Source organism: Natator depressus, chromosome 7 (assembly GCF_965152275.1).
Source record: "Natator depressus isolate rNatDep1 chromosome 7, rNatDep2.hap1, whole genome shotgun sequence".
Lineage (NCBI taxonomy): Eukaryota > Metazoa > Chordata > Testudines > Cheloniidae > Natator > Natator depressus.
This window is the reverse complement of record NC_134240.1, coordinates 68,633,181-68,921,538: the sequence shown is the minus strand read 5'-3', so window position 1 is coordinate 68,921,538 and position 288,358 is coordinate 68,633,181.

Genomic DNA, 288,358 nt, shown 5'->3' with positions numbered 1-288,358 from the left:
ATGGCTACCTTTAAATCTGCTACTGTGTGTCCAGGGAGGTTGAAGTGTTCTACAGGTTTTTGTATATTGCCATTCCTAATATCTGATTTGTGTCTATTTATCCTTTTACGTAGGGACTGTCCAGTTTGGCCTATGTACATAGCAGAGGAGCATTGCTGGCACATGATGGCGTAGATTACTTGGGTGGACGTGCAGGTGAATGAACTGGTGATGGTGTGGCTGATCTGGTTAGGTCCTGTGATGGTGTCGCTGGTGTAGATATGTGAGCAGAATTGGCATCGAGATTTGTTGCATGGATTGGTTCCTGAGTTAGAGTTACTATGGTGCAGTGTGTAGTTGCTGGTGAGAATATGCTTCAGGTTGGCGAGTTGTCTGTGGGCGAGGATTGGCCTGCCTCCCAAGGCCTGTGAAAGTGAGGGATCGTTGTCCAGGATGGGTTGTAGATCACTGATGATGCGTTGGAAAGGTTTTAGCTGAGGACTGTACATGATGGCCTGTGGAGTTCCGTTGGATTCTTTCTTGGGCTTGTCTTGCAGCAGGAAGCTTCTGGGTACACATCTGGCTCTGTTGATCTGTTTCCTTTTTTCCTCATGTGGGTATCGTAGTTTTGAGAATGCTTGGTGAAGATCTTGTAGGTGTTGGCCTCTGTCTGAGGGGTTGGAGCAAATGTGGTTGTACCTCAATGCTTGGCTGTAGACAATGGATCGTGTGGTGTGTCTGGGATGGAAACTGGGGGCATGAATGTAGGCATAGTGGTCGGTGGGTTTTCGGTATAGGGTGGGGTTAACGTGACCGTCACTTATTTGCACTGTGGTGTCTAGGAAGTGGACCTCCCATGTAGATTGGTTCAGGCTGAGGTTCAGGTTGAGGATGTGGAAGCTATTGAAATCGTGGTGGAATTCTTCCAGGGTTTCCTTCCCATGGGTCCAGATGATGAAGATGTCATCAATGTAGCGTAGGTAGAGAAGGGGCGTCAGTGGATGAGAGCTGAGGAAGTGTTGTTCCAGATCAGCCATAATACCTATACTGAAAACCCACCAACCGCTCTGACTACCTTCATGCCTCCAGCTTCCATCCCGGACACACCACATGATCCACTGTCTACAGCCAAGCACTGAGGTACAACCGCATTTGCTCCTTTAAATAGCAGATTTAAAGGTAGCCATCCTGCAGCAAAAAAAACTTCAGGAGCAGACTTCAAAGATAAACTGCTGAGCTTCAGTTCATTTGCAAATTTGACACCATCAGCTCAGGATTAAACAAAGACTGTGAATGCTTTTGTAGTTGGCTAGCCAGTTTCTCCTCCCTTGGTGTTCACACCTCAGCTGCTAGCAGAGGGCCTCATCCTCCCTGATTGAACTAACCTCGTTAACCCTAGCCTGATTCTTGCTTGCATATTTATACCTGCCTCTGGAAATTTCCACTACATGCATGCGACGAAGTGGGTATTCACCCACGAAAGCTTATGCTCCAATACGTCCAGAGGTGAAAGTAAGTCTAGGGACTTACCGGTACGGGGCTGGGCTGGGGCCAGCTCTGGCCCCCGGAAGGGTGGGGCCTAAGGTGGAGGGGCGGGGCTGGGGGAGGTCAGAGCCAGCCCCAGCCCACCCTGTACCGGCAAGTGCCTCCTTCCCCCTCCCTGGGGTAACAGCGACAGCCGGGGGCTCTGGCAGCGGTTTAAACGGCCCGGGGCGGTAGCGGCAGCCAGAGCCCTGGGCCCTTTAAATCGTCCCCGGAGCCCCGCTGCCGCTTCCCCAGGGCTCCAGCAGCAGGGCTCCGGGGATGGGACTCCAGCCGCCACTACCACGCCGGGCCCTTTAAATCATCCCCGGAGCCTGCTGGAGCTCTGGGGAAGCGGCAGCAGGGCTCCGTGGACGATTTAAAGGGCCCAGGGCTCAGCCGCTGCTACCGCTCCGGGCCCTTTAAATCGCTGCCCCAGCCCCGCCGCCGCTACCCCAGGGCTCTGGCAGTGGGGCTCTGGCAGCAATTAAAAGGGCCGGGGGCTCCAGCTGCTCCTGGGAGCCGCAGCCTTTAAATTGTGCCTGGGGAAGCCAATCCACCCCGGTACGGCACACCAGCTCTTGCCGGTATTTAATCCCCATGTATTAACTCCTACAGATTTTATCAGGAGATGCATTCAGATTAAGGGCATGATATAGCAATGAAACTGAAAATCGTGGGTGACATACACATAGGGGCTGAAGTGTGTGTGGAGTTGGGTAGGGTCAGGAGGGAAACTTTGGAAATGGTGATATTTTCCAGTCAGGCTTATTGTGGTAATAGGCTATGGAGCCTTGTACAGCTAGATCATGTTTGATTCCATCTCAGGTCAGGAATTATCAAAGACATTATCACATGATGTCTGTTTGATTGTCTAGTCTACATAAAATGAGTCAGCTGCTTCAGCACAGTCCTTGTTAGAGAGCTGTCCATGTCATAAATATACTGCACCACAATTACTAAATGGCACCACTGCTACCAGCCTCAGGAGCATAGAAAGAAATTAGACTCAGGGAGGTACACTGTCTCCTGGACACCAGGGGCTGCATTGCAAGGGGGAATAATTTGCTACAGCCCTTTAAATAGTAGGGCATACTCTGTTCCAATAGGCAGCATGTAATGAGGCCAGAGCTACTCCCCACCCTTTCCTAAAATCATGTCCAAAATTTCCTTCCAAAGGGAGTAAGTTGGTTAACAGTTTATGTGCCTCCTCCAGGGCTCGGGCTGCTATTCTGGGTAGCCATTATGTGGACTGTGCAAGGCAGGAGTAGCTTATTTACTCCATCTTCTCTTCCCCTAATGTACAACTGCACAAGAAGGAGCACAATTTAGCCCATAATAAACAGTGGACCAAACCCGGAGGTCCTTTTTCAGTTACTACTCTGTCCCTACTCAGGTGAAATTACCATTGATTTCAATGAGCGTCTGCCTAAGTAAGGACTGAGTATCAGCTAAGTAACAGCCGAGTAAGGATATAGGCTTTTGGTCCAATGAGAGAGGAATTCAACTGATTTATGCACATTGTATCAATAGTTTTGCATGGAAAACACTTATCTGGGGAATATCATGCAAAATTCCCATGGGAACTGTCTTGATAATTTTCCCTACCTACCCCAGAACCCCAAAATGCATGCCCCTGATATTCTGTAAGTAATAATGACTGAGTGTTGTCTCACCCATTTCAGCAGCATGGACATAACACCAAAATGAGCTGATAAAAAAAAGACTGAAGTAAATAGATTTTTCCACTGAAGTTGGGGGAGTGGAGGAGGACTACTACAGTGGTTCTTTTGTGTGAATGTTCTTTTAAATACTGTGTCCATTTCATGTAGTGGTAAGGACTGGGGTTGTCTCAACTCACCTATCTTCAATATTGCATTTATTGTGTCAGAAATACTTAGCGCTCAAGTGAAACACTGTGAAAAGCATGGTGTAGTCATTGCTACAGCAACCGAAATTTGTTCTGCTCTTTCCTCTTTCATTAGCTCACACTCTCACACACACGAATTCCCCTGGAACTGTACAGTGCACATGCTGTACACAGCTTTACATAGGTGGCTCACAGCATTGTTATCGACTCGTTACCTGGACAGCTACCTATTTATTTGAGGGGTGGGTATAGGAGGCAGAGAAAAAAGTTGTTTGATATGAAGAAAGTGCTGTCCTTGGCACTAATATTTGTAATCCAGAGCCACAATAGGTTCAGTGCCTGAGCCAGAGTCCTTCCTCTCCAAAGCTCAGCGAGAGTATCAGATTCTAATCTCTGTTCCATGGCTGTGCATCAGATTGTTTGGGCTAAAATTGAGACAGCCATAGATGAAATATCCATCCATCAATCTATTTCACCTATGCTTGTCTAAATTCTAGCCCAAACAATTTGTGTGTGCATGCATGTAGAGTTTACATCTCCTGATCTTTAATCTATTATATTATGTGAACAGACAGGGACCAGCAATCCCTTGAAACTGTTTTCAGCAGTGTGATCAGTTTTTAGAAGGGCAGAAGGCTAGAAGTGCTAATGTTGAGTCCTGGTTCGTTACAGCTCTCTATTTACTAGAGTACGGTAGTAAATATATTTGAATTTATAATAGAATGGCCTTTAGCAATACCACCTGCTGCTATGAGTCTGGTAGATCTCACATGCTAAGCAGGATCAGGCAGGCATTTGGGACCAGATTTTTAAAGTTCTTAAGGTGCCTAAAGATGAAAATAGATTCCTAATGGGATTTTCGAAATGCCTAGGTACCTTTACATTACTTTAAAAATATAGACCTTGGGGTATGTCTACATTGTAATGTAAGCCCAGGGTTAGTGGGAATTAGTTAGCTGACCCATGTTAGGTAACCCTAGGCTTGAGCAGCTACATTGTATTTTAACCCTACTTTAAGACTTCTCTAACACAGACTCAAATGTAGGGCTCTGGCATCCACGCTACAGTGTGCAGCCCCAAGTCATATCCCAGAGTCCATAGAATCCCCACCCCGAAATATGGCACATTACGGGAAGATTGAACTATCTGACAACACAGCCTGCCCATCAGTCATTTTGGTCTGTGCACTCCTAACTACTGGAGTCAGCAACATGGAGGAGGCACCTTTTGATACACATCTCTTGCTTGCGCTTTCCCTCCTGTGTCAGGAAAATGGCAGAGCATCCACGAGGCACTAGCAGACATTTCAATGCTGTCAGATTTCATGATGGAGCTGAAGGAGGCGGTGGCAGAGGAGGAGGAATGCCCTGGCATAACAAACTCTCACCGGCAGATTCTGCTCAGTATAATTGGCATAGCCGCTGATGTCTTCTGTAGACTGTCATTTCTGGTGCAGGATCACCAGCACAGACTGGTGGGATCCCATTGCCATACAGATCTGGGATGACCAGCAGTGGGTCCAGAACTTTCACATGAAGACTGCAACATTTCTGGAGCTTTATAAGCAACTTGCCCCTACTCTCCAGCATAAACAGACACATCTGAGAGGTCATCCTTGCCACTCCAGAAGCGAGTCACTATAACTGTCTGGAAGCTGGCTACCCCAGACTGCTACAGGTCCACTGCCAACCAGTTTGGGCTTGGAAAGATCAACTGTGGGTAAAGTGGTGGTGGAGGTTTCTGAGGCAATCAGGCATGTCGTTTACTTCAAGGTGACAGGCATTAAAGATATTCTGGAGGTAACTGCTAGCTTTGAGAGAATGTGGTTTCCTAAGTGCACCAGGGCCATTGATGGGATTCACATGCCCATAGTTTGCCTTCATCAAGGACCACATAAACCACAAAGCCATTGTTATGCAGGCACTAGTGAACCACAGAGGCAGATTTACAAATGTCAACGTGGGCTGTACAGAAAAAGTTCACAATCCTAAATTTTTTTCACCATGCAGGAGGCTACATTCATGACATGCTGGGACACCATTCCCAGCAAATGACTGACTTAAACAGTATTACTCTCCCCACTGTTATTCTGGGGGACCCTGCGTACCCCTTTTCACCTTGGCTTATGCAACCATACCGTGATTTCAGAGACCCCAGCAAAAAATGGTTTAATTACAGTCTCAGCGTGTGTGGAATGGTAATTGAATGTGCTTTTGGCAGATTAATATCAAGTTGGAGATGTCTACAAACCCATTTGGATGCTAGTGTCATCAATGTTGTGCGTATTACAGTGGCTTGCTGTGCTCTTCACAACCTTTGTGAAGCCAGAGGTGAGCGATTTCCCCCTGAATGGACCTGTGACAGCAAGGGAATGCTGGATCAGTTCCCTAAGCCAGAAAGTGAAGCTACCACTGAGGGAGTTGGTTACACTTGAGCAGCAGAAGTCAGGGATGCTTTGTTTTCTCAAATTATGGACTTCTATGGCCCAATGGAAGAGGGGGCATAGTACCTGCACGAATCTGCTTTTATATTTGCAGGGGTGGGGGACGGGGGGCAGTGCTTGGGAAGAGGGTGGACTTAATTGCCATACAATGTAAGCCTGAATGACATGATATATAATGAATTTGGTTGGGGAGGGGTGTGTGGAGGCCCACAGTGGTTGTACAGATGGAATTTATTGAAATATGAATTGTTGTACCTAGCTCATGTTGCACCTATTTGCTTACTAATGGTTAATTGCTTCTGAACATGTTTTTAGCTTTATCATATCAAATCATGATTGTATGATGTGATGCAGTGACAGTCTCAAATTTTCCTGAAAACATAACATGCTTTATTTGAAAACATGTCTTAAAATAGTCAACCACTTAGTTTTGGGCAGGCAGCTACCATTACAAAATCACATACCCCCACTCCCACGCCCCAAAAGGGCAGAACATAGTTAATACACCAACACAATCCCCCTTCCAATACATGTTCCTTGGACCCATCTTCTCCTTTCCCTTCTTTACATGTTTCCCCCTCACTTGGCAGCAGTGGAGCGGGGGAGGAGGTTTCCTCTGCAGAAGGATGGAAGAAGGAAGGCTGCACGGGGTTAAGTTGCCACGCCTAACTGCTCAGGAGTCTTGAATGCATAGGCTAGCCTGACATGGAGTTGTCCAAGATACTGCTGGACAGTGCAGGGTGAGCCTCTCTGCTGAGCTCTGTGCAACTTGCTTAGCCATCATTCCTGTTCCAGGAACTGCTTCACAAGTGCCTGGTGCCTCACTGAACCCTTGTTCTTCAGCTGCACAGCAAGCCATAGCCTTTCCTCCTGCCACTCAGTATGCCATTGGTCCAGTCTTAAGTCCCTCTCCTTCTCTCCTGCAGGTCTACCATCTCAAGAGCATTGTTCATAACTTCATCAGAGAAATGCTTTTTGGAATGGTCTAGGAAGGTGCGTTGGGCCAGGGATCAAATTCCTGAAGAACAGCGGACAGTATAGGTTGAAGGTGTTGAAAGAGGGCAAGAAATAGAAAGGGGTTGTCTAAAAGTAGCTCAGCAGAGGAGCACAGAATTAATTATTATGGAATCTCAAGGACATAAAATGTAACATTTCTAAAGTGAACCAACACATTGTGAAGGGGATGCTTCAGTCCTCACACTGTCTCTGGACGCAGCCTTGTTAATCGCAGTTACAGAAGTGCAGAGGCAATTGTAAGTTTAAAATCATAACCTTTATTCTATTTCATAAACATGTCATAACTAATTTCCGTATGGATGGGGGACAGGTGTGTTCAATACCCTCACGGCAAAAGGCGCTCTCTCTCTCTCTCTCCCCCCCCCCCCCACTCTCTCTCTTTCATTTCAGGCCTTTTATATTTTGGAAGACATAACTATTCTTGTGATGCCCTATGGGCAAAGGGAGATATTATTCCAAGCTGCTGGAGGGAAACCAGCACTGTATGCAGCTGAAGTATTCAAAGGAATAGTGACTAAACAGCACATTTGCGAGTGGAGTAGACTCACAGATATATGGGGGGCCTGGAAAATACACCGTTCCCCACAATGTGACTAACTACCTGGAGTTCCTGCTTCAGGAAAAGTTGGCAGCTACCAGCAGCCAGGACTGAGTCAGAATCCATGAGGGAATTATCCTGATGCTGGAGTTAGCTCACGCATGGCTTACTCTGTTATTGCTGCACGCAAATGCACTGAAATCTGCAGCTTTACTCCCCGGTGCACCTGGTCAATTCTGGGAAAAACCTGACACCACATTTGTATTTTGGAGAAATGATTTTGTGACCCGTAGACGGCATGGATTACCTCTAACTGAAATGGACTAGACTTGGAAACAGAATACTGTTTCCCCAAACACACACACTTAGTTCACAGTTTACAGGCAGCTGCATAGATCCAGGAGGAGTGATTACAGAGTGGCAAATTTCTAATTACTGGCAAGAAAACAAGAATGGTCCTGTGACTTACCCGGGAAAATAACCTTTAAAGCTGTTTATGAATGTTTGAAATTCCAAGTTACCATTGTGAACTTCACAAGATAAGGAGGAGGGGGAATGCCTAGGAGCTGTGTTACAATCTGCCATTAGTGGTCCAACAGTGGTAGCTGTGGTTTACCATTTTTGCCTTGCTTCTTACAACAGAAATCCCTTCCATTACTGTAATAATAAAGTCGTACAGTTACCGGATTCTCAGATGGCTTCTGTCTTCATCGGGTTCTCTGAAGGCTTAGCAGCAGGCCATTCATTGGGGGAAGAGGGTCAATCAGCTCTTCTGAGTAAGGACAGAGAATTTGCTGTTGATCCTGATCCACAGCCTGCTCTGGGACTGGTTTCATTAAAAGAGTCACTTCACGCTCCTGACAGGGAGCCTGCTACTGCTCATCAGTCCCCATGCTGGATTCAGGGGCCATCAGGGCACCATCCCGGCCGACCAGATCATTATTTAGCATGGTTGGCTAGTGCCCAGAACACGGTCAAAATCATCATGAAATGGGCATGTCGTTGGCAAGTTGCCTGAGGTGTGATTCTTCTCTCTGGTCTTCTGATACTCTCTCTTCAGCCTCTTAATACGTTCCCTGCACTGTTCACCTGTCTGAAAAATCTGCAGAGCTGCCAGCTTTTTAGCTCCCTGCTAGTATATTTGGTCATTCCTGGTGCTTTTGCTGAAGTTCACAGTTTTACTGGCCTCACACCAGGGATTCACCAAAATCTGGCTGCGTTCCCATGACCAGAAAGCAGCTCTCCTTGCATAATGCTTGATTGGTTTGGTCTCCATTGCAAACCCAGGAGGCTCTCTAATAGTGGGCTTGCAGATCAGTGATCCAAAGAGAATGGGTTGACACTGACCTGAGCTGCAGCTGTTTCCAAAGGTGGGAGTGGCTTCCGTTTTCAAGAGAGTGGATTGCAGATTGTTGGGATAGAAAGGACTAACCAAGTTGTGCCATGGAATTGTGGGATACTCTGGTGACTCCCAGGACCTGAGTCAAGTAGGGATGCAGCTACACCTCAAGCAATAGGGCTGAGACCACTGTTCCCTCTAAGCTGTGCGCATGTGCACGCACACAGAGATCCTAAACCCTGCACACACAGCGAAACACCGCATGCACAAAAATTTGCACAGAAGCACAATTTACACAGAAGAAATTTTTTGCACACACGGCCTGTCAAAAATTAGAGGGAACATTGGTTGAGACCCTGGGTCCTGTCTTAACTCAAGCTCTGACCATCCAGCCCTGCAGGGTCCAGTGTAGATGCAAGGGGAGTTAGGTTGAGTCCGGGCTCAAGTATGGACTTATGTTGCAGTGTACACATATTCTTAGAAGATAGACTTCTAATGAGCACATACATCTAAGGAAGTGGCATTGGTCAGTCAGGAGGTGGAGTTCTTCCCTCTGAATGGCTTCAAGTATTGTGTTAGTGGACACAGAGCTGCTCAAAGGGATATCATAAAACTGAGAGCCTATGAATTTGTGATCACTTTTTCGCTGCCTGTCCTAAACTGTTGTATATATTTCTTACAGTCTTAAGTACCTGCCATTATGTGGCTGGAATGTTTTGCAAAGCAGTTTGGTAAATACATGAGAATATCAATTGCATTTGTAGAAATTAGAACTGGTTCTTGAATGAATTCTGAATGCAGAGATGGGCTAAAATCAAGTAACTTATTCACAATCAATCAAATCCAGTTTTTTATATGGTATTTCACAAATTCTCCTTTACAGATATTGTTCACCAAGCTTTTTTCTGCATGGAAAACCACTTTACATACTGGCTAATATGGAAGTTAGGCATTTGCTAATAGGACAGAAGTATTCCTCTGTGAAATATTTGAAGTGAAACTGCCAATTATTTTGTGTTTTCATCAGTCAGATTAAAAGGATTTTGTTTCTACTAGTGGTGTCAATTGTTTATTTAAGGGGATTTGGTTTTCTGATTGGGTTTGAGACTGAAATTTATCGTTGATGCAAATAAATATGACAATTGGCTAAGGAAGAATAGACTTCACTTACCAAGAGCACACACAAACTTTGTGAAAACTGAAATGCTCAGGTAGCTTACAGTAGTGATGTGAAATCAGGTAGCCGTCAAGGCTAATCAAATCCTTTGAAGATACTAAACTATTCCTCTTCTTTACTGTGTTTTAAGGGTATAAGTAAGATTTTCAAAAGTGCCTAGGTGCCTCTGGAGCCATAGTCCTGTTCACTTTCACTGGGAAATAAATCTTCTCACTTAAGTCTTTTCTACCTTTTTGAAAATGTAACCATTTATCTTCAGTACTGCTTGAAATATTTTAAAGATTACATTAATCATTACATCATCCTTTTACAGGAGTTTCATCAATGGTTTGCCAAAGCTCATTAATCTTCTGTTTTCCCCATTTTGTACCAAGACACCCTGAAAAATGCAGCACTTTCCTGAGGGAGTTACATACGTAAGCAATAACAGCAGAGCAATACCATCAGCTTGACAAGTGCTCTATTCACAGCAAAGCAAAACAGGTGCAGTGGTGCTCTGCATCAAGCCAGTTATCTTCAAAGTCCTATGAGATAAGCGGGTATTGTATTTCATAGGCAGGGATACCACTGCAGACTTGCCCCTGGCCGTGGTTTGTCTAATTGTCAAAGCTGGAATTGGAACTCAAGAGCTCCTGCACCCCCAGTCTTGTGTCCCCACAGACCCCGGGCTGGCTCTATAAAGGAAAAGAAGAAAATGTATTTCACTTTATGGGAAAAGCAAATCAAAAGCAATGATAAGTGATACTAAAGGAGAGAAGATACTGAAGCTACAGTACAAGTTATCTGCATTAGGACACGTCATCTACTTCTGACATGTGTTGATTTACATTCTGTGGTTGCAACAAGATTAATTTCAGACTTGGGTGGAATTTTGAGGCTCAGATCCAAAGCCAGTTGAAGTCAATGATTTCTGTGTTTGAAGGTTTTTGACCATTAGAGAAGTGAGACTTTAAACAGCCTGCCAATAGAAGTAGTGGGGGCAAACAACCTAGTGGGTTTTAAGATGGAGCTTGATAAGTTTATGAACAGGATTATATGATAGGGTTGCCAGCAATAGCAAGGGACTGGAGTTGATAACGACTGGAAGGGATCTCCTGTGTTATGTTCCTATGATTTAAGCAAGCTTCGGATCAAGTCCAGGTCAGTAATGGGTTTTACAAGGAGTACTGGGGGAGAGAGGGACAAAATCAAGTATTAATATCACTGGTTGCTGTGGTTGGTAAATACCCATAGTTGCACAGGAGTTTGAGTAATTCCTGTGTTTTCAATTAGTGACTGCTGACTATCAAATGAATTGTGTGTATAATCCAAATAGAAAATCTCATCTACTACCCATATTAAAATAGTTTACTCTTCCCACTAGTTAAGTATTTTTATGGCAGTGTCAGAAATATGAAGGACTCTCAGTTTATTGAAGACACTGCCTTCGCTTGGCACATTCAAAGGGATTTGATATTATATTAGAATTGGCTAGTATTGCTCAGGGCATTCTTCAAGGAAAATCTGGAGCGCTAACATTCAGAACACATCAATTATAAAATCTAGAAAAGACAAAAAACTGGAGTCTTTTTGTAAACCATGCTAAACCTTTTCTTTTGGCAAGTACATATGGGGGAGAATAAGAATGAACAAGTATTTGTAATTGTTAAACTTGTAGCAAAAGTTAAAAGTGCCAACAAGTACAAAATGGGACTCTCTCATGTTGAGGACAGAAGGAAGTAGCTTTCTCTGTTTAGTACTTGATTTTCCATATGACAGTGTAAGTTCTTCAGGACAGGAACCTTGTCTTCGTACATATTTGTACAACACCTTGCACAATAATCCTGACTCCAGTCCTGATTGGGGACTCAATGCCAATATAAGGAATATTTTTTTACAATTTTAAATAAAAACATCAATGTCCTACAATGTGTAGTAAATTAAAGTTAAGAGAAAGTGCATTGATACTAAAAGAGATAAATTACACTATGGAATTCAAAGTTCGGACACTAATTACACCACTTTCCAAACACAGAATTGCAATGCTATGGGTGAGCTCTCACATTTCCATCCACTACCAAAGATGAGCAAAAGGGACTCTCTTCTTTCTACTTCCTTGTGAGAGAGAAATTTTTGTCATTTAGTTTTGGGCCATTTTGACCAAGGCCATATCTACTCTGCAACAAGCTGGATCTAAATTGTGGAGTGAAGTCTCTCAATCTGGAAGCATTCTGGTGTAAATTCTCTGGCTTCAGATAAATTTTAAAATAATTCAATATAAAAATGGACATATCCAGTACATAAATCCATATTTTCCATTTCTACATGCAATACATTTTGTATAAACCATATCAATCTACATTAACATTTGAAGCTGGAGGCTTTGCCATCAGGGTAGAGTTCAGCTAGAGCTTTTAGCTCCTGGTGAGGTGTAGTTTGGGATTGTGGGACAAGGCTATTAAGTTGATATTGTGCAAAAATAATGTGTAGTAAAATAGTTAACTTAATGTTGACATTAACTTTGGTATCTATAGGGTTCAGAGTCAACATCCACTGAGATTAATGGAGTATCTCAGAGACATTGTTTCTGGCTCTTTGCAAACTGAAGATGACAACATCATTTGCACTTGTACCACGTTTACAATTATGTTATCACCACATCCATAAGAACTAGAAATCTAATTCTGAAAGTTTCTCACAATGTTCTGTATTTTTGCATATATGAAGTCTGGCTGTGTGAACAGCAATAAAATATATGATCCTTTTATGGCTAAGAAAACTAATCTACCACATCCATGCTGTTTCCATTGTCCAGGTATATCTTTCATATTCTATATGTTTTCAGTTTACAGGCTGTTCATACTCAACTTTCCTTTGCAAATCTCCAGCAAAGCTGGGGCATTCTTCGACATGTAATTAAAATGCATATTTGTACTAACCCAACTGTAACTTGTTTATTTGTTTTTTTAAAATAAGCAAGGCCCCAGTTACAGTGAAAATGGAAATATACAGCAGATAAGACAGCTCAATTAGACATGTGGCATGGGAATGTGGCATGCTTGTGTTGCTCTGTAAGCACATCACAGCAGTAGCAAAGGAGTGCAGCTGTTTGATAGGGGTAGTTGAAGGAGTTTGAAATAACAGACCAGTGATGAGTTTGATGAAAATCCCTTTTCCTTCTGGACCAGGTATTTCTTTTATTAGAACTGCAAGAAGCAAATAGTTTGGAGGCAGATTTCAATTAGCAGACTGAAACCACTCACAATTATCTATTCAAAACAGAAAATCTTCCCGATACCTTGAATTAATAGCCTACAAAGCATGGGAATTTTACTAGTGCTGAAACACTGGTTTAACAATTTAGCGAATGAACTTATCTCCCCTCCCTTATCAGCCACACCATCAGGAGCTCATTCACCTACACATCTACTAATGTGATATGTGCCAGCAATGCCCCTCTGACATGTACATTGGCCAGACCAGACAGTCTCTACACAAAAGAATAAATGGACACAAATCAGACATCAGGAATAGTAACATACAAAAGCCAGTAGGAGAACACTTCAATCTCCCTGGACATTCAATAACAGATTTAAAAGTAGCCATCCTTCAACAACAAAAACAGGCTTCCAAGAGAAACTGCAGAGCTACAATTCATTTGCAAACTTAACACCATTAATTTGGGCTTGAATAGGGACTGGGAGTTGCTGGCTCACTACAAAAGCCATTCTCCCTCCCTTGGTATTGACACCTCCTCATCAATTATTGGGAGTGGACCACATCCACCCTGACTGAATTGGCCTGGTCAGCACTGGTTCTCCACTTGTAAGGCAACTCCCTTCTCTTCATGTGCCAGTATATTTATGCTTTTATCTGTAATTGTCACTCCATGCATCTGAAGAAGTGAGTTTATTTTACCCACAAAAGCTTATGCTCAAATAAATCGGTTAGTCTTTAAGGTGCCACCAGACTCCTCGTGTTTTTTGTGGATACAGACTAACACAGCTACCTCTTTGATACTTATCTCCCCTCCATTATATATTGCACACTCTAGCTCATTAAAGAAGTCTTTATTCAGAAAGAATGAGACCTGGCCACAAAAACGGGGAAAATAGTGCATTCCTAGCAAAAATGTGGAATAGTGAAAAATTAACACCAATCCAAGCATGAAATATCTACACAATGGCATGTGTCACTTTTCCCCTTTCAGTTTTCATCACAATTTGTAAGCAAGGAATCAGCTATTGTGTGCAGAACTCAGTATAGTAATACAAACTTAAGCTGCTTTGTGATCCTCTCGTCTCAGCATAGGATATAATATTGCATAAATGACCACTTAATCCCTAGAGAAAGAATACAAAAAACATACTCAGTATTCTCTCTGTCAACCTTTATCTATACGTAATTAAAGATCCAGATCCTGTGTTGTGGTGCAGCCACCTTAGACCATACCACCATCACAATCTAGCCCCAAAACTATCACTGCCAGCAACATAAAGATTATCTCATGGTAGGGGGAATGCATGGTAGGATAGAGCTGTCATAGTGACTCCTGTAGCATCCTGCCCTGATACCAACATAATGAGTAGGTCTGGAGCAAAGGCAGATGTTTTCCCTCACCCCTCTGATTTCCAGCGACCTTTGGGATATTAGCAGCCGGTTAATTTGGGACAGCTTTCAGGCTGCTCTATGCTATACTGGCCTCGTTAAAAATTGACTCAGGATCGGGGAGTGCACAGGCCATCCTCACAGATCCATCTGAGCTTTGGAATGTGCTCTCACCCATAGCCAAACTTAGGGCCAGTGATTGATCCTATCAAGGCCTTACAACATTATTGCCAAGTTTTTGTTTGTCTGTTTTTTGTTTTTTCAAATGGGTGCCTCAAGCCATATGGAAAATTAAAATACATGGTGTGATTTTCAAAATGCTGGGCACTCAAAAGCTCTCATCTAAGTCAGAATTTAGGAGCCTATTTTTAGCCACGTGTTACAGCAAACATGTCATTTGAGTCTTGAGCAGCCTACACAAAGCAGCAGTGCAGTCTGAGTCATGAAACAGCTAGGACTTTGCCACCCCGATCCAGTCAACTTCCATTTCCTTTTAAGGGCTTGATTCTGCATCCCTTAAAGTGAGTAAGAACTACTAAGTGTAACTTTAGTGCTTATTCACATGTGTAACCCCACTAGTTAATAGGACTAAGAATTGGTGAAATTACTTACAAACTGTGAACCTGAAGAAGAGGAGTTGACTTCCTTTGGCTCGAATTGTGAGCCATAAACTGGTGTGTGGAAAAAAGTGTCATCTGTTAAGCTGTGTCTTCTCATAAAGCTCCCTGAAAGAAGACTGCCTGTACTCCTATGCAGTTGCTTCAACCAGGCACCTAACTGGAACAGCTGTTCTACACAATACATGTACCTTTTAGCTGGTCTCAATGTAACCCAGAATAACTTGGCTCCCAAGATCAGGCTCTTGAATATAAAAAGATGAAATGAACTTTTGTCTGACTCATGGTGGAGGGGACTCATGCAGAATTTCCAATTTTGATGGCTGAGGGTGGGGAAGTGAACCCACTGGACTGAACGAAGGCGCACGCGCACACACACACACACACACATACATGTCATTTGTACATATCGATATCTCTCTCTATATGTGCATGTGCGTGTCACACACACACACACTCAGGGTTGGCAGCAAAATATAGTGAAAGCACTTAATTCAGGTTTGTTTTGAAAAAAAAAATAGTGCAATTTAAAAAGTGACAATAGTGGAGCAGCACCCCAAGGGAATCAAAAAGTTCTAAAGATGAAGTTGTTTTCTAGGTTATGGTCTATAATCCTTGATTGAAGACTGAGCCAAATAGAGCACCAGGCATCAAAGTACAACAAATCTACTCTGCATTGTTACCTTGGGCTCCCCAGCTATTTGCCTGCTTGTTGTGTCCACCTGTTTTTGCTCTTCTCTTATTTACATTGTAAATTCTTTGTAGCAGGGACCATATTTTTATTGTATGTTTATACAGTCCTTAACACAATAAGACTTGAGCCTCAAAAACACTACCATAATAAGCTGCTTACAGGGCCAGATTATGATACCCTAACTCCCTAAATAGTACCTTACATCAGAAGTAGTCCCATGGAAATCGGTGTAGAATAAGATACTAAATGTGAGCATCTGACCCAGTAAATATAATCTATGCTAACAATTAAATCTAGGGCCAGACTGTCACACTGGTGAGCTGTTATTTATACAAGCACTGCCACTGAAATCAATGAGACTACTTATGCCAATAACAACAGTTTGCTATTGTGAGTGAGTAGCTCACAATATTGTCCATAAGATCTTATTACTAATAAGAATCAAAGACACTTTGGTTCTTATTTTAATTTACTTGTAGCATTTATTTTATAATCAGCAAGGGGAAAAAAATCCACTGATGGTTAAAAAACACCAGTTTTTTTTTTCTTTTACTAAACCACAGCATGTGGGGTATCACTGTTTGGAAAATATTTTAGGAAATATCAGCTATAGAATATACTTTTTGACCTAGCCAGATATATGTATTATAAATGTTTAGTGCAAACCACTGGTATAATAATTCTGTGTTTTCCCTTATCAGTTTCTTCAAGCCAGTGGCCTAAATTGTGATTACATCAAAAGAATAAATTTTAAGAAGCCTCTGAAGGCAAGAAATGCTTTGAACTGTCTTATACCGTACAAGTAAGAATAATTTGCTCCTATTGATCTCCTAAAAGCTGTTGTAATGATGATAGGCTGACAAGTTAAATACTACTGAAAAGTAAAAATGCTCATTTTCTTCCTTGAAGGATGATGATAATGTGATGAGTGTGGCCTAGACGCACTCGAATGGATCCTGGTCATCTCAAAGTTAAGAAGTTCCCCCCCGCTCAAGTTTGTGTGATAAAACATTTTAATTATGCACACAAAATAGGGAGGGAAATCTAACAATAATAAAAAGCTCCAGTTTTCTTTTTAAAGGAAACTTTTTTGAAGTTGTTTTTTTATGAATTCTAGTCTTGTTGAGAAGGAGTGGGAGAGTCTGCATTCTTTCCATATCTGTAATTTCCCCCCTACATTTTCACCATAGGGAGGCAATGAGAAAGACTCAGAATCTTGTGTTTTGATTACAGATCTGATTGTAGGTTCAGCTATTTTATCAAAACAACATGATACATGCAGATCTGAGCACACACGCTTCCCAGAATACCTATTTCAATTAACCCAACAGACTTTGCGCCAGATTCTCAACTAGTGTAAATTGGTGTAAATTCCTTGAAGTGAATGGAGCTACATCAATGTCCACTAGTTGAGAATCTGGCTCACTAGCTTTAATTCAACATTTGGCCTTTCAGATTGGGACAGAAGTTAAGTCAAGAATTAAAATGGAGGGTCAACGTTTTTCCATAAATATACCTCTAGCTGTATCTCATTATTTGTATGTCACTAAGGCCTAGGGCCAGTAACTGTGATCATAGGCCCATTACAGTAGGATCTATACAAACATATAAGAATGGCCCTATTGGGTCAGATCAAAGGTACATCTAGCAGAGTATCCTGTCTTCCGACAGTGGCCAGTGCCAGGTGCCCCAGAGGGAATGAACAGAACAGGTAATCAGCAAGTGATCCATTCCCTGTTACTCATTCCTGGCTTCTGGCAAACAGAGGCTAGGGACACCATTCCTACCCATCCTGGCTAATAGCTATTGATGAATTTACCTATTGATGAATTTATCTAGATGAATTTATGAATTGATGAATAGCTATCCTCCATGAATTTATCTAGTTCTTTTTTGAACCCTGTTATGGTCTTGGCCTTCATATATCCACTGGCAAGGTATTTCACAAGTTGACTGTGCATTGTGTGAATAAATACTTCCTTTTGTTTGTTTTAAACCTTCTGCCTGTTCATTTCATTTGGTAACCCCTAGTTCTTGTGTTATGAGAAGTAGTAAACACTTCCTTATCTACTTCCACTACGCCAGTCATGATTTTATAGACCTCAATTATATCTCCCCTTAGCTGTCTATTTTCCAAGCTGAAAAAAGTCCCAGTCTTATTAATCTCTCCTCATACAAAAGTCATTCCATACCACTAATAATTTTTGTTGCCCTTTTCTGAACCTTTTCCAATTCCCCTGTATTTTTTTTTGAGATGGGGCGACCACATCTGCACACAGTATTCAAGATGTGAGTGTACCATAGACTTATATAGAGGCAACATGATATTTTCTGTCCTATTATCTATCCCTTTCTTAATTATTCCCAGCATTCTGTTTGCTTTTTTGACTGCTGCTGCACATTGAGTGGATGTTTTCAGAGAACTATCCACAATGACTCCAAGATCTCTTTCTTGAGTGGTAACAGCTAATTTAGACCCCATCATTTTATATGTATAGTTGGGATTATACTTTCAATGTGCATTACTTTGCATTTATCAACATTAAATTTCATCTGCCATTTTGTTGCCCAGTCACCCAGTTTAGAGAGATCCTTTTGTAGCTCTTCGCAGTCTACCTGGGTCTAACCATCTTTAGTAATTTTGTATCATCTGCAAATTTTGCCACCTCAGTGTTTACTCCTTTTTCCAGATCATTTATGAATATGTTGAATAGGACTGGCCCCAGAACAGACCCCTGGGGGACACCACTATTTACTTCTCTCCATTCTGAAAACTGACTATTTATACCTACCCTTTGTTTTCTATCTTTTAACCAGTTTCCAATCCATGAGAGCACCTTCCCTCTTATCCCATGGCAGCTTACTTTGCGTAAGAGCCTTTGGTGAGGAACCTTGTCAAAGGCTTTCTGAAAATCTAAGTACACTATATCCACTGGATCCCCATGCTTGTTGACCCTCTCAAAGAATTCTAGTAGATTGGGGAGGTATGATTTCCCTTTACTAAAACCATGTTGACTCATCCTCAACAAATTATGTTCATCTATATGTCTGACAATATTGTTCTTTATTATAGTTTCAACCAGTTTGCCTGGTACTGAAGACAGGCTTACAGGCCTGTAATTGCCGGGATCACCTCTGGAGACCTTTTTTAAAATTGGTGTCACATTACCTATCCTCCAGTCATCTGGTACAGAAACTGATTTAAATGATAGGTTACAGATTACAGTTAGTAGATCTGCAATTTCACATGAGAGTTCCTTCAGAACTCTTGGGTAAATACCATCTGGTCCTGGTGACTTATTGCTAATTAATTTATCAATTTGTTCCAAAACCTCCTCTAATGATACCTCAATCTGGGACAGTTCCTCAAACGTGTCACCTAAAAAGAATGGCTCAGGTTTGGGAATGTCCCTCACATCCTCAGCGGTGAAGACCGATGCAAAGAATTCATTTAGTTTCTCCGCAATGGGCTTATCGTTCTTGAGTGCTCCTTTAGCACTTCGATCATCCAGTGGCCTCACTGGTTGTTTAGCAGGCTTCCTGCTTCTAATGTACTTTAAAAAAATTGCTATTACTTGAGTCTTTGGCTAACTGTTCCTCAAATTCTTTTTTGGCCTTCCAAATTGCATTTTTACCTTTTTACAGTGTTTTACAGCTCCTTTCTATTTTCCTCACTAGGATTTAACTTCCACTTTTTAAAGCATGCCTTTTTGCCTCTCACTGCTTCTTTTACTTAGTTGTTTAGCCACAGTGGCTCTTTTTTGGTTCTCTATATTTTTAAATTTGGGGTATACATTTAAATTGAGCTTCTATTATGGTGTCTTTAAAAAATTTCCATGCAACTTGGAGAGATTTCACTTTTGGCACCGTACCCTTTAATTTCTATTTAACTAATCTCCCCATTTTTATGTAGTTCCCCTTTTTGAAATTAAATGCTACAGTGTTGAGCCGCTGTGGTATTTTTCCTGCCACAGGGATATTAAATTTAATTATATTATGGTCAATATTACCAAGTGGTCCAGCTATATTCACCTCTTGGACCAGATCCTGTGTTTCACTTAGGACTAAATCAGGAAGTGCCTCTCCTCTGGTGGGTTCCAGGACCTGCTGCTCCAAGAAGCAGTCATATTAAGGTGCAGTCCCTGCCTCAAAGACCTTAGAATTTAAATGTAATTCCATTAATTTAATTGTGGCTATTCACGTAAGTATTCACCTGGGTGAGAGAGTATGTTGCACAAATCTGTCCCTGACTATGGAGTGGACTGGAAGGAACAGAATGAAGGGCAATCTACAGTTGGTAAATTATCACCAGAAAATGGCACTTCTGCACATGTAGCCCATAATATGGCAATTTGAATAAACTCACATGAGATAATTGGGATATGCCTGGCCAAATGCTGCTCTCTACTACACTGGCTGACATCAGGAGTGACACAGTTATTCCTTATTGTGCCTGAGAAGAGACCGTATTGTGGAATCTCCAACCAGTGCTGCACTGTCTGAGGAAGAAGGGTATCAAGTAGGTCACCTTCCAGATGTTTTCTTTGGGTTACTCTGAATCTGGATTATACATGTTTAGATGCCCTCTGCTCTTTCCTTAGTACACCAGAGCTGCTTGAACCAATTCTAAGCTATTTAGCAGTCCCCACCAGTATTGTACATTCTACAAAACCCCATTTCATTTCCACATTTGCTCAGTTCTCGGATGTACATGAACAGAGCTAGTCAAATAGCAGGAAAAATGTATATTCATAAATGTTTTCATGAATAAAAGCTCAATGTTCAGTTTTTATTGATTTGTGTGGTGTTATTGATCCTTTGAGTGAGTTTGGATGTCCTCTGGGTATTTGTAGAAGTGTTTTTGGATCCAAAACTTTCATGAATTTTAGCAGTAATGATTATTCATCTAAAAACTCATACTAGAAGTACATTTTTTCCATCCTGAGTAGTGAATAAGGATTTCCAAAGAGTGTCATTTACTTGAAAAAATGAGTGCAGTGTAACCTCTAGATAAAATATATATAATGAAATTCAGGGGATTCTGTGATGGAAGAGGACTAAACCAAATAGTATTTTATGCCAAAGATGAATACTAAATAAGAGAAATCTAGGATTGGTGGCTCAAAACAAAAAACTTACCACTTTAAGTGAAATCAAATAAATAAGAAACAAAATAATATTTATTAATGTCACTTTTGGCAGAAATATTTGACTGCAATACTTCAATGACAAGAATGACTCAGTTTTCATTTCCCAGACATGGTAAGGTTTACATTTGTAAGATTAGATCTATTTTTCCTATGCAATAGTAGTGACAGAGGGGACGCAGGAAAGGATAAAAAAAGACTATAACAATTTAGCTTTAACAACAGAGTTACTGAAGCAGGTCCCCATCATGTAAATTGGTGCAGCTCCATTGGTTTCAGCAGAGCCACACCAAAATGTACACCAGCTGAAGATCTGGCCCAGGATATTTAGTTATTTTAAATGGGTGGGATAGGGTTAAACTAAATACAAATACAGTAACTTGAGGTCTATTAATTGTTAAATTGGATCTACTGTCCCTTCACAACTTTATGACACCCTCACATTTGCAACGATAAATAAGAGATCCTACAAAGTACAGGCTATTCAAAGTGAAGGTAACAATCCGGCATTGATTCACTTCATCCCGTTCACATATTTTCAACCGGATTTCCAAATATTCTAAATCACTGGTACCATTCTGGAAATACAAAGCAGCTATGAACCCAGTTGAACTGGTCAGTCAAGTTGGGTTACTGAAAGCTTTGTATCACCAGGCCAACATAAAGCAGGCAGAGTGTACTGATGAACCTGGCCCTCTGTGTTTTTAGACATGTCAACATAAGAAATTCCCAGGTTTCACTTCTTGGGTATTCAAAGGTGATTTTTTAAAGCATTGTTTAGAAGGGGACACTTACCACATTCATTCTAATATTAGCTACGTGAGGCCAGCTCAGAGATTGAAGGCATCTCCTATGTATTTGCTCCAGAGGTACCTCTCGTTCCTACTATACAACACATGCTAATGACACAACTTTTACCAAGCTGGGTATACGGATAAGACACAAACTTCAAGAGAAACTTGTTAAACTGTATTATCATCTCTGCCTAAACTGAAGTGATCAGAACTGTGCTGGATAACTCATAAGGATCTGTCTAACTGGAAGAACAAAAGGAAGCTCTTAATCCACTTAGATCAGGCAAAAAGCCTGACTCCACTGAAGTCAATGGCAAAGCCTCCATTGACTTCTTTAGGGCCAATATTGCATCTTAAGTGTTTACAAAGTTACGAGGATAGAGTCCATACTGAGTTGAGCTGAGATGGTATTCAGATGAGATACACCGAGTTCTACTGCTATCACTGACTCGTAGATTACCAGGGAGCTGAAGAAGGGGAAATTATTTTTCCATAAAATACAATCATTTATTAAGTGAATCCAAAGATCAAGGTTGACAATTATATGCAAATATCAGATCAGTTTAATTAATATTAATGAACCAAGATTTAAGTTAACTGCTAAGTGAATAGGGCATGAGTTTCCTCTATTAATAAATTGTTGTTAGCCTGGTTTAATGAAAGAAAAAGCATTCATTAAGATATATCAGATGCTGGATGTGGAATATTAGGTACAGTGGCCACCTTGTCATCACTTGATCACAATGTCAGCTCTTGAGGTTTAGAAGATATTGGACAGTGTGCATCCAAAACTACTCTGAAATAGATAATTAAATTATTTTCATCCAATATTAATTTTGTCTGATCTTAAAATAAAATGGGAACAAATGGTACAGGAAGAATTTAAGGAAGATAAGTATGAAAGGTGTGATACAGGAGGGCCAGGGAGCAGTGGGAGAGTGCTAGAGGGGAAATATATAAGCTCAAGGCTAATTAAGGCGTGATTCCCTGTAGACTAGGGAAGGTGGCTGCAGGTTAATTGGAGCACCTGCAGACAATTAAGGCCCTGTTAGGAACCTAATAAACCCCCCTGCGTCAGGCAGACAGAGGAAGGAAGGAAGGAAGGAAGAAAGAAAGAGAGAGGGAGGACGGACCGACCGACCGACCGACCTTGGAGGTGTGTTGAGAGATTTGGAAGACCTGATAACTGGAGTAAGGGAGACCCTGCCCAGCAGGGGAGGGAGACTCCCTTCCCCCCCAGCATCTAAGGACAGAGGGAAACCCCACCTAAGGGGGATGAGGGTAAGAAACTCACAGGGGTTGAGAGGGGCTGGGACTCACAGAAAGGAGAAAACCCAGACCCCTCCCCCGCTTCCCTCCTCTACCACCTTCCCGGGCTAGTAGCGGGGCCCTTGGCACCCAAGAGCAGGGGCAAAGGGTGGCATCTTAGCTCACTGCCAAGAAAAGCGCAGGACCCACCAGACTAAAATCGGCCATCCTGCCACAAAGGATATAAAAAGTTTCTCAACAATCTGCCAGGAAGGAAGATTGAAATTGGTGCAGCTTAAAACTTATGCAGGTTGTATTGGACTCCAGCCAGGCTCTTCAATAAAAGATTGCTACCCAGTGACAATTGCTGGAGTGGTAAACTAGAAGGTGGAAAGGTTGCTCAGATCCTATGGCTGTTTTACAAATGTATGGATGTATTTTTGCCATTCAGGCACAACCCCACATGGGAGGTGGTGCAAAACCAAACTCCCTTGGAAAGCAAAGCTCAGCTGGCTCCCTGCCTCCTAAAGAGTCCTAAACATAGTGATTATTCCCAACATGAGAGTTACAGGTGATCTCTACTTCCTTTTCACCAGCTGAGCACCTCAAAGGGAGAAAAGTGGCCCATATCAACCAACACATGCACAGCTCCTCATTACCAAACAACATATACCTACTTAACTAATCTCTTTCAAATACCTAAGAATCAACATACCATATTTAAGATAGAAAAATATATATTTGGGACGATTGAATCATTTTGTGCCTTTTGACAGGAGCACAGCCTTTCTGCTAGTAAGGGAATGCTACATGTCCTCTGTTAACTATTTCCCTCTGAATCCTATTTTACATCTTCAGAACCCTGAGGGTAAAAACATTCCTCCTAATATCCCCTTTACACAGCTTATTTCTTTACTTTAGATCACTTCCATTTGATTTACTGATCAGCTGTAATGAACAAAAGAGTTTGTTCTCAATTTTCCTGTGTCATTTCTCAAGTGTCCTCCCCTCTGCCCAACCTAAACACTTTCAGTTTCTCAAGCCTTCCCTCCTAGGACTTTTTTCTCTCAATACACACGATTCTTGAATTTTCCTTCTGAACCTCTTTTAAGACTTGGATGTTCTTTTCAAAGATAGGAAGCATAGCAGCCACAGTTTTCCAGATAAGGCCTAACTAGTAATCCATATAATGAAATCATTTATCCCATGATTTAAGTGTAATCCTTTAATTTGTACACCTCAGTACTCTGTTTCTTTCCTCATTGATGACACTCTTCTCTCACCTTCACAGTGTAATCCAGTATTTCCCATAGAAACTGTCATAGAAACTGGTCGTCTTTTGTTTTCTCTAGCTCTATTCTATTTAGCTAGGTGCTTCTCTTTTGCTGTTGGTTCTACATTTTGACATACTGAAATTTAATTACCATTCATTCATCCACTTGACCAGATCCTTCTGCAATTTGTTACTTTCCTCAACTGCATTAACTTTGCCTACCATTATTCCAGACACCCCACTGTGGTGTATTGATTAACTGTGTTAAAATTGAAAGCTGTCAGTTCAAATTCTTAAGGGTTTTCTGATCATGCTTGCAGGCTTGGGGGCTCGGTAAAGAAGCATGAGTTCTGGGTACAGCAGCAGTTTGTGAAGAGCTAGCCTTGAGTTAGGTGGGGTGGATTGTGCCTCTCTGCCTTAGGGAGCAGCCTGCTTTCTCTCTTTTTTGGTTCTTGTATGTTACTAAAAAATAAAGTCGTGTTACAGTGCAACCTTCCTGAAAGAGTATTTTATGGGTTTTGTTTTTTTAATCCAACTTCTCTGTTTATATGCTGTGAACACCACAACCACCCCCCATTTAGGCCCCTGTCCAGAAAAGCTTAACTTTGCTAAAGTCAATGGGACTGTTGGGGACACTGGGCACTACACTAGGTAACTTGGGAGGGTGGAAGATCACGAGTGTTGAGGAAGCCCTCCTGCTCTAGGCCTGGGTAAACCAAGGCCCCTTTGCTTCTTGAACCCTCTGTGATCCTGCATAACTCTGAGGAAGCTAGCACACAAACAGACAGGTTTGCACACTGCTCGCCAGCCAAGGCCAGCTTCGGCCTGGGAAACAGACAGATAAGGCAGAAATGTTTAGCAAAAACCGGTAACAAATAGGACCAAATAAGGCAAGGCTCGGGCAATGCTACTGAGGAAAAACACAACTGGCTGCTTTAGCTGATTGACTATGGTATTGTACAGGGCAACAGGTAATTGGTTGCATAAACTTGTGTAGTGAAGTAGGCAAAGGTATAAAATGGAATCTGCTGCACTGCTGCAGGATTTGAGACAGCTCAGTCTCCCTGCACCCTATTTGGAGCTCCAAATAAATCTCTCTGCTTCTCCACCCCGTTGTGGTCATTGGCGCGATGCACACCGGGCAACGAACCCAGCTGTTGCTTGCCTTGGGCCATCTGTGCCGGCAACAGGACTACACATATGCTTAAATTTAAGCATGTGCACAGAATGCTTCGCTGGCTCAGGGACATAATTTACCTTTTGCCAAAAGTCCATAAACTTGTTCCACCTCATTTCTGTAGCCAGATGCGGCCCCCTTCCCCACCCCGCCCCCCTAATTTCTCTTTTGAATGCAGTCTGTACGGTTTCCTGTTATGCTGTTAAAAAACCACAAGCAGCAGCTAAAAGTATGTTAGATGCTTGCTTAAAGCTACAGTGTTCTATATTACCAATTGTATTCATGCTTATGAACATGTAATGAAGGAGATAGTGTGAGTGACAGCCATTGGCAAAGCAAAGAAGCAAATATCGCCTTTTATGGAACCCTGATATTATCTGGGTGAAGATATAGATCTCGAGATAGGTAGCCAGGTTATAAAATGTAACAGCATGCTAAATTCGGGACCGGATGGGAAGCAGTAGAGCCGTCCTGCAGATCTGAAGGGACTCTGGGGACTCTCGTCACCTAGCTGGCTGATCTCTGGGCACCTGTGAAACCTGGACAGTCTCAGCCACCCGAAATCAAAACCAACATTCGTGCCTGCAGTCTGCCAACATGAATGAGGTGTGTGTGTGTGTGTGAGTATAACTATGCAAATAAGGGAAGCAATAAATCAACCCTCAGTACCGCTCAAGTTCGACCTTTGTTTGTGATTATTTCTTGACTGGTTCCAAGAACGGGTAACAGTTTCCTTCATCTTCAGAATAGATGTACTCCTTGTGTCATTACTGATCTCTTAGAAAGACCTATAACTTTTGTAAAAAGACAACGTCAAGGAACACCATGGTGTGAGCTTGATATTTGACTTGGATATTTGAGGTTGATCACACAGCATTGCTTTTTTTTCCTGATTGCATGAGAAATTAAAAAGACTGGGACTGTTCACCTTGGAAAAGAGATGACTAAGGGGGGATATGATAGAGGTCTATAAAATCATGAATGGTGTGGAGGAAGTGTTATTTACTCCTTTACAAAATGTAAGAGACGGGTCAGCCAATGAAATTAATAGGCAGCAGGTTTAAAAACAAAAAATATGGAAGCATTTCTTCACACAATGTACAGTCAACCTGTGGAACTCATTGTCAGAGGATGTTGTGAAGGCCAAAAGTATATCTGCGTTCAAAAAAAGAATTAGATAAAGTTAATGGAGGATTGGTCCATCAATGGTGATTAGCCAAGATGGTCAGGGGTACAACCCCATGCTCTGGGTGTCCATAAGCCTCTTACTGTCAGGTGCTGTGACTGGATGATAAGGGATAGATTACTTGAAAAACTGCCATGTTCTCGTCATTCTCTTTGAAACATCTGGCTTTGGCCACTGTTGGAAGACAGGATACTGGGCTAGATGGACCATTGGTCTGACCCAGTATGACCACTCTAAGGTTCTTATGGATGAATGTAATTTCCATAATCTGGAGAAGGCTCTGAAGAAGTCACCAGACCTTTGGAACTTTCAGGTACGTCTTGACAACCTACTCAGGGTCCTGAAGAATGTTTTTCCCCTCAGGTCAGATTGGCTAGGACCTTGGTGATTTTCATCTTTCTCTGCAGCACACGGCATGGTTTACCTACTGGGATCTATTTCACTTAGACGATTCCCTGCTATTGCAAGGACCTTGGGCATGTGTGGCACATTGGTCTCTCCTGTGCCCATCTGCGGCTGGCCCTTGTCAACTGACTCAGGCTCACAGGGCTCAGGCAATGAGGCTATGTAGATGTTCAGAGTCAGGCCTTGGGGTATTTCACTGGAGCTTAGATAAACCCTGAGTCTCCTAGGGACTGAAATGGTTTGATCTAACTAAAGTCTTTGTGCTTATGGATGAAAATTAATGGCCTATGATATATACAAGAAGTCAGACTAGATGATCTAGTCATTCTGGCCTTAAATTCTATGAAAGGTAAAGGTAGTAATAAGAAATATGACAGATAAAACAGGATTAGAGAGTTTAGAATGTTTAAGCCTTTTCCCTTCTCTGCAGCTGTTCCAGTTTGAATTAATCTTTCTTAAACATGGAAATACCTTATCTGATGCATCCTAAGACTGCATTAGCCTTTTTTCACAGCCACATCACACTGATAGCTCGTAGTCATCCTGTGATCAACCAATACACCAGGGTCTTTCTCCACCTCTGTTTCTTCCAACGGATAAGTATCCAGTTTATTCAAGACATCCTGACTAGAAAATGTAGGCCACTGCAATGTTGATTAGCTAGGTACAGTGTTTACATTTAATTTTCTCTTATCAGAGTCACATGAAGTAATTGCTAGTGTGTGTAGGGTTCCAGTTGGTCAGATTGTTGGGTGGCTGGCTGAACTGTCTACATATTAGGATCCTAGTGAGTGGTTTTGGAAACCCTGTCACATTCCATAAATAATATACCTCTTCTGGTATGAATACTCACGCTGATGAGCTTACAACTCAAAATTGTTCAGATGCTAATGGAAAGAAACAGAAAGGGAAGATGAGCATGGAAGGAAGCAAAGATTCATTATTTCACAACTACAGTTCAGAATAAGATCCTAGAAAGCCTAAAAAACATTTACCTCCTAAACCCTTGCCATCACCTTTCGCAGATTCCAATCCTACGATGGTACACACTCTGAATAGCCCCTGAATAGTAGTCACTAAAGTCTGTGCATGATTCTTGGTGGAATTAGAGATAGACATTTAGACTGTCATTGGACTATTTAATCAGAGTTCACATTGGTGAGACATGAAACCACATACGTACAACGATATAAAGGACTTCATTTATTGAACTACTGATTTCCTGTGCCAGTGCTTCTTGGGGGGGGGCGGGAATAGATAAAGATGTCTGCATATTATAACACACCTGTCACAGAGATCCCCTTGGGACTGTCACCTGATGTGCTGAATTTACCTCTGAGCCCGTTTTCCCTGCCAGCTTGGGACTCCAGAACCCTGCCTTGTTGAGCCAGACATACTAGCCTGCTGCAACACAGATCCAGGTCTGGTCCATGCCCCCAAAGCTGCAGGCTTTAACCCAAAACTGCTCAGCAGGTCACCTATATCCAGCACCCTGACACCCAGTTCCCAATGGGATCCAAACCCAAAATAAATCAGTTTTTCTCTGTAAAAAAACTTATACAGGGTAAACTCAAATTGTCCGCCCTCTATAACAATGATAGAGAGATATGCAGCTGTTTGCTTCCCCAGGTATTAATCACTTATTCTGGGTTTAATAATAAACAAAAGTGATTTTATTACATATAAAAAGTAGGATTTAAGTGGTTTCAAGTAATATCAGACAGAACAAAGTAAGTCAGCAAACAAAATAAAGCAAAAACACGCAAGGCTAAGCCTAATACTTTAAGAAACTGATTACAGGTAAACTCTCACCCTCAGAGATGTTCCAATAAGCGTTTTTCACAGCCTAGACTCCTTCCTAATCTGGGCCCAATCCTTTCTCCGGTACAGTCCTTGTTCATTCCAGCAGTCATCTTAGGTGGAAACTAGGGGTGTTCTCATGACTGGCCACCCCCTTTGTCCTGTTCCACCCTCTTTTATAAGTTTGGCACAAGGTGGGAATCTTGTGTCTCTTTGGGTCCCCACCCCTCCTTCTAAACAGAAAAGCATCAGGTTTAAAATGGATTCCAGTATCAGGTGACATGTCCTGTGAGACCCCAAACTCCATTCTTCCTGGGCTGGCTCACAGGAAGGTTTGCAAGTAAACAGAACCACTTACAACCAATTGTCCTAATCAATGAGAGCCATCAAGATTTTAAAACCACCATCAATGGCCCACACTTTGCAGAATTACAATAGGACCTCAGAGTTATACTTTATATTTTTAGCTTCAGATACAAGAATGATACATACATACAAATAGGAGGAATATATTCAGTGGGTTATAACTTTTGTTATGATACCTTACAAGAGACCTTTTGCATAAAGCATATTCCAGTTACATCATATTCACACTCATAAGCATATTTCCATAAAACATTATGGAGTGCAACATCACAACACCATAAAACACAAATGAAATGTGGTGTTGGAATTATCAAAGGGATGCTGAATTGTCTACCTTGTGAGAAGAATTAGCTGCTAATGCCTCTAATCTATGATGCTACCTTCTAACTAGGAGTCTTGCCAATTCAGGTTCATTTCCCACCTTTTCCCATCAAAATCTTTTAACAGAGAGAGAACCAGGAGACAGAGAAACAAATTGTCTGAATGGATGAAAGGAGAAAGAGATTATATGGGAAGAGGATATTTCAACACAAAATCTTAGCAACTGTCTCCAACTTGATGATAATAAAAACTAACATGAAGCAATTTAATTTCTCATTTCAGATCTTAGCTCAGTTCTAGGAAATGTCCTTCAGCAAGAAAGTATTTTCTTCACATCACATAAAGATACCCCAAATCTTTCAGTAAAGTTCCTGTAGTCTTTTATTGTTTCATTCTTTTTTTATTTCCTGTTTATTTTATTCAGAGTTTTATCTTACATCCCTTTGCCAAGGATTCCCACTGGGATAATAACTTTGTGGCTGAGAAGCATTTTAGTTAGGACAATATGGTAGCGTCATGATAGCAATGACTACAGACTCAAAAGCATAAACTTTCCTTGGCAGATTTGGAGAGTTGAAAAGGGGATCTGCTTTCTGAAAGCATTTACTAAGGGCCAGATTTTCAAAGTGCTCAGTTCCCATTTACGCACCAAAAATAAATGATTGGAAATGTCACAATGAAATCTCTGGGAAGAAGTGAGCAGAAAAAGGGAGTAGAATTCATCAAGGCTCAACCACAGTACACAACAGCCAGAGAGAGAATTTGCTTCACTATGTGAAGAGATGTTTCAATTACTCCCCCACTTCCCTGTATAACCAAGGAACCCCAAGACGAATTGTGCTTTCGAGGCACCATGCATCCCAGTGATTCTGCTGGTACAGCGGTAAAACCTCCCTTTAGAATGGGGAGTAGTCTTTTATTAAGCAAGGAGAGCTTGTATTAACTATTCAATTACTTCATTCATTTATTAGACAGCTCTAACACCACAGAAACCACACCCTGCAGGTCCTTGTGTTGCTCTACGGACCGGTGGTGTGCTGCCCTCCCGTGTAGGGGTAGGGGTGTGAAATTTTTCACCTCTCCAGCAACACTCCACCTCTTTGTGCAAGAATAACCGTTCCACACAAGAGCTTTACTGCTACTTCAAAATAAGAAATAGCTATGTGCTTAACACACAACAGAAGATCTAGATTTTGCTGATGTCATAGCTCAAAGTGTCAGCTCAGCCAACATATGCATAAAAACCACAAGGCTGTCCAGAATCAGAAAAGTGTCAGAGTTAACATTTATCAAAAAGCAAATCAAATGAGAACCTCAGCTACTTCCAACTCAAGCATTACCTTAGAAGGCAAAGGATTACAATAAATGAGCCAATTTACATACCTTGGTAGTAATATACAATCCAGTGGAGATCTTGAGAAGGAAATGATATTTAACTGGCAAGGCAACATTTGCATTCACCAACTTAAACAAGGTGTGGTCATCAAAAATCTACAACTTAACAACCAACATGGAATCTTCACCTTAAATTTTATTTCCATCTTAGCATACAGATATGAAGACTGGAAATCAACCAAAGGTACAGACAAACCTCTAATGCCTTAGAAAGCAAGTGCCTTAGAACAATACTAGGTGTTAAACTGAATGAATTTATAACAAGGGAGAATTTTTTAATGGAGCTCAACCACTCCTTATCTCTAAAGTTATTTAATGAGAAGATGGAAATATTTGGGACATGTTAAGAATGAAGCCAATCAGAGCATGTGCTCTGGCAGGCGTGCCATTGGCAACTGGAGGAACATGCAAAATGGGCCAACTGAAAGAAACCCTTTATCAGACATAACTCAGCATCAGAAAACTTCACCACCACAAAAAAAAAAAAAAAAAGGAAAGCACAACCTGAGACATATAGGGATAGCACAGCCTTGTTTATTCTCTAAAGAATGTCTGATTGCAGAAAGGATTCAGATTTGCTTAGTGTACATTGAGTATATAATTTTAGGGTGGGGGTTCACACCTCGTCTACATTTCAGCCGAGGAGTTCAATAATGTTAGGTTTAACCCACTATAATGATATTCACCTTAGCTAATTCTTAGGCAAAGCAAGCCTAACGATACATCCCTATATATAAAAATATAATGTGTGGATCTATTTATACTTATCTACTTGAGGGATTGTTTTAAGTTTCAAAATCATATCTGACCTGGGTGGGCATATTAAAATGGTAAGAATCAGAATTACACAATGATTTTATAGAAATCTGTGTAAGATATTCATCTTACCAGTTTTAATAGCAGCTGACCATTATCATTCTAGATAAATACCCATATATTCAAATCTACCTTATTGACGGATAGACTGTCTAGCTCAGCTCTGCAGTGGGGAAATGAATATATGAAAAAATAAATAAATGAAGTAAAGTGAACAGATCTCTGGCATCAAAAGAATGACTCTGTGGGATACAAAGAAGTAAAACATGGGGATGAAATGAATTGGAACTGAATCTATTTGCATTACGGATTGAACACGATGTGCTCAGTAGGAAGGCAAGGAACACTTCACTGAACAATAGAAAAATAAGCTGAACATCTCGGCAATGTTTTTAATATTCAAAAAAGAGCTTTTGTTGTTGTTAACTCTTTAGCCATATTTTTTTCTTAACACTTCTGTCAAGGTTCCTCCCCCACTCTGAACTCTAGGGTACAGATGTGGGGACCTGCATGAAAACCTCCTAAGCTTACTTTTACCAGCTTAGGTTAAAGCTTCCCCAAGGTACAAATTAATTTTACCCTTTGCCCTTGGAATTTCCACTGCCACCACCAAACTTTAACTGGGTTTACTGGGAAACGTAGTTTGGACACGTCTTTCCCCCCAAAATCCTCCCAACCCTTGCACCCCACTTCCTGGGAAAGGTCTGGTAAAAATCCTCACCAATTTGCATAGGTGACCACAGACCCAAACCCTTGGATCTTAGAACAATGAAAAAGCATTCAGTTTTCTTACAAGAAGACTTTTAATAGAAGTAAAGGAATCACCTCTGTAAAATCAGGATGGCAGATACCTTACAGGGTAATTAGATTCAAAACATAGAGAATCCCTCTAGGCAAAACCTTAAGTTACAAAAAAGACACACAGACAGGGATAGTCATTCTATTCAGCACAGTTCTCTTCTCAGCCATTTAAAGAAATCATAATCTAACACATACCTAGCTAGATTACTTACTAAAAGTTCTAAGACTCCATTCCTGTTCTGTCCCTGGCAAAAGCAGCATACAGACCGACACAGACCCTTTGTTTCTCTCCCTCCTCCCAGCTTTTGAAAGTATCTTGTCTCCTCATTGGTCATTTTGGTCAGGTGCCCGCGAGGTTACCTTTAGCTTCTTAACCCTTTACAGGTGAGAGGATTTTTCCTCTGGCCAGGAGGGATTTTAAAGGGGTTTACCCTTCCCTTTATATCTATGAAAACTTCTGAAATAAGTCTTTTTAAAATCTCTTTCAAGTTACACGTTAGTTATTAAATATAGTCAAGTGGGGCCTGGGAAAATGGACATTTTCTTTTTCAAACAACTGGCCCAATATTACGCTTTCACTTTCTCTAATAAATCTCTTGGTTTCAAAATCCACTCACATCGAGAATAAATTCACATTTGTATAGGAACAAGCACTTAAAACTGAAAAGACTAGAAGCCTCCAGCTTGTTGAATCTTCTGTCATGTTATCAAACCTGAAGGGGAAGGGAAAAATAAATGCTTTGTTTAAAAGTGATCCCTAACATATAATCTATGTAGTGCACAAAACACAAACATATTATAGGTAAGGCTGTGAGTCTGTCACAGAAGTCAGATTCCGTGACGTCTGCAACGGCTGGTGTGGCTGGCCTGGGGGCCACTTGAGTAGCTCAGGCAGACTGCCTACTGGGGCAGTCTCAGGCTGCCATGTCCTTCCACCCCCCAACAGCAGCAGCACCCACAGTGCCCCCAGGCTACCTCCCCTTGCAGCATCCAAGATTTAGTCAGGGGTATATAGGACAAGTCATGGACAGGTCACAGGCCATGAATTTTTATTTACTGCCCGTGACCTGTCTACGACTTTTGCTAAAAATATCTGTGACTAAAATGTAGTCTTAATTATAGGCTGTTATTTGTGACTTCATATGAAAGGCCCTTGATTAGTAAGTAAAAATAAAAGTTTATTCTAACTTCCAGCCATGAAAATTTAACCTGCAGTAAATGTACCAGACTGTGATACCCTGGCTCCTGTTGAGTAAATCTCATTCCTCATTGATTTCAATTGAGCTGTTTTAGTAGTATGGTACCACTGAAAAAAAGTAAGGGTGACAAGAATCTGGCCCTAAGAGTCTTGCTCAATTCTTTGCTCCTTGTGCATCTCACCAACAATAAGAATTTTAAAATCCAAACATAGCCTCAGTAGTATCCATGCAAGTCCAATGTCTTCAGTGGGGTAGCACACACAACTTATTAGGTCTCACAGCCCAACCTCATGCCCACAAAGTCAGTCGGCATTTTACAATAGAAGTCAATGGCTACAGGATCACTTGAATCCCACTTAAGCCTTGAAAATATGTGCCCTGTGTGCCGTTTAAGTCCCACTTAAGCTCTGAGAGTCTTAAGTTTTGCACAGACTTTGTGCCGGCTTTCTGGACACAGATGAATTTCACCCAGGGAGCAAAATTGCTTAAGAAGTTGCTATTTTTATAGTCACCTATGAAAGTAGACCTACAGCCACACCCACCAAACCCTGAATGAAATACTAACATTAAATGAATGAATATATTGCCTCTTAAATCTATTGAGGTGGAAGCTTAATCAACATGCAAGCCATCATCACTATTGTCTCACTGCCATCACTTAGCACTTTCATAGGAGTTGTCATCCTTAGATTTCAAACAACTCTACAAAAGTCATTACAGATGTTCCCCATTTTACAGACAGGTAAACGAGCATGGAGAAGTTGAGTGACTTGCGCAAGTTAATGGCAGAATCAGGAATAAAACTCAGGTTTCCTGACTTTTAGAGGGGTATTGTATACACTTGACCATGTCCACCTTATCATCGTTACAGTTATTGTTTTAGAAAACGTAATCCTATGTCACTTACCAGCCTCAGGATATTGCCTATATTCTTAAATTATATCTTCTAGAGAGAGTGTTCGGAACCCAAATGTCAAAGGCTGAACCCCACAGTATTTAAGGAAAGTTTGCATCTGGCTCTAATCTTTGTGTTTTGGGCCAAAGCTCCTTGTCTGGTTGTGAATTGATTTTCCCGCTTATCCTTTGCTCACACGCTCCATCCTCCCACTTTCCCCTTTGAAAATTTTTATCAGAAAAAGTTACCAGTATAAGCATCAAAACCCAACATTATCTCAAGGTGCAGAGTTGCAGAGAATTGTTCTGGACCCCGATGAGAAAATCCCTATGTCGTTTTGAGTCATATTGGGCTACCACTGTATTTACAATTCTTTTAAAGGCCAATGTTATACGCCTGTGATATGGTATGCTAGGATATTTCCGAAGTACCTGCACTACATGTGCAAAATAGTTATGGTGCTGAGAAACATGGCCATTTTCTTAATGTTATATCAGCTCAAGGGTTCATTTTAGTCCACAGAGAACAAATATAGCTATTTAATAAATACTATAAAATATAATTATGCATGTTAAATCATACTCTACTATATATAAACAATAAGGGCCCAATCCCACTGTGAATTCTGCGGAGGCATAAAGCTTAGCTCAGTATAGGATTGAGACCTAATTGTAATATAACATACTGGCCAATCTCCCCTGATATTTCACATGTGAGGGCACAATATATTTTATATGCATTAAATCTAGGAGTGTCTGAGACAAGTGGAATTTAGCTTGGTTGAGACAGACAGAGCTGGAGAACTGGACTTAAACCAATGGACTTAAACCTTATAGAATTTTATATGGGTCAGAGCAGTATGGTTCTATAGAAATGAAATAGGATTTTATAAAAATCGTTCCGAAAATGTTCAGAGGTAAATGACTAATCCAGCATCCTTTAAATTTAATGGTTCTTTCCATTGGCTTTAGTGGACATTGGAAGAGAATCTTACTGATGAATGATATCCTTTGTGTAGGACTTTTGAAGCCTTTCTTTTCAGGATCACAACCTGGTCATGATCATGATCAGGAAGTGGGCGATCATACCTGATGGTCAGAACCATGGGGGTGACCAGGCCTGAGGTTAGAGTGGAACCAAACTGAGCTGGTGTCAAGAATCAGGGCCAAGGGACACCAAGAGGCACAGTTGGGAAGCAGAATCGGGGTCAGAATCTCAAGTGTCAAGGATGGAGAAGGACAGGAACTGGAGTGGGCACAAGCGCAGGCAGGGACAGGAGCAGGCATGGGCTGGATGGGAGCAGAAGCACGTGCAGGAAACGGGATCAAACACAGCTGTGGGGTGGAATGTGTTGAACAGCTACCAAGTTCTGGCTGCTCCTGAGTCAAATATTAGCTTAGCACTGCCCCTCCACCAATCAGGAAGTGCAGTTTATCAGGCACTCTCTGCCAGGATCACCTTTGTTCAGTCTGTTGGTAGAAGACAAACCTGCTGCAGTTGGCACCCTGACAGTCCTATAGAATTCTATATAAGGATATAATATTTTATTACTTCTATTTGATGGACCCAAAAATCTATGGAAAATTCATCATTTACTTTTAAATTCTGTATGACATATGCAAATAGTTGTAGCTCTATGAAAATCAGTGCAGCTATGACAATTTACATCAGCTGTGGATCTGATCCTGTGTCAGTTGCTTACCTTAGAGTGGGTTGTGCAGGGATTTATGGGGGAAGAGTGAATTCGCAGCACAGTTAAGCTGCTTTCCCCCGACCCCTTCTCACTGATTTCCTTTTATTTCTTCTACCCATGTTGCTGTGAAGTTTTCCCCCATCTCTCAGCAAACCTATGGAAATGTTACTGAATGCTAAAATCTATTAAGATAACCCCAAACAGTCCTATTGAAGGGTAGAGATGTGACATGATTTTAAATTGAAATGGGTCACCTGGCAAGCCACTTTCCCTTTGCAGCACATAGTACCCATTAAAGGACTGCTACAGTACCACCTTGCAGGAGAAATTGTCTTCTTTTCACATAAAGGTATCTGACATTTTGTAACAGGTATTCTCTTTTGATCACCACATATTTTATCATTTCTGAGTAACTATAAATGTCTGTGATAAGTGTAAGATGCAGGTTACTTAATGGAGTAACTGTGGTGCCAATGCCTACCTCCTCATGATGTCATCAAAGCTTGTTTCTCTCCTCTACACCTGAGTCTGGTCTCAGCATTAAAGAGCCTAACACAGCTCTGAAGTCAAGAAGAAGAAATGGAAGTCTGTATTAGAAGTAGTTGCACTTACAAATTCTACTAGGACAGATTAACTGTTAATCATCTTATTTTATAGGATGTAATTTATCTAAAATAATGTTTGCTGAACTGTTCTGCAAACATAGATTATTGTTTTGGTCATCCTGAACTCAGGAAGAAGATGGGCTAAAATTGTCTCCAAATGCCATTTGGTTGTGTTTGTGAAAAGTTGTGCAATTTTGGATTATCTTTAAAGAGGAAAAGATAACAGAGAGATAAAGAGATCTGCTAGCTAATTGTGTAGCCAGCAGCCACTGCAATGTTCCCAACAGACCTGAAATAGACAAGAGATAATAAATCCAGAGTAGTTTTCTCCACAGAAACAAAGGCAGTCAAAGTCTCAAAGTAATCAGTTAAAAATGCAAAGAAATAAAAATTCCAGCTCTAAAGTCAGTCACGTAAGGAATAGCAAAACCTATAAATGCAGATCTCACAATCAGATACTCATTTCTTGAAGACTGAAGAGAGAAATTCAGCAAGTCTCAAGGGAAAAAACAATAATAAAAGCCTGCAAGAGGAAAGTTGTGCCAAGAATAGATACAAATATACTTCTGTGCAGTTTCACAATTCGATACTTTTTGTCGATGTGGGCTTTTTGTTTTGTTTTTTGTTTTAAAGTAATGAATGCATTTTGACTTACTGTCCCATCAAAGTCCTCATGGGTAACTTTAATGTAAATTAATTTTATCAGGCACTCAAAATTGCAGTTCAAACATCTACTGATTTAATTTTCTCCACACATCTCTTCTTTTTTGCTTTCTTCCCACCACTCCTTGTTTCTTCTCTCACTTTTACCCTTCCCTCTTTTCCTTGTCATTCCCATCTCTATTTATATTGTTCAGATTCACCCTAACCCTAGGCTTTTCCTTGCTCTTTTTAGCACTAAGCATCCTGAATACCAGGAAACAAAGCACACTTTTTCTTCCCTCCTTACAAAGCGGAAGTAGATCACCGCTTCCAAGACCATGCTAACCTAGGACCAATTTTTAAATGTGCTGAGCATACACTGACTATCAGCTGTGCTGTGGATACTAAGCACTTGTGAAAAATCAGGCATTATGGGCCTGATCCACAATTCATTTAAGTTATCTGAAAGATTTTCTATTGATTTCAAGTGCCACTGATATCTAAAGCTGGGAACTCAAAAGTTGTGGTAACCTAAAATTTGAGGCCAGTTTTGAAAATCTGACAGGATTTAAATATACTGCACCATAGAAATACATGGGAGTTTTGCCATAGACTTGAATGGGGAAAGGATCAGAGGCATGGATGACCAAATCAAAGAGACTACATAAAACTGAATTATTCCAAATGCAGTTACCAGATGTGCTTAGTTTGGAGAGGTGTTAATATTCCAGTAACTTTTGGTACCTCTGACCCTAGGAGTACTTTTTGATTTGTACCATAGGTTTTCATGGGAGATTTGATTATGTATCCATCAGACACCTGCAAAATACAATTCTGTTCAAGAAATTCCCAATCAAAACTTTTTCTGAGGGCATATTTTTCACATTTTTAACTACCCAAAAACTTCCATCTTATTTGGCATCCAGTGGTACCCTTGTTGATAGCCTCAGAGAGGCTCAGTACAGAATGGGCCATGGAAATTAATTTACCCTCTGACACCCTACAGGTTGTCCCTCCACACCGGGAAGCTGAAGTTGAAGAACACTGTGGGGTTTCTTCCCTTGCTGTACCTAAACAAGAGCTGAGTAATTGCTCCTACTTAATACTTTGATTATATTCACTGTTTTCTGCTTGGAAATTGCCCAGGAACAGATTGAGAAATTCTTCAGTATATTTGTTATTTTAAATTATTTATACTTTCCCCTCCCCCAAAAATAGTTTGAGATCTGCTTATCATTTGCATGTTGTGAATATTCACATTTCACACTGTGTTCATTAGTTACATGAAAAAGCATGTGATTTTCGTCTGATTGGTTTACTTATGTACATAACCAATAGACTGCAAAATGCAAATGCATAGTCCAATATCTATGCTATGTTAGTTAGCTGTGCATCCAGTCCAGGAGCACAAAAAAGCCTAAGTGATAAGGACCCAATATAACGAACCAACACAGAGTGAATGTTGAGTTGTATATTGGATTGTAATATTCACAGTTGGTTCATTACACAGAACATCTGGTATCACTTTTGTTTCCTGACTGGATATTTTATATCTAACCCAGCACAGATTAGCAGTTTTACAACAGATTATACAATTAGATATTCCCTTTGTGAGATTCTGAGCATTTGTGCTTAAAATTAGAGTTTCACAAGTATTTATGTAAACAACACTTGGTGCTTCAATGTTCATGGAAAGTAAATATGAATGGGTCACAAAGGGCTCGACTGTCCCTTTCAACTGTGCATCCACATGGGAACCCTATGGGCAGGAAGAGTGGGTATGCAGGAGTAAACAAGCACATGGTACCTGCTACTCCCTACCCTCCGCCAATAAGCAGGGACTGACAGATAGTGAGCTAAGCCAAGAATACACATCTCCCACAATGTACCAAATTGAGCGAGTGTAGGATTGGGGAGGGTCTAATTAGAAGTGACAACCCTCCTGAACAAATGCAGAGCAAAGAGGGAAATGTGTCTCTATATGGTATGATTCTTTTCCGGTAGGGGGTGGTGTGCCTAGGTGCTGCAGCAAATCAAGGGTCCAGACCTGTCATGGTTTAATTTAATCCAAATTTCAATAAATAGCCAAGAATTTGTCCCACTAGTCACTCTTTAAAAAAATACAAAAATAAAATAAAAAAGAGATGCTTGAAACTAACTTCTTCACTTCACCATGGCTTTGCAGTAAAATGCTTCTTGCACACGGGCTTCTTATGCTATATGTCATGTCCCTTCTGACTCTGCTGATCACACCCCACTACATAACACTACACAGTGTGATATCACTTTTTAAAGAGAAGGGCATGATTTTCAGATCTGTGGAAACACGAGCAATTTGAGGTCAACTGTTGCCATTTACATTTTAATCAGAAGGCAGAAATACTCATGAAAATTGGCTGGTTTTCAGCAGTGACATCTCCAGAAAATACCCATAATTTTCTCTCTTCTTGCTTCATTGCTAACTGAGTTATAATTTGAGACTTCAGATTTAATAACCATTCCCTTTGGTTTGTATTGTACTCTGCCAGTAGCATAAGAGCCTGACAACTTACTTGCTCTTTTCATTAGATTTGCATATGGCATTGCAGTAGAGAATTTCACAGAAGCACCCAGCTCTCTTGAATAGTCATCAATATGAGGCTGTATTTGTGATATGCCACAAAAATAATTTATTGTTCTCCAGCTGTCTGAGTCAATGCTCATTTTCTTCCCATTAATTGCCAAGTGAACTTATAAGTTTTATGCATCCGAATTTCACCCACACTGCTCTTTTCCACCATTTGCAGTGCCATTTCTAAATGTGAAATCCTGCCTACATACGTAGCTAAATAGAGAGTTTAATCTCACTTTTTGTAGTCCGAAAAGAAGTCAGTTTAGAGCATGTCATATTTTAAAAACAAACATTCTGACACAACAAAATTAACATGCAAGAGAAAATATTAACATATTCATTACCAAGAAAGAATAGTTAACAGTTATGTGTTTTTTGTCCCCTTTTCTTTTTCTTCATTTGCATTACGCTGAGGATATTTTCAGTACAATGGAGTCAGTGACAATTTACAATGATAATATTTATATGTTTGACATTTTGGGAGCATCAGAATGTTTAATTTAAAGATAATGCTTTAGAACATTAAAAGCAATGTAGAATGTTAAACAAAAGATCCATTGCTGTCTTCCAGACAAAATGTAAACAAACAAGGTGATAATTATCCATTGTGCCACACAGGTGCAAAATCCTACTACATCTAAATCTGGGAAAGTTACCTATTTGAATCATATTTTGAAATCAGCAGTGTCATAATCAAGTAATAGGGCAACTAGTGTGGTATAAAAACAGAGAGGAAGATGAATTCTGTTCCCAGTTTTGCTTAAGTAAAGACTTCAATGGCATCTATGAAGTAGAGAGCAGAACGGTTCTCAGAGATGCAGTTACTGAGACGCTGTTATTGTGTGGATTTCATCTAATCATTGGGGGGCGGGGCTTGGGGGGTGGTGGGGTGGGGAGGAGAAGTATCTCACCAAGAATGGTTCAAAAATCCTTTCTGGTGCTACAGGTAGATTTTGAGGGATGTCTGAGAAAAGAGAGGGAATAGTTGGCTTTTGCCAAGGCCCTCCCCAACCCCGTTCCTGATTCTAGGTATTAGAGCTACACTGACTATGAGGAAAAAGTGCATGCTATTTATTCCAAATTTGAAATGAGAATGCTACAAGCAGAATGACTTATTCATTAACTCCCTCCCTCCCATCTTCAAGCCATATCCCAGTGTGTGCTACATAGTGGCTTAGCCAAGTAAGGCCTGGGAGAGGGCTGTTGGCAGTATGCATTATTGTGGGACTATCCTGTGTAGCAGCATTTCCACATCACTCCTTTACAGTGCAATTATCTGCCATCTGTTCCTCTCAAGAAGAAGGCAAGTAATGAAGAAAACATCTACATCCTACTGAAGCTACAGGAGAAATTTTACATAGACAGAATGTAATTACTCCTACAGGAGTTTAGCCAGAGCACAGGAGTTATAACTTCTTCACAGGAGTAGACCACCACAAGAGATCAAGATTTTGTTGTTGGCAGCTGGAACAGTATCCCCCAATAGTAAGCTGAATATTCACTAGGTGTAGTGGGATGGTCACCCCTCTCCGGCCCTGAAGGGGTTAAAGCAGCCCTGGGAGAGGGCTGCCTGCGGGAGCCAATAGTAAAAGCAGCCCTGGAGAGGGCTGTGGCTGGGAAAAGCAAGGCTGATTGGGGGAAGCAGCCACAGCTGGGGCCATGCCCCAATCAGGCCACAGCTGGCCTATAAGAGGGCTGAGGGCCAGGAACTAAAGGAGTTTCTCTCTAGCCTTGGAGTGGGAAGGGCTTACTGCCTGGGAGCAAGGTACCTGAAGCAGAGTAGTGCTGGGGAGGGCAAAAGGGAGCTGCAAGCCTTGTTGAAGGCCTGTGAAAGGTACTGGGGCTGCAGAGAGGCAACCCAGGGATAGGCAAAGGCAGCTGGTCCTAACCCCTTGCCAGTGATGAGTGGCCATTACAGACTGCAGTGTACAGACTGCACCCCTTGCCAGTGAGTGGGGGCTAGATGATGACTGGCAGTAGCCACTGTGGCAAGGTGGGTTTAGAGGGTTGGGGTTCCCCTGGGAGGGGAGACCCAAAGTGTGGGGGTACTGCTGGGGCAGAACCCCAGGGTAAAAGGCACTGGGGTCCAGGAGGGACATGGGGCCAGTGGCAGGCAAGACACAGAGGGTGCTCTGTAAGCTGGAAAATAGCTAATTCCCTGGATGACTAGCAGGAGGAGCTGTGCCGGTGAGTCATCGCCTCACTACACTAGGTTTTACTGAGTGGTCTCTAAAGAAATCTTATAATGTTCAGCCAACCCCTAGCACACAAGGTAGGCATGCTCATAATTCAGATGAACTTTCAGTACACTGAGGATTTGTTCTAGTTTATAAAGTTGCTACAGTAGAAAGTTGTCTGAAGTTACATTAAGGTCTGTGGCTAAGTCTTCACACAAGTACAGAGAGGTAGTGGAAGGATAACGAATGGAGCATTCTGCCTTGCAAAAGTAGCTATATGTTTGGCATGGAAAGACCAGTGGTGTCCAGTATTGACAGCAGTTCCTCATCACCTCAAAGAGGTGAGTCAACAAAGGGCCAGTATGGGACAGACTGAAGCTGTGATGTGCACTCATAGGGGCATTCTGGTTGATTTAACCAGAATGCAACTGGGCTCTGTTATTGGGACAGAGCATCTCTGCAGTGCTACAGATTATGACCATTAGTATTGAAAACAAAATAATAATTTCATGTCTGTACACACTGACTTTTGAGCCAAGCCTAAAGAATGTAGTAAGAGTTTGATGATAAAATACTAAAATGACTTCTTATAAATCAGTGCATTTATGTATTGCAGGGATTTTTTTCAGTCTTAGTGGTGTTATTTTTATGTAACAAAGTCAGAGGGCTATAATTGTTTGTTTGTTTTTACTCGGATGAGAAATTGTGATAGCAAATGATGCTTCACCTATTTAATGACTTAAGTGGGCCCAATCCTGCAACTTTACTTATGCTATTTCAGTGGGACTATTCATTTGAATTTGGAAAACTCATACGTAAGAGTTCCACTGGACCAGATCCTAAATTATGGTGTCAATTTAGGTTGCTCAATGTTAATATCTCTCAGCCAAAGAGAATTTTCTGTTTTACTCAGTTCTGATTTAGAACATGTTTACCAAAGTGTGCACATCCACTTTATTTTAATTAGCATACAAATCACACCCCTGGGGTATATACACCATGAAATTGTTCACACACTTCTTGCTGTTTTATCTTTTTCTTTCTTGTGTGTCCTATAGGCCAATGGCTAAACAGGTTTGTAGTGCAACTGTAAATCTCATTGAACTGTTAACTTTGAATATACACTTCATACAACTCAGCCAGAGTGACAGCTCTGTCTAAACAATATTTAAAATAGTTGATTTCAGAAAATGGGTTAACTCAGGAATGTAATTTGTGATCATCTAAAAATGGCATGTTCGGCTTTTAGACCTAACTTCTTTAAATCCTCCTTGAGCCGAAACAGAATTTTAAACAGAGGCAAAGTGATCCATGGGATAGCAAACTGGACTGGGAGTGGAGAACCCCTGTTCTGTTCCTGCTTGTCACTGAATTGCTGTGTTTCCTTGTGTGTGTTTAAATTCCCTGTGCCGCATTTTCCCAATCTGTGAAATGGGGATATATAATGTTAATCTTTGTTAAGCACTTTGAGATCTATGGATGAAGAACTCCATAATAATAGGTAGAATTTATTTAAAGATGTTGAAAAATGGATAACTGAGTGATGAGGAATATACTTGCAAAACAAAATGCTTTTCTATAGCATCAACATCTTAAATTTGAAAGAAAATTACGTTGTCTGAATCTAAAATAAGCATATAGCCCCATTCAAAGTCACAAGGGGCATCGTAACGACAGACATCTCAGTATGTTTAACCTGGAAATTAAACATTTGTCATTTGTGTTGACAGACATCTTGATCTTGGCATTGGGTTCATCTGATTTTTTTTTTTTTAAATAAACATTGTTTCAAACTGTTCAATTTTTATTTCCATTAAGTGGAAATCAATTATTTAGCCCATAGAGAAGATTATTTCCCCCACTCTGACACTTTGAATCCTTCACAGCTCACAAATGTCTATCTAATAAGCACTTAGTTGTAGAAAATTCATTTCGGATTATTTTCAAACTTAGGGCAAAATCCCACATACATTTGTGAGAAAGAGCTCTGTACCAGCGATGTGTATGACACAAAAGCCGGTCTGCAACTTTTTGCACCTAATTTCCCACCCTTTCTATTACTTATTCAGGTTTGCCTCTACCAGGGTAGAAAAGGAGTAGATCGGTATGTCAGTATTACCCACTATAAGTGTCAAAAAGTCATGATTTTAAATATATATAAATAAGGTGTTCTCTTTGCTTTCTGAGCCTCTAAGGTACACTCTAGTAGAATCATAGAAGATTAGGGTTGGAAGGACCTCAGGAGGTCATCTAGTCCAATCACGTGCTCAAAGCAGGACCAACACCAACTTAAATCATCCCAGCCAAGGCTTTGTCAAGCCAGGCCTTAAAAACCTCTAAGATGGAGATTCCACCACCTCCCTAAGTAACCCATTCCAGTGCTTCACCACTCTCCTAATGCAATAGTATTTCCCAATATCCAACCTAGACCTCCCCGACTGCAACTTGAGACCATTGCTTCTTGTTCTGTCATCTACCAACACTGAGAACAGCTGAGCTCCATCCTCTTTGGAACCCCCCCTTCAGGTAAATGAAGGCTGCTATCAAAAACCCCCTCACTCTTCTCTTCTGCAGACTAAATAACTCCAGTTCCCTCAGCCTCTTCGTGCAAGTCATGTGCCCCAGCCCCCTAATCATTTTCATTGCCCTCCACTGGACTCCAATTTGTTCACATCCCTTCTGTAGTGGGAGGACCAAAACTGGATGCAGTACTCCAGGTATGGCCTCACCAGTGCCAAATAGAAGGGAATAATCACTTCCCTCAATCGGCTGGCAATGCTCCTACTAATACAGGCCAGTATGCCATTGGCTGCCTTGGCAATGAGGGCACACTGCTGACTCATATTCAGCTTCTCATCCACTGTAATCCCCAGGTCCTTTTCTACAGAACTGCTGCTTAGCCAGTCGGTCCCCTGCCTGTTGCAGTGCAGGGGATTCTTCCTTGTCCTTGTTGAACCTAATCAGATTTCTTTTGGCCTAATCCTCCAATTTGTCTAGGTCACTCTGGACCCCATCCCTACCCTCCATTGTATCTACCTCTCTGCCCAGTTTAGTGTAATCTGCAAACTTGCTGAGGGTGCAATTAATCCCATCATCCACATCATTAATAGACGTTGAATAAAGAGTCCCTGGGGCACTCAGCTTGATACCAGCTGCCAACTAGACATCAAGCCATTGATCACTACCTCTTGAGCCTGACAATCTAGCTAGCTTTCTATCCACCTTATAGTCCATTCATCCATCCCATACTTTTTTAACTTTCTGGCAAGAATACTGTGGGAGACCGTATCAAAAGCTTTGCTAAAGTCAGGATACATCACATCCACTGCTTTCCCCATATCCACAGAGCCAGTTATCTCTTCATAGAAGGCAATCAAGTTGGTCAGGCATGACTTGCCCTTAGTGAATCCATGCTGACTGTTCCTGATCACCTTCCTCTCCTCCAAGTGCTTCAAAATGGATTCCTTGAGGACCTGCTCCATGAATTTGCCGGGGCTGACAGTGAGGCCAACTGGTTTGTAGTTCCCTGGATTCTCTCCCCCCCCCCTTTTTTTTAAAATATGGTTGCTATATTTGCTTTTTTCCAATCGTCCGGGACTGCCCCCGATCACCAAGAATTTTCAAAGTTAATGGCTTTTAAAGGAATCAGAGATTCTCATATATTCACTGGCTGGGCTAGGCCACCGGCTGGGCTAGGACTTTCATAAAACTACCAAATCATAGTGAGAAAATTATGAGAGATATCAGCATTGTCACAGTGTTATCTAATAGTGGTGTAACCCTTCTGCCTGTTAGAGTAGGCAGCAACAAGGGCTGGGTTCAGTATCTAAGGGTTCTGTTTCAATAACACAATGCAAAACCGGATCGAGCCCCCACCCGGTGACCTGGGACAATTACATACCCCACCCTGGGCGCCTCTAAGAGGCAATACTTCCCTTTTTGCAAGCACGGAGTCTGAGTGTAGCAAAAGCCTTTTAAAAAAGGAGGGAAACAATACAGCATTATGTTGGGGAAACACCACAAACAGGATTCACAACAGAAACCATGAGCAAAAGACCCACCCCCAAGTAAGTTTGGCAGTGTCCTTTTTCCCCCTCCGGGTTTTAAGTCCAGCATCCCAACAGTCACGCCACCCACAGTTTCTGACCTTGGTCAGTGAAGCCTCCAGAGTTCAGAAGTTCCTCTGCAGAGTTTACTTCCCAGCCTGGGTGGAAGTGGGGGAAGGTATGAGAGGCATCTTACATGCTCCGCTGCTCAGGTTGACAGCCAATTGCCACACCTCTCCATGGGGTTCTGCTGCAGTCTTCACTGCCAGTCGCATCTCTCCATGACCTGCCCTGCTATCCCTCTCCATTATCCACTCCTCTCTGCTAGCTGTCCTGCTAGCCATTCATCAACTTGTCTTCAGGCCCCGCCCCCACCCTCTCAGTGATCTCAGCTCTTTAGTGACTTCAGCTCTGTGATTTTTAGCTAATAGTAGGGGAGCCTCAGTGCTAGTGCACCACTATCCCAAAGTAGGTCTAATGCTTAGTCCTGGGTATCAGTTCAGCTGTAACAAGATTCTTAATGAGTCAAAATTAGCTCTGTTGTTGCACAGTGGAGAGGAGAGGAGAGGTAAAAGCAGTGTTTAAGGCCCTCAGAAGGGGCCCACACTACCAGGTACAAATACCTATTCCTAACCTCTCAATTCACTGGGGTTTGGAACCTGTGTCCCTTGCCTAGTGAGTGCTACTTAGTTGAGGGCGAGTCCCTCCATCATAAAATGTCAAGTACAGTTCTACTGTCCTTAATTCACATAACCAGGATAACACTTTATTACTCCTGCCCCAATAACAAAGACTGGGGATCCCACAGCAGCCAAAGTGATCATTTGGGCAAGCAGTCCATCATGCTAGGCACAATGGGTGTGCCCATGCAAAAAAGATCAGCCCCTGAAGTCCTTTTCCACAGCTCACCACCAGATGTCAGGGTAGAGCTCATTCTGACTCTGCTTACAGTGCACAGATGTGGCCTAGAGAATACAGTGCTTAAAATGCCAAAGGCTCCAGACAATTTACCTCCTATAGGGCAACAAACATTACTACTAGAGGTGGAACTGAAAGAGGGGTAGCAAGTGAGAAAATTTTAGCAAAAGAGCCTAGTAGTCACAGCCAAGCCTACTTGCCTCATTTCATTGGGACTCCCACAGCTTCTACAAACTAGTTCTGGATGTTGACAAGAGTGAAATATCTTGTCTACTGTTGGCGCCTGATGTTTAAAAAGAAATTGTTTCCCACCATTGAGAGAGCAGTGAAGTGGCTGACCGCTTCACCCTCTCCCTGTCTCAGTCACTTTGCTCTGTTCCTGCACTTCTTTCTCAGTGCAAAGTAGAACAGAGAGCCAGAGTAGCCAGGCTTTCTAAAGCCTTTTTTTCTTTCTACAACTATGTGGCTTCTCTCATTATTCTCTCATAATTGTTTGGGGTTTGACTTACCAAGCTACTGAAGTAGCCTAATATCCGGCCTAATGGGAGTTGCTGGGAGAAAGCTCTAATCTGTAGGCTGCAGCAGAATGTGGCAATTCACAGCTGAAGATAATGCAGCTCCTGGTTCAGGCAGCAGTATTAGGTTTAAATTGCTTGCATTAAAACAGAATATAATTGTAGGTGTAGAAATATAAATATCATTTGCTACATTAGATCTTGTGTACATGAATGTAACCATGGAAGGTGCTTTAAAAAGAGAAACGGGGTTTCAAAAGAGGGAGGTGAAGAAAACAAAGGCATCTCTATCCCACCTGAGGAGAGAAAGGGAGGACAACTGTTGGAGTTGCTAGGAAGGATGTTGAAACTGGATTCAAGTCATACCTGCTGCAAAGGAAGGACCAAACCATTCTCCCAACTACAAGTTTACTTTTATATATTAAATAAATGTATTAAGGCTTTTTACTCGTAATTTCACTGTTTAATTTTTATTTTAAGAGTACAATTATTTCTACATGAATCAGATCTTAGACAAAACAAACATACTATATATAGAAGTAATGATAGGCCAGATCCTCAGCTGCTGTAGATCAGCATAGCTCCACTGAAATACATGAAGCTTGGCTGATATATACTAGACGTGTCCATGATGTAGGAATGTTATTGTAGTCCGTAAGTGCTGACGTGTATGTTATTAGAAAAGGAGTACTTGTGGCACCTTAGAGACTAACAAATTTATTTGAGCATAAGCTTTCGTGAGCTACAGCTCACTTCATCGGATGCATGCGGTGGAAAATACAGTGGGGAGATTTATATACATAGAGAACATGGAACAATGGGTGTTACCATACACACTGTAACAAGAGTGATCACTTAAGGTGAGCTATTACCAGCAGGAGAGCGGGGTGGGGAAAAACACGTTTGTAGTGATAATCAAGGTGGGCCATTTCCAGCAGTTGATAAGAACGTCTGAGGAACAGTGGGGGGTAGAGTGGGGGAATAAACATGGATATCTATTCAGGGGACCCCATCATAGGGCCTAATCACATCCGCCACACTATCAATGTGATATATGCCATCATGTGCCAGCAATGCCCCTCTGCCATGTACATTGGTCAAACTGGACAGTCTCTACGTAAAAGAATAAATGGACACAAATCAGACATCAAGCATTATAACATTCAAAAACCAGTTGGAGAACACTTCAATCTCTGGTCACTCGATTACAGACCTAAAAGTTGCAATTCTTCAATAAAAAAACTTCAGAACCAGACTCCAAGGAGAGACTGCTGAATTGGAATTAATTTGCAAACTGGATGCAATTCACTTAGGCTTGAATAGAAACTGGGAGTGGGTGGGTCATTACACAAAGTAAAATCATTTCCCCTTGTTTATTCCCCCCCTCCAACCCTCACTGTTCCTCAGATGTTCTTGTCAACTGCTAGAAATGGTCCACCTTGATTATCACTACAAAAAGTCCCCCCCCCACACACTCTCCTGCTGGTAATAGCTCACCTTAAGTGATCACTCTTGTTACAGTGTGTATGGTAACACCCATGTATATAAATCTCCCCACTGTATTTTCCACTGAATGCATCCGATGAAGTGAGCTGTAGCTCACGAAAGCTTATGCTCAAATAAATTGGTTAGTCTCTAAGGTGCCACAAGTACTCCTTTTCTTTTTGCGAATACAGACTAACACGGCTGCTACTCTGAAACCTGTGTATGTTATATCTAAATCAGGTCTCCAATTCAGCTGGTAATGCCAATATAGCACACTTGCACTCCTTTCATGCTCTTTTATCATTCTCCAGAATCCAAGGAAAAGTAAGTCTTTTTTGATGCTTTGTCAGCAACCACAACAATGTGATCCAATGCTGTGACATCAGCCTGAATGATGTGACATGCCCCATTCATCTCAGTGTGGGCTAACACCATCACAGACATTTAAAAACTGTTAGCTCTTTCACTGCTCAATACATGGAACAGAGGTTCAGATCATCATCTGAACAATCTACTGTACAGTTCATCTTAACATGACACATTAGTGGGTTTTGGAACAGGCTGACGCTTTTCCAATCTGGAAGGAGACACATCCTAGGAGTTTAGCAGAGCCCTAGGAGACTCCCAAAGGCAGCTGTGCTCAAGAAGCCCAGTGGGATGTACAAGCCCCACTAAGGGGAGGGCAAACCAAGCCAGAGTTCATGTGTGTATCTGGAACTGAGCACCCAAGCTGTCCAGAGAATATCCAAGATCATATTTTGAACATCTAAATATCTGTGAGCAAAATTTCAGATGGGTGGAGCTAGGAGGAATACGAGCACCTCTCTTCTCCTCCCTCCCCCCCCCCCGCCCCTGTGACTAAGTCTAAATGCTGACCTACCATCTTGGTATGAACAGGATATCTCACACCCTGCAGAAAAATAATCTTTCATGTCAATAAGGGACACACAGAGTGGAACACATCTTTTGCTCATGTAAACTTGTAGTGAGTAGCCACTTTTCAGAAGATTCATTCCCACAATGGACCAGAAGTAGGGAAACTTATCTTAGGTCTTTCCCTTTAGACAGGGCCTTCTAAATGGTCGAAAAGGCTGCCATGAACTCTGGCAAGTGGTGTGATGTTACCTTTCTGATCCAAAGTAAACTACAGCGCAGACTGCAAAACTTCTATATTACGCTACCAAAGGTTCTGTCTAGACTGGTCCCCAAAAAGTGGCAATGCAGGGCTAAGATTAAAGTAGGGGGCCTGACTCTCTGCCACTTTCTATAGTCTTTTACATCTGTGCAAAGTGAGCTAGTAACACTTTTCACTCCCTTTGCACCTGTTTGAGGACTGTGCAAGGACCTAGGGAAAAATCAAGCGCATTATTTCTAACATGATTTTTATTTTGGTTCGCTAGAGATGCACTCCTGGCTGTAACATCTTTTAATCTAATCTCAGAGATCGGGAGGGTTCATTTCCAGGGATTTGTATTGTCTTAGAAATAAGGCCCAGCTGCCAAGTCTGGGTCTGATTTTAAAGTTCTCCAAACTTTAGGGGGTCAAGACCAAGGTGGAGGGGTTATGCAGCTATTCCTTCCCACTATTAGTGCTTTATTATTAGTGCAGAATATTACGTAGCCATTGAAAGCACAATACATGCTGCCTTCCAACAACATTGAGTATGATATTCATTTTCATCTGAGTTTTTCTGGCATGCTGTAAGGAGTCGTCATAAGGGAGTCATGTTCATTTTTCTGCTATGCAAATTAAATACTTTTTACAATTGTTCCATCTATTCCATTATGTCAAAGGGCAGAGGACAGATCTAGCTCCTTGTTTTCACATTCCCCGGTGCAATATCTTTCCTTGCACATTGAATAAATGAGCAACATCTGCTTTCCAGGCTATGGAGTTCTAGCCACCAGTCACCAAAAGGTGAGTCTCAAAAGATATGTAAATCAAAGCCTTCACTTTACATATCTCAATAAATTACAGAAAAGAAAGGTCTGACAAAAAATTAAGTACTCTATAAAATTCAGCATTAGTTTAGGTAACAAATCAAGGAGAGAATTTCCAGGTCTCACACTCCAGAGGACAGATACTAGAATTGCACAGAGCCTGGATGAAAATTCTAATGTTCTGAGCCCAATGAGATACAATGAAATAAAATATTCAGCTGTATTTCCAAGCACATCAGAGTTCATGACAAGCAGGATTTGTTCAGTACAACATGGAAAATACCTCTTTCTTCTAGCCATAGTATCAGCAACTGCTTGCTATATGAACATCATTTCTGCTACATGCATGGAAAAGTCTGCTTTCTCCAGGGATCACCTCCATGCACGCACCAAAGATGACATTTAAAAGATTATGAAATGGGAAACCTATTATATTTGCTATTATTCACGGGGTGGTGTTCTCAAGCACCAGATGAAGAGGGCCTGAGTGTACTACTCTCACCTTGCCATTAAATGGTACCTTTGGCACTGATTTCAGCAAAGCGCTAAAGAATATACATAATTTATGCAATCCCAGATTATCTCAAGTAGTATTTGGCTCTCAAGCAGGAACCACATGTGGGAAACAAAAAATGTTTGGCTACATATAGAGAGGATAGGGGCTTCTGAGTTACACTGGCTTTCTTTTCCTTCTTCTATATCACTGCATGCATCCTCTGCCTACATAGGGTCAAATTCTGCTTGCCTTACACTTTGTAACATATTACATAAAAAGCGTCCCATTGGAAAAGACGTCCTCAGCTGGATAATTGACTTCAGTGAGCTAAATCAAATTGCTCCAGCTAAGGATCTGCCCCAGGAGGCTATTAATGGAGTAAGATACTTGAGTAAGCCTTCAAAGCCAGGCTCATAGTAATTCTGCATTCTAGACCTGGGTTTGGCCTTCAGAGTATTCAGTCAGAATACTTCAACTATTCTATGTCAACCTGACTCCATTGTACTAAAATTGGGGAAATGGTTATTTTGAAATAGTTGTGTAGTACTCCAGAGTAGACTACTGTAAAACAAACACAAACCACAACTAGGGTGACCACACGACGCCATGTTTGAGGCTTCGTCTTATATACGCAACTATACTGCCCTCCCCCGAAAAAAGGGTTCTGATTTTTCCACACTTGCTATCTGGTCACACTAACCACAATACACACACACGATTCACCTGGGGCACATGCATGAAATTTTACTTTTGTTTTAGAACGGAGCTTTTGCTGTTCCCAGTCTGAACAACATAGGTTTTCTTTTATTTATTTACCTTTTTTTCTCTTGTTCTCACAAATGACATGAAAAATTAGTTCTGTGGCAGATCAGTACCTTGGCAGCACTTTGATTTGTCACAATAAATAAGGCTTCTTTGAAACCTAATGCATTAGGCTGTTTTCAGTTACTGCAAAGCAGAGCTTACATAGTATTCTGAAAGGCTCTCTAAGTGTTGATTTGGGTGAAATTTCAAAAGAACAGATCTTACCTTTCAGAGGAAGGGTTTGGGATAGATTGAATCTAAATTTTCCCCACAGCAAGTAGTGCTAATCCCTTAAATACTTGAGTTATTTAAAACTAGACAGGAAAAACACTGGAGAATGTACAATAGGGACCTGATCCAAGTCCAGTTAAAGTTAGTGCAAAGCCTCACACTGACTTCACTGAGCTCAGGATGTAGCCCTAGAATGGAGACTTAAAGATGTGGGAGTCACCAGAAGTAGATGTAAGGTTGCAGTCCAATTCTCATTCCTGGTCTCATTTTTCTCTGCACTGAGTTGTAGTCTTTTTGCCACTAATATTAAATATGTTTACTATTTAAATATTAATATTTAATAATATTAAATTATAATAATAATTAATAATATAATAAAAATAAACAAAATTAATATTAAGCACATTAATAAAGCACATTTAAATAAATGCTTTCTCAGACAACAGAGGATGCTCATGATGGCCACGGTGCGGATTCTCACAGATCTGTGAAGCGTAGTAAGTTCTGGCATAAATGATTCTGGTGTTCATGACGACAACCACTTGCAAGTGGTTGAATATGGGTTCATGCTACCGGAAACAGCCCCAAACTCTTCAAGCCATGCAGTGTGACTTATGAAGTCTTTTTTTCTCCTGAATGCTGGTTCAGGTTTTCTCAAATATCATTTTTCTCTTGGGTTTGCCAGTGAGTACTGATGTACTTTTCAAAGCTGTGACTACTTGGTGACTAAGGTTTACAGGAGGTGTACATGTGAGCCTTTTCCCTTAGTTTTGTTAAAATTTACTCCCAAATTTCACTGAAGGATTTGAAAAGCTTGGGGCCCATGGCCTGAGGGGTGGGATTCTAGGAAATCTTGGAACAGCTCTGTTTAAATGTAACCACTTCAGTATTGGTTGCTGCTAACAGACTGTGTGTGGGAGTGCTGGCTTGTGTTGGGTATCTGTGATATACAGGAGGTCAGATTAGATGATCTGGTGGTCCCTTTGGGCCTTAAACTCTGACTTTATTACCAGCAGGAGAGTGGGGTGGGAGGAGGTATTGTTTCATGGTGTCTGTGTATATAATGTCTTCTGCAATTTCCACAGTATGCATCCGATGAAGTGAGCTGTAGCTCACGAAAGCTCATGCTCAAATAAATTGGTTAGTCTCTAAGGTGCCACAAGTACTCCTTTTCTTTTTTACTTTATTCTGGAGCTAATGTAGGGGCTAGGGCTTTCCTTTTCCATTAGTCCTATTGCAAATTCTTGCTCATGTAGTTCTGTGTCACAAAGGCACATGCCACAGACTGTAAGTGAACATAGTAAGGCAAATTAATCCATTAGGCAACTCCACTGAAATCAATGGAGTTACTGCAGGAATGAAATTGGCCCAGTGTGCGCCATCATAGTAGCATGTGAAACTAAACACTCAAAGCAAAACATTCGTAAAGTTGTTGAGGGAGAAAGGAAAAAGATAGGAATTTTAAAGGAAGTTACCTAGCTTCAACTTTCACAGAACTCTTTGGAAAATTACCTTTAAAGAAGTAGAAGGTCAGCACTCTTGCTTGGCCGCCGTATAGGAAGTGGGTAGAATCCCTTTAAAATAATTTAGGAGTACTTGTGGCACTTTAGAGACTAACAAATTTGAGCATAAGCTTTTGTGAACTACAGCTCATTTCATCAGATGCATGCAGTGGAAAATACAGTGGGAGATTTTATATACACAGAGAACATGAAACAAGGGTGTTACCAGACACACTGTAGAGTGTGATTGGGTAAGGTGAGCTATTACCAGCAGGAGAGGAGGAAAAAAACCTTTTGTAGTGATAATCAAGGTGGGCCATTTCCAGCAGTTGACAAGAATGTGTGAGGAATGTGTGTGAGTGTGTGTGTGAGAGAGAGAGTGAAATAAGCATGGGGAAATAATTTTACTTTGTGTAATGACATATCCACTCCCAGTCTTTGTTCAAGCCTAATTTAATGATGTCCAGTTTGCAAATTAATTCCAATTCAGCAGTCTCTCCTTGGAGTGTTTTTGAAGTTTTTTTTTTTTGTTGAAGAACTGCCACTTTTAGGTCTGTAATTGAGTGACCAGAGAGATTGAAGTGTTCTCCGACTGGTTTTTGAATGTTATAATTCTTGACATCTGATTTGTGTCCATTTATTCTTTTACATCGAGACTGTCCAGTTTGACCAATGTACATAGCAGAGGGGCATTGCTGGCACATGATAGCATATATCACATTAGTAGATGTGCAGGGGAATGAGCCTCTGATAGTGTGGCTGATGTGATTCAGCCCTATGATGGTGTCCCCTGAATAGATATGTGGACACAGTTGGCAACGGGCTTTGTTGCAAGGATAGGTTCTGTTGTGTGTGGTTGCTGGTGAGTATTTGCTTCAGGTTGGGGAGCTGTCTGTAAGCAAGGACTGCTCTGTCTCCCAAGATCTGTGAGAGTGATGGGTCATCCTTCAGGATAGGTTGTAGATCCTTGATGATGCACTGGAGAAGTTTTAGTTGGGGGCTGAAGGTAATGGCTAGTGGCATTCTGTTATTTTCTTTGTTGTCCTGTAGTAGGTGACTTCTGGGTACTCTTCTGGCTCTGTCAATCTGTTTCTTCACTTCAGCAGGTTGGTATTGTAGTTGTAAGAATGCTTGATTGAGATCTTGTAGGTGTTTGTCTCTGTCTGAGGGGTTGGCGCAAATGCGGTTGTCGACAGCCAAGCTCTACAATACAATGGATCGTGTGGTGTGGTCTGGATGAAAGCTGGAGGCATGTAGGTAAGTATAGCGTTCAGTAGGTTTCCGGTAAAGGGCGGTGTTTATGTGACCATCGCTCATTAGCACTGTAGTGTCCAGGAAGCGGATCTCTTGTGTGGACTGGTCCAGGCTGAGGTTGATGGTGGGATGGAAATTGTTGAAATCATGGTGGAATTCCTCAAGGGCTTCTTTTCCATGGGTCCAGATGATGTCATCAATGTAGCGCAAGTAGAGTAGGGGCATTAGGGGATGAGAGCTGAGGAAGCGTTGTTCTAAGTCAGCCATACTGTGGGGCTATGTGGGTACCCATAGCAGTGCCGCTGAAACCTTTAAAATAGTTTGAGCCCTATGTGCTCACTGTGCTCTGCTTTAGAAACAGCCAAAAACCTTGCCAGCGCAGCAGCGTGTATGTAGCCAGTCCTCATGTGTTCGTGTTTATTCAGTAAACACTTATTTGAGACCCACTGTACCAATGTGTTTGTGTGATTTTTTTTTTCTTGTGTAAAGAGCAAGAGACAGAATAGTCACACTAGTGACTTAGAAAGTAAGACCCCTCTTACCTTCTCACCTGTGGCTTCCATGACACAGGATTGAGAACAGGGGCAACTTGCCTGACACTACTCCCTGGTATGAGCAAATGGGCAAAAGGAGGTGATGGGGGAGGGGGGGCGGGGCTGGAGCACTGGGCTCCACACCTTTATCAGAGTAGCTGACTGGGTGCATAGGGAAGGAGTCAGCTGCTTTATGAAAAGGAGCAAAGGAACTGTCCCTCCCATATAGGAGGGGGGAAAACAAGGTAGTAATTGTGACTCTCTGTATCAAAACTCATTCCTTGGACTGCTCCTGGAAAAAAGAGACCTGTTACTTAGGACAGATTTTAAACTTACACTCTAGCCCTTCTATGACCAGACAACTGGAGCAGAGAACGTGTGGTTTCAACAATATTGTAAGTATGCCATAAGGCATTTTCTCTGATAAGCTTAAGTAGTATGTTAACAAATGACTGTGGGGCGGGGGCGGGGGAGGGAAGGGTGTACACCAGTAGGGAGTCACTGAATTCAGCAAGAAAGGAGCTATATAGAAAGAGTCCAACTGTGAAACTTATTTCACATTTTATCCTGGTCTGTCAGATCGCTCAACAAATATTTCTCTCATATATCATTTCACCACTCTGCACATCCCATACTAACTCATTAGATGGGGAAACAGTAAGCACATGAATTTTTCTGGGCTAAGCTTTTCTCCACCTGCTGTTCAAAGAAACTACTGAATGATGAAACTTGCTGCAGTGGCAGCACCAATCTTCACACAGCAGAACAAGAAGAATTCACCACCATTCATTTCTTAGTGGTCCGAATCACAAAGCCCACCTCTTATCAAGAAAAATAAGTGATAAATTTCCACATGGACTAGCATTTCAGGACAGCCAAATGTAATGGCATTAGCCACTTTATCTATAATACCAATCTGTATTTAGATTAACAGTGTATAATATGTGCAAGTTAGTAAAACCATGATCTTTGAGTTGAAGTCCTCAGAATGTAATTGTTTTATGCTGGCTTGTTGTTTTAATCAGACTGTGCCCGTCTCATAGTAATTTATACCATTTTATAAAGTAACAAGCAAATCTAAACTACCCTCTCTCCATTATGCTCTACTACGAATGCTAACAGCAAAGAACAAAATGAGCAATACCCACAATATAAAAAACATGTCTTTGTAAAAAATCTACTGTTCAGTCTCACTCGTGTATCTCATTGAGAAGGACGTAAGTCAAAGAACTCTCAAATTATATAATCTCAGCTAGTGTAAATGCAAATTGGGGTCGCTCCACTGACTTTGGTGAGCTATGCTGATTTGCACTAACTGGGCATCTGGCCCATTCTTTTCTTCTTTTATAAAAATGTTTCAACCCACTTGATAAAACACGAGTACAATCAAGTTACATTCCATTAAAATAGCACCAATAAAATAGATCTCTTATACATTAAAAAAAATAAACTTAACAGGGGGGTTGAGAGAGAAGAAACCTGCTCCAAGAACTACTTATGCTGAGAATTACTAATTAAGTTTGCATAACACGCAAACTGACAATCAAACTGAATATTAGTATAACATCTGAAGGTTTGTCTATATTTATGGATTTTTGCACCAATGTAGCTACTGTAGTGGAAAGAGAGAGCCTGAAGAATGGGCCTGTTGCAACGCCTGAGGCCTGAACCAAAAAGTCAGCAAAAGTTATGCTCTGAGCAACAGTCAGGCCCTGTCAAAAGCAGATGCTTGCTTGCAAGCCAGTGTCTGGTAAACGAACTCAGCACCAGTATTGCTACAACACACTGAATATATAAACACAGTCCAGAAGGCGAGCACAAGAACACCCCAACCTAGCACACAATAAAATGGTTTGACAAAAGTGATTTAATAGAGATATTTTGTCTGAAACATCAGGAGGAAAGTAGGAGGGGAGGTAATAAATTTCATGAAATGCATACGGTGATACGTAAGCTGTTTATTCCAGATTGTTTGTCTCAGTCTATAAATGTTGGAATAGCTTGCCTTCACCCTTTGTCCAGCCTAGGGGGCAGTAGAAAGTCCTGCCACTGACTGAGCTGCGTCCATTGTCATGGACGTACACTTGCTAGAGTAAGTGTAGACATTGATCCGGGGAGCTAGGACCACGTTTTGTTGGCAATAAACCTGGCTGGGCGCCTTTGCTACTAAACCAAGTCTTGTAGTCATTGGGCAGTTCGACTGAGGTCTGCTGTGCTAACTATCTGGGGAGAGCTGGGACGGCACGCAAAGAACACACACAGCCAAACACCTGATGACGGCTACCTGGTGCAAACCAGCACTGCACCATTGTAATGAGGGACTTCTACTAGTGTAACTTACCCTGCACTGCAGGTTTGCGATACTGGTGTATTCATTTAGCATTTTTCTGCTCTAGGTACATCAGTGCAAAAATCTCCAGTGTAGATACCCCCTGAAATGGACCTTCAAATTGTGGAGTTTACTTTTTTGTATCTTTTGTGCTTAATGGGTCTCGTATAATAATAAAGCTGCTAATATTTTAATATTCGAGAGAACATGGACAGGGGAAAGTGGTATATCTATGTAAAAGGAGTAAACGGGTGTTGCCATCACTGGGTGCTTATGTGCACACAAAGCCAGCCTATAATATTTGGATTCCGCCCACTTATGGGTCTACCCTCACACGTCCCCTGTGAGGTAGGGAAGTATTACATGCCATTTTCCTGTGACTCACTTCTCCATCTAAGAAAGTAAGAACAAGATTCTACCACCTTTGCCCATGTTGATTTCAATGGGACTGCTGGTTAAACAACATATTACTCAGTTAAGTAAGGGTAGTTGATTCTGGTCCTCAGTGAATTGACTCTGGTCTGTACCAGAGCTGATATTTAAACCCTGACCTCCCACGTCCCCTTCTGGTGCCTTGACCTAAAGGTGAGCCTGTCTTTTTGTGCTGGACAGAAATCACAAACAAGCTGGAAGGAAAAGAAGAAAGTACCACCAGATTTCATAAGAAAATGTTTACAGTGCAAATTGCTAAACCTGTCAGATGTCACAGATCCTTCACTATTTTGTTAGTTTCACAGCTCGATGTAACTGCCTTCTGGCAGGAAATTAAAATCCACGTTGGAAATGGGAATCGGTGAAAAGCTTTATTCCCCTCCCACCTCATGACAAAAAGGCAAATTTTGCCTATTTCAGATTTAATGAAAAAAAGTCTTACAAATCTCAGCCAAAACATTATTCATGCAAACAAGTAGGAACGAGGGATTTCAAAAATCCTTGCAAGTGATTTTCCGTTTGGGGGTGAGACAGGATTAGGTGAGGCTATCATAAATATTCATTTTAGAAGAAGCTGAGACATGCTTACCCTATAGCTGTATATGAATGAGGGCAATGTGGAGCAGAAGTGTAATAATAAAATCACTCATTTATATACTGTTTTGCATCATGAAGGAAAAAAGGGTTTTGCAGGCTAGGTACATGAATCACTTTACCCACCATTGAGCAACACACCAGTTTAAAAAAAAAAGGGATTGCTGTTTCATCTTTAAAGAGGTTGAGGAAATAGTGATGCAGACAAAGGTTAGAGAAACAGTTAGTTCCTATATGTATATCATGTATTGCCCCTCTGAGCAATAACTCAGGTCCCTTTTAACATAGGGAGTGCACAGAAAAGGCAGCTAATTCGACTGCACAAAGGTGAAGTTTCATAGCCACTACTGTGTTCAGATTTCTGAACAGGAGACCAACGCGTAAGAAATCAGTTGTACATCTTCCAGATATGCTCTGCAACAGCTGTTAACCTAACCAGCACATAATATACTGACAGGCACTTAAAACCTACACCTAGAGCCCCGGTTCCTGGAGTCACACAATTCCATCAGAATCAAAGCTTTCATTTGGTTGAAACCCATAACTCATGCAGCATGACCAGCCTGAGTCTGCAGACAACCTGAAACAATGGCTGAGCGGAGTTAATTGTCTCATTCATTTTAATGGGGTGTTAGCTCAAAGACACATTGCTTAGGTTGGGGGGGGGAAGCAGAAGGGGGGGAAGGGGAATACCAACATCACCTCAGCAGAGGATTTTGTATATGCCAGAAGAAGAGTGCAACAGCCCCAACCTACCCACTCAAGCAGTCGTATTCTGGCTGCTGGAGTAAGTAAATACCAACTCTGTCCAGTAATCTCTGCGTTTCCAGCGAAGGAGAGAATCCCTACTGCCCTAGAGTGGAGGATGGCCCTCTTTGGCCACTCCTTGAAGGTCCAGTGCTACTGCACCTGTCTCTCTGGGAGGCAAGTGGAACCCTCTCCCACTACTACTTCAAGTGCTTGGTGGGGCCACAGGGGCCTCCATATTGTGGTGTGCTGAGGGACCCAGATTGCTTTAATCCAGTTCTGTGCGCTGCCTTTATGCTGAGGGATGAAGGGATGTTTTATCTATGTGGCCCTTACACTAACAGAGAGCAGTCAGGAAAACTTAGACTGTGATAACAACACAGTGTGGAATCTGAGGTCATCAGACAGGACGACAGTTTGGAACGGAAGTTTGAGTATTTGTTTATTGGGATGTGTGTTTAATTTTGACAGAGGGAGTGGTTAAACTTGAAACAGCCAGTCCTAAGTAGTGTGAGGTATGAAGTACCCTAATAAATTAACTAAAACGTTAAATGCGTGTTTGTCCTGTTCCAAAACTTGCAAATCAACAGAATTCATTTTGATAATTGCCAACTTTTCCTTTTCAAAATTTTTTCAAATCAGGAAATCCATCTAACCTGACCCTCTCTCACATACAGATTCAGTTTTGATGATTTAGCATTTCTGCTGAAACATTTTATCAAAAAAATCCTGACCAGCTCTCATGCTGGACTGAGACTATGACATTTTTGTCATTATGTTTTATCATTTACTATGGGATAGAAAGGGAAAAAATAAAAATCACAAAAACATGTTCCATTTGCATTCAAATTATATTGAGATGGTTTAGGGCTGGATTGGGATATTTTCTAAATCTATTCTATCACATCTATTAGTGATACTTTTAAAGTGTGGTACTTAGCAAACAGATGGAGTGGACAGCAGATATAAAAATGCTTTGTTTGCTGGATGGGTGAAACAATCAGAGAGTATGAGTATTTTGATAGAGGATTAAGACGACTCAAGAACTGGATGGGCACCCATCCAAATAAGCAAGTGTAAAAACACTAGGCATCCTGCATTGAACGAGACAGAAATTCTATGGGGGAAAAACATAATCACATGATTTAAGACCATTTCATTAGTATAAACACACAAGGGCCATGTGATGGGGTGTTCACCCCACACTGGACAGGAAGGAGTTAATGGAGGTCTCATGGGCCTGACACACCCTGTCCCAGAAAGGAGCAGTGGAGGTCAGTCCTCCAAGCAGCCTCGGGAGGCTGCACAGAAAGCAGCCAATTGGAAGGAGGCTGCACGGAGCAGCTAAACAGGGCCCAGCGGGCTCACGTAAAAGGAGCAGCAGGGGCAAAGACACTCAGTTGCTGTGTGGGGAGTCCAAGGAGTGAGGACAGCGTTCCTAGCGGGCTGCAGGAAGGCTAGCACCTTAGACAGAACAGTTGTTGGCAGGGAGCAAGGGGGAGCTCCTGGGTGGTTGCTGGGACTTGCTGGCTGGATACTCGGAGAAGAGGTGTTGCAGGCACTGCAGACTACCATTGAGAAGATAAGCAGGCAGAAGATGAGAGATCTTTGGCCCCCCACTTGGGAAAGTAATCTGCAACAGATATAGAGCTAATGATGATTGCGTCCTGTTTCTACCCCCGTACCAGCAGAGGAAGTAGACTATGAATGAGCCCCAATCCTGCAAACCTCAATGTGCATTGAAATAAGTGGCACTACTCATGGTAGTAAAACTAAAAATACTTGCAAGATTGGGGCCTTCATCACAATCTGCTTCCCTGTCTGCTCCTGACCACGTACAACAACGTGTGACAACTTACTCAGCAGCTTGTGGCAAAGCTACAGGTTAACCCTTGATTGTAATGCAGTTCTGATATCAGTTAAATTTTTAACTGGTCTAAAGGTGTGCAAGTATGGCTGTCAAAGTTGAGTCAAAAATCTGTTTGTTTTGTGGGGAAAAAAAAGATTATTCCTATATAATTTTCATTGTGTGGCTTTTGAAGAAGAACTTTGTTTTTTCATGGTTTTTCAATTAAAAATACTTGGTTTTAGATTTGGGTATCTTTATCCTTTTTGTCACTGAAGTATAAGAGAGGGAGGGAAGGGGAAAAAAACCCCCACCATTTCATAGACAGGAAAAAAATGCAAGATTTTTTTTTAAAACAAAGATTTTTACAAAGTCCATTTTTCATCATAATGAATATCTTGAAAGAAAAATGTTGACCAGCTCTATTCAACTGCTTCCAGTGAATACTAATGCTCGAATCATTTATGGCAGCCATGTTAGTCTTGGTGCATATGGTATCTTACTGTTGCTACCTTACCTATTTTTTACATATGTGATTATTAAGGAAGAATTTTGGCAATGTCATAGGTTGTGAGAGACCAACACACAAGAAAGAAGGGAAAATGGTGTTTCAGGAGCCATGATGACCCAAGTGTTTTTAGCAAAGGGAGGAAAGTGACAAGTGAAAATCAGAGCCATAACAGGGGCTGAGGAGCTGGGTCTTTAAATCTAACTACTGCTTTCCCTTCAGTACATGGCTTGATGGATAGGAAAAGAAGAGTCAAGTCCAAAGAGATAGGGAGAAGAGGGACAAAAGTGTCTGGTGAGAGACATGGGAGAAAAGAGAGATGAATGACAAAGGAAAATTATTCACTTTAATTCAGTTTGCTGAGTTCCGTGCTCTCCTGCAGCTCTTCCAACTGTTTTAGAGGAGATTCTGTCCAGATAGAAACTTTCAGCTTTAAGAATGAGTCTGTGGGTTGGATTCTGCCCTTATACATCCTTTTGGTTTTTGTTTCCTATAAGACAGCACCACAAAGCTGATGTCTAGAATCTTCTATAGAAGAAGAGAAGAGGAGGGTCTTTGACCAACTGAATTACCAGCAAGTAATTTTCCCAAAAGAGCTCATGTCTCTGCTGCAAAAGATAACTGTTCTCACAGCACAGGAATGGGATATCAGTGAATTAATCAGTACCAGACTGATAAAGTAGAAAATTTCTGTTTATACACAAATATATTGGTAATCAGTAGTGATGTGAGAGTGACTACAGAAAAGTTCATGACTGTTAAATGCGAGTTTGTCAAAATATGATGATTTTTAAGCTATGACTGAGCCTGGCAAGGACTCAATAAGCAGGATCTCAGGCAGAGTCTTAAAGTGCATATCAAGCAGCCCTGGGCTTTTTATTTCATTTATTTTAACCAGCCTACTTGGAATTTTCAAATTGATTCACCACCACTGTTTGAACATTTTGTGACAGAAGCAATGCATATTTAAGCAGCTAAAGTTCTTTTTTCAGCATGCCTAACTAACTATATTGGTGTTACAGGGAGCAGCAAAAAAAAATTAGAGTATGTATAATATTTTGTGTATACACTGGGTCTGGGTGAATATTGCAAAAAGCTAGTTCTGAACGTTTGAATAAAACCTGTGAATTTGTTTTGATGGTCTTTGGTACCTCTTTTTTGCTTTACATGATCATTTATACAAGTGTTTTTGTATACAGGAACATTAGTGGAAAGAGTGTTGTAAAAGTGTTCACCTGAGTTTGCACAGGAAGAATTCCCATGGCCCTCTTGAAAATACCTGTAAAGGTTTGGAAACATCCAGTCAGGGATACCAATACCATATGACTTAAGTGACCAAGAGTATGGACAAAAAATTATGAATAGTGAATACTCAAAAGCAGTAGTTCCAACAAACAGCTCATAAGCAGCCAGTAGGCTACCCTGTGTTCATATACGCCATTTGTTAAGTTGTTTGACAAACACACATTATCAGTCTGCAGATAATCTACATATAGAAAAAGGAAATAAGTATTGAATAAATTCTTAGCTGTCAGCATTGTACCAACATATACACTGGAAATGAGTATTTGTTAGCTGTGCAGCTCCTTATTGCCAATACGTAGGATTTCATTTCAATTCCCTACTCTACCACAGGCTTCCTGGATGACTCTGGGCAAGTCACTTAGGCTCTTTGTGCCTCAATTACCCATCCCTAGCTCACAGGGGAGTTGAGAAGATAAATAAATTAAGCTACTCAGATACTACTGTAATAGGGGCCAAATATGTACAAATCTTAAGAGGAGTATATTTAAGACAAGACTGAGTTCTTTTAAAATCCTAAACTATATAATTGAAATCCCAGCTCCATTCAAGTCAATGGGAGTTTTGCAATGGGCTCAATCAGACCAGGACTTCAACCTAAGGTCTGAAGCCTCCTTTCAATACTAGTCCAACAATTCTTAATGAACAGATGACTCTTTTTTTTATAATTAAAACACACATGAAAAATCCCCCTCTTTGCCACCCTGCATACTCTGCCTCCTCCTGATGTGTGGTGTGTGTGTGTGTGCGCTTAGTTTGTTAACTCCTTGAGGAAAAGAAACATTTCTCTTTGTGATACACAGGACCCACGCACACTTTTGTCATTCAACAAGTACAGTATTATAGTTCACTCTGTGTCTGGTTTACAGTAGGTTTAAAGTTAGTTTCTATTCTGATTTGCTCTATTTTATGGTATTAATGGTGCTAGATTACAGTACCAGAAATTGAAATCCACTATTTCTTCACTGAGGAGGATACAGCATAGAGAACATAATTGCAATTTCCCCCCCATACGAAAATGTTAGTGTGTCTCAAGAATTGTGTTGACAGATTCTTTACTGATGAGAAATTAGTTTGATTTCTATGGCCACTCAGTTCCTGGCCTCTGCTGATAAAGCTTGATCAGATCAATGTCCCTTCCAGTGAGGTAACAGGTCTCTCATAATGGCTAATATGACTGATAGTGGTTAGATACTTCAGAAGAAGATGCAAGATACCCCAGAGTGGACAGTTATGTAATAACCAGCTCAGAGAAGTTTCAGAGTAGCAGCCGTGTTAGTCTGTATTCGCAAAAAGAAAAGGAGGACTTGTGGCACCTTAGAGACTAACAAATTTATTTGAGCATAAGCTTTTGTGAGCTACAGGATCTGATGAAGTGAGATGTAGCTCACGAAAGCTTATGCTCAAATAAATTTGTCAGCCCAGAGAAGAAGTTTATTCCTACTAGGTCAGTTACAAGTTGGTTTATGCCTGGAATCAGGAGGGTTTATAACCTTTGTTTTCATCTCATGCAACTGTAGGTATTTTTGCTGCCAACAAGGGAACAAATTATGGGTACCTTCTGTGAAATGGATATATGTCCAAGAGATAATATGACCCCCAACCTGGATTAAAATCAGTACCTACAGTTGAGATATTTCCAAATACATTACTCACTCCATAAAGAACCTGATTTTCTTCATTTCTTTGCTATGATAGTTTAAAAAAGCTGGTCTGAACTAAGTCATACAATTCTATGCACCAGCCAACAGACAGCCAGATGAGGGGGAAAAAAAGGTGTTTAAAAAAAATGGATGTTACATTACTCAGTGTCTGGGGAAAATCATGTGCCACAGCATTCTGGAACACAGCAAGAACCACACAGACATCCAAATTAGAGAACAGCACGCAAGTGTTAGACGATTACGATCACAGATACACCACATTGTTGTCCTGAGACACATTATAGAACCAAGTGCCCAGGGACATATTTCTTGTGATTAATTTTATAGAGATTTTCAGAAAGCTTTTGACATCCTACATGGACACAGTCTATGGAAAATTGTGGCATAGTATGGAATACCAGCAAAAACAATTTGAATAATCAAAGACCTATGTGAAGTCAGGTGATGATAACATAAGCCAATGATTTGTAGTGACAATTAGAGTAAGGCAAGGGTGTATTACATCTCCACCATTGTTTGCACTAGTCAGCGAATGTCATGAGAAAAGTGAACATAGAAAGCAACCAAAGTATTTTATGGATATATTATGAAGTACAATTGGATTACCTTACTTTTGCTGATGGCGTTGAACTGCTCAGTTCAGCGCATCACTTAATGAAAGAGAAGACCCATCTTATAGCAAACAGCAAAACAAGTTGCTTTGTTCATCAACAAGGGGAAGACAAAATATGGCAGTGTTCCAAAAGTAACCGTCAGAGTAGACGGAGAAACACTAGAATTAATAAATCAGTTTACTTATCTGGGGAGCAAGATGTGCTGTGATGGTGACATTATGCTAGATGTCAAGCATGGAATATTAAAAAACAGCAAATGTTTTTCATAAACTTGAACAGATTTGGAAAAGTAGCATGATCAGCACTGATAGAAGGAAACATTTTTAACAGTGAATTCATTTCTGTCTTCCTCTATGGAGCACTCATAGAAATCTAAAACAGTGATTGATAAGATTAACTAATTGCAAAGTAAATGCCTTCAGAGGATTTTTGGTGCCCATAAGAAAGAATTTCTGATGTTGTAATAAACTAAGTAGAGTGTATCAAGTTAAAGCATCAAACAGGTCAAGATGACAGACATATTTACAACACACTTTAAATATACCATCAATACGACTACCATGTTGAGTGATAATATGGATGCCAGCTGGAAAGAGAAACACTATATAGAACAATAAAAAGAAGCTAAATCCATTAACACTCAAAAGCCCAAACAGACCAGCAAAGACCAAAATAAATGGCAGAAACTGGCAGATGCACTGTGCACCTGAAGGTGCAGGAGGGTAAAGAAGATAACAGTGGAGCACTCTCTTGGAGTAATAGCATAAAGAAGAAGGATTGTCCAGTGATTAGTACGCTAGCCTGAGACTTCAACAGCAGGTTCATTTCCCTGCTCTGCCGTGTACTTGTTGTCTGACCTTCGGTAAAACAGACAGTCTCCCTATGCCTCTGTTACCTATGCCCATGGTACTTCCCTCCCTCACCAGGGTGTTGTGAGGATAACTACATCGCTAAAGACTGTGAGGCTTTCAGATATTATAGTACTGATAGACAGACCCTGACTAAGCATAAATGCTATGGTATAGTTGATAGGCCCATGTTGCATGGCCATAATTTGCCATTTCAATATTAAAACCAGCTAACAAATAGTTATTTTGAAATTCAGGTTTAAATATGCTCTCTCGCGCTCTCTCTCTCATTATTGCAACAGTGTAGGTTCTGTTTCATTTTAATTTTGTTGTGACTATGCAGTTTGATCAGGAAAAGAGGAAGACACGATAATGAAATCCTTGAGGCATTCATTTTAACCTGCAGAAAAGGTCACTTGATTTTTTGAGGGAAACAGAATGCATCTAGAGAGCCTGGAGAAAAAGAGAATTCCTCATAAGTTACAACTAAATGCAGCCCTGCTTAAAACAGCACCAGCAATAAAAGCTGAAGAGCAGCACTCACCACTTCTAGCTGCAGTGATGTATGTGGGCATAGGGACACTGTACAGAAATCATCAGTGTGACAGATCATTTATATTAATACAAAGCACCTGCCAAATTATTTACACACCAGACGCGTCAGTCTAAAGAAGGTGGACAGTGGAAACTTCATAGAATAATCAGTATAGAAGGCAATAGACCAAACAGTGCAAGCTCAGGCCTTGAAATGGGGAAATTTTGATCTTAGATAGACCCTTGTAAATCCAGAGTTATGTTATTGATGTCAGTGGACCTAGTCCCATTCATTGGTATGAATCCAAACTGACAGCAGAATTTGGCCTTATGTAAAGGGGAAAAAATGTATTGCAAAGAAATAAGTGGACACAAAAGTTTAAGATAGGAGGAAGAAGCATTAGCTAGTTTAATCACAATATTCCATGTTAAACATTTCTCCTAGAATAGCTGAAATGCACCAGCATATTTATTGGGTAGTCTTCAAGTCTACAGTGACTCCAGTGGGGTATTTCCAAATGTGGATAACTAAAAGAAAGTCATCTGTTTGAAAGTAGCATTTCTCATATATATCTATCACAAACATTAGGAAAACAATTATAATTAGGAAATATTTTTTCTTCTAAGGCAGTATGATGACATTACTGTACAGTAACTAAACCATCATCTTTTACAGATACTCTGCAGTTGGTTCCCATATCCAGTAGTCATTACAAAGTAGAAATTGGCTCAGCTCTCTTCTGTACGTGGAAGTTCAAAATTCATATCTAAACATGATCACGCCAAATTTGGGATGTTCATCTTTGCCTCCTTATAGAGAGAAATTTTAACTATTAACTTAGTTCTGGGGATGAGAGCAGGCCCCTATCTATAATGTGGCACACAAAACCTTACTCAAAATTCACTGGAGTCAATTGGAATCTTTCCATTGACTTCACTGAACTGTGAATCAGGTCTGGAGTTACTAAACCTGGCTCACCGGTGTCACCCTTTACTTATATCAGAGTTCACATGCTAATTAGGGTTGCCAGGTGTCCGGTTTTTGACCGGAATGCCTGGTCGAAAAGGGATCCTCGTGACTCTGGTCAGCACCGCCAACTGGGCCATTGAAAGCCAGACCTGCAGTGCTGCCGCCAAAGGCAAGCTAGTCCCTACCTGTCCTGGCACCGCACCGCGCCAAAATTATCCAGCAGGTGTGGGTGGGAGGGGGCTCTGCCACCACTCCAGGCACCGGCTCCTCACTCCCATTGGGTCTTAGGGGTGGGGCCTGTGGGTGAGAGCAGTGCGCAGAGCCTCTTGGACCCCCTGCCTAGAAGCTGGACCTGCTGGCTGATTCCAGGGTGCAGCGTGGTGCCAGGACAGGCAGGCCTGCCTTAGCCCCGCTGTGCTGCTGACCGGGAGCCACACAAGGTAAACTCACAACCTAACCCAAGCCCCTGCCCTAGCCCTGAGCTCCCCCCAATCTGGAGCACCCTCCTGCACCCCAAACCCCTCATCCCCAGCCCTAGCCCAGAGCCTGCACCCTCAGCTGGAGCCCTTACCCCCACTGCACCTCAACCCCTTGCCCCAGCCCAGAGCCCCTTCCCATACTCTGAACCCCTCATCCCATACCCCCAGCCCAGAGCCCGTACCCACTCCTGCACCCCAACCCCCTGCCCCAACCCACAGCCCCCTCCCACATTCTGAATCCCTCAGCCCCACGCCCCAGCCTGGAGCCCCCTCCTGCACTCCAAACCCCTCATTCCCGGCCCCATCCCAGAGCCTGCACCCACAGCCCATACCCCTCCCACACCCTAATCGTCTGTCTCAACCCACAGCCCCCTCCCACACTCCGAATCCCTCAGCCCCACCCCAGTCTCCTCCTGCACCCTAAACCCCTCATCCCCAGCCACACCCTTGATCCCACCCCCCACAGCTGGAGCCCTCACCCCCTCCCATGCCCCAGCCCGGAGCCCCCTCCCATACCCTGAACCCCCTCATTTCTGGCCCCACTCCAGAGCCTGCACCCCCAGTTAGAGCCCTCACCCCCTCCCACATCCCAACCTCCTGCCCCAGCCCCGTGAAAGTGAGTGAGAGTGGGGGAGTGAGCCACTGAGGGAAGAGGCAGGGCTAGGGTGTTTGGTTTTGTGCAATCAGAAAATTGGCAACCCTAAAATTTGTATTTCTTTGTTTTTATTTTGACCCAATCCTAATATCTTTTGGTGGTCAGTACTATTTCCTTCCTTAGGTTTCTCATTTTGAAAGATGGACTATAACTGTATGAAGTTGTGTACAAGAGTTGTAGGGCCTTAAGCAAGTAGAAATACCGGAGGTTACCTACTGATATGAGGACAAGACATGAAATAATGAATTATCTGTCTGTAGAAGCACTTAAAGCAATTTTTCAACCCAATATCTCCATTGTCAGATTTCAAACAATTTATATAAGCAGAAAATACCTTGTATATTTAGAGCTATAGAAAGGGTGGCTAGCAGATCTGTGGTATAGCATTTCCAAAATATAGATAGAAATAGTATGGGCCTAACCTGTAATTTCTAAGTTCTCTTTTTCTCTGGTTAGAGGTGCAGACAAACTATCTTCTAAGAAAGACAGTGGATAAATCTGCATACTCTCAAAGTGAGAGGCACTGTAAAATACTCCCTTGGAATGTATTTTTCCACAAGAGAAATATTTCAGTGCTTTACCCACTGAAGTTAGTAGAATGACTGCCAGTGATGTCAATGAGTTTTGGCTCAGGCCCATATTATTAGCCGACAATCTCTATAGACCATGGCCTCAGATTGCCTACGATGCCTGAACTGAAATGTATTCTTCCCAGTCTACATTGTCTTCATTAAGTTTACTTTAAAAAGGCAACACTAGTTACTGTGCCACTGACAACTGGAGGGTTTTTAATGGAAAGGGAAGTTGCAAATGCACAGTAACCAAAGTACAAATTGCTGGATGGAAAAGCTGAACAGAAAAAAAAAAGAAAAAACCTCAGTAAACATAACTCTCACCCATTTTTAGGAAGACACTCAGGTCGTGGTCACAAAGAGCTCTGAACAAGGGACAGGAGTGAGGTTATTGTAATAAAATATGTCCAAAAGAGGACAATAAGCAGAGAATCTGAGACAATATTCATTGCTGTGAGAAGGTATCAAGAGAGTCAGTAGATGCTGCCTAGTGCCTCCACACTGCCACCAGCCTATTTGTAATCCCAGAATGGTGATGGAGCCCACCAGAAACTAAAAGTTGGCCCCCTCCAACAAAGGAAGGGCCACAGGACCAGGAATCAATTGAATACTTGGAACAAAAAACAGGGATAGGAGTGCAGGTTAAATGTGTAAAATGAGGGTACTGGCAGAGGAGACCCTGAGCAGAGAACTCCGGACAGCGCCCAGTGCTCCATAAAGAAGTCCAAGGAGTCAGAGGATGCACCTAGCAACTCCTCAAAAGGTACTAAACCAACAGCACTGCAGACTGACATTTTATGCCTATCCACAGAACTGCTGTAACAGAGGCAACAGAGTTCAAGATTCTTTCACACAGCCCTCCCACTATGTCTGGAGGGACCAGCACTGAGCAGTGAGAAGCCAGGTCTGTTTCCATGACTATTCAGTCCTTGTGTTCTGTGCTGCAATGCTGCCATTTAGTATCAATTGCTGTTATGGTTTTGTGATGCGGGCAGGACTGGGAAATAGACTGCGATTATCAATCCGTTATACATAGGCAATGGATGATGTTTGCTCACTAATCCGCACTGGGTTTGACCAGTGATCTCTCTATATACCATTAAAATAATCTGAGCCACAACTGCCCTGACTGATTTTGTTAAGGGTTCCAGTCAACCACCTGCGAAAGTAATGGGCAATTTACATGCTCTGTTCTTGCAAGTATGAAAATTCTGGCATTTCAAGAGCTACATAGTTTCAATATACAGGTCAATTTGCATTAGCAGGAAAGGAGACGTTCTACAGTACTAGTAAAAAAATAAAAAGGTTAAACAGATTCTGAGGCTATTTGCCCTCCCACCTTAACATGACGGCTTCTGCCATGAAGATAACACAGCAAACATCAAAATTATTGCTTGGGTGTGTGGGGGGGGGTGGGGGAAGAACTTGTGAAAGTTTACCTGATGAGCAAGCTTGATGTTCTTGAGAATGTCATTTCATGTCAATTAAGTTGTTCTTTGAGATGGGAATATAGCCCTTAATATGCATAATATTTTTTTGTCCATGCTTTCCCTGACTGTTCTCTCTTCCTTGCTCTCAACCTCTGTGATGTTTTATGTTAAAAAATGTGGTTCTGAAAAGAGGCTCTGTAATAATGGCATATCCTTACATAGCAGATCTGATACCTTTGCATATTGAGAGTCAGATTCACTTTAGTCACAAAAGAAAAAAGTGTGAACATTTGCTGCTATTGTCCGGGTTATATAACCAATTCAGTTGTGGAAGAGAGATGGGAACTTTTTCTGGCTTTTGCCTCATCAACAGGTTAGTTCATTAGATGCTATTTGCAGATGCACAGTGAGACCTGCAAGGTCTTAAAGTTATACCCTAAATTTTACAGCTCTGCAACCTTACTGAAGCAATATGGTTCACAAGTATAGCAGCATAATTTGAGCACAGTGAGGTTGCATAGATGTAACTAGGCAGCATTTGGCTTACAGAACTATTATTTCCTCGTAACGCATGAGACAGAAAGAAGACACCTGGACTTTCAGATACCATATGAAGTTTGCAGGGCTTTCAGTTATTAAACAAATTTACTTTTAAATTGAGCATATTCTATATGAAATCTTTGACATATAATAAACATGGAGCCCCGTATTATTTCCACAAAATCACTTAAGCTGGGATTTCTCACCTACACTCACTTGAAGTCAACGGCAAGACTCCCATTTACTTTAGGGAGGCAGGATTTCACCTAGATCTGCAATTTAAGTGTCACTGAGGCTGATAGCATATTCAGAACTATTTTCTTTCCATTCTTTCATTCCTACTGAAACTTAATTAAAGCAAAAGCTCTTTTAAAAGAGGTCACATCAGTGTTCAGTTCACGCCCCTTCCTTTCTCCATCTCTCCAACTGAAGCACATAAGTCTGATCCATTTTGTTTTCCCATCAAGCATTTAAGAAATCAAAATCAGAGATTATTAGTATGTTATGATCCTGTTCTGCCTTTTAAAAAAAACTAACAGCTTTTCGAGTGCTCATGCTTGGCAGACTATAAACACGATTATGCTGCTGCTTCATTCAGAAAGTAGAATATTCTGCAAACTAAATTTGGATGTGATTTAGTGAAAGGTTCTGTCTTGGCAGCCCTGCATATTAACCCCTTGAATACAGTCATAAAGCAGTTCCTGCATGGGGTGCAGGGGAAGCTTCATCATGCTGCTGTGCCCAAGGACTGCAGCATTGTTCTAATGATGAGAATTGTTCTGTGTCTATGTCCCCTTGGCTTTTTGCTGGGATTGCCAGCAAGGAAGCCAACTATGATGATGTTTTTTATTAAAGGACAGGAAACTACCAACCTATTTCCTGAACAGAGATTAAAGAGAGCCTCCCACATCCTGCCCTGACAATAGTCTTCAACCCAGTTCTGGAGAGATTGTCTCTTGGGGAGAGAAGACAATTCTGGTCCTTTGTCCCCTCTGTTATTTCTCCCCAGCAATGACAATTGTGCTTAATTATTTTGTGATGTGGTCACCTGTCTTGTACGAAAGGAGACAACTAACTTATTCTACATGGACTGCTTAACAGCCATCAAATAGTAATTACTTTTGGTTTTTTATTGAGTAGTTTCCATTCCCAGGCCCTAGTGCAGCACAGAAGTAATGGCTATTGTCCAAAAGCCCCACCCCCCCACTTCATGGTATTTGCATTTATTAAAACAAAGCCCAAAGACAGGATTGTAATTAAAAATCCCAATTTTAGATACCATTTCCCCAAAGCCGCATGGCCTGGCTGTTTCTCCCAGAGGACACTTCTATCCCTCTTCTAGCTTTCACTTGCCTCAGAGAGACCTTCAGCCTTTGATACTCCAGACCTGGAGCTAACAAGTCCAGCTGGGTCTAAATGTTGGGGTAAAACAGCAGGATAAGTTGGTACCCCTGAAGAGTGTCCTGTAGCCTGACTTTGTGTGGTACTTAATTTCTTATCGACTATGGACAAAACATAGAAATTTTGGAACCTACATTAGGCACCTAAATCTATAAAGAATTTTGTTAGGTCAGAAGTTTAATTTTACATTTTCACACACATCTGCACTTCAATATTTCCACTTCTGCTATGGGATGGAAACAGGAAGTACCATGGGAAAAGAACATGCTTCCAGGGATTTTGGCCCAGACAAAACCAGTGATACTGGACATCTCAAGTGCAAGCTGGGTAATAGGAGATTTTCTAGTCCAATTCAGATATGGTGAGGGTCATGTACCCCCAAACAGACCCAACTCAAGTTTTGATGTTTGAAAAAAATCAGTTTACTAATTTATGTTTAAAATTTTAATGTGCCTTGAAATTACCTGATTTTGATCAGGATCTTAGATAAATACATAATATGCTGAAAAAACAAACCCTGTTCTTACATTTTCAGCCTCATTTATCACAGATCTCAAAACATTTTGATAAGCAGCTAAATTTTTGGATGTTTGAAGATTTTTAATAAAAAAATTCATAAGTCACATCTCAGAATTTTTTTTGAGGCTCATCTATTACCTGCAATTTCTAAATGAAACAAGTTTGGGTAATCTTATACAATCTGTAGGATGCTTATCCAAATGTCCATACTTAAATTTTGTCATTCACTAATTACATACTTTCCCTTTGTCAAAGATCCTTCAATATTGCTGGTTCCCTACGCTTTTTTCTAATCTCTATCCCTTCAACCCACTGGCTACTGAGCCTATTAATTTGTACTCTAATCCATGGTGTCTGAGAGACAGAAAAAATAAGAGACAAATTACCCTGGTGGGTCTGTCCACCAGTTTGGGAACAAAACAGTCAGCCACACCCAACTCTGTTTCATCTTTCTTTGCAGGCTCTTCTTTCCTTCTGCCACATAAATGCAAAACATATAGAACAAAAGTGAGAGTCCTGACCTGGAGTGATACTACAGGGTCCTCTATCTTCAAGAAGCTCAAAGTTCACAGCCCTCACGGGGACCACAGAGCCAGCTGACATGTTCTGTTACCACTTTCTCTCAGGGAAGTGAGTATTTTTGTCTCTCTTAGACGTCACTCTCTTACCAAGGTGGGTCCTCAAGTATAGCTTCCAGTTGGGAATCAGAGCCCATCATTATCTGCTGCTTAGCTGGATCCACTGATTCCCAACAGCTGCCTGCTAGGCTTCCCCTCAGGGCTTTCCGCTCCTTGGCTGGACCATCCTGCTACAGGCAAGAATTCCTTTTTGGTTTGACATAGAAAAACACACCAAAATACACTGAACTAATGAGGCTGGGGTAGCCATTTCTAATGGTGGCCTAAATGTCTTTCCACTATTACTAAAGCTTAAGTTTTGGTATTTGCACTATCTGCAGGCACAGTTCCTCAGTGTTCAAGGCTTTTTAATGCCATTCCACTGCACAGGGTAACTAAACAATGTGTGGAGCCTACACAGGGTTGTGTGCTGTCTCTCTGCTCAGTGGACAGTAGCAGCTTTGGGGGAATGATTCAGCATCCATTCCTCCTTCCCTGCAGAGCAGGAGGGGAGAGGTACAAGTTATGGGGAGCTGTTGCCATTCTGTGCCCCCCACATCTCCGATCTGATAGGCTTTCCCAGTGCACAGCCTGTTTACTTGTGCTGCATGCTGGGGATAGGATTAAAGCCTTTAGTTTAACCCTTAGTTTCTTTCAGCCAAATTCTGTCCCAGGATTTATGTACGTGGATGCCTCCCATTGATTTTAATGGGAACTTCAGCCTACATCCAAAATGCAGAATTTGGACCTAACTTAGTACAGTGAGCAGACCTACATATAAAACTGGGAGTTGTCTGGATAGGTTTGATTTTCCGTGGTGATAATTATTACTAAAAGCCTAAATAATTCCCAGGTTTAAAAGTTACGCTTTACAAAGTTAATTACTGTACATTGATTTCCCATTACTGTTGTCATTGATGTTGAAACTAGTTGCTAAATCTTGTCTTACCTTAAGTGCTACTATACAAGAATAGAAAATTCTGGTATTGGACCCTTTTGTAAGTCACTGAACTTGGCTGGGCTGGTGCCCCTTATCTTCTTGTAAAAGAGTGATCCTTACAAGGTGAATATATGAAAGTTATGGAGAAAAAAATTGTTGCTTCCATTTCAAACAGTAGCTATTCACATGCATTTAATGCCATTATTGATCATGCTTTTTTCTCTTAAAGAAATTGCCAGCAATTGAAATAGATTAAGAACATAAGAACGGCCATATTGGGTCAGACCAAAGGTCCATCCAGCCCAGTATCCTGTCTACCGACAGTGGCCAATGCCAGGTGCCCCAAAGGGAGTGAACCTAACAGGTAATGATCAAGTGATCTCTCTCCTGCCATCCATCTTCACCCTCTGACAAACAGAGGCTAGAGGCACCATTCCTTACCCATCCTGGCTAATAGCCGTTAATGGACTTAACTGGATAAATTAATGGAGGTTCTCTTTTAAACCCTGTTATATATATAGGGTCACTATAGTCCTAGCCTTCACAACCTCCTCAGGCAAGGAGTTCCACAGGTTGACTGTGCGCCGAGTGAAGAAGAACTTCCTTTTATTTGTTTTAAACCTGCTACCCATTAATTTCATTTGGTGGCCCCTAGTTCTTATATTATGGGAACAAGTAAATAACTTTTCCTTATTCACTTTCTCCACACCACTCATGATTTTATATACCTCTATCGTATCCCCCCTTAGTCTCCTCTTTTCCAAGCTGAAAAGTCCTAGCCTCTTTAATGTCTCCTCCTATGGGACCTGTTCCAAACCCCTAATCATTTTAGTTGCCCTTCTCTGAACCTTTTCTAATGCCAGTATATCTTTTTTGAGATGAGGGGACACCATGGATTTATATAAGGGCAATAAGATATTCTCCATCTTATTCTTTATCCCCTTTTTAATGATTCCTAACATCCCGTTTGCTTTTTTGACTGCCGCTGCACACTACGTGGACGTCTTCAGAGAATTATCCACGATGACTCCAAGATCTTTCTCCTGATTAGTTGTAGCTAAATTAGCCCCCATCATATTGTATGTATAGTTGGGGTTATTTTGTCCATTGTGCATTACTTTACATTTATCCACATTAAATTTAATTTGCCATTTTGTTGCCCAATCACTTAGTTTGGTGAGATCTTTTTGAAGTTCTTCACAGTCTGCTTTGGTCTTAACTATCTTGAACAGTTTAGTTTCATCTGCAAACTTTTCCACCTCACCAATGTTCCCTCTAATTTTTGACAGGCCATGTGCGCAAAAAATTTCTTCTGTGCAAATTGTTGTGCTTCTGTGCAAATTTTTGTGTGCGCAGTGTTTCGCTGTGTGCTCGCGGTTTAGGATCTGTGTGCGCATGCACACGTGCACAGCTTAGAGGGAACAGTGCAACTCACTGTTTACCCCTTTCTCCATATCATTTATGAATAAGTTGAATAGGACTGGTCCTAGGACTGACCCTGGGGGAACATTACTAGTTACCCCCCTTCATTCTGAATATTTACCATTTATTCCTACCCTTTGTTCCCTGTCTTTTAACCAGTTCTCAATCCATGAAAGGATCTTCCCTCTTATCCCATGACAACTTAATTTACATAAGAGCCTTTGGTGAGGGACCTTGTCAAAGACTATCTGGAAATCTAAGTATTGAATTAGCATTGTTAGTTTTTAAACCAATACACATAGACCGCTCTTATGGTTTTAGTTTTATAATTATTATTAATCATGTTTATTATGGCAGTGCCTAAGAATGGGGCCCCATTGTGGTACAGACACAGAATCCCAAAGAGCTTACAGTTGAAACAGACAAGACAGACACAGGGTGGGCCAAGGTATATGACAGAGTGAAGAATGTGATTGGCAAGATGGGGAGTTGGACTGACCCACCTGATGAATGGCTCAGCATTCAAGTCATTTATTTTTATACAATTCTAATACAACAATAACCTCAATGAGTTCTAATTAAAATGTTACTGTGGTCTGATGGAATACTATTTACCCAAATGGATTCCAGACCCTAATGCTGACTGATTTCTAATCACTCGCACTACAATAATAATAAAATACTGTTCACAATCTCTCTACTGGCTAATGAGAAGGATGTTATTATGCAGTCTCTACTGTCTGCATCCAGAAATAATCAGTGTAAAAATTACTGGAAACTTAACTGAAAATGGTTATCCAATGAAGAGTTCCAATCTGCAACTCTACATTTAATTAAGTGCATATTAAGTGTTTTTTTCCCCCACCAACTATGTTCTTGTTGCAAGTTGGGAACAGTTTAAATACCTTTCACTATAAAATTAAAGAATTTATCGTAGCATAAATTTGTGGGTGTGTATGTGGGTGGGAGTTGGAGATAGAGGGGAGGGAATAATTCATTCCCCCTATAGGTAAGTGAGAATAATCAGCCAAAACACCAAGTATTGGAAGAGTTAGTACCACCATACTGAATAGTAAGATGGGTGAAATGAGAAAGCTAATTAGAAAGCATCTAAAAACAATAGTAAAGAAATTGAAATCCATAGAATCAGCATGAAAGCTGCTTACATAAACCATATCGGGGTCACTGAAAGTATGCATAGCTCACTGTGCAGCCAGGAGAGCTTTCTAATAAGAGATTACAAGAGGGTAAGGATAGTCTCCAGTTTTGAAGATCCCTTCTGCATAATGCAGCATGAAAGCATAGCCCCTCAGTCAGTAGTGCACAAACATAACCTCCTATGGATGAGAGATAGGCAGTGACCTCTTGTGAAGGACAGACTTAGCCCAACATGGAACTGTCAAACTAGAGAATAGCATTAACAGGCCTGATGACAACAGGGAGGAATTTGGAGTAGAACTTACGATCAACTTAACTCTCATGGTCTCTTAAATTGGATGATTTTTGCCAGCAACGCTGTAGCCTGGAAACTATGAGAGTGACTGCTATCGTGAGGGTTAAGCACTTAGGGTCGTAACAATACATGGGATTTCTGAGAGTTTTGAAGTGTTGGTCAGCAGTGTGCTGTGTGCACTTCTCTTCATCCTAGATACAGAGTTAATTAGCAGGAGAAACAACCCTGTGCAGAGACAGAGAAAACAACTATGCGCTGAAGATATGGCCCTTTAGTCTGACCACAAATAAGGTATCAGAATGTGAATGTGTTTGAAGGTCGTGGTTTGAAGGCAAACACAAAGAAAACTGAAGTATGCAAGTAGGGAAGACAGAAGAAGAGCTGTTGATAGAAGTTCCAGGAAAGAAGCTGACTCAGAAGAAAGAATTAATGTACTTGGGAAGTACACTTAGTGCCATCAGAGATAATCGAAGAACTGAAAAAGTACCACTCACTGTGCCTAGGTGGCAGTGAAAAGGGTGGCAGGAGTTCTGTGGGACTGGCAATTAAGTAACAAACAAAGGAACAGTGTCTTACAGAGACGGAAAAAACATACGTGCAGTAGAAAATAATATATGGAGGAGAATGGCAGGCAAGCGGAGGTAGACCATCAGGTTGGATTGTTATGATCTGCTTCAACTGCCTTCTTTCTATGCCCTACAAAATTCTTTTTTACTGCTGTTTTGGATCAGAAGGATTAAAAGCAAAATTGGAAGCAGACTTATGTTAATGCAAAATTTTCAGAAGAATGAGGCAAACTAGGTAACCAAAGAAAAATGTCATTACTTCACACAGTGTTTGTTTCCAATTATAGCATTTCCTCAGTGAAATCAGATGGCTTTATTGTATGTATTAAAATACATGGAGGAAGCTGTCTCCAACTAGCATTCTTTCACTATTAGTAAGGTTTGATTGTTAGCTCCTCTGGGCAGGGACTTTGTCTTCATATGTACAGTGTCTATTACAATGGGGCCCAATACTAGTTGGTGACTTTTTGAACTGTGGCTATATAAATATTAAATAATACTAATTAGACTGTTTACAATAATGTGTTATTTGCTGAGATTCTCATTAGCAGAGTAATTTGCCAATGGAGATTTACTTAGGAAAGAACATCATAGTGAAATATAATACATTATGCATTACTTTTCTGCAAAATTGCTATCAACACAATAGAGCCAGATCTCCAACTGGTACAAATCTGTGTGGCAACACTGAATGGACAGCTGCTGATTTTCACCTATTGAGAATTTGATCCCATAGTATCTTCTTCCACTAGTAGTAAACCAGCGCAAAAGGGAGTTTTGTGGTGGTGGTGGTCTCCCAACCACCACTCTTTTTCCCCTAGGAAAATATAAGCCCTCAAAGAAAAATCCAGGCTCAGGATTCCAAAACAGAAACTCAAAACATAAAAGAACACAAACGTCATTAGCTCAATGCTCTTCTCTATTATTTAAATAATAAGGACTCTCTTTTGCAAGATACTCTGTCTCTGACTCATCAAAGCACTTAAGCATGGCTTTAACTTTAAGCATCTGCATATTTTCATTTACGTACATAGATATAGACAAAGGAATAAATATACCTGTAGAAAAATGTACACAGTTTACAGGAGTCTACTTTGTATTTCACTTTTAAAAATCAAGGTAATATGACATTTCTGATTAAAGGATTTTTATATAGTACAGATCCCATGACTATTATGGAAGAAGATGTACTCATAGCCCTAAACTTTCTACAAGTGAAAAATGCTTCTAAAGTTAAAAATTAGTACAATTTAAATGCATGCTGAGGATTATAACCTTTAGATGATGCTATTTATACAAATATCAGCTCTTTCCAGAGAACAAATGACGTGATACTGATAACCATAATTGCCATTAACACTAATGAGCAATGGCAACCTCGGAGCTACTGCAAGCAGATCACTGATTAGCTTCATGCAGCAATTTTGGCCTCTTAATGTTTCCTTTCTCATTTCTTTAGCACATTTGTGTAACTCCAGTTAGTATACATTAAGACTACTGGGAAAGAAATGGGTTTTTATGAATGGACTAGCTATAGCTTGCATCGTTAAACTAATCTGGCACACTGATCAGGTGGCTATCAAGTTATCTTGTAGGATTCCTTTTTCTTCTTTCCCCTCAAAATAGATGTATTTGTTCAGCATATTGAAAAGCACTCAACCTTGCATGCATATCCACCCCCCAACCCATTAAAATAAACTGCTTCACATATTATAGTTTACAGATCAACAACCCTGGCTCTTTTGATATCTCATCCTGGATTGCGTGGCTGGTATTTTATATATAACCCCCTCCCAAAGAGATATATATGTAACCCTTCTGCCCATCAGAGTTGGCAGCAACAAGGGCCGGGTTCAGTATCTAGGGGATCCATTCCACTAACACAAAGCAAAACTGGCTCGAGCCCCCACCCAGTGACCCGGGACAAATATATACCACCCCCCTGGGCGCCTCAAAGAGGCAATACTTCCCCTCTCGCAAGCACAGAGTCTGAGTGTAGCAAAAAGCCTTTTAATAACAGAGAGAAACAATGTGGCATTATGTTGGGGAAACACCACCAACAGGATTCATAACACAACCCATGAGCAAAAACCCACCCCAAGCAAATTGGGGCATGCCCTTTCCCTTTGGGTGATTTGGGGTTGCTGGACTCAAGAACCAAAGTCCCAAAAGTCCAATGACCCAAAAGTCTCTGTCCCTGGTCAGGGCAGCCCCAGAAGTTCGAAAGTTTATCTGCAGAGCTTTACCTCCCAACCTGGGTGGAGATGGGGAACCTAACACAACACTCAGTGATTTCAGCTCTTAGTCAGTTCAGCTCTTTGGTGACTTCAGCTTGTAGTAGAGGAGCCTCAGTGCTAGTGCACCATTAGCCCAAAGTGAGCTCAGCAGCCTTTAACTAGACTCCTCACGGAATCAAAATTAACTCTGATATTCCACAGTAGAGAGAGGAGGAAGTGCAATTAGCATGTAAGGCCCTCACCAGGGGGCCCATGCCACCAGGTATTAATACCTGTCCCCAGCCTCTCTCAATTCACAGAGTTTTGGAACCATGACCCTTGCCTAGCGAGTGCTACTTAGTTGATGGCGATTCCCTCCATCATAACAAAAGGCCAAGTACAGTTCCAAGCACAGTTCCCATAATCAGGGTAATAACAATTTATTCTTCCTGCCCCAATAACAGAGACACTGGGGATCCCACAGCAGCCAAAGTGACCATTTGGGCAGCTATGGCCTCATTCTAGGCGGGGTGGGTGTGTCTATGAAATTGAGATCAGCCCCTGAAGTTCTTTTCCACAACTTGCCACACCTCACCACCAGGTGTCAGGGTGGAGCTCATCCTGACTCTGCTTACATCTATTTAGCATGTTATTACCCTTAAAACCTATATGAATAATGCATCTGTCCTCAGGTTTAAAAGGTAATCAAGAAATAATGTCTTAAGATTTCTGTTTTATTGTACTCTTTAAGAATAGTGATGATACATATAGTTATGAGTCAACCCAGAGGAGAGCAGAGGGTGATTCAGCCCAGAGGTACTTGATGTGTGTAAGTGTCACAGCACCTGATCCAGTTGCTGTTATCTTCAACACGAGTTGGATTAGGCCAATATCTAGCCAAAAGGAATCGGGTGCAATATTGCAGGTGTTAACTAAAATGTGTTCACAGGTATTCAGTAATCGGAAGTTATCATCTAGTCACAGCTTACTGCCTTTCGTCAAACAAACTGGTTGTCTCAGAACAGTTCCTATTAAATAGATGACATACCCACAAATCCACTCTTACAGTGGGCACTAATTGACATTCTTGATGGCAATCTTAGCTGACAGGCAAAGGACTGGCTGGGCTAACTCTCACCAATAAAAGTGGTCCTAGCAGCATGGGACTGAGGCACATTGGCCCATGCTTTAGCTTCACTGTATCAAAGAACACCACTTCATTTTCCAGGTATTGTCAATGTGGCCATTTTCATGACTACTAAAAAAATGCAAGGACACGTAATGTTCTCCCCATCCTGTTTTAAATGAATAATTGAAAACACTGATATTTGCAGACCATTTAAACAAAAAAATGAAAGTTTATTTCTATCAGTCACCTCTTACCACAGCCCATATCATTTCAGGTGTCAAACATCTATAAAGATCAGTGACATGAGCCATAAGGCCTGAAGTCATTCACAAATGTCAATGCCTTTCCTGAGGAAAAAGCAAAATAAAGTTTTAATTTAAAAAAATACCAAAGAACAGAATTCTGACCTCTATTTGCGCACCAGCAGTCCCCATCACTAACCCCTGCACAATGCAGTTGTTAAGTTTTGGACCCATTTAGACTGTACCTTAGATTTTAGTTCCTCCGGTACGGCAGACCTAACAGGCAGTCCAGTTCCTCCATTGATTATAATCACTTACTAGTTGTGGTAATTCTTCCCAGGTGATGCCAGTTCATTCAGTATCCTCTGCCACTCTAACAGCTCTTCCTTGCTCTTCCTCACTTTCTTTCCTCCCCCAGCAATGCAGTTCAATGCTTGCTTAGCATGTCACCCATCTTCCATATGGTGTACATGTGCCAATCACCTGTGCCTTCTTTGATATTTTCGAACATGTCCCAGTGTATCAGTTCCCTTATTCCTTCATTTGTTTTGTCTTTTCATGAAATGTGCAGTGTCTTCCTCAGCCATCTGCAGGCAGTTTCCAATTACTTTTTGTTAGCCATCATCACTGGCCAAGTCTATGCTCTATACAGTAGCATTTTCAGTACAATCACATGGTGTGAAGACCTGTTTGACCAGATGATGTTCATCCTTCCAAAAGTGGCATTTGCTTTTCCTAATCTCATATGAATCTCTTTATCACTGCCACCTTCAAAACTCATCATCCCTCCTTCCCCTGCCCCGATAGCAGAACTTTTACCAGTTCAATTTCTTTTCCACCTTTGTATCTCTTGTCCAATTTCCTACCTTCATAATCTTGGTTTTCTCTGAATTTACTGTCCATCCAATTCTTGCTGCTTCTTGTCTTATCTCTTATGTAAAGGCAAGCATTCATTGCATGTCAGTGAGTAAAGCAATGTTATCAGCAAAGTCAAGATCACGCAACTTGTCTCCTCTAACCGATTTTAGATGATCCACCATGCCCTTTGTTGCCCACTTCATCACCCACTAGTGCAAAGAGAATTGGTGATAGTTAGCGATATTCCACAGGATCTCTCTGAGGACACTATTGACACTTCTTAACGTTAATAAAGTTGATTAAGATGGGATTCTGCCAAGCAGTAGCTTTTTTCAATGCTGTATTGTAGAGTGAACATTTGTTCACAATATGATCTGCCTGGATGGAACCCAGACTATTCTTCTTGCACTATTCCATATGCTGCCTTCTTCATTCTATTCAACATGATGGTAGCCAATATCTGCCCAGGACTGTTAGTAGTACAATACCTCTCCAGTTTGTGCACTGATACCATCTTTGTGGCACTTGCTCTTTCACCCATATTTCATTAGAGTTTTGTTAGCTGCTCAATAAATCATTTTCGCCTCCTGCCTTTAGTACTTCTGCTTGAACTCCTTCAACCCCAGGAGCCTTCCCCTGTCTGAGGCCTTTGATGTCTGCATTAGTTTCATCAGGTGTTATTGGTTCCTCTTCTATTTCAACTTAGCACTGGCATTTCTCTTGAACCTGTGCATGATAGTCAGCCTTGGACAGTTTAATATGGAATAGAAATATTCTTTCCATCTGGCTTGTTCTTCATGCACTTTCAACATCTTTCCATGAGAATCCCTGAGCTCTGATGGTCTGGTTCTTCCTGAGAAGTCTCTCTCTATTCTTCTGAGTTGCCTGAAATCTTCCTAGTGTGCTGCTGCTTCTGCCTCTACAGCCTTCTCCTGAACCCAGGCATCTCTATCTTGCTTACTGTCCACCTTCATTTCTTTGTCCTTTTCTCTGCATCCTATATCCATGTTGAAGAGTTCTGCCCATGTCTTGTACTGTTCCTTTTCTGCCTTCAGAGCTTTCTGCCTGTCAATCACTGCCCACATTCCAAATGTAATCTATGCCTCTTTTCTTCCACCTTCTTTGGTGGCCTACTAGCTCCTCTGCTGTCTTGACTACCGTCCTCTTCCAGTTTGATCATGTGTCTTTCATCAGCCTAGTCCTGTAAAATACTGGAATGGTTGCAAAGTGATCTGCATTTCTTTGTCCTTGAACTTCTCTATTGCTATTATACTTTTTGTCCATCTTTGTGATTTTTTTTGAGTTTAAATCTTCATGTGGCCACTAAAAGATAACGATCTGAGCCAACATTTGGTCCTCTGCTAACTCTGATATCCCTCAAAGAAGATGCCCATCTTTTAGATATACACATATTCTAGTCACCTTGTCAGGTGAACTTCATGTGAACTTGTGAATAGTCTTGTGCTAGATGAGACTACCTCCTAAAGCGGTTTGAAACAGACATTCAAGACCTATTTGCCATTGTCACTTTGAATGCCTTCTGCTGCACCCATGATTTATTCCCAGCCAGTAGACTTCTTACTGAGTTGTGCACTGAAATCACTTATCAACTTGATGTCATGTTTTGGCACATCAGCCAGTACTTGCGGCATCTGCTTGTAGAATGTATCCTTTTCACTGTTGACAGATGAGTTTGTTGGTGCATAAAGTTGGATTATTGTATGCTTGATGAGTCTTGTTTGCAGCCTGGCTGCTGTTCTTCAGTCAATTATCCCAAGCCATCAGGGTCTTCTCTATGATGTTATCCAGCATAAACTGCTTTCATCTGTTTTTCCTCCTGAGTACAAGACTGTAGCACCATCTTGCCACTCTCTGCCCATTTCATCTCACTGACACCAAGTGTGTTCAGATAGTAATTTTTCATTTCTCATGTATCTGTGCCAGCTTTCCCGTAATATACAAAGTATGCTATTCTTACTACAGATTTGGTCATCAGGCTTTGATGTCTTGAGATCTCAGCTTCCTTTCAGCTTTCACTGAGATCTGTCATAGTTGGGTTTTGAATTCCATTTGCACTTACCATCCCCAATGTTCGGTTTAACTGTTGCTGTAGCAGTAAGATTTTACCTGAATGGGTTGTAAACACAACTGCAGAACCCTTCTTTTATCTTGCTTGAGACTGGCACCATTGCAAAAACCATTTGACTAAATCAAAATTTTCATTTTACCAAATAGGTGTTTTGATCTTGCAACATTCTATTACCTATGCATGCAAGTGGTAGAATCTAGGAGCAGCATATACAGTTGTAAGTGATGGGAAACAGTACATGGAGATGTGTATTTGAAAACTTCTGTATGCATAAATAGAGGTCAGGTTCAGGTCTCACTGAAAATTAAGGCCTAGCATTAGAATTTTCAATGAGGTTTAAGGATTTGAGGCCTCATTTTTAGTGAGAGATTAGTACCTAACTCCCTCTAAATTAATAAGGAAGTGTTTAGGGACAAGTCTTCTAAAGAATGTGTCTTCCTTCTGTACATTTTGTTTTGGTATGTTTTCCCCACAGAATGCCACTCCCATGGAAATGTAGGGCCTAGCTTTCAGCAGAGGCCTCAATTTGTATTATTAGTGTCAATGTCTCCGGCAATAGAATCCATTTATTTTAGTCCTGGGTACTGAATCCCTTGTTTTGGAGACATGAGAGAGTCATCAGAACTTCCACACAAAAAATGTAGTCACCACAAAGACTGCCTTATACTTGAACTAATGAAAATATTAAGATCTATATTTATGGCAATAATATGTATTAGCCTAATAAGCATGCAATCAAAATTTTGATTGAGTGAAATGCTACAAAAGTGCTTTTAACTACTTTATTTTCAGACTCTAGGATTCTCTGTTACAACACCAGCCTACACACTGTCTCATCGTTGCAAAATAATTATCTTGGATCTAACTTGCTGATTAAATGAGCTACTAAAAAGTCTTGACACCAGACATACCTGCAGTCTGTTTCTTCATAACCACTTTGTTCTTTCAGCACACTCCATTGGCTGATGCAAATAATAAAATGTGCCTTAGCTCTGATGGATGTGTTTTGTTTAGCATTCTAAGATGAGTTAATTCTATATCCAAAGGCAAATGCAGATGAGCAGACCTGGAAGAGATTAGGAAAGGGGAGAAGGTCATAACAATCCAAAAGTTACAATATCTGCCCCCCATTTTTTTAAAACAAAATGCTATAAAATACTTTACAGTGAGAACCAGAATAGGAAGTGAATGCTGTAGGGAGCTACATATAAGCAGAAAGGGAAATTAAGTGTTTGAAGAAAGAATAAGAACAAACAGCTGACATTTAAATGCCATAAAGACAAAGTAAAAAAAGAAAAGGAGTACTAGTGGCACCTTAGAGACTAACCAATTTATTTGAGCATAAGCTTTTGTGAGCTACAGCTCACTTCATCGGATGCGAAAGCTTATGCTCAAATAAATTGGTTAGTCTCTAAGGTGCCACTAGTACTCCTTTTCTTTTTGCAAATACAGACTAACACGGCTGCTACTCTGAAAGACAAAGTAAATATTCTTGTTGACTACAGTAGTTACGTTGAAGGAAGGTGAAAGGAATGGGTAGGTTCTATAACTAGTTCTAAGTTAAAAGCAAACAGGAAGGTTTCAAGATGAGATCTGAAGAGAGGAATGATCCAGTGCCTTAAAGGGAAGGAGAGAGATCCAGATAGGTGCACAATTGGAAGAACAACCCCAAAGAGGTGGAGAGTTGCAGGGGGCTGGACATATTGGAGAAATGGAATGACTGGCCCAAATGGTTCAAAGGGGCCATAGTGTCTCTGCACAGAAGGCTTTGGGGACCTCCCCTTATTCTTGGTCTTAGATTTGTTCTTGCTGGACTGATGTCCCCTGGTAAGATCATTCAGAGGCTTTACAATCGTAGCATAGTTTTTCACAAACCTGCGGTAGTAGCCACTAAATCCAAGAAAGGCCTTGAGTTCTCTGTAGTTACTTGGATGTGGCCATGTAGTGAGTGCTTCTATTTTATCAGGATCAGTACTCACACCCTCTTGGGACACGATGTGACCCACATACTTCACTGAGGTTCTGCAGAACTGGCATTTGTCAATTGAAAGCTTTAGACCATAATCCTCCAACCTATCAAGCACTTTAAGAAGTCTTTCTTCACGCTCCTCTAAGGTTCTTCCAAACACAATCAGGTCATCCAAATAAACTAACACTTGCAGTAAATTCATGTCTCCCACAACTTTCTCCATGAGATGTTGAAAGGTGGCAGGTGCTCCAGAAATCCCTTGGGGCATGCGTTCAAACTGATAAAACCCTAATGGGCAGATGAAGGCTGTCTTCTCCTTATCTTCTTCTCCCAGAGGGATCTGGTAGTATCCACTTCGAAGATCCAACACAGAGAACCACTGGCTTCCCAGCAAACAGTCTAAGGCATCTTGCACTCGAGGCATAGTGTACTGGTCGACCACAGTATGGCTGTTTAGGGTGCGGTAGTCAATACACATACGGATTTTCCCATTCTTTTTATGGACTACCACAATGGGTGAGGCGTATGGGCTGCGGGACTCTGTAATGATGCCATTCGCAGCCAGCTCCTGAAGATGATGTCGCACATCTTCCATCTCAGAGAGAGCAATCTTCCTAGATCTCTCCCTGAAAGGTCGAGAGTCATGTAGTCTGATATTGTGCTCTACTCCTTTTGCACATCCCACATCCCACTCATGCAGTGAGAACACCTTGGATCTTTCACAAAGTTTCTTCCTCAGGCGATTTTTCCACTCCTCGGACACTGGTGAATCTCCAAAGTCAAACTTTGCTGGGTCTATCATCGGAACTTGAGTTTCACACTGGGGTTTTACAATTGACTCGGGCTCAAAGAGGTCTGCTATCTTTTGTCCTTGCTTCACAAAAATATCACGACTCGATTCATTAGCAATCAGTATAGTCACCTCTTTCTGGGCTTCAGCAGGTAGGGTTATGACTCCACTAAGAACCAGCACTCCTTCAGGGAGCCCTCCCTCGGTCGGCTGCTCTACCACTGCTAATGTTCTCTTACTGCCTTTTAGGCAGGTACCCATGACAATCACCTCCTTTTCTGTCATTGCAGGCACCACTAAGGGGACCGGGCCTGCGTACCTCAATGCTCCCACCGGCAAATCAGGCATCACTCTTTTTGCGTCCTCAATTTTTCTGTAGGCTGCGGCACAATGTGTGTGTATCACCAAGGTATTCAGGTATTGGTCCCCTGCTCGCTGTCTACAGTAATCTGCAAGTACCTTAAAGAGGCTGGAGTTGGTCCCTATTAGCACGGACACATCAGAGACACCTTTAGGGTCAGGGCATATTAAAGCTGCAGTGTCCACCTCCTGTCTTACCCCAGCGATCTCTTCTGGGAATTCCAGGTGTACAATGACATACCCCCGATATGGGTATTCATCCATGCTGAGACCACACAGGCCAAGCCCTGTCAAGGGCTGTATAGGCAGATGCATAAGCATCTGCTGGTAGAAAGACTGGAATATGATAGTCACTTGGGATCCCGTGTCAAGCACTGCTCTACATTCTGTCCCTTCAACCTTTACAGTGACCTCTGCTTGAGGTCCTATCAATCCTGGTGGGATTTGGGTGGCATGGTTCTTTGCAGGGGAGCCTCTAAACCCTGCAGGCCTAGGCGGCTCCCTTCCCAGGCCCTGGGGCCGTTTTCCGACTTTCCCCAGGTGGTCCTCAGCTTTTGGTATACTAGCGGGGGATTCTCTGCATTCTGACACCTGGCAGCAATGTGCCCATCCTGGCCACACCGGTAGCAGAAGAAGGATTGTCCTTTCCCGTGTTGCCGGGGTGGGGCAGAGGTTCTAAATGTAGTCTTCTGGACCGTGGTAATGGGGGGTTCCTTGTACCCTGAAGTCTTTGCTGAATCGATGGTATTCTTTAGTTCAGCCACTTTCTGTGTCAGGACCTCGTTGGGTAGGTTCCTCTTGAGGATTCACCATCAGTGCCTTGGGCGTTCGTATGGATGTTGTGGCAGTTGCCTGGTGTGGCTGAACCTCCCAAACCTCACCAGCTGCCTGCCTCTCTTCCTCCTCTCAGACCTCTTTTATCAGCCGAGAGTAACCCGGTGGATTGTCTTGGCGCTCCCTTAATCGAAGGTGGAGAAGGATTGTGTTCTGATATTGAATTCCCCTCACAATCTGAGCCAATCTAGTCCGGTCCATTTGCTCAACCGCTACTGCTCCCCTCATGATGGCTCTCTGTAATAATTTCTCCAACCTCTGTATATAGGCAGAAACTTTCTCTCCCTTTTGTTGCATTGGCGAACTTGCAATAAACATCCTCTGAGCCCTCGGTTCTCCCAAAGGAATGATCAAGGGCCTCTAGGCAGTCCTTTACCTTGACCCCAGGGTTACTGAGCTTCAGGGTGCAAATCACATCTAGGGCTGGCCCCCTGAGGCACTCTACTAGTCGCCTTCTCTTTTCAGCTTCAGGTACTGCCCACTCCTGCAGTATTTCAGTGGTGTGTTCCAGCCAGGGTTCAAATGCTTCCTCCCCAGTTATTGGGGTGGGACCCCCAGAAAACAACCTCAGTTTACGATAGGGGCTTGACTCAGGGTGGGGTGGCACAACCTTCTCTAATGCTTGCCCTAAAGCCTTCACCCACTCATCAGGTGATGGAGCAGCCTCCCAGGGTGGGACTTCTGGGTCAAGGCCCAACAGACCATGCATATCAGCCAAGGTCTTCCCCTCTTTCCCCAAAAAGGCCGACATTTTCTTTAAAAACTCCACTTCAGAGGCAGGGGCTGGCTCCCAGTAGTTATTACCTTCCACTCACCATCTTCCACTGCTATCGTGCCTGGAACCTGTAGAGGGTCCACAGCCGACGACAGCTCACACAGTACAGCAAAATCTCCATCCTCCCTCACAAACATGCGCCCACGCATTTTACACTTACTCAGGTACTCAGTGGATGCCCTTAAAGCAGGCTCTATTGAGCCTTCATCGAACGCCTCCGGCACCCCCGTCACCAGGACACAGTTCCTAGGGTTAATATTCATCCCCCTGCACCAATCCTCTAGCAAGTGTAGGGCCATTATACAAACTGTAATTTCTTTCCCTAATATAACAGATCAAAACAACAACCAGATTTTGGGTTTTCCCAATTTAATGACTCGCCTAAGATGTGCTTGCGAGGGGTACTGACCTAGTCTTATCCCGGACGAGCCCCCCAAAATGTAACCCTTCTGCCAGGCCAAGTTGATAGCAGCAAGGGCCGGGTTCAGTACACAGGAGTTCCCTCTCATCAAAGCAAATGCAAAACTGGCTCGAGCCCCCACCCAGTGACCTGGGAAAATCTTACACACCCCCTGGGCACCTCAAAGAGGCAATACTTCCCCTCTCACAAGCACAGAGTCTCGGTGTAGCAGAGAATCTTTAATAACATGAGGTAAACGACATCAGCATTAAATTGGGGAAACACCACAACTAGTGTTCATTAACCAAACCATGAGCAAAGACCCACCCCAGCAAAGTGGGCCACATCCTTTCCCTCGGGTTCTTGAGTCCCAGAACCCAAACGTTTCTTGAGTCCAGCAATCCACAAATCACCCAAAGTCCAAAAAGTCCAGCCCCAGAGTTCAAAAGTTCATCTGCATATTGTTACTCCCCAGTCTGGCTAAAATGTGCCTGTGTGTGGGGAAAGAGGTAAGGGGCACCTTACGTGTCCTGAAGCTGACTGCCCCACAGGGCTCCTCTCTGCACAGCTTGCCATCTCACGAAAGCTCCACTCCGCCACCTCACGAACAGCTCTGCTCTGCACAGCTCGCCTCACCGTCTCACGAACACTCCGCTGTCTCACAAACGGCTCCGCTCTGCACAGCTCGCCTTGTCGTCTCACGAACGCTCCACCAGCCTATCCACGAACAGCACCACTGCACACTAGATCTTCCGGCTCCCCACTACTTGACACAGTGCTCAGTGATTTCAGCTCATAGTAGTGGGAGCCTTAGTGCTGGTGCACCATAAGGCCAAAGTGAATTCAGCACAGTACCTGTAGCAAGACTCTTAATAGACCCAAAATTAGCTCTGACATTCCACAGTGGAGAGAGACAGAGGTGCAATTGGTGTTTCAGGCCCTCACAAAGGGGCCCACACCACCAAGTATTAATACCTGTCTCAAACCTCTCTCAATTCACAGAGTTTTGGAACCCATGACCCTTGCCTAGCGAGTGCTACTTAGTTGATGGTGAGTCCCTCCATCATAACAAAAGGCCAAGTACAGTTCCAAGCACAGTTCCCATAATCAGGGTAATAACAATTTATTCTTCCCGCCCCAATAACAGAGACACTGGGGATCCCACAACAGCCAAAGTGACCATTTGGGCAGTTATGGCCTCATTCTAGGCAGGGTGGGTGTGCCTATGCAAATGAGATTGGCCCCTGAAGTTCTTTTCCACAACTTGCCACACCTCACCACCAGATGTCAGGGTGGAGCTCATCCTGACTCTGCTTACACTAGAAAGGAGAGATATAGAACTGCTCTTTAGGGATTTTGGTCGGGAATTCTGACAGCACACAGGAGCAGCACATACTCCCCGTTTGTGGACCAATGAAGAGAGGGCAATGGCCATCTCTCCTCCCCACCCGAATCTCCCCATTATGCGGCAAATTGCTAGGAGCAGCCCCTGTGCTGTTAATGAAAGCCACATAAAGTGAACTCTTGCACCTTTTTTTGTGCAGGCCAGGCAGAATCTGGCTCTAGTTAAGTATCTGTGACTTAGAATACATATAAGGAGCAAGTCTACAGATTAAGAGGTTGCTATTTTTACACATTCATTCTTCAGAATAAACCTTCAATTTAACTAGTTCTGTTTCGGTTTCTGATTTCTCTTATGCTATGTCTACGCTACGGAATTAGGTTGAATTCACAGAAGTCGGTTTTGTAGAAAGCGTTTTTATAAAGTCCATTGTGTGTGTTCCCACACAAATGCTCTAAGTGCATTTAGTCGGCATTTAGTCGACGGAGTGCATCCACAGGACTGAGGCAACCATTGACTTCCGGAGCGTTGCACTGTGAGTAGCTGTTCCCATTTGAATTCTGGGTAGAAATCCCAATGATTGATGGGGCAAAAACATTGTCACGGGTGGTTCTGGGTACATATCATCAGGCCCCCCCCTTCCCTCCCTCCCTCCGTGAAAGCAACGGCAGACAATCGTTTCACGCCTTTTTTCCTGGGTTACCCGTGCAGATGCCAGACCACGGCAAGCATGGAGCCCGCTCAGCTCAATGTCACCGTATGTCTCCTGGGAGACACGGTGCTGGCAGACACGGTACTGCATTGCTACACAGCAGCAGCTCATTGCCTTTTAGCAGCAGACAGTGCAGCATGACTGGTAGCCATTGTCACCGTACTCCAGGGTGCTCTTAGGTCTTTTAGCCGACCTCAGTGAGGTTGGTCAGGGGCGCCTGGGTAAACATGGGAGTGACTCAGCCAGGTCATTTCCCTTTTAAGTTTCATCTCACGGCGATTCAGTCCTGCCAGCAGTCCTACTGCACCATCTTCTGCCGAGCACCCAGGAGATGACGATGGCCAGCATTTGTACTGCACCGTCTGCTGCCAGCAAGATGTATAAAAATAGATGAAGTGGATCAAAACAAGAAATAGACCAGATTTGTTTTGTATTCATTTTCTCCTCCCTCCCTCTGTGAAATCAATGGCCTGCCAAACCCAGGGTTTTGAGTTCTATCCTTGAGGGGGCCATTCTGTTTCTCCTTGATGCAAAGCCACCCCTTTGTTGATTTTAATTCCCTGTATGGCAACCCTGTAAGCCATGTTGTCAGTTGCCCCTCCCTCCGTCAGAGCAATGGCAGACAATCGTTTTGCGCCTTTTTTCAGTGCAGACACCATAGCACTGGGAACATGGAGCCCGCTCAGATCACTGCAGCAATTATGAGCGCTATAAACACCACGCACGTTATCCAGCAGGATATGCAGAACCATAACCTGCAAGAAAAGCGAAACCAGGTGAGGAGGCGGCGACTGCAGCACAGTGACGAGAGTGATGAGGACATGGACATAATCTTCTCACAAAGTACGGGCCCCTGCAGTGTGCACATCATGGTGTCAATTGGGCAGGTTCATGGCGTGGAACGCTGATTCTGGGCTCAGGAAACAAGCACAGAGTGGTGGGACCGCATAGTGTTGTGGGTCTGGGACGATTCCCAGTGGCTGCAAACCTTTCACATGCGTAAGGGCACTTTCATGGAACTTTGTGACTTGTTTTCCCCTGCCCTGAAGTGCAAGAATACCAAGATGAGAGCAGCCCTCACAGTTGAGAAGTGAGTGGCGATAGCCCTGTGGAAGCTTGCAATGCCAGACGGCTACCGGTCAGTCGGGAATCAATTTGGAGTGGGCAAATCTACTGTGGGGGCTGCTGTGATGCAAGTAGCCAACGCTATCACTGAGCTGCTGATATCAAGGGTAGTGACTCTGGGAAATGTGCAGGTCATAGTGGATGGCTTTGCTGCAATGGGATAACCTAACTGTGGTGGGGCGATAGACGGAACCCATACCCCTATCGTGGCACCGGAGCACCAAGGCAGCGAGTACATAAACTGAAAGGTGTACTTTTCAATGGTGCTGCAAGCACTGGTGGATCGCAAGGGACGTTTCACCAAGATCAACGTGGGATGGCCGGGAAAGTTACATGACGCTCGCATCTTCAGGAACTCTGGTCTGTTTCAACAACTGCAGCAAGGGACTTACTTTCCAGACCAGAAAATAAACATTGGGGATGTTGAAATGCCTATAGTTATCCTTGGAGACCCAGCCTACCCCTTAATGCCATGGCTCATGAAGCCGTACACAGGCAGCCTGGACAGGAGCTGTTCAACTACAGGCTGAGCAAGTGCAGAATGGTGGTAGAATGTGCCTTTGGATGTTTAAAAGCCCACTGGCGCTGTTTGCTGACTAGGTTAGACCTCAGCACAACCAACATTCCCATTGTTATTGATGCTTGCTGTGTGCTCCGTAATATCCGTGAGAGTAAGGGGGAGACGTTTATGGCAGGGTGGGAGGTTGAGGCAAATCACCTGGAGGCCAATTTTGAACAGCCAGATACCAGGGCGATTAGAAGAGCACAGCTAGGCATGCTGTGCATCAGAGAGGCTTTGAAAACCAGTTCCATGACTGGCTAGGCTACAGTGTGACAGCTGTGTGTGTTTCTCCTTGATGCAAAACCACCCCCTTTGTTGAATTTACTTCCCTGTAAGCCAATCCCCCTCCCCACTTTGATCACAGCTGGCAAAGGAAATAAAGTCCCTATTGTTTTGAATCCATGGATTCTTTATTTATGTAAAAAAAAAAGAGAGAGAGAGATCACTGACAAGGTAGCCCAGGTGGGGTGGGGGAGGAGGGAAGGACAAGGCCACATGGCTTATTGTAGCCATGCTACAAATCAAGCTGTTTGAATGACAGCCTTCTGTTGCTTGGACCATCCTGTGAAGTGGAGTGGCTGGGTGCCCGGAGCCGCCTCCTCCCCCGCGTTCTTGGGCGTCTGGGTGAGGAGGATATGGAACTTGGCGAGGAAGGCAGGTGGTTATACAATGGATGCAGCAGCGGTCTGTGCTCTTGTTGCCTTTCCTGCAGCTCCACCAGATGCCTGATCATGTCCGTTTGCTCCCCCATTAGCCTCAGCATCTCCTCCTGTGTGTTCTGATCACGCTCACTGTATGTTTTCCTGGCCTCTGCCACCAAATGCCTCCATGCATTAAGCTGTGCCCTATCAGTGCGGGAGGACTGCATGAGCTCAGAAAACATATCATGGGAAGTGCGTTTTTTTTTCCACCTCCTAATCTGTGATAACCTCAGGGACGGAGTTGATACGGGGAGCACAGAAACATTTGCACATGCAGGGGGGATAAAAAGGGAGAGTAAAATTTAAGAAGATACATTTCTGAGAACAAAAGGGAGATTGCTGTGAATTGCTTGATTCACTGTGAAAGAGACAGCACGTGTGCTTTAGGTACAAAGTCGCATTTTGCCTTTTATATTGAGCGCCTGCCAATATGGTGACATCACACAGGGCTGGGCAACAGAATTTGGTTTCCAGGCAGCCATGGTAAGCCAAAAGGTACATGGGGTTGGCTTCTTCCGCCTTCATAACATGTGAGAATGGTTTCAAACTGCAGCGTCCTCCTTTCCCATAGCAAGCAATGCCAGTTGGGTTTGCAATTTAAAAGGAAGGGCTGTGGTTTTGGGGTGGATGTGCAGCACATCCCTCCCCCCTCGGCCTGGCTATTCTCTGAGATGATCCCTTTTAGCCAAGCACAAATCGCCCAGCATGAACGGGGTTCTTTCACTGTTCCCTTACAAAAATTCGCCTATTTCAACCAGGTGACCATGAATGATGTCACTCTCCTGAGGCTGACACAGAAAAATAAAGACCGAATGTTGCATGAATGAGACCAAAACCCAGGACCATTCGCTGCCATGCTTTGTGCTGCAATGATTCCAGACTACTTGCTACTGGCTTGGCATGGTAAAGTGTCCTACCGTGGAGGACGAAATAAGGCAGCCCTCCCCAGAAACTTTCTGCAAAGGCTTTCAGAGAACCTCCAGGAGAGCTTCATGGAGATGTCCCTGGAGGATTCCCGCTCCATCCCCAGACACATTAACAGACTTTTTCAGTAGCTGTACTGGCCGTGAATGCATCCCAATTCTTCAGGGCAAATCAAACATTAATCACAATTGCTTTTAACCCCTGTAGTGTAGTTACAAATGTGCACTCACCAGAGCTGCCTTCAGGGTCTGGGAACCTGCCTTTGGAGGGTATTGGCTTCAGGGTGATGAAAAGGTCCTGACTGCCAGGGAGAATGGATTCTCCAGTTGCCTGCTGTGCATTCTCCTCCTCCTTGTCCTCATCCACAAAATCCTCCTCCATGTTGCATGAGACTCCCCCCTTGCAGGTGTCCACGGATAGTGGTGGGGTACTGGTAGGGTCCCCCCCCCTTGAATGGCATGCAGCTAATCACAGAAGCGGCATGTATGGGGCTCTGACCTGGAGTGACTGTTTGCTTCCTTATCTTGTAGTAGGCTTGCCTGAGCTCCTTAACTTTCATGCGGCACTGCTGTGTGTCCCTGATGTAGCCTCTCTCCACCATGCCCTGTGCAATTTTGGCATATATATTAGCAATTCTTCTTTTTGATCGAAGTTCTGCCTGCACAGATTCTTCTTCCTATACAGCATTCAAATCCAGTGTCTCCCGTTCGCTCCATGCTGGAGCTCGTTTGCGATTCTGGGACTGCATGGTCACCTGTGCTGCTGAGTTTGCCATGCTGACCAAACAGGAAATGAAATTCAAAAGTTCCTGGTGCTTTTCCTGTGTACCTGGCTAGTGCACTGGAGTTGAAAGTGCTGCCCAGAGCGGTCACATTGGAGCACTCTGGGATAGTTCTAGAAGGCCAATACCATCGAATTCACAATGCTGCGTAAGTACAGCCCCAAATTTGACCCAAGAAGGTCAATTTTTAGCGCTACTCCCCTCTTCAGGGAGGAGTACAGCAGTCAATTTTACGAGCCCTTTAAGTCGACGGAACAGGGCTGGTTGTGTAGCCGCATTGCTTATAAAATCGACCTAAGCTAGCTAAATTCAACCTAACCTCATAGTGTAGACCAGCCCAGTGACCTGACCCAGACACCAGGGCGGTTAGAAGAGTACAGGAGGGCGTGGTGTGCATAAGAGAAGCTTTGAAAACAAGTTTCAGGAATGGCCAGGCTACGGTGTGAAAGTTCTGTTTGTTTCTCCTTGATGGAACTCCCTCTCCCCCCGGGGTTCACTCTACTGTCTTGTAAGCTAAGCACCCTCCCCTCCCCCCTTCGATCACCTCTTGCAGAGGCAATAAAGTCACTGTTGCTTCACATTCATGCATTCTTTATTTATTCATCACACAAATAGGGGGATAACTGCCAAGGTAGCCTGTGAGGGGTAGGGGAGGAGGGAAGGACAAGGCCACACAGCACTTTAAAACTTTAAAACTTATTGAATGCCAGCCTTCTGTTGCTTGGGCAATCCTCTGGGGTGGAGTGGCTGGGTGGCTGGAGGGCCCCCCCCCCCCGCGTTCTTGGGCGTCTGGGTGAGGAGGCTATGGAACCTTGGGGAGGAGGGTGGTTGGTTACACAGGGGCTGTAGCGGCGGTCTGTGCTCCTGCTGCCTTTCCTGCAGCTCAACCATACTCTGGAGCATATTAGTTTGATCCTCCAGCAGTCTGAGCATTGACTCCTGCCTTCTTTCAGCAAGCTGACGCCACATACCATCTTCAGACCACCACCGCTCCTCGCGGTCACATTGTGTTTTTCTGCACTCTGAGATTGTCTGTCTCCAAGTATTTTGATGTGCTCTGTCAGTGTGGAAGGACAGCATGAGGTCAGAGAACATTTCATCACGAGTGTGTTTTTTTCACTTTCTAGTCTTCGCTAGCCTCTGGGAAGGAGAAACATATGCAGCTGGTGGAGTTAAAAAAAGGGAGAGTGGTAGTTAAAAAGACACATTTTATAGAACAATTGGTACACTCTTTCACGGTAAACCTTGCTGTTAACATTACATAGCACATGTGCTTTCATTACAAGGTCACATTTTGCCTCTTACTGAGGGTATGCCTGTTTGGTGTGAGAGATCACTCATGCAGGGCGGGCAGCAGAATTCGGCTTGCAGGCAGCCATGGAAAGCCACAGTCTTTTGGCTTCTTTAATCTTCATAACATGTGGGAATGGTTTCAAACAGCAGTTCCCTCATTTCGGATACAAAGTAGCTGTTGGGTTGGCCATTAAAAATGGGTTGGCAATTTAAAAGGAGGGACTGGGGTTTCTGGGTTCACTTGCAGCAGAAACCCAACTAACCCCCCCTCCACACACACACAATTCTCTGGGATGATGGCTTCACCCCTCCCCCCACCGCATGGGTAACAGCGGGGAAGATTTCTGTTCAGCCACAGGCAAACAGCCCAGCAGGAACGGGCACCTCTGAATGTCCGCTTACTAAAACCACCCTATTTCAACCAGGTGACCATGAATGATATCACTCTCCTGAGGGTAACACAGAGAGATAAAGAACGGATGTTGTTTGAATGCCAGCAAACACCAGGACCATACGCTGCAATGCTTTGTTCTGCAATGATTCCCGACTATGTGCTACTGGCCTGGTGTGGTAAAGTGTCCTACCATGGAGGACAGAATACGTCTGCCCTCCCCAGAAACCTTTTGGGAGTGCATCCAGGAGAGCTTTATGGAGATGTCCCTGGAGGATTTCCGCTCCATCCCCAGACACGTTAACAGACTTTTCCAGTAGCTGTACTGGCTGCGAAAGCCAGGGCAAATTAATCATTAAACATGCTTGCTTTTAAAACATGTATAATATTTACAAAGGTACACTCACCAGAGGTCCCATCTCTGCCTTCAGGGTCCGGGAGCCCGCCTTGGGTGGGTTTGGGGGGTACTGGGTCCAGGTCCAGGGTGATAAACAGATCCTGGCTGTTGGGGAAACCGGTTTCTCCGCTTCCTTGCTGTGAGCTATCATCTTCTTCACCCCAAAAACCCGCTTCTGTGTTGCCTCCCACTCCTTGGACGGAGTCAAAGCACCAGGGTTGGGGTAGCAGTGGCTGCATCCCCCAGAATGGCATGCAGCTCATCATAGAAGCAACATGTCTGGGGCTCTGAACGAGGGCGGCCATTTGCCTCTCTGTTTTTTCGGTAGGCTTGCCTGAGTTCCTTAATTTTCACGTGGCACTGCTGCGGGTCCCTGTTATAGCCTCTGTCCTTCATGCCATTGGAGATTTTTTCAAATATTTTGGCATTTTATCTTTTGGAACGGAGTTCTGATAGCACGGATTCATATACAGCAATCAGATCTAGTACCTCCCATTTGGTCCATGCTGGAGCTCTTCAGCAATTCTGGGACTGCATGGTCTCCTGTGATGATGAGCTCTGCATGGTGACCTGTGCAGGTGAGCTCGCCATGCTGGCCAAACAGAAAATGAGATTCAAAAGTTCGCAGGCCTTTTCCTGTATACCTGGCCAGTGCATCTGAATTGAGATCACTGTCCAGAGCAGTCACAACTGAGCACTCTGGGATAGCTCCCGGAGGCCAATACCATCTAATTGCGTCCACAGTACCCCAAACTCGACCCGGCAAGGCCAATTTCAGCGCTAATCCCCTCGTCGGGGGCGGAGAAAAGAAATCGATTTTAAGAGCCCTTTAAGTAAAAAAAAAAGGGCTTCGTCGTGTGGACGGGTGCAGGGTTAAATCGAGATAACGCTGCTAAATTCGACCTAAACTCATAGTGTAGACCAGGCCTTAGAGAAACCACCTGTTGAACTCCCCTCAAATTCTGTGGTGCCCTAAGAGTGCAGAGCCTTGGATACTGGATCTCATTCAGATAACTCTCTCAAGGCAAGAGGTCATCTCTAAAATATGCTCTATTCTGTTCATGTTTCAACCCACCTTCTTGGTGCTCATGGAAGCATGTGGCTTTAACGTAAGGCCCAATAGAAATTGGAAAATCAGTTTCCATCCAAAAAACAAACAAAAAAAGAGGCCTGTTGTACATGGATCATCACACGAGGGACTCCAGTTTCTCCCTTCTATTGACACTAAAAATATTAGAGTTGGAAACATGAAAAACCCATAGGTGGACACACATGGAGCTAATTTAACCACAACCCTTTTTTATGTTTTCATCAACCCTATTGAGGCTGCTTTTCTCACTGCAGGAAATAGGTACTTCCAGCCTGACAAGGAGCAGTGATTTGATATAATGTATGCCAAAGCAGTCTGACTGTCAACGGGAGGCCCAGCAATGGTAGGCCCTTGTCAAGCTGAAACCTGCTGAAACGACTGCCAATTTAAGCACACTCCAGGCACAAATAAATACAGCAATATTTTAAAACAACTGAAATAGCTGAGAAGACCTAATTCCTTAGAGATTTCTTTATTAATCTGACAAGTTATTCAAGTTATAGCACTGTGTCCACTGGTTCAGTAAAACTCTTACTCAATTTAACATCTTTTAAATGTAATCTACGTGTTATGTGACCACCCTGCCCTTCCTGTATTGCTACGTTGGAGGCGGGGGGGAATTCTTGCTTGATTATGGCAAGATGGAAGGAAAAGTTCTGGTGGGTATAGGTGTCCTGGTATGTCTGAGACCCACTGAGATTACTCATTATGCCCAATTCAAAATAAAACAAACCCAAACCCCTGCATTTTTGCATTGTATTATAAATAATTTCTAACCTAGACTCACATTGCATATAACTCCATGTACAGTACATGGGTAATTCATAGATTAATAGATTTTAAGGCCAGAGTGGTCATTACAATCTTCTAGTCTGACACCCTGCATAACACAGATCATAGAATTTCACCAAGTGTTTCCTGCATCAAACCCTAACTTCTGTTTGGGCTACAGAATATATCTTATAGAAAGAAACATCCACCCTTAAAGACTTCAAGTAATGGAGAATCCACACTCCTAGGTAAATTATTACAATGGTTTCCTCAGTGTTAAAACTTTGCACTTTATTTCTAGTCTGATATAAATATGAACCAGATCCATTGATTAGATTAGGGGTGAGAGTTTCAGAGCAATCTAAGGGGATATCAACACAAACTCCATTCCAGCTAAAGGAAGAGGTAGATCTAATTCCCTAGACAGCCTTGAAAATATCAGTCTATGTCTCTGATTAATGGCCATTCTAAACAAGGGTTTCTCTTATTTCTTTCTTTCTTTCTCTTATTTATTTCTCTAAACACCTTTCTCTTATTTCTTCTAACAGGTGTGTATCCAGCATTAGCACTGGGGCTTTATATGAAGCTTATTTTCTTATTTGCATAAAACTATTATTTATACATTTTAGTAATTGAAAAAAGTGTTCAAGGGTTTTGGTTCCACAGCAGACCACCATTCTCTGATCATGTAATAAATGGAAGCCATATATTTAAGTATCTATTTGTCTTTTGTTGTCTGTATTGTGTCTTTTGTTGATGACACATTATTTCCATTTCCTGAACTTTATTATTAAAATTAGCATAGTGTTTTTCGAATAGCAAGTCAACAAAATGAAGGCCTCCACTAGAAGGTGGAGAATTTATTGGAATTCTATTATTCTGATCAATGTTACCTGACAGTAGACCAGGCAAGGGATCATTTGGTAATGTACAGAGCACTACTAGTAGTGTTTGGTATTTATGTCCTTCCAGAGTCCTCTGCTTTTGGGCATTCCCACAGAGCTAATAGATGGGCCTTCTGTCCCCACAGTCACTCTAAGACATATCATTAAGAATTTTACAATTTAAAAAACAAAACTTTACTGGGGTCAATATCATTGATAAAGGAGTTTAGAATAATTTTCCTCTAATGGTCTGCAAACAGAGGTATTTGGACCTTGCATCCATATATTCCAATTCCTTCCGGCTGATTCTCTTAATTATATTGCTGTGCCAGGTCCTCGTTTTCTTTTCATTCACCTCTGTTGCTTTTTACATTCTATTTTCCTTTACATACTCTCTTGCTTTGAACATCTATCTTTGTAGAGCTGATACATGTTTGCCGATGTTTTGGACAATAATATCTCAGTCTGAGGCATCAGAGTTCTCATCATCATCATAGCCATGCCTTTAGCCTACAAAGGCCAATTTTATTTTTTTAATCTTTCCTAGGTCTCTTTTTTTAAGTTTGGCCAACTGCTATGCTTCTACCTTGGAAGCAATGTCTGTTTCTTCTTCCTCTATTCCTGAAGTTTTTTCTGTGCCATAACCCAGCCACTTTTTTCTACACTACTTTTAAATTTGTTTTAATGCATGTTTATTTTGCTAAGAGAATAGGCACTGGAAAAGAGGTCACCAGTGATATCTGATTTCAGGTTCCCGCAGCTCTCTAATTCTCGGTTTTCTCAGCATTATACCCAAAAGCTGCTGAAGTTTTGTATTTTATGACCTGTAGCCCAACGTATATATTAATTCTCTCTCATATTATATAAATATAAAATTAGATTCTTCCAGTTAATTCTTGCTTTGTTCCCTGCTTGGAATGGAAGCAGGTTCTGTGTTCTGCCTTAATGGTTCTTTCGGTGAATTCAATTTCAACATATCTGTAACCAAGGTGTCTTAAAAAAAATGGTACCATAAGATTTCCTTCTCATCTAATTGTAGACTTTCCAGCGGAGTCCCACTGGTGAAGGATGAATCAGTGGTCTCCTAGTCTCCTTGACCATGTTCTGTTCCCAGCCAGTGCAACCCTTTTTTATAGTGTTGACAATTCCTCCTTGGTGGGAAGGTTTGGGCCATTTTCTACTACTACTACATCTTCTCAGTGGGCTTTCCACCCCAGGACCCCATATCAGCATTTGCATTAGTGGCAACCTAGTCCTGAGAGTGTAAAGCCATGGAAAATTAAATACAAAGTATTATTTGGAGGCAACATGTAGAAAATCCCAATGTTAGAGTGCAGAATCCAGAACATCTCAAACAGTATTTGAATTATTTCAAAGAACAGTTTTGAAAAATAATGTTGTCATTCAGTAAAATGTGTTAGTTAAATGAAACAGAAACATGTTTTCATCTTTCCTAAGCTCTCATGCCACCCTATCTCACATTTCACCCTCAGGATCTTGTTTGCTCTGTAATAAAGATTAACGGGCTTTTTTAATAAACAAAGATGAAAAATAAGTCACAGTACCATATGTTGTATTGAGTTGCACTCAGTGAATTGCAAAGCCTGTCAAGGACACAGAGGATTCCATATCCTTCCTTGTAATGCACTTCATTTATTCTGGATGTATAAGCAAAATGTGTTATACCTCTAAGGTGACCCTACCAAATCCAAATTACAGCCTGTGCCTAAACAACAGTTCAATAGCTCTAAGAGAGTTTAGTCATATACATTATTGATGGTTTCAATTTCACTTGTTAAATCACCTGAAACATCACAATTGATGATAAATACGAATGACACCTTCCTATCACTTAATGTGTGAAAAGGAAAGATGTAATTCCAAATGATCAAAGATAGTTAATATTTCCTATAAAATATTACTAAAGCATGTAAAACAAAACTGTGTATATTTCAACCAGCACAAGGCTTATATGCCACAGACCCTCAATATAAGGCTTGTGATGACTTACTGGTTTATATGCCTTGTGCTGGGCTTCTGTACACAGATGGATTTTTCCCTATGAACCTGAATTCCTGTCTCAACCAAACTCCTACTGACTTCCAATGGAGTTTTCCATGAGTAAGGAGTTCTATACTGAGCTGTATAAGAAAAAAGTTTCATTGTAACTGTACAATTTAAATTGCTTTAAAACATAGCCTAGAAATGGGACAGTTGTCCTAAAACCATTCCAGAAATAAAGAGCATATGTGATTTGGAAAAGAACACCAGCATAATAACTGAGTGGTTTAAATTATACTCTGCAGAGCTGGGTGGAAAAGTTTATCCAACTAACATCCCTTTTTTGTGTAGTAATTTCCCACAAAGTTTCTGATTTTTTTTTACAGATTCCTATGTTATTCATAACAAATACTCTGTGCAACCATATTTTAGCCATAGGTTGTTTGCAAACTAGAAACTTCCATTATGCCATTAGCTATTTATGATGCACTTTTCATAAAATGTCATCTAAGCCACATGGTACTGTTTCTGCTTTCTGATTGGAGGGTTGCAGCTTTGTAACCAGGGGCCAAGCACTGCTGAAGTGAACAATGGATACCCCTATTTTCACAGACATGCCCCTATTCAGCAAATGGCCTGAAGAATGGCCATTTCCCCCCCCAATATACATATGAAAAAAATAAATTATGTGACTGAACATGGGAAAGCAAACAAAAAGAAGCATGAATATGGACAGAAAAGCAATCAAGAATTTGTGAAAAATGAGAATATTTTTTCCTACCACTGTTAATCCAGCTGTAGAATTCTGTGACCACCTTAGAAAGAAAAAAAGCAAAGGATGCTGTTAGGATCATGCATTCCATAAGATGGCTAGGCCTATTAAGAGCTTGGGAATCTTTAAGAGCTGGCAAGCACCTTACAGGTCTGGAGTACAAACAGCATATACCAGTGAAAAGGGTTAGGGTACGGTTTGCTTGAGTCAGACAGCCCTATGAGGGGTGTCTTGAATCATTACCAAGTGAGGTGGCTTCAGTGTAACAACAGACCTTGGATGCAAAAGGCTGTTCAAAGGATTCTAAAGGGACATGTTGTATGATGAAGGAATAGAGCTAAGAGCCGTGGAAAGGACATTTCAGTGGCAGTACACAGCTCATTTCAAGTGAGTAGTATATTTGGACCAAGAGTCAGTGGACCTCTGGTATGTACTTGGGGTCTCATTTACACCTATAGAACCTCATTTACTCAGGGGGAGGGAATGTCTTATTCCAAGGTAAGAATTTGGCCTCTGGTACATAGCTTTGGTAAACTCTTAAGAGTATTAGTCAGACTCAGGATAATGCAGCTAGACTTACAAGGATATTTATGATTGACCAGTGTATTTTACTTTTGTATAATGCATACATAAGCAGGAATTTGGTACAAAAAAGCACCTGGATTACTGTAAAAGACTCTATATGTTGTGGGCTCCAGTAGTGCCTATGCTGAACTATAAAGTGTTAAATAATTTATGTGAGAAAACCTGAGTGTCACTGAACCCCTTGAGACTGGCAAACAATGAAAAAAGCATTTTATTTGTTAGCAGCCTTATCTCAAGTATCTAAGGTGAGAGTGTCAGGAACACTGCTTAGGGTTTAACATATAATTTAGTATTACCAATCAGGGAGGGAGGAACCCACAGGTATTATTCAGTCACTGGATATGACTGCAAAGTTTTAGATGTTTTATGAGACATTCAATTTTAAAAACATTTTTCAGAATTGTTTCATTTTTTCCTCTTAGGATCTACAACTATATATAGCACTATTCACACAAACACACAGTCCCATAACTCCAGACAAACAAATACATGCCTCTGCTTTCTCTCCCATCAACCTCTTAATGGCACATAAGCAAAAGCAAAAATTGAAGCATCCATGAAGTACTTAAAGACTGGATTGTGGATTTTTCTCTTCCTTATTAAAAAAAAAATCTACCTTTTTGTACCATTTTCCCTCCTCTATATAGGATGCAGACATTGCTACATTTTGCAAAGAGTTAATTAAAGTAACAGTGAGCAATTGCTCAATTTTAAATTACAGTGAACTTTGGTTAATTTCTGCCAGTAGTTTTCCTTGTGTATATTTGAATGTTTATTGTTTTTTCTTCAATGCAAAAGAAAAAAATCAGTTGATGTGTTCTCTCTATACAACCCTTATTGTTGTTTTGCCATGGTTAGCTCTCTTCTTGTTATTAATGGCACCCATGTGAAAATATGGTAGTTCTGTGGCTTGCCTTCTTAATAATGAAGAAAGGTGATGCATTGTATGAAACTGCCTCAATAATTTACAAGGTAATATCAAGCAAAGACGAACTGTAGTGGTCTGCAGAAAATATATTGCACTAAAAATGATTTATAAGCTGCATAGGTGTTATAATGCTAAATTTAAACACAGGGACTTCCAGACTATTAGACATGTAAAAGTTTAACCCTAAGCATGACTGTTTATTCCCTACTTGTTTAAAGTTGTAAATTATTTTCTATTTCCTTTTTTTCTTCTAATTATAAACATAGTACACACATCCCTTTGAGGAGGGTTGTTTTTTTTTTGCCGCCTTCCATTCTACTTGAAAAGAGAGAGGAAGGGGGGTAGAAGAGTTTGTTATTCAGTAAATTCTATTCTTGCCTTTGATTATAAAAGTCAAAGTTACATGTGCTGAATGGAAACCTACATGGCGCCATCTATATCTAAGAATATGACTGGAAAGGGCTGCTACACTGCTGAAAATAACACTGCCCAGACGGAATCTTAAGTGGATTTTCTCTTTGTTTCTTAGTCATCAAAGAAAGGTATGGGTGTTTTCTAAACTAGAACACATCTAATTTCAATGTGAAAGTAGAATAAAGGATTGACTGGTCTTCATTCTGATCCTAAATGTTCCTGGACAAGGAAAAATGTGTTGATTAATGGGGGTTAAATTAGGGTAAATAAGAGCAGTTTGTAAAGTCCTTTGACATTCTTGGAGGAAAGACATTATATTGTACAAATGCATATTATTTATATTATTGTATATATTTCATGGAAATCCTAACAGCAGAGTGTATAATAGATAGAGAGTTAAAACATGCTGTGTTGCAAAGGTACAAATAACAGTCTCATTTACACACTCCATTCAGTAAATAGGGTTGCCACCACTCTGAGTCACCTTATCTGTCAGATAGGTCCAGATGCAGAATTCTCTTACCCCAGCTCTCCAGAGCTCAGATTCGACAGGTTGGCTCACAAGTCCTTGGAGACCTATTTCAGTACCCACAATGTTTAACATACAAGGTTTCTTAGTTGGTTTTGAAGCTAATTAGATGTTTTTTGAACTCCATAGCCAGTGCTAGACCTGTAGGATTCTTTCTTTTGGCCTAAGTCTTTAAACTCCTTAGTAATAACTAGTGATATTAAACATTTTGGGTGCAATTCTCTATTGCTCTGTATCCTGTGTTATCCTTTACACCTGTGTAAACTCAGTGCAAACTGGGTGTGAAATGCTACCAGAATATTTACCACCGGATTTGTACTGGTGTAAATGGCTGCACAAGGTGCAGGAAAATGATGAATCAGGTCCATATTCCTTCAGTGTAGAGGGGAAACTTGCAGGCTACAAAGTCAACTTGTTTGACTAGCCCTTAGTAGTCCACAAAGCCCATTGCATAGATGATGGAAATATTAACAGGATTATAATAAAAACATTTTCTGTTTAGTTACAAAAGTGGTTAGCTTTGTCAAACCAGTTTCCCCAATGGTGGAGGGGCAACCATAGACAAACAGAGAAAAAGAAAAAAAATGGCTTTTCTTTTATGGTCTTTTAATGCTCTTTCAGGTGGGTGACTGTCATTTTCAGGATAGAGTTTTGGTTTTTTCTCAGCCTATCTGCATGCTGAAAGGAGTATGACAACCTGTAAATGAAAATTCTCCTTCTGGACTGGTTACTACTTTTCTGACTGACAGATGAGAGGGACTCACTCATTTGCCTACACGGCTGATGGAGAACAATTACCAAGGTACAATACATTTGATTTTGTCTTCACTAACCCCAGGATTTAGCCCTTAATGTTTGACACTAGTTGCAGGAATGCTAGATCCTTCCCGTCCCTACAGTTACCCACAACAGTTATGCATTACTTGTGGCATCCAGCACCTATCCTGCACATCCAAGTTTTCCCCTTTGTTTGGAGGGATTCATGCTATTCTGTCAACCTGTCTGGTATGTAAAAGTTAAAGCACCACTGAGCAAGTGACTCCTGTTTTAATTTCGTTCATCGAAATCTTCCTGAGTGCACTGTTTGCTAAAAGGTTCATTTGCAATGAAGGAAGCTTTCTGCACTCTAAATATTGTATACTGGGTTAGAGGAGGTAGCCATCCTTGAACAATTTCCTTTCGAAGTGTGAAAGTCCTAGTTATTTCCAGCACATTTAGTCAAACTTTGCAGCAGATATGACCACCGTTTTCAAAAGGGACCGGTGATTTTGAGTGCTTCCATTTTTGGGTGTCCATCTTCAAATACCTAAAAAGAACCTCGTTTTCAGAGGACGCATGATTAATGCTTCCTGAAAATGGTGTTTAAGTTACCTCAAGTTATGTATACAAAATCTGAAACACCTAAAATCACTGTTCACTTTGGAAATCTTGTCTACTGTATATGCAGGGTAAATAATATAAGCTCTGTGGACATTCATAACATTTGGATCATACCTCCTGTTTCTCATTTATGCCTCTATGAATAGGTATAATAGATCATTCATTGGAATCATATGAGTCCTGATCTAGGAGCCATTGCATTCCTTCCCATAAAATGTGAAATCAAGCCAAGATTGTTTAATTATAAAAAAAAATATTCACCACATTATGAAACTAAAATTGCTTCAGGCAGCAGTAATTTATAAATGCTGGGTCATCTATCAGAGAAGAGAAACTGTGCCATATGACTTCGATGACCATTGCACAGCTCAAATATCAACTATATGAAGCAATAAGCATAGTAAGCAGTTTGCAAACTATTCACTCACTGCAATTTGTTCATACAAAACCCTTGTTGCACAATGTTGGAGAGTGAACAATGTTGGAGAGTGAACTGCAGTCTGTTTACAAACAGGAAAAGAGGTATGTTTTGCCGAATACATTTGTTGTTGCAAACTGTTTGCCCACCTCAAATGAGAATGTTTTCATATGCGGTTTTGCAAGCGTTTTATGGGACTTTAACAAATGATGGAATAGTATGAACATATGTGAGTGTAATGACAGAAGATCTGAAATATTATCAGTCTTTCAGAAGTCCATGCATCAGTCTTTTCATTTAGGACTAGACTGTGGCCCTTGCTGCACCCCATGGTGGGGAGTGGAGAATATTAGGCACCTCCTTACTGCTGGTGCACACCAGCTTTATGACAGATGGCAATGCATGAAGGAGAGCAGTCTCCATGGGGGCCACCTGCACCTTCTGTGCACTTGTGGGTGGGCAGGGATTGGCAATGGGCATACTCTTGGTGTGATAGCCAGCATGGCAGGAGAAGGAATCTACTTTAGGTGTAGGGATAGAGTAGAGTGCTTTCCCATCCTGGAATCAGGATGGGGACCAGATTGTGCCTCTCTAGTCTGCTCCTAGGGCAGTAAAGCTGCATGCTGTACCTTGCCCAGAACTTGCAGAAAATCCCCAATTTAGCCCTAATGAGTAAACATTGACACAAAAATTTCCTAATTGAGAGTTAATCAAACTATATGAAAGTCACATATTCATTGGACCATCGGTAGTTATATAATATCTCTAGGGCCTTTGTAAAGTTCAGAGGTACTAAGTATGGCTTGCTTTCAAAAGTCACCACCACTGGCTTTCTGGAGTACCAGACCTGAATAAGGGCAGTTTATAAGCTTCTACCGTCTACCAACAGAAGTTCGTCCAATCAAGGATATTGCCTCACCTATCTTGTCTCTGCCAAATGAAATGTGACATTCATGTAATCAAGTTTTTGTTTACCTGTCTATATACTAATTAGAATATGAATATCTTCACTCTCACTGAGTCTCGGAAATGTTTTTGTTACAGCTAAAAATATGAAATAGCAATAATGGCATTGGTACCAGCTACTTTATACCAATAATACACAAATATTTTTATTTTCTAATTTTTGGCACTAAGGCTATGACATTGTTATATAATTAGAGTACAAAAAGATCAAACCTGCTTAACCCCCGCCCCCCCACAAAAAATATAGTACCATGATGCTAAGACATGTTCACATTTATCCACTCTATACTATCTTATTGTAGGCAGCATTATCTAGTGGTTAGCCCCACAAGTCAAGAGACCTGGATTCTTCACTCTGTCATTAGCTAACTGTATGATTTTTGGATAAGTCATCTTACTCCCTGCATCCTCAATTTCCCCATCAGTTAGATTGATTCTCACCCACATTTGAACAGTGTTTATAGAGCCTTGAATATAAAATTCTGCCTAAGTTCAAAGTAGTAACATTATCACTACAGTAGTCATTTTAAAAAGTCACCATTTACAGACAGAGAAATAGCAACAACTTTCTAACTGGATAATTTACCAACATCTATAATCAATTAAAAAGATTACAGAAATCAAATAATATTGGGTTTATCTTTCACTAGGGATGAATTCTTTGATAAAATTTCTTTTTTGAGCTTTAATACTGAATTTAATACACCACTTAATATTCTGAAAGTTTGTTGTATACCCATTAAACATCTTTAAATATTAAATCCTCTTTAGTATCAAAGGTGGTGATTTTTGCTCTGGTGAAAGAAGAGGAAAGTAAACTTTTTTAGTAACTCAGGTAAGAAGGAGCTTCAAGTCAGTGACTATGAAAGAGATAATGCTGCTATTTAGACAGTTATATGAAACTTTGTGCGCATGCATATAAATAGTATATTTACATATATGTATAGGGCTACATCCTGCAGTCCTACCTTTGTGCACCTAGTGTAAGTCAACTCAAGTAGGGGAAGAGAGAAGTGCCAATATATTTTATATCACCTTTGCTCTTCCCCCAATCCTGGGCATTAAGTCTGCCTGCCTGCTCTCTATCATGTTAGCTGTATGTGATCCCAAGGGGCCATTCTGATAGCAATGAATTGATAGGATAGGAGCCACTATGGTGGCACTGGTCAACCAGAGGATTTGCCTATGTAGGAATAATCATCAGGGTGCCATTTAAACCTGATTGAAAGCTTATTTGTAAAACCAGAAAAGTGCAGAGCACCTATAGAGGGACTGAAGACCTGTCCCATAGTAGCTACTGACTAGTTTTATACATTCACACACACTCCCCATGTAATAAATATAGTTACTCAGTATTTCAGTTCTCCATACCAAAATGCTAAATGTTGCAGTTCGGGTTTGCATTTCACTGCTAAGACATTTCCCACTTCTCCCCCTGCCTCTATTATATTGGTGACTATGTCTAACAAAGCTCCAACTTGCTCACTTTGTTTAAAGTTCTCAGTTTCATGTACGTAAATAGGATTTTGGGGGGGGGGGAGGAGTGTAAAATTTTCACAAAAATAAAGTTTGATTTCAAAGTTACATAGGAATAAAGGCAAAAATTAGCCAAATGACAACTCCCCCAAAACCATTGTGAAGTCACAGACAAGAACACCACAACCAGCTCAACCATTTTATATTGTTTCTATAAATAAAATTATGGGGCCAAATCCTCAACTGGTATAAATTGTCTCAGATTCCTCTAAATCTGTGGAATTACACCAACCCATGAACTGAACCATTATTGAAAATGAAGCTAGCATTGACTCCATTATTATGTAGTGGTATATTAGATACCACACACTGCCTATAGGAAAATGTATGCAACCCCAGTTATCACTGTTGGTAAGCACTGGACTACTTGCTAGTAATTGCTGTAGAAACACTCTAAAGCAAATCCATTGTGACACAACCATTATAATTACCTGCCCCTCCCCGCGCTAACTGGAACTGTGTACAAGATTTTGTTCTAGTGGTAAAATATATATTTTCGGTTCTGCACAGAAATGGAATCTTTCAATCTCAACTTAACACGCTGTTACATAAACTAAAGTCAGGATTTACATGTAGAGATGTCATTTTGCTGCAGAAAGCTGTTCCACAGAAAAAAGGGGGAAGTGAAATGAAATAAGGCTAATAAATAGTATTTTAAAGTTGTTTGGACCATCTCTAATATTTCACACACAGTGCTGGGTGCTTCCCAGATGGCATTTTTTATTCCCAATACTAGTGCAGAGTTTTATATGCATTTCTTCAGGAATTAGACTCTTATTTCCATTGTTCATTCACATTATTTCATTTGTGAAGCAAAAGGTGAAAATATCCAAACCGATAGCTTTTCGCTCTAGGATATTCCTAGCAAAGAACAAGTGAGATGGCAGTGAATGCAGACCATTCAGTAACTGAATGTGAAATGAGTTTCATGGCAGAGAGGCGCCCTTTAGGCTATAACTGTCACAATATATATAGGGCTCCTCCAACATCATTCCATTAGATCATATTTCTGGTATGTGACACAGGGAAGCTCAGATTTACGCAGTTCTTATACCATCATGCCATGATGTGGTTATAGAGACAGTTCAGAATAATTCCACTGGTTCATTACTCTGACAGTCCTCCTCTAAGCACTGGAGTTAGGAAAATTCTAAGCAGCACCATAATAAAATATTTATATAAAGCAACTGATTGAAAAATAAAGTTTCATCCTAAGCAATTATAAAATCCCATATCTTTTTAGGCAGCAACATAGTGTGACCATTTTTTTTAAATGTTATTCATTTTAACTTTTACTAATGGAAATCTGCAATTGATATACAAGCACCAGCTCACAGTAATAATGGTTTAGCTGATACAGCTGTTAATTGAATTCTCATTTGAAATTGCACTAAGCTATTACCCTTATGCCTGAAAAACACACAGCCGAATTATGTAGCAATATCACAACTGATCAGTCTTTTTGAAAATAGGACTGCATTTTAAAGAAAAGTCTATAAAGAAATATAGTGCCAGGAAATGAAATCAAATCTGTGTGCACATACCTAATTAGTACAGCTTTGAAAATAATTAAATGTTTGTTAGTGATTTCTCCCACTGGTGTGTTTGAAAATATCCTGCAGCTTCTTTATGCTTTTCTGTGCTCTGGTTATTAGTGTGAAACAATGTAGGAAAACTGATATTGAAAGAAGATCTGTAGAGACTATTTTTCACTAATGACTTAGGGCCCGATCCAGAGGTTAATGTGGTGTTAATTGAAATATTTCCACCGAATCAAGCCAGGAAGTTTTCTCTTCTCATCCCTTCTCTCAAGGGCACCCAGATATTGTGCAGCTGGGAGGAGAGATTCTGCATAACACAACACTGCATGGTACTGTATTTTTGGCTTACCAGTAGTTCAGATCACAAAACCATACTACAGTTCAGCTCTTTGGTATTTATATTTAATATATTTCCAAATATTGCAATCCAAACATTTCTCAGACAGAAATGTGCTCCTGTTAATATAATCATTGCATAATTTATTTATTATTCCGGGTTGGCCCAAAACTTACTCCCACTGAACTCAATGGCAAAACCATCATTGACTTCAGTGGCCGTTTATCTGACATCTTTAAGTTTAGATCAAAGATTTGATTTTCTTTTGATGTGTATATAAAAACACAGGTTTATTTTTAGAGAGTTTAAAAAGGAAGCAGGGAAAATGAAGAGCAAAGGCTGAGACACCAAAGCGCTCTTGAAGGAAGCCTTTTTCTCTTGATTGACTAAGAGACCAGAGTTGATGAGCACAGATTAAATTACATAGCAACAATGGTAAGTGCCTTCTCTCTTTTTAGGGGCAGGGTTGGTTTTTTCAAAGAGGGGAAATTTTTTTTCTACTTGAGTAACTCAGATGGAGAAGGCAAAATAGAATGTGACCTATGAGTAAACCAGTTCGAAAAATTAAGGGTAACTCAAACTCACCTGTTTTGAGGTTCAAGAAACTTTGGCTAAAGCTTTGTAATTTTTCTTCAGATTAGCATCTGTATTTGGGGGATTGTATTCATCCAAACCTAAATTCTCGGGGCCAGATTCTCAGCTAGCATGCATATAGTGATGTTGCTCTAATAGTGTCACTTTAAGCTACTCTTTAGACCCACTGAGAATCTGACCTCTTTGCCAGGTTGTCTATCATTCTTCAGCACCCATTCAGAATGTTGGGCAGATACATCCTTAGCTGTGTTGGTGCTTTATGTGGAGGGCAAAGATGGTTTTAAATCACATTTACCTACTTCCACCAAATCCTTGGACCATCTAGAAGCCATTTTGGACCTCAGCACAACTTCCGGCTATATCAGTCATGTGCCGTTATGGAAGCCAGGAATCACCAGAACAAAGCAGAGTTACAATCCTCCCACCTTTCCTCAGACTCACTCTGGAAATAATCCCCTCAAAAGCTCCGCACCACCAATGGATTCCCATTAAAGGATTCCTTGTGAGCCAATCACATTAGCTGATGAGGGGTACAAAGCATCCCAAGAAGATTGAGTACTCGGTCCTTATACACCAAACATTTTCTTCAGTATTTGATATTTAATATTTATATTTTGGAAACAGAAACAGATGTTGTGAAGGGAAAATACTACATATTCAAGTGCTTATACTTTATAGGAGTATGGCTTTCCCCATTGACTATTACACAGATTATTCTTAAGGGTACACGTGACTTGCTTTATATGCAAAGTTCTACCAACTCTGTTCATAAAACCAGTGTTTTGCTTTTCCTCCAATTGTTACTTTTAGTGAATAAAGAGAAAAATGAAATAGCTTAGCAATTTTAAGTGAATATTTAATATGACTAATGTGTTTATATAGGAAAAGGACAAGTACTTTGTATTAATGGATGGTTAGCATAAAACTCAAGCAAACTCGAAGTGGGCTATGTAAATTTTTATTGACTGAAAAATTAAATAAAAATTGTCATAAATAGAAAGGGAAGGGTAAACCCCTTTAAAATCCCTCCTGGCCAGAGGAAATCTCCTCTCACCTGTAAAGGGTTAAGAAGCTAAAGGTAACCTCGCTGGCACCTGACCAAAATGACCAATGAGGAGACAAGATACTTTCAAAAAAGGTGGTAGGAGGGAGAGAAACAAAGGGTTTGTGTGTCTGTCTACATTTTGTCTTTGCCGGGGATAGACCAGGAATGAAGCCTTAGAACTTTTAGTAAGTAATCTAGCTAGGTATGTGTTAGATTATGATTTCTTTAAATGGCTGAGAAAAGAATTGTGCTGAATAGAATAACTATTTCTGTCTGTGTATCTTTTTTGTAACTTAAGGTTTTTGCCTAGTGGGGTTCTCTATGTTTTGAATCTAATTACCCTGTAAGGTATTTACCATCCTGATTTTACAGGGGGGATTTCTTATTTCTAATTCTATTTTTATTAAAAGTCTTCTTGTAAGAAAACTGAATGCTTTTTCATTGTTCTCAGATCCAGGGGTTTGGGTCTGTGGTCACCTATGCAAATTGGTGAGGCTTTTTACCAAACCTTGTCCAGGAAGTAGGGTGCAAGGTTTTTGGGAAGTATTTTGGGGGGAAAGACGTGTCCAAACAGCTCTTCCCCAGTAACCAGTATTTGTTTGGTGGTGGTAGCGGCCAATCCAAGGACAAAAGGGTGGAATATTTTGTACCTTGGGGAAGTTTTGACCTAAGCTGGTAAAGATAAGCTTAGGAGATTTTTCATGCAGGTCCCCACATCTGTACCCTAGAGTTCTGAGTGGGGGAGGAACCTTGACAAAAATAATATTACATTTATTGGAGAAGTTACAGTTTATGATCACATTGCCATTTTGGGGAAAGAAATGAGATATTTGTTGTAGAGCATTTTCACTCTTTGTCAAACCTTCCTACCTTATTCCTAAGCAGCCTCATACATATGAGAATCATTTCTATTTGTTGCTCAGTAAGCCTTGTCTCTCTTCTGATGTTGCATTTTTCACCCCATTCTCTTCATAAATACAAGACTATATGTGCCTAACCAGGAGCACACACAGAGACATACACATATGCACACAGGTATCAGTTTTGAAAGGTGACTAATGATTTTGGATGCCTCACTTGAAATCAGACCTTTTTAAAAAGTGTCAAGAGCACTAAGACTCTGCAATTTAGACCTCAATCCTAGTGACTAGATTGAGTTCTAATCATAAGACACTTATGACTTCAATGGACACTTACTACATCAATTTACAGCAGCTGTCCATCTGGCCCTTCATCTACCTTAACAGATCTTTTCCCTATTTGTCAGTGGTTAATGTTAATATTCTTGGCAGGTTTTTAGAAGAGCAATGTTGTGTAGTAATCTTAATTTTACATTAAATTTTTAAATTTTAAATTTTACGTTAAATTAGTTTTTTGTCAGGGAATTTCCTTTAAAAAATAAGAAATTTGACACATTATAAAGAGGAATAGATATATATATACACACCATGGGAATGGGAGAGAAATTTTGCAAAGCAGCAGTATATTTACTCAGTATACTAAAGGCAGGAGTATTTTTCACTGACTCAGTGAATCCTCTGTCCCTGCTGGTTCCATGGACTATACCTACTCCATTTCCGAGCAATACGAATATAGAGATTGGCATGGCTGCTGGGTTGGTAAGTGTTTAATAAGGATATTCATACGATATTTCAATATGAACAATTTCTTTAGACCACCATATACATAGAGACACAAACTGTATAGAGGAAAATTAAAAGCTGAAATGTGGAACACAGCTTGGATTTCCTTACAAATATATAAATTGTATCAATATTTAAGTCCAATTCCTATCAGAACTTAGTGATTCATTATTTCATGTTAGAATTCTAATGTCACATGACATTTCTGAACTGGCAAGCCAACTTGTACTGCAGCTCCATTTGGTGCCATTAAGGAATTAAATGTCAAGAAGGTGTTAGTTTCTGAAACTACCTTCTGTTAGTTAATTCTTACTATTTATACAGACATGTTTGGAGGGGAGCTTTGTTGTATACGAGAAGAAATGTGGAGCTGCAGTATGTCTAATTTTTTTCCTTGCTTGACAGACACTTCTTTTCAAAGCTCTCTTAACCTTCATTTTTGCTACATCTGTCATTACACACACATATCACTCTGGTTATCATGGCAGGAGGGAGGAGGTTTCTCTGTTCAGATATTTCCCCCTGGTTAAGGTATTAAAAAGGTGAGGAGACCACAAAAAATAACATGCTTTTTAAAAATCAATTAAGAACCTGCCTTCTGCTTGCAAGAGAAACAGTGGGCTAACAATTACAGCACTGTATGTTATTCCTGTAAACATACATCTCCCTGTAACTGAGACCCCCCCCCCTATATGAAAGGCTATAAAATAAGCCTCTTCCTCAAAAACACAGGTAATCTTTAAACATCTATCTTTGGGCCATATTGTATTCACTTGGAGTAGCATCTTACTTTTATACAGTCCCATTGAAATCCAGAGGACAGTCTGGAGAGTAAGGTACTAATTTATATGGTAAGGGCAGTGCAGTCTGGCCAAAAAAGTGTTCGTGGACCTCTAGCTAGAACTTTCAGACCCCATGCTGCTAATTCCCATTATGGGCCCAAGTCATAAATATGCTGAATACCCTCAGCTCAAACTGAACATAGTGAGATCTGAAGGTTCTCAGAATTTCAAAGGAAAAGCTGAGCACCTTGCAGGATTTGGCTCTACACAGCTGGATTATTTCTTTTAATACCTGTATTCAACCCATAACATTTTATCATGTTCTTTTTCTTTAAATATTTAGACAGCGGGACATTTTCAGTGTGAAAAAAAGCTGTGAAGAGGAAAAATCCTGGATGAGACTGGGAATTCCTTCTTAATCCCTTTAGTGAGGAATTACTCACACAAGCAGTCTTGTTGAAGTCAATAACTGCTCACCAATGGGAAGTTCACTATGAAAGCACATTAAAAGAAAAGGGCGATTGTATGAGGCAAGAGGCCAATGTCTGGAAATACGAGGCCTGATTCTGATCTCACACTTCTGAGAGTCTGGAGTAGACACATTTCTGTCAAGAGAATTACAGCTGTGTCAGTCAGATCAGAATCAGGCCCTTGGTTTGGAAATGTGTCTGGATGCTTCTTAAATATGCCCTGCAACTAGTCTTGCTATTGCCAGTTCATCTGATTAAAATAGTTCAGGCAGTTTATTAGCTGGAATATTTTACCTCTGACTGTTTAGGGAATAGAGGTAGCAGAACCTGCTATTTAATTACTTTATAACAAATATCTTTCCCTATGAAATGTCCATTGTAGCTTATACAAGACGTCATAACTGTTCAATCTTGTATACTCTCAGATGAAAAATGGGTAAATGCCAGTGAGAAAGAGAAGTAAATTGAAACCAAGCCCCATAGCAAATGAATTCAGTTCTTGATTGCTTTTGAAGATTAAATAGTGAACTCCAAGGCTTCCCTATAGAAAGTTTTAATAGACCTGTGTGTTAAGAAGTAAGTTACCATTTCTTATTTAAAAATGGTCAGAAATAAATATAAATTCTTGGTAAACAGCTTTCAATCAGTACAATGTTTTCTTTGATTTACACTTGAAACAGCTTTTAAAGCTTCTGATGTCTCTTTGGCCAAGTTCTTGTAGTGTTCTATCATCAATAAGTTCTGGTTTTTTGGTCTCTTTTTTAACTAATAACGGTGGGGGTTAATCTATAGTGCTTTTAATGTCCCCCTTCTTAGGCATCTTAAGATACTCTATATTTTCTCAGCCCCTTTCTAATGATCAGACCTCGTTTTTCCCCTTTCTTTGGTTGAAGAAGTGATGTCAGTATTAGGTCTGCTAATAAAAAGTGTGGTTATTTGTGGATGTGCCCTCTGCTGTTTGCTCAGATGCTGCAGAATAAAAATGTTGCAGGATCATGACTAGACTTTTTGAAATTATGTCAGTGACGGTGATGTAAGCATACAGGAACGGGGACATTACTGATCAGATAGTAACAAAGGTTAATCAAATGTTTTAACTGTCACTGTTCTTTTAACCATGAAGGCTGGTACAGTAACATACCATACTGCAACTGTATCATGCATTCTTATGACCAGTGGTTAACTTCAGTGGTTCAATTTATTGAAGCTTAACCAAACACTAAGTTTATAGAAGGCTTCAGAATGCAATTTTATTACTGGGTAAACATGATCAAGGGAAGGATGGGGAGGGGGAGAGGAAGATTTGTTGGCTGGTGGTAATTTCCAATTGTGAAGCAATTATTTCGACAGCAGATTTTAGTCAGATAATACGCAGCTTAGTAAGTGGCTGGATTTGCATAATAGTAATGTATGTCACTTTAAATTTCTGCTGGGCATTTTCATGCACTTTTTAAAATGAATTCTAATTATAAATGTTATACAAGTCTACATCAAGTGAATTTACTTGCATGCACATTTGCATTATCATTTTTAAGAGTGCTGATGATTAATATTAGTCACCAAGTTATATTGTTAACTGCCCCAACATACAGCATGCTGTCATTTAGAAATGAAATAGCATGTGCTGTGTGCACAGGGGCCTGAAAATTTAGCTCAAAGGACACTAACAAAAAAAAATTATTAAATCCAGTATAGTTTTTTTCCCCTGCAAGCATACAATCAAAGCATTCTACCCACAAAATAATAAGGGTTTTTAAATGTAAATAAATGTTTATTGCTGTGTTTTCAAATATATTTTTTAAATCTACTTTAATACTTCAAAATTAGATGAGTAGTAGCGATGTCTCAAATTAGACCTCTTTTACTGCCAAAATAATCTGGAGATCACAAAACTATAGTCCATATAGTCGATGGGCCAAATCCAGAAAGAGGGATCACAGCCTAAGTAAAAGGAGTGTGCTCACAGGAAATTACCACTGAAAGATGGGCTCTTTAGCCTTAATATGTTTTTACTGGCGACGGCACTTGTACAAATGGGCCGGATTCTAACTGCTAGATATGAGTACGCTTGCACTCATAGTGGATGTGGCTGCTGCTTGAGTCTGTATGCCAGTTTCAGGAATTGTGCTCTGTTCGGAAATTACAGCCAATGTTCTGGGCATGAGCACGTTCCGCCTTGCAGGGACCCAGCATCATGGAGGTCATCTGTATTGCACATGCAGCTTCAAAACTCTGAGCTACTTTCTGTGGTACCTCTCTGGAGGAAGACAGCACAATGATAATTCAGGAAGAGGGGACAGAGAGGGTAACAATGACTTTACATCACTTTTGTACTGCTCAGATTCTGGACTGCTCTGAGGGCCAAAAAGATACTACACAATGCAGAGTCAAGAGTGGTCCCATAGAAATTAAAGCTGAAAACATTGTTAGGCTATCTAGTCCATCCCACACTGCCATAAGAGTGCTGCTCCCTATCAGATGTTTTCTAGTGCTCTGGCTAGTCTTGTTTTAAATTATTCAATTGTCATCACTTCACTTGGGAGATCTTTCTTTCTTTCTTATCCATCTAAGTGTTTGTTATTGCCATATCATCTTACTGCGCAGTATGGCCAACCCCAAGCATTAAAAAAATAGAAATAAAAATCAGGAGTCAGACTCTCTAAAATCATGACATTAAAAAAATATATATTTTAAGTCAAAGTAGTACATTTTGGGGTTCTTTATTTGACCTCTAATGTTTTTGAACCTTCAGGATATACTCAGAATACATTTTCAAGCTGGTCTCCACAACCATTTGGACTAGGAACTTACTTTTTTCAAAAGAAAGTTGAGATTCTCACATATTCACATGACTCCAAGAGCTGGGACTTTAATAATCTCTGGTATTTTCTTATTAAACTCATGAGATAATCATGAGAGGCATCAACAAAGAGTACCTAAACACTTTCACAGTCAGATGGGATTGGGGCATCCCCACCCTTTCTCCTCTGATCACCTTTTTGACAGAAAGACACAAGCCTTTTATTTCTCCTCCCCTAACCCAATTGTGCAGCAATGTAAGTGGCCTAGTTTCTGTTTATGGTGCTGAAACAAAGCACTGGCCTTAACTCTGGGACACTGCTCTACATCAAAATTAGGGACCCAATGTCACTCTGCAGCAGTGAGATCAGGAAGGATTTTATTAGCTCTGTTTCTGCAGAATAGGGGGAATGGTGTGTGTGTGTGTGGAGGGAGATGGAAGGGAGGTACCCAGCGACAGACAATGTTGACCCATGGAAATACAGATACATGGCCCTACTAATCTGACCCTACAAATGCAGCAGAGAAGATTAGGTTAGCAGGCTACCCACTGAAGACCAAATGCAGGACTGTGCCAGCCAACTGTTTGTACTAACCCTGTATTTAAATTAACATACTCTGCAATATTCTTTTTCATAGATCTTGCCATTTGTTTAATTTCCAACCAGAGGGAAAAAACAATTGCTTTTCCCCTATGAGTTTAAGCAAAAAGTCATCTCGTTGCAAATTACAGATTCTCTCAAACACTTTTTGGTGGAAAATTGAAAACCAAAAAATGTGACTAAAAATGTTGATTCAGATATGCTACTGGGGTGCTGCACAGTGACTGTACTGTGCGTGCCTCTGGCTCCCATTCTCTTCTTGGGGTCCCTGCCAGATTCGCTCACCAATGATGATGCATCATGGTCTCCTCTCTGGCTGAGTTACCACAGTGCATTATTGGATTCCCATGGCTTTGAAAACACAATTAAATAAGAGATTATACTGATCCCTCAGGGCCTCTAGCTGGTTCAAGTATACTGTAGGTGTACATTTGCCCCCACGGCTATTTGTTCATGCTCAGAGAATGCCCGGGTGGAACAACATGGAATTCAAGCCACAGGGTTCCTAGGGTTGATCAGCAATTGCTGTGGTCTTTTAGGTTTATGATGCTTGTTATTCACAGAAACCCTTAACCCCTATCACCACATGATCCTCCAGCAGGGGGACAAAAGCCATCTTATCAGAAAAGTGATTTTGTGTTACATCTGAGAACAAAAGAACAACCTTGGAACTAAATTTATCTTCACTGTTGTAGAAGGAGAATGTAACTAATTACTGTATTTTGAATGGTGAGGGTGTCACATGGTTGTGATGGTCCAGGACAACTAGATCAAAGACTGACTACAGTGGCAGGTCACAAACAATTAACTGTGGTATACCAAAGTTTTCCTGATCAACTCAAAGTTTTCACTTTTTTCTTTCATTATACCTGAACCACAGAGAAAAATTGAATACTATCAAATGGCTCAATAATCAGTGATATTTGAGACTAATCTGAGCTGTGTTTAGGACAAGACTATTCGAATACTGAGGCAAATCACAGACTTTAGTCAGACTATTTGACTTTCCTCTGTGTAGCCCTTACAAGTAATACCACAACTGATTTATCACACCTATAATGTTTATTATGAACAACCAATCACCCATTCTTTTCCTAAATGGGCTCAACATGAGATTCCCTTAGAAACCTCTCTTACTCTCTGGGATTGAAATGATTGGCAGTGCAGTAGCATAGATTCAGTTATAACCTCACAAGGAAACCAAATAGTTGTACTGATTATAAACACCACACAGCATCAACTTATCCAACCAAACAGTCCATGTATCCATTAGGGCCAGAATAATAAATGTATTTCATACTTGCAATAAAAAGAAGCAGCAGCAACAGGGACAAAAGTTAGTGAGTGGAGAACCTCAGAAGACCACAGATGCAGTTGACACCAGTTCAAAGCATGAGAGAAACAGAGGAAAGGAAACTAGGCGTGGAGTCTTATACCCCACATTATGCAAATATCATTTGTGTAGATCCACATTACACAGATCCATATTTGTTCTTATATCTCAGTGTCTGCCCCCATTGCCTCTGTGGCATTCTGACTGTCCATAATTAACTCTGATAATTAATATTAACCATTTGCATCAATCCTTTTTCAGTTATTTCCTAACAGTTGCTATGCATCCGTGCAGTTTAACTACCTACTTATTGACTAGTGACATAACTGCCAAAACTCCTCTCTTACAGAATTTGTGGTATACTGTCCCTTTTGTGGTCTCCTGTTTACCCGCTGAGTGTGCAAAATTATGACCTAGGATTATATTCCTTTAGGCATATACTCTTATGACTAAAACCCAGCCATTAGCATAACTAGTTCTAATAAAATCCTGCTCATACAGCAAATCCTTAATATTGTAAGCCTGATACCACAATTACTTGTGTTCACCTACTTGTAGCTATGCCTGTTTCAAACTAATAAACATGACAGCAAAAATCAGTCATATGTCCCGGATATCATTATTCTTATTGCAACAGACAATGCAGGGGAAAGGTCATAGTTCTTAGTCACAGGGCCTGATTCCATGCCCACTGATATTGATGGGAAAACTCCTACTGAATTAAATGGAATGAGACTGATTTGCAAGTGCTCAGTATCCACATTTGGGACAAGATTTTCAAGTGAGTTCAGCTCCCATTTTGGCACCTAAAGAAGGATCGGATTTGCAAAACTGTTTTTTCTTTACCCAATTGACCACATTGCAAACAGAATTTCACAAGAGCTCAGCACTCCATATTCGAAGCCCTTGTGAAAATCTGGCACAGAATGTGAGTACTAAAGCTTTTTCTAAAATCTGGCCTATAGAGCACAAGTCAATACAGAAATGTACCCTTGCTCACAAGATATTTCAACAACGTACTACCTCCTCCTCACAATTTTTGAGTTGAGACGCAGACTGAGAAAGTGCCTTTGAGAAATCGAAAGAGGTGCTCACTTTCTGAAATCCATTTACTGGTATATCAGGAATGTTTTTACCAAGTCCAAAGTTTAAAGTCCATTGTCCTGCTTGAGTAGATAAAATTTAATTTTCAAAAAAATGTAACATTTGTAGACGGATAACCTTACCAGTAGTATAAATCACCATGTGCTGTAATTATTTTCCAGTGGGAAATTACTATAGGCATCAATGGATAAATAGTTAATATGAAGACAGCACTGCTTCCACAGAGGGGACTGTATATAGGTACATTGACTGGATGTTGAAACTGAAACGCCTCATATAAAACATTGATTTTTCTTGGGTGGGGGGCTGAGGGGATGGGAAGAGGGATAAATAAAATGATCAGTAACTGCCACTTTGTGGCTAAAGCATTGAGTCTTTGAATCATCACATTACAAATATGACCTTGACTTTCTGTTAGCAGAAGCTAACACTCAGCCTCACTATGTTAATCTTCCAAGCCAGTCACTGTATTGCTGCCATCTGGAAGTCAATGGACTGAATTATGATGTTGTCCCTTATACTAGGATAAAAAGGGGTGGGGAAAAGTAAACTGTGATGTGTGCGGTACAGACTACAAAAGACAGTGGAAATAAAGTAAAGAAACACAAAACAATGGGCCAAATCTTGCAGATCTCATTCAGTTCTTCCATTAGTCAGGATTTGTCCAAATGCATCTCCAAAAATGCTCAAAGCAGGTTTGTTTGTTTAGTTTACCTATCCCACTATAAGGGCATAAGTCTCCAAAACCTTTGGAGTATTTCCATTAATTTCAAAGGGGTTTGGATCAGGCCCCATAAACATTAACCCTTCGCAATAAGGCAGTGGTGAGAAAAGGACTATTGGGTTTTGCTTTTACCAAAAGCAAAGCAAAGCAAAACAAAAGCAAGAGCTGAGCAGACCCGACAACAGCAATTCCAGGGCCTAGGGCAGAACAGTCAATGGGCCCCCACCCATGCACAAGCCGCACCTGCGCGGACATGGTCTGTCTGACATTTGGGCAGTGCTACTGGCTTTGCTGGCTGGTGCCTGGCGGTGCTGCCGGCTGCACTGCTGGGTGTGTTCTTCTGGCATGGCCAGGGCTTCCACATGCTCACCTGACAGGGTGGCCAACTGTCTAATTGCGCAAACCCAAAGACCCGTGCTGTGCCCTGCCCCGCCTCTTCCCCGGAGGCCTCGCCTCTGTCCTGCCTCTTCTGAGGCCTCACCCCCTGCTCACTCCATCTCCCCTTCCCCCCACCCTCACTCACTTTCACCAGGCTGGGGCAGGGGATTGGGGTGCAGGAGGGGGTGAGGGGGTCGCCTTTTACCTCAGGTGGCTCCCAAAAGCGACCGGCACATCCCTCTGGCAGCGGCTCCGGGGGGTGGGGGCTAGGGTGTCTCCGCACACCGCTGCCCTCAGGCACTGTTCCCACAGCTCCCACTGACTGCAGTTCCCAGCCAATGGGAGCTGCAGAGTCGGCGCTCGGGGCAGGGATAGCACGTGGAGACCCCCAGCCCGCCCGCAGGGCTGTTCCGACTGCTTCCAGGAGTGGCGCAGAATGGGGGCGGGCAGGAAGCCTGCCTTAAGTCAATTGTGCTGCCAGCGGCCGGGGCCCCCAGGGCCACTTTAAATCGCCCAGCCCTCTTTGTACCCCCTACCTGTCGGCAGGCCTGGAGCCGAGAGTCATGAGATATGGATCTCTCTGCACTTTCTGTATGATTTCCTTCAACATAATGTGTCCGTTTCCCAATCTGTAAAATGGAAATGTCAATATAATTCCCTGTTTCACAGAGCAAGACTTAATTAGGATGTTTGTAAAGAACACTAGGATCTGAAGATGCAAGGCTTGTTGTGGTGTCTATATAGATGCATGCAATTTTTGATAAGAAAGATTAGTTATAAGCTAATGTCAGTTTAGGGCAACTGCACCTGTACTTCCCCTCAGTGATCTAGCAAGGGCACCTATTCTCAGGCTTCCAGCTCCGCAGTCATTGGCTTGGGTGAAGACCCACATCTCTATCCCTTCTGAGCAGGTATTTCCAGGCTGCACAGTTCCCTGTCTTCATGTGTTATTCCCAGCGAAAGACAAATTAAGCAGAATTCTGTTGCCTTCTCTTCAGAGACTGCTAACCATGTAACTGCTCATAGTTAAGCTACCACACAGCTCTTTCTATGAAAGCTTATTTATTCTTACAGAGAAAGGCTATTAAAACAATAAGAGAAAAATAATAAGCTTACCAGAGATCACCCAAACTCTAACATAGGCTCTGGCAGAAGCAGGAATTCCAAACCCCACAAATGAATATCTTCTGTGGTCACAAGTTAATAACAGCCTCAGCTCAGAACTTGTACACCCATGCAAAGTTTAGCCCATACAAGTCAGGGATCTTTGATCTGGAGTTTCCAGGAATAGACCATCACTAGAGAGTGGGTTTTTCTCCCCAGGGTGTAGTTTCAAAAGGCCTCCCAATTATCTCCTAAGAAATCCACTTCACACAGGAACCTTAAAGAACTTCTTGAGACATAACATTTACTTTAGTCACTTCACTAGTAAAGTTACATAAAATCCTACACCATCACAAACAATTGCATTTTTAATTCAATGGACCCCAAACTTAGTTCAATGTTTATCTTAATTCTGCAATGTTTGTCCAGGTATTGCAGTCTAACAAATTGAAATTGACAGCAATTTCAACTACACAGGGTTTGATTGATTTTTGGATCAGGTCCTAAACCAGTAGAAGATGCGCTATTTTTTTCCTTGGCTAGAAATCACTAACATTTGATTAGTTCAAGAGTATCGGCAAGCGCTACTTGCTAACTGGTAGTTAGCTCCTTATGAGCTTTAGAGAAAAGCAGACAGATGCTGATATATTTATTCATATTAGGTAGCCACTGATTTCAGTGGGACTAACGTGATACAACCTGACCCAATGGCAAGTATTTAGTTAAATGTGTCTGAAATAGAATCAAAAACATAGTAAAAGGATTTTCCCTCTTATAAATGCTTTGTGGACCAAATAAAAAGGAAACACACCTATGAATCTATGAAACAGAGAGAGCTGAAATGAGCACATTAGCATTTTGTTAAAGTAAGAAAAATTATGTCTCCTTCAGTCTAAAGCATTGAACTTTCCTTGATAAATTCCTATGATACAGCATTTCAATCAGGCAACAGCTTGAAAAAATTACATTAGTGCATGGTTAGTATTGCATTCACATAGCCAGCTTCCGAATCCAATTACCCTAATTTAAAGGAAGAACAATTTATATTTTCTAGTGCACACAGTGGAGAAATCGGGCTTATGTTGTGTCTTTTATTAACTTAAATAAAAGATTTGGACAATCCAGGGTAGTAAATGCTTTACAATTATAAATCAGGCTTTATATTCCTACAGATTTTTTTTAAATGCATTTCCTTACACAACTGGGTGGCTTCACAGACCATCTACCTTTATTTTGACCTTTGAGTATCCTTGGTTTAGAGTCTACCCTGGCCAAAATGTCCAAAACCTCTTTTCCTAAGTAAAAAGAAATGCAGTGGTATATCTGCTCACTTCCTAATGGACTATAATCAGGTCACTTGACATGAGCCAAGAAGGCAATGAATGACAAACTCAAGACCAAGGCCCTGATTCACTAAGGTACTTAAGCCTGTGATTAACTGTAAACAAAGGAATAGTCTCCCCTTCAAGGCAAGTTAGCCACATGCAGGTATTGGGCTTAATTGGGACCTAAATGGAGAGCATAAAATGACCTTTCCACTGCATCCATGGCTTAGTCAGCTACTTTTCTATTACTGAAGTGAACAGACAACATCTGGAATGTGGTAATGTCTGAAACTAGTGAAGAGCTTGGTAAAAACCTACACAGAGACAGCCAAGGAAACCACCTCCAGTAACTAATTCAAAATACCTCGTAAACATTGATCAGGATGAGAAGCAGCCCTGAATATTATATTACAGCCTGATTCAGCTTCTTTTTGTCATTTTGTCTTGGGGGAATCTGACCTTCTAATTTAAGAAAACCGAATACCCTCCAAAGGAATCAAGACTGGATTCATTTTCAATAGTATACAACATTATGAAAAGTTTCACTTCTAAAATTTGAGTCCACAGAGCTAGAAAACAAATACTACTTTCCTTGCCCCGCTTTCTGATGTTTGCTCTCTTTGAATGATTCATGATAGAGTGAGGAATTTTAAAATTCTCCCAAACACTCATAGCTTGAGACCTGTGCACTTACTGAAGCTATACTGACACCAGACAAACATTTCAATCCATTTATCAGTGTTTTACAGTTTCGGTTTTAAGCCAGGTGAAAAGTAAAGCAAAGGCCCTGACCACATTTGATCATTAAAGATCCTGTGGTATTTTTCAGAAGAGGAGAGCCAAATCCCAGCTAAGACTTTCTATTCTCTCTACCTAAATCCCCATAGCTTAAATTGGATATGTTATTCTTCAGATTTGGTTCCTAAGAAATCCCTGTTAGGTAGCATGCTGACCTGGAAAAAACTGCTGTTTCTACCCCAGGGAAGGTTGTCTTAAAAAGAATAGAAGGATGAGGACATGTTTATATTATCTTCAGTCTGTATTTTCCACATTTCTGAAAGATCAGATGATAGCATTCAATTTATTCCTATTTATTTATTCCTAGACCCAGCCTAGGAAAGATACTTAGTCATATAGATTATTACTATCAGCTTTTTGTAGGCTTTATTTTTGCAATACTCTGACATATCAAGGATATTACCCTATATATCAGAACATTAATTGTTCCCCACTTGACCCTCAGCTAGATTTATAGCACCCCCTAAGGCAGAAAGCAATGATTTGGGGACCAGTATCAGTAGGTGTCAGGATTTGCTAATTTCTTTATTCCTTGGTCACTTTCATTTTTCTTTTCAGTTTCTTGTGCTCAAACAGCTATGCCCTACACTCCAAACTTTGGAGAGGCAGAGAAAAAGAGCTCCCTCACTCTCTGTAATACTGCTCTGTATCTGCTAAGCCTCTTCCAAACTATCACACATATGAGCAAACTTCAAGTGAATCAGTTTCATTTATGGTTTGGATAAAGCACCCAAAAGTCTGCATAGTCATCTGTACCCTATATGTATTTACTGGTGCAGATTCTCAGCTGACAAAAATCTGGCCTATGGAGCCTGCAAGATTTCCTTATAAACAGCCAAAACAGGCTTTCTTGAGAGATGAGTATGATGAACATCTGGCTGGGCCAGCATCATCCTCTGTTCAGCTTCCAGCCCTGACTGGGACTCAGAAGCACAAACAACAGGAAATCAAAAGGTTTACAAAAATGATTTGGTTTGTGTCAATTCTCATTTCATAGCTGGAGAACCCATGCCCTCCTCTCTCACAGTGGAAGTGGTTATCTTTGCTATACTCTTCTGTAATTCCTGTTGAAGTAGTTTAGGGTGGCAAGGAGTCTAAGTTGGTATAATGTACAATATATAGTGTGAGGGGGACAGAAGATGGTATGTGTCTTCATTAGACTCACCTGTGAATTTATCCTGTTGTCCCTTTTATGCTCCTGAGCAGGGCTAGATAGAAAAGAGGGAGATCTAGGTCTTACCCATTCTTTTCTTCTAAATTACTGCAATCATCTTATTGCTCTCTGTCCCCTTTTCATCTGCCAAGCACCTTCTCTATACTCTGTCAAATTTCTCCTTAAAACCCACTGCAAAGTTTTTTTGCAAATGCCAATCCGATGCAAAAATCCTGGGTGTTACCAACAGGGTAGATTCAAGGATTTACAGCAAATCTAAACTTTTCACCTACCCAAACTTGTACAGCTGGGTGTGAGAGAGCGAGATTGAGAGCAGAGCACTGGGTATGTTTTTTACTGAATGAAGAATCCAGAGTTTGAGATGCTAGGTAGAAAGAGACTGGAGGTAAAGAGCCTGAAAGTATTTAAAGCTATCATAATTCACATAACAGGATTCCTTCGAATGGATAAAGAGACAGGATATCTGAGTGGGAAATCCCTCTCTGTGAAATAAATGGTCCTGGTGTCTAGGTGGAATCAGAGGACTGAGACACCCTTGTCCCTAGGAGATTTTGCATTGTCTGGTGAGTGACTTCCTTATTCCTGGACAAGTTTGGAGAGGTGAAACGTTTAAATTTGCTATAAAATCCTTCAGTCTACTTAGTCTGCCCTGTTGGTAACACCCAGGATTTTTGCATCAGATTGGCATTTGCAAAGAAACTTTTCCAACTCACTGTAGCTTATTTCCTCTCTACTGTGTCAAGCAATTGCATCCACTGTGGATGTGTATGTTATCCGATGTTGCTGCAACCAATAAACTTTGTTCTGGTCAGTCTTTAACTTAACTTAGAGTTAGTCCCATACCACTTGAATAATGTCCTACTGTATTTATTCCTCCAGCTGGAACTGGCACATTGGTATCCAATTCAAGCTGGAATAGTCAGGATTAGTTTATTAAATATCTGGAAAAAATCATTTAATATTTTTCCACATCACATCTTACAACATCTGATTTCAATCAGTCTTCTGGACTAGAGGGGGGTATGGCACCCAATAAAATATTCTTCACTTTTTATACACAAGTGCTTCAATTCAGGAATACATCCCATTTCAGGAATTCACGTATGCACTTTCTTAACTCCCACTGACAATCAATGACACTTAACTACTTTCAGCATATGCCAATGTCCCTTCCTGAGTCTGTGGCTTTCTTATGCCAGCTTCTTCTTGGGCAAGCCACAAGTTAAAAAACAATGAATATGAAAATGAGACTCTTACAACAGTGGTTTGAATGAAGTAGCATTTTTAAAAATTATGTGAAAAAGTCTGTCAGCAAAATTATGATATGTCAATTTTATTATCAGTTTAAAAAAAAAACCTCAGAGATTATAAAGGATGTATAACAACTAGTTCTACTTTTGGTTCCCCATCCCCTTTTATGATCATTTCAATGTGGGCTCTGTAAAACTGTCATTAAATGAGGACTAATGAAATTCAGCTTTATTAAAACATTTTAATACTATAAATAGTATTCCCAGCAATAATCGTGTATATATATTTCTCCCCAATAGCTCAGAATTGCTCTAGTACACAGCAGGATACAATGGTTGAGGGGCAACAAATGAAATTTTGCAAGTATACAGATTTCATTTTTCAACTACACCTTGATTGTTCATAAAGAAAAGCTGGATTCTTGTATGTTCTTTTGTTTATATATGTAAATATAATACCTCTTTTTATAAAGGGTACAAGTATAGAGTGGTGGAATTGCATTTCCCGCCTCTGCCCCTAAATAGAGAATTCTTTTCTATCTGCACTCACAACAATACCATGGGTATCAGTGTGGTTTAATTTGGACTACAGTAGCTGTACCATCCTTGAGATTACATTAATCTGTGGACCTTTCAGTTCATCTTCTGGTGGAAAGTAAAGATTACATGACAGTTTTGGAATAAATAGGGGAGGGCTGCTGGAGGAAAGGGAGGAACATGAGAATAGCTCAGAACTCCAAAGATAGGAGAGGACTAACAGTAATTACTCTGTTTTAGCATGTAGTCTGTTTTGCAGGAAAAAATATTACTGCTAGTGGACTGAACTCTTCCCTCTATAAAGTTGGCCCTGCCAATAAGTATAAAATGACATGGTGAGTGCAAGACAGATGCAGCTGAATGTGTGCTACTGTAGATTCATCTACATAATACATACCGGACCAGGTTGTTTTTTTCCTGATAATTCATTAAGATTGAGATCTGTGAACGAGAAAGGACTGATTCTACAATCTAACACAAGTAGTACAATTCACATTAATGAGACTACGCATGTGAGTAAGGGATGCATAATCAGACCCCAGGCCCTCCCACCCCCATTTTATTTAAAAACAACTTTTAACCACACAAATCCAGTAATTTATTTTTTTTTACCAATTGTGTAATCCTGAAATCTCAGTGCTATTGTAAGTAATTGCCTACCTAGTAAGGACAATGGTAACAAAATCATTGTACAGCTCTACACAGTTATACATGTGTTACATGGAGTGTTTGAAAAAATAAAATTTTGTACTTGAAATATAATTCTGAAAGCCATGTAATGAGATTTTTCTCTTAAGTATAAGTCACAATCCATCAAAGACTTTAACATGTGATTTCCTGGATTTGGGCGATGGTGACAATGTTCTCAGTAAGAAAAGGAGTACTTGTGGCACCTTAGAGACTAACCAATTTATTTGAGCATGAGCTTTCGTGAGCTACAGCTCACTTCATCGGATGAAGTGAGCTGTAGCTCACGAAAGCTTATGCTCAAATAAATTGGTTAGTCTCTAAGGTGCCACAAGTACTCCTTTTCTTTTTGCGAATACAGACTAACACGGCTGTTACTCTAAAACCTGTCAATGTTCTCAGTGTAATTTAATCAATGAATCCGCTAAATCAATCCACCCACAAAACTGAGGTGCAAGTTTATTCATAAAATCAAACTAATACATTAGAATAATGGGTCCAACCCTTTGAATTGCTAAGCATCCTCAACTCCCACTAGCTTCACTGGCAATTGAGGGCACTCAACACCTCACAGAATTGGGTCCATTATGTATAAAGCACTTTGATAGTTAAAACCTTATAGACAGATAAGGGATGGGTGGACAGTTCTAACTAATTCTGATTCTTGCTTCTGTATGGAGCCCCAGTAAATTCAATGATGGAGCTTATTTCATGATCAAGGACAAAGTGACATTTCAAAAAAGCTACATGTTGGAGGGTATGGTATATGCTATGCACTTTTGGAGGATTCATTAAATAAAATACAGTTTGGTCTACCCATTGCTATGAAGATCTATGCTTTCTACAACAGATTGATAAGTATGCAAAATTAATGTTCATCACACTAATCTGTTTCCTTGCTAACCTTTTATGGAGACTTTCTAAAAGTATAATTAGTTAAAACTACAAGTTAGAAAATTGTGTTAGTATTAATTAATTATAGCAGATGGAATTTAGAGAGGAAGGAGAAAGGCTAATTTCAATTTCTTTTAATAAATAAAGTTAAAAATAGAGCCATGCCAGCTGCAAGATATTCTCAGCCAACTTGTATTTGCTGAAAGGGAGAAAATACCATCAAGCCAACTGCTTGCTTGCAAAAGTAGATGCAGTTGTACAGGACTTCCGAACTTGTGATGCAAGGTGAGGAATATGCCCTGCATTCAAACCCTTCCTTCTCAAAACAGGAGAGCTGCGTTAAATTGTGTCACTTAGAGAGATTTATTCCGAGACTAAATTTACAGCACTGGTCACCAGAGGTGATGTTGCCAGAGCTGAGTAAAGATTGGCAGTTTGCCTGTGACTGACTCAGTACAATTCTAGCTGAAAGCTATTATAAATAAATCTTTGAAGGTACTTAAAAACCTCTGGGCCTGATCTGGCGAGGTACTAAGAGCCCCCAAGTCTCACTGATTTTAATAGGAGTTGGAGGTACTCAGTGCCCTGCTGGGCTGGACAGTTCCTTCCCTCCTTTTTTTAAGTAAATAATATTTCTAGTTGATTGGAAAGAGCTTTAGGATACTCATTTTTACATTTTAAGTATAAATACTAGAGACAAGGTACACCCAGAACTTTGTTTCCCGGCATCACAATTTGCTATTATGCACTGGATCATGGGTGGGGTCCAAAACCAGAAAGACTTTTTTTCCTTTCTAGTTCACATTCAAACAAAATTTTGAAAAAGGCAATTTTTATAATCACTTCTCAGAGTAGAATGCAGTTTAAGAAAGTCGTGCCCATTTTAAAAGTCACATTCTTCCTGGTTCCTATGAATTTACAATGAACTTTCTAATGGTAAGTGAAGCTTATTTGAAATAGCAAGTCATATTCCAACTCCTTCAAATAGCAGTTGGGGTAAGGCCTAATATAATACCATTCCCTAGGGGTTGTTGGGCAAAACATTTACTCATGCCCACTTTGATCAGAGCCCTCTGTATGTTTCACTTTAAATATACGTACAATTCCAGGGTTTCAAAGCCACCTGTATCCCTGCCACAACTTTTTACAGCTAGTGGCTATTCCAAGACAAATCCTGCACCATTTCATTAGGATTGGTGAAGGAACTGCAGAGGAGAAGAGGCTGCTAATTGCATCTGTTGTAAGTTCAAGACTCTATTCCCACAGGTGACCCCCAACTCAAACACTGAGGCTGGATACCTATATTGGCACAACTCTGCTAGTGGGAATTGCTGTTACATAGTCACAAAGTAGAAAGGAATAATGGCATCAGCAGATTATTCTATTTCTATTGTTTCTGTGATGCACATGCTTTTTCAATGTGACACTTTCCACAGGCTTTGTTTCCGATGCTATGAACTCTTCAACAGTTTACCATAATTGGACTTTACCGAAATCCATATCTGCGGCTTTTAATTTCTTTATCTCCCAATTTGATTTGTCAGTCTTTGTTCAGATACTGCTGATTTCTTTGCAGTGCATACATTGTTTCCCCAGTTCCTGAGACTGTTTAGAGCTACATTTGTTTCCTAGACTAGATCCCTAGGGTCAAAATAGAATTTTGAGTCAAATCCCCAGTTGCATACTTTGCAAACACCGACTGCAATACAGTTAAATCTGGCTTTGAAAGACCTCCCCCTAGTACCACCCTCCGCCCCCCAAATAACAACAGGAAAAATATAGATTGTTAGAATAGTCTCTGCCATGGTTGTCCTTTATACATCCAGGTTTACTACACTTTAAAATCTTTACAAATTTAAGAAGAGAGCAGGATGACTTAGAGTCTCCTGCATTAAGTAAACTAAAATCCCCAAACAATTAAATATTTCTGACTTTAAAAGGGCACAGGGTAAATTCAACCTGACAGTAATTCCTACAAACAATCAGCTCTCTTTTCTTTTTAAGATCATACCTTTACTGTAGATGAATCCAGAAAAATCTTTTTGCAAAAGCCAAAACATAATACATGTTTAGATAATAGAAGTAACACAGACAATGCAAACACACTGATTATGCAATCCTAACAGTGGGAAATCCTTAGAGCCTTGCCTCACATTTGCTTAAACCTTAACAAAAAGGGTCATGTATGTTTTCTTTAACTTCTTTATTTAGAAAGCTTAGAATGAGACTAAATACATGGAACCATATATATTACTGTTTAATCATTAAAGCCACACATTTCAGTGGACATCATTAAAGCAACATTTACTTACATCTAATGACTGCATGCCACAGGATCTTCAGGAGGGATTGAATCTGGGACCCCTTGTACTAACATCACCAGCTTCTACTGCTAAGGACTAACCCTCAACGGTCATTTATCTCTTAAGTGGATCAGCCATCTCTTAAGAGGGGGACAAAGACTCTCCCTCTGCTAAGGTGAGCAACAGAGTCAAATATATGCAGGTACTCGACATATCACAATACTTCTCTTTGATTAGTACAAGGAGCGAGCATAGTATATTAAATACCACTATGATAATACTGGGAATAAGGTGACTTTGTAATTACTTTAACAGGAGTCCTGCATAAATCTGGGTGAAGAATACACATATAATGTACGTACATATGTACATACACACATCCACCCCACTTTCACTTCGACACAACACTGAAATATGTTCACTTTTGGGATGGAACATGGACTAAGTGTAAAAACCTAAATGCTAACGTAATATTGGATTCTCAACATTAGACTAGTTTAGAAGCATTTGGACAAATTGCATGCTCAGTTAAAACACAGCAACACCATGGGTTTTACAGCTTACAGAAAGAACAGGATTTGTCTTATGTACATAGATGGTTATGTAAATAGCCTTCTCATGTAGCTAGCTGATTTGGAAGAGTCTGTGCCATAAAAGAATAAGACACCAATCAGGCCTTGATTTGGATTTGGGTCTTTGAACATTACTGTGATACAAAACATTATCATTGTAAATACAATCCTAATGGCTCCTTAAATTAATTTCTGTTCTACACAAAGGAATTCTAACACTCCGTTCCTATTTTAAAAAAGCTACCTTCCTGCAAGACAGTAGGGATGTTAAAGGGCAAGGAGTGCCCCTACACACCACACACATTCAGTTTCATTTGGAGCTATAGAACTGCAAATATAAACAGAGTTTATTAAGTTTAGGACAGCATATCCTCAGCTGACAGACCCAGAGGGAGATACTACTCAAAGCAGCAGACAGGCAGCCACATTTCAACAAACAAATACTGTTTATATACAAAACATAGACAGGACTCAGGGACAAAAGAAACTTGGGGAAAGGGATTTTATACATGAAATGATTTAACTAAGTTTTGTCTTCTCGCTACAGAAAAGAGATCATACAAAGAAGTTAGAAACCAAGCTTGCCCTTAAGTAAACAGGCACAGAGTTCAAGACTCTGATCATAGAAGAACCTTATTGTGCAAGCTGCTGAAAGACACTAGAAGGTGCTGAGTGCTATTTAGTGAGAAATCCATTCCATGTCTGCAAGTATATGCCCAGATCTTGGGGCTCTGTAGCAGGGTAGGCACCTGCTCCTGCCCTGAGGGGCTTAGAACAGCCCAGGAGAGAGCTGTGGCTAGGGCAAGCAGCCCAGGCTAAGTAGGGAAGTAGGCTCAGTTCCTAGATTGGAGCAGTACCTAGATTGGAGCAGAGCTAGGGAAAGGCCAAGGGAGCTGGGGAGCTCCAGCCTGGAAAATCCCAAGCTATGGCCTAGTAGAAGGCAAGGCAGGTACTGGGATTGCAAAGGGGGCAGCCCATGAGTAGGCCGAGGCAGCAGGTCCAAACCCCTCCTTGCCAGTGATGAGTGGCTTTTACACTGTAGTCTGCCCCCGATACAAGGGGCTAGTTAGTGACTGACAGTAGCCTTACACTGAGGCAAGGTGAGGATAGTGGGTGGGGGGTTCCCCTAGGGTGGGGAATGACCCTGAGAAACAGTGGGTGCACTGCCAGGTGGCAGCCATCCAAGAGACATGGGGCACCGGGTCCAGGAGGGACGTGGGACCAGCGGTAACGCAGATCACCGACCTGCAGAGGGCACTCTGGAGCCTGGTGAGCTAATTCCTGACAAAGACCAGCAGGAGGTGCCGCAGGGGTGAGTCCACTCCCTTACAGGCCCCCTATATGATCAGGGTGACACTGTAGAGCATTGGCTACCTAGGTTGCAAGACGGAGTGTGCCTCAGAACTATCATCATCATTCCTATTACGACTCTGGTGTTTAGGGCAGTGACGAAGCTCCTCCACTCCTGTTTCTGGAAAGTGTTTCAGTGGTTCCCCAGCTGTGGCCCAGGTTTTTCCACTTGGCTTCCACAGTTCTTCACCATTTTGTTTTCAGGCAGCCTCATTTTTGCTTGCCTTCAGCCATCTTATTGCTACTCTGGTGATAGAATCAGTTTCCATCTGAGGTACACGACTGATCCATCTCCAACGCCTCCTGGCAATGATGGTGCTCAGATCCTCTTGGCTGCACTGTGTCAGTAGATCTTGGTTTGAGATTGTTCTGGGCCAAAAGATAGAGGATTTTTCTGAGGCAGGTTGTATGGAATGAAGACAGTTTGGACAGGTCATACTTTCTCATTCTGCACTATAAAAGTACTGTTGAAAGTACACAGCTCTGATAAATTTTGCATTTGGTTTTGGTTTTGTATTTTGATGATTTCCAGACTGTATTTAAGCTCCTGAAGGTGTTCCTGGCTTTATTGGTTTTGTTCTGGATGTCCTGGCTTGTTCCACCGTCCTGGCTGATGGTGCTGCCCAGGTATGTGAATGTTTCTACATTGGTGAGAACATAATCCTGTATCCGTACTAGTGATGGTGAGACAATATTAAAGGTCATGATATCTATCTTATTATGGTTGACTTTCAGTCCAATTTGCTGGCTCAATGCGTTGAGTCGAGTTTTTTGTTCTTGTAAATGATGTTGGGTATGTGACAGGAAAGCAACAACATCTGCGAAGTCCAGGTCTTCAAGGGATGAGAAGAGTGTCCATTTAATGCCTCTTGGCATGTCTTCTGTGGTACGCCGCATTACCCAGTTGATGGCAATGTTGAAGAGGACTGCAGACATGACACATCCCTGACGTACTCCTGTTTTGACTTCAAAACTGAGCTCGCTGTGATCAACACTGCATGTAAAGTTGAAACAGAAGCTTTTGATGATGTTGATAATATGGAAAGGAATTCCATATGCCCGCAGAATGGAAACATAGGCTGGTCCTGTGAATGCTATCAAAAGTCTTTTCAAAGTCTATGAAATTTATGTAGAATTGCCATTGCCATTCTAAGCACTGTTCTATTATGTTTCGTAGAGTGAAGATCTGGTCTGTGCATCCACACCCTTTCCGAAAACCAGCTTGCTCTTTTCTGAGAACGCTATCAACTGCCTCTGATACACGATGGGCTATGATCTTAAACAATACTTTGCTTGGCACAGATAAAAGTGATACCATACCAGTTATTACAATCACAGAGTTCCTTTCTTTGGTATCTTCATTATAACCCCATTGGTCCACTCTGTCACTTTTTCCCTTTCCCAGACTGATGTAAATAGAGGGGCCAGGATAGATGCTGCTACTTTAGGATTTATCATGAACAATTCTGCATTCAAGTTATCCTTGCCAGGAGCTTTCCCATTTTTTGAGGATTTGATAGCTTGAAAGATTTCTTCCTTAGTTGGGGTGTCTGTGTTGATATCAAGATCATCTTCTGCCTCCTGGCTGTTTACTTCCTCTTTAGGTGGCTCCCTATTCAGCAATTCTTTGAAATATTCTGTCCGGTACATTACTTTTCTTTTTTGGTTGTTAGTAGGTGTCCTTGTTTGTTCCTGATGAGAGTGTTCGTTGGTGTCTGCTGTTTATCTCTGATAAGCCATGTCAGAACTATAGGGTTTCTTTATTTCTACTGCAATAGAGGCTGCAATGAGCACGTTCAACTATCATGGAAAGCAAGTTAAGTGTCCGGTCACAATCTGGCCCAGTGTGAGCATATAACCAATTTTTATTATACACCCTTAAAATAGGAACTATGGTAGGGAAGGTACACAAAATATTGAACACATAGCTCAAGAGTGAAAGTCAACCATGCCCAAGCCAGATGACAAAGTAGGTTTTGAGGAGACATTGAAGTAGTGAGGGAGACTGGCTGGTGCAATGCTAAAAGGAGGCTGTCTGTGCAATTCACTATTTTGTAGTATTCACTATTTTGTTTTCTCCTCATTGTTCAGTGTGTGCCCCTCCCCCCCACCTTATTTACTGCAAACTACTCAGGCCCTGATCTGAAGACAGAATTATTTATTTCCGCATGGGCTTTTCTGTGACACTCACAATATTTGAGTGCGTGACAGAGTTAATTTTCACAACACCTCTGTAAGGTGTTGGGGGGAGGGTGGTATCCCCATTTATCAAATCAGGAACTGAGGGACAGGTTAAGGTCAAAAGTAACCACTAATTTTGGATGTCCAATTGGAGAAACTGAAGGACCTGATTTCAGAGTATGTAGTGCTTTATATATTCAATCACCTCCATCTCCCTGTCTAATTTGAAGTCCCTACTCCAAAGCACAGGTCATTAGGATTTAACAGGCAAAACTATGTATTTTTCTGTAACTTCATTCTCATAAAGGGCTGTACTGTTTCAGATGAAATAAATTCAACTTGAGGCAGACAACTGGCATGGAAAATTTTAGCCCAAACAATTAAAGTACAGCAACACTGTAAGTAACTGAAAACAGGGTATTCTCATGGAAAGTGTCAGACAACTTTAACAGTAGGCAGTGCTATAGGCTCCACCTTGCACATTGTATATAGTTAACATACATGATTATGTGACCCCACTGTAGCCATGTGGAGTCTTCATATCACATGTATTGAGAGATGCCTTTTGTTCTTACACACACAGGCTTGTGTGTGTAAAGGGGACAGGGAGCCAATGGAGGGACTTGAGGCATGGGGCTTTATAGGTTCAGAGGTGTGTGAGGAAGATCAGTTTAGCTGATAAATGTCAGATATATTGAAGAGGTGAGAACTGGAGACTGGGGAAGGGGTAGTCCAAGCCACTACAGAACCATGGTAAAAGCAAGGATTTTGGCGATAGGGACAGAAAGGAAGGGGCAAATGTGAATGGAGAATAGATTAATCTAATCTCTTTCCGATCTCACAATATCCACAAGCAAGTTACCTTGCATTTTCAATTATTTCTTTTTAGCTTTGTGATTTGATCATATTTCGGTGTTGGTGTTCAATATTTGATAGTCAAATTTCAAGCTGTGTTGCTTAGTCATGATTGCTTAGGAAAGTCACAGGGTACAATTTTGGTTCCCTGATTGTGCAAACATTTGTCATGCAGATTCATGTGGAAATTTAAATTCTGCCATTGTGAATACTCATCCCTGAATTTTGAAGTTTGCTTTCTACAAAAGTTAACACCAGATAAGTTGAGACTGAATCAAGTTCATTAAAACATCAAGTGCGTAGTCCCATATTTTGCTTCAGAAGCTCAGCTGTATTTTAGCATATCCAAAATAACACTAAAAAGTAAATCTACCCAATTGCAGAAGTTTCTATATCAAGCAAAAAACAAACAAAAAAAATCTTGATAAAGAAAGAAAATAAAGAGGGAGTGTATGCCATTAGCAATTGCTCCTAGAAGGCCTGCATTTCATTTTAAAAAAAGAGTAAGAAATAATCTAAGGCACAAGCTTCACTATGGAAGATGTGGTATTGAATACACCAGCAATAAGTATCCTAAAGTTACAAAAACTGATGATGCAAGTGCAGCAATTAGGAACTATATCATGACAGTGTGGCATCTAATTAAGGATGCTATCAGAGGATTAAGAGAGGTTCAAAAAGTATTGCAAAAGCCCCATAATTTGCCTTCTAACCACCAGCCTTAGATGTTTGAGTTATTTCCAGAAGCATGAGAGGTTATTCATTTTAAACTCTTTTTAACAATCAGTAATGCAACCCTTCATGTTCTGTCAATGCCTTTATTGAATCTGTCTATGTTCTTGGCCTCAATGGTATTTTGTGGCAATAGGTTCCACAGACTAATTGTGCATGATGTGAAAAAAGTATTATCGGGTTGACATTTGTTTCTTTTCAATTCCATTGAGTATTTCTTTTTTCTAGAATTCTGGAAAGAGTGTAGAGAAGTTCCCAATCTATCTTCTCTTTACCATTTATTTATCTCCTCTTTAAGATAAATAGCTCTACTTTTCAATCTCTTCAGATGGAAACTTTTTCCATGCCTCTCATTCTTGTTGCCCATCTCTAAGTCCCCCTCTACTTCTGATATATTATTATTCCCCCACCACCAGAACTGAACATAAAATTTAGGTGAGGAGGTAACAGTGCTATATTTATGATATTATAATAGTTTCATTGTTGTTTTCCATTCTATTCCTTATTTATCTTAACATTGTTGGCCTTTTTGCCAGCTGATGCCCATTGAGCACAGGTTTTCATTGACCTGCCTCTAACAATGTCCAAGTCTGTCTCCTGAGTTGTTAGTGTTAATTTAGAGTCCTCTAAGGTGTGAGTAGTTCAAATAATTCCTTCCAATGTGTAATGCCTTGGAGGTGTCAATATTGAATTTCATCTGCCATCATGCTGCTTATTCTCCTAGCTTTGTTAGCTCTGCCTGAATTTCCTCATAGGCTTCTTCTGTCTTGATTAACCTAAATCTGAGAGACATTCTATACCTTGAGAGTGCCCTGTAACCCCCACATTCCTCATTTATATGTAATTGTCATCTGGCATATAAAGCATGTCATGTAAGGTATCGGGGACAGGGTTATGATCTGGTGTAAGTCACTGTTCTAGCTAAACAGGTATATCATTAGTGCATATGAATTTGAGATTGTGTTTTATAATTGACAATAAAACATGCTGTAAATTGGGGAATGTCAGATATTAGCTCCACAGAGACAACAGCAAGAAAAGTAACCAACGCCCAGGCGGGTGTCAAATAACCATTAACAGCCATTGTCCAGCAAGGGAACTACAATTCAGTGACTCACCTGCATCAGGCCACACCAAGGAATTGCTCAACCTTGCCTGGGGACTCAGCAATGCCCCCCAGACATGCCTGAACTTGTGTTCCCCAAGCACATTGACTAAGGGTATAAAACAGAACACAGGGGCACCATGCTGGGCCTCTCTCTTTCCCCCCCATCTATTCTGCAAGCAACAAAAACACTTTGAAGACTCCAACAGAGGAGACTGGCCCAGGTTTAAGGGACAAACCTGTACACTGAGGACTGCAATATCCAGTGGGGTGAGAGAAACTACTTAATTTAGATGTTGTCCAGCCTAATAGGTTGAGAGTTTAGACTGCATGCTTATATTTTATTTGCTTTTGGTAACTAACTCTGACTTTTTGCTTATCACTTATAATCACTTAATCTATCTTTTTGTAGTCCATACGTTTGTTTGTTTATCTTCGCCAGTGAGTTTGCATGAAGCATTTGGTAAGAGTATTTGCTCAGGTTTACAAAGGCTGGTGTATATCCACTTTCCATTGATGAAGTGGTGAACCAATTAATAAATTTGCACTGGTCATCTTGAGCAGTGCAAGATATATTTCTGAGGTACAACACTGGGAGCTGGGGTGATTTGGCTGGTGCCTTTCTCTGTGTGATTCATGAGTGGCTCTGGGACCATTCATGCAATCTAGCTGGGTGTGGGGTTCCACATGTGGTCGTGCTGAATGATAACAGCACCTGGAGGGCCTTTCTGCTTGTCACTTGCAAACCATTGTTAGAGACAGTCCAGGATGGAGAGTTAAGGGGGCACAGCAGCCCCACAGTCACAGGTTGTACCCCAGGGATTCCATCACAATCTGATGTGGGCAAATTTTGCCACCTCACTCTTCACCCTCACTGTCACCTAATTAAGTCAAATGGTCCTATTACAGAACCTTGACACACCCAGTTTCCAGATTGGAGGAAGTTGGTGGGAAAGTGTAAGTAGTTAAACTGCACTCCCACTTCCGAATGGCACAGAGAACACCAGTCAGGTGCTCCAAAATACAACAAGGCGTTCACTTCTGAACAGAAAACAGGAAGGCTCCCAGCACACAGAAGGGGAGCGTGACCGGTCCTAAGAACCAGGAGGCAGCATCCAGCTGCAGAGTCAGCAGCCGGAGCTAAACCCTCCTTCAGTTTGGCATCTGTGCCCACAGTAATGGACAGAGGGCAGTGGCATGTGATCCCCACATACCCCCTTCATGCCTTGCCTCTGTTGGCTGGGAGGAGGGTAATGACCCCCACCAAAAAACCCTACACCTATGGATGTTCCCAGGCCCACACTGTTCCAGGTGTTGGAAATCACGGGAGTGCATGACCACTCTTGTGACTTCCCTTTGCTTCATTTTCTGTGGGGAAACAAAGAAATCTGAGGAGGGACCTGAATTCCACACATGCGCAGTGGCACAGAATTCCCCCAGGAGACACTCTCAAATGGTAGAAAAAGTAATTCTGAAGTTTCAAGAATTCATGACCTTAAGACAACTGTGTTGCCTGAACATTAATTACAAAAGCCTTAAACTTGAAATTCAAAGCAACAGACACATGGCCAGTAAAGAAATATATCTAAACACACACACACCTCCACACCCCCAAAAAGTTGAACTGAAGTTGAGTCCAGTTTGAACCCACAAAAGAAGAGCTGGTATCACAAAGGCAGCCTCATACTGGCCCAAATTAAAGTGCAATGTGGTATCATTACACACCATTAAGTAGGTGTAAATAGGCATAAAAAATCTAAATTGTAGCCTACATGACAAGAAAGCAGGAGGATTTATTGTAAGGGCAATGTTTCCTTAAATTAATTAAGTCTTAAGCCCTTTTTCAGCAACACTTTCTGTTGCACTTCTCAACTAACTCTCATGCTGAAGGGATAAATGATCACATTAGACTCCCTCAGATCCAGCAGGAAAATTCAGACATATGGTGTAAAGAGGTATGAATTACATGTTTCAGTGTGGATTTAAGGGAGTCTAGCTGAATCTATGCTAACAAAACAAACTGTCAGAAGATCTAAATTACTTCAAATGGGATTCCCTTAGATTAGCCTCTGATTTTGGCCCTCCATCTTTAACTCATTCAGTTGTGACTAACAGGAAAACACACTGAAAATTTAGTTTGTGGTCTCATTCCATTTTAAAATTAAAATAAGGAAAAATAATGTTGCTGCACTTTTATTTTAAAAACTTGATCTGTTTGAACCTTTTTTAAGTTCAATATGGCCCAGACCCTTTGGTTCTTACTAAAGCAGTTTATGTGAATGTCTGTGTTGCTGTCAGCAGCTGCTTGCCCTATAAGCCAATACATAAGCAATGTTCTAATTACACAACTAGTTGGAGACAGATTATGAATCATATCAAACTCTTTCCCACATACCTTTGTCAGGTGGTCAACCTGGCCTTGTGACTATATCTATATTTCACCACCCTAACAGCATACTGTGACACCCATAATCTTCATAGAGATATTGTTATGATATGAATATGGCATAAGATGTATTTTATGCAAGATGGGTCATGAGGTATCATTAGAAAGGTTATGATTTACTGAATATGATTACCCTAGTTGTATGCATGTATCATTTCTGTATCTAAAGTTAGGAATATTGACTATGTAACAATTACAAGTGGGTTTACACCTAGGAAATGCCCACCAGACAGAATGCAATCAGCCTGGATGGGCCATTAGGGAGAACAATAGGATTTAGAAGATGCTAATCTCCCACCTTCCCAAGAAGCTTCCTGGGATGCTGCAAACAACCTTTGACTCATGGCTACTTTGACACTGCAGGGTCATGTGATCATATCACTTGGTATTGGACTCCATCTTGGACTACTTTAGTATTTTTCTAATAGCGGGTTGGGATCAAACTGGGAAACAAAGGATTCCCACCATATATAACAGGGAAGTGAGTTAATCAGGATGATTGTTCGCTGACTCCCCGCCCAGGATGACTGCTGGAAAAAATCTAAGAAACAAAGACAAACGTGCAGGAGGAGTAGGGAAGAGAAGAGCTGAGCCCAGGCTGGAAAAGGTATCTGGCCTGTGAAAGAAATGCCTGAAACAACATTTAGGGTGAGAAATTACTACTTGTAACCAGTTTCTTTAATGTATTAAGTTTACTTTGCGTGTTTGTTTTATTTGTTCAGTAATCTGCTTTGATCTGTTTGCTATCCCTTAGAATCACTTAATCTTTTTTTTCTAAACTAGTTTGTGGAATTCATAACTGGGGAGGTACTGGGGCAGGGAAAGCTGTGCATATCATCTTCCACAATGAGGGAGGGAATGAATTTTGTGAGCTTACACTGTACAGTTTTCTGTGCAGCGCAAGACAATACAATTTTGGGTTTACTCTCGGGAAGGAGAGTGCACTTGAGTGCCAGGCAATTCCCTAGCTGAGTCTTCCCATGCAGAGCTGATTTCAGTGTCTGTGTCTTTCTGCAGCTGGGTGTGTTCCTACTTGTGTGTGTGCTGGAGGAGGCTTGAAGGCCTGGCTCAGCAGCACAATGTAAGGGAGCCCTGACTGTTGGAACCGGTGGGCTCAGTAGTACCCTAGTACATGAGGTGGCACCCCCGAGTGGGGGGGTGACCCATCACACACCCTGTGGTAAATTGCCGGCACTACTATAATGGGTCTCGCGCTTTCTCTTCTTCGGTGGGGATTCAGGGCACCGTTTCTTGCCCTTGAACTGGGGGTATTAACTGCCCCACTAGTGTCCTAGAGGAGGGGAGTGGAAAGGGAGGGACCCAGGCCCGCCCTCTACGCTGGGTCCCAGGAGTAGCGGTAAACCACTATAGCAGTTCCTTCCCCTGGGCTACTTCCCTCTCCTGCCCTTCAGCTCATGGGGCTTCCTGCTCTCCCTCTGCACAAACCAGGTGTCCCTTTACCTAGGGGCTTGGTCTTCTTAGCCCACCACAGCACTTCTCCAAACTCTCCTCTGCTTCCCTCCAAACTGCTCTCTGCTCCAACACCAATCCACTCTGCTTCAACTCCTCCTCTTCTCTGATTGAAGCAGGGGGGTTTTATCATGTGACTGGCTTCAGGTGTTGTAATTGGCTTCAGGTGCTTTAATTAATTTATAGCAAACTTTCTTCCCTCTCCAGGGAAGAAGGCTCCCTTCTGGCATTCTCCTGCTGTCCTCTGGCCTGGGCTTTCCTTGCTTTTTGTCCCTGCTTTAGTCCCCCTGCCCCCACGACTGGGCCAGACGCTTTTTCTTCGTTCTGTTGTTTTGGGTTTTTTTGCTGTTTTTCTTTGCCGCCGTTCGAGTGCTGGTCGGCTGCCAGCTTGCCTGCCAGCCCACACGCCTGCCCTCGGACACTGCTATTGCTTCAGCTGCAACCCCTGGAGAAGGGGGGAGGATTGCCGACCCGCTCCCTGGAGGAGGGGAGTGGACGCCCCCAGACCCAACCGTTTTGCTGTTTGTTTGTGGACCCGCAATTAATCATTTTCTTATCTTTGCTTGGCATTTTTGGAATGCTCCACAAAGACCGGGAGAGAAGACAGCTGACAGAGACATCGCCCGGGGAAGCTACAAATCATCGTGGAGGGGGCTGTAAGACTGAGTAACTTTTGAACTGTACTCTCGTGTGGGGGGAGTTTGACTGCGTCTTAACTGCGTTTGTAGGGCACAGGGGGTGTGGCACAGAGCTGCCCCCCGATCCATCGGTGCCCCCCCCCAACACTACTACAACTGTCATGGTCCCCCTGCCGTCCGTCCCTGCTGGCAACCTGCCATCTGCCTCTAGCCTCAACTGCTTGCTTTGAATTCCATCATCCGGACCAGACACAACAGCCGACCAAACGAGACTCTTTGGATAAACGCGCGTGGGTCCGCGTTCCCCCCCACACCCCTGGACTGCCCACCCCACAGTTTGCCCCTACTACCTGACCCCAACTCCTGTTTCCTTCCCCTGTCCAGTCCGACCCATTTGCCCCCCCCCGCCTGCAGCCCAACAGGGAGAAGTGGTTAATCTGCTTCCCCCTCCCCTCTCCTCCTTCTGGTGTCTCCCCGTCTCTTCCTGCTCACGATGGCGGGGAATGAGAGGGGTGAGACCCCTCTAACAACCTCAGTTGCCCCTTCCCCATCTACCCCCCTGCCCAACCCCCAAGACTCCCCCCCCCACCACTGCTGCCAAAACACCTGCCACCGCCCCCGCTGGGGCATCGGCAGCCGGAGGCACCGGGGCGAATATTACCGCTGCTACGCCCACCGCCCCCCCAGATTCTAGGAAGCCCCCCCAGTTAGCCGGAAAGGCCAGGGTGCGAAGAAGGGGAAGGGCCCTGCCACAACCACCAAGCCCTCCATGGCAGAGGCTGCCCCCACCGCTGTGGCCTCATCATTGACCATGGCGTCCCTCCCCGCTGTTCCCTCCACCAGCTCTGCGAGCGTCCCTCCCCTGGCCCCCAGGGCGTATGCTCAGGCGCTGGCAGCCCCCCCCCCGGCCTGCCACCTCATCATCTCGCCCACCCACCGCCTCCGCTACCATCAATAGCGGCCGAGGCCCCTTTCCCACCATGACCAGGAAGCATGGCATCCGTTGCCTCTTGGTGCCCGCCTCGCCCCACGTGGAGACATACGTGCAGGCGTTGGCGAGGGTGGTAGGACCCACGGCCATTGTGGTGGCCTCCAAAATGTACGGGAAGGTCGTCTTTTTCTTAGCATCGGAGGCTGCCGCCCAGGAGGCGGTGGAGAAGGGCCTGGCGGTGGGGGAGTGTTTGTCCCCCTGGAGCCGCTAGAAGACCTAGGCATCCGCCTAGTCCTGACCTCCGTCCCTCCTTTTCTACCCAATGCCGCCCTGTTACCTGCTCTCTCCACCCTGGGGAAACCCGTTTCTGTCATCAGCCCTCTCCCATTGGGCTGCAAGGACCCCACCCTCCGTCACGTCCTTTCATTCCGCCGGCAAGTGCAGCTTTTACCGCCGCCGGCGGCGTGTGACGGAGAGGCGCTCAAGGGGTCCTTCCTAGTCCCCTACCAGGGAGCCCGCTATCAGGTCTACTCTTCTACAGGAGAGGCCCGGTTCTACCTCTGCCGATCAGCGGGGCATGTCCAAAGAGACTGCCCCTTGGCTCGGCAGGGAGGGGCACCCGAGACCCCCGAGACCTGGCAGGACATCAGCTCCGTTGTTGCCGACGCCCCTGGTCGCCCGACATCTGAAACCACCTCTCCTCCTGCTCGATCCACCGCTGCTCCTGCCCGGGCCCAAGAGACACCTCCCCTACAACACCCAGACGAGCGAGGGAGCCCCGCCCTTGCTGTTAACAATCCAGCAGAGCCTATGGAGGAGGGTGCAGCAAAGATATTACCGGGCATAGGAGAGGGCCTGCCCCAAGGAGAACCGCCCCCCCCATGTTGCCTCACCGTTACCCCCCCGAGCCCGTGAACCATCGCCTCTGCCCCCCGACACGACCCCTGCTAACCAGCCCCCAGACGATGCTATGGAGGGCTGGACCCTAGTCCAGGGAAAGCGAGGCAAGCGGAAGGCTCGAGCTCCGCTGTACCCATCCGATGCGGAGGCCCCCCGGAAGACCAGGAAAGGAGGCACTGACACGGAGCCTTCTGCTATGCCCACGAGTGAGATCCATCCGCCGGTGTCAGGAGAGGAAGACAAAATAGCACTGGAAGGTAGAATCTCCCCTCCACGGGAGACCCTCCCCTCCGAGACCCCTGAGGAAGCCCCTTCTGCCCGAATATCACCCGAACCCCCTGCAAACCCCGAAGCAACCGTCGTAGCGGTTGCCAGAGGGGAGTCCCCCGGGGTGGCAGAAGACGACCTTTCCTCCATGTATGAGGAAATTGAGGCCCTAGGTTTGACCCCGGTCACCCAGGGAGAGAATGACCTACTGCCGGCTGGCTTCGATCTGGGCAACCTTACCCCAGTCCCCCTTTCCCCATGCTCCCTCCCCCTAACTGCCTTCCCGGGCGAGCACCCTGCAGAAGGTGGTCCATCACCTGAAGCCATGGCTGCCAAATCCACCACAGAGCCTGCGCCTAGCATCACTGGGAGCCCCCTCCCCACCCTCTTAACCCTCGAATCTGTACGGGAGGCACCACCTCTTAGCTGCTTGCCTCCCGAAGCCCAGAGCCTTGCCTCTGCCCCCGCCCCCACCTCCACCCCTGTCCCTGCCCAATCCACCTCCTCCTGCAATGCTATTGCCACCCCCGGGGTTATTTCCTTCCCGTTTTTTGCGGATGCCCCCCAAGGAGCAGCCTTTGCATTTTCCTGCCGTGACCCATTAGGAGCTGCAATTTTCCCTCCGCAATCCTCTTCTACCCCAAGGCTTGAGACGGACCTAATAACTTTAGCCTGTCAGATGCCCCGTTGGTGGTCTGCACCCTGCCTGCCTGCCTCAGCGGACCACGAGGCTGCACCAAGAGCCCCACCAGGGAATAACCCGGAAATTGCAACCCCACCCCCCCATGAGCTGCAAAAAGCGTTGCGACAGTTTTTAGAAGACATCCGTGGCTCCCGCACCAGGGTACAGCTAGCTCTCCAGCTATGGGGGGACTTTGATCAAATCCTCCAGGCCACAAGGGCCCTTATAAAGGAGGGTAAAGGGAAAGGAAGGCACGGTGCCGTGGCCTACGGGAGGGCCCGCAGCTTCCGTGACAATTTACTCACTTACAGGATGGGTCACGGATTGTTGCGCGACCCGCCGGGGGCTGCGAACACCCCCGCCAACAAGGAACCCCCACCCCCTCAGCCCTCCGCATGACGCCCCTCATTATTGCAACCTTGAACACCAGGGGCTGTAGGATGGCTCTCCGCAGGTCCCAGGTGTTCTCTTACCTTCAGGAAGGGGGGGTACTCTGTGGTTTTCCTTCAGGAGACCCATACGGATCCGACCGCCAAGGACAGCTGGCGGCTGGAGTGGGGGGACGGGGTCTACTTCAGCCACTTCACGATCCAACAAGCTGGAGTGGCGACCCTGTTCTCCCCCAACCTACGGCCTGAGGTGCTAGGGGTCACTGAGGCCGGGCCGGGCCACCTCCTGCATCTCCGAGTCCGTATGGAGGGGCTTGTGGTCAACCTCATCAAAATCTATGCCCCGCCAACAAGCCCGAAGCAGCCGCAATTCTATCAGCGGGTGTCCGACCTCCTCAGCACCCTAGCATTCTCGCGAGTGCTTAGTCCTGGGAGGGGACTTTAACACCACCCTCGAGGAACACGACTGCTCAGGGGCCGAGCTGAGCCCGGCCGCTGCGAACATTCTCTAAGAAATAGTCGAACATCACTCCCTAGTAGACGTCTGGCGTGACCACCACCCAGATGACACTTCCACATTCACTTTTGTCCGGGTGGAGGCCCATTGGTCACACCACTCTCAGTTGGACCGTATTTATTTATCCCGTTTCCATCTTTCACAGGCCCACTCCTCCAACATTCGGCCGGCCCCATTTTCCGACCATCATCTAGCCACCATAACGGCCTCCCTCCGTGCAGAGAGGCCAGGGCCAGCCTATTGGCACTTTAACAACAGCCTGTAGGAGGATGAGGTCTTCGTGATGTCCTTCCAGGAGTTTTGGCTGGCCTGGCGAGAGCAGCGGCGTGCCTTTCCCTTGGCGCGGCGATGGTGGGATCTAGGGAAGGTGCGCGCCAAGCTCTTCTGCCGTGACTACACCCGGGGCACCAGCCGACGGAGAAATGCAGCGATAGAGCAGTTGGAACAGGAGGTCTTAGAGATGGAGAGGCACCTGGCTGCCAGCCCCAAGGACCCGTTCCTCTGCAGAGCATGCCGGGAGAAGCGGGAGGAGCTCCGGGCCCTCGAGGACCATTGGGCCCGAGGTGCCTTTGTTCGATCCCGCATCCGCCTCCTTCGGGAGATGGATCGCGGCTCCCGTTTCTTTTACGCCCCGGAGAAAACGAGGGGGGCCAAGAAACACGCCACCTGCCTTCTAGCAGAAGATGGTGCCCCCCTCACGGATCTGGTGGAGATGTGTGAGAGGGCCCATGACTTCTACACAAGCCTTTTCTCCCCGGATCTGACTGATCCTGGCGCTTGCAGGGTGCTCTGGGAGGAACTCCCCACAGTCAGCGTGGGCGACCGAGACCGACTAGAGCTGCCTCTCACCCTGGCCGAGTTCTCGGAAGCCCTCCGTCGCATGCCCACCAATAAATCTCCGGGCATGGACGGGCTGACTGTGGAGTTTTACCGCACGTTCTGGGACATCCTTGGCCCAGACTTAGTCACTGTCTGGGCTGAGTCTTTGCAGGACAGGGTCCTCCCCCTTTCGTGCAGGCGAGCAGTGCTCGCCTTGTTGCCGAAGAAGGGGGACCTCCGTGATTTACGAAATTGGCGTCCCGTCTCGCTCCTTAGCACGGATTACAAAATCGTAGTGAAAGCAATCTCGCTGCGGCTAGGGTCCGTGATAGCGGACGTGATCCACCCAGACCAGACCTATACTGTCCCAGGTCGCAGCATTTTTGACAACCTATTTCTAGTCCGAGATCTTTTGGAACTCGGGCATAGAGACGGTCTGTCATTTGCCCTCCTGTCTCTTGATCAGGAGAAGGCGTTCGATAGAGTGGACCATGGGTACCTCCTGGGCACTCTGCAGGCGTTTGGATTTGGACCTCAGTTTGTGAGTTTTCTCCAGGTGCTGTACGCTTCCGTGGAGTGTCTGGTTAGGCTCAACTGGACCCTGACCGAATCGGTCAGCTTCGGGCGAGGAGTACGGCAGGGGTGCCCCCTCTCGGGCCAGCTGTACGCTCTGGCAATCGAGCCCTTCCTCTGTCTCCTCCGCAGGAGGTTGACGGGGTTGGTGCTGCGGGAGCCGGAGCTGCAGCTGGTCCTGTCGGCATACGCCGATGACGTGCTCCTCATGGTCCAGGACACGGGGGACTTGGCGCGGGTGGAGGCTTGCCAGGCCATCTATTCGGCAGCCTCCTCAGCCCGAGTCAACTGGGTCAAGAGCTCTGGCTTGGCGGTGGGGGACTGGCGGCGGGTGAGCTCCCTCCCACCCGCGCTTCAGACCATCCGGTGGAGCGCAGGTCCACTGCTCTACCTAGGCGTTTACCTTTCTGCCACGCACCCTTCTCCGCTGGAGAACTGGCAAAATTTAGAAGGTGGGATGATAGAGCGGCTCCGGAAATGGATGAGGCTACTCCGATGTCTCTCCCTCCGAGGGAGAGCACTGGTGCTTAACCAACTAGTCCTGTCCACGCTCTGGTACCAGCTCAACACCCTGGTCCCAGCCCCGGGTTTCCTGACCGACCTCCGGACATCGATTCTAGAGTTCTTTTGGTCAGGAATGCACTGGGCTCCTGTTGGGGTTCTTCATCTACCCATGAAGGAAGGAGGGCAGGGCCTGAAGTGTCTGCACACTCAGGTCCGTGTCTTCCGCCTCCAGGCCCTGCAGAAGCTCCTTTATAGTGCAGGTAGTTCGACGTGGAGCATATTGGCGCACGCCTTCCTGCGCCGCTTCCAAGGGCTCCGATACGACCGGCAGCTTTTTTATCTCTGTCCGAGAGGTTTTCCGTGAGACCTCTCCGGGCTGCCAGTCTTCTACCAGGACCTCCTCCAGACCTGGAAACTGTTTTCAATGACCAGGTCCGTAGCAGCCACCGTGGGGGCAGATCTCCTCACGGAGCCCCTGCTACACAACCCCCAGCTCTGTGTGCAGGCGGCGGAGTCCCCCTTGGTGCACCAGAGTTTGGTCCTGGCGGAAGTCACAAGAGTCGGAGGCCTCCTGGACTACGACCGGAGAGACTGGCTGGATCCCCTGACGCTCACTCGGCACATGGGGCTCTCCAGACCTCGTACCCCCCGGCATGTACTTCAGGAGGTGAAGGCTGCCTTGACGCCCGCTGCTTGGGCTTATCTCAACCGAGCCCTGTGCGAGGGCGCACCCCGCCCACCCTCTACCCCAGGCCCGCCGTACCTTTCAATTGGGCCCCTACCCCGTAGATCCCAACAAACCCCTCACCCTTTCACTGCGAGCTGGCTGCATGAACTGCAGCCGGTCAGCTTCCAAACTGCGCCACGGAAATATCTATGCACACTCATGCTTCACACCCTTCACGCCCACACCCTGGTGTCCCACCCCGATACAAAGTGGCGGGACCTCCTGCCACCTTTGGAGGGTGAGCAACCCCAGTGGGCCAGCCTGTATTCCACCTTGGTCCCGAGGCCCATCGGGGACATTAGTTGGCGGCTCCTTCACGGAGCTGTGAGCACGGGCGTGTTTTTGACACGGTTCACCCCCATCCCGGATACTTGCCCTTTTTGCAACGTGAGGGAAACCCTGGCACACGTATATTTAGAGTGTGCCAGGCTGCAGCCCCCTTTCCAGCTTCTCACAAATATTTTATTAGGCTTTTAGCTATACTTTTCCCCTCACCTTTTTATCTACACACTTCCCATCCGCGGCCCCACAAAATCACGAGATCTCCTGGTTAATCTCCTCTTAGCCCTAGCTAAAACAGCCATTTATAAAACCAGAGAGGAGAGGTTGGCTAATGAAGCGTCCTGCGATTGTAGGGCCATTTTCCGATCCTCAGTACATTCACGTATCTGGGTGGAGTTCCTCTGGGTGGCGTCCACCGACTCCCTTGACGCCTTCGAGGAGCGGTGGGCACTGTCCGAGGTTCTCTGCTCGGTGACCCCGTCCGGTTCCCTCCATCTGACCCTTTGATTGAGGGGAAGAGTGAGAGACCCCAGCCCCAGCCGTTGCCGCTGTGGATACCATCATCACTGTCACCTAGGAGGGGTCCTATCACACGTGGTGTACGTCCCCCCCACTCCCAAACCGCCCACCCTGCAGCCGTGCCCATCTTGTCGGGCACTCTCAGGAGAGAGATAATCGGTGACACTGGGCGTGGCACTAGGTAACTCGAGGGGGTGGAAGACCATGAGTGTCGAGGAAGCCCCCCCGCTCTAGGCCACCAGGTAACTCAGGAGGGTGGAAGACCACGAGTGTCGAGGAAGCTCCCCCGCTCTGGGCCCAAGCAAGCCTGAACACTTCTCCCTCCTGAAGGCTGCTGTGTTATATCTTGTGTTTGCTTTTGTTTTGTTGCATAGTTTTGCTTTATCCTTTTTGGTGATTCCTTGTAAGTGTTACACAAATAAATTTTTTTTTCTGCTTTAAAAAAAAAAAAAGACACTCTCCTGCTGCCCTCTGCCCATGTTGTATCACCACCCCTTATCACATTTAAACATATACCTTCCTAACAGTCCTTGAGGAGTATGATCCTGGATAGAACCAGACTGATACAGAGATGGTCTGAACCCCTTTGCTGGATATAGAGTGGTTTTTCATTAGACAGCCCAAAGTAGAAGGAAACTTGTTGCAACATGAGATATTACACTGCAAGGCTGTTTCCTGGGGCACCTGAAGGGGTTTTGAGGGTTTATGTATTCATATTACCATTATCAAGCACCATGTACTATATACATCTGTAGTGCCACACAACGATACATGGATAACACCACAGGTGAACGCTGAATGGACATGATATTGAGGCATTCAGGCGATCTGTCAAAAACATTTTTTATCTGTACTATAATCTAATTAAGTGTAGCCTAGATTTATTTCCCCGTTAATTTGGTTTTTACCTACCTCCGTACAGCAAAAAAACATGTCCTTCCCAGCTAGAAAACTCAGATGCTATACTTTATTGAAAATGTCCTTTACCTTGCAGATATAATTTATCAAATACATTACTGAGACAAAATTCCTGAGACTTTCATTTCTAATACAACAGCTTACAAGTCCCCTTCCACCAAATTCATGTATTACAACCAAGGGAAAAAACTCAATTATAATGTGCACTTTGGATTAGTTATATACATTTCTGATAATTTTTGAGAGTTAAGTCAGAAGCAGGTGACCCATATAAGACCAATATAATTAACCGATGTCATTTAACTGATTTTTAGAAATGTTGTTTTTGGCAACAATTAACATGACTTTTCTTGGGTTAATGTTTTATAGCACCATTTGTCTGACATTTTATAATGTCAAACCTAAGACCTTTACCTTTTCAAATTCTATAACTGGAAGAGAATTTCTAATTAGAAACTAAATTGTGTTTATACTCCCCTCCATGAAATCCTATTAAACCCAACAAAAGTTTGAAGCAATAACGCAATTGTAAGACTATAGATTAGTACATGTTGCAGAGTATGAGTGACTGTCCATCCTATTTTGTAGAATATGGAACACACATTTTTACCAAGCTCTGCAAATTGTAAAGAGCCCTGTGACCTAAAGCTGGGCCTCATTCTTGAGCTAATTAGTCAAACTGCCTCACTGCAGTCTGCTTCACCTACATTAATACATGCTATTTGCAAACAGATGGCACAGCAGTGGGTTCACATGTATCATTAGTAATTAGGCATTGCTTTGAAGATATAGTACAGTGAATCCCAAATAACTAAGGGTATGTCTACACTATGACATTAGGTCAATTTTATAGAAATTCGATTTTATACAGTCGATTGCGTGTGTCCACACTAAGCACATTAAGTCAGCGGAGTGCATCCTCACTACCGTGGCTAGTATTGATGTACGGAGCGGTAGCTATCCCACAGTTCCCGCAGTCTTTGCCGCCCATTGGAATTCTGGGTTAAGCTCCCAATGCCTGATGGGGCAAAAACATTGTCGTGGGTGGTTTTGGGTACATGTAATCAGTCGCCCCTCCCTCTGTGGAAGCAACGGCAGACAATCGTTTTGCGCCTTTTTTCCTGGGTTACCCATGCAGACGCCATACCATGGAAAGCGTGGAGCCTGCTCAGCTCACCGTCACCGCTGCTGTTGTGGGCAAGTCTACAGTGGGGACTGCTGTGATCCAAGTAGCCAATGCAATCATTGACCTTCTGTTATCAAGGGTAGTGACTCTGGGAAATGTGTGGGCCTTTTTAGATTTTTATGTGCATCATATTCCTGTCCTTTGTCACTGGTGAAGAAGTCTTGCAGCCGGACATTCAGTCCAGTCGGCGCTTTAACATGAGCGCCCCATAGCACTTCTGTGGTTGACACATGGAACAGCTCCAGGGCTCTTGCTCTTTTGCCTTGGCCGAGGTACCTTGCCCTACCAGAACCTCCAAGCATTCAACACAGAAGCATCTGCAGCAGCTGGCATTGCTACACAGCAGCAGCTCCTGAGTGCCTTCACAGCAGACGGTGCAGTAGGACTGCTAGCCATCCTCGTCCATGGCGTACGGCTCCACCACTTCTGATGCAATTTTGTTCTCCTGCAACTCTGTAGCAGTAGGACTGGTAGCCATCCTTGTCGGACAAGTAGCTTGGCCGGAGGTTCTGGGAACGTCTTCCCTGCCCTGCTCCTAGCAACCTCCAGGGCATGGTGTATGGCTCCACCACTTCCGCTGCAACTCCTGTGAGCTGGAGGCTTCTGCCTCAGGCTGCTCTCCCAGCCGGCAGCACTATGCGGTTGCACCTACCCCAGCCTACCCCTTGCTCCCATGGCTCATGAAGCCTGGACAGTAGTAAGGAGCAGTTCAACTATCGGCTGAGCAAGTGCAGAATGGTGGTAGAATGTGCCTTTGGACATTTAAAAGCTCACTGGCGCTGTTGGTCAGACCTCTGTGCAACCAACATTCCCATTGTTATTGCTGCTTGCTGTGTGCTCCATAATATCTGTGAGAGTAAGAGGGAGATGTTTATGGTGGGGTGGGAGGTTGAGGCAAATCACCTGGCATCCGATTTTGAGCAGCCAGACACTAGGGCGATTAGAAGAGCACAGCAAGGCACACTGCGCATCAAAGAGGCTTTGAAAACCAGTTTCATGACTGGCCAGACTTCGGTGTGACGGTTGTGTGTGTTTTTCCTTGATGCAAACCCGCCCCCTTTGTTGATTTTACTTCCCTGTAAGCCAACCACCCTCCCCACTTCGAAATAAAATAACTATTGTTTTGAAACCATAATTTTTTTTTTAATTAAAAAAAAAAAAAAGAGAGAATGGACAAAGTAGCCCCGGTGGGGTGGGGGAGGAGGGAAGGACAAGGCCACACAGCACTTTAAAAGTTTAAAACTTTAAAACGTATTGAATGCCAGCCTTCTGTTGCTTGGGCCTTCCTCTGGAAGGAGTGGCTGGGTGCTTGGAGCCTCCCCCCCTCCCACCGCGTTCTTGGGCGTCTGGGTGAGAAGGCTATGGAACATGGGGAGGAGGGTAGGCGGTTATACAGTGGAGGCAGCGGGGGCCTGTGCTCTTGTTGGCTTTCCTGCCGCTCCAACAGATGCTTCATCATGTCCATTTGCTCCCCCAATAGATGCTTCATCATGTCTGTTTGCTTCCCCATTAGCCTCAGCATCGCGTCCTGCCTCCGCTCTTTGCACTCACTTAATTCTTTCCTGGCCTCTGCAATTGAATGCCTCCATGCATTAAGCTGTGCCCTATCAGTGCAGGAGGACTGCATGAGCTTGGAAAACATGTCATCGCGAGTGCGGTTTTTTTTTCGCCTTCTAATCTGTGATATCCTCAGGGACGGAGATGATAGGGGGAGCGTAGAAACATTCTACGCTCTATGATTCTGGGGGGACTGCATGGTCATCTGTGCTGCTGAGTTCACCCCGCTGACCAAACAGGAAATGAAATACAGAAGTTCCCGGCGTTCGAAGTGCTGTCCAGAACGGTCACAATGGAGCACTCTGGGATAACTCCCGGAGGCCAATACCATCGATTTGCATCCACACTACCCCAAATTCAACCCAGCAAGATCAATTTTAGCACTACTCCCCTCGTCGGGGAGGAGTACAGAAGTCAATTTTAAGAGCCCTTTAGGTTGATGGAATGGGGTTTGTTGTGTGGATGCAGTCATTTTAAAATCAACTTAACATGGCTAAATTCGACCTAACCCCGTAGTGTAGACCAGGGCTAAAAAAACACCATGATAAAAGTTGTTTATGGGTAATCAAGAGACAATTTTCAAGGTATCTTGCCGAAGATGAGCCAGTTCCTCAAAACAACTATTACTGGATGTGCCTTCATCCTTAGATACCTCAGGCAAATATCAACTCAGCCCAGGCCCTCAGGCAGACACATTAACAAAGTATCCTTGTAGTTTTGGGATCTGGGGCCACCATTTAGAGGTGGTCCAGCCAGATGCAGTGGTCACTAGTGAAGCAGAGCAAAGCAGCAGTAGGCAGCATGCCTCGCCACTCATTACATCTGTCAAGGTTCCTTCCGCACCCTGAACTCTAGGGTACAGATTTGGAGACCTGCATGAAAGACGCCCTAACCTTATTCTTACCAGCTTAGGTTAAAAGCTGCCACCACCAAAGTGTTACACAAAGAATAGGGAAAGAGCCCACTTGGAAACGTCTTTCCCCCCAAAATCCCCCAAGCCCTACACCCCCTTTCCTGGGGAAGGCTTGATAAAAATCCTCACCAATTTGCACAGGAGAACACAGACCCAAACCCTTGGATCTTAAGAACAATGAAAAAGCAATCAGGTTCTTAAAAGAAGAATTTTAATTGAAGAAAAAGTAAAAGAATCACCTCTGTAAAATCAGAATGGTAAATACCTTACAGGGTAATCAGATTCAAAACACAGAGAATCCCTCTAGGCAAAACCTTAAGTTACAAAAAGACACAAAAAACAGGAATATACATCCCACTCAGCACAACTTATTTTAACAGCCATTTAAAGAAAACAGAATCTAACACATATCTAACTAGATTGCTTACTAACTCTTTACAGGAGTTCTGACCTGCATTCCTGCTCTGGTCCCAGCAAAAGCATCCCACAGACAGAGAGGACCCTTTGTTTCCCACCCCCGCCCCCCAGCTTTGAAAGTATCTTGTCTCCTCATTGGTCATTTTGGTCAGGTGCCAGCGAGGTTATCTTAGCTTCTTAACCCTTTACAGGTGAAAGGGTTTTTCCTCTGGCCAGGAGGGATTTAAAGGTGTTTACCCTTCCCTTTATATTTATGACAGCATCTGACTGCTAGGAGACCAGAATCATGACCTAACTGAGGAGGAAAGGATAAGAGGAATTCCATTCCCCAACCCCAAATCTTGACTACGGACATCAGGTCATGTTGTTACTTGCTAGAAGTGGCAGGCAAGAGCAGCAGCAAGAAGAGCACCTCACAACTCATTATAGCCAACCAGCTGCTACTACAGTAGAGGAAACTAGGAGGAAGAGACAAGATATCAAGAACAGGAAGTACAGACCTGGGGGGTGTCTTCCCCACCCATCGTGACCAAGCACCCTGAAGTTCACATGCTTCTCTAAAAACATATCTAAATATCTTTGGTCTGCAAAACTAGTCAGGAACTCTCTCCAGAATGGTTTTGTCACTTCCTCTTCTGCCGCAAACATCCACATAAAAACACCAAAATGTTGGCAGTGAGAGTTTTTTGAATCTTAAAGGTTTGACTCACTTTTTATTTACTGGACATGGTTCAGCTATCCTTATGCCTACATTTGCTTGACTCCTCCAGCTTTACCAGCAACATGTAACCTCTTCCTGGCTATTATTTGTCACAATGTGCTACACGACATCAGATCATGGTGAGTTTTTGACTGAAAGTCAGCAGTGGCTGAATTGTCAGTTATACTAATTCATATATTTTCTACTGAGGTTTTAATTTTTCAGTTTTATTCAGAACTCCCTTTGTATTGCCTCAAAATTAGTGTAATCATTTATCAGGAGCATTTCCAACACAACATTGGAATACTGCATTTCCTTGAGTTTTGCCCTCTAAAGCTCCCCTAGGAAAAGAGGTTCAAATTTAGCTCAAATAAGTGAAAAATCAAACCAAAGAACAAGGAGTAATAGCCTACGTTTTCAAATTCCTTTGCTATAATCAATCTTGCTAAAATCTGTATTACCCTGAGTTCGGGAAGAAGTTCTCCTAAGGTTTTATATTGAAAGATTCCAGCACATCTGTAGGAAACCAGAAAAACTGAAGGCATGATTAAATCAAAAAGCTCTATTAAATATTGTTTCAACATATTCATAAATGATTCAAAAGGGGTAAACAGAGAAGTGGCAAAGTTTGCAGATAATATTAAATTATTCAAGACAGTTAAGACCAAAGCAGATTGCAAAGAGTTACAATGTGATCTCACGAAACCGGGAGACTGGACAACAAAATGGCAGATGAACTTCAGGGCTAACAAATGCAAAGTAAAGTGCATTGGAAAACAAATCTCAACTATACACACAAACTGATGAGGTCTAAATTAGCTGGTAACACTGAAGAAAGATCTTGGAGTCATCATGGATAGTTCTCTGCAAACATCTGTTCAGTGTGAAGAGGCAGTAAAAAAAAAGCTAACAAAATGTTAGGAACTCTTAGGAAAGGGATAGTTAAGACAGAAAATATCAGAATGCAACTATATAAATACATGGTACTCCCACATCTTGACTACTGAATGCAGTATTGGTCGCCCAATTTCAAAAAGGATATATTAGAATTGGAAAAAAGTAGAGAAAAGGACAACCAGAATTATTAAGGGTATGGAACAGCTTTCATATGAGAAGAGATTATTAACACTGGGACTGTTCAACTTGGAAAAAGAAACAACAGAGAACTGGCATGATAGAGGTCTATAAAAGCATGAATGGTGTGGTGAAAGTGAATAAGGAAGTGTTAGTTACCCCTTCACATAAACACAAGAACCAAGGGTGATGCAATGAAATTAATAGGCAGCAGGTTTAAAACAAACATAAGGAAGTACTACTTCATAAAATGCACAGTCAACCCGTGAAACTTATTGCCAGATGTTGTGAAGATAAAATGTAATTATTTTTGAACCCAGTTATACAAGTCCATAGAGAATAGGTCCATCAACGGCTATCAAGATGGTGAAGGATGCAACCGCATTCCCTGGGTGTCCCTAAACGTCTGACTCCTAGAAGCTGGGACTGGACAACAGGGGGTCAGACACTTGATAAATGCCCTGTTCTCTTCATTCCCTCTGAAGCATCTGGCATTGGACACCGTTGGAGGACAGGATACTGGCCTAGATGGAATGTTGGCCATACTAAGCTACACTATGTTTATGTTTTTACTGACTCCTTTGAAAGGATGCTTCTACTCAGGCTTATCATTTTCAGAGTTTTTGAAGTAAAAGGAATGGAGTGACATGAATGGAACAGTTTCAATTCTTTATGCTTAAATAGCTAGAAAAATCTACAATTGTGAAAAACAATAAGACTGAGAAGTCCAAGCACTATACAAATATGATAATGATCTTACATCTATTCAAACTGATTTCAAACCATTTTAGAAGCTTTACTGATTTAGAGATTATAGAAATCACTTTCATCCGCTACTAGAGGGCAGTTATCTCTGGCCTCAAATGTAGCAAAATGCTCAACAAGCTAGGACATCACTGCACAATAATTTAGGACAGGAAATAGTATGTAAATAGGATGCAGTTACACAAAATAGGAATTACTAATATAGTAAATGCTAAAAACATTTAAAATGTTAAATTTTCACAGAGTCAAATTTCCTGCAGCAGCTGGAACTCTGTCCTTTTGGATGCATGTATTAGAGCAGATTCTTTATTAGCCTAAAATATAATATGCCAAGCAGAAGCATACAGAAAGGAAAATACTCATCCTGCTACCCAGGCTGCAGCTTTAGCAGGCCAGAATCAGGGATGAGAGGGAGATCTCAACTGAGGCAGTGCTCCACTCTCTCTTCCCCATATCATGCTGCAGAGCATGGGGAGAAGGGTGTCACAGGCTGAAACTAGGCTCAGGCTCTAGGGTCTATCCCTCACTCCGCTGCATCCATTTGAGGTTCCTGTAAGCCAGGGGACTTCTTGTGCATTACCCCTGAACAGAGCAATGTCTGGTGCCAACTAACATGACTCCCCACCTATCATCTTTCTGACCTTCTGCATGGAGCAGGTCAGAATTCCAGCTTCCAGTCAGAATCCCTGAGCAGGCCTGAGGGCTTGACACCCACCCTTAGGTCTACAATATTCTCTGGCTACTGATACCAGTTTAAACCTGCACTGGAATAATGCCCCTGTTTAATTTGGGGTGATTAACTCAGTTAGGTAACAGTTTTAATTAAAGTTATGGCCTCCACATTTAACCATATTATGGTATCTGTCTCTTTGATTGCCTATCCAGGGAATTTCACCATTTTATCTTCAGAATGCTTTCTTTCCTACAGCCCAGTATAATTCAGAGAGTATCAACCAAACAATAATAAATAAAAGCCACACTGTACTTCTATATCACCATTCATTTTAGGATTTGCACGTGGTTTTTATTTTAATAGTGCCATTCCCTTGAGGACCTAGAAGCTCTGTACAATTGTTAAGCCTCTCAACTCACCTACAAAGCATTGTTAAAACCCCCTTTCAAATGGGCACATTGAAGCACAGAAAGGTGAAAGCTGCCCAATGATACACAACAACTCCAAGCCAGGAACAAAACCAAGGACCTCAGACTCCTACTCCCACCATCGGGCAAAAAGCAATGGTAAACAAACATTCCAAACAGTGGGCTTGTGGAAAAGCCTACTCACCACAGTCACATCCCTTTATGGCTGGGCACGATGCAGTGACTCTCCTCCTCCTTTGGTGCTCCCTAATGACAGCCATGCTAACCCTACAATGGTCTGCTTCTTCCTACAATTTCAGCCAAGTCACCTGTAGTGCTACACCTTCCAGGGGAAAATGAGTTCAGCACACCAATAGTCTGGTAATATCATGCCACAGCTTTGGCTCAATTTCAAGCTTTTTAGGCCTGCCAGTCCTGGACTCTGGGGTCTTCACTCCCCATCCTAGATGGGCTAGTAGGGGATCCCAGGTCCATTCTCTACTCTGGGATCTAACCCCGAGACCCTGTACAAAGCATACAGGGTCTGTTTGTTCAGACTCTCTGTTGTATCCCTAGGCTGCTTCCAACAGTAGCCTACAGTGAGGCCTTTCTCACAGCTGACTCTGTTACAGATCCCCAAACAAAAGGGGAGCCAAACTACTTATGAGGAACAAAAGAAAAAAAAGGTCCTGTGCTTATCTGCCCAAAGGAGACTCTGGCATTTAGGAGTCTCTAGTGAGGCCCTTGCCCCAGCTGATCCTTCCTTCCAGGTAGCTTCAAAGCAGTCTCTGATTAGGCTAAAACCCCAACCAAGCCTTCTTTAACACAGAGCTAGCTCAAGAGATCTCTTCCCTCTCCTAGTTAGCCCCAAATGACCTGGCCTTTTCCTCTTTTGTCTTCTCCCTCCAAGCTCATCTTACACAGGTATAATAGGGTGGGACTTATTGGGCCCATAGGCTCTCATTAACCCCCTTTTGGGTCAGCTCTGTGTAACCTAGCACAGGGCTCCTGATGCAAGTTTGCAGCTGCATAATGTGTGGCCTGCATTTTTGCACCCATAGTTCAATTACAGATGCAAATCTGAGTATGCCATTCCCAGCTCTCCACATAGAACTTTAAAGCAGTTAGCAAAACTGTGAACTGACTCTTTGTGTTTAATGTTCAACTGTATTGCATTGTTTGGGCTGGGGGAGGGGAGGGAGAACTGCAGCTTTTTATATGTCCAACTGATTTTTTTTTTTTTGTTCATTCCTTTTTGGGGAATGTTCACACAGCATATAACACACTATTTTAAAATAGCTTGTGAAGTTAATAAATTGAAAGCATGGGACTAATTAGACAATGGTCATTATCTCCCCTTCCTCATGGCCAGCAGACAGGCGGGCAACACACTAAGGTGAGGGTGATAGATATGTGACAAGTGGATGAATCATCCTATTTGCCTCTCAGTCATTTTCTCTCATATTCTAAATCTGTGTTCATATAGTTGGAGTCGCTGAGTCATCGGTGCTGCTCGTTATCACAATTTTCCACAAAGGCAGAACTATATACTATTTCTCTGTTGCTCCTGGGATTTGCTCCGAGTTTGATCAGTTGGTGGAAAACTAATAATTGGACACTGTACCATAAATCTAGTCCTAGCAACAAACCCTTAATCCAAGTTCCTAGGCTAGACCTAACGAAAGGGCCCCAGGGCCAGTAAATTATGTGAAAGTTGAGTATGCTGAAATTTCTCTGGGTTTGGTTTTCAATCTCATCTCTGCATCTTGTCTGATGGCAAGTGTGCTGAAGTCAATGTGAAGCTTTCCAGGGATGATAGAGGGCTGTGTATCAGTCCTTTGCAAAGGAATCTAGTGTTATGCTTGGTTAAGATACTTTTCTCTTCTATCCCTTTAACTGGATTATCAATGTCCTCCCTTGATTTTCCCGATTGCTCATTTTAGGAAGGAGGCATCAGTTAAATTTTGAAGCTGCTGAGTCCTTTGATGTGAAATATTAAAAGCAGTGTTGTAATTGGAAGACTGGAATGAGAAGGTTTAAATAGAATGGCAATGTGGGATACAAGGCAGTCCGGCAGGTCACAGGGAGTAAAGTAGGTCTTGCTGGAAATCACAGCCAAGAAGAACATGATTCTTTTTGCAGAGTTTGATGTCAATAAGGAGTCTGGAGCTATTGAGGGTGTTATTTGGTTTGTAGGATGCTTGAATATATTGGAGGGCTAGTGGAATGGAATGCAGGAACTAAAAGGGATGTCACAGGAACACCAAAAAGAGCAAGGCCATGTTGGAAATTGGGGAGGGGGGAGAACAAAACAAATTCAATACCTTAACAAAACAAAACCTGAACAAGATTTATATTTGGTACATAAGCAGGATTTTGTCCAGTTCTTATTTTATTAAATAGGTTGGTTCATCTTTAATGTGTATGCTCCACCTCATCCTGATATTTCTACATGTATTTACATGGCATAGAGAGTACACTTCTAAAGTTTGCAGATGATACCAAGCTGTGAGGGTTTGCAAGTGCTTTGGAGGATAGGATTATAATTCAGAATGATCTGAACAAACTGGAGAAATGGTCTGAAGTAAACAGGATGAAATTCAATATGCTCACAAATGCAAAATACTCCACTTACGAAGGAACAAGCAGTTGCACAAACACAAAATGGGAGATGACTGCCTAGGAAGGAGTACTTTGGAAAGGGATCTGGGGGTCATAGTGGACCACAAGCTAAATATGAGTCAACAGTGCAACGCTGTTGCAAAAAAAGCAAACATCATTCTGGGATGTATTAGCCGGAGTGTTGTAAGCAAGACACGAGAAGTAATTCTTCTGCTCTACTCCGTGCTGATTAGGCCTCAGCTGGAGTATTGTGTCCAGTTCTGGGCACCACATTTCAGGAAAGATGTGGACAAATTGGAGAAAGTCCAGAGAAGAGGAACAAAAATGACTAAAGGTCTAGAAACCATGACCTATGAGGGAAGACTGAAAGAACTGGGTTTGTTTACTCTGGAAAAGAGATGACTGAGAGGACATAAAAGGTTGTCACAAGGAGGAGGGAGAAGAATTGTTCTTCTTAACCTCTGAGGATAGGACAAGAAGCAATTGGCTTAAATTACAGCAAGGGAGGTTTAGGCTGGACATTAGGAAAAACTTCCTATCAGTGTGGTTAAGCATTGGAATAAATTGCCTAGGGAGGTTGTGAAATCTCCATCACTGGAGATTTTTAAGAGCAGGTTAAACAAACACCTGTCAGGGATGGTCTAGATCAGAGGTTGGCAACCTATGGCACGCGTGCCAAAGACGGCATGCGAGCCAATTTTTAATGGCATGCTGCTGCTTGCCGGGTCCCAGCTGCCGGCCCCACTCAGCCTACTGCCGAACCCAGGCTGGCAGCGGGCTGAGCGAGGCCGGGGCCAGGACCCCGGCAGGCAGCAGTGTGCCATTAAAAATCCTGCCCGCCCCCGCCCGCTCTTCTCCGCCCCCCACAGGGAAAGGGTGAAGAAGCTTGGTTGTGGCTGCTGCTGCAGGACAGGCAAGCTCCCCCCTCTCCCGCCTCTTCTCCCAACGTCCTGGGTTCCTGCCCCTCCTCCTCTCCCTCCCTGCCACCGATCAGCTGATGGCCCTTGCGAGGGAGGGGGACAAGTGGAGCCGCAGGGAGGAGGCGGAGAAGAGGTGGGGACAGGGCCTTGGGGAAGGGGGAGTGGAATCAGGGCATATTCTCTCCAGCCCCCTGCCATGAGCTGCTCTGGGCAGGGGGCTGGGACCACCCCCACGACCCTAGGCCACACCCCCAGCCCTCTGCCCTGACCCCTGCACCCCCCACACACATCCCCAGCCCTCTGCCCTGACCCCTGCACCCCCCCACGACTCCAGCCCTGACTCCAGCACCCCCCACACATACCCAGGCCCCCACACCCCATGCCCTAACTCCTGCACCCTCCTCACATGCCCCCAGCCCTCTGCCCTGACTCCTGCACTCCCCTCACACACTCCCAGCCCCCCACACCATATGCCGTGATTCTTGCACCCCGCACATTCCTACCTGCACCACTTGCACCAAATGGGAGCTGCCCAGGTAAGCACTCCACACTCAAACCTCCTGCCCCAACCCTGAGCCCCCTCCCTCATTCTAGCTCTTGGCCAGACCCTGCTCCCCAACCCCCAGCCTGCTCCTTCACCCCCAGCCCTGTGCTCAGTGCACTCCCACCCTCAGCTCAGTGCAGAGAGAGAGGAAGAGAATGGGCTAGAACCAGGGAGAAGGTAGGTACCCACTCTATGTGGGCAGGGCCGGGATCCCTGACCGGCAGCGGGCTGAGTGGCAATTGGCTGAACCGCTCAGCCCACTGCAGGTCTGGGGTCCCGGCCGCTGGCCCCGCTCAGCCTGCTGCCAGTCTGAGGTTCTGGCTGCTGGCCCCTTGCCATTCGGGGTCCCAGCTGCAGGCCCCACTCAGCTTTCTGCCGGCCTAGGTGAATGGAACCCCAGGCTGGCAGCAGGCTGAGTGGGCCGGCGGCGTAAGATCAGCATTTTAATTTAATTTTAAATGAAGCTTCTTAAACATTTTGAAAAACTTGTTTACTTTACATACAACAATAGTTTAGTTATATAATATATAGACCTAGAGAGAGAGAGAGAGACCTTCTAAAAAACGTTAAATGTATTACTGGCACGGAAAACCTTAAATTAAAGTGCATAAATGAAGACTCGGGACACGACTTCTGAAAGGTTGCCGAACCCTGGTATAGATAATACTTAGTCCTAACATGAGTGCAGGGGACTGGACTAGATAAACTCTGGAGGTCCCTTCCAGTCCTATGATTCTATTTTGGACAGCCTTTCTTTCTGGCATAAATGAGGTTGATCCACCAACAGATCATTATCTGAACAGTTGTTAGGCATAAAAAAATAATTGAAATAATTCCATTCTTCCCACCTGGTCTTTTCATTAAAAAAAAAATCACAAATGGTAACACAGTCCTAGAATACTCTAAAAATAAGACCAATTTTGTGCTAATTTTAAAAAAATTAAAATATTCTGATTATTGAAAATCTTTTATATACATATACAAATATAATATAGATGCAAAATATTACTGGGTTTTAAAGTGATCTAGGATTTTGAAGCTTTATTATGCATGTAGGGATTTGATTATAATAAATAATATTTTGGATGTTGCCTGAAAAAAAGAGTCTCCATTGCAATCATACAGCGGAAGTATATTTACCACTGAAGTCCAGTGTATTGAATGAAGTGACTAGGGAAATATCCATTGGAATTGTCAGGTAAGAAAATAGGTTTGTAAATATCCTTCACAGAATAAGAAAACTGAAGCTATCATTTCAATTTATTCTTTTAGTTTAGTCACACACATAAAAGATCTACAACTGCATCTATCATTTATCCTGTGAGATCTTCTGATGACACGGGAGCAAAACTTCAGGCTCAAGAGGTATTCCTCTGAACAATGGTCTATAGAAGCCACAGGTGCTGGGATTTGGAACAAGAAGTTGGTAAATCCTTCCCAATTTAAATTTTTAATAATTGGTGTATAATAAATCTTAGGTTTGATAAAATATTGCATTGCAATATATTTGTTACAGACAGACAGGTTGTGCGCTTTATTGCCTGATGAATAATTGCTTGAATTATGTCAAGCCCCAGATCCCTATTCTCAGATACACTTGATAACATGTACTTGACATTTTAGTATCTTCACTATTTGGAGTTCATTATCAAATACAATGATAAAGTGTTTAGGGTTTTCTGTCCCATAATAATTAAATGTTTCCCGGTGTCTGCATATGTGCAATTCAGAAATGAATTAGAAATGTCTTTGATTTTAAAATCCCTTAGCACATCACATTGTCTATTTTGGAATTTCTCAAATGAATAAGATCCCTTCAGCAGGACTATGTACATGCTTAAAGTTAAACGTGCTGGATCAGGATCACTTTTAAGCACCCTGCAAGACTGAGGCCCTTAACGATTTAATCTTGTAAATCATCTTTAATAAACTTCAGTCATTTTCTTCCTTCCATTGCAAAGAAAACCTGTCTAGACCAGGTTGAAATTAGATTAGCCCTGCTCCATCTAGTTGAGGTACTGATGCTATATTGTTTTATATGTGGTTCCTGGCTCTGTTTCAGTTCAGAAAAGCCATTACTATCGTCAGGGTAGTTTTTGCTCTGGAAGCTTTTCTTCTTGTATAAGTTGGTATGTTGAGTTCTATTATCATTTTTCGTACGTATTTTTTGAGTGCCTACCCTGAATTGCTGTACAGAACAGAGAAGAAATGCTTCACATAACAAACATACTGTAGATCCGAAAACCAGTAGACCTAAAATTACAAGATTCAAGGTTTGAAACAAATACTTGTGCTACTCAATGTTTTCAGATAAAGAATGTTGGCTGGCTGAAAGAGCAGTGCTGTGGGGGGACAGGCAACTAAGACTGACAGCAGATCTAGGCAGTTTGGGCTCAAACCACACACAGAACAGAAGCCTACACAAATGACTCAGGTGCAGGCTTCCTTACCCAGCAGTTAAAGCTTAAATCACTTTCCCTGAGTGGCAGAGCCACCAGGGCTGCACAGGTAGCACAAACCTTGGACTTCTCCAACCCAGACCAGCTAGCTATGAGCAGGGAGCTAAAGAGGAAGGAAATGACATGAGCACACCACTGTGGCCAAAGGACTGAGGTTGAGATTACTGTTAGGACATCTTATGGGGTGGGAGTCTTACATCATAGAATTTGTTGGATTGTTCATTGTTGCCTTTCCCAAATTCATTCTGATATCTTCCTTCCTCCACCCCCTAAAGTTCTTTTTGTTGTAACTCCTGGACTCAGCGCTTATGAGTGGGGAATAATTGCCCATCAGGGGAACCAGTGGGGTATACCTAGTTACTCCAGTTTCTGGGTGGGACCTTAAGCAAGTGTTAAGTTTTTAAGGAACCCCTTAGAAAACTGAACCTGACCCTTTTCTACGCCCTGGTCTACACTAGGAGTTGAGGTTGAATTTAACAGCGTTAAATCGATTTAACCCTGCACCCGTCCACATGACGAAGCCCTTTTTTTTCGACTTCAAGGGCTCTTAAAATCGATTTCCTTACTCCACCCCTGACAAGGGGATTAGCGCTGAAATCGGCCTTGCTGGGTCAAATTTGGGGTACTGTGGACACAATTAGATGGTATTGGCCGCCGGGAGCTATCCCAGAGTGCTCTATTGTGAACGCTCTGGACAGCACTCTCAACTCAGATGCACTGGCCAGGTAGACAGGAAAAGGCCCGGGAACTTTTGAATTTCAATTTCCTGTTTGGCCGGTGTGGCAAGCTGCAGGTGACCATGCAGAGCTCTTCAGCAGAGGTGACCATGCAGAGCTCACCAGCAGAGGTGACCATGATGGAGTCCCAGAATCGCAAAAGAGCTCCAGCATGGACCGAATGGGAGGTACGGGATCTGATCGCTGTATGGGGAGAGGAATCCGTGCTATCAGAACTACGTTCCAGTTTTCGAAATGCCAAAACATTTGTCAAAAGCTCCCAGGGCATGAAGGACAGAGGCCATAACAGGGACCCGAAGCAGTGCCGCATGAAATTTAAGGAGCTGAGGCAAGCCTACCAGAAAACCAGAGAGGCGAATGGCCGCTCCGGGTCAGAGCCCAAAACATCCTGCTTCTATGATGAGCTGCATGCCATTTTAGGGGGTTCAGCCACCACTACCCCAGCCGTTTTATTTGACTCCTTCAATGGAGATGGAGGCAACACGGAAGCAGGTTTTGGGGACGAGGAAGATGATGATGATGATGAGGTTGTAGATAGCTCACAGCAAGCAAGCGGAGAAACCGGTTTTCCCGAGAGCCAGGAACTGTTTCTCACCCTTGACCTGCAGCCAGTACCCCCCGAACCCACCCAAGGCTGCCTCCCGGACCCGCCAGGCGGACAAAGTACCTCTGGTGAGTGTACCTTTTAAAATACTATACATGGTTTAAAAGCGACCATGTTTAATGATTAATTTGCCCTGGCATTCACGGCTCTCCTGGGTGTACTCCCAAAGCCTTTGCAAAAGGTTTCTGGGGAGGGCAGCCTTATTCCATCCACCATGGTAGGACACTTTACCACTCCAGGCCAGTAGCACGTACTCGGGAATCATTGCAGAACAAAGCATTGCAGTGTATGTTTGCTGGCATTCAAACAACATCCATTCTTTATCTCCCTGTGTTATCCTCAGGAGAGTGATATCATTCACAGTCACCTGGTTGAAATAGGGTGCTTTTCTTAAGGGGACATTCGGAGGTGTCCGTTCCTGCTGGGCTGTTTGCCTGTGGCTGAACAGAAATGTTCCCTGCTGTTAGCCACGGTGAGGGAAGGGGGGCTAACCACACGCTGGGGGGAGGCAAAATGTGACCTTGGAACGAAAGTACATGTGCTATGTATGTAATGTTAACAGCAAGGTTTACCGTGAAAGAGTGTACCCATTGTTCTACAAAATGTGTCTTTTTAAATACCACTGTCCCTATTTTTTTCCTCCATCAGCTGCATGTGTTTCAAGGATCACAGGGTCTTCTCCTTCCCAGAGGCTAGTGAAGATCAGAAGGTGAAAAAACCACACTCGCGATGAAATGTTCTCTGAGCTCATGCTGTCCTCCCACACTGACAGAGCACAGACGAATGCGTGGAGGCAGACAATGTCAGAGTGCTGGAAAGCAAAAAATGACCGGGAGGAGAGGTGGCAGGCTGAAGAGAGTAAGTGGCGGGCTGAAGAGAGGGCTGAACCTGAAAGGTGGCGGCAGCGTGATGAGAGGAGGCAGGATTCAATGCTGAGGCTGCTGGAGGATCAAACCAATATGCTCCAGCGTATGGTTGAGCTGCAGGAAAGGCAGCAGGAGCACAGACCACCGCTACAGCCCCTGTGTAACCAACCACCCTCCTCCCCAAGTTCCATAGCCTCCTCACCCAGACGCCCAAGAACGTGGTAGGGGGGCCTCCGGCCACCCAGCCACTCCACCCCAGAGGATTGCCCAAGCAACAGAAGGCTGGCATTCAATACGTTTTAAAGTTTTAAACTTTTAAAGTGCTATGTGGCCTTGTCCTTCCCTCCTCCACCACCCCTCCTGGTGCTTCTCTCCTCCACCACCCCTCCTGGGCTACCTCGGTAGTTATCCCCCTATTTGTGTGATGAATTAATAAAGAATGCATGAATGTCAAGCAACAATGACTTTATTGCCTCTGCAAGCGGTGATCCAAGGGAGAAGGGGAGGGTGGTTAGCTTACAGGGAACTAGAGTGAACCAAGAGGCGGGGGGTTTCATCAAAGAGAAACAAACAGAACTTTCACACCGTAGCCTGGCCAGTCATGAAACTGGTTTTCAAAGCTTCTCTGATGCGCCCTGCACCCTCCTGTGCTCTTCTAACCGCCCTGGTGTCTGGTGTGCGTAACCAGCAGCCAGGCGATTTGCCTCAACCTCCCACCCTGCCACAGACGTCTTCTCCTTACTCTCACAGATGATGTGGTGCGCACAGCAAGCAGTAATAACAGTGGGAATATTGGTTTCGCTGAGGTTTAACCAAGTCAGTAAACTGCGCCAGCGCGCTTTTAAACGTCCAAATGCACATTCTACCACCATTCTGCACTTGCTCAAGCCTGTAGTGGAACAGCTCCTGACTACTGTCCAGGCTGCCTGTGTATGGCTTCATGAGCCATGGCATTAAGGGGTACGCTGGGTCCCCAAGGATAACTATAGGCATTTCAACATCCCCAACGGTTATTTTCTTGTCTGAGAATAAAGTCCCTTCCTCTCATCTTGGTATTCTTGTGCCTCAGGGAAGGGGAAAGCAAGTCACAAATTTCCATGAAAATGCCTTTATGCATGCGCAAGTTTCACAGCCACTGGGAATCGTCCCAGACCTGCAAAACTATGCTGTCCCACCAGTCTGTGCTGGTTTCCCGAGCCCAGAATCGGCGTTCCACCGCATGAACCTGCCCCATTAGCACCATGATGCCCACATTGCCAGGGCCCGTGCTTTGAGAGAAGTCTGTGTCCATGTCCTCATCACTCATCACCGCACCGATGTCACCTACTCGCCCGGTTTCGCTTTGCCAGGTTCTCGTGCTGCATATACTGCTGGATAATGTGTGTGGTGTTTAATGTGTTCCTAATTGCCAAAGTGATCTGAGCAGGCTCCATGCTTGCCGTGGTATGGCGTCTGCACAGAAAAAAGGCGCGGAACGATTGTCTGCCGTTGCCCTGACGGAGGGAGGGGCGACTGACGACATGGCTTACAGGGTTGGCTTACAGGGAATTAAAATCAACAAAGGGGGTGGCTTTGCGAGAAACAGAATGGCCCCCTCAAGGATAGAACTCAAAACCTCAAGGATAGAACTCAAAACTGGGTTTAGCAGGCCATTGATTTCACGGAGGGAGGGAGGAGAAAATGAATTCAAAACAGATCTGGTCTATTTCTTGTTTTGAGCCACTTCATCTATCTTTATACATCTTGCTGGCAGCAGACTGTGCAGTATGACCGCTCGCCATCGTCATCTCCTGGGTGGTTGGCAGAAGACGGTGCAGTATGACTGCTGGCCATCATCTTCAGCTGGCTGCTGATTAAAAGACAGTGCACTGCCGGTAGCACTCAATCACCATGAGACAAAACTTAAAAGGGAAATGACCTGGCTGAGTCACTCCCATGTTTGCCCAGGCGCCCCGACCTCATTGAGGTCGGTTAAAAGAACACCCAGGACTACGTCAACGACGGCTACCAGTCATACTGCACTGTCTGCTGCCAAAAGGCAATAAACTGCTGCTGTGTAGCAATGCAGTATCGCATCTGCCAGCGCCCAGGAGACATACGGTGACGGTTAGCTGAGCGGGCTCCATGCTTGCCATGGTATGGCGTCTGCACAGGTAACTCAAGAAAAAAGGCGTAAAACGAGTATCTGCCCTTGCTTTCACGGAAGGAGGGAGGGAAGGGGGGCCTGACGTATGTACCCAGAACGACCCGCGACAATGTTTTAGCCCCATCAGGCACTGGGATTTCGACCCATAATTCAAATGGGCGGCAGAGACTGAGGGAAGTGTGGGATAGCCACCCACAGTGCAACGCTCCAGAAGTCGATGGTTGCCTCGGTCCTGTGGACACACTCTGCCGACTACATGCACTTAGAGCATTTGTGTGGGGACACACACAATCGACTGTATAATTTCTACAAAACCGACTTCTATAAATTCGACCTAATTTCGTAGTGTAGACATACCCTCAGCCAACAACACCAGGCAGAAGGGTTACCCAAGAGGAAAACCACAATCTGCAACAGTTTTAGAATGTACTGTATTGTACTTCATGAGGGAATTTAGGTGTAGCCGCATGTAGAATGCATAGAAAACTAGTCTTGCTCCTTCCTAGTCAGTCTTCAGACCTGGATATGGAATGAAAACAGCGCTATATTGCTGTGTCTAAATGGCACTGGTAGATGATTTATCCACTGTTCGTGGCTATAAGGAGATCATTAACTAGTGCCACTAGCAATATCCTCATGCCATATCCCAAACTAAAACCTAGTTTTGATATTGGATAACTAAGATATTGTATTTTATCCTCGAAAATACTGCAGTCATTCTAGATATTGTTCAGACTTCTCCGCACCTGTCCAAACGCTTAGGATACCCTTAGGCTTTATCAAAAGGGCAATAATTTCACACAGCACAATATGCAATCTGTGAGGAGTGAGATCTCCTCTGCTAACAAGAAGAATGTTGAATGTAAGGGAATTACAGAAGAGATCACATCACAATATTAAGTTTGCTCCTGGGAGATGGGTATAGAATGTGAAAAAAACCTCTCAATCAAGATTTGCTGGCGCTTCTACTGACAAACATAATATGATGGTCCCAGGGAGCTACATTACCTTACACTAACAGAAAAATATCAGCTGTAATCTCATATAGCATGAGTATTTTTTTACATTGCTAATGCTCCCTAAAAGAGAGATGTATAATCATTTTGCATTTTCCCCTCTCTGTTTAGAATTTCCTAGGCAAAATATTTCAGCTCCACAGTCTCTCAGCTCACCAATCTCTATTTCTTAGCTCAAAAGAATCCCAATTAAACCATAGATTGAGTTTCTACCACGAGAGCCCCAAAAAGCAGCTTTGCAGAGAAAATAAACCACACAGCAATAAAAGTAGGACTGGGCATGTTATTTATCCTCAGAATGCTATCAGTTTCCACTGAGATGATTGATTCATGCTGGATCCATAATTTTATTCCTGCACTGGAAAGGCTGATAATGCATTTTTAATTTCATGTTGGGCTCTTTCTTTCTAGTTGTAAACTTATAACCGTAGGCAAGGGGCAAGCTTTCATTCAAAGGAATAGACTAGACTCATGCAGTTTAAAAGAAAAACTCAAAACAAGTCAAATTTCATAGACATCCGAATCTTACCAAAATCAATAGAGCTTTCTTTAAAAACAAACAAATGAAATTAACAAATAAAATAAAATTAAGTGATCCATCACAACCATGTAGTTTTCAGAGTTTTTCAACTAAGTGTCAAAAGAGACCCGCTCATGTCATCCCCACTGATGGATTCTAGCTCTGTACTAGCTATTGATGCTGATAAACAGAGTAAACGGGCAAAATGTCAGCCATCTAGCAATGATCATGTTTGAACATGTGTCAATACAGAAAAAATGACAATATTTATACAAAAGTACAGCTGATAGAACACAAATGTTGCCTGCAGGGCTACCATGCAATTGTGGATAAAGATCATTTTATAAAATGATTGATACTCTTATTGATGAACAGGGTAAACCTCTTAACAGCTACCATTCAATTAGAAAAATTCACACATTGCTACCTACAAATAAATGCCTGCACTATGAATAGCATACAGATTAATCAAAAGACAGCAAATAAAACAGAACTAGAATGTGAAGTGGGCTTCACACTCACACACCGGAGAGTAAACACCTGCTCACTCCCCTGCACGGGCAATCTGGAGCTTTGTCAGAGAGTACAGAGGTAAGGGGTACTGCATGCTCACTGGAGTAGGTGGATATAGAAATGGGCCAAAAGGGGCAGCCAGCTAGTAGGCCAGTAGTAAATTACTACTGCCTGGGAATAAGATGGGCTAAGCAGGGAGGGAATGGTGGCTTCCTGTGTTGTTACTGGAGTGATGCAACTACATGCCATCCTTATTAAAGACCGTGTCACAGGGACACAATGTACTCATACAATATAAGGGCCTGATTATGCTCTCACTTACATTATTGTAACTCAGGAGTAATTGCAACAGTTACGCCAGTGTAAAACAGCTGTTTAGGACCCTGCACTAGTGAGGCACTTAAGCATAATCATAACTTTAAGCATGAGTAATCCTATCGCTTTCAGTGACTCTACTCATGTGCTCACATTTAAACTTGTGCTTAAGTACCTTGCTGAGCTGAGGCAGAATCTGACCCCATGATTCCATCAATGTCAATACAGAAATAAAGTATGCTGTTACCCTCTTGCTTTATTTATTAGAATTTTCCAGAATAAGTTGATGGTTAGACAGGGTTAATATTCAAATGAGAATTACTATGCATGTTCTTACAGTTATTGAGATTGTATTTTAATTTGATTTTAATGACTGTAAAGTACTCTGAGATGTTTGCATGAAGGGTGCTATATAAACATAAGTGACTGATTAAATTTTGAATATTTAGCTTGTTTGTTAGTACAGTGGGCAAGGAGTTAGGGGAAAGGGAAGCTCAGGTACCCACTGAATGGAATTCTGCTGTATGACAGTAAAGCAGTGTTAATATTCCATGCTGACCAGAATGGGTTCTCTCATTTTTGTACATTGGTTTTGCTTTCTTTTTGTGTGCATGTCCTATGCCTTCAGGCTAAAGGCTAAGGCTGCAGAAATATCTCCCTACTGCCTTTACATCCTTGTAAAAGTAAACACGGCAGTGAATTTGCTGCTCTCAAAAGCAAGGGGTTGACACACAGGTTTGAGCTTGCTTAAGTGGGGGAAACTATCATCCAAGGTCCTGAACATAGTAATGCTAGTGCTCATTATTGATTTGGAGTGTCACACACTATTCCTAATCTGGGTATCCGTTTATCAAATCTCCCATCCTACCAAATTGTGAGATTAATTTCTTATGTGCACAAATGGGGACTAGAATAAATCCTCTAAATGTGCACTGAATTATTACCCAAGTCAGTATTTACACCTGAGGGAATGGCTGGCAAGTGGCACCAATCTGCTGGCCCATATTATATATAACTTCAAGTGATAACATTTTATTTCATAGCATTTTGTGTTACTCTTGTTATACAGCTACAAAAAACATGCTTTAGCTCTTGTCCATTAATTCTGTGTCCTGGACTCAGCTTGAAAAATAGACATCACCTGACTTATGGAAATATGCAAATTAGTGTAAATGTGTGGGATTTAACAGGTGATCATGCTGGTATAAATTAATTAATTTTCTTTATTGTGGCCTCTTGCTGCAGGAACAGAGAATCACCTAATTAACTGTTTTCCTGGCTAGTTTCCTATTTAATTCCAGTTATTCCCACAGCATTTCACTGACATAAGAAAGCTTGAAATTGCTCTGACAATTTTTTCAGCATCATCCACACAAAAGACCATACGTATAAGGTGAACTCTATAGACTATATCAGCATTTGGTGTACAGTTAGAATACTTCAACTGATTTCACCAGAGGTATGGTAATTTACCTCAGCTAGGGTCCTGGACCTTCACGTAAATCATCAGCTAGGACTTGCTGCTTTGACAGACCCAGGCATCAAAATATCACAGCTAGGATCTCATTATTGACATCAGTGATATTGAAATGAAATGTCATGGAGATTTTTTAATGTTCCAGTGTACGTTAAATTGCACACTAAAATTTGCAGGAGTGCAGGTAAAGGTCTTTCCCTGAAGTTGCTTTCTTTAGAATAATGCACAGTAGCGTGTTATCCAAATATACTGCTGTGTGATAATTTTCACTATTTAAGTATTTCATTAGAATGAGTTTAAGGTATAGTTATATTGCTTCTCATATTGCTTAGACTGCATGTTATATTGTAGTACAATGTAAGCAGGTTCCACCTTGATTTTAGCCCATTCGGCCACATCCTGCCATCACGTTTTATAGAAACCGCCCGTTGACTTCAGTGGGAGTTGCACGCTTAGGGTTGCTAATTTTGATTGGACATATTCCTGGAGGTTTCATCACATAACGAGCTTTAATTAAAGATTAATCTTTAATTCCTGGAGACTCCAGGACAATGCTGGACGGTTGGAAACCCTTTTTCACACTTGGAAGGATGCCAGAATATAGCCCAGTGTTCATTATTATTAATTCTGCTACAAATATAATCCACACCCAGCCCATGTTCAGCAGAGACAATTCACCTAATTGATAATTTCTGGCCCATCATAAACCTGTATTTGTTTAATTCTTTCCCCACAGGAAAGCTAACTCAGCAGACAGAAAGGAGCTTACTCGGAATTTAAAACTATATTGCTGTGTCTAAAGAAAGCTATCCAGTGCAGTGACAGATATAACTTATGTCAATTTGAAACTGTGTATTAATATACTCAGGGTCAGCTCCACCTATGGAGTAAATTGGTGTAGCTGCACTGAAGTTATTGGACTGCACAACTATACCACAGCTGAGGTGCTGTATGTTTTGTCATCATTTCTACTACATATTATTTTTATTGTAGTAGCACTGAGAGGCTCCAATCAGCAATCAGGTTCATGTCAAGTGGAAAGTGAAGGCATTGATGTACTGTACATGTCACAATCCAAATAGAAAGCACACCGCTGAACAACAGTGGAATATCTTCATGCTGTATAGGTACACTGCATACGTCCTCTAGCTTAGTACTTAACTATTTGTTTTCCTTCCCTGAAGATTTCTGTTAATATCTTACATGTAGGGGGATGTTTTATTTGTTTGTTTGCTTTCCTTCCTTCCTTATGGTTTGGTTCACTATAGTTATCTCCTTGGAAAATTTTGTTATTTGGATTGCTATTGTTCTCTTTTGGTTCCTGGGGAAATCCTCTTATATCCAATCGGTCATAAACAATTTTCTTAAACAATGATTACAACCAAAACAGCTGTCCTCTGCATTCAATTGCTGTTTTCCTGCCTTGTCTCTACATCTCAAGGAATCAAAACTGTTTAGAGCTACAAACTAATGCATGCACAAGAGCATTGCATTCAATCACTTGAGCTAAAAAAAATACATAGCATTGAATTGACTTGACTCAAGCTACGCAATCATTGATACACAAGGGTGGCATGATGTATATTGACTTGATACTTTTATTTGTGTTTAACTTTGGGATTTATATAATTTCATGACAGACATATTCCATAAGAGCTTGTTTGCACAGTTTGTATATTTTCAAAGTGCTGGGCAAGCTTTCAGACATGTGACTCATAGATTTTAATGGGAACTTCATAGCTAAAACCAGTGCAACAGTTTGGAAATGTATGTATTTTGCAAAGAAATGTATACTCTCTTTTTCTTTATTATTAATCTTTCAACATTAAATATGTGATATGCCATAGATGAGGAACTGATGGTGTGGCTGTATTTCAGTAAAGCTCTTAGGACAATAAAAAAGATGTGACATACTAATATAGGGTTTATCTGGATGTCAGAAGTTTGTTGTTTTTAATTTCTCTCAACTGTAACTTGTCAAATACATTTTAATACCTTTCAAATATGGAATTCTAATGATAGCAAATTTGGAGTCTAATTCGTACTACAGCAGTATTGAACACATTCAATTATTTGAAGCTCTCTAAAGTGATGACAACATGGAATGGACAGGGCGGTTCTGGGGGATTGGGCACAGCTGCAAGGACTTTCAGTTCTCTACCCACAAATCCAGCCTTTGCCTATAATAACCCAGTCATCGCTATCTGATTTCTAAAGAAACAGATACAGGGCTGGATTGTAATTTTACAATCTACCTTGAGTAAGGGGCAGAGTGTAGCCATGCTGCCTCAGGAGCAGACCAAAGAATAAATTGTGACTCAGGCCTGGCCTACACTGTGGGGGTAAGTCGGCCTAAGTTATGCAACTCCAGCTACATGAATAACGTAGATGGAGTCAAAGTAGCTTAGGTCGACTTGCTGGGGTGTCTACACCGCGCTGAGTTGACGGGAGAAACTCTCCCATCAACTTACCTTATGCTTCTCGTTCTGGTGGAGTACCGGAGTTGATGGGAGAGCACTCTGTGGTCAATTTAACAGGTCTTCACTAGACCTGCTAACTCGACCCCGGTGCATCGATCATCACAGCGTCAATCCCCAGTAAGTGTAGACATACCCTCAGAGTCCAAATTCCTCCTCTGCTTTCTCCTTGTTCTGGTGAGAGGGACCAAGTTTTCATTGAGTAGTTCACTCCCTTTGTGCATCCAGTCAGCTTCTCTAGCATGGAGCCCCCACAGCTTATCTCCAGGGAGATCCCCCACCACCACTTATCCCCCTCTCCTCAATCATTTTCAGCAGATAATACTGGGCAAGTAGCCTCATCAGCTCTCCCTACTACAGCTGGGTTTACAATCGGAGCAGGGACAAGCAGGGAAGGGCCCTGTCAATAGAGACTGAATTACCCGATTCCTTGAGATGGTGGCCCTTCGAGGTGAGGCACACTGGTAGAACAGTCAGGGGAAACGCGCTTTGCCTCACCCTGTGGTGTTCTGTAGAACAGTGCAGTTAGTTTCCCTGTGCTGTGAATCTGGCACTATTAATCATTAGTGCTAAACTGACTTAAGAAAAGTCATTTACGAAAAATATAGGTGCTAAAATGTGCGAGTGGATATTTGGATATTTGGCTGCAAGGGGCATTCAGCTAAATGAGTGAGGTAGGGAAGATTTACAAAAGGCACAAGTGGCATTAGGCACCTAGATTCTTTTGATTTCCAATGGGATTTAGACACCTATGGCGAGATCCTTATCTTATGTAAATTGCCATAGCTGAAGTCAATGAAGCTATGACAATTTATACGAGATATGGATCTGGCCCCAAACTTCAATTTCTGCCTTTGAAAATCTCCCCCATTTTTATTAGATCTGACAAATAACTCAGAATTTTTTTAATTCAAAATGGGCTACAAACAAGGAGCAAATTTCTCAGACTGACTCATTATTAGAAGTTATTTACTCATTAATTATTGTGAATGAATCTTGGTCGGTAGCTCACTCTCAGACAATTGTTTGTAACTATTCAGTTTTAAAAATCAGAAATGTCTGTTCCCTGACTGGATGAGCATAATTCTTAGAATCAGGTTTCCAGTGCAAATACAACAGTGAATTGGAAATTTGCTTTCTGCAAATATTCTCCAGTATTTCTTTACATACATGCTTTCCATAAACATCCCCGCCAGTAAATTAGACGAACAGAATATTCTTGGTAAGCAAACACAAAAGTGGTGCAAACACATAAAAGTTAAGTCATTTGGAGCCAGACTGTGAACTCCTTAGAGGATTAGTCCCATTCAAAATCTTATTTAACGTTTCACAATCCGGACCTTAAAATGAGAATGGATACTTGCTGGACATGTGTTTAGTATTAACCACGCACTAACTTAATCATATTGGAAAAAAGTTATACTGTATATATTCTGTGCTAATACACTACACTTTTTAGATAGTTCTCCTATGGATCTTTTTGTCATATGTTTATAATACAATTAACAAAGTCTCATCATTTTCTCGTATAATTTTCCTTTACAACATGTTCCAACCTCTTAGTTGGAAAAACAAATGAAAATCTGAACTCTCAATTGTTTTCTTACACCATTTCTTTTTATTTATTTCTCACTTGATTGAAGAAGTATGCCCAAAATATCTCTGCATTATTTTTATTCAAGTGTTCCCAGCTAAATCCACTGGACTACATGCATATGAAATAATGAGCAATTCCTGCCTTTCCCAGCTAATCTAAAATTGAAACCATGAAGGGAAAAATATAGTAGGCCTAAACTAATAGGCCTAAAACTTTGGTCAAGCTAACTGTGTATATAAAGCCGAAGAAGAGAGTAAGAAAAATTCCATTGTGGGGCAACTGCAACAGCACAGCTTAAGAAATAAACCATAACCGTTAGAAGTTAGAAAAAACCATTAACCGCTAAGGAAACACCTGTCAATAACAGGAAAAGCTTGTTTTTGCTAAACTCCAAGTAAGGCAAAGGTACTGCTGAAGCTTGCACTATATGCCAAATAAGGAAAATGCTGTTGAAGGAAGTGGGTTTGGCAAATTGTGGTTTTCAGCTATATAAGCTCCTGTATTTCTGTTTATGCCAGAGCAGCTCCGGCTTACTCTCCGTGTATGTGCATGCTTGTATAAAGGAACCTCAGGTTTTTTCTGATCCAAACACAACGTGTGGTTAATTTTCCACCACAATCTCGGTGCCGTGACTCGGACAGACAGCGACCCCTGAGAGCCGGAGGACCGCGAGCTGTTCCGCACCAGACTCTGGGCCTATCCGAAAAGGTAAGAGACCTTTTGAAATCTCTGTATTGGGTTTCTGATGGAGGACCACCCGTAGGCTCTGGGCTTGGGAGAGTTACACATTCTATTTGGACTTTTTGCTGCCAGACATGCCTGACACCCTTGGGGTGGGTTAGAGTGCCATCCAGGTTTGGTTCCCCTGCAAAAGCCACTGAGTGTGGCTGGGCAGGTCGTGGATAGACCTGGGAAGGTCATGGATAGACCTAGTTCCGTGTCCCAGTGTGAAAGTGAAGGTCGGTAGACCAGTGTGAGTATGAGTCACAGGAAGACGCCCACAGCGCCCTGAAAAGCCATTGGCTCATGACTGGCGAGGGGCCTGTCTGGGTCTAGGAGCGTGTGATCCCCTCCCTTCCATCCTCGGATGGTCTGTTTCTGTACCGTCTTTCCTCCCATCTCTGGTTCCCACCTGAAGGCGGTTTTAAAAGCCACTAACTTGTCTGATCACGTCACCCAAAGTGACAGAGTATGTGAGCTGTAGCTCACGAAAGCTTGTGAAAGCTCAAATAAATTTGTTAGTCTCTAAGGTGCCACAAGTACTCCTTTTCTTTTTTAGAGTATGCAGTGCCAGCCAACGCTCTTTGCTAAAGGGAGGCTGTAAGACAGTTGTGGAGGCCCTCAACAAACCTTCCCTGTGTGAGTGGGACAAGTTAAAGATCTGTAGGGATTCTGGGAGCCAGGGGGTCCAAAAGGAATTCCCGCACTCGCTAGCTAAAATTGGGGCCGGTGAGTCAAAAAGGATTGCCATCCCGCCAAAAGGCACACACTAGTTCACTTGCAAGTGTCTGGAAAAATTGGAATTGGTATACCAGGGATAGCGATAATTTAAAATTATGGTTTCCCTTAGAGGAAAAGTTTCCACCTTGACAAGATTGTGCACCTCAGAAGTGTGCTTCTGGCCAATGTCAGTGTGAGCATATTTCTATTGGCATGAAGAAACAGAATAAAAAAAAATGGTGCCGTGAATCTCAAATAAGGAGTTTCAAGGACTCCCAGGAAAAACTTACAACACAATTAAAAGAGATAAAAAGGAAATTGGCAAAGAATTTAAATCCAACTAAGCTGGCAAGAAATATTAAGCAACAGAAGCCCCTTTACGTTCACCCCTCAGACAGTGTCTCCCCGTACTGAGAAAATGTTCCCCTTGCGCCAATTCCTGGGCATTGGTGCTTTCGGTCATGAGGCCTCGGTGTCTCCACATGCACCTTGGTCTCCTACGAAATTGTATAATTTACTTAAAAATTTTCCAAAAATAAGAGAGGACCCTGTTAAATTAAAAAAGGAATTGCAAATTGTTATAAACTGTTATAACCCTACATGGGCAGATTTAAATCAGCTTCTACAAGGGGTCATGCCTAGGGAAACACTGAGTTGCCTTTGTGAAGAAGCTCAGTGGCCCAACCAGAAAAAGTTAAATAAAATCAGGGAGAAGCTGTTAGATAAAATTCTCACAGCCTGCACAAAGAAAGCTGACTGGAGCAAAAATTAGCACCTGTAAACAAAGTAAAAATAAAAATTTAAATAAAACCCAAATACTCTCACCGCTACATTAAAACTATGTTAATAACCTTCCAGCTCCAGAACATACAGGAACCCCATAATAGCCGCCCATTGTGGGGGGGAAAAGCGGAAGGCCAAACCAGGGTCCCCACTGTCCACCTCCCGTAGGGACCCAGTGATGGCCCGTGTTGCTATTGCAAGCAAGTGGGCCATTGGATACAGTAAATGTCCCTACCGCCCTGGTCGATCCAAAAGCAGTAGGGGTGGGCAATACTCTTATTCCCCACCCAGTCTCTTCACCTCTGTCCATTTCTATTGGTCCTTTGTTTGACCATCATGCTTTCCTCCTAAGCCCTTGTTCACCTGCTAACCTTTTGGGAAAAGACTTGCTGTGTAAATTAAATTGTATAATCTGCTGTACCCCAAATGGTGTGTATCTGGACGTGCCTGATCCCACTCACAATGAGGTCCTGGAAGTTTACAGGAAAAGACCGACCCCAGCGCTTCCTCGTTGCAACAGGAACTGCTGGCTAAGGTCTCTCCCTCCTTGTAAACCAATCATACCAACCAGGTTGGGTGCATTGGGTCTGCCCAATCCATTAAGATTCGCCTAAACCCAGCAAGATCCCTTCCCGAGGTGCAGCAGTACCCTCTATCAAAACATGCCAAAGAAAAATCCAACCTGTTCTTACCTCCTGCATTCAGCAAGGAGTCATTATTCCTACGGTCAGCAAATTTTACCGTGCTGTTAATGCTACTGTTCTTCCTACCTTTCCTGTTGTCCCTAGCCCTGCTACTGTCCTTTCCTGGAAAGCACCGGTGCTGAGGGATTGTTACCACCTCAAATAAGGGAAAGGTTGTATTAAATCCAGACATAAAGGATTAAGGTTATTGTTAAATAAGATGCATCTAGATATGAGGAATAAATGTGTGTGTATGTAAATAGGTGTGTATAAATAAATAAAAGGGGGGGTTAGTCAAAAAGCCCACCCTCCTTGCTAAATTGGTAGTGAAACAATACCTGTGCTCATGGAAAGAAATAATGCAACAAAAAACAAACAAACAAAAAGGTTCGGGCCCAGACAAGCAGGCAACCGTAGTTTGAGGAATTTAAAAGAAAGAAAGTGATAGGTTAACTCTGTAGTTACTGGAGGAAATTAAGCAGTGAAACTTTGTACAAATGTTAAAAAAAAGGTGTTATGAAAAGAAAATTCTTGATTTCTTTGCAGCCATTCCTTTGGAGAAAGGGCACATTTCTCTGGGAAAATTTCTGTAAATAATCCAGGCAAAAGGTTATTTAAGTGAAATCATTTAACTATGAACAAGTTAGGCAAATCAGCTAAAAAAACCAAACCAAAACAAAAAACAACCACACACTCCTGGTGTGTACAGTCTTTGTTTTATACATTTAAGATAAATTGGTGTTGTTTTAAAATTGTAAAACCAAAATATACTTTTGCCAGACAAAAGAAACTAGTGTTGTTTAATTTTGGTATTTAGAATTTAATCCTTAAGGTAACTTAATGCTTTACAAGATTTAAAATGTTTTTAAATAAAGACCAAAGTTGTGGCTGCAGCAGGGCAGTCAAAGCCAGGAAAATGGAAAAAGATTTTAAATTTGTTTTGGTAACAAATAGCAAATAAAAGCTGTAGTCAGTGCCCCACACTAAGTCTTAAGGTGGCTCTGTGTAATCAATGGTCCCTTTGCCAAAGGGAAGCCAAAATGGGTTGTGTTTTCCTTTTCAAAAAAATGTGTGTTTAAAAGCAGAAGTTAAAGTTAACTGTGTCCTTTTTAGACAAAGTCTCTAAGCAGCTGATAACTCTGAATCCAAAAGCAAAACGAGAATATCTATATTAATGCAAGTCACCTAAGTAATAAAAATAAAAGCTGTTGAAACCTGACCTGCCTATAAAACAAATGCAAAAAAATATGGAAAATAATTCCTCAGTTTTGCCTGCAATCAGCAAGGGTATTTGCAAAAAAAAAAAAATTAAAAGTTATTTAATCGCCCAACTGGTAAATAATCAAACAAATACCCCAAAAGTTTGTTCTGCTGCTGAAAAAAGTTACCTGTACTAAAAATGTCCCAGTAACTGATAATTTGACCTGTACCATATTGTAATATACCCTTTCTTATGCCATTGATGCTGATGCCTCTCAGCCTTTTGTGAAGATGTTTAGCCAACAGATGTGGTATAATACTTCACAAGGGAGAGATGTGTTAGCGTGTTGGGACACTGATGGACTGTAATTAATGATACACTAGGAACTGTAAAATTTACACTACCCTTATCTAGTTTTCAGTTTACCTCTATATATCCTAATTGTTCAAAAGAAGCTGCCATTAGCTTGGCACAGCAACGGACCTGGGTTTCCACTAGGAAAAAAAAGGGACTTGGCTGGACACCTGTGGGATGGTGCAAATAGTGCAGCTGCAATCTGGAATATCCATGAAGGTCAGCAACATGAGGAAAAATTTGGACAGTTGGAAAAAGCCACATGTCTTATTACGGGAGCACAGCTAGCCCAGATTCAGCCTGGTGTTGGTAAATTATACGTTATATCTGCCCTTAGTTGACCCAAAAGCTGTTAACAGAAATGGTACTAGGTATCATCAATGCTGGAAAGGCATTGCAGTGGGATCTGGCTTGTTCAGAGTTCAAAATTTTCTGAATGACCAGCTCATGGCCATTTGAAGGAACCTTGAACATCAGGCATGGCCCTCTGCCCTTACAGTCACCTCGGGAGTACCATCTGATCTGTGGCCATGGAGAAATACTTGGAGATTTTCTAAGTAAAAATGCAGACACTCTCAGTGCTCCTTCCAAGCATACAGGCCGGTCGGAGAGGTGTGGGCTCCCACCTACCGAATCCTGCCAAGTCCGTGGAAAGGATGCATGTGGAATTGGATAATTCACCGAGACATTTGGGAACTTAAACTACCTGGTATGCCCAACCGATTTGTAGTCAGTGCTCCTGGAATAACACCCGACATTTGGGTAGGGATTGAAAGCCATTGGACACTCTGGCCGTTAAAACCCGCTCAACTTCAGTGTGTACATAAACTAAAACCAGGAGAGGTTGTCACTGTTCATGACAACATTTGTTGGGAGGGTATGGGATACAGGACTGCCCTGACAGGACACCTACTTTTCCAAACTAATAATAGCTGTGTTCATGTTGAGACCACCACCTTAAATAACGTACATTTTAATCTCACCACAGCTGCAGGCAATCATATCATTCATTGGCCTGTGGATAAAACTCTACAGTTAGCCCTTAGGTTCCAGATACCCTTTAAACTGGACTGCTTTAGTACCTGACCAATTCCAAAATTTGCTTTCACTCCTATTGAAGGTTCAAAAAATTTCCAAATTACAGGGACAAATTCACATACTCCAAAATATATACCAAGCCAAAAAAAGTGCCTTTTATATTGCCTATGGAATGCCTACTTTGTGTACCCAAACTAGTGTATTGTGTTTTGTAACTGAAGCTATTCAACAACCCCAACTACATCATATCATCACCATGGGAATGCTGTTGCTTTTACTGCTGTTTAACATAGGGTTATGTTATTGTTGCTGTAAAAAATGTATTTATCATTGCCTATCCAGCCCTAGACCTGCCAACCTTGGCGCAAGAAAGCAGGTGGCACTAATAATTGTAAATAAAATGCATAACACAGTTTGGGCAAAAGGACAGGAGGACAAAAAAAAGAAAATTAACAGGCTCATAGCTATAAAAGTTTAGGCCCAATTAGTGGTGCCAAAAAGGCACCAAAAGAGGGGGAATGTGAAGGAAAAAAACTTTGATCAAGCTAACTGTGTATATAAAGCCTAAGAAGAGAATAAGAAAAATTCCCTTGTGGGGCAATTGCAACAGCACGGCTTAAGAAATGTAACCATAACCGTTAGAAGTTAGAAGAAAAACGTTAACCGCAAAGGAAACACCTGTCAATAACAGGAAAAGCTTGTTTTTGCTAAACTTCAAGTAAGGCAAAGCTACTGTTGAAGCTTGCACTATATGCCAAATAAGGAAAATGCTGTTGAAGGAAGTGGGTTTGGTAATTGTGGTTTTCAGCTATATAAGCTCCTGTATTTCTGTTTACTCCAGAGCAGCTCCGGCTGACTCTCCGTGTATGCGCATGCTTGAATAAAGGAACCTCAGGTTTGTTCTGATCCAAACACAACACGTGGTTGATTTTCCACCACAAAACTAAAAGGCTCTATGTTTAGGTCGATAAACCTTCTTAAAATAAGCAAAGTGTCAGTACTTTCCTTCAGTTTTTTAATTGGGAACATCCTGTTCCCCATGACCATCTCCTACTGCCCACCCCTCCAAAACACCATACAGAATTAATGAAGGGAAAATATCCAAAATATCATTAGCAGCTTCAATTGCTAGGGGAAATTTAGGTATAGACAATTACTACTATTTGAATACTGCCATTACAATATTTTGATCTTCCATCAACATAGCTTTAATGTACTTTAAAACCTGACATTAGCTATACATAAAAAGGTGGCTCAAATCACAAAGGGAGGGGGGAGGACATTTCTCTTTTATACCATTTACTGCAATCTTCACAGTAGTGGGTCAAATTTGGTTTGGCAGTGTGTCTCTCTAATGGTTCCAGTGAAGTTATACTCTGTAAATCCAAAGCACCCAGGGTAGAATCTGGTATGCTTCACCATTATGGGACAGATCTTTCATTGGTGTAAACTGGCATAACTTCACTGAAGTAAATGGCACTATGCCAATTTGAATAGCTGATGATCTAGCTCTATATTTTCATGTATGTATGTGCATACATTATAGCATGAATGCTACAGTTACTACAGTAGCAGCCACTGTATCAAAGTTGCTAAGCAGTTATTTTTAAAGCCCTGATTTTCCTTGCTCCTAAAACTCTGAAACTTTCACTGTTTTTGATTCTTGAAAATTACACACACACACACACACACACACACACACACAGTAAGTGCAATATTTATATTCCAATTGATTCATTTTATAATTATATGGTAAAAAATGAGAAAGTAAGCAATTTTTCAATAATAGTGTGCTGGGACAACTTTTGTATTTTTATGTCTGATTTTGTAAGTTTTTAAGTGAGGAGAAAGTTGGAGGTACACAAGACAAATCAGACTCTTGAAAGAGGTACGATAGTCTGGAAAGGTTGAGAGGCACTGGAGTAGAAGACAGCACTATTCCAGAATATTTTTTTTTATGTCACTAAGGTATGTACATGTTAGAAAATTGCCTACTGAGTGTAGAGATATATTGATGGAAGAACATAATTTAGAGACATTCCTTCATAAGGCACAGTACTATGAATACAGGAATGTAGAGAAGCTGGGGTTGAGAACACAGCATAGCTATGTACAGCAATTCACCACAGAAGCACTCTAGTTTGTAAGTTTTATTCCTTTCTTATTCACTGGCTTGTTGTTTAATGAACCCCCAAGTTCATTAGACTGAGTATTCACAATAGATCATTCAATCTGTCTGAGTGTATGTTTACACTTCAATGTAAACCCAGGGTTAGAAGAATTCGAATTAGCAGACCATGAGTTTGTTCACCTAGGGCTTGAGATGCCTACACTCAACTGTAAACACAGGTGTGGAATCGTTGAACCCTGGGTCTCAACCTGGTGCCTCAGGGTCTACACTAAATTATGTGGGCCCAAGTCCAGCCACCCATACCCCAAACTTCCTCTCCCAAAATGTGATCACTCTAGCCCTTTGCTCGGGGTGCAGTGTGGAAAATTTGCCTGTCCAGAGGACAAATAAAGTCAGCCTGCAGGATTGTGAAATACTTTTGGAAGACTCTCAGGCCTTGTCTACACTGCAACTTACAGTGCTGAAACATTCTTCACTGAGGGGTGTGAAAAAACACCCACCTGAGCGATGCAAGTTTCAGCGCTGTGAAGTGGTAGTGTAGATAGTCCTGCTGCACTCCCAGCGCCGATAGCTATTCCCCTCATGGAGGTGGTTTTAGTACAGCACTGGGAGAGCTCTCTTCCAGCGCTGGAGTCAAGACTACACAGCCATGTTAAAGCGCTACCACGGCAGCGCTTTAACGTCGGCTGTGTAGACATACCCTTTGAGCGCAAGTCCAGTGGGGCTGTATTTATGCTGCCAAGAAATAGTGCTTGAACCCCGGGTCCCAGCTTGATTCAGATTTGGACCCCACATCCCTGTAGTGCCCTAGGCCCATAGGTCCAATCCCTGGTTAGTTCAATTTGTGTGTAGATGAAAGGGGGGTTATACTGAGCCTGAGTTTGAATCCTGGGCTTAAATTGCAGGGCAGACATAATATGCAAGCAATCCTGTTATGTCCTCTTCTTAAGAACAAGGAGGATTTAGATGATAATATGAGAATTAGTTGCTATGAATATCAACCATCCTTGGAGTTGCATACTGTCAATTTGCAGGATCATTTTTCTGCACTAGTTTTAACCATCAGGGTGTAACATGTTCTCAAACTGAGCACCACTCTCTCAGCTTAGAATGATTGAGCTCAGCTTTGTGTTCACTCTGAGGCTGAAATGTTGATGATACCCAGAAAGTATCTGTCTTGCATCACTGACTGCATTATCCTTAATGTTTCTTCAGATAAGGGGAACAAAAATAAGCTATTCAGTCTCCTAGTGAGCAACGTGCCATGTACGGATATGAACGGAATATATGTAGCAAAAACTCTAAAAACACAAAGAATAATATGATGGTGATGTGAAAGGAAATAAGGAGAATAGTGTTAATTGTAAAGGGAGGAAGGACGAATGCATGTTTTGTAATAACAAAGCAACTCCACCCTCTCCCTACCCCTTACTTAAAAAAAAAATTACCGGGAAATATTATTTTTAAAATGCATCTAAATGCTTGTCTGTTTTTTTCCCCCTCATTTGCTTCCATGCTCATAGTAGCACTGCTCTGAAATAACTACAAGTCTGGAGCATCCTGGGTACTGACAGGCAAATAATCAAGCCAATCAATCCTACTTGGTTTCCAAAATCCCATAGCCATTACTGCTACAAGTACAGTGGCTTTTAAGAAGGGACTGAGGCTGCAAAACAAAGATTCGAAGAACCAGTTCAGAGATCCAGTCCTTGGTTCAAATTTCAAACATCCCCAAAATTCAAGAGGTTCTGGGATTTCAGATATTGGTTCAGGCCCTCTAATATCATCCATCCAGGTACAATGGACCGGATGGATGGGAATACAGAAATGACTATAATCCTTGAGGAGAGCATTTAGGGATCTGAGGCAAAATTGGGGATTGGTCCTGCTTTGAGCAGGGGGTTGGACTAGATGACCTCCTGAGGTCCCTTCCAACCCTGATATTCTATGATTAAGACCAGTGATTGCTTTAATTCAGTACTCAGTCAATGACCATGTCCTGTACCAGCTGCTTTGGAGGAAGGACATTCAGATATTTTTGTTATCCATGTAAGTGTCCACTCCTTTTTTGAAACTTGCTATGCTCTCGTTCTGAATGATATCTTGTGGCAATAAGCGTCACATCCTAATTGTGTGTTGTGTGAGAAAATATTTGTATCCATTTAAAAATGCTCAGTGTAATGCCACAAAGCAATGGAATTAAAACCAGGATGGATTTGGTGCCAAGAGACTATTGGGAAGTAAAAGTAGGAAAATATTTCCAAACCTCTGGCTTGTAGAGCACACAGATATTTTCTTTCCAGTGCTCAGACACTGGCACTGCCATGAAATAGCTCTGGGTTGGAAGAGTTTTCTGGATGATGCAAATTTGGTTCTGTTGCCTCTCACTATTTCACTGCATACTAAGTAGTCAGATTGTAAATATATTTGCCTTTTTCAAAACAGATCTCTTGAACTAAACGGTTATTGATTTATTTTTAATGCTCCTCCTAGAAATCAGTCTTAGCCATTACTCCCTATTCTGTCACTCTGAAAGATTTTTAGATATTCTCTCTCACAAGTTCAGGAGAAGTCAGTCATTTGCTTTCTAAACAGGCAAAGATGGCATTTGGCTGAGATAAGTTATCATCTTGGTGATCAAAATTAGAGCCTTTTTGTAACAAATAAAATGTGAGTGAAATGAGGTAAAAGGTTTGATCATAATGATCGCATAAATCTGCCCTTAAGGAAATGATTTTTAGTGCCACAAAGAAAACAGACATTTTGACAGACACTTGTGGAGGGGTTTAGTAGTTTAAAAATCATTCATATATGAATATTTTCAGTGCTGGTTTAATGGTCCCTTTTAGTACTGTTTACAATTGGGGCATCCTGATTAGTGACGGGGAACTCTGACAGGTTAGCAGATTTCATTCGGAATAAACTTTTCAAAGGCAATAAAGTGACATAGGTCATATTTTCAAAGGTATTTAGGCACCAGAAGATGCTGATAAGCACCTAATGTGATTTTTCAAAAGAACCTAACCAGGTTAGATGTCATTTTGAAGGGAATTAGGTTTTGAAAATTTCCTGAGGGTGCCTATCTACATCTTTAAGCATGTTTAATAAGGACAAGGGAAAAGGCATTTTTCAAATATCTTAGAAACAAAGGAATCATCAAAATGGAACGGCCCAACTAGTGTAGTATTCTGTATTTGACAGTGACTGGTACCAGCAACTGCAGAGGAAGGTGCAAGAAATGCTGCAGTTATGAAAGAACCTGTTCATTGCAGCCTGGATTAGTTTGGGGTACAAATATACTTTTCACTAATAACAGGTTCTTTATTCAGGCATCTACTTCGAGGTAATGAAGATGAGATGAGAAGATGAGAGAGAAGCACACACAGAGACTTTATGAGCTTTAGTTAGTACAGACAAATCTAACTAAAATCAACCAAAATAAGATAGAGTACGAAAGGTATAGCAAAATGCCCCCCTGGATTGTGCGTACCAGCCATAGGCTGGTACAAGATTCAACAATGGGGGACTGCTTTCTTACTTACAACCTTGTGCACACTTCCAACCTTATTAAGGCAATTACAAACAAAGATGGAATCAACAGTCAGTGGAGCACACCACAAAAGATTATGACATTTTCAGCTGCCGCCTGCTCAGTAACTCGGTGTCCCACTTGTGAACATTCCTGCATTAAGTTTTATGTTCCCTTTCCCCTACATTTACATACCATGACTATATTTACTTAGGTCTCAGACCCTTATCCACATGTGGCTTTTCGGGTACCCACAATCAGGGTTCTGATTGCTGACCAACTATTTGTGTGAATATTGTGTTGATACATTTCCAATACGTTAATGCAGTTAGCTGCAAGGGTCCATGTTACTCACCGCCCCCCCAAAAAATTCCATTGGGATTTCTTTACTTTGTTCTCTTGTGGTTCAATTGTTTTTTTATTGTGAAATCTTATAACCCTAGGTCACTTATGCTAAGATGTTACTTCTTATGCTAACAAGACTGTAACTATTAGGCTGCACTAGGCCACATTCTGTTGCCAATCCTACCTTAACATCCTACCTTAACATTAATATTTAAAACTGTAAATTCTCCTACTTGTGTTTCAGCAATCAAAGACGCACTATATAGATTAAACTCAAGCAATCAAATTAAATGTAAGCAATCCAGAATTAGGTCAACACCATAGAGACAGTTTCTTCCTAACTCCCGCTAGTTAGATTTTTTTTTTCTTACAATTTTTAGCAACTTGAAACTGAAATCTCTTTAGCAGTATTTTTTCCCTCTTGCAGGTCCAGACCCACAAGGGACCAATCCTACACACACTGGTTCGTGGATGCACAATCAGGTTCTTATTATAGTGCTTTAATAACATTGTTCTGTTGACACTATTTTAAAAGAGCATCTGAAATGTGTATTTGGAAAAAAACAACATTGATAAAGAATGAAACTTGGAAAACAGGCATTTGAAAAATAAAACTGTTGCTCTTGGGTATGTCAGCTTTAAGAGCACTACCTTCTATTTAAATAAAATGACAAATGGGAAAAAAAGAGAGGTAAGGAAGATATAAACTTTCTCTGCTCTGACATATTCTTTGTGGAATTGGAATGATTAGGTACAGAAGTTTAAGATTCTCTCAGGGAGAATTAACTTACGCAATCAGTGTTTACTCATCTGATTAGCATAAGTCTCTTTGACATAGACCGCATTATCAGGGTCATATTTTTACAAGGACGAACTGTTCTTTAACAAATCTTTTGAATGTGTTAAGCACAATCTGCTATTCTTTATGTCCAGTATGCAGGCCTGCTCTTTCCATCTATTTGTCAGCACCCACCTCCAAAAAAAAAAAAAACCACACACCAAAAAGTGCCCAATTTATAAATGAATTTAATTGTAAGCTTTGCAGAGTAGATGACCTTCTCCATTCACGTGTGATTGTCCCCTTGACAGCATTTCAGAGTTTCTACAGAGTACAGAATCTTGGTCCACACTCAAGTTGTCTGTCTGCATTTTTCCATCTGTTATGTGGGTGGAACCAGTACCTGAGGTTGTGGGAGCAGGAACTTTGAGAATCAGCCAAGGTAGTAACAAAGCCTAGGAACTTTTCATGGGCCTGGCCCTGAATTCCTTCCACACACGAAGCTCTGATGGAAACCAATAAGAGTTCAGGATGTATAAGAAATATGGAACTGGGTCCACTCAGTATCATACACTTTGAGCCTATGATCTTCAAAGGGAATGTTGAGAGAGAGAGTGCCCTGCTTTTTGTTTTGTTTTGTTTTTTGAACATGAGTACTTGTGGCACCTTAGAGACTAACAAATTTATTAGAGCATAAGTTTCCGTGGGCTACAGCCCACTTCATCGGATGCATAGAATGGAACACATAGTAAGAAGATTTTATATAGAGAGATAGATATAGATATATCTATATATAGATATAGATATATATACACACATACATATACATACATACATACATACACACACACACACACACACACACACACACAGAAGGTGAAAGTTGCCATACAAACTGTAAGAGGCTAATTAATTAAGATGAGCTATTATCAGCAAGAGAAAAAAAACTTTTGTAGTGATAATCAAGATGGCCCATTTGGACAGTTGACAAGAAGGTGTGAGGATACTTAACATGGGGAAATAGATTCAATATGTGTAATGACCCAGCCACTCCCAGTCTCTATTCAAACCCAAGTTAATGGTATCTAGTTTGTATATTAATTCAAGCTCAGCAGTTTCTTGTTGGAATCTGTGGAAGCTTTACTGTTGCAAAATTGCCACCCTTAAATCTTTTACTGAGTGGCCAGAGAGGTTGAAGTGTTCTCCTACCAGTTTTTGAATGTTACGATTCTGGATGTCAGATTTGTGTCCATTTATTCTTTTGCGTAGAGACTGTCCGGTTTGGCCAATGTACATGGCAGAGGGGCATTACTGGCACTTGATGGTTTATATCACATTGGTAGATGTGCAGGTGAACGAGCCCCTGATGGCGTGGCTAATGTGATTAGGTACTATGATGGTGTCACTTGAATAAATATGTGGACAAGAGTTGGCATCAGGCTTTGTTGCAAGGATAGGTTCCTGGGTTACTGTTTTTGTTGTGTGGTGTGTGGTTGCTGGAGAGTATTTGCTTCATGTTGGGGGGCTGTCTGTAAGTGAGGACTGGTCTGTCTCCCAAGACCTGTGAGTGAGGGATCATTTTTCAGGATAGGTTGTAGATCTTTGATGATGCGCTGGAGAGGTTTTAGTTGGCAGCTGAAGGTGATAGCGAGTGGCATTCTTTTATTTTCTTTGTTGGGCCTGTCCTGTAGTAAGTGACTTCTGGGTACTCTTCTGGCTCTGTCAATCTGTTTTTTCACTTCAGCAGGTGGCTACTGTAGTTTTAAGAATGCTTGATAGAGATCTTGTAGGTGTTTGTCTCTGTCTGAGGGGTTGGAGCAAATGTGGTTGTATCTTAGGGCTTGGCTGTAGACAATGGATCGTGTGGTGTGGGCTGGATGAAAGCTGGAGGCATGTAGGTAGGAATAGCGGTCAGTAGGTTTCCGGTATAGGGTGGTGTTTATGTGACCATCGCTTATTAGCACCGTAGTGTCCAGGAAATGGACCGCTTTTGTGGATTGGTCTTGGCTGAAGTTGATGGTGGGATGGAAATTGTTGAAATCATGGTGGAATACCTCAAGGCCTTCTTTTCCATGATGTCCAGATGATGAAGATGTCATCAGTGTAGTGCAAGCAGAGTAGGGGCATTAGGGGACGAGAGCTAAGGAAGCGTTGTTCTAAGTCAGCCATAAAAATGTTGGCATACTGTGGGGCCATGCGGGTACCCATAGCAGTGCTGCTGACTTGAAAGTATATATTGTCCCCAAATGTGAAATAGTTGTGGGTGAGGAACAGTCTGATAATAGAAATAGGAGTCATGAACTCCTGAATTCTATTCTCAGATCTGAAAAACAACATAGTCCTAACGCAAAATTTTCAGAAGTGCCTCAGTGACTTGGGACCAAAGTCCCCTTTTCAATAGTGACTTGGGGCCAGATTTACAAACATATTTAGGCACTTAAAGATGCAGATAGGAATCGAATGGGATTTTCAGAAGTGCCTAGGAATCTTGACTCCAACTGATGGGATGTTCATAAAGTAAAGGGGGAAGAGAGAGTAGAAAGCCCAGAAGCTGGAGAGAACCAGGGAGGAGCACAGCTTGTTTAAGCCAGCAGACTTAGCTCTACTGGTGTTTTAAACTTAAATTTAGCACTTATATTTTAAGCCACTTTGAGTACACTGAGAAGCCATGTTGGGAGGCAACAGCACTCAGAGCAATATAAGTTTCACCGGTTTCAGATTTATGCAATGTCAGAACTCTTAGTGCCACTGTTGCTGCTATGCTGTCCTGCACTGCTTCATATGGATGGTTTAGATACAACAAACCCAGCATATTGGCATGGGGTTAGATTAGATGGCACTTAGGGTCCCTTCTAACCTTATGATTCTACATCGGCTTGCATGGTAGCAGGTAGGAAGAAGCAAAGTTAAATGGTAGCATTGTAACAGTCTTATTTTTTTTCCAGAATGGATACAAAAATGGCTTGGGGACCACTAGCAGCTAGGAGGCTAAGATGAGATGCAATGGACCATCAGGAGGCAATATGTGTAGAAAGTCTGCTCCAAGCTAAGCTTAGAACAGCTGCTCTCTGAGAGTGGGGAAGCACTTCTTAGTGGTGCATGGAGAGTTGGTCTTATATGGGTGTACTGGGAAGTGATAGACGGATATCTTTATGCTGTCTTTTTTGGCACAATCCTAATCCATTAGTACACCTGATCTTAAAATTTTCAATTAAATGAAATTTCATTGAAATAGGCCATTTTGTTGAAGCCAAAATGTTTCACAGAGATGTGATAATTTTTTTTTTTTATTATTTGGAAGAGGTTTTTAATCCTGGGCTCTCTAATAACGAGAATGAGAGAGAGAGAGAGAGAGAGAGAGAGAGAGAGAGAGAGAACAGAAAAGATCATTTTTTTCCTCCCATAAACAGACATTTCAACAAAATTCAGTTTTGAGAAAATGTTCAAAAGTTTTTGTTCCCATGTGGAATAAAAACAAAAAAGTTTGAAATCTTAAAAGTTGCCACAAAACGGAATTGTCATCTTCTGTTCAGATCTAGCCTTTAGCAGTCAGGAGATTGAGTGGTAAAGTATGAAGCTTTATTTGAATAAGGGATATTTTGTTATTATCAACATCTGGGATGAGAATGAGAAAATTCAGAAGCAAGAAACCCAGCTGCCCCCATTCTTTATTGCGGAGTCAGTACAACAGGGGATAGTGGCATAAGTATGTATTTCTGAAGCTGGACTGAAGCTTCTTGAATTAATAGTACAGGTGATCTTTTAAATCAGAATGATTTCCTGTCACTCCAAATGAAACAGAACCTAAAACCAGTGCTAAAAGCCTGGTGCATTAAAGACAGGTGTATTAATCTACTTTGCCATTAAACCCACTCAGTTACTTTTTTCTAATCTTTGTGATGCTCAAGTCCGGTAACAAATAAGGATATCACCAAAATGCATTAAGTACAAACACTGAGAAATAAAATGGATGGATTGACTTTTCAACATTTTAGACATGACATTCTCAAACATGTCAAGCAAACTAGGGAAATGGGGTCAAGATGAAATTACTGTAAGGTGGGTGTACAACTGGTTGAAAGACTATATTCAAAGAGTAAAAAGAAAAAAGGAGTACTTGTGGCACCTTAGAGACTAACAAATTTATTTGAGCATAAGCTTTCGTGAGCTACACAAAAGAAATCATGTTAAAAAAAGAGAAATAATCCCACTTTAATATCTTTGTAATACTTCAGTTCTTAGATGAGATAGCTGCATGAAACAGACACCCAATGAGATGGTATACTTTATTTATTTACAGGTGTTTCTATCACATCTATCTAGATAGTTAATGTTCTACAAATAGTCTAGGAAGCAAAGTTTAATGGTGGGAATATTCCTAGAAAGAAATAATTTTAAGTAAATGTTTGAAATTCACTTTCAGTGACTATTCTCTAATTGATGGGATTTCCTCCGAGACCTCTTTCCATTCAGCTTCTCAAAAGCTTAGTTCAATGTCAGTTTTCATGACTCATGTGCCTTTATTTGGCATACAGCAAAATTACAAAATTGATCAGACTCAAGCATAGGGTGTATCATACATCCAGTTGCACAGCAAACCTCTGCCTTTATATACATTTATACATTACAGTGTATTTACTATATATTTCATTACACATTTTGAAATTGGCTTGGTTACTTTGTAGGAACCAGTCTGTGTGTAGCATGCTCTATCCAGGTGCAGTTCATGCATAATCTGACCTCTGCTTAATCTTGCATTTAGGCTTTCTTATTAACACGAGGATGTTCCTGCTGATTTTAGCTGGCTATTCTGACTGCAGCATACTGCTTGTTATGAAAATTTACCCTTCCATTCATCTTCCTAATCATGCCTGCTAAGAAATGAGGCAAGTTACTTATGTCAAGACAGGCCTACACAAATTTATAATCAGATTAATGCAGAAAGCCTGATACTAGGATTTATGTTAATCCAATTAGGAAACAATGATACCATATGCTATTCATGTCCGGTCAAATCTGCTTCCATTGTGACTATCAAATACTAATAATGAATTGCTTGCAAATGAGCTAAAGGGCGAGACTGATTTGCAGGAATTACAATTTCAAACAACAAATAAATCCAAGAAAGTATTTGATCTGTTTACAGTCAACTTGTAAACAGGAAAATAAGTGAAATTCAGCCCAGATTATTCATTATTTAGCTCTGCTTCAGTTTTATACCATTGTAACTGAGATCAGAATCAGGAACATACACTTTAATCTGCATGAACACGAAGTTATATTTATTTGTAGGACTTCATTGTTGCTAAATGAAAACATGTGACTAAAAAAAAATTTAACCCATATTGAAATCCCCAAGGCTGAACATCTGGCTAGCACCCTAATTTGTGTTAAATCAAAATATCTCAGCAGCATCTATGCAAGTTTGTAACCTAGGTCAGGCACCAAGGTTACTTCCTGGAGAAATACAATTATACGTGAAATATTATTGGGATGGAATACATTTGGATAGTAAGTATGACATAATTTCAGATTCCTTTCATATGAATGACTCAGTCTTTCCTTCAAAAAAACTGAATAATACTTTGGCTCTGTAGGCAGAAGCAAAGATTAGCTATGTAACCAGAAGTTACAGTGGCAGCATTTTGGAAGCTAAGTGCTCATCACAGTGACAGATAGTCATTAAAAAGTGAAATATTTTAAATGGATGTATTTTACATATCCATAAGTCTCTTGTAGGTAGAATAGCAACATAAATCTCCCAAACAGCAAACACTAGTAGAACATAAATATTTGTCTTCTTTATTGATAGTCTCCGCTTCACTGTCTTGTTTTGTGTCCATATTGTGCCATCACTGAATTGAAGAACACTTATACTCCTTTGACTCATTACAGAAATTCTTATTTCCTGTCGGAAGCATGACATCCTGTCTGATGTCAAAATAGGCATAGTACTAATTCAAAATAACATGTATGCATCTTAAAATAAAAAATTGTAAGTTCCATAGATTCCATTTACTTTATTCCATAAGTTCCTAAGAACCTGTAGTTCCTAAGTTATAGGCATGATTTATCATAACTTATTTTGTGAATCGATGTACATTCCTTACTTATCTCGCCATCAGCTCCCAAACATGTTTAAAATTAAAAGGAAAACTGATTTTGCAGTAGGATTTTTAGATCATTTGAGTACCTCATGCCTTTTTCTCATCCTTTCCAACTGAAGCTTTCAGAGTAGCACGCTCAGGGCTCAAAGATTTGTAAAACTCCAGTCAATCTTTTTAAAATATTGGAAATTCAAATGGCTTCCATTATTTTCCAAACACAGTACTAGTCTTGCAGAGAATATAACTATAATAAATAATAAAAAAATCATCATCATCAATCATCATCTTGTATTCAAAGAGTGCCTTTCATTCCAAACCATTTACAAAAATGATAGGCAAGCCACAATAGCCACACACTATCTGGCTCTGGATGTTTTCAACACAATCTTTCTTTACTGGGATAGAAATATTGATGGTGATGAATAGGACTGATTAGTGTGCAATTTTTTCCAAGTTAATTTGGGGGTGGGACAGGCCCCAAAACACAAAAATTGATATTTTTTGTTTTCAAATGGGCCAAGGGGTGAATTTGTACTTAATTGCAATTTCAAAACTATTTGATGAAGTTACCTGAAGTTTAAGGAAAACATTCAGCTCCATCCTTTCAAAGTATGAAGTTAAAGTGTTATCGATAATAGAAATCATTTTGTCACGTCACTAAAATGCAACCACCTCTGGGGTAAAAGAAAGTAGCTGTTTGACAGTGCACAAGACTATTATCCAGCTATTTAGGCTAAGAAATGAGAAATACTCTGTTCAACTGAAACTACAGGGTGAAATTTAGGCAGGTGAAACGAATACTCAGATCTCAACACTTACTCATGTTGTATAGCACTCAGTAGTGTAGCCACACTCAGTGGCGCCAATGTGGGGGAGCAGGGACGTGTCCAAAAAAGCAAATGCAATCCTGGGATGCATAAACTGGGGAATCTTGAGTAGGAGTAGAGAGGTTATTTTTACCTCTTTATTTCATACTGGTGCAACTGCTGCTGGAATACTGAGCTCAGTTCCGGTGCCCACAATTCAAGAAGGATGCTGATAAATTGGAGAGGGTTCAGAGAAGAGCCACGAGAATAATTAAAGGATTAGAAAATGTGATAGACATAGTGATAGACTCAAGGAGCTTGGTCAATTTAGCTTAACAAAGAGAAATTTAAAGGATGGCTTGATTACAGTCTATCAGTATCTACATAGAGAACAAATATTTAATAATGGGCTCTTCAATCCAGCAGAGAAAGGTTTATCACAGTCCAATGGCTGGAAGTTTAAAGTAGATTAATTCAGACTAGAAATAAAGCATACATTTTTAACAATGAGAGTAATTAACCATTGGAACAATTTACCCAGGGTCTTGATGGATTCTCCATCATTAACAATTTTTAAATCAAGACTGGATGTTTTTTCTGAAAGATATGTGCTAGGAATTGTTGGGAGCGGGAGAGTTCTCTGGCCTGTGCTATACAAGCGGTCAGACTTAGTCCCTTCTAGCCTTGGAATCTATGAATGCAAAAATTTGGCTTAGTCCAATCTTCACCTTGTGACTGTGGGATAGTGATGCACATTGTCACACACGTAGTGGAAGAGTGCACAGTCAGAAGATTGTAGGGTGGACTGCAATACCTTGCTACCCTAAATGATGCAGCCGTCAGTTTGCTGAACAATCTAGATATCAACTTGTGACACATACAAAAGAAGTGAAGTGAAGTGTCTAAGAGTGGCAGAGTAATAATAATAAAAGCACTAAATGCCACTACCAGCAGCGGTGTTGCTTGTTTTGCAACACATCATTTCAATAAGTCTTCCTTAGTTGAAGTCCTTCATGATTGATCGCCACCATAGACATCAGTGCTGAAACAGTGTCACTCAGTCAATTGCATTTATATTCTGTACTCATCCATCTACTGGAAAGAAATGCTTGCATATTTTTTTTGACAATGATAAATTATCCACCATTGAAAGAGGCAGAGATTTAGTTATTCTTTTAGAGAATCACATCCAGGACAAATATCTGCTTGACACAATCAGGGTTACTGACAGGAATGCGGACTATTTCCAAGCAAGGAAATCAACAGCATTGATGCTGGCAAGAAGCTCCATTTCCCTTTCTTCTCCAGTTACACTAAAGCAACTGCCACATGCTCATCATTCACTGACAGAAGAAATAGTAATTGCAACTGATGGTGAATCTGAGGAGGATTTCAAGCCGCTTTCATCAAAGTATTGAATTTCAAGGCACATGCAAGATATTTACTTTCTTCAGTTTCACTAACAGTTTTTGTTTTGTGTTTTATTCTCAGTGATTAAAGTAACCATCTGCCATGGTGAGAGGCACTCTGAGGATCTGTAATAATGGACCCATGGCCTCATTATCTCATAGAAACTTAAAGTAACATAAGAAAGGACATTTTGCTTTATAGTTTGTCTGAAGAAAGCAGAAGCGTGGGTTGAGGGAGAGAAATAATGACAGTGTCTACAAAGACAAGGTGGGTGAGGTAATACCTTTTATTGGACCAACAGAAGTTGGTGAGAGAGACACGCTTTTGAGCTTACACAGAGCTCTTCAGGTCTCTCTTACTCACTAACAGAAGTTTGCATATCTAATCTCTTGGGATCAACACAGCTACACCTTCACTGTATATTACAGTATCTACATGTATTTGAAGCATGCAAAAACATCAAGGCCCAGTCTCTGATCTCAGTTACATAGATGTAAAGAGTTATAGGAGTATTAAGGCAGTGCAACATCAGAATCAGGCCCTACAGAAGGAAATGATTTTTCGGGGTTGTCTAAAGAAGATAAAAATAAGAGTAATGGAATGAAATAGACCAAAGGACAATACAGATTGTTCTACCACTGTGTTAAGCAGTGTTGCATCCCATACAATTCAGAAGTACTAAAATTCACTATTCATGACTAACTGAGCAGGCAGATAATTGCATGTGCATATACAATTTGAATAATTACTTAAAATTATCTTTGATCAGGACAGGCAGAAGAATGAAACATACACAGAGATTCATTATGAAGTAGAAGTCTATAACTATTATCTCTGAACTCTACCATGAGGGGGAATAAATCCCACTCCCCACCCTCCACCCCAAATACTAGGCATTTATTTAAGTGCAGTGTAGTGTTAAATGGCCTCATGTCAAATAACCAGTATTCAGGATTGCCCCCCCTTCAACTAAATCCATAGGATTCAGCCACCTCTGAATCCCTTCTCCCTGCCCCCACGTGAAGGCTACCTCATTTGGCAAAGATTTTAGATCTACCATTCTTCCTCCAGTCTAACACAGTTCCCCATTTATCTCCCAGGTCTCCTACTCATGTTTACAACTGGGAGCTGACACCTTTGAGACTGTTACTGACACTGGGCACTAACTGTAAGTGGTGATCAAATTGCAAACACTACTTATAAATGTAAAAAACTTTAAAATTTCTGTCCTCACGCCTTATTAACCTAAAACTAGGCCTCCAAGATACAGTATAGAGAGGTGGAAAGGGGGAAACCGCCAACCATCAGACACACCTTGTCAGTCAGGGAAAAATTCCATCCTGATCCCCAAAACTGACAATTTCAGGTAGCAAGGGTGGCACAGCAATCCCAGCAGAATGGCTTGAGCATGTCCTGAGGACTTCATAAACAGATCAGGGGACTGCAGGGGCATGATACGCACACAGCTCTTCCTTTGCTCCACCTCTATAGGCTAGCCAATGGCAGCAGCGAGAGTTGGCAACTCTCTCTTCCCCCCACACCCACGCAGGCATGATCTCCACATGTGTTCTGGGCTAAGGATGGGAAGGAAGGCTTCAGAGCACCAAGGCTGACCTTCCCTTCTCCCCTTCCTCTCAGGAACCCAAGGCTTGTCTATCTGCCAGTCCAATCCAACATCCCCCCCTCTGAGATAGGGGATTAGTTTACATTCTGCAGGCACTCAGACAAGCAAAATTGGATCACATGAATGTTTGTGGAGAACACTCACAAGAGAGCCACAAACATCACCAATGACATTTTAAAATGTGAGTGAATGATCATAAAAATGTTTTCTTTAATTTGTCCAGCTCTACTTATCAATCCTGATGAAGTACACAAAAACTTCCTGCCTGTGAGTGCAGACCTTATTGGCTACACTGAAAGGAAGGCATAGAAGTGGGTGGGAAATAGTTTGAGATTTTGAAAAATTTTCCCTTTCTGAACTGGGGATACAAATTCAAAATGCTGAAAATGTTTGTGAACTGAGAATCCAAAACAAATGTCAGAGCAAGTCAATCAAAATGTTTCAGTCTGATAATTTTAAAATATTGCATTTTGACTGAGTTCTTACTTTATCGGCATTTTCCAGTGAAATTTGTGTCGAAAATTCCTGTCTAGTTCTAGTCCCCAACATTATTCCACATGATCCAAACAAATATTATAAAAAAAAGAAATGCACTTCAGAAAGGAACAGAAACAAGAGTAGAGGCTAATTTAAAAAAAAAATGTTTTCTTTAATTTGTGTATCACAGATCTATTGTAAATTGCATAGACTACCAGAGAAAACAACCTCCCTGTTACAGTAACAAACATGTCTGAACTGTGGTCAATGCCTTTCTCAAGAGGACTCTCATTCCAGAGTGCCTCTTTGTGTTTGCATTGCTAAAGGTAAAACATGAGGTACGTTAAAGAAATGAACACTTACATAAGCCTATATATTCCTATGGTTAGATATAATACCTACTACATTTGGGTTCTGAAACAATAGTTCCAATTTGTTTTTTGACAGATCTATTTCTGGAAAGAAATATGAAACCATTAGCAATTTTGGTAGTAGGTGATAAGGAACAATGTTGTTCCACTGCAAGCAAAACAACAGTTTAAACAAGTTAGGAGACTCCCAAGATAAACAACATACAAATATTTGTTAACAAGAGCATTTTCAAACCATTACACTAAATATTCTTTCACTATCCCTGGATTTAAATACAAATCTCCTTACAGCAAAGATCTTTTTATCGCTTGATTCTCCTGTCACACCAATATTACATTGATTTCAGTGTTGAGTTATACACCTGTCCTGTGGTTTAGTTGGTTTCCTTACAAACGAAATATGCTTTACGATGCCAAGTTCCCTGCCCATATACACCAAAATAGGGCATGTTGAAACCTCTGGAAGTTAATCTAGTCTATGCTCTGAATATGATCACTGAAACTCAAGCAATTCTTCTCAAAATAGGAGTATCTATATAAATAGATAATAGAAATTAATAAAATACCTCTCGTACACTTCTATTGTATGGCAGACTATTTTCATCAAGCTCCGATTCATTCATTGTCCCATGCAACTTTAAAATAAGGATTCTTACTGGAACACTGAAGAACATGGGACAAATTGCTAGCTGAGGAAGGCAATAGAACTATGGCAATTTGCACCGGCTGGGCTCAGAGAACTAAGCAAAGTCTTATTTTACAATGAAATTTTCCTTGTAAAGAATACAATATATTATAATTACTGCAACTAACTGCAAGGAGGAATAAATCATTAAAATGTGAAGTGTCAGACAAACTTCTAATAAAAAAGAATTATTAACAGTCAGCTAGGAAGCTGCCATTTCATGATTCAAAGAGAGCAGAAGGACAAATTTCAACTTGAGTGTCTAAAGTTAGGCACCCAAATCTGTATTTAGCTGTGTAAATACGCATGAATTGCACATATCAATAATATTTCCTTTGCACAAAAATGTAGAGACCAGTGGGACTATTCATGTTGCCAAAATTAAAGACACACACAAATCTTTGTACAGTGGAGCCTAAAGTTAATGAATGGGTATTTAGGTGCCTAATTTTACATAGCTAGTACTGAAAATTTGGCTATTTGTAGGTAAGGGGAAATAGGGGTTTTAATTTAACACTAATTACTAATTGTTAAATTAACCCTTCTGAAAAAGTGGTTTTCCTTACAATAACAAAAGATTTTCCTTACAATAACTTTGAAAATCCCTGCTCTCCTATGCACACAAAGGACTCAGCTATTCTTATTCTCAGATCTGAAGTCCAGTTTCCAAATCTGGAAACCTAACAAGCTCTTTAAATTCCTTATTTGAGTGATCAATCAACACTTAGATACCCATTTCAGTAAGTATGGGCCCACAGGCCAATACCATTATCCCAATATACTAGATATGGAGTTACATAAGATATTAAATCTAGACACTGGAGTTTTCCTTTAAATTCAGTTAGATATGGAAAGGCAGATATGTTACAGTTTGGTTTTTTCAGCCTGGGACAGGGGCTCCTAAATTTGGAGCCTGTTTTATGACTAGATGAAATGCAAGTCCCAAAACTACGGGAGGAGCCTAATGCTTTTTTCTGTTGAAACAGGAGGTCATGGTATGGAAAAGTTTGGAAATCACTGGTTTACTGTATCAGATAATCAAGTCCATTTCCCTTCAAAAGCCAGGTATAAAACCTAAGAGGATGTCCTATCAAAAATTAAACTAATACTACTCTTGATTCTAGCTAAGATGCTACAGATTGTTCCATTGCAAATCTGCAGTTTTTTTGCCAAAAAAAGTTAGATATTGACAGTTTCTACTGCCTATTGAAATGGAAAGTTCAGCACTGAAGATGGACTGTTTATTCCTTGAAAGAAACTAGACTTGGTTCATAGGGTGATGAGATCACAAAAAAAGTTAGCCATTCCCAGATGTGTATCCTTTTCCACTTCACTTTTCAATCTCACTTTTCAGTGTTTACACCACATGGCATCCTAACAGCAAATAATAAGACAAACGTGTACCAACTGAGCATCCATTGAAGCTTAATAAATGTTTCATAAACATGTTCACATGCTTTTTGAACTGGTTACACCCTAGCCTTCCTACAGTGTCTCCTCCGATCACCAAGGTACAGCCTATTGTTTATTCAGGAACATTGCAAACATAGCTATTATATGCCGTGAGTGGAACAGAATATATAATGCATCCAAGCACCAGTGTCAGGGTTCTCTCACATTGGTTTCATACTGCAAACCATATTGGGTTCACACACGGTAGTGGCAAGTTCAACACCAAGTGTTTTATTTACAATTGTGCTTTGTAAGGGTTTGGTCCCCACAGCATAAAGCTCCCCCCCTCAAGTCTTTATGTACTACCAAGGCACAGGGCAGGAGATCTCACCTCTCTCGGATCTTGGGTTTCTCTGGCTCTTCCTTCCAGCTTTCCCCCTCCCTACTGTTTCTTCCTGCCCCTGCCACCCTTTTAGCTGTTTGTAGCTGATGAGCTGAATCACGCAGATGATTAGTAATCACTATTACCTCATGAATTTATTTTGTGTAGGAATGTTTCCAAAATGCCCAGAGTGGTGAGTCAGCCTTAGGCTACTCACACACTATCACATCCATATGATTTCTCTCCATCCCCTTGCTGCAGGTAAACACATTTGCAGTAATCCTCAGTCAACAAAGCACACACTACTAGAGAAGACTGAAAATTTTCTGTCAGATGGGGGCAGGAGGGAGGGAAGGAGAACAAAGGGGAAAAAAACTGACTAAATTTTCACAAAAGTATCCGGTTTTAAATTTTAATTTTTTTGGACAAAAACCCATTCGTTTCAGATAAAATGTTGATAAAGACAACAAAGCTAGATATTCTGGTCAAAATATTTTTGGGACAAATTATTGATTTCCTGACCAGCTCTGTACATTGGCACATCATAAAGTACACAATGTCTCATCCAAAGACAACTGAACTCAATGTAAATGTCTTTAATTCACATCAATACACTGTTTCATAACGTCCATACAGGTCAGAATAGAAAGGCTTACATCAATATCTATGCAACCAAAAAATATCATCCAACACATTTCACATGCGACTTTTAACACGTGGCAGAGTTTGGGAGGTTGTAATTTGGAGTCCATTTGAAAATACTGCAGCCGGCAATAAGAAAAAAGAGAAAGAGAAAGAAAGAGAAAGACTATATTTTCCTTCCATCTCTAAACAAATATTTCCTCCAATTATAGCATCTCAGCAACTTCAGTGCTAGAATCTTGCTATAGGTTTGGGATCTAATTGCAGCAGCAGCTGGTAACAATTTCTCAACTCCGCTGAATGAACTGAAGATAATATAGTGTATAAAATTAAAAAGCACAGCTTTTGGCAGGCAGAACACAGCCACATTTATACTGCTAGGTTAGGGTCAGAACTGTGTGAGCCCAAAGAAGGCAGCTGTTGGGAAGCCATTATTTAGATTCATGACAGGTACGTGAACTGAGGGTATGCTCTGGAGAGAACAATGCAGCGGGATGAAGTGCTGAAGTCTCAGGACTAAACTACAGAAAAAGGAAAGGATAAGGGAAATACCACATGGTGCGCTCATTAAGTGTGTGCCAATAGCTATAGGAGATGGAAACAACTGCTAAGAGATCAGGACTTACTGACAGATACTAGTACCAAGAATTAAATAAATAGATGATGCTGTCTTGCATATAGGTACTAAGTACATGTGCCTATCAAATTCAAGCTCAAGCCATTTCCTAATCACTTGTGAGGAAGGGCAGAGCACACCTCTCTGCCCGCTCAAGCCCAAATGTGCATGACACTGAATTAGAAGAAGTTTGACAGAAACAGAACAAGAGAGCCATCTAAAAAATAGTCCAGGAGACAATGTGAAATGCAACAGTAAAAAAATAAAAAATACTGACTGGCACTCTTATGACACTTTTCTTCCACAGATCCCAAAGAGCTTTACCAAAGTGGGTAATTATTATTATACCCATTTTACACACAGTGAAACTGATCAAACCACTTTGCTCAAGGTCACACATGGCTCAGTGCTACAAGTTTCTGAACAATCTGGCCTAAATTCAGTGACTCACTTTAAGCATGTGTGTAGTTCTAATGACTTTGATGGTGCAGGTGATTATAAGTGTCTCTGGATCAGGTCTAGATGCAAAGCATCTCACAGGATTGAGACCACAGTGGGCCATAGCAGAGCCAGCATGAAAACTCACGTCTTTTGACAGTTCAGCACCCTGTGCAGTTTATTTACAGTTGCATTCCATCACCTTCACAGCACATTTAAGACCTTTCCCAAGCAGAGCAAAGCGCTCTCTCTCTCTCTCTCTCTCTCTCCTTTTCCTTTCTGTGCCTATTTGTGGGCTCTTGCCTAATGGCTTAATTGGCCTTTCTTGCCTGCCCTGCCCACAAATTAGGCACAGCCTTGCATAATCAACTCCTTTATGCTTTGCCTGATTGGGGCTGCTGTGAAGAGTGCTGATTCAAGCATTTGTACCTAGCACTCTGTCACAGGAAGGAAGAATGATCTAGCCAGTTGGGTTTCAGGAGATCTGGATGCAGTTCTGGCTTAGTCTCAGTTTCCCTGAGCAGATGATATGGGATTAAATTAAAAGGAGGGTATATGATTAATGGCAATCAACATATTTATGGAATATAGATCCTGCCAGACTAACTTCACATGCATTTTAACATGGCTAAATAGTCCTTTGTTCTAGAAACAAAGAATGTAGGCCATACTTACAGGATGGTGGAACTCTATCCTGGGAAGTAGTGACTCTGAAAAAGATGTGGGAGTTGTGATGGATAATCAGCAGAACATGACCTTAAAGTGCATTGCTGAGGCCAAGAGGGCTCATGCGATCTTTGGATCTATAAATGAGAGTCTCGAGCAGGAGTAGAGAGGTTTACTTTACATCTCTATATTTGGCACTGGTACAACTGCTGCTGGAAAACCATGTCCAGTTCTGGTGCCCAAAATTCAAGAAGGATATTGATAAATTGGAGAGGATTCAGAGAAGAGTCATGAGAATGATTAATGCCTTATAATGAAACTCAAAGAGCTCAATCTACTTATCTTAAAGAGAAGGCTAAAGATTTCAGTCTATAAGTACCTACATTAGAAATATTTGATAATGGGCTCTTCCATTGAGCAGAAAAAGGTCTAACACAATCCAATGGTTGAAAATTGAAATTAGAGAAATTCAGACAGGAAATAAGTTTGAAATTTTAAATAGTGAGCAAGTAACCATTGGCATAGTTTACTAAGAGCTGAGATGGATTCTCCATCTCTGGCAATTTTAAAAGCAAAATTACATGGGCTTCCCCCCCCCCAAAGATATGCTCCAGGAATTATTTGGGGAAGTTCTGTAGCCTGTGCGATACAGAGGTATGTCTACACAGCCTGTGGTAGCGATTCTCAGAGCCCAGTTCAACAGACGTGGGCTCAGGCTACCGCACTACAAACAGTGTGTACACATTGCAGCTCAGGCTGGAGCTGAGGGTCTGAAGTGCCTCCCGCCCTATCCCTAGGCTCCAGTGCCTGAGCTTCAGACTAAGCCACAGCATATACAAAGCTATTTTTAGTGAGGTAGCCCAATCCCCAGGCTGTCAACCCAGGCTTTCACACTCGCTGCGTAGATGCACCCAGGAGGTCGGATTAGATGATCATAGTGGTCCTTTCTGACCCTGTAATCTAATCTACCCTGTGACTCACCTCTATTTTCCAGATGAGAAAGTAACACCGCTCTACCTCTAGGGTTTTGTGAGGTTAAAATCCATTAGTGATTTCAGGTGCTCATTTATGATGGTAAGTAGTGCTGGTTAAAACAAAAAACGAAAACTATATTTCATGAACAATTTAGAAAGATTTTTTTTCCAAATTTCTCATTTATAAAAAATTCCATTATTCAATCTCCCCCATTATTAAATTAAAAATAAAAATCCCTTTTCCATTGGAAAATGTGTGGAGTAAAAGAATGGGGGACAAAAACACCCCACCCCCCGCTTTATTAAAACATAAAATGTGGACGAACTTTGTGTCTTATTTACATCCTTTGAAGTTTGTCCTTCATTAGCACAAGTGAGTAGCAGATATTTCACTTTTGACTCAAATCCTATTGGGAAGCCCTTAGGCCTGTAAAATATGATAATGATTATAAATGGGACAGTTCATCTGAATTTGTTTATCTATATTAAGTCATTTGCTACTTCAGTTATGCCTACATTCCATTTGAAATTAATGTAGCTTCATGCGTCCATGTTTTGCCAGTCACTTCTGCAGGAGATCATGAGTGTTATAAATATATGTTTTAAGTTGAAGATATATATGTTTGCTATTGCTTTGAACTCCATTGCTTCTGTAAGTACTGCTTATTGGGAAGTGCCTTGGCTTGAATTTCAGATAAATTGCTACAGCATAAATGCAACATTGTTCTCTATTGTGGAATATACCAAAGCCATCTATTATATTCCCACTTCTGAATAAGAAATAATTGCGTCACAAGCTCCCCTTGCCATTGAATGGAAAGGATTTTTTTTAATCCTTGGTTAAACATGCTAGAAAAAGCATGGGGAAAATCCTAAATATAAAGGAAAGCCTTGGTTCTCTATCATCCCTTCTCAGTTGTAACCAAACATTCATGTCAAAAGCATTGGGAGGGAAATTTTCAAACCACAAAAGGCAATTAACAAAGGCACAAACCCCAGTTAAATGTCAAGGGGATCTGGGCATCTAACTCCCGTTTGTACCTCTGAACATGTCCCCCATTACAGCCTGAAATTGATAGAGGCACATATGGATGCAGTATTTCTGTAATACTATACTGCACTGGAGCCTCAGTGAAAGTGAGAAAAAGAGACATTGAGATTTTGTGTTTGTACTGGTTTTTGTTTGGGGCATGAAGGGATACTTGTCCAAAGAGTGGAATAAGCTTTTAGCCACATAATTCCTATTAACATAGAAAAAGTCCTGTCAAAGGTGTCTGAGTGCACTAATGGAGGCAATTTAACACATGTAGGGAAAATTGATAGAGAATGGTATCTTAAATCCAAGTTACAGCCACTCAGGATGGTTGCACTGTATCTGAATCAAAACAGGGCACACAAAGCCTCCCTGAGGAGCCTCTAGTCAAGTGCAAATCGCAGCAAAGGGGTATATCGCATGCTGGAATGGAACAGTCACCATAAAAATGTTGCCAGACTGACAGGGAAGTCCTGTACATTCTCACTGAACAGGCACAATGTAGGCCTGCAGAACTCTACACTCCCCGAGACTGTCTGGCCTATGGGCCTTAAGCTAGATTTTAGAGCAGGTCACATCTTCTGTGCCCATTCAGTCCCTGGCCTCCTTGCTGAGAATGGCAATAGATCAGTAGCCTAGCATTGGTGACATCAAGGCAAAACGTAGGTGTTCTGGCCCTGAAGAATTTTACCACAGCAGCTGAGCTATTCTGAAAGGATTGGTGGCTCTCCAGGAATAACACAGGCAGAACAGACTGCACATCCCTTGCAGCTCTTCATGGCCATTTGCTGTGAAAGCAAAGGAAAAACCTTCAATATAGAAACAATATGGTGTGTGCGTTAGACAAACTGTGGGGCAGTCTGTATGGAAGAAGTCAGCTGTCTCCACTGCATGGTCTTCCCCTGATCTACAGAGGGCTATGGGTCAAAAAGATCTATTAAAGGAAGGAAGGATTCTTCACTTCTCTTCCTCCATCAAACTCCATGAGGAATCCACATGAAAATAGTACAGCCAAGACTATATGGAGCTCCTGTGCTATCAAACCATCTTCCAAGTGTGGAGGGCATCATGGGGAGAGGGGGCGTCACAGAAGCAGCCACTTGTGTGGGTTTCTCTAGCAGCATAGCTCATGGACTAGGCTTCAGCACTGATGACTGTCTCTCTCCAGTGAGTCTTGGAGGCTCCACACATGTTGGGGTCTAGTGCCCCCCTCCCATTTATTCCATGAAATGCAAAAGCAGCTCTGAGAGGGGGACCCAGTGAAACTTTCCTCCCTCACAGAACCTTCTCTCCTCACATCTTGTGAAGTGGTCTGTACTGCCCCCGTTTGTTTATTTAGGTTTTGTTCAATGAGTGTGTGCTTGGTGCTCCACAACACACAGAAGATTCTCTGCCCTGTGGCACTTGCAATCTACTACAGTATTAATAATCTAGATTTCTTCCCTTCTGATTCTTTATCACAATTGTATTTGCATGAAAAAACAACTTCTATTCCTTTAGAGCTTGATCCCACATCCCATTAAAGTTAACTGGAGTTTTTCCACTGACTTGAACTTGAGCAGAATGAGCCTTTAGTGTTCATTGGCTCCTGCTGCTTCATCTAGACCAGAAGTCATAAATGTGGCTACATCATCAGCTACCCTGGAAGTTATTTTTGTGCTACACATGTAGGATGACAATGACGATTTTGGATTGTGGAACCACAGGGAGCAGAAGCCAAAGTCATCTTTATGTTAAATCTGAACCTTTTTGTTTCTTTAAACATCCTCAGTAAGAACAAAGAGAGGAGGCAAAATGCAAGCAGAATGAAACACTTCCCAAAGATTCCCCATAAGTCTTTGACTACTCCTTATGGGTTTGATCCAAAGTCTGTTGAAACCAACAGACTCCCATTCACTTCAATTCCTAAATAGACTCAAACCTTGACCAGACCTAAGAGTCCCTCCCATATTGTGAATGGAAAGTGACTGGGGGAAGTGCCCCACCTCTGTAAGCAATTTGGAGGGTCTCAAATTGTCCCATTGCCTCCCAAAGTATTTCCGACAAATCCCACTGTCAGGATATTGTCATTATTTAAATTGAAGATAGACTTAGGTTGCAGGTGGGGTGGAGGGGAAGCAGCTGAATCTCAAAGCCTCACTTGTTTTGCATTTCCTGGAATAGCCAAATGACTTTGTGAATTTGTAACAATAATTTCCTTCCTGGGTTGAGTACTAGTTTGCTAGATTTCAGCCTGGAGCAAATTTTATAGATGTGTTAACTGTGTTATAAATCCCTGAAAATTGGGGTTTCTAATGGAAATGCAGGAAGACTCTTAGCTGCAGCAGTGCTGGTGGGGCCCAATATAATACAATAATGATAATATAGCTTGTGTATCCTGTTACTTATTTGTATAAATGACTCATGCTACAGAGAGCAGTAAGGCATTTCAACTGTGCTTTATTTCTTAAAGCACCTCAGAGGCATCCTGCACACATACAAACACTGTCATGCCTGCTTGTTTCATCTCTTTTTTATATTCATATCTTGCTTTCATTTATTTGCTGAAATTTAATGCTGACGAAATGAAAATCACACTGCTTTCAGCTAGTGCTGAAGCTTGGAATCAGTTGAATAAGTGAATATTAATTAAAAAGTTTATTTGAAAAAACACTGAATTACATCAAGTAAAAGATCCTATTTCATATTATTAGACCAATTCTCATACTATGGGTAGGTCTTGGGGTCAGTTTTTCCACATAGCTTCTGACACTGCACATTAGTCCTGGCTCTACAGCATGCTTCCTGTTCAAGTTCTCAGTCTCTCTGGAGAACAGAGTGACACTTGGGTAGGTCTTTGGGTGTATGTGCTTTCGAGGCACTAAATTACACTTACAACCGATGATATGTTTTAATCAAAAGGCCTCCAGAGGATGAAATGTTGGAGCAAGAACAGATATTAAACATCTTTTTACTGAACTTCCTCTCCCATATTATATATTTACATTCAGAAATAAATGACAATGGATTACTCTTGTACATCTATTTAAGCACACAGTTTCCTGACACATGACATTTTGTGCCTATATACCTACCAAAAAGGTGCTACTTTCCAAAGTATTGAGCATTATTTCCCATATGCCCTATCAATAAAGCCAGATTGCAATGACTGAAGTATGGAGAAGATTGGCAGTTTAATAGAGGACCTGCTACTTCTCTTGTGATATAGGAGGAGGAAGTAACAGTAATGTTTCACACTACCCTTTGTGTGGTGCTATAAAGCCTGAGATTTGCCTGGCCTCCTAGATTCAATGATGATTGCATAGTTTACTTACAAGTAACATTTTCCAGTATTCAGACAGGTCTCATTCATACAGGCTTTGTGACAAGTTCTCTAAAAACGGGGTCCCAAATGTAGAAACAATTGGTTTTTAGTATTGTTCTAGTATGTTCATAGAGGAAAGAGGCATTCAAGAGAATGCCTCATGACTTTTTGGTGCCATTAATCAAAGTCAAGGCAATTTATAACAGCAAAAGCTGTTCACAGATACTACTCTGATACCATGAACATTACTCCTGTTGTATGATAAGCACCACCAAAGAGAAAAAATAATGATTTTCTTCCCTCATAAGCATTTATTTTTTCTGCACTGCTGACTTCTTAGATGTTTCATCAAGGGGCATATTAGAGGTGGGGCTTAGATGAGCAGCTGTTTGAGGAGTTGTCACAGAAAGTGAATTGCTTGAAAGAGTGGCCCATGCAGAAAAGGAGTGATGTGACTGGACCTGCCCAGCATTCCTAGGGATTTCATGGTTGTTGAGAAGATAGATTGATTTTTCTGTCTGTACCAGGTGTGTGTCTGTCGCTCTCCCTCTCTAAACACTAAGGGCCAGATTCTGCATTTATTTCATGGGTGCACTGTGTATGTGTGAAAGATCAGCATTCACCCACCACCCACACATCCACTAAAGGCCACGCTGAATTCCCGTCACTATGCTCAAGAAAGCACACAGGGCACAGCATCTTAAAGTAGAATGCAGTGAAGGTAGTCGTTAGGACCTTGGTGCCCCTATTATGAGGCCAGAGAAGCTGGATAGTTTCAAGGAGGGGGGTTGCTGTTGACAATCCCAAGAGGACTACACAGGGGAGTACTCTGATGTTGTGGGAGATCTGGAGGTATTGTGCTTCCCTGTGCTCCCTCTAAAGCGGTTTCCGCTACCTTTACCATGGGCTCTGCCTAAATGACATAAACAAGCCTTTAATTTGCATTCCCTCCATGGGCCAGATCCTCAACTGGTAGAAGTCAATGGCATTCTTTCAATTTTAGCAGATGATCAGGCCCAGGAGGTCTAATACGGTTTCCCCCCCATATCTAAACCTCATGAGCACAGGATCTGCAACAAAATATACACCAGCTGGAAAGCATGTTAATGATATCAGAGCTGCAGGACATTCCCCAGAAAAGAACAGACTTTATGCAGAATTGAAACAAAAGGATCAATGAGTAATTCCTGGAACGTGTTAATAGACCGGGCATTTCCAGCAGCAGCAACAGCTGTACTTTTCAAATTTATGCCGCAGAGTACCAAAGCACTCCCTGCCATTTGGCTAGCAGCAATGATAATGGATTCCCAAAAATCAATTAATAACGTCCAGCAGTTGATTCTGTTGTCAGCATAGATTGTTTCAAAGTAGCCACAATTTGTCATTAAGACACAGAACATGATGACAAATTACATCTAGTGCCTTGGAGTGGTTATGTGGGTGAAATGCAGGACTCACTAAAGAGCTGTCACACCTAGGCAAACAGGAAAATAAAAACAGAAGCCACAGTAACCTTGAATTGTATTGAGAACTAGGACACCTTAATTCTGGGTTTCATGTGTGCTCTCTTGTACTTAAATTTCACATTTAACGGTGACCAACAATCTTTTTACTAAACAAATATTATGCACAATTCTCTTTCTACTGCAGAAATTACTGGCTCAAATTCAATGCCTGACTAAATGAGTAGAGTGGTCCCCTCTAGCCTCAAGATATTGGAATAATTGGCAGACACCCATTTGAAAGTTTAGTTGCGCTGCTCCATACGGATATTCTACAGTGCAATTCCCTGCCATATATAACCCCTCTGAAGTGATATCTCCAAAATTGCTAGCTTTGTCAAGCCTTTGGAAGGGTTATAAAAAAACCTCATGTTTCTGGTCTTAAACTTATTTCAAGCTGTTAGGATAAGACTTTAATGGGGCTGGCAGCATTGGTGTAGCTGTGTCAACCCCAGGATAAGAGAGAGAATATGGGTGAACTGATCGCTTTTGTTGAGCTAATTTCTGTTGGTGAAAGAGGCAAGCCTTCAAGATACACAGAGCTCTTCTTTTGGGCTGGGAAATGCACTCAGAGTGTTACAGCTAACTAGAAGGTGGAACAGATTGTTTAGCATAAGTATAGGTTTCAGAGTAGCAGTTACATATTCTAAGGGACAATTCAAGCTGAAGGTAACTTTGATAGACACTTAAAATCATGGTCTTAATAAGGACACTGGATTTATTGCTTATCACAACAGCCTGGAATCTATTAACTCCCCTTTTTTTGTCCTAAGACTGCAGGGGTGTTAATGGGCCACATCACCTTGAATGGTCCCTTAAAATGTGTTAACCACTTATGCTAAACAATCTGTTCCACCTCATATTTAGGATATGTCTACACTTACCATTTAAAGCACAAAAATTACCTTTTTTGTGCTAAAACCATGGGAGCATCTACACTTGTTAATGACTTTTTGCGGTGAAACTGAGTTTCACCACAAAAAGAAAACCACCTTCACAAGAAGTGTTCAGCTCTTACCGCTGTTCTTTTTGCGCTGCTCTGAAAGTGAAGACACGTTCCACCAGTATAAACACCCTTTGGCCTCTGAAGGATATCCCACAGTTCCAAAAGTGACCACTCTGGCCAGCAACTCCGCTGCTCTGATGCACAGATGTTTGCCCCTCCCCTGGTAAGCCCCGGGAAGTTTGAAGCTCCCTTTCCCTTTGTTTGTAGATGTGGGGGGGGGGAAAGCAGCCAGACAGCAGGAGGTTTTAAAAAAAAAAATGCCAAGGAAGAAACCAGGAAGTAGTGGGGCTCCTGAGACAAGAAGCAGGGCAGCACGGGGCACTGAGCAGGGACCCAGAATGCCTTCCACTCACCACCCCGCATTCCCACAAGACCTATCGAGAGAGCTGCACTGTGGGATAGCTGCCCTACAGTGCTGCTCTCATTGGCAATGGAAGTGCTGGTAGTGTAAACACTCGCTGACGCCTGAGGAATTGAGTGAGTACACAAACCAGCGCTTTACTTTTACCGGTTCCCTATCACCGGTGAGACTTACAGCGCAAAAAACTCTGTAAGTGTAGACATACCCATAGCTGTAACATTTCCCAGACAATGAAGAGCTCTGTATAGCTCAAAAGCTTGTCCCTTTCACCAACAGAAGTTGTTCCAATAGAAGATATTACCTCACTCACTTTGTACGATAATCTGCCACCCCATTAAAGCAACATCAGTCTAATTTCCATGCTTTCCTCTGAAACTACTACCCAACAGCTTCACAGGCAGGATATGCGATTTAGGCTTTGTCTAAGCTAGAAAGTGAACGACAAAACCTTTGTTGTTCAGGGGTGTCAGGGGAACCCCCTTCCCCCAGAACGACAAAAGTTTTGCCAATGAAAAGCTCTGGTGTGAACAGCGCTTTGTTGGCAGGAGCGCTCTCCTGCTTAAAAAGCTACCGCCACTTGTTGGGGGTGGAAGTTTTTTGTTAGTGGGAGAGCTCTCTCCCACTGACAAACAGTGGCTACACTGTGTGCCTTTTAACAGCATGGCTGTAGCGGCACAAGTGTGTTGCTAAAAGATGCTTAGTGCAGACAAAGCCTTAGCTGAACCACTGCTCCAGAATGGCAATTCCTATATTCCTTTCTTTTACTGATCAGATGCTCATTCCTACTGTTGCATGGTGGTTGTGTGATGTGAGCAGATGCTCACTTTGGATCTGATACAGACCAACTCATTTCCTACAGATCTATATACCCAGGTTCCCAAAGGTGAAAGGCAAGCAAGGTAGCCTTTTGCACTGCTAGAATTTGCAGAACATGAAAAATGTTGCGGGACAACTGCATTATTTATATATATATAAAAATAAGTTATCCCTGGGATAGAATAAGCAAGCAGTCTGGGACAGTTATAAAAAGTACAGCAATAGGAGTTTATTATTATCTACTGCATAATGTTTTAGCTTTGACTGCACCAGCTCTATCAGACCATGTATGTTTTGACTCCAAATCACATGGCAAAACTCTGACAGAAATTCCACTGGGGTTTGCCTTCTGTAGGGAGCCAGTGTGGCTCCCCTCCGAACCAGAGGGTAAGGAGCCACCCTCTGGGTCTGAGTGGGCGGGGCCAGGCCGAGCTTCCGCCAATCCCCGGAAGGGGAAGGGTGGGACAGGAAGTACAAAGGGCGGGGCTCTCTGCCCAGTGACGAGAACACCAGGGAGGGAGACAGACACAGGCTGCCCCCTCGCAAGCCTGCTGCTGACCCAGGCGAACCCCTGGGCAAGGAGAGGCCTTACCGGGGGGAAGGCCTGTGGCAACCAGGGCTGCCCGCAGCTGAATATCCGGAGGAACTGGGGCTGCCCGCAGCGGAATACCCGGAGGAGATGGAGGGACCGGAGCAACCTGCCCGAGAGAGACCGGGTAGGAAGTAGCCCAGGGGCCCAACTACACCGTGGGGTGGGTGTATTTTGTCAGCGGGTGCGGATTGCCCGCTGACCCAGCGGCGGGACCTTCACCTCTCGCCACTGTCAGGACCCTGGGCTGGAACGCAGTGGAGTTGGCTGGGCCTGCGTTCCCCTACCCCGGCGCTCCCCTGCCTGAGGGGCGCGCGCTACTGACTCTTGCCGGCGCTCCCCTGCCTGAGGGGCGTGCGCTACTGACTCCGGCCGGCCCACCTCCCTGCTAATTCCCCAACGTCCGGGAGGTGGGGCCGAGGCCTGCTACAAAGACCACGGCTCTCCATCGCCCCTAGGGGCTCGGAGGACCGACACCCGTCACACCTTCAAACAAACAGAGGACAGAACAAAATAAATTTAAGGCAAAGAAGCACCAAAATGGAACCTTTTGCTGCTGTTGCTAGGAGGGGAGCATATCTTCAACCTCCTAATGTGCAGTTCAAGTGGTTGCAAACAATGTTTCTACCTTTGCTCAAAGACAATTTCCCCAAATTCAGTCATTCATTGCAACCAACTTGAAAATTTTCTGAGCAAGCTATGCCAATTTTTGAAGCTAATAAAACAAATTCCCAGAGTGCTGACCCACATGAGGGGCATTTTAGGTAGGGTATGAGATTCTGAAAGATTAGAATGGCCTGATTCTGTTTATACTTGCTCCAGTTCCATGCTAGTATAACTCAGTTTACTTGGAGTTATTCTTGATTTCCATTATGCAAGTGATAGGAGAATTAGGTCACTTCAAACCAAGGACACTTTACTTTTGAATGAGACCGCGGAGGTTTAGTATACTGTAACTTCACAGCTTTAGCTGATTTATCTTAATGTTCTGGAGCGTGCCCATGTAGACAAGTCCTCAGAGTTAGAAAAGGAAAATGCTGGTTAGGACTAATTTCTATCTGCTTTGCAGTCCCACTGGTAACTACATTATAAGAATATTTTTCTCCAATATACTCTCCAGTCCCTTTTTAACCTTAATTCTAACTCTTAGACCTCAGTAGGTAAGTATATTTAGGCCTGTCATGAAGTATTTCTCACTAGGAAGCTGGGAGAGGAAAGATGTATTGAAACTAAAGATTACCTGTCTATTCCCCCTTTCTTTGTTTGGAAACCCCTCCTTGGAAAAGGACCCACTAGTAAATTCCTCCTCTTCTCCATGTCCCTCAGCCCTGGAAGTTAGCCAGTTCCAAAGTGAGATCCACATGATGTTTTCACTTTATAGAAACTAGATAATGTCTAGAGTGATAGGATAGTCTCTCACAGAGCTTTGAGACCATTTCAGTGTAATAAATATCACTATTATAAAAGTTTGCCTACTATTCATACTATTTTTTTTCTTAATTTCATCCCATTACTTTTTGGACCACCACAAGTACTCCTTTTCTTTTTATGGAATTCTCTGTCTTGCAGTTTGCACCCTTCCAATATTGTACATGTTATATATTGAACTGATTATCATTGTGTACAGCACCTAGCACAGAATGGCCCAACCTGATCACAGCCTTTAGGTGCTCCCACAATGGATGTTAAATAACTATACCATAAGGGATGGTTATAAAGACTATACAAGCACTTGAGTGTTTCTGTATCTGGATAGAGGTTTACTGCATAAGTTTGAAACAGTCATTTCCAAAGCTCAACTTCCAGAGCTCTCTCTCCTGTACTAAGCTGTCCCAGAACTTACTTGCCCTGACCCTCTTTTGGGCTAAAATTCTCACTGTACGACAATCTTCCCCAACTCAAGGAACCAATTCTGACATCCTGCTGCAGGGCCTTAGTCATCTCCTTATATTCACTGTCACCTTCATCCAACTCCCTCTTATACTTTCCAGAATGCAGTTACTCATCTCTCAGAAGGGAGCCCTGGTGAGCAGCTCCCATAATAATCTAAAACTATGTTTTCTGTAAAAATGTGTCAATTTCAATTTCTGGTGGGATGTGGGGGGGAATGTGAAAGCATTTGACAAGATCAAAGCATTCCATTGAAATGAAACACTTCATTCCAAAAAGTCAAAGTGATTGTGTTTTGAAATTGTTTTATCATTTTTAAATGTTGAAACTGAAATTAATTTATCAGAGTGTTTTTATGGCCCAAAACAATTTATATATATTTATATATATAGTTTTACAGGAAATTGCAAAATTCTGTTTTCATTCTGATTCACAGGAAAATAAGTTAAAAAATTGTGAAATTTTCCTTGAAATGAGAATGCTGGATCCTGTACAGCTCTAGCTCATCACTTGGACAAGGCTACACAGTGATTAAGTGAACAACAGAGAAGAGTTCTGCCTATTGCTGGGCATTTACTCTAACCTCTAGCTATAACTATTTACTGCTATTGACTTTAATGGTACAAAGACTGGCCCAATAAATCTCAGTGAAAACTGGTAAATTGTTACTATGTCCCAGTATGAAAAAGGACAAAGATCCACTTGATAATGTTGTCACGCAATTTCTCTGACTAACTCAGACTGGACGATAATACCTAAAACATGATAGGTAAGAGGAGGAATTAATTTATAGAACAAATTATTAGGCGAGCTCAGGTGGATGACTTCAATTATAATGAATCAATACAAATGGTAATAAAGTAGTGAACAAAAATGACCAGTAGTGTAATTGTAGCAGTGGCTATTTCAGATTCAATATGAATTCCAGTCAATCTTTTCAAGAAGGAGGGAGAATAGCTTAATACACATTGGACTGATATTTTGTATGTGCCAATACATTCATACTCTGCTCTGCATATGGACCCTGCTCCCACTGAAGTCAGCAGACTGGTCTACTTAGTACCAGATCCTCAGCTGGTATAAATTAATGTACCTTCATTGACTTCCATGGAATTATAGCAATTTACACCAGTGGAAGCCTTTTGTCTTAAAGGGATCATTCAACCCACTTCATTCACAAATTGCGTGCTTCTCCACTGCTGATTATCCTTAACTGGGAAGGATAGAACAAAGATACTGGGCCAAATTCATCCCAGGTGCAGCTCCAGTGAAGTTAGTGAAATACAGCCCTATTCAGTTGAAGAAAAGCTTTAAAAAGATAAGAAAAGAAAGAAGTACTCTTTAAAGTTTTATTGTTAAACTTCGATCCATTCCCATTATATTTTGCCTATTTGCCTGCCTGTAGTATCATTCCTCAGTCAAGAAAGGCCAAACAATTTCAGAGTTCTTCTCCCCATCAGCATGTTTACTCTTCATGTAGATTGTCTGAACATTTAAATAGATTTTCCTCTCAACATCAATTATGAGGACATTTAAAATTAGATTTTCCATGAATTTACTAACATTCTGACCACCTTTACCCTCAGGTCTCAAATCCAAATATTGCAGCAATGCTGCTGATTTTTATGTATTTATATAGTCCCCAAACAGTGCCAAGTTGTGTGCTTTTCAGACAATTACAAAGACAAGGCCCCCTAACCCGATGGGATTACAATCTAAGTAATTTTCAGAGTGTTAGTCTATATCAGCAAAAACAACGAGGAGTCCTTGTGGCACCTTAGAGACTAACAAATTTCTGTGGGCATAATCTTTCGTGGGCTAGCACCCACTTCATCAGATGCATGAATGCCCAAATAAATTTGTTAATCTAAGTAGTGTAAAGCTTGTCATCAGTTTTAATAACATATTTCCTTTGCCTTTCTAAAACTATTTGTATGAATAACAAAGGCTTATGATTTCAGAAAGGAAAGCAGAAGCAGCAATAGGAGAAATATTGTACAGTTATAGTGTATAGTTACTAAAAACAGTAGAATGTTGCATAGAGTTTTCCATAAGGCAACAATAAAGCTTTTAAAATTCTCTGGTTTCTTATTAGAGTTTTATTTTCAGTTTCTTCAAAGGCAAGCACTATATAGTAAATAAAAATACATAAATAAATGAGTGATTGCAAATGCATGCAAGATCCACCAACCGCTACGCAAACATTGTTTTTTCCTCAAGATAACTGAAGTTTTCCACCTAAAGGCAAGAAAGAAGAGCTGCATTTCTTAAAGTTATATATAAAAAATAAATAAAAAGCTCCAAGAGGAACCACTAAGCTCACTTTAGCTAAGTAAGCAGAAGAATCACAGTAGCTAATCAATAAAAGAATAAGTCCAAGCAAAGGGTTGCACATATGATATTTGAATAAAATATAGTGGTTTACTTTACCTTGGAGTGTGAAGCTGAACATATTTCTTACAAATAATTAAAATCAGCATTCCCTGAGCCAGGCACAGTGCAGTAATTCTAACCCTCACCACAAGCAGATTCTGTAAATTTCATGCACATTATGTGTATTTGACTATACTTGCTCTCTTTACTGCATAACCAAGGAAGAAGGGTTCACCCCATTTTTCCCCCACTGCCTGCACAAAACTCTTGGTAGGAGATCTCATGCTAACAATGGTTAATTTCAGGGCCAGATATTCAGTCCTAATTATTTATCAGTACAGTGTCCACCTATGTTGAAAATACATCCATATATTATCTACCTTTTTTAGGTTGTTGAAAAGTTCTTTATAGAATTAAACAAGGGCTTTCCGTTTACTCCGGAGTAAACTTTCCGTTTACTCAGTTTACTCTAGGCAATGCTGCAACTACAGAGGGCCTCCAAGGTCCTGGGGACCAGTGACTAGTGTGATGTTTACTGCACCTGCCCCAGTTCAGGGAGGTGTGGAGAATGAATTCCTTTATGTGGATAAAAGTGGGTTATCCCCTATGGGCAATCAGACTGCCTCAGCCTCTATCTTGGCTCATTCCATTGCAGATATTGCATTTCTTCCAGTTTAGCAGGAAATTTCAATTCACCATACTACCAACACACACAAATTCTGACATCAGTTTCTCCTCCATCCTACCCACTGTCCCTCAGCTATCATGTAAATGGAGTTTGGAATGGAAGTCACGTTGACTTTGGGGCCTTTCAGTTAGTGGATGAAAAGGGGAAGCAATTGAGGGGTTCGCAAGAGACTAGATTTCTCTGATCCAGCCCTGCTATTTTCCTTATCAGAAAGGAAATGTTTGAGAACTAGAACGGTGTCAAATCATTTGGGGACCAGATGTGATTTGGGATGATCATAGCAGTGTCTGTCAACCAAAACTAACAGCCAGCTGCATGAAGAACTTTCATTCATTTGTAGACAAGTTCATCTGCATTTCCCTTTGCTCCATCACCTAGTACCTCCTAGGTTTTTTTTGTTTTCTTGGATTCAGTATTTATTCTATTCCAGTTATTTTTATAACTAGTTGGACAACTTGCCCAAGAAATTGGGAAAAGACACGTCAATATTAGGGAAAAGGCATCACCCAAATACTCTTCCCATCAACAAACGTGCAGGGTTTTCATCTAAGTTAAGAACAAGTTTTAATCTGAACAAACTGTTCCCAAACGGTTTCTGGCTAAAGCCATCTGAACTCCACATCAAGTTTCAAAACTACTTCCAAAACTACTTCCATTGTCTCAAAATCTATCGGGAAATTACTAAGATCCACCCTCCCTGAAATATTTTTGAATACGTCAATACCCCTCCTAAATGAGTACTGCTGAATAGAAGCTTTTGAAAGCTCCTGCTATCTCTATCATTTTCCACAGCTTCCTCTTGCTTGGCAATTATTGGGTCATGCTATCTCTTTATTGACTGCTCAACTTTCGAAATAGCTAAAGAAACACCTCAGAGAGTAACCAAAAAGTCTTGCTATGTCTGCCTGATTCTTTTAGCCAAGCCTAATTATTTTCCTCTTTCCTTTATGTTTGTATGTATGCCTCCCCGAAACTCCTGCTGTTTTTTCTTTTGTGTAATTTATAGATGGGATTCTTCTATTCAACATATAACAAAAAAAAGGGGGGAGGGGAAGCTTTTTAAGAGGATATAGCCTAACTGGTTTCCTCTTGGATATTTCATGTTGTTTAATACTCTTGTACTGAACACTATTTAAAGCTCTCCCACTTGTACTAGACTTCCTTCATAGCCAATATTAATTCCTTCATCATTGGTTCCATTGATTGAGAAAATCAGTCCTGGGATTAAGAAGCCATTGACACTACATGGAAAAGCCTTTAGAGACAATTCTGCAGAGATAATTTTCAGGGAAGATGGAGGAAGAGGTCTCTCCTTTTCTATTGGTTTCGAACACATTGGGATGAAAAGAGGATAATTGTTGCTTATAAATTTATCTTCTCCTGCTATTTAATCCTCCTTTGAATGTGATAATTCTCTGTTAGGGACACCATAGTCACCTCTACTAGAGAATTGGGATGTTACAAAAATGATTCAAGTGTGAAACGAGGGTACAAAGTATATGAGGGGGTGTGTAAAACAAACTTTTGTCAAAGCTTCTCAGTAATTAGGAGATCTTAGATTATGTGAAGAAAAAAGTGGATGACAGAAGCAGCCCAGTGTGAGCAATACTCCTTCCTTGGGTGTATAAGATATTATTGACCTATCCTTAGCCACTAACTTTTCAGCATGCGAGCACAGTTAAAAGCAGATTCACAATCCACATGGTTACAATACATCATGAGACAGAAAACTACTCTCAGCTAATGCTGTGAAGCAGGAGTGTAAATAGGAATAAGCAGACATGGTTTGTCTAATTTCAAACAGTCAAGCTTGGCGACTTTGAAGTTGTGTTCACAAGCTCTTCCGGGCTCACCTGTCACTTAAGCTTGGTGTACTACCCAGCTGCTAACACACATTTAGCAAACTTCAAGTGTTTTGATGAGGATTAATAAACTAAAAGCAAGAGAGTTTCTCAGAATCTGAATTCTCACATGAAATTAAAGAAAAAAAGAAAAGGAGTACTTGTGGCACCTTAGAGACTAACCAGTTTATTTGAGCATGAGCTTTCGTGAGCTACAGCTCACTTCATCGGATGCATCCGATGAAGTGAGCTGTAGCTCACGAAAGCTCATGCTCAAATAAACTGGTTAGTCTCTAAGGTGCCACAAGTACTCCTTTTCTTTTTTCTTTTTACGAATACAGACTAACACGGCTGTTACTCTGAAACATGAAATTAAAGGGGAGTTGTGCACTCTGAGTTCCAAACAAATTATTCAAACTGTTAAAGCTTTCATTCAGCCTAGCCTCGTAACTAAAATAAGACAGGACAGTTAGAGCTCAAATAATTTAGAAACAGGATTCTTCCAGTCTAATGGTCCTCTGTCTCCTAGGGAAGGTCTAGCTGCTGGGACAGGCGAAGGGACAAGCTACCTAGCTAACTCCAAGAGCACTCTGCTTTATAGGTCCTTTGGCGGTCAATAATTCACAACTGTACCCAGTTATATTTCCCTCATGACTGGGCTCCCCACAGCAATTGAAGGACAAGCTGCTGTGTATCTGCTGAGGGAGAGAGTGTTAATCTTCCTGTTCCATATTAAACAGTGTCTACAGCTCATCACTGGGGAGAATATTTCCTCTGCATTTTCTGTTAGCAAACAAATAAAAAAAGTTTTGATTTCACAGTGCTATTCGTGTGTATATACTTTACTCTTCCTATTTAAAGGTTGTTTGAAAGAGTTCTCTGGCCTTCCCCAATTTGCACAGATCGTTCTCAGGAACATAAGAGATTAATTAAACTACGTCCATATGGACATCTAGAAAATGAAATTAAATAAAATTGGCTCTCTTGCTTTCATTGTAATGGGGTCCACCCCAAAAGGCATAGCCCTGAGAGAAGTACCCATGGGGTTAAGTATGTGCAACAGCCATATTTGCTTAATATACATACAGAGCTCATTATCTCTAGTCTGTTAATTCATTTGTAGATAGTTTAATAAAGGATAATTACCACTACATCTCTAAAATGGAGATGCACAGCATCCAAATGGATAACAATTATAAATAGGGTGATTTTTTTAAAAGAAAGTTAATAGGGGGAAGGGTTTATTTAGATGTTTAACATGCTTTGAGCAGTGTCTTCTAGTCATGCTAGTACAACTTGTCCTAATTAAGAACTTCCTTTTACTTCAGAGGAAGAACTTGTGGCTTATCAGTACAAACATTTAGATGCTATTCCAATCTGAGTGGCTGTATTGCCAAGAACTGAAAAAGTAGTAATATCCTCTGAAGAACCAAAGCGTTAGCTAAATCCTTCAGAATAACATGATTGACTCTGGCTACCTGAGTTTCTGAACAGCTGGTCAAAGAAAATACACTATAAATCAGGAGGAAAGAAGATCATTCCAGCCCTGGGGATAGACTAATGGCCACAGATCAACTCCTTTACAGCATGAAGAGAGAGGATTCCACCTAACCTTAGTCCCCAGGGGTCCCAATCCCCATCCTTTCCAACAATAAATTCATTTGCTTGGGTTTGATGTGGGGGGGGGGCAGGGGGAGAAAGAATGTCTAGTTGAGTGAAAGAATAAAACAAAAAGAAAGAACTGTTGAGTGAAACCAAATATTTGCAAGAAGGAGGAAAAAGAAAACTGCCAGACTCTAAGGCTGGACTGCTTGATGTTCTCCTGCCAGCTCCCAACATCATGTGAGCCTTTGCATATAAGTCAAGTATTTTTAAAGAAATTATGACTCATTCTACTGCAATTCAGTTATTACCAACAACTGACTAATGAAGTTTTATTGAATGCTTCCCCTGTAGTTACAATTAATTTGAGTAGAGTATTGAATGTTCTTCATGCTCACTTTGCAATAAATTTTACTGTTATGCTTTTGAGTAACAATCTTTGATCAAAAGACCGTATGCAGGTCTCATAATGATGTACCTCTGAGTACTGTGACATTCCCCTCTGGTGGACCGGTGATCTGCTAGGCCACTCCAATCCTTGACTCTGGGAGCCAGCCTTACCCTGCTCTGCTGTGAGAGCCCCCACTCCTGGGCTGTTCACACACAGCCTCTGGCATGTAAGCTGCTCCCAGCTACTTGCAACCAAATGACATTAGCCAATATCTCCGGTCCCAGCCACAACCCTAGGAACCTCCATCTTTCAGTGTCCAGTTATGCCTGCTGGACACTGCAAGCTTATATGAGTTCATCAATCTAACAAAGAAATTGATATGTACCAGGCTTGTTAGCCCAAGGGGAGCCTCTGACACACTTCAAACCAAACACACTGCTTCAGGTAGAACAAACAAATAAATTTAACTATAAAGATATAATCACTTAAAATCTAAGTCAAAGCATAACAAGTCAGAGTGGTTACCAAAAATAAAAGTACGCAGTCTAAACTCTCAACCCTATTAGACTGGGCAGCAACTAGATTAAGCAGTTTTTCTCACCCCACTGGATGTTGCAGTCCTTAATCCTGGGCCAATCTCCTGCGTTGGAGCCTTGTCTTCTTCTCAGGGTCTTGGTTGCTTGCAGCATATGTGAGGGTAGGAGAAGGGCCCAGTAGGTGTCCACTCTGTTTTATACTCTCAGTCCATGTGCTTGGGGAGCACAAGTCCAGGCATGTCTGGAGGGCATTGCTGAGACTCTCCAAGCAAGGTTGAGCAATTCCCTTGGTGTGGCCTTGTGCAGGTGAGCCATTGCATTGTAGCTCCATCGCTGGACAATGGCTGTTGATGGGTTGTTTGACAGGCCCAGGCGTTGGTTACTTTCCTTGCTGTTGCCTCTGGGGAGCTAATATCTGGCTGATTCCTCAACTTACAGCATGCTTTAGTGACCACCATACAACACAATTTTCATAACTTCATATGCATTAATGATACACATACATGGATAGAGAAATGGCTTTCAGCAGATCATAACCTTTCCCCTGATACCTTACAAGGCATGCTTTATATGCAAGATCATGATTATATGAAAATGGGGGATATGAGCATTACAGTACACTCCCCCCAAGGTATAGAATATCACAACAGTGTGTTACTTAAGATGGAATATAAAAAACATTGAAAAATAAAATCAATTTGATTACATGTTCTCACCATGCTGGAAGACATGGAATGGAGACACTTTCTTTTAGCTTGAACAAAACAATGGACCAAATCAGACTCTTGAATACATATATAACACCTCTTGCAGAAAGCTGGACAGCTCACATGCTTTAAGTTAAGGACCTGCTGAATTGGGGGTCATAACAGGCTATCTTGTGTTGCCAGGACATAGCAGGTGGTAAGAGGTGCTGCATTGCTGCAATAGAATTGGTTGATAATTGCCCTTTTTGAAAAATCAACACTAGGAAAATTCCAGTTTTGCAGAAAAAAAATATTTCCATCAGGAAAGTCAAATGACATTTTCCTAGTTCCACCTAAAAGGCTACTGTCAGTTCGAACGTCTGAAGGGAGAAAGTGAAATTCAAAAGAACCTTCAAGGAGGGCAGTTTGGGAACCAAAAAATTCTGTCTCCATTCTCCCAAAACAGAAGTTTTCAGAATTTCTGTCCCATGAAACAATGTGAGTTTTTTATTTTTCCATCCCAAATTGGGACACTTTCCCCCCCCCCCGAAAAAAGCCCCCCCCCCCCAACATTTTTCTTGAGAGCATTCAAGGGAAGGAACTGTGGCTCCATCCCTGCTCCACTGTTGTTCCAGAGAAGAACTAATTTGTTGCTGGACTGTACTGGCAGCTGCTCTATCAACCTCTCTGCAGCAACTTAACTGCACCGTCCAGCATGTTTTGGGGACAGAGTCAAGGCTTCCTGCCTAGCAGGAGAGTAAACAGGCATGTAGAGCCTCTTACCTCTGCATGGGACTAGGCAAATCTCACATGGATGTTAAGGGAGGTTCTTATTTCCCCTTGCTCCCCTACACAGATAAACATAAATCACCGCTGTGGTTTGGAAAGATTTTACCTTGAGTGAAAGGGAGATTTGACCAGCATAAATTGCTTGACGATCTGCCAGAACAATAAACTTTGTTAAAGGGTTTTTTTTTTTAAAGTTGTAGAACTATGATAAACTCACAAACTGAGAAAAGAAAAAAAATCACACTTCACAGCATGTGGCAAAGCAAGCGCCACATTCAAAGTTTGTGTATGGTATCTACTTTACTGGCCTGAGTGTTTTCCACTATTTACCTCTGCCTCATTTTCTTGCACACCAAACTGGCTGCAAATATTTCTACACTTGACACCATAATTTTAGAACATGCCTTTGAAAATCCTGTCAACCCTTTCATCTCACTCTAATAAAAAAAATAATAATTACAGCAGTGTCCACACAACATTGTTATCAGAAAAAAATCAATTCACTCTTCTATAGATTAATAGATAACATTGGGTTAGAGTAAAATTCAAAGTGTACTGGATTCCTACCCAAACTGTGGTGCTATTTACAATATTAGCTGTGCAGACCCATATAATGTATAAGAAAAAAAAAAAATCAGTCTCACCCATTTAGTCCTCATTACAAGAAAGGATTCATTCTCCCATTAATATCTGGAGCTATTAACCTAAAACTTCCATATATTAGAGAAAAAAATACCCATTAAGACACTATTTTGTCCTTGTAAATAGGCGCATACTAATCCATATTTGAAAGAATTTCCAAATGTATTTTGTTAAATTGCCTCCATGTGTCCTCTACAACTCACAGGGTATGTTTGTACTTAGCTCTTTTAATATTGCTAACCATTACGGTGACTGAATCTTTCTGTACTTGCAAGCTATTCTTTCTGAAAATGAGCTATTGTGTCTTCCTTAATTTTCAACATAGAAGCTTCTGTTGTTTGCCTTAAGCTTCTGAGTTATGGGCTGCATACAGTACTTAATCACTGATTAAAATCCAGCCCATTATCAATGTGTTCAGAACAACAAATGCAGATAAATGATTTCGTGCAAAGTGTTGTATGTAATTACAACGTTAAGATACTGTTACAATGCATTGTTAACCTGAGGGCTTTCTTCATTTCCTTGGGGAAGCCCATTCATTTTCATAGTTGAAAGGGTTTTAAAATTAGAAGTGTCTCTAAAATGATCCAATATGTATAAGAGGCTCCTCTTTATACACTACAAGTGGCTGTACCTACACTATGTGTCTGCAAATATGTACAAATATTGAAAGTAGTCCCACATACACAGTATGTTTGTGGATTGTTGTGCCACCTTTATGTCCCTTTTATTACCAGATCCCACTTCTGCCTCCATACCTCTTTCCCCACAACTCCCTATGCATGGGGTGCCCTCCTCAAATCTGTTAGCAAAGCCATCTCCCTTTCCTCATTCAAATGATGCTTAAACACGCACTTCTGCAACTCGGCTTATGGAAAGTGAATTTAGGAAAATATCGCCTTATGGAACCATCAAGATGTGCATGTACCTTCATGGAGATCCCAATTTAACACAGTACATTCTTAAATCCCAGTGCCTTCAATCAAACGTTTATGTGCTTTATTTAACTGGGAGCTGGATAGCCAGTCACGTGATCTTATTATTCTAACCCATTCTTCTCTATCTCCTCCACGTGTTGTGTCGTGCATACATTTATATTTTCAGCTCTTTGGAGCAAGGCACTGTGTCCTTACTGGCCTGGGACATGTGTAGCACAGTTGTGTACTGAAAAAAATAATATAAACAGTTTCCCGTTCTCATCAGGATTATGGTATTGTGTGGTAATTCCCAATTCCTCAGTTCACTAAGTTTTAATAAGAGTCATTAAAGATAAAACAGAAATGGAAGTATTCACATTCCCACACAACAATATGCGAAATAAGACAGAATCATCTCTGAATTTAAGGACTTGAATGTCTACTAAGATATGCTACTGCTCAAAGAGCTGACGCTAGAAGTCAGACAAAATAAGTATGGTGGAACAAGCCTGGTGAAACCTTCAGATGCACCAGTGGGTAGAGATGTTGGTGAGGATCTTAAGGACCAATGGACTAAGTGAGTTTTGAAGGAGGGAATGGAATGAGGAAGGAAAGAACAAGAAATGCGTGGCTGATGTGAGCATAGGGAGTAGCAAGATAAGGGGTAAATCTGAGAGTGGAGACAAAGGGAGCAGATTTCAGTCACAGTCAGAGAGATAAAGGACAGACAGGACCATCAGATCACCTAGTCTAAACACACACGTCACAGGCCATTAGCCACCCCGACCCCAAGCCCAACCACCAGAATTAGACCAGACTATTACAGCTGTCAAGAGAAAACTACTGTGTGCCACAGGCAAAGAACAGGAAGGACCGAGGTGTACCAATGCCTCTGTAAAGGTAGTGAATTGATTAAGGGTTTGTCCTCACTGGATCTAGAAGGTATAATTTTCAGCTCAAGTAGATATACCCAGGCCACCTTTGATCAATCCAGCATACTAAAAATAGAGGCATAGCTGCCACAGCACAAACAGCAGGAGGGGCTAGCCACCCAAGTAAATACCTAGGGCCTCAAATGGGTTTGTACTCAGGGCAGCTAGCCCCTCCTACTGCTCACGTTTCTGTGGCTTCAATACTTTGGCACTGGTACACCTCAGTCAGAGCTAGTGCAAGTATGTCTCCTCAAGCTGGAAATTACACATTCCAGCTCCAGGGCAGACATACCCTAAATGAAATATATCCAGATGATCTAAGCAGGTGACCCGCATCCCATGTGGTAGCCATCTGATGTGGAAGCTGTGTGTGTTGTGGTTGATGTATTATTATTATTATTTATTTTAAGATCTGTGGCTGCAATGTTTGTTTTTGCTAGTAAAATAAAATCTAGTTATATTTGCAGATTCCAAAGCTCTATCTGAAGTTTTTAATTCTTCTTTTTTGATTATTACAACTTTTGACAATTTTTTCGATCTGCTGGTGCTCAAAGTTTTTCCCAGTCGGATAACCAGTTAGTTACCACATACTTCACATTCCCACCCACCCCTTTCCTCTCTAGCACTGTATGACATGCAGGTAGAGCAATCTGCATTTTACTACATGCTGTCTGAAGCATCCTGTAACTATTCTTATTAAATGTCATTGCCCACATTTTCCTAAAAATGCATTGGAGATGTACTGTACTTTATATTTATACCTTTTTAGTTCCTGGTTTCCACTCTATGATTTTCAAAAAGGTTGCCAGTTGGTGACAATTGGTAGCTTTTTATGATGCGGACAACTGACTTCAAACCTCCAGTATATTTCACATATGTCAAAGAATAGCCAAAATAAATAGCTTTTGTTTTTGCCAATTTAAACTAGATTTAAAATTCTTTAAATAAAAGAGTACTTCATTTACCCATGAAGTCATTTTGAGTCCTTTCAAAAACATAACTGTGACAGACATGGCAATTTCCTGCATACTGCATTCTTAGGAGATCTTATCAAATTAAATTTGTTGGGTTCCATTGTTTGTGTATTACTGTTGGCTGGGATTGCATGTAATCTCCTGGGTATTGGTGGGAGGTAGTATGGGGAGAATGTGATGTGAGGCCTGGAGTTCAAAGGACTAAATTGAAAATGTGCCTGACAAGAATGGACTTTTGAGATAATAAGTGTGAAGTGGATTTCCTGGGGAATACGTAGAGAGGTTAACACAAATTCCTTCACCTCTGTTTATGCAAAAATTCACACCACGAGGAATGAGTCATTGCTTGCCAATTGTCTGTCTCTGAAGATGAGACCAAAACCCCGAGTTGTATAAAGAAACAGCTGAACTGCACTGCTGGGGTTCTGGTTCTAAATCTGAAACAGTTATGAACTTGTAACTATGGGAGAAACCCAGTTGTGAGTTTTGAAGGACTAATGTAGAGTTGGGGTAATCTTGGTAAGATTTTTAGCAGGCGCGTAGCTTATTTTATTGTTTTCAATACATTTTCTCTGTAATGCTTTCACCTTAAGAATAAACGTGCTTGCTTAGAAAGTAATGTGTGGTAATTTGTAACTACCGGCAATTACTTTGCTCATAGCCTCTGGAGAGAAAGCAAAGAGCAGGCATTGGCCTGTTGAGGCAGTGTGGCTTGGTGGGACTATCACAATATAAATCAGGGAGTTATGAAGCCTGAAAACAATCCAGTCAGGAGAGAGATGTGGGTCTTTTCCCAAGAGAGGTGACAGCTGGAATACAGAAACCTTTAAGTGGGTGCCCATAGTAGACTATGGAGGTGGAATTTTGGTGTAGATACCCTGAACTGCAACAAAACCTCGCTATAGGAGTAGCTAGAAATATACTGGGCCAGATTATGAGCAGTGGAAAATTGGCATATACCCATTAACTTTTGATTTATAGCAGCTGAGGATATGATCCATTTTTTTAAACACAACAGGCTTTTTGATTTCTCTTTTATTGTGGTTTCTCTTTTGGTTACTCTTATTTTGTTTTAATATGCAGAAGATATGGATAAAAACCAGACATCCCCATTCTTAACATGAAGTCATGTAGGATCTGATTCATAGTTGCTTTGTGAACCCTTTCTTTAGCCAGTCCATAAAAAGCCCACACAGCCACCACAGGGAGTTCTCTGTACTGGACTCCTCTGTAGGAGTCTTGGAACAGATGAAGTGCTCCAAGGAAGGTGGATCTTTGGGGACAGGAAAGAGAAAGAGGAGGAGTCTTGATGACTCAGGATAAGGATAATTTAGTCATACTTACTGAAAAACCTCTAGTGCAACTAGAAAAATGGAGAAGTAGATTTTCAAAAGTTGATATAAATAAATAAAATTAAATTAAATAAAATGCCATTTCACTGGTGACATATGATCTGATGTGATCATTCTAATTGTTAGTGGACAAGTATCCACTTCACCAACAACAACAAATACACACCTTCTCTCCTCCCCGTCCCCACCCTCAGCAGTACTCTGACTGGAGCTGTAAGAGCATCCAACCACTTTGAAATTACTCATCTCTTTTCTTACAGGCACATTGGAGAAGTTAAAACACAAAGTATTTTAAAAATATATTAAACAAATCATAAGATAACAGACCCCTTTAACTGTCTTCAGTCTATCTAGACAAAAGTGAAATTCTTTTTAAGCTGATTGTTGCTTGTAATTATAAAGCATGACTCAAATTTTAGCTTACAAAAACTATTTCCTATTGATGGTGCCAACTAACGGGCTCTTCCTTTCATTGTTTAGTCCAGTGGTGCTTCTAGTTGTAGAGATCAGATTAGAAAGGATTTCTAATTTTATTTCATATTTTCAAAGGTAGGAGAGAATTTCATGCCTTTCTCTGAGTGTCCCTCAACCATGGGTAAAAAATATGACAGCTTGAAGGGTTGCTAATTAGAGCTAACTGTGGCATGAAGACTGACCTGCCAGATCACCAAAATTCCTGGCAGAGATCACTCAGAAGTTGGAAGATGGAGGTTGTGCTTCTGTTCATGTCTGCCTTTCAGGAAGTTCTTTCTTTTATGGAGTCGGATGTAGTCAATATTTGGATGTGATGCTCAGAAAGGAGTTTGCCTAAGTACACTATAAATATATATTTCTGATTCACACGACACGCATCCAAGCGAGTATGATGCAAAGAGGTTGAAATTACCAGATGGCAGAGATCCTAGACTCCTCTTGGTTTTGTGTAGGATGTATGTGAAAATTTTGTCTCCCACCACTCTATCTTACAGGTTCACTATGTTTCTTGCAGAAAAGGCAAGAGACAAATTATGGCAATAGCTCAACTATCAAAACATATACAATTCTACTGACTGTTTTTAAGGATAAGAGGATTAACAAATAAAAAGGTTATCATACCAAATTTGGTTTCTTAATCTCTGTGAAGGTCTGGCTTTACACTCTCTTCAATATCTTTTTCCTCACAACTTTTGGAGACCCACAGTGGGTATCCAATTCAATCATTTGTAGTGTTAGTAAATTTTTTAAAATACTTTTGTTACCCTTCTTGCAGTTCACATCCCCTAACTAATCAGATAAATCAGTTGCTGGAGTCATTCTGCTCATCTTTCAATCTTGTACCATTCCTTCCTGCCCTGGAAAAGCACTGGGAAGGCTTAGATCTATGATCCAGGTAGACACTAGTTAGCCAAATGGGGAATGGGGGGGGGGGGAAGGGGGGGCTTTTCCCCTGCATCACCATATAGACAACCACTCCAATCCTGTCCTCCTCACTGAAACCAATGGCAAAACTCCTGCTGTGTTCAGTAGCAGCAAGATGAAACCCCTAACTTTCTTTTAGTGAAGTCCACGGTTCACTCTATTCTCTCAGTGCCTAGGCTAACAAAGAAATATTAGAGTTAATAGGTGAAAAGGTTCTCAAGATAGAAATTGGTCTGTCATTGCTGGGTTGATACCTGGTAAATGTATGGTTTTTCATTCAGTTTTCTTTTATAAAAGTTTGTTACTGGTGTTATAAAGAAATATATAAACAACTTTTTCTCTGGAGAATTGGCTATCACTTTTACACTGTGTTACTGTCCAAATCTTTGACTACTTTTATTCTATTTGTCTACCACATGCCCATTTTTATGTTCATTTTGCCTATCTCTGTCAAATATATCACTGAATAGCTATGGCAATTCAGTACTTTCACTTAATCCTACCCTTACTCCTGATTTAATACTCAGTCCAGCAGCCATTGAAATTATTGATGACATTTCCATTGCTATCAATGAAAAAAAAAGTCAAAGACTGTTCCATATTTTTGGGTTTCAATCTTAGCAACTAGATTAAAAACATTAAATTTATTGGCCAGTGAAAATCACCTCTTTCTAAAAATGGGTGGAGGTACCACCTTATCTTTCCCAGGTATCCAATGGGCAGTTTTCTGACAACTAACCCTTCCAGTTACACTTCAGCAAGGAAGGCCAGTGGGACTCATGCTGCCTCTCTGGTACTTGTATACGCCATCTCCTCAATGAACTGAAAAGATTAGAGGGTGCCCAAAAGCTTCCTTCAGGCATCCTCTTTATTTAGGCCATCTCAGACAGTCATATGAAGACTTCTTTCCTCTCCAGGAAGAAATGGAGGAACTTGGATATTTACACTGATGTCAGAAATGACAGTCTCAGTAGCACTTTTTTGTTTTTCACTGCCAACAAACATTGCTGTTTTTTTTTTTCCTCTTTTTCCCTGTAGTAGGCAGCCTCGTGGTGACTACCTGCAATGTTTTTCTTTTATATTGGTTATTATGCATTAATCTTAAACTGATACCAGTCTTTCTAGCTGTTGTCTTCCTGGTCTTGGCATTGTTGCACACACTTCAGAGGAACAGGCAGGCAGTTCTCTGGTGTTAAATAATCACCTCATACACATGATTAGCATACATTTTTATATTTTCTTTGTTAAATGAACTTGTTAACCTTGCATCTCTTTAAATGTCTCAGTCAGATGGCATCAATTTACCTATAGCATGTTAAAAGAATGCGCTGGCATGCTAATCATGAATTAGCATATGAATACCAGTTAGATGACAAGATTAACACAAAATAGAATTGCAAAACTGTGGAATGCATGGAAAATCTGCATTGTACTGTCAAATTTCAAGATTCCATTACAAACCTAATCCTAAAATTAACAAGGCACTGACTATCGTTAAATACCAGCTTTCATTTCCCTTAGAATACGGAGGAAAGGTGGTTAATATTGTCTAATAAGAGACTAAAAGGATATAAAGAGGAGGAAGTCCACACAATACAATTTAGTTTTAATCTACAGGGTGGTATGAACTGGATATTTTTCTTCTTTTATGACAAAAAGCAAGAAGGAAGAATCAAAGAAAGGGATTATCCTGTCATAACAAAAAGATAACATTCATTTTCTATCTAGCTTTAATGTGCAAATCAATCCTAATACTGTTCCTTGCCAGTTTCCACTAAGTTATTCATCCTTGAACAGCTGGAAGCTCTCCTGCCACTCCACCTGTGAATTTTTCAGGATCAAAAGAGATAACCTGTCAAATCTTTTATGTGAAATTAATTGACACAGGTGCTCCAAGGGCTGCAACCATTTGCTAGTTGTATTGATTAATGTAAATGAGTTAGCCACTCCCCCATACCTCCTCATGACCATTGGGCCCCTGCCCTGCCCTATATTTTCTCTCTTCCAGGCCTTTTTACATAGACTCCACACACTTGCTCATCCAATCACCACCCTTATTGAGTCTGGGTTTATTTAGACAAAATACTCTCAAAATAAAACTCAAAAGTCCCAAAAATCTGCCCCAGGGCATTGCTCTTACCTTAGAGCCTGGGTGAGCAAAAGGGCTCCTTCATAGAGTCTTTTTACCAGTTCTTAGGCAATGACTAACTCTGGGGTATGGTTGGCTTTCAGCAGCCCTACTCAGTACCGATTCCTTTGCAGACTTCTTGAGTCAGATCCTTTCAAAGAGCTGCTTCAGCTCTCTTATAAGGAACCAGCTGGTTGAGGTTCCCTTCCCCTGCCATGTGTCTTTGGTTTGGTAATTTAGCAAACCTCCTCCAGGTTTCACTTCTCCTGTAGGCAGTTCTCTCGCTCCCTTTGCTCTCTCACAGTAAATTACAATGAAACAATGCAAGGATCATTAACTTGCTAATGAAGATTATTAAACAAACAGCTTACAAATTCAAGGTCCTTTTTTGACTCTGTTCCAGTAGTCTGCTTTGTTTCCAGTATACAATGTTCTTTAATGGAAGAAATGACTTTTTTTTTCCAGTGGGCCAAATTCTTCCCCTCAGTATGTGCACACAATTCCCCAGCAGTCAGTGGGCTTTGCTCTAGTGCAGATGTTTTCTCAGTATGTTTCAGAGTTTCATTTAGAACTAAATCCAGAATTTCAGCCATTTGGGGATAGAGCAAAAAATGCCATTTTCCTACTTTCTAACTACTAACCTACTGGTTTGGATTTTCAAAAGCACTCCCCACTCCTCACGAATCTCCCAACAGCCTCATGTACACATTGAACAAGAGAGAGGACAAGATATAGTCCTTTATAAATGCACACTAGAGAATACTCGTGGCAGAAGTGAGATTACCCAAAATTAGGTGCATTTTTAAACTCATGATACACTGATATCTTTCCCAATAGCCTTTCTACCTTTTTCATGAACTAGTTTTGACTGAATTCTATATTTACTTCTATTTGCCTATTTTTTAGACCACAAATCCATATGAAATATCACCAGCATGAATAATTTACTTAACTAACTTAATTGGTATAATTTCCTATTGTACTTTTGATAAAAGTTTTATTTTGCACTGAAATCTTCTCTTTTCCAATGAAAATAGCCTTCCACCCTCTGAGATTGTTGTGATTTATTATGGTAGTCCTACAATCCACACTCTCCTGGGTAATAATATTTCCCGTGTACACAGCATGACAAATATGATCCAAAAGTATATTATCTAATACTAATACCTATTTTGTTTTATCATTCTATCAATATAATCTAGTAACCCTATGGATTTTTTTTTAAAAAGCTGAGATGATTTCAATGATTTACTAGACTAATCCCTGGAATAATTTAGTACATATTTCCTGGCTAGAACATCAAATATAGTCCTGTTGAATGCTAAATGCTAATTTACTCAAAGATTCCATAATACTTGATAAAATTAAGAGCGATATCAATAACGCCATTGAATTCAATGACTCACTCACACTCCTGTGGGAAACACTTAAAGCTACTTCCTATGGCACATATAATTCCTTAGCAGCCTCTTGGAAAAAAACAAAATCTCTGAAGGATACTCACAGCTTCACAAAGGAGCAAATTAAAGTCCCCAAGAAGATCTGCATGCAAACTGGGTCCTGTTATAAGCTTCATGAGCTTACTATCATCAGGAGGCAGCTTAATAGCCTTTTGATTGAAATAATGGACTATTTACTCCAGCTATGTATGCAACATTACTATGAGCAAAGTAATAAGCCTAGCAAAATATTAGCATATAAACATAAAGGCAATATTTTGCAAAACAAAGTTAGCAAAATAATTAATGGCAACAATGAAGTCTACGCACAGAAAAATCACTCATGACTCAAGAATATGTATGATAAATGATACACTTCTCAGATAGTAACCTCATATAAACATACTGGAACCTATCTTATCACAATACATTTTGTGGTGCTTGATGCTGAACAATTTCAAAGCTTGGATATTCAAATTAGTGCTCATGAAGAAATACAAGCAATTTCAAATGAACTTGTAGCAAAAACTTTCAGCCCATACATATATATAATTATAAAGGGCCAGATTCTCAGATGGTGTAAATCTGTACAGCACTGTTGACTTCACTATAGCTATACGGAGAAGATTTTTTAATCTCTCTGTTCTAAAGCATCAGGAATGGCCATGGCTGGAGTTCAGACACTGGATGGGGTGAGCCAAGGCACTGAGGTGGCACCAAGCATTCTCTCTCTCGGGTGCTGTGCTGGCTGGTTCTTGTTCACATGCTCAGGCTCTAACTGATCATCATATGTGGGGTCAGGAAGTAATTTTCTCCAAGTCAGAGTGGCAATGATTTTTTGCCTTCCTCTACAGCATATGGGCCAAGATAATATTTGTCTTTGAAAATAGGCTACCTTAAATATATACTCATGGGGAAATTCTGCACCACTGCACGGGCATAATTAATGAGCGCACATATTTTTAATTTTTTGTGCGGAAAAAAGCTTCTGCTGGAAAGTTGCTGCAGTTCCACCTTTCTTTCACCACAGGGCGCTGTGGCAACAGAACAGAGCAGTAGCTCCTAGCCAGCTACGGAAGAGAAAGATCCTGCCTTCTTCACAGTGCCAGTCAGGTCAGATCAGGAGCTATGGGGAGACAGACACTGTGTGGCTGCTGGGGGGTCAGACAAGGGCTCATAAGGGCTAGTGTGGGAGGACAGACTAGAACAGGGGCTGAATGGGAGTGGAGATGCAGGGCCATAGGGGGAAGGGAGGTGCAAGGTCACATGGTGACAGGGGAGGGGGTGCAAGGCCACACAGGGACAGAGGGTGCTGAGTGGGGGCACAAAGACACATGGGGACAGGGGGAGGGGGGTGCAAGGACACTTGGGGATAGGGGGAGTGGGTGCCTGAGTGGGGGTGGAGGGACACATGTGGACAGGGAGTGCAAGGACACATGGGGTTGCAGGGACACATGGGGACAGGGACAGATGTGCCTCACTTAATGCCTCATACTAGGGGTCAGCCAGGATCTGTATGGGGGAAGCTCCCTAACAATTGCTCCCCACCCCCCAAAAAAAACCCATTGCATACTTTTCCCACCCATACCCAACTACCCTCCAAGTTCAAACCCATGCTCCTTTCCAGCAATTACTTCCCTCTCCCTCAGCTCCTCTGTTACCCCTGACTTTTCCAAGCCTTTGCACTGCTTCTGAGCGATGAGAGAAATATGGTTCTATATTGTAGTTTCAATGTATTATTACTCAGAGTTCTGTAGTAATAAAGAATCTGTTGAAAAAAATTTCCTGAATTTTTTTTGTTGTCTGTATTTTTAAAGACATACTTGCTGATATAAATGACCAAAAATAATTGAAACAGGTGTGATTATATTGTGTTATTTTGACAAATAAAATATATGGAATTTTGTAGAATTTGAAAATATTGTTTACAGAATTTTTTATTTTTTGGCGCAGAATTCTCCCAGGAGTATATAATATAGGAATCTTCACCATATGATCTCTTGTCCCTTTCTGGAGTTTGCTAGAAAAAGAAACATGGAAGTTCAGAAACCATTGTCTGGGGTTTTTTTATGCCAGTATAAATTGGAATCCTACAAACTGTGCCTTCCCAGCACAAATACTACCCCCTTCCTATTCTGCATTCAGTTAACACATCCATTTTTCCTTCTCATACTATCCCCAGGGTTTCCTTTATGGAATTGCTGGCTTTATTCAGATATTCTAGCTTTTCAAATGAATGTTCATCTATATCATATTACTTGATTTATTTGTGGTGTTCCACCAGGCTTTATTTTATTTGTTGGAAGTTTTCCTTCTCTATTTTTTTAAAACCTGAAATGGCTGTTTCAAGTACTTTTATCAGCATAACATTTTCTCCTGGCTGATATTATGTACTAATCCATCACAGCTTAACTTGATTGTAATCACTATTTTATAGTATTCAGGCTTTTGGTATTAATGTCAGCTCAGAAATTAAGTACCTTTACAAATCAGTTACACTTTTTTCCACAAAAAAATTAAAGAGCAAAATAAAAAACAAGCACCTCGAAATATAGACAAACTGATCAAGGTGGGTGAAGTAATACCTCTCCCAGTCATAGGAAGGAAAGGAATGGTGGGCAGAAGACAGCTGTGTGTGTGTGTGTGGTGTGTGGGAGGGAGATTATTACTGGGTTATAGATTGCTGTATTAAGCCATACATCCAGTGTCTCTGTTCAGTCCATGATTTTTAGTGTCTAGGAAAGTTATGAATTTAAGCTCCAGGCTCATCTTTTGAAACTGTTGTGCAGGTTTCCTTTGAGGATGATGAGTGATAGAGAGTGATGGCTTTGTGAAAAGTGTTCACCAAAGGTGATGTAGTGGTTTTGTCATATCACTATCGTGTGTGATGTCATTTGAGAGCAAAGTGATTGTCTGGTTTCACCATATAGTTGATATGGGTCCAGATGATGAAGATATCATCAACGTAGCGCAAGTAGAGTAGGGGCAGTAGGGGACGAGAGCTGAGGCACTGCTATGGATACCCGCATGGCCCCACAGTATGCCAACATTTTTATGGCTGACTTAGAACAATGCTTCCTCAGCTCTCGTCCCCTAATACCCCTACTCTACTTGTGCTACATTAATGACATCTTCAGAATCTGGACCCATGGAAAAGAAGCCCTTGAGGAATTCCACCGTGATTTCAACAATTTCCATCCCACCATCAACCACAGCCTGGACCAGTCCACACAAGAGATCCACTTCCTGGACACTGCAGTGCTAATAAGCGATGGTCACATAAACATCACCCTATACCGGAAATCTACTGACGGCTATACTTACCTACATGCCTCCAGCTTTCATCCAGACCACACCACATGATCCATTGTCTACAGACAAGCTCTAAAATGCAACCGCATTTGCTCCAACCCCTCAGACAGAGACAAACACCTACAAGATCTCTATCAAGCGTTCTTACAACTACAATATCCACCTGCTGAAGTGAAAAAACAGACTGACAGAGCCAGAAGAGTACCCAGAAGTCACCTACTATAGGACAGGCCCAACAAAGAAAGTAACTGAACACCACTAGCCGTCACCTTCAACCCCCAACTAAAACCTCTCCAGCGCATCATCAACGATCTACAACCTATCCTGAAGGTTGATCCCTCACTCTCACAGATCTTGGGAGACAGGCCAGTCCTGGCTTACAGACAGTCCCCCAACTGGAAGCAAATACTCATCAGCAACCACACACCACATAACAAAAATACTAACCCAGGCACCTATCCTGACAACAAAGCCCGTTGCCAACTGTGTCCACATATCTATTCAGGGGACACCATCATAGGACCTAATCACATCAGCTACACTATCAGAGGCTCGTTCACCTGCACATCTACCAATGTGATATATGCCATCATGTGCCAGCAATGCCCCTCTGCCATGTACATTGGTCAAACCGGACAGTCTCTATGCAAAAGAATAAATGGACACAAATCAGACATCAAGAATTATAACATTCAAAAACCAGTTGGAGAACACTTCAATCTCCCTGGTCACTCTATTACAGACCTAAAAGTCGCAATATTACAACAAAAACAGACTCCAATGAGAGACTGCTGAATGGGAATTAATTTGCAAACTGGACACCATTAAATTAGGCTTGAATAAAGACTGGGAGTGGATGGGTCATTACACAAAGTAAAACTATTTCCCCATGCTTATCCCCCCTTCCCCCACTGTTACTCTCACCTTCTTGACAACTGTTGGAAATGGGCCATCCTGAGTATCACTACAAAAGGTTTTTTCTCCTGCTGATAATAGCTCACCTTAATTGATCACTCTCGTTATAGTGTGTACGGCAACACCCATTTTTTCATGTTCTGTGTGTGTGTGTGTGTATATATATATATATATATATATATATATATATTCCCACTGTATTTTCCACTGCATGCATCCAATGAAGTGGGTTTTAGCCCGAGAAAGCTTATGCTCAAATAAATTTGTTAGTCTCTAAGGTGCCACAAGTACTCCTCGTTCTTATTACTGAAGCTGATTATGGTGTCCACGAAGTTGATGCTGGTGTGGGAGTGTTCCAGAGAGTTTAATGGACAGGTAGTAGGGTTGAAGTTGTGGTGGATATCTGAGGGAGATTAAGTCAGAGGATGAAAATATCATCAATGTATCTCAGGTATATCATTGGTTTTGTGGTGCATTTGTACAGATATTATTTATAAAAGACAAAACCACCACATCACTTCTGGGTGATCACTTTTCACAACATGATCATGCTATATCTGACCTATCAGTCCTCATTCTCAAAGGAAACCTGCACAACACTTTCAAAAGATGAGCCTGATTTAAATTCATAACTTTGCTAGACACTAAACATCATGGACTGAATAGAAACATTGGGTTTATGGCTTATTACAGCAATCTAAAACCCACTAACAACTTCCCCAGATGTTTCCCTCCTCCCCCACATTCCTTTCCTTCCTATGACTGGAAGGCTGTTAATGGGCCACTTCACCTTGAATTTTGTTAACTACTTACGCTAAACAATCTGTTCCATGTTGTACTTAGCTGTGACATACTGATTAAGTTTCCCAGACCTGAAGAAGAGCGCTGTGTAATTTCAAAAGCTTTTCTCTCTCACCAACAGAATTTGGTCCAATAAAAGATATTACCTCATCCACCTTGTCTCTCAAGGGGTGCCAGAACCATTTGTATAGTGGGGGTCCTGAGAGCCATTTAACCAAACTGCAAACCCTGTATATGATGGTAACCACTTCAAGCCAGGGGGTGTGGCAGCATCCCCAGCATCCCTTGTTACAGCACCTATGTGTCTCTCTAATATCCTGGGACCAACACAGCTACAACACCGCAGACATACTGATCAGAAGTCTTAGTAATGCACCCAGACTGCTATTCTCTCCATAACATTGTTCTCATGGATTAATAAATAAGACCAGGGAACTAAAAAAATTGGATTTTTTTTCAGCACTGGGCGTTTTCAAAGACAGTAGGATTTTTCTAATGCTGCTCTCATTGAAGTCAATAGTGAAACTCCCAATGATTTCAGTGGCAGCAGAGCTGGGCAGGTGCTGAGAGCTCTTGAACATGGCACCAATTATTTTTGCTCTCCATCATCTATAGGGCTGAAGTTTCAAAATGTTGCTTTCTTATGGTTTATCACAATCTGGCAAAGTCTGATTTTTCTAATATACTAGAAATGAACACAATTCTTCTTTTTCTGTTTTTCTTACTACTTATACCTCATGATGTAATGTTGAATATGTAGTTCTGGGAAGAAAGTTACCTTCAGGTGCTGAAGACAAAGGTCATGAGTAGAGCTGGGTGGAGAAATGTACTTCCGTTTTATGGAGGGTTTTGCTATTTCTCAATTTGGTTTAAATCCAATTTGCAACAAAACCCAAAGGGAATGGAGCCTTAGTTCCAGGGCAGTCTGCTTTGGGGGCTGCCCTAGAGCATCAGAACCTGGAAGCTCATGCTCCCCAGCAGCCCACCAGACAGAATCCTGAGGAACCAGGGAGCGAGCTGGCATGAAACCAACAGGTTTCCATTGGAACCCTGATTCCATCAGAAAGTCAGTGAAATCAAACGATCTCTGTGAAATGTTTCCATTCAAATCTAGAGATGAAATCTCTTGAGGGTTTTATTTTAATAATTATTATTTTAATAACCACAGTGAAGCTGCAGAAAGTAAATTTGCCTTATGTTTATTTCATTTCTGGCAATCTACCCCTCTCTCTCACACACACACTGCTTTCCAAATCTTTTACCTATGGACTTTCATATACCTCTTTGTACAAAAGTACCTATATTTTTAATATACCGGTAGGTATTCACTTCATAAAGCAACTTTACCAATGTCTTTTTTGGGGGGAGGGCAGGGGTTGGTTTTCCCCCCCCCATTATATAAATTTCATGACAGACTTATTTGAATATTAATCAGATATTTACAAGTTATCTCTTTTATGAAAAATGTCATTGGCAAAAGTGATAAACTTTTCCCTTTTGTCTGTCATGTCATCTTTATTTATGTTATTAGTGAAGCAAGGTTTCTATAAGGTTTGTATACTTAGTTTTAAAGGGTCAGCTTTGCTTATGTATTTCAAGCTTTTTTTCCCTTCATAAATCTTCACAAGAAAAATAAGATAATGAGAACAAATTCATTTTCTGGGGTTCTTTTTGTGTACAATTCTAAATGACAATGAGTATAGAAGAAATAACATGACCAGATTTGAATAGGGGAAGATATGTCAGAATCATAGAGTGAGATAGTACCATTTATTTCCATGAGTTTAGATTGACCAAATAACTCAGAAATGGTAGAGTAAAGCCAAGCCAAATAAATGGTCAAATCCTGAAGTTCACTCTCAGGTAAAACTGTTGTTGTGTTCTACAAATGTTTCCCTGAGTAAAGACTATGAACTAAATTATGGTATCAACATTGCACTCAAAATCACTAGTTTATTCCACTTGTCCCAGCTGAAGATGATCATGTTACCCTTAGTCATTATTTAGCCATAATATATATGTACATATTTAATCCCAGTCTTACAGTCTAACACTTTGGGGCATACTCCCATGCCCACAAGGAGCCCGACTGACTTTGTTAACACTGTTTCAGATCTCATTATTGTTCATCTCTGAGGAGCTAAAACAACAGAAATTTATGAACTCATTACACAATTATTTTCAATTCATCACAAGTCAGGTATTTTTCCCTTGTGTAACAATAAATTTGTAATAATAGGCTTGAGTACAGAATAGGCTCCTCATCACAGATTATTTGGCTCAGGGGGAAGGAAATGGGAGATGGATCCTTTCATCATTAGGTAACTAATTCAAATCTAATTTAGGTCAATAGTTTTTATTATACTTCATTTCAGGGGCAGTAATGTACCATAACTACTATTGTTTCTGTTTAGTACCATAAAATGAAAAGCCATCTTTTTATTATCTACAACTCTTGATTTTGCATATGTTGTGAAAAGTGTAATAAAATGTGGGTTCTTACATGAAGTAGAGAGAAAATGAGGAAGGGCAGATAACAAAATAGGAAAGCATGCTCAACCAATATTATATATCCACTATTGTCTACCAGAACTGAGCCTGAAAATACCAAGGGATGCTATTCATTACTGCCGGTTTGCAAACTGACTGAGCATAATATATTATAACTTTAACTTTAAAAAAAACAAAACAGGAAACTAAGTAATGGTGAATAATACCTTAAAGGATCATAATCAGTGTTTATCTAAAGGGAGATGAACCTAGAGGACTTCTCTGGATTCATATTTGGGCAAGCCAATCTTAATAAACCCATATAGATTAGATAAACATTTCTGGAAGAAAAGGAAGTAGAGATAACAGTCAAGAAATAACTATTCCCTATTGAATTATATAGCAATATTTTCCAGGCAACACAAACCCATACTTCAAAGAAATTCTATTAACCGTGTATACAATATATTTGTTTCTTATATAGAAGAATATATAATCTTCACCTAATTTTTGATTGCAGCCAATCCTCCTCAGGCTGGGATAGGCTTAGACTTCATAGGTTAGTCAGGGTTGGGAGTGGCCACTTCCGCACAAAACACGAATGTAGGGCAATGGAGTGAGAGCTGAGGGGTGATTCAGTAGGTTCCACTCTTCAGTCTACGTCTATATTGATGTATTGCCTTAGGCCTGGTCTACACTATAGAATTTGGTTGATGGAAGCCGCCTTAAGTCAACCTGTTAATGTATGTGTCTACACTACTGGGTCCTTTATCTTGATCTAAGTCGCCTCTGATGTCGACTTCTGTAATCCATCTCTGCGAAAGGCATAGCAATTAGTTTGATTTTCATGGGCTGATCGTGAGGTAGTGCATACGCAGCAGTGTGTAATTCGACTTAATTGACTTCCAGGTGTTGTCCCACAATGCTCATCTGTGACCGCTCTGGAGATCACTCTCAACTTTGCTGCACTACAGCCAGGTACACAGGTAACAGTCCCTCCCCTGCTAAAGCCCCAGGAACTTTTGAATTCCCATTTCCTGTTTGATCAGCATTGGGAGCATGCCAGCTTGAGCACAGCTGATCATGGAGACTACATGCCCCAAACGCGTTCCAGCCTGGTCTGCACAGGAGGTAGTGGATCTCATCTCTGCGTGGGGAGAAGAGTCTGTGCAGGCAGAGCTCCGATCCAGCAGAAGAAATGCTGACACCTATGCAAAGATTGCTTGTGGAATGGAGGAGAAGGGCTACACAAGGGACACACAGCAGTGCCGTGTGAAAATAAAATAACTTCTCCAAGCATACCAGAAGGCAAGGGAGGCGAACAGTTGTTCTGGTGCAGAACCCCACACATGCTGGTTCTACAACGAGCTGCATGTGATTCTCGGGGGGTGACCCTACCAGCACCCCTACAAGCAATGTGGACACCTCACAGATGTGTAAGTCTAGGGGCAACAAGGAGGATTATATGGTGGATGAGGAAGAGGAGAAGGAGGATAATGGGAGAAAGGGGAGCAGTGGATCCATTCTCCCCGAGAGCCAGGAAATATTTTTAACCCTGGAGCACTGTGGGTCGCAGAACATCATGGTGGCTGCCTGTGATGCCAGGGAAGGCACTTCTGGTGAGAATACAGTTAAAATGAAAGTCTAGTTAAACTTTAGCGGGCACACACATTCAGTGGTATTGCATGTTTACTGTGAAGAGAAAGCGAGGTGCTGTGGCTCTCTGCTTACAAGAGGCCACTCCAGCTACGCAGAGGAGGCCCCCAGAAAAGACTGTTTCGGTGGACTGGGATAGCCTGGGGGCTTGTCTACACTTATATTTTATAGCGCTCTAACTTGCTGGCTCAGGAGGGTGAAAAATCACCCCCCTGAGCGCAGCAAGTCTGAGTGCTTTAAAGCGCTAGTGTAGACAGGCTCCGAATGCCGGGAGCCGGGCTCCTAGGTCTTGGAGCAAATCCCCTCGTGGAGGTGGATTACCAGGAGCGCTGGGAGAGCTCTTTCCCAGCGCTCGTGTGCGACCACACTCACACTTCAAAGCGCTGCTGCGAGGGCACCCCCACAACAGCGCTTTTAAGTTTCCAGTGTCGCCATGCCCTGGGAACCCTCCATGGATATCACTAGGACACTTTCATGGAGGTAGTACTCTGCAATCCTTTGCAGAAGGTTTCTGGGCAGGACAGTCTTATTTCTTCCACCATGGTTCGACACTTTCCCATGCAACTCCTGAATTAATTCTGCTGGCATCATTGTGGTACACAGCAGATCAGCATAAGGACGTGGCCTCTACCCAGATGCTCGCAGCATCTCCCTCCTTTCCGCCTCTGTTACCCTCAGGAGACTGACATCACATAGGGCCGCCAAGGGGAAAAGGGGGAATTTCTCATGAAAAGTGCTCTTACATGGGGAAAAAAAGGCATGTAGACCCCCCCAGCTCCCCACATTCCGGATTGCCAAACCACGTAGCTGCTAATGTGCCTTTACTATGCTTGGCATGGGTCAGTAAGTAGTTTAAAGTGGCTGATAAGGAACTGGGGTCCCACATGAGAGATTCCACAATTTGGGAGTGAAAATGTTCCCCCCTCCGCCCCGTTTGTAAACAGCTTCCCGTGGTGCTATGGGGAAGGGCCATATGTTCGACATAGCTACCTGTGCTCCCGACATGAGCCTGTCATAGACTTCATTAAAAGTGCGGTCACCCATGACCTGGAGGGGCCTACTCACCATGGAGCAGCAAAACGGCACAGTGAATGGTGACAGATTCTGATTGTTATTGCACCTTGCTTGCACCTAATGTAATAAGGGTATTGTTTTAAGAAAATGGCCTTGCTATGGAAACATTTTATTCACGTACAATGGCTCCTTTATTTTTCCCCCTGACTGACAGCTGGAAATGTGTCCTTCAACGGGTCATCAGTACCTGAAAGCAGACTTTTGGTGATTAGGAGGAGGAGAAAGAGAGGACACGTTCACCGAGATAATGAACGCCTCTGGGACAACTGACAGAGCTGAGAGCGTGGAGATTTTCACTGTCTAAGAAGTTAGATATGGACATGGAGAGCAGGAAAGTTCCAATGGGCAAGAGCATACGGTGCAGGATGGGATGCTTCAGATTAGGAGGGACCAAGCAGACATGTTGAGGCATCTGGTTGAACTGCGGGAACAGAAGCAGGAGGGTAGAGAGTCCTTCTGAAGACCCTGGTGGACAGCCAGCCAGCATCCCCTGGCACAGAATCACCCTCCCACAAGTGTTCCATGAGGCGTGGGCAAAAAGTCCATTATCCCTTTCACTTAACTCAGGGGAGGGTGGGAGGGTACAAGGACCAGAAGGGGCCCATTTCACAGACCTTTGATGGTCTGGAGTGCAGTGTTATGTTACACAGTTGAAAATGTTTCTCCCATTCCAACTTTACAACCCCTTTTCCACAAGGTTACCTTTTCTTTCCATTTTCCCTCCCTTAGATTTTTTTTAAATAAAGTAAATGGATTTGAGAAATAAATGTTCTTTATTGAGTAGAAGCAGTGGACTTGGGCGGAGGGTTGGCTTTACAGGGATAGTGATACATGCCAGGTGAAGGTCTGGGAAAGCACAATGCAGACAAGCAGCTCACTATTACTGTGATGCATCATTGAAATGGCTTTTCAAAGCCTTGTGAATATGCAGTGCCACTTGCTGTGCCCTTCTTATTGCCTTGGTGTCTAGCTACTCAAAAATTGCTGCCATGAGATCTGTCTCAACTGCCCACCCCACGAAAAATTTCCCCCTTTTCTTTCCACAGATATTATGGAGAACACAGCGGGCAGGTATAGCCATGGGGGTGTTCCCCTCACTGAGGTCCAACCTTGCTAGCAGACTTCTCCAGCACCTTTTCAAATGACCAAAGGCACATTCAACGACCATTCTGCACTTGATGCACTTGACCATTCTGCACTCTATAGCTGAGCTGTTCCTTACTGCTGTCTGGACGGCCAGTGTATGGCTTCATGAGCCATGGGAGAAAGGGGTAGGCTGGGTCCCTCAGGATAACTATAGGCATCTCAATGTTGTCAGTGTTAATTTTGTGGTCTGGAAAGAAAGTCCAGGACTGCAGCTTTTTGAACAGACCCGAGTTCCTAAAGATGCGCACATCATGAATCTTTCCCAACCATCCTATGTTGACGTAAGTGAAATTCCCTCTGTGGTTCACCAGCGCTTGCAACACCATTGAAAAGTATCCCTTTCGGTTTATGTACTCTTTGGCAAGGTGGTCTGGTGCCAAGATGGAGATATGCATGCCATCTATTGCCCCACTGGCATTAGGGAACCCCATCGCGGCAAAACCATCCACTATATCCTGCACATTTCCCAGACTCACTACCCTTCATAGCAGAAGTTGATTAATGGCCCTGCACACTTGGAGCACAACAGCTCCCACAGTTCATTTACCTACTCTAAATTGATTCCCCATTGACTGGTAACTGTCTGGCATTGCAAGCTTCCAAATAGCAATCGCCACTTGCTTCTCCACCGTCAAGCAGCTCTCATTTTTGTGTTGCTGAACTGCACAGCAGGGGAAAGCTCTGCACAAAGTTCCTGGAAGGTGGCCTTCCACATTCGAAAGTTCTGCAGCCATGCTCGTCATCTCATACCTGCAAAATGATGCGGTCCCACCAGTCAGTGCTTGTTTTCACGGGACCAGAAATGGTGCTCAATAGAGTGCAGCTGCTCTGTGACTGCCATCAACAACTGTGAATTTTTTTTTCAGTGGCTTGCAGCAGGGCTGCTTGCAGGACATCGCTATGTTCCACGTGGCGGACGCTACTTCAGCTCTGGAAACACTGCAGGAGAAGGCACGAGGTGTTTGAGATGCTCACAGCAAGAGTGCACAGCTGAGCAGGCTCCATGCTTCTGGGATTATGGTGTACGCGTGGCAGTTTTAAGGCACAAAAACCACTGGGTTGTTTGCCACTGATGTGAGGGAGGGAGCACAGTGCATCATGGGATGCCGATGCAATATTCCCATTCTCCCCTGCGGCACTGCATAAACTTCCAAAAACAAACTGCAATAAATTGCACTTTGGGATAGCTACCCATGATACACTGCTTTGTGCATCGATGCAGGCACTGCTAGTGAGGATTCACTCCATCAAGACAATGGGCATGGTGTGGCCCCACACAATCGACTTCATTAATTTGGGAGCATGAGGTCAAATTAGATAAAGTCAATTTAATTTTGTAGTGTAGATAAGCCCTGAGTGTACTATCAGGAGTTATTAAGGACTAGTGGTGCAGTCCTTTAGAGGTAAAATAATGACCATGAACAGCCTTTAGTGATGGAATATAAAATCTTGAAAACCAACCAAAAATGGCAGAATAGAGCAAGCAGGAATGGTGAGCAGCAATTAGATACGAGTTTGCACAGCAGGACTGCAGCAAAAGAGGTCAATTCAGTTCATGCTGCATTCACTGTGACATGACTGAGCAGAGAGAAGTGAGAGTCTCTGTCTCTCCTTAGGTGTCTCTGGTGAGACCACACCTGGAATACTACAGTCAGTTCTGAGCACCATAATGTTATATACACACTGGGGGGAGTCCATAGCAGAGGTGGGGAGGGGGAAACTGAAAAGGTTGGAGGAATTAATTTAGTTGGACAGAGTAAAATAACAACATGAATAGCCAAGACAAGCAATTAATAGGTGACATGATGCCATCTATCAATATTTGAAAGGTGAGAGTACCAGGGAAAATGAGGAATTATATAAGGGTTACAGGCAGAAACCATGGGATGAAATAGAGAATGGGCATCATCCCCTGCTCCCTCAACAAAATAGTTATATTTTCTGTGCATCAGGTGAAACAAATCTTGTTGTGCTCCTCATCATTGCTTGCTACAATTACTAAAGGAATGGTTGAATTTGTTTGAACAAAATAAGAACTCACCCAAATTTCAGACAAACCATTTCACATCCAAGCATTCAAAAGGGTCTGACTAACTGGTTAAAATATTGTTCTTGAAAAGGATCCAGCCTGATATCTAGATCAGTGAAGTTCAGAAAAAATGTAAATCAGTAGCCAAACTATTATGCTTATTCAGCCCAGACCTCTAAATCATTTGACACATACATGTTGCTAGTAATAGCCACAGCATTAATATAATTATATATCATATAATAATATAATCTTTTACGCGGGCACTTTATTCAACTCTATTAGTGCAAAGTGGCCTTAAAGTGGACGTAAATATAATTTACTGCACCTTTAAGTCCTTTTTACGTTGCCAGCACAGTGTAAAATGACATGAGTGTAAATGAAAATCATTCCCTTCACCTCCAGAATATCAGGAATTTTTCACACCTCTTTTCCATGATGATTCTTTTCATTATGTTTTTGTCTGATTTCTAACTCATGTTTAGTTATTTATCCTGCCTGTGTCCTATGCAGTGAAGAGAGCCTCCTTTGTGTGTTTACTGAATAGGATTAGTCTGCCACATATCATCATAAAAGCTAGCATTCATCAATAAACTTTTTGCAGTTAATAGTTTGATCAGCTCTAGTAATAGCACCAACACAGAAGATCTAAATAGTAAGTATTTGCATCACAGTAGCATCTACAAGCTGCGAATGTGATTGGGTCTTCATGATGCTAATACTGTATATACACAAAGTAAGAAACAGTCCCTGCCCCTCAGTGGTGAGCTGGAGCCAGTTCGCACCGGTTCGCTAGAACCGGTTGTTAAACTTAGAAGCCCTTTTAGAACCGGTTGTTCCTTGTTCTAAAAGGGGCTTCTAAATTTAAGTGGCCAAAAGTGGTGCCTTAGGCACCGACTCCATGGGTGCTCCAGCCCTGGAGCACCCAAGGGGAAAATTTGGTGGGTGCAGAGCACCCACCGGCAGCTCCCCACCCTACCCCCGGCCCCAGCTCACCTCCGCTCCGCCTCCAACTCCTCCCCTGAACGCACCGCCCCGCTCTGCTTCTCCGGCCCCCGCCCCCAGGCTTCCCACAAATCAGCTGTTCGCATGGGAAGCTGTGGCAGGCTGAGCAGCAGGCTGCGGCTTCCCACTCAGGCCTAGGGAGGCGGAGGTGAGCTGGGGTGGGGGGGCGCGAGGAGGGCCGCCCGCTCTGCAGGTCACCTCCACCACCCTCAGCCTGAGCGGGAAGCTTCTGCCTGCTTCTCAGCCCTCCCCGGCTTCCCGCCAAACAGCTGATTCACGGGAAGATGGGGATAGGGGGGTGGAGAAGCAAAGTGGGGCGGTGCGTTCAGGGGAGGAGGCGGAGGTGGAGGCGGAGATTAAGTGAGCTGGGGCCGGGTGCGGAGCAAATTTTACCCGTGGGTGCTGCAGTCCCGGAGCACCCAGGGAGTCGGCGCCTAAGGCACCACTTCTGATGTGATCAGTGGGGGAGCGGCTGCTCCCCCTGTTGCCCCCCAGCTACACTCCCCTGCCCCTAGGAGCCAGAGAGACCTGCTGGATGCTTCCTGGGAGCTGTCCCAGGTAAGCACCTCCAGGACTCCCCACCTCGCCCCCCGCCAGGTGCCTCTGGCTCTTAGGGGTGGGGTGAGCACCCGCTACGGTGGCCCACGAGACCCTTCTCCCCGGTTCTGGGGGCATTCAGGAGACAGGGGAGGGGGGTGGATGGGGCAGGGGTGCTGGGGGGGGGCGTCAAGGAACGTGCGGGGGTTCGATGGGGCAGGAGTCCCGGGGGGCGGGGGTGGGCAACAACATCCTCGTGGGGTGAGGAGGGAACCTGTTGTTAAGATTTTGGCAGCTCATCACTGCTGCCCCTAACAGTTTATAAACTAACTAGATAATCTAGACAAAGGGGAACTGAGGCACATTTTACAAAAGAACTGAGGTGATGGAGATGAAGCTATCCCTCCACCCCTCAAAATTGCAAGGGAAGTCAATGACAGAGCCAAGATTTAATCTCAGATGTCCTGAGACTTCACCACATTTTATCTTTTTCTCTGTCAGGAACCTGCTAGCCTCATACAATGTAAAGAACTGGCTTAAAAGAAGAAAGTACTGTCTTTTAGGGATAATTTATTGTGAGATGCTTTAATACTACATTGAGGATCATGGAACAGCAATATGCAATAATATCTATATTCCTTACAATAACGCACAGAATGTTATACAATATCACTCAAACAATAAGATGAAGTGAAAGGAAAGGTTCTTTGGCATTGAAACCCTTTCAGAACAAATAAGATATGGTGAGGTTTTCTTTCTTTGTCTCTCAGTCTTTTTTTCCCCTTCTTTAGAAAAAGAATCAAATGTATACATTTGAAGTTTAGCAAAAATCATCCCCATTAATAGAATGTCACCCAACGTATGATTCATGCTCCCAGGCAAAGAAAAAAGAAATAAAAGGAAAAGTAACTGAAGTAAACCAGCAGGTGACGCTGCATTAGACATAACCACTCAAAGATTCAAGTCTGGCTAAATAAAGAGGATTATCTTCTTAGAGAGTTAATAAAGGAAGAAAAGTACATAAGTACAAGAAGGGCAGAGATCAAGATTTGTAGTTCATGGAAAGTTAGGTTTGCTATGCTCGTTGGAGAAGGATGGGACTGCTAGCAGGAATATACTGATAGCACAGGACAGTTTTCCACTTTTGTAATTTAAAATGGAGGATGAGGACATGAAGACTGGTGCTTTGTTCAGTCTAGTTTTCAGTTTCTCAAGTAACGGGCTGCCAGCATTTTCAGTGGAAGACTACTTCAAACCCCAATTGATCTTTCTAGTAGGAACTTTTTTTCTGATTGTGCAACAATACGTAGTGCATCATCATTGCTAGTCGGACACTTTTTTGACTTTATCTCCTTTACACAACACTTCATTGTCAATGAAAAATGGTGAGATTTCAGGTGGTTCACAGAGTTGTTACTGAAATTCTGAAAGTACCATAGCTCTCCAATATGATAAAGCAGTTTCAAAGATAAAATACCCTTCTGGGAACATTCTTTACTGAAATCAGCTTTTAAATTTAAGAACTACAAAATCTCTATCTTTTTTTCCCAGTGGATCATGCAGCAAAGAGACTACTATTTATACTCTAGTGGTGTAAGTGAGATAATATCTTCTCTTCTGAATTAAATATGTCCCTGAAGAAGGTGTATACCTATAAAAGTATATCTTACTGCTGCTGAGTTCTCAGTGCCATAAATGATGACCATATGCATTACCTGAAACAACTTACCCAGGGATGTGGTAGATACTCCATCACGAGAAGCCTTTAAAGCAAGACTAGAAATATTTTTAAACATATAACATAGCTCAGATAAAAGTTATGGGCTTGATACAGAAATTATTGGATAAGGTTCTTTTGCCCATGTTATACAGGAGGTCACACCAGATTATCATAATAGTCCCTATTGGATTTAACAGCTGAATCTCTGAAGCTTGCTACATAAAGTACCTACATTTTGTTCAATCACACAATCATTCTCGACAAGATTATAGGATGCTTAACTGATAAATATTTTAAATTGTTCAACTACAGGTTTCAGCTGAGAAATAATATGTTTAGGGAAAGGGGTTTTTTATGTTATTTATAGAATAAAGAGTTTATAAATAGGATCATATGATGGTGGTGCTTGCAGTAAGCAGGGGGACTGGACTCCATGGCCCTGTGGGTTCCTTCCAGACCTATGTTAATTTCTTAAGGTTGCTACTATAATGAATAAGAATGAGCGCTCGGGGCCTAGGGGCCTACATATCTTTGAAGATCTGGGCCTAAGTCTACTGTGCCAAGCTACTGATCTTCTCTGAAAACATTTCAGTGTATGATTTTAAAATATAGGTGAGATTTTCAATGGAGCTTAAAGGAGCTAAGCAACCAACTCCCATTGACCCAAATGTGCCTTTGAAATGTTCCACATAATAATTTCAACACAATAGATACAATATTATTGTAAACCAATTTCCTAAAGCAAAACACACTCCTGTCTTTGGTGGCATTAGTGCTTCTGCCATTTTGTGGAATTAATTAAGTGAGGTGAGAAGACATTTTGCTTTTGGGAGTGGGATTATGGTACTTCTGGGGGTAGAGGGAGGGTATTTAAATGTTCATATTCATTTTAATGTTTGATTTGTGATTGTTGGGTTATGTAGATAATAGACTTTTATTTCTGTCTGTGAACTGAACAATTTGAGCCAAATTTCCAGTGGGCCTCGACACATGCCTGGGCACATACATTTGTATAAAAAAAATCAAGCATTTACACATACAAAATTGGTAACTGTACATCTAACCCTTTGTGTCAGCAAACATTTTAGATAAGAGCTTTTCATCTATATTCTGCTTTTAGTTACATCAATTTAAATTTGGATTAGTTTCACTGGATTTTCTCTGGGTTTATAACAGTGTACATGAGAATTGAATTTAATCCTATATATGCAAGTATGCACCACAGTGTAAATAAAACACTATGTAAGTGATTGTGCAGTAATTAGTGATGGACAAACTGAACTGAATACCTCTAAATATTCAAAATGTTCAGTGAATATCTGTGACTATCAAACGCTACAAAAATGGCTAAAAGGCAGATTGGAAGGAGTGCAGGAGACTGAGCACAGAAGGATGGTGAAACTCAAATGAAACCTCTCTATTTCTCTCCAAATATACGTTAAAAACAATTGGGCATTGTAAATGTTTGTGTCTCCCGCAGTAAGATTCAGGACTAGTGCAACTGAATTACTCTGTAGATCCACTGCTATTGGCAGCTGTGAATATCTCTATTAAAAGGTAATGGGAAAGGTAGAAACATTAGATGTATTGAGAATTAATTCATCTACAAATACTCTAAAGGCACAAGAGCTAAACTAATTCTGAGTTAGGAAGAACTAGCCTTTGGTGGCTAAAATGCTAGAAAAAAATTCACCAACCTCAATGCAATCATTCTTCAGTAAATAATTTAGCAAAGATACTAATGGGGACAAATTATTAAATATTAATTGAATGAATACATTGATTTTATCTAAAGGCAATCATCATTCTATAAGAACTATATATATATATATATATATATATATGTATATATATATATATACACACAGGATATCTAAACTTTTGGTTAACTATCAATAATAAAAATAAAATAACACTTCACAGTTGTGATTTGTAATAGTGACCAGGTAAAGAAAGGCATATACAGTGCTGTACTTGCTACAATGTAAGCTCTTTGGTGTGGGGACAACATGACCTTTTGTGTCCTGATTAGCGCTCTGCACACTGTTGTTTAATAAATAGTAAAACTGTAATATAAGTATGCCTAAGAAGCTCCCAGGATGAAATTCTATACTACAAGGATCAAACATTTTCCTAGAGCAAACCTTTTAGAAAAATATCCAATTTAAATTAAGATTGGAGGTTTTTCTAAAAGATATGCTCTAGGAATTATTTTGGGGAATTTCAATGGCCTTGTTACACCGGTCAGACTAGATTATCGTAATGGTCCCTTCTGACCTTGGAATCTATACAAAGGTAAATTTAATATTAAAAGTGGTTCAACTCAGCTACAATCATAGAATCGTAGGACTGGAAGGGACCTTGAGACATCATCCAGTCCAGTCCCCTGCACTCAAGGCCAGAGCCGTCCCTTAGGTAGGGCAAATTGGGGCAACCACTCTGGGCCCTGTGCTTTGGGGGGCCCTGCGGGCTGGTGCAATTGGCCGGCACGGTCAATCCCGGAAGAGACGAATCCGTCACTTCGTCCCTGGGCCCCACACTCCCACAGGACAGCCCTGCTCAAGGCAGGACTAAGTATTTTCTAGACCATCCCTGACAGATATTTGTCTAACCTGCTCTTAAAAAACTCCCTTGACTGAGATTTCACAAACTCCCTTGGCAATTTATTCCAGTGTTTAACCACCCTGACAATTAGTAAGTTTCTCCTAATGTCCAACCTAAACTGCCCTTGCTGCAATTTAAGCCCATTGCTTCTTGTCCTATCCTCAGAGGTTAAAGAGAACAATTTTTCTCCCTCCTCCTTGTGATAACCTTTTATGTATTTGAAAATTGTTATCATGTCCCCCCTAAGGCTTCTCTTCTCCAGGCTAAACAAACCAATTTTTGTAATCATGTTTTCTAGACCTTTAATCATTTTTGTTGCTCTTCGGTGGACTTTCTCCAGTTTGTCAACATCTTTCCTGAAATGTGGCACGCAGAACTGGACACAATACTCCAGGTGAGGCCTAATCAGCGTGGAGTAGAGCGGAAGAATTACTTCTTGTGTCTTGCTTACAACAGTCATGCTAATACATCCCAGAATGATGTTTGCTTTTTTTGCAACAGTGTTACACTGTTCACTCATATTAAGCTTGTGATCCTCTATGACCCCCCAGATCCTTTTCCCACAGGACAAGTCCTTTCCCATTTTGTATGTGTGCAACTGCTTGTTTATTCCTAAGTGGAGTACTTTGCATTTGTCCTTATTGAATTTCATCCTATTTTCTTCAGACCATTTCTTCACTTTGTCCAGATCATTTTTAATTTTAATCCTATCCTCCCAAGCACTTGCAACCCCTCCCAACTTGGTATTGTTCGTGAACTTTATAAGTATACTCTCTATTCCATTATCTAAATCATTGATGAAGATATTGTAGAGACCCAGACCCAGACCTGATCCCTGTGGGGTCCCACTTGATAGGCCCTTCCAGCTTGATTGTGAACCTGATATCTACTCTTTGGGAATGATTTTCCAGTCACTTATGTATCCACCTTATAATAGCTCCATCTGGGTTGTATTCCCCTAATTTGTTTATGAGAAGGTCATGCGAGACAGTATCAAAAAGCCTTACTAAAGTCAAGATATACCACATGTACCACTTCCCCTCCCCAATCCACAAGGCTTGTTAACCTGTCAAAGAAAGCTATTAGGTTGGTTTGACATGATTTGTTCTTGACAAATCCATGCTGACTGTTACTTATCTCCTTATTATCTTCTACGTGTCTGCAAACTGGTTGCTTAACTTTCTGGGTACTGAAGTTGAACCGGCCGGTGTGTAATTCCCTGGGTTGTCCTTACTCCACTTTTTTATAGATTGGCACTATATTTGCCCTTAGTCATCCTTAAAAAACTTTCCAATGTTGCCTTTGACAACTAAATAACATTTTTAGGGGATATGCACTATACTCTTTAATTCCCTTCAGCCCTCTAGTGACTTGAATGGGATCGTTACTCGGGGTAGCTAGCTCCTCACACTTTTCACACTGCTGAAGCTACACTTGTGTTTTCAGTTAGCTCAGACACAGCTAGCATGGATAGGTCTACTCGAGCTCAGAATTACACTTCCAACTCTAATGTAGACACATCCAAAGAGTAGGGAAAGAAATTCTCTACATAAAGTTAGGCATTTTACTCTGTATTTAGTCACCTAAAAATTATCCTGATTTTCAGAGGTTCTGACTTCCACGGCTCTGCCACTGAAATCAGTGGGAGTCAGAGATGGTTAGCACTTGAATATAATTTTTAGATGCATAACATTAAGCCCTCAAGTTTGAAAATTTTGGCCTTAGTTTCCATTGTACTTTGATAACTATCCTCAGAATCTTTACACAAAATAACCAAAAGAGAAAAAGACTAAATGAGTGTTGTTTATTTGTTAGTGTTCTCTCTGTGGATCTTGGCACAAATAAAGAGAGACTTCACTTGGTTGCACAATACATCACAAGATACATTGACAGCAAAATCAAATAGCCGTAACAAAGGCCTAGTCTACTCTAGGAAATTGATATAACTCCGTTGCACAAGGGTGTAAAAAATCCCAGTGTAGACAGTGTTACGTCTACAGGAGAATTCTCCTGTCAACCTAGCTACCACCCCTCGGGCAGGTGGAATGCCTGTGCCAACAGGAGAATCCCTCCTGTTTGCATAGGTAGTGTCTTCATTGAAGCGCTGCAGAGGTGCAGCTGCAGCGTTTTAAGTGTAGACAAACCCAAACACAAGTCAGTCAGACATGCATGTGTGTATTTTGCTTCTTTCAGGAAACCCAATGCTTGAAAATATAGGCAAAAAAAGAGTGTTTTGCATTGTCAGCTTAGGTCCATTTGAACCAGAACTATAATTCTAGCTGTAGTTGAGTTGTCTTATTTCTCTGAAAGTAGGCAGAGAGTTGGGTTCACTGTATAAAAATTTTCATTCATTGCATTTCATTCAGTTCAGTATCTTAAGTCACTGAACACACTGTAAAGAAGAACTATATAGACAGCATACAGGGCTTGTTGAGCACTCTGGCCCCATTCCTGTGAAAAACCTAATCATATACTTAACTTTAAGCTTGTGAGTATTTCCGGTGGGACTCTTTTAACTGAACCTAGAATTTTTTGTTCAAAATTTGAATTAACATTTACTCTATAAATGTTGAGCATATTTTAATTTTGCTAGATTGTAATCAGGTGTCTCATGAACCTCAGCAGCCAAGATAATGCTACCTAAATAACTATATATCTAGTCCATGTCATCTAGAGAAAAACAGATACTATTGTATGAAAATAATATTACAGTGATTTAACAATGCAATACACAAATGTTGTCTAGAAAACTATAATTTACAATAGCATTACTGCAGCATTTTCGAACCATTGCTGCAATGTACATTTTATAGGGGTTACCAGGCTTTTTTCCTCTTACAACTCTAGTGAATGTATTGGACTAAATGGTCTCTATAACTTGCCATAAAGACACTGAGCCACTTCTTCAGTCCCGCTAGACATGCAAGGATTCCTCAGCATGCCAGCTATGTTGGTTTTACACCAATACCTTCCATTCCCTTGGTGGGTCAGGGCATGCTGTGATGGGAATGAACGCTGTGTTCTATCACCCATGTTGGCATACTGGCCCCAGTACACAGCTACAAGCCAGCACTACTGTGGCTACTCTAAATTGTACTTGGGGTGAAACCAGACCTGGTAGGCCCAGGTATTCATGGGAGCAAAGTGCAGAAAGATTGTCTTTTTCCCTTTCAGTTGCACCCAAGTTTCTGGCCCATAGTCTTAAATTCAGTCACTAGTGAAACGCAATATACTAACAATTTTTACCAGGTTGGACCAAAGAGCCAGATAAAAGTTTGATTAAATTTGAGTACTGAGGATACCTCTTTTCTTCTTCAGATCAGGAAGGATCTGCAAGGAGTGCAGCTGGGCCCATAAGAGAAGATTGGGCGAGAAACTCCATTAGTTTCTACTTGCTGAGTTTTATCTCTCCTACACACTTTATTCCCTGATGAGGGCCCTACATTTTGCTGATATTACTCAAAGCATTAATTTAAGAAACTCATCATGCACATTAGCAATTTACTTATGATATTATTTCTTTCCAATAATATTGGCAAAGAGGAAGAATATAGCACAAATGTATTGTATAAATGGAAATTCACTAATCTGGTAAGACTTTTGCACTCTATCAACACTAATATATTATGAAGGAAAATCTCTAATACAATAGAACTTTCACTTCTTATTATCACAGAAACATTTTTTCTTGCCACTATCCAGATATTGTTTTATTGATGTTATCTAAGTTTTAAAATAATATGGTAAGAACTTTTTAACCTTCACTTCATGTTTAAGAAGATAAATACTAAGACCTCAGTTTAATTACATTTGTGAATTTGAAACTGGGGTGTTTTTCTGCACATGTAGGTCTGATAATTTACATTACTGTTAAACTAATTCTGATGTATATTAACTGACAATTTCCTAAAAGTCATCTCTGGTTTTCAGGTTTTGCTTGGGATCAAAAAAAAATCAAAAGCATGAATGACAAGGTAAAAGAAAAAGACAAATTACAAATAAATGACACTCAATCTGTGGTTTCCTTAAAAATACATATCAGTTGCTCTCCTTTTACCACATGAACTACATTGACATTTCTGGTATTTAGTAGGAACCTGAATTAAGATGTTAGTTCATAAAAATGTTCGGGAATATTTTTTTGGATTCTGCATCACATCCAGTCTTTGCTAAACGACAACATATTGCTATATGCATATTTTTATGTGACTTTATTACCAAGCAGATCAATGAATTTAATCATGTGCAAAGAAAAACCATCAGAAGTAATGAGACATTCTATGCATAGTCACCCATTTAATGTTCTACCTTAAAAACCACGAATTGATAACAAAACATGCCCATTTAAATTAATGTAACTATTAAAAAAATTCATTAATTTGCCTTGAAATATCAGTTCTTAAATCAGTTGTACACTTCCATCATCTTTACCTTTATTTCTGTCATCCATATCATCCTGTCATTCTCTGTTTTGTTACTTACTGCAAGACTGTAGATGTTAGAAACTGGGCCCATGCTTACCTCATTTAGGACCTAGGTGTTCCAAAGTGTGTAAACATGAGTCAAGTTTTGACAAATGTAAACTTGAGTTTCAAATTTACAAACAGCTCTGCCTTTGAATATTTTCCCCATTATTTGATGTGCCTTGATTGTCTTTATTCTGTCAATGTCTCAGAAAGAACATGCACTATCATCACAATGTACAGAAGGTAACTATACCTATAACTAGAGTTCACAGCTTCTCTAACTCCCTGGGCCACTTCCCCATGGCCCCGCACCATCTTCACTGTTACCTCAGGGCCTTGTCCTAATGGAGTCCCGGCAACCAGCTCAGGGCTTCTTCTTGCTCTCCCTGGCTTCTGGCAGCGCTGCCCTGTTCAGGGTTCTGTAGCTCCATCAGCCTGCTACACACTATCCACACTCCTACAGCTCCAGCAAGGAACTGAATTGCCTCTGGCCCTGCAGCTCTTCTTATAGTAGGATGTGGGGCCACAACTGTCTGTGTCCCACATAGTCACTCTAGGCAGCTTGGAGGACCCTCTCCACTGCCTTTTTTTGGGGCAGGGCCATGAGGCCTCCAGCAGGGGGCCTCACTGGGTCTGGTATACCCCATCACAGTTGGTTTCTATTTCTCCTTTCCTATCAAAAGCCATCTTGATTCTGCTTATTTTTAATTGGAGAGTAATGGAGAATAACGTGTAACTTTTTCCACATACATCTGTAGTTAGAGACACTTGGGCACTGGTTCTAGTTCTTAGTCTTAAGCAAAAGATTCTGAAAAATCAGAACTTTTTATCCAAACAAGTATTCCCCAGCCCTCTGGGATACAATATATCTAGTCAAACCACTCACCCAACCACCAAGTTTTTCCTTCTGATATTGAGAATAATTTAATTTATTAACACTGTCAATTGAGTCGAATTCATTGTTGATGTAACTCTATTGACACCAGAAAATATTTTGGCCCATTATTTATGACTTCTTGGGCTCTGACTTCTTACTCCCAGCTTTATCAGGTGCTCTTGTCACTATTGTGGGAACTGGCAGTCACTTCGTAAACAGGCAAAAAAATTAAAAAAAATAAAAAGACTAACTGTGTCTGCAAAACATCTTTTGACACTATATTCTTGGAAACCTCAATGACTTGATTCCTCAACTTTCCTCTCCAAACTGATAACAGAAGTCTATTTAAATATTCTTGAAGCAATAAGAACTGAATCATCACTTTGGCTCAGGTCCCCCCATTCTCAAATTCAGATTCCCTTCTCCTCCACAGAATGACTACAAAGTCATTCTGAAATTTGTTATCTTTTGCATCAAACACACAACTGTGATTTTTGTTTCCTGAAGGTTGTAGAAACTGTCAAGAGAAATGCCTTCTCTTCCCAGCCTCCACTCATGCACCTTTTTCTGCAAGTATAATGCAAAAGCTATTCCATTCATCATGAATCTTTCAATAGATTTCAGAGTAGTCCTTTCAGACATCTAGTATATCTGGTTTCTTGCACATCATATAAAAACATCTTGATTTAGCCTGTACTGTGTGGCACTATCAATGCTATACTATGTGTTACTATGAAACACTTTAATTTATCAATAAAGACCAAGTTCAAATAGGGAACATAGGTTGGGATTTTCAAAAGGGCCCAAAGGTCTTAGGATCACACATGTCAGGGTGAGATTTTCAGAAGGGCCAGTAGTCAGCAGCTCCCAAGGAGAACATTGCTTCAGTCCAGCCCTGATTTGAAGGCTTTTTATTTTCAAAATAGCTGAGATCCAATATTGAAAATTTATGCCACTGGCCTTTTGATTGGTCATTGACACAATGCCAGAGAGCAAAAAGAACAGCTAAGGGTGCAGCAAACCAAATAAGGATCTTTAAAAATACCCACTATAAACACACAAAACCAAACAAACTGCATTCCTTGGTTTTCTTGTATTTTAGACTTCACTCTCAAAACGCATATCCGTTTTTATAATTGGAGCCCTCTCTTTATCCAGTAGCTATTTCTAGTATGATATATTTTTTCCTCTATCAGGAGATATCACAGTATCTGCCAGACCTGTCATGTATAATATTAACACTTCCCTACATGAAAATTGCCTATGGGTTTTGTGTGTGTTTACTTTCCTGGACACAAGATCTGTATTTAGCCTTACTTTAGGTCTTTGCTCATCCCAGCTGATTAAAACAAAGTAACAGAGTGATGCCCAAGTAAGAGTACAGTTTCACAGACAACAGAATTACAGACTGCATCTAGTATGGTATCTTATCCACTAAGATTCATTGCTGAATTGCTGCAGAGTAACCACCTTAGTAATGTATGCCTCACTGTACAGAAGTGCAATCACTAAAAACCATTCATCAACTTCACTTGGACGCATGCTCATACATATCAGTTATGCTCAGCAGCCACAGCACTGTAGTAAATGTTGGCATATTATCTGTTAGCATAGCAACCACAAGGACCTAATGAAATCCAAAAAATCTCAGCATAGCCTAAAGAGTTTTCAAATCCATGTTTATCTTTTCTATAAATTCCCAGAGGTTACATATATAAATGGTAAGTAAGTAACATCAAAAGTCTTAAACATTGCAGCTAAGTTTTCCCCATAAACAGTGACATCAAGAAAAATATGACTTTCATATAACATTTGTCTCTGTTTCCACATATTCCCAGCAGCACATTCCATATAAAACACAAAACAGAAACAATCTCCCACTCTTAAAGTTCCAGGACCTCATTTAGATGTCATCAGTTTGATTTCTTGTTAAGTGAATCTCTTTAATTTTCCTTTTTCTCAAACCTCCGCGGTACTAGAAGCCTGGCAAGCTTCATTTGAACTGGGAATATTTTTTTCCATAAGATTCCATGTAACAAATCATTGAGAGTAGCTAGGTAGCTCCTGCAAGGTCACCATTGATTCAGAACAAACAGGAAGCTAAGGATGATTTAAGCCTTTCCACACACAAGTTCAATTAATCACTTGAACTAAAGGCAAGAAGTTGTATGCTAAGAAGAGTTCATATAATCAGAAAAGCCTTTTTACAGTTAGTGGTCAATTGGGATGGTACAATTTGATATTAACAAATGATGCACAAAACAGAACTTTGTATTTATTCTTAGCAACGTTCTTTATTTATTTCAATGTGCATGTGCAGCCTGGGGCAAATTTTAAGGGTCCAGCAAATGATTCTTAGACTATAATTTATTGACTTTTTTTTAATGCTGATGAGATTTTTCTGTAAATGAAAACTAAATGCTACATTTCAACGTTAAAATAAATGAATACAGACAAAATAATTGTTTGTCTACAATTAGATCTTATTTGAGATCATTGTGCCCCAACTTTGTGACTGAGTTCTACACTTAATTTGCATGTCACACAACATGTTTTACCTCTGCCTTTTTTTTTTGCCAGGAGGGTGCTGCTGATAGATATCACAGTTGTCAGGATGCAACGTTCCATCCTGATTTGGCTGATTCTGCTTGGAAGCCTGCTGGACCTGTTGCTTCCATGAACCGCATGCCAAGTTGCCAACTCTTGTTATTTTATCGCAAGTCTTGTAATAGTTGGTTTCTGCACAAAGCCCCAGCTCCTAGAGTCATGTGATTACATGAGAATCTTAGTTCGTAATTTGTTTTTAAAAGTATGTTTCTAGCTTTTCATACTTGTGAAGAAAAGCTTGAAAATGTGGCCCAAAAACTCAAACACCTGAAGGCAAGTAAAAAAACCCCAATAGTTATTCTTTTAATAACTAATGATTTCTAAATCAATCTCATAATTTTGGGGGGTGAGGTAAGGGGAAGGGGATGGGGCTGATTCAAGATGTTTGAATACATGGGCTTGACAATACAAGAGCTATCCATATTACAGAACTCCAGACTTTAGCCATGCCAGCTGAGAAAAAGAATTATAAATCTTCTTTGGGAGCAAAGGGAGGTTAGGATATAATTGCACAGGAGGATGAAGGGAAACCACAATGCCTTCCTAGTCTTGTGCTCTCCGAATTAGAAATAACAGTATCTGTGTAGAACTTGGACCTCCATCCTTTGGGTACTCTTCATTAATAATTATTTACTGGTTCTTCTTTCTTTCTTAATTATCCAAATGTCTTTTCTGTTTTTCTTGTTGAAGGAATTCAAGTGTCTCAGCCATTTTTATGTCATTCATTTAATGTATTTTTGTTGTTCTGTGAGAAGATTAAACATTGGCATGACCTAATTCAGAATTACCGAGCTACATATATAAAATGGATTCCCCCTTTTCTCTGTAGATGCTTTTTATTCTGGTGCTCTGTTTCTGTTAAACTGTACCACCGACAGAGTAACAGTGACTGTGTTAAGGGAGGGTACTTCAAGAAGGAAAGTGTATTGGAAGATTGTCGGCACTATCTCGGAACCAACTTCTTCCCTTGTTTGGATTCCATATGGAGTCCTGTCATTTCGGATTGTGTGCTGCTTTAAAGGGCAGATCAATTTTATAAAGGCACTGGGGAATCTTCTGCCTGGTGACTGTGAAAAAGCATTTTGTTTATATATCTTGCCTATAAAGCAAATTTGCAGTGATACATTCCTCATATCACTTTCAACACTCTTTGCAATTTGTCCAGTAAAGCCCTCCGATGGAGGAGAGATACATCACTGTGTCACTTCATGTACCTGCATCTGGACATGGTTGTTGTGCTAGGGAACAAGATTACCCGATGCATCACCTTCTTATCAACTGTAGTGAAGTGCCCCCTGCCCGACCTTGTGCTGTAGTGAAATCAGGACAGCCATGGCCAGGAAAGGCTCCTTATAAATGTTTGATTTTCAGTGCTTTTGGCGGGACTCTTTCTTGAGTGAAGGGCTCTGAGGGGTAAATTTCTAAATGCAGGTGAGCAGAGTTGGGGGCTTGCCCTGCTCCAGCACTCCAGCCAGGGAGTGGGGTTGGGGGCTTGCACGCTCCGCACGGCTCCCAGAAGCAGCAGCATGTCCTCCCTCTGGCTCCTACGTGTAGGGGCAGCCAGGGGGCTCTGCATGCTGCCCCCACTCCAAGCGCCATCCCCACAGCTCCCATTGGCTGGGAACCATGGGCAATTGGAGCTGCAGGGGTGGCACTTGTGGATGGGCTAGCGTGCAGAGCTGCCTGGCTGTGCTTCTGCATAGGAGCCAGAGGGTGGATATGGCGCTGCTTCTGGGAGCTGCTTGAGGTAAATGCTCCTTGGAGCCTACACCCCGACCCCCTTCCATGCCCCAATCCTCTGCCCCAGCCCTGATCCCCCTCCCGTCCTTCTAATCCCTTGGTCCCAGCCCAAAGCGCACTCCTGCACCCGCAACCCCTCATCCCCAGCCCTACCACAGAGCCTGCTCCCCCAGCTGGAGCCCTCACCCCCCCAACACACACCCAACCCCCTGTCCAAGCCCAGAGCCCCCTCCCACACCCTGAACTCCTAATTTCTGGTCCCACCACAGAGCCAGGACCCCCAACCCGAGTTCTCACCTCCTCCCATACCCCATACCTCAATTTTGTGAGCATTCATGGCCTCCATACAATTTCCATACCTAGATGTGGCCCTTGGGCCAAAAAGTTTTCCCACCCCTGTGCTATAGTGTCACCTCTCCCTTCAGCTGTACACATGATGACTGGACATCAGCCCAGAAAGTTCCCTGAGATCAAGAACAAATAACTATTTATGACATTCCTTTTGGGTGAACTTAGTAGCTCTTTGTTGCTTCTGAATTTCTCCATCGGGTACAAAGGTGGCCAGCCATCTATAGTCTCCTGATTTAATCCAGTTGCCCCAATCTATATCTAAATCTGTCATTTTCATGCAGACATCTACATTATGAGATTAAAGAGAGAATGATAATGCTTGTGATTATGATGATTCATATTACATTGGACTCCCCCACAATGCCCTTTTAGTGTATTAACTTTTTTTGTAAGTTTTAGAAGACCAGACAGTGTATCATGATGGCTTCTTTCCTAGCCTGCCATCTCCTCCAGTGGCCTTACTGATTCCTCCACCTCCCTTTGCGTAGACCCAGACAGTGGAAGGCAGCATGGTCTAGTCCAGGGATGGTGAGGGACTGAAACAACTGAGCCTCCCTTCCCCATGGAGGAAGGAATATGTGCAGAGAGGACCCCTCTGCAAACAGATCTCAGGGGCATTGCATGGCTTTTGGGTTAGCTGGGCTCAAGTATGGCAGGTTGGGGGCTTCCAGATCCTGTCCAAGCCATTCATTCCATGGTAAAGTATTAAATGGAAAAGCCCCAATACCAGGCTATTAAAGTAGCATCTTTATTTTGAAAGAAATGGAAAAGGGCATTTTGATAAACTTGTGTGTATCAGCCAATAACAGAGAATTTACAATAGCTTCCAGAGGCTTAATTTTTATCCAGACAAATGTTGATTCAATCTTCAAGGTCAGCTTTTCAAGAGTGCTTATTATTGTGTACAGAAGGGTCACAAAGAGCACACTTGCAATTTCTTAACAAATATGTTTAACTTTTAATAGAAAACGTTTCCAAAGGATGTCAGATCAAAACAGCCATTTTTGCTATTTCCAGAAGCTGCTTTCCTATTCTTAAATACCCACAGCTACTGACTTTAAGTAGACAATTGTTTAAAATGGAATACTACTTGCAACAATGTATTATCTTTCAGGATTCCCAGGCAGGCTCACATGAATTCCAGGTTAGCCACATACATACCCTTTTATGTGAAAAATATTTTATTATTAAATTATTACACTGCACAAAGCATACATCTAATCCCTAATTATAGTGCACACATTCCATTCTAAATGTATAGCTGGTTCCCAAAATCTGAAGGTATTACTGTATATGTAATGTGAATCTTTTACTGGAAACATGTGCTGGTGCAGATGGGAAACTATCACCACAGGAAAATGGACGTCAATGTTGTATTACTCTTACATTTAAAATATATTCATTTTTTAGTAATTTAATGAGCCTCAAATATCAAGTGCTAAAGGACAATATTTTTAAAAAGTGAAAGTTCATTTCTTCCCTGCTTTGTAATTTTTCTAATAACCTAATCCATCAAATTCCTTGCAGAGTAAATTAAGATTCAGAATTTAAATCTGATTAACAAATACCAATTTTAATAATAAAATCCTTATTTGTAATTGTTAAATAGCAAACAATTAAAATTAAAACATGCAGAAGAAAAAGACAATGTTTTAATTTTCCGTCTCATTCATTTATTGTATTAATTTGAGAGCAATGGTACTTGAGTGATGGATCCCTCACAATGTAAAGCAACAAAGAGTATATTTATTCTGGTAGAATGCAGCATGTTTTTATATTTAACCCTACAAGTCATTTGCTACTGGCTTTAGCTTTTTATTACCTCACGCTCAATTGCTGATATGTCTTCCATGGATGAAATTCATCCCTTTGCAGCAAACCGGAGCAAGCCCTATGCACTGCTTAAGTGCTCAAAATAGGCTTAAGTGGAACTTCAGTGATGCATAAACTTTGTGCTGAGCCATCAGTAACTTTCATCCTATATGCATAACTGAAGAGGGTTGCTTATTACTAAACTAGTCCTTACTAGTGTATTAACGTGAATCCCCACCCCACAGCTTCCTTCATCTTTGGAGGGCTAAATGCACAAGGATCTCTAATCAATGCTAATGTACGACTTTTATTAGTGCTAATGAGAGCTATCCTCACATGTTTGTCCCTAATAGGGAACCCTATCCTACTGCTGTTTGGGTGCATTAAGACCACAGGAAGTAGCTGCACCTCTACAGTTCTCTCTTAGGGTATGTCTACACTATGAAATTAGGTCAAATTTATAGAAGTCAGTTTTGTAGAAAGCATTTTTATACAGTCGATTGTGTGTGTCCCCACACAAATGCTCTAAGTGCATGTAGTTGGCGGAGTGCGTCCACAGTACCGAGGCAACCATCAACTTCCAGAGCGTTGCACTGTGGGTAGCTATCCCACAGTTCCCGCAGTCTCCGCCGCCCATTTGAATTCTGGGTAGAAATCCCAGTCCCTGAGGGGGCTGAAACATTGTCGCGGGTGGTTCTGGGTACATATCGTCAGGCCCCCCTTCCCTCCCTTCTTCCATGAAAGCAAGGGCAGACAATTGTTTTGCGACTTTTTTCTTGAATTACCTGTGAAGACGCCATACCACGGCAAGCATGGAGTCCGCTCAGCTAACCATCACCGTATGTCTCCTGGGTGCTGGCAGACGCGGTACTGCATTGCTACACAGCAGCAGTTTATTGTCTTTTGGCAATAAAGAATGCCAGCCTTCTGTTGCTTGGGCAATCCTCTGGGGTGGAGTGGCTGGGTGGAGGAGGCCCCCCCTCACTGCGTTCTTGGGCGTCTGGGTGAGGAGGCTATGGAACTTGGGGAGGAGGGCGGTTGGTTACACAGGGGCTGTAGCGGCGGTCTGTGCTCCTGCTGCCTTTCCTGCAGCTCAACCATATGCTGGAGCATATTAGTTTGATCCTCCAGCAGTCTCAGCATTGAATCCTGCCTCCTCTCACCACGCTGCTGCCACCTTTCAGCTTCAGCCCTCTCTTCAGCCCACCACCTCTCCTCCCGGTCATTTTGTGCTTTCCTGCACTCAGACATTGTCTGCCTCCACGCATTCGTCTGTGCTCTGTCAGTGTGGGAGGACAGCATGAGCTCAGAGAACATTTAATCGCAAGTGCGTTTTTTTCACCTTCTGATCTTCGCTAGCCTCTGGGAAGGAGAAGATCCTGTGATCCTTGAAACACATGCAGCCGGTGGAGAGAAAAATAGGGACAGTGGTATTTAAAAAGACACATTTTATAGAACAATGGGTATACTCTTTCACGGTAAACCTTGCTGTTAACATTACATACATAGCACATGTGCTTTCATTCCAAGGTCGCATTTTGCCTCCCCCCAGCGCGTGGTTAGCCCCTCTCCCCTCACCGTGGCTAACAGCGGGGAACATTTCTGTTCAGCCACAGGCAAACAGCCCAGCAGGAACGGGCACCTCCGAATGTCCCCTTAAGAAAAGCACCCTATTTCAACCAGGTGACCATGAATGATATCACTTTCCTGAGGATAACATAGAGAGATAAAGAATGGATGTTGTTTGAATGCCAGCAAACATACACTGCAATGCTTTGTTCTGCAATGATTCCCGACTACGTGCTACTGGCCTGGAGTGGTAAAGTGTCCTACCATGGTGGATGGAATAAAGCTGCCCTCCCCAGAAACCTTTTGCAAAGGCTTTGGGAGTACATCCAGGAGAGCCGCGAATGCCAGGGCAAATCAATCATTAAACATGCTTGCTTTTAAACCATGTATAGTATTTTAAAAGGTACACTCACCAGAAGTCTCTTCTCTGCCTGGCAGGTCCGGGAGGCAGCCTTGGTTGGGCTCGGGGGGTACTGGCTCCAGGTCCAGGGTGAGAAACAGTTCCTGGCTGTCGGGAAAACTGGTTTTGTCCGCTTGCTTGCTGTGAGCTGTCTACAATCTCATCATCATCATCTTCCTCATCCCCAAAACCTGCTTCCGTGTTGCTTCCATCTCCATTGAAGGAGTCAAACAACCCATCTGGGGTAGTGGTGGCTGAACCCCCTAAAATGGCATGCAGCTCATCATAGAAGCGGCATGTTTGGGGCTCTGACCCGGAGCAGCCGTTCGCCTCTCTGGTTTTCTGGTAGGCTTTCCTCAGCTCCTTAAGTTTCACACGGCACTGCTTCAGGTTTTTGACAAATGTTTTGGCATTTCAAAAACTGGAATGTAGTTCTGATAGCACGGATTCCTCTCCCCATACAGCGATCAGATCCCGTACCTCCCGTTCGGTCCATGCTGGAGCTCTTTTGCGATTCTGGGACTCCATCATGGTCACCTCTCCTGATGAGTTCTGCATGGTCACCTGCAGCTTGCCACGCTGGCCAAACAGGAAATTGAAATTCAAAAGTTCCCGGGCCTTTTCCTGTCTACCTGGCCAGTGCATCTGAGTTGAGAGCACTGTCCAGAGCAGTCACAATGGAGCAGTCTGGGATAGCTCACGGAGGCCAATACCATCTAATTGTGTCCACAGTACCTCAAATTCGACCCAGCAAGGCCAATTTCAGATCTAATCCCCTTGTCGGGGGTGGAGTAAGGAAATTGATTTTAAGAGCCCTTTAAGTCAAAAAAAAAGGGCTTCGTCGTGTGGACGGGTGCAGGGTTAAATCGATTTAATGCTGCTAAATTTGATCTCCACTCCTAGTGTAGACCAGGGCCTACTAACCTTTTGAGCACTAGAGTCTGGGCTAGTGAATTACTTGGTTCTCCACAGACCCAAGTGGGTTTTACTTTTTAGCTTGCAGTCATGGTGATTCAGGCCATCCTGCATGCATACTTTAGTCCATAATACTACAGAGGAACTTCATTCCCTGAGCCATCCTACCTTGCAGCAGCAGGATGGTTCCATCATCCCTGATGAGATAAGATCTACACCACTGCCCTTTCCAGTGTGCCCACCTGTAACAAGGCAGTGATTTTGTCCATTGACTGTAAAAATGCACAAAAAATAGGACTTGCTCAGTAAAATCTAACCATCAGGGCACAGAAATTTCATGGGAGATTCTTTGAAGGAAAAACAAAAAGGGGAGAGAGATGACTTTACAATTTGCTGCTGTTTTAATTTTGGATAAGGTGTTCTGAGTTCCTCCCATTCTCCCCCAGCTCCTCTAAGGTCACAGCAAACCAACCTACATTTGTTGAAGACAGGAGTTTTCTTCTGAAGAGTCATTAATTCTCTCTCCTGACTCAGTTAAAAATGGATGCTCACAGCATCTTCCCACTTTGTTTATTTTAAACAAGCAAATGATTTTTTTTTTTTTGGTATTTATCTTATCTTGAACTTCAGCCAACATGTTCTTGTTTTTATTACCAAATATCTTACATAGTGGTTGCCGTTAAAAGTCACCATTTACTAATATAGTGTTATCTGAGATGTCATAATTATTTACTATTATTAGCACAAGGAAATACTGCAATATTTCTGGTATCACTCTGTTCAATGTTGGTAAATGTTGGCTTTTTACTGGAGATGACTACAAATCATTTATATATATAGGCAAGCAGCATGTATTATGTGGACATAAAATATTATCAGCCACGTTATCAGTTTAATGTCCAATACAACCTTAATTTGGGCTATAGCCAACACTTATAGGAGACACAATCAAACTCTAAATGTTATGATTCAATATTATTGAAGGGCAATTGTTTTTTTATTTCATATAAATACAAAATCTAGAGCTAATCTGTATGTTTCAAAAATAGATAAGGAAGCATCAGAGTACCTCTCCTGGTTACACTTTTGATGACTCCACCCTTTAGAGGAATTAGCATGAAAGGATAACTCATGCAATGAGAGGTGCAAAATGAATGAGTTGTTCTGCAAACCACAAAAGACTGCATTTCTATGTATTATGTGCCTGATCCTGGGTGCTTTTACTCATAGGAATTTCCTTACTGAAATCCAGTAGTCAACAGGAATACGGGGATTACCAGCCTGAATCAGACCCGAGGTCCATCTAGTCCAGTATCTTGTGTCTGACAATGGCCAGTATTAGATGGAAGATGGAAGACCCCTACACTACACAGATGTGGGATAATTTGTCCCTCACAAATGCTTCATCCTGATTGCTAATAGTTAGGGATTGGCTTAAACCCTGAAGCATAAGGTTTAATGTCCCTTCCAAAATTTGTTGTCATAACAACTCTGGATATTCCTGACATCCATATAAATATCCAATCCCTTTTAGAATCTTGTTAAGTTTTGGGCTTCAGTGATTTCCTGAGGCAACAACTTCCACAGTTTAAATTACATGCTGTGTCAAAAAGTATTTCCTTTTATTGGTTTTGAATTTGCCACCTTTTAATTGTATTGAATATCCCCTTCTTCTTGTGTTGAGATAGACAGTAAAGACATTCCAAATCTACCTTCTCCAGTCAATTGTTTAATATACTGTTATCACGTCCCCTCTTATTCATGCTTTTTTCCAAGGTAAACAATCGTAATCTTTTCAGTTCTCTTTATATGAAAGTTTTTCCAGGCTCTTGATCATTTTAGTCCCTCTTCTCTGAACCCTCTCCAACTGTGCAATATCCTTCTGGAAATGGAGTAGATCAGTACCGTACACACTATTCTATGACCAGTTAACATAAAGATATTACAATATTCTTTGTATCACTCACCATGTCATTCCTTCTGCATCTCAACATCTTGTTAGCTTTTTGATCACAACTGCACATTGAGATTTACTCAGGTTACTGTGAGTACAGCAGGATTGGATCCGGAATTTGTTATTCCAAATTTGGGGCTGCAGAACACAGCATGATAAATTAGTATTTATTTGTGCAATTCACTAGAGCTAGACTAAATACGTCTTGACATTTTACATTGTCATAGTAGCACACAAACTGCTCCATACCAGATTACTCAAAATGGAACCTTTTTTGGTGTCTGAATTTCCACCCTAGCCAAGTATCACTTGAACCTGGGTTATCATTACAACCCAGAGTTCTATGTGACCATAGGCTCTTTGTTCAGATACTATTCTCCAGAACAGTTGCTTATATATATATATAATGTATGTTGCTTATATGTATATATAATGTACCCCTTTTCTGAGCAATTGCAAATAATAAAACCTTACCTGTCAGTTTCTCATTGGAGAAGAACTCAGTGCCATGGAGTCTGGATATTTTCTTAGTGGGATTTATTATATTCATACACACACATACTGTACCAGTCCACAACCTTTCTCAGAAATCTCAACACAAACACCAATGCCCAGTTTCCAGGAACAACTATGCCTCAAGAATTGACTTTAGTTAAAGAGTATAAATCAGAGAGTAAGCGCTTTCTGTTTTCAACAGCTCCCCAAAGTAAGAAACTCACAAAATCTAAGAACAATACAATGCAAAGAGTTTACACTGCTCACACACTAAGAAAAATGAATTTATGTTTACTCCCTCTATAACAGTAAAGAGAATTTAAGTGGTCAATGATGCTGCATTGACACCCCTGGACAAAGAAGTCTTCCATTTATCCACAGAACAAGAATAGAGTAGAGTGGTTTTATGTCTCAACAACCCAATACACCTTATGCTCTTCATGCATAACAAGATTTCCAAAGTCAGCACTCAGAAATAACGGTACTGTGGTTAGATGTTCAGCTGCATGTGTGTTTTCTTCCTGTGTGCTGCCCCAGCTCTGCGCAGACAGCCTACACAACAGATCTTGAGCAAACCGCCCAATGACCACAAGATCCATTAAGGTACGAAGGCTCCAGGCCAGGTTTATTGTCAACAAAGCATGGTAATAGAATCTGGTAGACTTTATGAGGGTACTAAGACATATATGCCCATGATAATGGACGCAGCTCAGTGAATGGTGGGACTTTTCATTCCCCCCTCGGCTGACCAAACATACTCCCTCTAAAATACCTCTTTATACCCTAATATTGTACAAACAAGTTAGTACTGCCTCTGACATACTTAGTCACTGCCCCCAATGTGGCTAGTTATTACCTTGTACCTTGTTGGTTCAGTCAAAACATCTCTATTACGTACTGTCATCCTGACCTTATCTTTTAGGAGGGTTCAGTATGTTCCTGTTATCCTTGGGAAATGTTTTTGTACCAGCCTTAACAACAGGATGTTCTGATACCACTTGATATTGGGATTTGTTTGCATGAGAACTCTGTGACTAGCACTTCTTAGGAATGTGTATTTCTGCAATATTAGCCCTGTCCTTGCCATATACTATTAGCAGGTCCTGCCTTATACCAGGCCTCTAATACAAGGGCTTATGTCTCAGGCTCTCTTCCTACTACAGGTACGTAGGCTTTGGATCAGACACTCTAGGTGAGTAGAGGGCAGAGGCAAGGTCAGACTTGGAAATCTATTTATCCAAAAACAAATGGCTATTACAATTTGATGCTCTTCAATTGTTGACCTATCTTTGAAACAGACCAGACTGCAGCTAGAAGAAAGCCTAGACAGAGAGAAAAGGTGCATATTGAAGCAACAGTGTTTTTCAGTGGTCAGGAAAATAAAACAAATATTTATGTGCCAGATGTGGTAAAGATTCATATGTCCTTTCATGCTTCACCCACCATTCCAGAATACGGGCTTCCATCCTTCTGCTCAATAGCAATCCAAAGCAGTGCGGACTGACACGCATTCATTTTTATCATCAAGAGTCAGATGCCACCAACAAAAAGTTGATTTTCTTTTTTGGTGGTTCGGGTTCTGTAGTTTCTGCATCTGAATGTTGCTCTTTTAAGACTTCTGAAAGCATGCTCCACGCCTCATCCCTCTCAGATTTTGGAAGGCACTTCAGATTCTTAAATCTTGGGTCAAGTGCTGTAGCTATCTTTAGAAATCTCACATTGGTACCTTCTTTGCGCTTTGTCAGATCTGCAGTGAAAGTGTTCTTAAATCGAACAACATGTGCTGGGTCGTCACCAGAGACTGCCATAACAAGAAATCTATGGCAGAATGCAGGTAAAGCAGAGCAGGAGACATACAATTCTCCCCCAAGGAGTTCAGTCACAAATTTAATTTATGCATTATTTTTTTAACGAGCGTCATTGGCATGGAATCATGTCCTCTGGAATGATGGCTGAAGCATGAAGGCACATATGAATGTTTAGCATATCTGGCACATAAATACCTAGCAATGCCGGCTGGCTACAACAGTGTCATGCGAACACCTGTTCTCACTTTCAGGTGACAGTATAAATAAGAAGCAGGCAGCATTATCTCCCACAAATGTAAACAAACTTGTCTGTCTTAGCAACTGGCTGAACAAGAAGTAGGATTGAGTGGATTTGTAGGCTGTAAAGTTTTACATTGTTTTGTTTTTGAGTGCAGATATGTAACAAAAAAAAATCTACATTTCGTAAATTTCAATTTCACAATAGAGACTGTACTACGGTACTTATCTGAGGTGAATTGAAAAATACTATTTCTTTTATCATTTTTACTGTGCAAATATTTGTAATAAAAATAATGATATAAAGTGAGCACTATACACTTTATATTCTGTGTTGTAAATTGAAATAAAATATTTGAAAATGTAGAAAAACATCCAAATATTTAATAAATTTCAATTGGTATTCTATTAACAGTGCAATTAATTATGATTAATTTTTTTAATCGTGATTCATTTTTTGAGTTAATCACAAGAGTTAATTGAGATTAATCAACAGCCTTAATATTAATATTTATAGCCAGTGCAATTTTATAGCAGCCAAGGATATTGTTCTGTGGACTGAGTTATCCAAGATATTTTACAATTAATCTACATTCACAGTCCTACCTTCGGAACCTAACTAGATCCCTGCCACATCCATGCTGAGCCTCTGCTGATTTTAGCCTCTTAAAATCTTGTTCCAGGAAATTAATTGCATAATGACCTGCTGCCAGTTGTCAAACCTTTACAAGCTACCAATCTATCTAGTTATCTGTCTGCCTAGCTAGGTATTTCTAATGTGTCGTTTATCATTGTTGTACTAAATCTAAAAGATTAGACTTCCCCAAATGTTTTCATTCGGGTGTTGGTGATTTTATTGATGAATACTGATAAATGAGTGTAAAAAACTGTATCACCACCTACCAGCTGATCACTTGTTGCTGAATATATATGTATATACTTGACAATGTCATTTTCAGAGACTGCTTGAAAGAAGCTTGTGATGTTTCATTCAGCCGACAGTGCGCTTCCTCATAGAAGTGAATGCAGAAATGTATTATTCTGCCAGCAGGCAGCAAATAAACTGTCAAGTCCTCTGTTGTCATGGCAACATAACACTATCAAACTAATTCGGTCTTGGTAATGACAACAAAACATTCCCTCCCAAAAATGTACCAGCACCACATCACCTCAGAATTCATTCCACAATTTCTTCGTACTTTTTGACAATTTATCTCATTAAATGGTTTCCTCTCCAGGTCCACAAATGCAATGCAGATAGAACCTTATTTCTCTCTTTTTACTGACTCTGTCTCATCATTAATACTTAAATCTATGAATTTGGGGGTTTTGTCACACATTGTGTTCCATGTTTTGAGATTTAAGCATTGGCAGATTTGCATTAGCAGAATACACAGACCTGGATTCTCCAATCCGGTATCAGTGTGTGGATCAGCTATTTCAGAAGGAGCTCCTGCAGTGAATGATCACTCTCTCTCTCTGGAAACCCAAAGCGCCCATTTTGTGGTCTTCCCTTAGTTACACTTACAGTGAGATTGTTTTTGCTAAAGCTTTGACTAATATCACTTTTATATCACATAACTAACATATTGAAGAAGAGACTTTTAATAATTTACAGTACTAAGGGTTGAACAGGACAGGACCTATAACATATAATACTTTGGTTGGAACAGTATGGGCCAGATTATCTAATCTATCTGCACAGATGTGTACCCAAAATTCACACTTAATTTGCATACTCAGTTACTATAACTGCATATGCAAATCATGAATGTATGCTCATGCAAGCGTCCAGTTATCCATTTAAGTGGTAATTTGCACATGCCAATATCCTGTTTACACAGATCATTTTTAATAACTTCACATGCAAATGCCTGAGTGATCATTTTGTGTTCCTCAAACTTTTGTCAAGCATTACATATGGGTATGTGTGTTGTTTGAAATTGTTTTGGGTGAGATGATAATGAATCAGACAGCACTGAGATCAGTGTTTCACTGGGATACCTTATCCAATTAGGAAAATTCACTTTATTGTATTACTGAGGACAAAAGGCTACATGTCATACTCATTCCTAACACAAATCCTGAGGGTTAATCTCGAACCTGTTCTCTTAAACTTTCACAAACGTCATTGCTGACAGTCTCTACAATAAGACAGTTAGCTGCAAAGCACTGTCACTGTGATTGTCTAATGATTATGATTCCTACTTGGTGAAGTCTCCTTATTCTTTTAAGCTTTTGCAATTGAAATAAATAGCAAATCAATCAGACGACACAAGACACTGAACAAAATTAATTGTGTAATGCAACCTTCACCTGACAAATTACTTTTCTCATGGATTGTGATTTTGAATGCACATCTCTGTCGTCATTGGAAAAGACGTGTCCTAGTGGGGAATTCCAGTGCCTCTTGTCCAACACTAATCTGCCATTTCCCACTTTTTGTAAAAGTCATTTTATAATAATGCAAATTTTAAGGATAAGCTATTTATACAAACACACACACACACACACCTCCTGGGGTATGATCCTGATCCTACTGAAGTCAGTTGTTCTACTCCTGCTACTAGGGAAGCGTAACTTGGCATCCCTAGAGCAAGCACTCAATACTGAAGGTATGGTTCCACTCTGTTTCCTATTCTCCTCAGCATGTTGTACCTTGCACTTAACACTCCACACCTGAGCTGTGCAGCCCCAAGCTCTGATTATGTGGAAATACACAAAATGTGGAAAACTAGAGGGAAATAGTCACAAAGCCTGGGAATTTTGACAGACACTTTATTTTTATTCCATTTAAATTGGAGGGCTTTCAGGGGATTTTTCTTTAGGGCTGAAGTGTAAATGAGATCTACAAAGAGGAGAAACTGTGAAATAGTACCCAATTGCCTCTGCCTTACATCAGACCAATGTTAACCAGCCATCAGAGCTAGTCTGGAAAAGAATGACTTGGATGCAGCACACAGATCAAGGGTGTCCACACTCCACATTCCTCTTGAGCTCCTGGAAACATTGGACAAGACTCTCTCTTGGAGCAAGAGGCCAGAGGGATGGGACAGGGTTATGGGTCCCTGATCCTGAGGGCTAGGGTGCCCTGACTGCCACAATTACAGTGCATAGATTGGTTGCTGGGATGCTCTAAGATATGTTATTCCTACAGGAGGCAATGAATCCAAAACACACCCTCAACATGCAGGACCCTGTGCCAGTCAGTCCCCTGCATCTGGCATAGTTATGTCAGCAGGGAGTTCCCCAAAGCCAGGGGAATGCTATTCTAGTCATTTGCTGCCATTTCCTGTCCCCTTTCTGCTGCACAAAGGGGTTGCATCTTGGTAGAGAATCCAGCCCATAATGTTTACTTGAAACACAGTTGCCTCCAAAATCTCAATGGGGCTTTGACTCTGCCTCACTCTAACACAAGACATATAACTCTGGGGTCTTTGTCCCTCTTTATTTCATAGTGTGAGAAATGGTGACATGACTTTTTTGTTCTCTAATGCAAAAAAAAGAGTTCTCTCTTTCATAGGAATATTTTTCAGCTGCTCTGTTGCATAGCACTACAGTTGTAAGTCAGCTTGATAGTTATTCAGGAATACATTGGTACCAGGAGTGTGAAGGAAGTGTGCTGTGGGAGCCCTACCTCAGAATTTGCTTTCTTTTGGGGGTTTAAATCTGAGTATCAGTTATTCTGATGAAGGTTCTAAGTGTTTATGGTAGAAATACTGAGCACTACAACTAGTTAGATCAGCTGGCATCAATAAGAACCTCCCCGTATTGGGATCAGAGTGACAGCTAATTGAAAAAATCCAAAAAGGAGTTTTGCAAAGTATTTTGAAGTGTTGATCTGGTTTTGGTTCCAAGTATTCAAATTGGAGCCCTTTTTTCAAAACTATTCATGTTTAAAAAACTAGTTATTGAATATAGTATAGAAAATCCGGTCTTTTCATTAGACAAAAACATTCCATTCAGCCAAAAGCCTGGATTTTGGTAAATGTCAATTGATAACTATTTAGATAATGTTTTTGATAACTAATTAGGGGTAAAAAACTGAAAAAAATGGCCCACAGTTTTGCAACAAAATGAAAAATCACTAAATGGAAATAATTTTTCAAAAAAAGTTGTTTTTAAAAACCCATATTTCAACAAAGATTCTGTTCAAAAATATTGCTCAGTTCCAATCATAGCTCAGGTAACTGTTTTGCCAGCAGAATTCAAGCACTGTTTTCTTGATCATGTAGACAGGATAATTTCCCCCCCACCAGATCTATGCTGGCCAAATAGTGTCATATCCCCCCTGTGGACCACCAAGAAAAAATTTTACTTGATAGATATCATGGGTCCTTCCCTATATCTGTATGATATTGCCCTGCCTGAATGCATAAAGTTAAATCAAAAGGGATGGTTAAAGACTCAGATTCATAGATTCCAAGTCTAGAAAGGACCATTGTGATTCTCTAGACTGACCTCATGCATAATGCAGACCACAGAACTTTGCCAAAATAATTCCTAGAGGCTCTGTCTTAGAAAAACATCCCATCTTGATTTAAAAATTGTCAGTGATGGAGAATCCATCAAGACCCTTGGTAAATTGTTCCAATGATTAATTATGTTCACTGTTAAGAATATATGCCCTATTTCCAGTCCTAATTTGTCTAGCTTCAACATCCAGACATTGCATTGTGTACTACCTTTCTCTGCTAGACTGAAGAGCCCACTATTAAATATTTGTTCCCCATATAATTCTACGCTGTAATCAAGTCACCCCTTAACTGTCTCTGTTAAGCTAAATAGACTCAAAGAGCTCAATCCCTATAAATGTTTTCTAACCCTTTAATCATTCTCATGACTCTTCTCTGAACCTTCTCCAATGTATCAGCATCCTCCTTGAATTGTGGGCACTAGAACTGGACACAGTGTTCTGTCAGTGCCAAATAGAGAGGTAGAAATAACCTCTCTATTCCTACGCAAGGTTCCCCTGTTTATGCATTCCAGAATTGCATTAGCCCTTTTTGCCAGAGCAAAAAAGCTCACTGGGAGCTCATGTTCAATTGGTTATCCCCCATAACTCCCAAACCTTTTTCAGAGTCACTGCTTTGCAGGATAGAGCCCCCCCCCCCATCCTGTGAAGGATACAAAGAAGCCAGTCAGGAAAGGTAAAACAATAGCCAGGGTAATGTCCACAAGGAGGGACTCCTCATCCCTGACCCTGATGGCAGAGCCATTAGCCAAAGCTGAAAATCTGAAGATCAAAAGACTCTAGTCTGTAAAATAGGATCTGCCTGACAGAGATGGAGGGGGGAAGCCTCAGCCACACACACCAGGCTGACAGAGAGACTGACTGAGAGTCAGGGTCTGCAGCAAGCAGGCTACAACTTGATCCCCAAGAGACCAGGGGGCACCAAGGCTAAATCATGCCTACCTAGAGGCTTGAGGGAAAAGCCAATCCATTCTGTGTGCAGGATTCTTGTTTTAAATCCACTTGGTTACCAGGGAGTTGCAATCTGGAGTCCCAGACAGGAAGTGGTACGACTATGGGGCTCAAGCACAAAGAGGTAGAAGCACAGACCTGCCACTTGAACAGTTGAACTCGGGTGGCTGAATCTTGGTGTCAGATGGGACAGTCTACCCAAGCATCATAACCCCCCTTGCTAGTCTACAGCAGTTTTCCTTGGGTCTCAAGACAAAAATCCCTGTTTATGTTGTTTAGGAAAAACCCACTATTAGTAAAAGAGTTTAACCATGCCTGCAGCAATTGGGCACAATTCTAAATCCAGTGTAGAGATGGCCTTACAGAGTTTAGACAAAACTTCCATATACTAGTTACTCTGCATAGACAAGACAGAAAGGAAAATGAAGACTTCTCTGAAGTACTTGGTACTAGTCATTGTTGGAGACAGAATAGGACTAGATAGGCCAGAGGTCTGAAGCCTTTTTTCTTATTTTTTTAAATGGCTTGACTCATGACTTTTGAATGCTTGGGATAGATGCAACTGGAAGAATAGGGCTGGCAATACTGGAAGAATTTAGACTGTGAATTTTAGTTCAACTTCACTTAATATTTCTTCATAGTTATACATTCTTAAAACAGCTGAAGGGAAAGTACATTACTTTAATTGAGGGTTCAAAGTCTCCTGATGATATACCGTTAGCTCTCAATTTATTGCTACCTTTCAGGGAATAAAATCTTCAATTACTAACAATTTGCCTCTACTCCATTTTTTTTTCTTTAAATAATCTTAGAACCTGTGCTCAAACTCCTGCTGGGTGTTAGTTCTCGGTTTCCCACAATTAATTATAAAATTAGTAAACCTTGGGATAAGATCTTAATTTTTTTTATTCACATTATCCAACTCTACTTGGTCCTGTAGGGATTCTTCTAGGGCAGTTCTCTATCATTGTCTTTGTTTGGTGCCAAAAATATTAAAATTGTAATTATTGCACCTCTGAGAACCCTGGTTAAGTTAATATCCTCAGGTCATGAAGTAATTTTAGTTAGCAGAATTAAGATGCAGTGCTGACTTTGTGTAGTGGCTTCTCCAATCTGTTATATTTAATTAAGGAGTGTATACTCCCCAGTGATCCCCCTCTCCTGATGTTTTTTTCCTTTCCATAAAGAAGTTATTCTTTTCATTTTCATTAAGATTTTAGAATATTAGTATAAAATAACTAGAAACCCTATTGTTGTCCTTAAGGATGGTCTTTATGTAACAGTTCTCGTCAGCATACTAAAACTATCCCATTACCAGATCCGCTCTCAAGTGAAGCCTTGTCTACATTAGGGAAATTTCAGATTCGTTGCTAACAGTGATGGGTTAGGAGCCTTAGTGTAGAAATGCCACCAGTGTTTTAAACAGTGTATCCAGTTAAATGGAAGGGTAAACCCCGTCCAAAGCTGGTCCGTCTCCACTAGGAATCCCAACATTCCTACCACCAGTGGTGCTGAATTTTGTTAACAGTAGGAAACTTTGGCATATATATTACGATGACAGGTTTTGGATGCCAGTTTCATGCATGTATTGAAATGGAAAAGGGAAATGAAGTTTTACACCAGTTTACATTCTTACAACACTTGTTCTTCTAATACTATATTTCTCATGGAAAGGCTTGAATGAGGGTTCTAAGTTTTACATATGTCACAGACAAAATATGGGGGAAAATGCTTTCCACTAGCCCATAATTCACTCTGCATCGATGTCAGCCTGAGCCAGTAGCTAAGTGGTGTTTCTATTAAAAACAAGCCTACAAGGTGAAAGAAACATGCACTAGGAAAGTTTGCTACAGAATTTGTTAACCACTCAATTTAGTACTCTCTCTTCTGATTAATCTTCCCCTCCATCTTTTCTTTATTCTTTCAGACTGCTCATTATGCCTTTTGCTCCTCCCCCAGGAAAGTTGCCTTTCAACCTCTAATAGTTAAAGACTGACTGATTCCCTGAAGCTTGAGAATCTATAGCCCTTCCAAAGCTATTTTTTAGTGTTGATAAGTGTGGATAGTCACATTCTCCATATAAATATTGACTCCTTTTATGATGAGAATAGACTCTCTCATTGCATTTTTTCACTTCAAATCCAGGCCAGGATTTTAGAGTTGCACAAAAATTAAAACAGATGGAAAACAAAAAGTGAATAGAACCTTTTGTGCCTCAAGACAATTGTATTCAAGTTGGAGGTGGGATGTTTCTTTTATTCAACCAGTTTGTCCAACACTATTATTAAGTCCTGATTTTGAAAGTACTCTGTGCATGGCCTTTCTTTTTGTGCCCACAAAATTGTGGGTACAAATAATCACAAATCACAAACTGATATATCCAAGGTACAATAATTGTTCCTGTGAAAAATTGCAAAAATTGCAGGTGCAAAAAGGGAAGGCATTTTAAGAATAGAATCAGTGCCTAGAATCAGTGCCTCTTGAGTGGAAAAGCCAGATCTTCGGGTGATGACATCAATGGAGCTCTGCTGAGTTACACCAGCTGAGGATCTTGCTCATTAACTTAACAGTAAATTTAAATTCTGCACTCGTACTTTTTTGTGGGAGCTTCTTTTTTTCCCCCCATTTTTCCTCCATTTTTCCCCATGAAAATTAAGATTTGTGGGGGGGTATGAGTGGGACTAGGTTCTCACAATTTTAATGCCTAAAATATATGTTTAGAACTTAATTAATCCTTACACAAAAATAGCAAGGATCCAGTGCGACTTGGAACAAATCACAAACTGCATTTATAAATAGACAGATAGGGGGAAATAAAACATCTGTTTTAAAAAAGGGAAACAGATCAAACACAGAGATAGCTAAGTCTAAATATCACTTTACACCTAGTTTTGAGAACTGTCATAGTTCCCCAAGTAAAATAGTATGGTAGAGGCAGAGGTGAAAGTAAGCCGGTACTCCCCGGTACGGCGTACTGGCAAGAGCCCGTGAGTTGTACTGGGGCGGATCGGCTTTCCCAGGCAGCAATTTAAAGGGCCTGGGACTCCCAGCAGCAGCTGGAGCCCCAAGCCCTTTAAATTGCTGCCAGAGCCCTGCTGCCAGAGCCCTGTGGAAGCAGTGGCGGGGCTCAGGCGGCGATTTAAAGGGCCCAGGGCTCCTGCCGCAGCTACTGACCCGGGCCCTTTAAATAGCCGCCAGAGCGGCAGCAGGGCTCTGGGGACGATTTAAAGAGTCTGGGGCTCCGGTAGCTGCTCCCACCCCGGGTCCTTTAAATCATCCCCGGAGCCTGCCAGAGCCCTGGGGGAGCAGTGGTGGGGCTCTGGCAGCTATTTAAAGGGCCTGGGGCAGTAACGGTGGCCAGAGCCCTGGGCCCTTTAAATCACCGCCGGAGCCCCGCCACCGCCTCCCCAAGGCTCCAGCAGCAGGGCTCCGGAGGCAGATTATCTGATTTAGGCCCCATTCTGCAGTCCTCACGCTGGCTAAACTCCTACTGAAGATGCAACACATTCATGGCCATTGAGATGAGGCAGAGTGGATAGGGAATATTGAAAGAAAAGTCCTCACCAGAATAAAGTAAAAAGTGCATTTATAGGAATCTCAGCTGGACCAGTTACAGCAAGGGTGAATTCATGTTTGGGTGCCTGAACAATGAAGACCACGACTGAGATAAATGCACAATTTTTTACTTCTCCTGGAGTTATATGAATTTTGATGTCAAATAGCATGCAGCATTCCTGCTGAAGTCTTCAGAACAAGTGCAGGACTTTTTGTGAATTTAACTGTGCGACATGACAGCTAGATTATGTAGGTGCGGGTTGTTGTTGGGTTGAGGGGTTTTTTGAAGCATATTGATGGGTGATGGGTTTTCTGGTTCTGTTAAAGGGGAGTTGCATTTAATAGACACAAAAAATTAGATTTTTAAAAATATGTGTGTGTTTGACTCCCATTGGAATTTGGCACATATATACCTTTAAAAATCTGACCCTAAATTCTCACTCCTCCATCACTTCAGTAATGGGCTAGATTCTGTTCAGGATCTACATTTACTTCCACCAGCACAAGCCACAGCAGAAGGCTGCAGAGGTAGAAGGCTCACCAGGGGAAGAGAATGCAGTGATAGAAGTCAGCCATAACTTTTCTTGTGCCAGGATGGGAGCCAGATGGTTTGGGAGAAACACAGCCAGGACAGCTGCAGAGCACACTAATTCAGCTACCATCCACAGAATTGCTAAAATGTTCCATTGAGAGTTAAAGATGCTTCCCCCCTATAGTGAGAGCTATAAGGAAGGTTGGTGATGGTAACACAACCTACCTTCCCGTGAGCTGAATCACTGCTTGGGCACAAATGGCTTTATTATTGCAAAGGAATGGAATCTACACATCCTTGTGCCAGCTTTAGAGAATCAGGCCTGATTTATTCAATGGAAATAGTGCTGATATGAGGGCACTTGAAATATATTAGCTTTTTTACTCACAACTTCATGCCATTGTTAAGTATCAAAAAAAGTGACCTAGTGCTCCTCCTGTTTGCTACCCGCAAAAAAGAAGCCTTTTTCTTTTTAGAAAACCAAACATATAAAAACTAGAGATGGTGGGTAGATCTAACCTTGCACGTGTTTCCAGCTATAAATATGGGTGTAAAACAAGCAAGGGAAAATAGTGCAAGGACAGCAGTTTTTACAGTTTTGTTTATGTATTTGTTTATTCTGCCGCTATTTTAGTGCTGGCCAGACTGACTGCTCCTTTAGTGCCTGAAATCAAACAGCATAATATGTAGCTTAAAGATAAGAGTACACAAGAGAGAGTTTTCAGGCTTAAAAATGCTGCTTTTCAATAGGGGACTCCTTACTGTGGCTTCTCTGTGACATTTTTTTGTTTGTTTGTTTCATTTCAGGCACTTAAAGTAAAGGCACCTGCACACTGCTACAGGGCCTGATCTAAAGCAGAGTGGTGTGAATGGAAAGATTTCCATTGAATTTAACTGGCTTTTGATCAGGACCATAGTGTCTAACTCACCTGAGTATGGTACCATTCACTTTTCAGTTGCTGTCTAGGAGCATGTGCTTCCACTCAGCTGTACGTCAGTGCATGAAGACAAAAGGTGGAAGATACAAACACTGCCTTGCCTTGCTTTGTAATCCAATGGTTTAACACTTCTAAAAAACTAATAAATCTGATTTTTTTCAGCTAATGACATATGAAAGATCCTTAACTCTGTTATTGCCTGGTGTGTGTTTTGGGGTGAGATTTTAGTGTAATGATTCATTTTAAAGATGAGAGTTTCTATGGAATGATGCAAGGGATCAGAGTTGGTTTTGAATGATCTCCTCCAGTGTCCAGTATATCACCAGTGAGTCCTGAAAGAGCCACAACCAGTCTTCCCTGTCTGGGAAGAGTCCATTGATGGAGGGGAAGCGGCATGAAATTAACCCCCACCCCTCCAATACCTACTGACAGCAGCATTTGTAAGGATTATTAAAATCTATAACTTTCCCGTAACTTGTACGGTATGTGAAAAAGAATACTCTCTGTGCCGAGCTAAGGACAGCATATCACCCCAAAGCGCATATGGAACTTGAGTGCAAGTTCTGCATATCTGTAGGTGCATGTGGAATTTGACTTGCTTCCTACATTGATGGGGTGGCGGGGGCAGACTTATGGACTCAGTAGGGTGTGTGCCATAGTGCATGCACAGTTAGTCTTGCATCTGCTTATACACTTGGGCCAATGTCTCCAAAACACAGTTCTTTTTGGTTTGGCACTTTGCCTGCATACTCACTTGACCAGGAGCTCTACTGCTCAGATCTCTTTTACAGGTACTCAAAGAACATAAGAACACAAGA